Source organism: Chenopodium quinoa, unplaced genomic scaffold (genome assembly GCF_001683475.1).
Source record: "Chenopodium quinoa cultivar QQ74 unplaced genomic scaffold, ASM168347v1, whole genome shotgun sequence".
In the NCBI taxonomy this organism is placed as follows: Eukaryota; Viridiplantae; Streptophyta; class Magnoliopsida; order Caryophyllales; family Amaranthaceae; genus Chenopodium; species Chenopodium quinoa.
In genome coordinates, this window is record NW_018744878.1 from 4,054,754 (window position 1) to 4,339,941 (window position 285,188).

Below are 285,188 nucleotides of genomic sequence, written 5' to 3' on the forward strand. Positions count from 1 at the left end.
ACGCCTCTCTTGGGTTCGACCCTTTCTTACCCTTACTATTGTTAGTGAGACCAAGATAGGAATTATTATCTTTGGTAGGCTCGACGACGGCCTATCAAGTTTTGGCGCCGTTGCCGGGGAGGCAAAGTCACATTGAATGTATTATTGTTGAATGAGACTAGATGTGTGTATATGTATAGTAGTTTTCTTACCTTAATTTTTGTTTATGTGTGTTTAAATTGCGATAGTCATTGCTAACGTTTTTCTTAGCTTTGTTTGACTTTGCATGACACGAAAGAGTAAGCAATCACCGCTTATTCCCGTTGATCCAGAGCTAAATAGGACTTTGAGAAACGTGAGGAGACTCTTGCAAGGCACACCCGAGTTTTCCATTGTATATTCGGATTCCGATCCGGAAGAGGTTTTTGGAACTAACGAAGAAGATAACATGGGAGAGAATCCTCCTCAACCATTGTTAAGAGACTATGACCACCCCAACGCATTCCAACTTCGGAGTGGCATACGTCTTCCCACCACAAATGCAAACAACTTTGAACTTTCACCTCAACTCATCCGTATGATTCAAAGCGATCAATTCGGAGGTAGTCCTCATGAGTGTCCTTTTGCTCATTTGGACAACTTTCTTGAGTTGTGTACAACTATCAAGCAAAACAACATTTCGGAAGAGTTCATCCGTATGCACATGTTTCAATTCTCCCTCCGTGATAAAGCAAAACATTGGTTGAGAACGGTTGAAGAGGGATCATTGAGTACATGGGACGAAGTCACTAGAGCCTTTCTTGGAAAGTATTGTCCTCCGGAAAAGACCGCCGAACTAAGAAGAAAGATCACCAATTTCAATCAAGACATTGATGAAACATTGAGTGAAGCTTGGGAGCGTTTCAAAGATTACACAAGGAAATGCCCCCACCATGGTTTTACATCATGGATCATTGTACAAAGCTTCTATGACGGTCTTACTCCTATTTCAAGGGCCAACCTTGATTCCGGGGCCGGTGGTAGCCTCAAAAAGCTATCAGTGGACGATGCATACAAGATGATTGAAGAAGTGGCCAAGCATTATGCATATGGAGGTGATAGAAGGCAACCTCAAACAAAGAAGGGCGGAATTCATGATCTTAGTGCAATAGATCTTATTGCATCAAAGTTTGATATGCTAGCTCACAAGCTAGATCAAGCCACCCTCACACCCTTAAGCTCTTCCTCGCAAGTCATGTCTTGTGAGACTTGTGGAGGAAATGATCACTTGTCCTCTTATTGCAACTCAACGAATCAAGAGCAAGCGGCGGCAATTGGGCAAAGGAATGAACAATACTCCCAATCCCACAATCAAAGTTGGAAGCCCCAACATAACACGGGATGGAAGCAATACAACCAAGGCCCCCCACAAAATAACTACAACCAAAATCAAACCCAACCTCAAAACCACTACAACCAACCTCAATCACAAAACCAACAAGCTCCATACCGCCATCCCAACCAAAGGGATCAAAACCACCAAAGATCACAATATAACCAACCCGCTCCTCCTCCTCCACCTCCTCAAAAGACTAGCCTTGAGTCCGTTCTTGAAACTTTCATGACTCAACAAATAAGGAACAATGCGGAGATGAATGCAAACATCCAACAACTCCAAGCACATAATAAGATAATGGAGGGCCAATTGGCTCAAATTGCACAACAAGTTGGAAGTTCATCCTCCAATCCTAGTGGTCACTTTCCAAGCACAACGGTAATGAATCCAAAAGAGCAAGCGAAATCAATCACCTTGATTATGGAAGGGGGGTATGAAACTCCAATTATGAGAGAAAATTTTTCCAAAAAGGGAGATAGTTGGGTAGATGAAAGTGAGTTTGAAAATGAAGTGAGTGAGGAGGCGAGAGGAAGGTCAAAAATGAGTGATGAGGGTGCCTCAAAGAGAGATGAGGGAGAAGTGAAGAGTCAAGCTCCATTGAGAGCATATGAGCCTCATATTCCATTCCCTCATAGAATGATAGAGAAGATGCTAAATGAGAAACTTTCTAAGTTCCTTGATGAAATGGAAGGACTTCAATCAAACATTCCACTTCTCCATGCTTTGTCTCAAATGCCTACATACGCAAAGTTTTTGAAAAATATTCTTTCTAACAAGAGTAGGCTTGAGGAGAGTGATTCTATCTCTCTTCCAACGGAGATAAGTGCTATTCCTCAAAATGAGCTTCCCGAGAAGTTTGGTGACCCCGGTAGTTTTGCTATACCGGTTAAGGTTGGAGATCTTGAATCAACAAATGCTTTGTGTGATCTTGGGGCTAGTGTTAGCCTTATGCCTCTCTCTATGGCAAAAAGATTAAATCTTGGGGAGATTAGCCCCACCAAAATGTCAATCCAACTAGCCGACCGCTCGGTTAAAGTCCCATTGGGAGTCTTGAAGGACATCCCAATTCAAGTGGGGAAGGTTCTTGTGCCTTGTGATTTTGTAATCATGGAGATGGATGAGGATTTCAAAATTCCTATCATATTGGGTAGGCCCTTTTTGAAAACCGCGGGTGTTAATATTGACATGAAACAAGGGCGACTTACCTTACATGTTGGGCATGAAAGAATCTCTTTCTCATTTCCGGAAACGTTGAATGACCCCATGGGTAAACAAGTTCATCGGGTTGATGTTTTGGTTAAAATTTTGAAAGAAGACATGGAGGAGTCACAAGATGAATCGACTCATGCTCCGGAGGTGAAAAAGCAAGAGAGGGCCAAGAAGAAAAAGAAAAACAAGATCAAGTTGATAGACAAGATGTTTGGTTGCATTTCTAGTGATGATAGCAATGTGATTATTTTGCCTAAGGAAAATGGCAAGTGTGTGGGAACAATGAGATGGGTCAAAAAGGTGTGCCTTGACCCTCCCTAATTTTGGATAGCGCAATTTCGTCAAGCTAGTGACGTTAAAGAAGCGCTTCCGGGAGGCAACCCGAATATTTTTGTAGTGGATTAACTTAAAAAAAAATAAAAAAAAAAAAAACAAAAGAAGAAAAAAAAAAAAACAGCACAAAGTGCATGTCTTCCAACAACAACCAACAGGAACAAAGGTACCAAGGAGGTTCAAGCGTCGAAGAAGACCCGATCCTTGAGTTAGTCTTCTTTCTCCTTTTTTTTTTATGAGCTTTTATTGCTTAACATTGAGGACAATGTTTATGATAACTTGGGGGGAGTCATTTGCATGCCTTCTTGACATGTTGGTTTGTTTGGTTGCGTTTGTTTTGGTTGTTTCATTTCCCTAATATCCAAGACCCTTAATCCAATTTAGCTTCCTTGAAATCCAAATCTCTTGTCATGTGAATATTAGTGTTCCCTCTCTAGTTAGTAATGTGAATATTTTCGCTTTCTCTTCAAAAAAAAAAAATGATGAAAAAATTGAAAAATGAAAAAAAAAAATTTCCCAAGGTTGAGACTCAAATGACAATGCTTATATGTTTTTCTTGCTTGACTCTTGAGCGATGAGTACTAGTTTTCTTAGAAGGGTGTATGCAAGAGATGGGGTCATTTAGAGGTCTATTAATCTTGATTGCATTAGTGTATATGAAATGAAAGCCAATGAATGCTCAATTGCACACCCAGTATAGGATATTGTCTAATTCGCTCAAGTAGGATATGTTTGAATTGAATTGCGGTCCCTTGTGCCCTTAATGTGCCTCCCTTCCTCCCCGAAATGAAACTCTATTAGGGAATTGGTTATACTTGTATTATGTGTAATAAGTGGCATAATAAGCCACACGTTTCGAATAAAGAAAGAGCCGCTCACAGTTAAAAGAGGCGAGGGCAATAATGTAAAAAAAAATGAGAAAAAAAAAATAAAAAAAAATAAATAGAAAAGAAGGAGAACAAAAAAAAAAAACTCCCCCAAAAATTCTCAAAATTTTGATTTTCTTTTCTTTAGAGGTCAACTTGTGGATGCCTCCCACACATTTTCGAATTTGTTGCTTATTGTTTCTTGTGAAATTCCCGAGTTAGAGTGTAATTAAGGGGCCTTGGGTGTGCATTTTGGGAGGTGGACTAGCATTTTGAGATTTTATAACCGAAAGAGGGCTCATTACAACTTTGGAATATCTAGGTGTGCTCTAATGAACTAGTAAAAGGTCTAAAGAATTATCCTAGTGCAATCTTGCTTAGTCCTCCTCTTTACCCCAACTCATGTGCACATTTGTATGATTGGTAATTCTTGAAAGTCGCTCATTTGTCTTGCTTGCGATTTATATCTCGATGAGTTGACTTGGGTGATAATAACATCGGAACTTGTGTAGTTTGATAGTTTTGTTGTGGTTTGTGTGAGTTGTGGGTTAAGCTCAATGGAAACCCTCACGAGATAAAAACTCGTCCTCTAAGGAGACTTAGAGGTTTAAATTGCTTCTCACTTGTGCTAAAAGTGATGATGGCTGTCACCATGCGGATTTGTGTATTTATGCTTCCTCCTTGTTGCCTTTCCTTGGATTGATGTTAGCAAGTCGTTTTCCTCCTTTGATTCGACATGTTTGTTTTGCTCGAGGACGAGCAAAAGCTTAGCTTGGGGGGATTTGATAACTTGTTATTTGGCATGATTTTAGGGTACTTTTGAACCTTGTTTTCGTTATTAATCGACATCAAAGTTCATTTTTTATCCTATTTTTATGCAATTTTTGTACCATCCATGCTTCACCGGTTGTTTGTGTTTTTGATGTAATGTAGCTATTTTTAGCACTATGGACATGATCAAGCATGAGTGAGCCAGGATAAGGTCAAGCTTGGTTGATAGAGCCATGGAGGAAGAAGGAGGATGCCTTAAAGGGAAATGAAAAGCTTTTGGAGAACCTTGAAAGGTCGTTTGCGTAAGCGTCAACTTCAACCAACCATAACTTTTGATCTTATCAACCTTTTGAAACGATTCAAATTGGAGATTAAAGTTCGTCTCAAGAGCTTTCCAACGACTGGTCACAAGTCCATTTCCGACAAGAAACGTAGAAGTTACAGCTTCCCAAAGTTAAGCAGTCTAGGCAGGGCATCCTGCACGGACGTGCAAGATGATAGCACGTCCGTGCCAAAAGTTGCACGTCCGTGCAGACCTTGGCAGAAGCTTCTGCCTCCATTCTGCCCCCTCTGCACGTCCGTGCCAAACTTGGCACGACCGTGCTTAGCCTTGCACGTCCGTGCCAAATCTGGCACGTCCGTGCAGACCTGCAGTCGAACTCCTTCCTTGTTTTCTCCGTCCTTTTTATTTGGGGGTCATATAAATACCCCTTTAGAGCTCATTTGTACGGGAGAGGCAGTTTTTCAGAGCTTTTCTCTTAGTTTGTAGTCTTAGAACATTAAATTCTCAAATCATTAGTTAGTTCTCAATTATTAGCTTGGAATTATTCAAATTCAATCATTGTAGAAGACAAAATCCACCATTGTTGCTCACCTTGAAGCTTCATAGTAACCATTTCTTACTCATCTTTTCTACTTCTCTTTACTTTGTTGTTAATTATTTGCTAGTTCTTGCATGTTTTGGATTGTTAATTAGCTTAATCCTTAGTTTGAATTTGTTCATGAATTGCTTGAAATCTTTAATTGCTTTAACCCCCATGGATTGTGAGTAGTCTAAATTCTAGGGTTTGGGCAAAACCCTCAATGTAGTCACTAATTACTTGTTGCATGTGCTAATTTGGTTGTTGTGGGATGTTAATTAGTTGAGCTTAAGTGGTTTAATTGCTTAGTTCTTGTATATGGCCATTGCTAGAACTATTTATCCAAGCTTTCTCAACGAAGGATCGAGAGATGAACTTGAGTTAGCTCCCTTATGCTTGATTGACCCGAAATGCCATGAGAATAGGGATTACCGGTCAAGGGAATGTTTATGTCATCGTGATTATGCTTTAACACTTGTTTTATGCTATGTAACCACGAGAGTAGGTCGTATTCATGATTCAAGTAATCCCTCTAGCTTGAGAGAGTAGTTGGGTGCTTTAGATGACTTCCCCTAATTTATCCCATTAATTTACCTTGATTGTTGCATGCTAATTGTGATTTGTGATGAAGTTGAGTGGTATAACCCAAGCCCTAGATTCCTCTTAATATTGTTAACCTCCTCTTAGCTTAGTTGAATTGTGTTAGAAGAAGTTACTAAAAACCAACCCAATTTAGAATTCGTTTAGCTTATTTAAACGGTAGTACTCGGTGGTTGATTCAACGCCTCTCTTGGGTTCGACCCTTTCTTACCCTTACTATTGTTAGTGAGACCAAGATAGGAATTATTATCTTTGGTAGGCTCGACGACGGCCTATCAGGAACTGAGTTGAAAAATCACTGGAACGCTGATGTACTGAAAAAATACCATGTGTAAACCCTTCGGGGCAGAACAATCTTTGTAAGTACATTTTGAACTAATGAAAGGCCTTGGAGCCGCCATTTATATAAATGTCTACAACTTTTTATCCTTTCAAAATTTTCTGTGTTCTATCTACTCTTTAAGGGTTTTTTATTCAGCCTCGTCTGAAACCTTCGCCTTCGGGTAACTGGGTTTCAGATTGCTGACAAAACTCGTCTTTTTAAAGAACACTGGTCTTTCAGCTGAAGTCAAACTTCAGTAAGACTTGTTCTCCAAAGACATGAGTCCATGGACAATTCTGGGATATTGCCTTAACTGAGCCTTGTATCCCAGAGAGCCATTATCCGAAACATTGCCTTAAGTTGGCCCTGTGTTTCGGGTATCCATTTTTCAAAGATAGAAAGAAAATCAAGGATAACAGCAACAGTTGAAAATTTTTATACCAGCCTCGTCTGAAACCTTTGCCTTCGGGTAACTAGGTTTCAGATGGCTGACAAAACTCGTCTTTTTAAAGAACACTGGTCTTTCAGCTGAAGTAAAACTCAGTAAGACTTGTTCTCCAAAGACATGAGTCCATGGACAATTCTGGGATATTGCCTTAACTGAGCCTTGTATCCCAGAAAGCTAATATCCGAAGCATTGCCTTCGGTTGGCCCTGTGTTTCGGATATCCAACTTTCAGATGAAGTCAATCTTCGGTAAGACTTGTATCCTAGAGGCATTGCCTTCAGTTGGCCCTGTGCTTCGGATACCCATTTTGAAGAAGTGAAGAAATTGCTTATTCAGCTGAAGTCATACTTCAATTTCTGGGGGGGCAAGAAGCACTATCAGTGCAAGTATGTTCGGCAGAATTGAAGAAACAGAAACAGTAAAGCATTCAAAAATAAAGCAACTGAAGAAAAGAGCATCAGATTAATAATTCATGCTCAAAAATTGAGCTACAAGTTCAATTTAACAGTATCGGCAGCCGCCCACAAGCGGAAAATAACAGCTGCCGAAATACGTACATAAGCAAAAAAAATAAACTGTTGTACGACAAGGCAAGCTGAAGCAAAAAACAAGGCAAAAAATTCAGAAAGCGGCAAGTCTAGAGTTAAGCACATGATGAACCGCAAGATTCTGAAGACGACTGCCCGAGTTCCTATGCTTCAGCCTGAGGATCAGACTGATCAGTGTTGAGCCCCATGGTGGCCTCAGCCCCAGCAGCAGAAGAAGCGGGCTTTGCACTCTGCCGAGCCTCCCTTTCCCTCTGTTCAGCTTCCAACTCCATTCTTTCAGCTTCCTCTTCGGCTTCCTCAGCCTTAAGGATTTCAGCTTCGGCTGGAGTTGCATACTTCATATGAGGGTCTTCGGGATTCTGGACCCACTCAGCACATTTAGACCAGTCCAGCTTCGGTTCAGCATGAAGGCAGACTCTTCGGCATACTCGGAACCCGTTTCTGAAACCCATCTCATATTCCTCTTGGGTATAGACACGGACTTTGAGTAAAGCCTCAGCATCAGCCAGCTTCTTCTGGGTCTCCTCCAAGTCTTTCTTGGATTTCTTCAGCTCATCAGCGAGCTTGGAGGAGGAACCTTTCAGCTCATTCAGCTCCTGCTGAACTCGGGAAGCCTTTGTCTGAGCTTGGGCCACTTCGACTTTCTGGGTCATCAGTTGATCCTCAGCCTCATGGAGTTTAGCTCTTTGGGCTTCGGCAGCAGCAGCAGCCTCTGAGAGTTGGACATCTTTGGCCTGGAGCAGCTCTTCAGCAGCCATTCGGCTGGCTTCAAGAGCCTCTAGACGTTGTTGCACTTCAGCTTGTGCAGCAACTCCTTCCTGAATTCGGCTCTCAACAGCAGCCTTGAATTTGGAGACGTCCACTCCCATATGCTCCTGGAGGAATTTTTCCCCTTCCATCAGTGGGGGAAAAACTTCCTTCTCCATAGCGTCGCAGAAGGTTTTGAGGGCTTCAGCAGCTCTTTTCTCATACTCCTCACCCTTCTGCTGCTTCTCTTCAGCTGCTGCTTGCTTCAGCTTAGCAAGCTTTAATTCCTCTTCAGCCACCTTCTTGTCGTGCACAGCAGCGTCTACCCTATCTTGTAGGGTATCTATCAGCTCTACAGTGAGAGTCTGATTGTGCACGAACTGAAAACAGGAAGACAAAAAAAAAAATAAATATATAGAGCTGAATTTCAGAGGAAATGAAGACAAGGAAAATTACCTGCATCATCAGCAGTTGGTTAGACCTGGCTAGGTCAGGAACTGATCTGCTGGATTCGCCCATCCCAGCAGTGGCCTTCAGCGACCAGATCCTTGCCCTATCTACTTCGGACATGCCAGCAAAATCGCCGAAGTAGGCTGCAGCTCCTTCTCGGTTCTGACCCCATATGAGGTCCCAGATGTGATCTGGGATTGGAATTCGGGGGGCCGAGAAACCCATTTCTCCAGATTGCAGAGTCTGGAAAGAAGGGAAGGATGACGATGGAGCTTGATTAGCTTTGGATGGCTCAGCATCATCCTTCTCAGAGGAGTCAATTACTATGACCTCCTCTTCTTCAGGGGTGAGGACGAAAGCCTCAACCTCTCTTGCGATGTCTGCCGTGAAGCCCTCAGCACTGGACATCACGGCATCCTTGTTTTCGTGCTCAGCAGCACTCTCCCTAATTTCTTCTTGGACCCCTCCCTTAGATTCGGGAGTTTTCTGATCCACCTCCATCTCAGGAGGTGGCGGAGGGGTCTTTTGAGGTGATTGGGGTGGTGGCCGGGGAACCCTCGGCGATCCATTGCCTTCCTCGGGTTCCCTTATTGCAACGCCGATGGTCATCGGCCTCCTCTGAAAGTCATGAGGGCCGATGATGGCCATTCTTCGGCGCCTTTTCAGAAGGGGCTGCTCGTCCATATCTGAGTCTGAAGACTCTCCTTGTATTTGGTCTTCGGGACGAACAGGAGCTTTGCCTTCTCTGTGTCTATTACTCTCTTCAGACTGTAACAGACAGGGGGGAGGAAGAATGTGAGTAAAAAAAAAAAAAAGAAGAAGAAAAGAAAAAAGAAAAAGTTAAGTCTGAAAGCTCACCGAGGTCTTCAGCAAAGCCTCGTCTTCTTCAGCTGCTCTAGCTGCAACTTCGGCTTCAGCAGCTCTGGAGGACCCTTCTCCTCCTTCGCAAGCTTCGAGAACCCGTGCAACCTCTTCGGCTGTGCGGGCAGCTTCAGCTTCTTCGTCCAGCAGCTGAAACTAGGGGTCTCTCTTCTTCCACCAAGGCTTCTGCCTCTGATACAGAGCAACAACCTCAATTTGGAAGTGGGAAGAGTCTAGATGAACTTCCCTATGCCTCGGCTCAGTGATAGACGGGGCCCGTTCAGTTACAACTCGTTCTCGGTTGACACCAAGACGAGCGTAGTTAATGCCAACGTTGGTCTCGTCCCGCTCTGAAAAGAGGAAAGGGGAAAGGTTAGCTCAGATAGGTTGGCACAGCATAAAAAAGCGAAGCGAGAGAAGAAAAAGAGATAGTTAAAAAGCCTCGGCCCCAGCCGAAGAAGCTTACCATCCTTAAACTTTCGGCTGAGGCCAACAGCTGCTAGCATGTTCTCTTGGAAAACGTAATGCGTATCGGGGAGCCAAGTCTCCGGGATATGCTGCATTCGGCCACTGCCCCCCGGTTCGGCAGCTTACCGAAGATATGTTGCTGATCCAGGTTCGGATCCGCCCCGTTATCTGTGGGGGGACCTAGACTTCCCATTTCGGGATCAGGCTCAGCGAGGTACCGGGGAGCGCTGAAGACGCAAGGGTGGCCCGGATCTGTGGGTGCCCTAACCCAAATCCATTGACCTCTCCAATCCTTGTCTGAAGAGTCGTTTGGCCACATGGTTAGGTATTGGGGCCGGGACTCAATCCGGTACCACCCAGAACCATGGCTTCCGTGCCCACTTTGAATATTTGGCACTAGCCGATGGAGCTTTTTGAAGCAGTGCAGGTTCGGCACGTACTTGAAGAACTTGCAGACCCATAAGTAAGTCATCACCCTTCGGATGCTGGTGGGAGTTAACTGACATAGAGAGATGTTGTAATGGATCAGCAAGTCTCGGACGAATACGTCCAAAGGGAACCTCAGCCCGTACTGAAGTTGTCTCGTGTACACCCCCACATACCCCGGGGGTGGACGATGGATTCTATCGGATGCCGAGGGCATTCGGCACCAGTACCCATCAGCTTCAAAAATGCCGTAATGCAACTCAATTTGCTCGGCAAATCGATATTGATCGGCATTCTCCACCCACCATGAGTAGGGGCGGTTCTTTATCATGGCCGAAGCAACTTCGGCATTCTCCCATTCTGAAAACCCGGGGAGGATATCCCAAAGGACAGCGGGAACTTCATCATCCCGCCCAGAAGCGCTCGGCTCCTCCGTTCTCTGAGGAGGAGCCGAGGAAAGGGGAGTCGCCCTAATCCCTTCAGCAGGGTCAGACTCCGGCCTTTGACCATTCCAGGTCCCAATCCTGTTCCTAGGATCGGGAATCGGCCTTGCTCTTCTTGGAGCACGGGCTCTACCTCTAACTCCTCTTGCCATTGATTATTTCGAAGAAAAAAGTCGAAAGAAAAGGGGAAGGAGTTCGAATTCGAAGAAAAATAAACTGAAATCAAAGGAATTTACCTTAATCTGAAGCGAAAGTTGCCGATTTACGAGTTCGTAGTGGCAAGTCTCAGTTTCTAAGCTTAATGCTCGGGGAATTTGCGAAGTTTTGATGCGGGTTCTTGGTTTCTCTCTCGAGAATTCTGGGTTTGTGTTGGTGAATAAGTGAGGAGAGATGACGCGCCTCTGTTTATATCTCCAGGTACGGGATACGAGGAGTCTGCGTTTTAATTTCTCTTAAGTACTCCACTAAATAACCGTTAAACACATGATCTTGTGATTAAACTGCCCATTATCCGTCCAACTTCCACAATCATTAATCGTTGTTATCTCATTAATTACGGTTTAAATTCAAATTTTTGGATTAATTAAATCATTTACTTCCCTCCTTTTCTGAATTAAATCAAACCCGACCCGTCATCCTTCCAAATCGGGTCTGGGGGGCAAGTTGTTTGGGTCCAATTTAGTCCAATTGGGCCTAAACACTAAATGATCCAATTAAAAGCCCAAGGTCAAGGTTCAACTCTCCAATTGTGCTAAAGTCAAAGGTCAGCCCACAAAGCAAGCCAATTGGGCTAAGGCCCAACCACTCCATGTATGATGAGGTATAAAAGCCATCATATTGATACATTCAAAAGGGGATTCATATTCTGATTCATTGATAGATTCATATGTTCATTCATATATTCTGAGATATTCCAAAAAGCCTCAAGCAACAAACTCTCTTGCATAGTGTCTTCTTCTTACACATTGTACTGACTTTAGCATCGGAGGGGCCTTCCTCGGCAACACCCCCGAGGCTAGTTTACGTGTGTTTACTGTGCAGGAAATCTTCGGCCCAACATAACTTGGACCGAATCCAGCCTTCTCCATTTCAGCGGACCTTCGGCAAGGTCCCATTGTTTTCACCCGAAACACTACATACAGTTACATTGTTATAAAAAGTGTCAAGTGGTACAACAAGGGTTTATAACTAGCCAAAATAAAATAATTTACGTACGATTTTTTCATTCTTATAATAACCCTTCAATTATTATTGGCAAATGTGATAGGGTTGTATTGCCTAGTCTCCACGACCTCTCTTTACTTTATTACTCAATCCATTGGTAAATAAAAGAAAGAATGTTTGTCAAACTAATACAGCTCGTAGGAAGATTATAGTTGAGCAATGACTAAACATTAACGAGGACATAGTTAGTAATTATTTTTATTTTACCTTAAAAAAAATCTTGTAGAAGGGAAGGGAGAAACATGTTTCAAACTAAAATTTTGTAGTTAGCTAGCTCAATTTGCTGGTCTTCCAAAGTCCAACCGAGCAAACTAAAAAAATTACTACGTATGAAAAGAGCAAAAGACAAAATAAAATGCACATATTACACCATGCATAAGACAAAAGAGACTATTTTCTCAAAAAAAAAAAAAAAAAAAAAAAAAAAAAACTATACTTTTCTTACACTAAAATACTACCTCCGTTAATTATTATGTGTAACAAAGGAATATTTAATGTCTCACAAATAATACCCCTTTGTTGCATATAATAGTTAACGGAGGTAGTATAAAATAAAGAGCCCTAGCTACTTAATTACCTACCAATGATTTAAAAACTCAAGTTACAAATAGGTGACCAATTAATTAATATGAGAAGCCCACTGGATTGCATTACCTCTTGTTTTCCGTTTTGATTAGCCTCAATATCTTTATTAACAAATACACACCAATTGATGAGTGCACCTACAATATTAATATTTACCTTTTCTCCATAATAATAATAATAAAATAAAAAAAATAAGCTATGCATACAAGTTATTAGGGAATTTTGACAATTACCACCTTCTGATATGTCCATTTTAGCAATTATCACCTTCTATTTTTTTTAAAAAAAATTACCACCTTCTACTTTCGAAAACATCAAAAGTTACCACCTTCTTGCCCCCAACTACCATATGATGTCATTTAAAAAGTAATATTTACACCTACATTTAAAAAATTACACTATCTAAAATTTCAAAGATACACCAATTATGTTCAATGTTCATAGCTAGTGGAGGGGCAATAATTTGAGCGTAAAACTGATAAATGGGATACCGGTAAGAAACTTCGTTGCAACTTGCATGCATTTCTACTGTTTATTTTGTTCTTTTTCATTAAAGTCATTGTCTTTATCTAATGATGAATGTACCTCATCAAGTCATTAGTTTGTCGTTTTATTGTAATGTATTTATACTTCTATGATTCATGCAATATAATACTACCCCACCCCAATTCTTGTTACTCGTAACAAAGAGGAGTTTTGCGGAAACCCATACAAAAAATCTTAAGGTTATTAAAAAATAAAGACATATAATTAACAAATAATCCAACCCAAAAACTAAACATATAATAACCCACCACCACCAACAGCACCGAAACAACCCACCACCAACACCACTAGAAGCACCAAAACCACCCACTACCACCACCACCAAACACCGAAATCACCACCACCTAGCCGCACAAAACACGGAACTAATCACCAACAAGCCGCACAAACAACCACCGCCGCACAAACCACCGAACAAATCCACGAAGCCACTAACCTACGAACCAACGACCCCACGAAGCCACGAGCCCATGAACCAATGACCCCAAACCACGATCCCACGACCCCACCAACCACTCATGGAACCCACAAACCCACGAAAACGCACATATTTGGAAAAATAATGGGAATGGAGTTGAAGGAAGAGAGAGAAATATAATGGAGATGAGGAAAAAGATGAAGAAATTTGATGATGAAGGAAGAGAGAGAAAAAATAATGGTGACGTGGAAATAATGAAGATGAATGATGAAGGTTGCTAGAATTGATTTTGGTGGAAATAGTTAAGTTAATCAATATTTTCTCCGTTCTGTTAATATTGCAACAAGGAGGAAATTACGCATCCCAAAACACATTTTATATGCTAAATATCTATATTGTGTAAGAGTAAAAATTATAAAAAGTTGATATTGTGAAAGTATTATATGAGACGAATCCAACAAGATCCCACTTGACTATATTGGGTTGTATTGCCTAGTCTCCACGACCACTCTTTACTTGATTACTCAATCCATAGGTGCTAAAAGAAAGAATGTTTGTCAAACTAATACATAATTAGATCATTAAGGATCTGTTCACTTGCGCTTAATTTCAGTTTTGTTCAGTTCAGTTCATCTCCTAATTTCCTTCTCTCACAAAATAAATATTTATTTCAATTCAGTTCAGTTCAGCTCAACTCCAAGTAATCCATGTTATCTACGTATCTTAACTTGAATGTATGGTTGCTAGTTGCTAGCCTTCCCAATTCAATGAGGCTATAAATAAGGCATTTGCTCTAACTCAATCCTAACCCATTACCCAAACATCAAACAAACAAACACACCCTTTTTCTTGAAAATGCATTTCTCAACCTTTGCATGGGTTTTCATCCTTGCCCTAATGTCCTCAATGATCACGAGCTCGGTCTTTGTCTCAGGTGCTCGGTCACTAGCATCGGAGTCTGAGCATAAGACCGGTCTTACGGTCTCTAAGAATCCAACCCCTTCTACTAACTTTAACCAACAATTAGGTTTCTTTTTTCCACCCATTCCGTTTAAACCGCGCAGGCTCCCTCATCTCCCTCATCATCATTATGAACCATCGCCGCCTAGTACTGATTACTACAAGAATACCGAAACTAAAAGTAATGAAGGTGATAATCACAAGCCATCTGTAGTGAAGCCGCTTCCACCATCAATTGCACCTTAAAAGCGTATCATTTCATTTGCTCGCTTAGCTTATATAGCTTATTGCATGCGATAAAATACTACTCTTATTTTATTGTTGAGGCTAAAGTGAGGTTTTCATATAAGTTGTCTTCAATTCTAATGTTGTAATTTAGTACATAAGGTACTAATAATGTTCGTTGTTCAAATTAAGTTGGGAAAATGTAAGTTGTAATCGACTATGTCCTGTGTTTTTTCTGTGGAACAATATATATATATATATCTTCTTGTTCAATAATCTTTTAATAACGTCGTATTAATTGGCATATGTTACTTTAGAAGAATACTACAAGAGGGGGGTGAATTGTAGTTTGAGAGAATTGAGCTAACTTTTTGCGGAATTGAAATATCTAAGCTACAGGAACTCAAAGTAAACACAGGGAGATTTTACGTGGAAAACCTCTTGGCCCTAACAAGAGGAAAAACCACGACCACTTAGGATTTTAGGAAAGATTCTTCACTATAACAGGGCAAACAACCTATTACAAACTAAAGAATCAATCTTCAAATTCCTCTATGAACTTGAAGTTCCCAGCAGCAAGTCCCTCTACTTGCCACTCTTCTCTTCTCTATTCTCTTCTCTCTCTTTCTCTTACTGAATTCTCTTAGAGTTATTAGGGAATTTTGACAATTACCACCTTCTGTTATGTCCATTTTAGCAATTATCACCTTCTATTTTTTTTTTTAAAATTACCACCTTCTACTTTCGAAAACATCAAAAGTTACCACCTTCTTGCCCCCAACTACCACATGACGTCATTTAAAAAGTAATATTTACACCTACATTTAAAAAAATTACACTATCTAAAATTTCAAAGATACACCAATTATGTTCAATGTTCATAGCTAGTGGAGGGGCAATAATTTGAGCGTGAAACTGATAAATGGGATAGCGGTAAGAAACTTCGTTGCAACTTGCATGCATTTCTACTGTTTATTTTGTTCTTTTTCATTAAAGTCATTGTCTTTATCTAATGATGAATGTACCTCATCAAGTCATTAGTTTGTCGTTTTATTGTAATGTATTTATACTTCTATGATTCATGCAATATAATACTACCCCACCCTAATTCTTGTTACTCGTAACAAAGAGGAGTTTTGCGGAAACCCATACAAAAAATCTTAAAGGTTATTAAAAAATAAAGACATATAATTAACAAATAATCCAACCCAAAAACTAAACATATAATAACCCACCACCACCAACAGCACCGAAACAACCCACCACCAACACCACTAGAAGCACCAAAACCACCCACTACCACCACCACCAAACACCGAAATCACCACCACCTAGCCGCACAAAACACGGAACTAATCACCAACAAGCCGCACAAACCACCACCGCCGCACAAACCACCGAACAAATCCACGAAGCCACTAACCTACGAACCAACGACCCCACAAAGCCACGAGCCCATGAACCAACGACCCCAAACCACGATCCCACGACCCCACCAACCACTCATGGAACCCACAAACCCACGAAAACGCACATATTTGGAAAAATAATGGGAATGGAGTTGAAGGAAGAGAGAGAAATATAATGGAGATGAGGAAAAAGATGAAGAAATTTGATGATGAAGGAAGAGAGAGAGAAAATAATGGTGACGTGGAAATAATGAAGATGAATGATGAAGGTTGCTAGAATTGATTTTGGTGGAAATAGTTAAGTTAATCAATATTTTCTCCGTTATGTTAATATTGCAACAAGGAGGAAATTACGCATCCCAAAACACATTTTATATGCTAAATATCTATAATTGTGTAAGAGTAAAAATTATAAAAAGTTGATATTGTGAAAGTATTATATGAGACGAATCCAACAAGATCCCACTTGACTATATTTTGCTTGACGTATAACTCATATTATATGGTCAAACAAGAGTGATGAATAGTATAAAAAGTTTGGATTCGGGTTGAGTTCAGTTTGGTTACATATCGGGCTTGGGTCTTGAATTTCTTGGATTAAAAATCGGATCGATTATAGTTCGAAATAGATAATTTTTTTCGGGTCGGTTCAGTTTTGCACCTCTAGCTGCAACTCGCAAGAGTCCACTTTACAAGTGTATATAAATTCCATCCCAAAATTTATACTTCCTGTGATCCGTTTCTTAATACTTACAACACTTCCCTATAATGAAAATGTTATCGGGGCGGGGCGAATTTTGGCTTTCCCATCCCCATCCCCGCCTAATATTCTCATCCCCATCCCCGCAGCGGGTCCAAAACTATTGAAATAAAATGTATTACTTGTGTGGTTGCAAATTGCAAGAATTGTTTCTATGGTAGATTTTTTTTTTTTTGGTGTTCCACCCAGTTCACCTTTGGACTAATCCAAATTTGAGAAACAATTCTGAATGGTTAGTTTCCAGTCCCCTTCCAATTATTGTTTGGTTGAAGGTACATGCTTAGCCGTCGGGTCCTCTATGTCATCTACCATTGGTTTTCCAAATTAAAACAAAAGAAATAAAAATCTGCTAGTATCATGCCAAAATGCTACGTATTACATACACTTACATAGTTGTAACAAGTGTCAAGTGGGGCAATAAGGGTTTATAACCAGCCAAAATAAATTAATTTACGTATTTTATTCTTACAATCCTTCAATTATTGGCGAATGTGATAGGGTTGTGTTGCCTAGTCTCCACGACCACTCTTTATTTCATTACTCAATCCATAGGTGCTAAAAGAAAGAATGTTTGTCAAACTGGTATAACTCATAAGAGCATCAACACTCGTGGTATAATTTTATATTACGGTGTAAAAAGTCGTCAAAAACTTGCAATTTTTCACTACATTGATGGTATAAAAGTAACCATTTGATGGTATATACCATCTCATGGTAGACATTTGCTTCGATCCCCGTGACATGAGCCAACCAGGTCACGTCATGTGGCTGACGTGACCTGGTTATCATGTATTTTTTTTTCAATTGCATTTTAAGAAAAAATTATAAAATTAAAAATTATGAAAAAATTACCATTGTTCATAATTTTTCAAGATCTACACATAGACACCCATATTGATATAGTTTTATATATTTTTCGAATTCTCTTTTACTACGTAAATTGCTTATGTTATTTAATTAACTTTACAAACATTAATTAATTATGTCCAATAATAAAAATAAATATAATTATAATTAAATTAAGTGTATTATTTATAAAAATAGGAGAGAGAAAGTGTGGTGGTAAACTTTTTTTATACCATGAGTGGGATGATTTTTGGAGAAAGTATATTATATTGTGATATAGATGGTGTGGAGGAGTGAGAAAGTGGTAGAGAGAGAGGGATGGTATAAATTTTTATACCATGAGTTAGTAATTATATTTATTTCTCGCACCAAAAAATAAAATAAAATAAAATAAGCCCTACTTAATTACCTCCCACAGATTTAAAAAGTCAAGTCACAAATAGATGACTAATATGCATGAGAAGCCAACTGGATTGCATTAGTGTGAACGTCATACATATGTAAGCAATGTGACATCATGTCACGCATATGGCATATCGTCATCTTCATAATTATTACGGAGTAGTATACGAACCAATGCAAACTAAAAAACAAAATGTCACGTATTGAATAATATTCCTCCGTTTTTTAATATTTGCTCCATTTCTCTATGCGCAGAAGTTTAGGAGAAATTGCATAAAGTAATAAAATATGGAGGTAGTGGGGTAGTTAAGAAAATAAAAAATTGTAAAAAGCAAAAGTAGTGGAAGAATAAGAGGAGAGAGAGTATTATGTTGGGTCCACTAAGTGTGAAAAATAAATTAAATATTGTAAAAGCTTTTTTAAAAGAAAATTGAGCAAGTATTTAAAAATAGTCAGAAAAAAAAAAGTGGAGCAAGTATTTGAAAACAGAAGGAGTAGTTTCAAAGTAGATAACTCTACAGCTTTCGCATTGATGCCATGCATGGCAGTTTTGTAGAGGAGTTGAATTTTCAAACTCTTAACAAGACCTTGCCAAGCCAAGACAAGTTACATGTTGGGCCAATTAACCAAATTGGTATAAAACTTAGCACCTTTGCGATATATTGGTATAAAAGTTATCGCCGGCGACAAATTGGTATAAAAGTTAGCAAGTTGTGACAGATTGGCATAAAAGTTAGTCACCGGTGACGTTTTGGTATAATAGTTACCATGTGATGACATATTGGTATAAAAGTTTATTATTGATGACATTTAACCCACTTTCTTCTTAGAATAATAAGCGTACATTGTACAAAAGATACTTCTTATTTGTTGTAGCTTAAATCTATTCACTAGTAGAAAAATTGCATTTGGCACCCCCCATATGGCACCGGTTCAGCCCAAACCGGTGCCAAAAACCGGCCCAAAATTGGGCGGGATTTTAAACAAAGGGAAAAGGCACCGGTTCAACTCAAACCGGTGCCAAAATTGTAAAAGGCACCGGTTTGAACCGGTGCCTTATTTAAAAAAAAAAGCGCGTCTTCTTTCTTCCTTATTCTTCCTTCTATTTCTCTTTCTTTCATTTTCGCTGTTCATTCTCGTTCAATTCTCTTCTGCACTGTTCCATTCTCTAAACCCCTCACCTCACCTACGAAACCCCTCACCTCACCGCCGCAACAGTCGCCGGCCACCATCACCGCCGCCACCCCTGGCCTTCTCTTTCTCCCCTGCCATTCTCTTCTCCCCTGCCGTAGTGTTTCTCCCCTCAGCTCAACCCCCTCCACGCCGACCTCATCTGTTCGACGCCGCACCACCGCCCTGCTGAAGGTTGCCGCCGCACCACCTCCCTGCTGTAGGTTGCCGCCGCACCACCTCCCAGCTGAAGGTTGCCGCCGCACCACTGACCACCAATTTGAGTGTTAATTAGGTATAATTTTTTTTTTAATTCTCAATAATTTCCCATTTATGAACTTATATTAATTTGTTTTGCATGTTGAAGAATTGTTAGGCAAATTAAAATTTAGGTTAGAATATAATTTAACTTCAATTTGTTTCAATAATTGGTTTTTTTATTGGGAAATTGTGAAAATATTAGAAATTAGTAACTTTGTTACTCATTTAGTTGGATATTAGTATGTTTTAATGGTTAATTTAATTTGTTTTGATGTGTAATTTTGAATAAAGTAGAGAATATTAGCCTTGTTACTTAATTAGTTGAATTTTGGTTTGGTATAATGGTTAGAGATTAGTAACCATTTTAGTTTAGCAATTTTGAATAATTAAAATGAAAAAAATTAGAGATTAGTAACCTTTTTAGTTTAGTAATTTTGAATAAAAAAATGAATTTGAAAAAATTAAAGTAGTGAATACATAGTTTAGCAATTGTTAGTTCGATGAATGATGTGTTTTAGCTTAGAAATAAATTAGTGAATTGACATGTTATGAGAAGTACATACATAATATTTAACCTAATTTTTGTTTTTTTGTTTTTTTAATATATAGATTCATATGTGAATTGAAGCAAGAGTTTAATTAGCTTGAGGACTACATATTGAGCTCAAGTGGGTAGTTGCTATATTGGTATGACTACTAAACTTTACTTAGCTATATTTCTTTCTATTCATCCATTTAATAAAAGTTTATTCATGAAATTGCAACTTGTGTATTGTTTAATTGCAAATAAATACAACAATATATAGAATACTTGAATTGCATCATCATATGCCTAGATACCCGTTCAAGGCTTTCTCATTAGGAGAAAGTCTTGAATAGTCCCCGGTTGGGACTGTTCTTGAATGTGTACTCTCACTTAGGTGGTGAATGTATGTTTTCTTTTCGATTTTAAGGAACATCTCGGCTTACCATTTCCTCACTATGTTCTCTGGGTACATATGTGGGTAATTAATTATCTACATCGTGTACTTGGAGAACTAGGGGGAAATGCTGCCGGATTTTCCTTAAAATTGGAAAGTTGACATACATTCACTAGTGAGAGTAGACATTCAAGGATGGGTTAGGTTGGAGTGATAAGGACCCTTTGGAAACATGCATTTTTTCACTATATGAATGGTATATTCACGTTTTGTACTTGAATTTGATTTACATAAAATATGTAGCACTTACACATTATAATTATATGGTGCTATATATATGTTTAGAAACAATTTACTAAATGGAGAAGGATCGTGGTTGGATGTATGGTAGACGCGATACATTGGAATTTTGGAATGGGGTTTAAGAGTTTTGCGAGAGGGCTTAGCTTATCAACGCACACTGGGAGGCAAAGGCCTTTATTGTCCTTGTGTTGATTGTAATTGTGTGAATGTGGTCGATAGTGTTGAAATCATTAGAGATCATGTATTATGTCGTGGGTTTAGGCAATTTTACCATGTGTGGATTTGGCACGGAGAAAGTGGAGAGTACAGTGGGGATCTTGATCAGAATGATGTGCGTGTTAGAAGCAATGAGATTCATGTGGACGAGGAATACGAGAATGATGAGTATATTGTTGATAATGGAGAGGATGGAGCCGATGAAGATCAGGCGGATAAGGTCGAGGATGAACAAGTGGATGAGATGTTGCAAGGTGTTGAAGGTGAAGTGTTTGAATTATTATCGGAGGCTTCCAAAAAGCCTTTGTATCCCGGGTGCAAAAAATACTCCAAACTATCGGCCGTGCTAACACTTTTCAACATTAAGTCGAAGCATGGGTGGACGGACATCAGTTTTACTTCTTTGTTGACCGCATTAAGTGATATGTTGCCTGATGGGAATGAAATTCCTAAGTCTTATTATTACGCAAAGAAGCTCATGTGTCCCTTTGGTTTGGAGTATAAGAAGATACATGCATGTCCTAATGACTGTATTTTGTATCGAAATGAGTATGAAAAACTGCAGGAGTGTCCACGATGCAAGCGGTCGCGGTACAAGTGCATGAGTTGCAATCCTGGCACGGAGGGACCTCCTGCTAAGGTGTTATGGTATCTTCCCATTATTCCAAGGTTTAAGCGCCTGTTCTCAATACCAAAAGACGCTAAAAACTTGAGGTGGCATGCAGAGGGAAGAAAGAAAAACAGAATGCTTAAGCATCCAGCTGACTCTCCACAGTGGAAGAACATTGATTTGAAGTTTGAGGAATTTGGTAATGAAGTCAAAAATTTAAGGCTTGGGTTGTGCACGGACGGGATGAATCCATTTGGCACTCTTAGTACCCAACACAGCACATGGCCGGTACTTTTAGTGATTTATAATTTGCCTCCTTAGCTGTGCATGAAACGTAAGTATGTAATGGTTTCATTGCTAATAACTGGTCCTAAGCAACCTGGAAACGACATAGATGTTTACCTTGCGCCGCTTATTGACGACTTGAGAAAGACGTGGGACGAAGGGGTTTCCGTTTTCGATGCTCATCAGAACGAGATGTTCACATTGCGTGCAGCCCTTATGTGGACCATGAATGACTTCCCTGCAAATGGAAACTTGTGTGGGTACAAGGTCAAAGGGAAAAAATCATGCCCCATATGTATTGATGACACATCAAGCGTATACCTGACTCATTCTCACAAATATGTGTACCTACGGACTCGAAGGTTCCTTAGGCGTGATCACCCGTACCGTAGGCAGAAAAAGGCTTTCGATGGAATCGTGGAAGAGGATACTGCGCCTAGACCATTGACTGGTGCTGAGATTAGTGCTCGGGTGAAAGGGATACAAATGGTCTTTGGAAAATCAGAAAAAGTTGTGGTCTCAGCTGCTCTGTTTAAGAAAGAATCAATCTTTTGGAAGATGCCGTACTGGAGAGAACATGACGTTAGGCATTGTCTTGATGTGATGCATATAGAGAAGAATGTGTGTGATGCTCTTTTGGGGACGGTTATGAATATCCCAGGCAAAACAAAGGACGGAAAGGGTGCACGGTTAGATTTGCAAGAGATGGGGATTCGTCCAGAATTGTGGCCTCAAGAAAAGGTCAGAAAGGGAAAGGAGCTGAGAATAGAAGATGAAAGTGTTTCGAAAAAAGGGAAGGAGAAGAGCAAGAGAAAGGGAAAGGCCAAAGATGCGTCAAAGAAGAAAGTTAAGGGTAAAGGGAAGGATGAAAAGAATTATTTACCCCCGGCTTGCTATACATTGTCAAGGGTAGAGAAGCGTATGTTTTGTGCATGTTTGTACGGCATTAAGGTTCCATCAGGGTACTCATCTAACATGAAAAGATTTGTAACCTTAAATGGAGAATTGAAGCTGACAAGTATGAAATCCCATGATTGTCATATTATGATGCAAGTCTTCCTACCGATTGCAATCCGTGGTATTCTACCGAAACACGTGAGGGAAACGATTACAAGCCTTTGTTTGTTTTTCAATACAATTTGTAGCAAAGTTCTTGATCCTTGTACACTAGATGCTTTGCAAGCTGATGTGGTTGTGACTTTGTGCAAATTTGAGATGTATTTCCCACCCTCATTTTTTGACATAATGGTTCATCTAGTTCTTCATTTGGTGCGTGAGATTAAGTTGTGCGGTCTAGTGTTCATGAGGTGGTGCTACCCTTTTGAAAGACACATGGGTACATTACAAGATAAAGTACGGAACCGAGCCCAACCTGAAGGAAGTATAATGCAAGGGACAGTGGGTGAGGAAATAGGTAACTTTGTGGCGGACTACATAGCCCTTGCTCAACCTATTGGTCTTTCTACTTCTCGACATGAAGGTAGACTTGATGGTCATGGCACAATTGGGTCGAAACGAATGTCACCAGACCGAGATCAGTTCTTACAAGCACACCTTTATGTGTTGTACCATGTTTCAGATGTGCACCCATATTTAGACGAGCACATGACTTGTTTGCGTGCCGAATTTCCATCCAAAGGTGAAAGGGCACTTATGCAGTTGCATAATAAGAAATTTGTTGATTGGTTTCATGAACGAGTAATGAGTGGATTGAATGATACTAATGTGACCGATACAGTACGGTGGCTTGCGTACGGTCCTAGGGATGATGTCCATTCATTTGAGGGATATGACATCAATGGGTACACTTTTTGGACCGAGGCTCGTGATTTGAAATCTTCCTCCACCCAAAACAGTGGTGTAACTCTTGTGGCATCGTCAAGGGAGTTTGCAAGTTCTAAGGATAAATCACCTGTCGATGCAGAGTTGTCATACTATGGTCGAATTCAAGAAATATGGGAGCTTGATTATTGTGACTTCACGGTTGCTCTTTTCAAGTGTAAGTGGGTTGATAATATCAGGCGTAACGTCAAACATGAGGACTTTACTCTTGTAGATCTTGGCCACTTGAATGATAGTGCGGAACCATTTATCCTTGCATCTCAAGCTAAGCAAGTGTTCTACGTAACTGACCCAATGGATTCAAAATGGTCTATAGTGCTAGCTGGCAAAAGAAGAATCTTAGGCATTGGAGATGTTGAGGATGAGGAAGAATATGATGCGTTTGATGATTCAGCACCTTTCACTGTTCCTAGACCTGGAGTACTAAATGATATAGACAACGAAGCAGGTTATATGCGATCAGACCACAACGAAGGAATTTCAGAATGAGGTAGTTTGATTAAAAGTTAGTAATGGTTTCATTGCAAATATAGTTTAGTTATCATGTATATAGGAGCATAAGTAGGCGAAAATGATATATTTGTAGTTTGAAATTGCCTAAGTGTACTCATTATCATGCATATACAAGGTTATAGGACCATAAGTAGGTGAAACTGGCATAAATAGCTTCTACTTAACCCAACTCCTTTGTTTTGTGTATGAACTAACATTTATTCATTCTAACAACCTATTTTCCATATGTAGATTGAAATTGGCATTTTGTACTCATTATCATGCATATACAAGGTTATAGGACCATAATAAGTAGGTGAAAATGGCTAAAATAGCTTCTACATAACCATAATAACTATCATGCATATACTTTACTATACACTAATATTGTTTTATGATTGCTTTGACAGGTGCTTATATCTCATGGCGGACGATCATGATCCTCGTTTGGTAGAGGACATTGACGATGATGAGTATGAGGACGAGTACGAGGATGACGACTCCGATGATAGTGATGCTCCTTATGATGTGAATAAGGAGGATGACTTGGGTGAGCCAGAGGATCAGGCTCAAGATGAGTTCGAGCGTAGGCTTGACGATTTTGAAATGTCAGATGAACGTGCACCGGCCATTGTAAATACAGCACGTGAGATTGTTGGTGAGAACCCGACTTATGAAAGTCAAGGCCAAGGACAAGATGAAAACAACATAGGTGGTGGAGGGGGGAAAAGGCACCGGCTGAAAGAAAAACAAGGGGTCCGACGAGAAGCTTTAAGAAACCGGACGGTCCCATGGTCTTGGATTATGACAACAAAGGCCAACCTGGGCCCAAATGGCGTCAACAATATGCTAATAAAGTTGGCTTATGTTCGCGGAAAATCCCCATTACACTTGTAATGCGGCAAGTACCTTCGGGTTTGATTCAAGCATTTTGGGATGATACAAGGGTAAGTGTGTTTTTGGCACATTTAGACAATTTAAGATACCTTAACCTTATGATTGTTTTTAAATAGAAACTAATAATCGGTTTAATTTGTGCTTGCAGAGGCAGTTTTCTATTCCTAATGATCCCGAGAAGAAAAGGGTGTTTGTCTCTTTATTAGGGGAAAGATTCAGAGGCTTTAAGACCAAGTTGACTAATCGGTGGATCCATAAGAAGAAGAAGGTGCAAACAAAGAAGAAGAATGCCAAAGAGGAAAACCATCTCCCGTGGCAAATATGGCCGACCGTGTCAAAAGATTATTGGGAAGAGTTCGTTAGAATGAAGAGTCAAAAGAAAGCCATTGTAAGTTTGTGTAAATCTGATGTCAATTGAATAATAGCTTGACACTTTTTGTATTAATGAGACTAACATTTTTTGTTTTGTAGGAACTTCGAGAGCAAAATCAAGCGAATGCAGAAAAGAAGGAATACGTCCATCGTATGGGTCCTAGACTTTTGCTGAAAAGAGACCTGAGTGGGCCGCTTCGGGTTTATACCCTAAAGCGGTTCTAGTGGCATCGAAGGAACTCTCTAGTTCCACGATCACTACATTGGTGAGTCGTGCCGGTGATTTCTTTTGTTCTCTCCATTCGTTTGATAAGAAAACCGGAAAATGGTTCATCAAGGGTCCGGAAGCCAAAAAACTGGCGGATAAGCTAGTAAGTTACCTATGAATTGTTGAAATTAAGTCACTTTTGCATCTAATCACTGTACAAACCATTAACTGTTTTACTGACCTCATTTTTCCTTATGCTATAGCTTGAGCACACTCAAGAGATGGTGGAGGGCAAATTTGAACCAAGTGTGGAGAATGACCTTTTCACCATGGCTTTGGGAAGGCCATACCATCCAGGACGAGTAGTAGGTTCGGGAGGGTCATTGCTTGGATGGAATAAGGTGATGGGTCCCGAATACACAAAATCGGGTAGATCTCGAGCCAGTGTTAACTCACCGGGGGAGTTGGATGCCAAGGTGGCATCAATTAAGGAACAAGTACGCAACGAGTTAGTTGGTGAATTGAATGCTTGGGCAAAGTTGATGAACTTACCGACTATTCCGTTCCTCACTCGTACCCCGGTCGACTCATGTTCTGAACCAAAAGGACAAGGAGAAGGTGATAGACATGGAGGAGATGAGATACGTGGTGAAGATGTGTCACCTCAGGTAAAATCAATTGGGTTATTAAAAGTTTTAAAATACCGAGTTAATTGAGATTTTAGGTGCAATGATTGATGTACTATTTCAGGTTCCTACTCCTACACATGCGGACTCGAGGGAGCTTGAAAATCCAACACCGCATGAATTTCCAGAGTTACAGGTGATTTGTAACCCTCTACCTTAATGAATTTTGTTATATCTATGCTGTTGTAAAAGTCCTATTTAACTATCTTCTTTTTATATATATACTTGTGTAGGAAGACACCCGGTGTGCACTTCTAGCTCCGGGGAATGCAAATAGTACCGTGTTGAGTTTGGTGGTGTATGGTAGTGCCCAACCGACGACGGGTGCTACGGCGGGGCCACATCATTACTCGGTTGGGATCGATTCAGTGGTTGCGGGGTTTGAAGACATCCCACTACCCGTACCGATAGAGGAGGTTGAGATAACAGCGCTTTGGCAAGCTGTAGGTAGCTTCGTTGATTGGCCACGTGCATGGGTGAAGTTGATTAATAAGGAGGTAAATTAGCTACTCACTTGACTATTTTCTTCATTTCTCAACTTATAAACTCCTTGCATCTCAAAAAAACTCATAATCGCATATTTATAATTGTTTTTCATTTGAAATTACATTAAAATCGCTAAGTTCTAAGGTTTTGGGTCCAATTCATCAAACTAAAGCCACTTTGAGCCGAAATGGCTACTCACTTGGCTATTTTCTTCATTTCTCAACTTATAAACTCCTTGCATCTCAAAACAACTCATAATCACATATTTATAAGTGTTTGTCATTTGAAATTACATAAAAATCGCCAAGTTCTAAGTTTTTGGGTCCAATTCATCAAAAAAAGCCATTTTGACCCGAAATGGCTACTCACTTGCCTATTTTCTTCATTTCTCAACTTATAAACTACTTGCATCTCAAAACAACTCATAATCACATATTTATAAGTGTTTGACATTTGAAATTACATAAAAATCGCCAAGTTCTAAGTTTTTGGGTCAAATTCATCATAAAAAGTCATTTTGACCCGAAATGGCTACTCACTTGGCTATTTTATTCATTTGTCAACTTATAAACTACTTGCATATCAATACAACTCATAATCACATATTTATAAGTGTTTGTCATTTGAAATTACATAAAAATCGCCTAGTTCTAAGTTTTTGGGTCCAATTCATCAAAAAAAGCCATTTTGACCCGAAATGGCTACTCACTTGCCTATTTTCTTCATTTCTCAACTTATAAACTACTTGCATCTTAAAACAACTCATAATCACATATTTATAAGTGTTTGTCATTTGAAATTACATAAAAATCGCCTAGTTCAAATTTTATTTTTTTAAAAAAAATAAGCAACTTCCGCCGCCATGATGTGTTGGGTGGTTATGCCCCGAGCAGTTATCCACTACTAAAATCATAGGCAACCCCCATGATGTGTTGTACTATGTTGAACAGAGTATAAGGGAATCAACGCGTGCGGGAGATAAGTTCATATTCACCCCATGTTATAGAGAGTAAGTCTAACCATGTCAAATTCAATCGATTTGGCCTCATTATATGTTGACTCCTAAATATTAATTACCTTGTCTATTGTGAACTTATGTAGGGAGCATTGGAGCCTAATGGTGATTTGTAATTCCACTAACACAATTTATCACCTTGATTCAGCTCGATCATCGGAGAAGTGGCTCGTGAAGTCTATATTGCAAAAGTAAATATATATAGCAACCTATAGTGATGATTATTGCTAATAATAAATAATTTAGTAATCATACGACTAATCAAATTTGGTTGTATTTTTTAATACTACAGTGTTATGAAGAAGCTACATTGTCGTGCTCCAAAGGGTCCAACATGGAAGACACCGTTGGTAATTTACATGATATTATTGTGATTATCTTGAAAATCTATGGTAGTAAATATTTGCTCATTTCCTTTGCATGTTTCACTGATGTGATTTGTTTGTCATATGCTAGTGCGCACAACAAGAGAATGGACTTGATTGTGCTTTGTATGTGATGAGATTCATGCTTGACATTGTGACTCATTGTACGGACACTCAACAGCTTGATGAGGTAAGTCCTAAAACTTCTTGAAATGCTATATTGATGTGATTTCTAGCCTTAGAAACCTAATATTATCCAACAATGACATGTTATGAGAAACAAAAAGGCTATTTCACAAGAAAGGTAGAAAATGTGTTGAATAGAAGTCATATGGGCCATATTAGGGCCATTTTGTGTTAATATGATCTTTTGATGTGATTTCTTTCCTTATACAACTATAACTAGATAATATTGACATGTTATGAGATAAATAAAGTTCATTTAATAAGAAATGTAGGAAATGGGCAAAGTAAGGTCATATAGGTCATATTCGGGCCATTTTGAGTAAAAAGCGTCGTAAACCTTAATAAAATTCTCTCCTATACAATTTTAGGGCTTACACACATACAACTACCCAACATTGACATGTTATGAGAAACAAATAGTTCATTTGATAAGTAATGTAGAAAATGGGCTACATAGAAGTCATATAAGCCCTATTTGGGCCATGTTGAGTAAGATGCGTTGTTAAACTTCTTGAAATGCTATATTGATGTGATTTCTAGCCTTAGACACCTAATATTATCCAACAATGACATGTTATGAGAAACAAAAAGGCTATTTCACAAGAACGGTAGAAAATGGGTTGAATAGAAGTCATATGGGCCATATTAGGGCCATTTTGTGTTAATATGCTCTTTTGATGTGATTTCTTTCCTTATACACCTATAACTAGATAATATTGACATGTTATGAGATAAATAAAGTTCATTTAATAAGAAATGTAGGAAATGGGAAAAGTAAGGTCATATAGGCCATATTCGGGCCATTTTGGGTAAAAACCGTCATAAACCTTAACAAAATGCTCTCCTATACAATTTTAGGGCTTACACACATACAACTATCCAATATTGACATGTTATGAGAAAGAAATAGTTCATTTGATAAGTAATGTAGTAAATGGGCTTTATAGAAGTCGTATAGGTAATATTTGATAAAATACATATTTTTTGCCTAATTAATTATTTTTAAAATAATGTTTTTGTATTTCAAGTTTTGCAAGGTCCAAAAGGATGGTCCGTTGACAATCAAGGAGCTTAATGAAGTTCGTGACATGTTGGCGTCTTTCATCACCTTCAACATGTAAATGGCATGCATTGTAATTGTAAATTATTTATGTTAACTTTTGAACTATATATAACTTATTATTCATTATATATGTGTACTTACTATTATTTGTATATGTAAGCAACTTTTTTTTTTGTATTGCGTTTGGGAATATTTATATCTATATATATATATATATAATTGAATTCTTGTATCTAATATTATTTTTGTATATAATAATTAATAATATTACTATTAGTTATTATAATAATAAAATTATTAATTATTATATTTAATACAATTGCTGGAATTACAGGTTATTATTATTGCAAGTTTTTTTTAAAAATATTATTGCACGATGGAAAAAAAACGAAAAAAAAAATTTATACAAAAGGCACCGTTTAGGCAGGAACCGGTGCCTAAACTATCTACCACCCAAAAAAAAATGGCGGGAGAGCAGTATTAGGCACCGGTTAACCGGTGCCTATTCTACCCTATGGCACCGGTTAACCGGTGCCTATTAAACCCTATGGCACCGGTTTTGAACAGGTGCCAAAAAGTAGGTTTTTGGCACCCCTCAAATAGGCAGCGGTTCAAACCGGTGCCTTAGACCGGGTTTGAACCGCTGCCTAATGCGTTTTTTCTACTAGTGATTGTTTTCTTTTACCTTTTTTTTTGCTTTAAATATTTATTTTTGGAAACTATTAAAAGCCCCCCAAAATGTTAAAGAAAAAAAAGAGAGAAAAAAAGGAAAATATAGAGAATTATTCTAGACTATGCAGAAGAATTAATCAAGAAAAATTACAAGATCAAACTCTTTGATTAAATACTTTCAAGATTATATCGAGCTTTTTTGTTCCAAATATTCAATTTTATATAAATATATTTTCTCCCAACTTCATAAATATCACAACTTATTACATGGCAATTTTCACTTTTGTGACACTAAATTATAAAAAAAATTCTCTTTCCATTCATTTTTTTAAGATTTTTTTTGAACTCACGATTTTTTTTGTTATTATTTATCGATTATCTTAGGTGAATGAGCATGAAGGAGAGAATTATTTATCATATAATGAGAATTAACAACAAATTTATTTAAAAAAAAAACTCATTCGGTAAGAAAAGAAGGGTGAAATGTCACAGCTTGTTAATTTTTATACCAGTTTGTCGCAATTTGTTAACTATTTTACTAATATGTAGCCGGTGACTAACTTTTATACCAATTTGTCACAAATTGCTAACTTTTATACGAATATGTCACCGACGATATGATAACTTTTATACCAATATGTCACAAGGGTGCTAACTTTTATACCAATTTGGCTAATTGGCCTTACATGTTGTGTACTATTAAATATTAATAATTAAAATACAAATTACATATTGGCCTTGTTTGGCAAATGGCTATTGGCTGGTTCACTTGGCTTGTTTGACCAGCTGTTTATAATGACTTTTGAAATTGGTTGTTTAAGCTGGCTGGTTATAAAAGTGTTTGGTAAATTAATTGTTGGTTGTTGGATGTTTATTAGATAATTTGTAGGCCAACAAGTCAAAAGCCAACAAAAAAGCTACTCAAAGCAGCCTTTTCATTTTGGCTTAAAAGCCAGCTTTTTCGCTGACTAAAAAACCAATTACCAAACACATTTTTTTGGCTGTTTGACCACCTAAAAAAGTCAAAAGCTAACCAAAAAGCCATTAAAAAGCCAATTATCAAAAATGGTTGTTGTGTACTATTGATCACTAAATTGAAAAACACGCAAGTTCATGATCCAACCTCGAATTTATTTCTTTATTTAGTTTTAAAATTGTAACAGTTTGTCTTATACTTCATATTTTAGAGCAGCTTTAATGATAAGCTAATTGTTAAATTAGCTTGTCATGTCACATATGATTTCAAACTAACTCTTTTTGTAGCTATTTTGTGTCTTAGTGGTTAGCTACTAGCTTGCTGATTAAAAAAACTTGACTTTCTCAATTAGCCTTATAAATTTAATTATTTTAATATATTAATCTCCAAAAACTTGGAAACTTTTTTCTCAAGCAAATTAGCTTGGGCAATCTAATTTGTTTGGCCAAGCTGATTGTATTTTTTAGCTCAAATGGTCAAGCTAGTAGCTAAAGACTTTTGAAAATTGCAAGCAAATCCCTAACTACAGCCATTTGGAGTTGAGATCCTCTAGAGTTTGAAAATTATAGAGTTGTAGAGTTGTGAGAGTGAGAGTTTTAAATTATTTTTATTAAACTTTTATTTTTTTATTTTGAAATGCATGTAAGATGAATATTAGTCATTGACCTTTTGTGGAGGGTCTAGTTAATATTGAACTCTATAGAGTTCAATTATATATGATCCAAACCCAACCATTTGAGTTGCTCTTATAGTATACATGAATTATTTTTACTATGTTATTTATTGGATACATCTCAATGTATTTTAACATAAAAAAAAATGGTTATTGTATACAAATGTTTCAATCAACTACTATTACAATTTTATGGAAATGGAAAATGCATAAACAAATGAATTATATAATACTTTAGAATAACTAAATGGTGACTCATGTTGAATAATGTAAAAAGTATATATTGAGCCCTAGGGCAGCACATGCCAAGCTAGGCTACGCTATACGACGAACACGATTGGCGATTGAAATCCTATATCAGGTTTGTGTTTACCGGTTTATTCGAATAAGGAGGAGGAGGAGAGTTTGGTCCACAAACAAGGCTTTGGAGCTTATGCTAAAACTAATTGACAATAGTAGAAGCTACTCCTCTACCTTATAAAGTGAAACCATCTCTTCTCTTTCTCCAATGTGAGACACTCACAAGTGGGCAACAATGGGTTTCAACAACCTCCGTTAATGGTTATCTGCAACTTTGGGGTATTATGCAGATAATTATTAACGAAGGTGGTATAATATTGCATATTGAAAAATTGTAACGTAATTTAACTATAATATTCAATTGTCATGCATATTAACGTGATAAATAATTCTGGACAAGTGGTTAGTACATAAGACACATGAAATTCTTCGATTAAAGTTAACACCTTCTATCGTAAAAATCCGTGTAGGAGTTGTAGTTGGGATTATAATTAGCGTTTGGTCGATGCAACAAATTGTAAATCCGGTCACATACAGTCCTCAAATTTTCTGGATTAGTTAACTCTCTTAGAACATGCGGATCTTTGAAAAGGTGTTCGGCGCCTCTCTCGAATCCCTTCCACACCTGTCCTATATCATCTTAAAAAGTCGAAAAGGGTATCGCACCAACAAACCCGCTCATCATCAACATCCCTAGGATTAGGAAGAATCCCATGCTACCCAACGTGTTTCTCCTACAACTCTTCATTTTTTTTTGGATTTAAAGTTTGGAGAATAATATGGAAGAAATAGTGGGTTTGCTACGTACTGAATGAGCTTGATAGTTAAGTGTTATCTTGAATTTATAGAGGAAGAAAGAGGGTTCGTTTTTACCCTAAAAACATAAAAGGAAAAAAAATGTGGTAAAAAAAGATAAAGTTGAATGCAAGTTGCAGTGTAGTTTTAAATTGTAACTAGTAGGTGGGGGTATCTAACGAGCAGAGTTGTCGAATCAAGGGATTGCTAATAGTGAGAATTGGATGAGATTGATATATGACAACTAGGGTTGTACACAGTTTGATCTAGACCGTAACTAAACAATATTTTAGCAGTTTGGTTTAGTTTACGGTTTGTAAAAATATGGTTTGGTTTCGACTTTTTTTATAAATACAGTTTACGATTTGGTTAGGTTTTTAAAAAATTATCGGCAAATACAAGTTTATCTGGCAGATAAATGAATTTTTGTTAATCTGGTGGCATTTATGTAAATATATTGAAAAAACGTGGTCACTTATTCAGTACTTTTGGTGAGATGTTCAATTACTGTTTGCAACTTGCATTTACTGTTTGGTGAGAAAGTTCCACATGTACCCTTCAACTAATACATGAAAAGACGCATGTACCTCTCCACTGGAACTTGAAAATACCATTATACCAATTTGTTTATTTGGGGAATTGACTGGACACAACTCAAAAATTATAAACCAAACTAAATCGTAAACCAGTAAAGCGATTTTAATATCTATATAATTTTTAAATAAATAAAAATAATTATTATACATTATAAAAAAAAAGTAAAAAAAAAACATGAAAATCAAAAGAAAACTATACAGTCAGTAGACTATGTACTCATTCTCAATAATAGGTCATTACTAGATGAAACCATGCGATGCACAGTTTGTTAGTATTTTTTACAAAATATTTTCCATATTTATGTGATTATAATTGTTATTATATTAGTTTTAAAATATTAGATAAAATTCCTAATCTCAAAAGATAATATTTGTATTTAATTAATTTGAACTTTACAATTTCATTCGTCAATTTTGCTTACGTGACATTTGAATAATTTAATTGTAAAAGAAATTAATAATGTCTTATTTAATTGGTTACAACTTAAATTTATAATCCTACGTGGCGCGCTGAGAAAATTAAATCCTACGTGACTCTATAAAAACACGGGGAAAAACTCCCCTTTTTATACAGGAAAAAAGGAAGCTAAAAATCCAGTCTGACAAAAAAAATCCAACCTTATTCAATTAATCTCATAAAAATCTAACCTTTATACCCCACCTTCTTTCACAGATCCGTTACCTGTTGATGACCGATTTTTTTAAGTTATGTGTCATGTGTCAGTCGTTAATTGGTCAATTATTTTTTTAATCATTAAAAAACAAAAAATAATTAAAACAAAATAATTATAAAAAAAAAAGCAGAAAAGCCCAACCCCACCTCCTAAGTTCTGACCACCCCCAACCCCATCATACCTAACCATCCAATTCCCCTGCCACCACTACCACCTTCCCCTGCCACCACTCCTCTCCCCCTCCCTCCCATGCGCGCAACCTCCCTTCCCTCCCCTGCGCGAAACCTAGCCCCTATCAAACTCCAATCGACGGCGACCCTAAACCGACCCCAAACGCAATCCCTGAAAACACAAGGTGGGGTTGGTGGTTTCGGTACTGGGTATGGGTTGGGTTGGGTGGGGTAAGCGGTGGTGACAGAGATTTTGTAGGGGAGGGGGTTAGGGTGGTCAATTTGGGGATTCGGGTGGTCAAATTTTGAAGGGGAGGGGGTTAGGGTGGTCAATTTGGGGATTCGGGTGGTCAAATTTTGAAGAGGAGGGGGTTAGGGTGGTCGATTTGGGGATTAGGGTGGTCGGTTTTCATGGGAGAGGGGGTTGGGGTGGTCGATTTTCATGGGGGAGGGGTTAGGGTGGCTCGAATTTTGGGGGAGATGGGTTAGGGTCTGGGTTCTGGGTGATCGTGGTTGGGTGGTCGTGATTTGGGTGGTCATGGTTAGGTGGTTGTGGTCAGTGACCGGAAAATATGGAGGAGAAGGAAAGAGAAAGGAAGGAGGAAGGAGAAAGAAAAAAAATTAACCTGTTTAATAAGTTCAAGGTCAAATGGATACGTGGGAGAAGGTGGTATATAAAGATTGGATTTTTATGAGATTAATTGAAGGTTGGATTTTTTTTTGTTAGACCATCAAAAGGTTGGATTTTTAGTTTCCATTTTTCGTTATATATATATATATATATATATATATCAAACAAAAAGCATTCAGTCAAGGCACTCATGAAATACGGATCAAAATCAAAATTAAAACCAAAAGTATAGAATTGTAATTATCTCGACGATGTTCCGACAAGGCGGTGACGGCAGCAAACAAGGGTCTCCAAACTTGGAAACTACAACTATGAAAATGACTATGCTACTCAACTGCTCATAATATGTAAAATCAAGGGTTTAATTGCATTATTTTAAGGGAAAACACCTATTTGTGCCGAGAATTAAGTTTCCCAAAAAAAACTTGTATGAACCTGGTTTACAATAATATTATTGTGGACCCGAAGTTCTACATGTGCGTAACTGGCTTTGTATTGAATATAGTGACCCTAATATTTTAAATATAGTAACCTTAATTTTAATATAATAACCTTTTATAAAATTTGTGTGATTTTTAATAGAGTATTGTTGCAAACCTGAAGTATGATGTTATGATCCTAATTTTAACCTAGTGACCTATATTATTCATATTGACCAGTATTTTAAAATTTTCATCTAAATTTTTTTCTCTTATTTTAAAATGCGTTTCGTAATATGATACATTTCCGAAACGTTTCGGACACGGTACATCCCTGAATTTTGCCGTTTCCGTGCATCATAATGTCCTCTAACATTCTATCAAGAGCTAACGTAATATAAAGGTCACGGGTTTAAATCTCATTCACCTCTCCGATCTTAGGCTTTAGTCACTAAGTCCTTTAACCATTACCGCGGATTATATCTCAATTTATAATTTGCGCATGCAGGGTATTTGTTTGCTAGCAAAAACGATCAGAGCTGAAAAATCAAAAGCTGAATCCAACACATGCATAGCTGGTGGAGAAGAAAGGACAATTATTGAAATAATAAATTAATAAGGGCCAATATTGCTAGTTGTTTCAGAGAAGCTCAAGCATGTGAAAATGAATAGTCCAAGTAGTGTCCAACAGTTCTAGTGCACCATTCTTATACTCAGGCGGTCAGGCCTACTACGAGTACGTAAATAGTGATTAATCTTATTATGATATGCTTTCGTGATCCCGTCTAACAATAAATGATTCACTTTAATTTATATCTAACTAGTTTTTTGTCCGACCAACGCTCACATATTTATTTATATTTGTTTATATAACTAAAAGTTTATATTTGTTAATAGATTTTGTATACATATAATATTTTATATATTTAAAATTGTTATTGTTCTATTATTATTTAGGCTGTAAAATCAATTTTTTTTATCAATTATCTTATTATTTAATAAGAAATACAATAATAAAAAAATAATTTTAGCGGGAAAATTTTTAATATGGATATGACACGTGTATTTCTAGGATAATCCTTGTGATTAATTTAGTACTATTGTATTGATATAATGATAACAAAAAATTAATTAATATCCTCTTATAATATTACTAGATGAAGCCCGTGCGATGCAAGGTTTATTTGATTTTTTTTAAAATATATTTTTTTTTGTATTTATGTGCTAAAATTTGTTGCATATTTAGATAAAATTTCTAATATTAAAAGATAATATTTTATATTTAATTAATTTAAACTTAAAATATCATTTACCAATTTGCTTGCGTGGCATTTGAATTAATTAATTAATTCTAAAATAATTAATAATCTCTTATTTAATTGGCTACAGCTAAATTTTATAATCTTACACGGCGGGCTAAAAAAATTAAATCTTACGTGGCTCTCTAAAAACTCGGGAAAAAACTCCCCTTTATATATTACTAGATGAAGCTCGTGCGATGCACGATTTGTCAGTATTTTTTTTTAAAAAGTATGTGATTAAAATTGTTATTATATTAGTTTTAGAATATTAGATAAAATTCCTAATATCAAAAGATAATATTTTGTATTTAATTAATTTAAACTTTAAAATTTCATTTGCTAATTTTGCTTACGTGGTGTTTCTGTCTGGGTCCGATAGCCCGAGAATCCGAACCCGAGATCCTGATACTCCTATCGGCAAGCTAGGAACCTACACAATGAACAAAAGTTAGCTAGCCCAGGGGTGATCCGGGGATAACCACTTCGATGGTAAAGTTAGAATGTGTTTAAGAGAAGGTAAGTAAGAGAGAGAAAGTAGAGAGAGAAAGAGAGAGAGAGAGTGTGTGTGTAATAAATGCTTCCATTTAGTGAAGCTTAATCTACTATTTATAATAAATTTCATGACATGTGGCTATAAGGCATGCAAGACTTTTCTCGCCAAGTGTCAATGATAAAACTGTCACGTGCCAAGTATCGAAAAGCCAATATGGCCGATATGTCTGCTTTTTGGAGCATATCGGCCCTTGTCACATATCATCCCATACACGTGGCATTTGAATTATTTAATTGTAAAAGAAATTAATAATCTCTTATTTAATTGGCTACTACTTGAATTCACAATCCTACATGGCACGCTAAAAAAATTAAATCCTACGTGGCTTTCTAAAAACTCTGGGAAAAACTCCCCTTTATATATATATATATATATATATATATATATATATATATATTAGATTCTAACCTAGCAGCTCAAAATTAAAGCTTATGACGAGTGAGTTATAGTTATACTAGTAAATTAGTAATAACGAACATACATTATTAGAGACCATTGTACCTTTTTTTCCTTAAAAACAAATCACAATCCATACGTAATGTCAAATTGTAGATTAGGCCTGAAAGGCTGAAATTAAAGATTGCGCATGCCTGGGTGCATGGCTTTTATTTGTTTGCAATAATGAGTAGTACGTACTGAAAAATCAAAGCATAATCTAAAACATGCATACGGTAGCTTTTGAGGGCAAAGGGTTATCCTTTTTCTTAACTCATGTATGTAGCATTGTAGCCTTTGAACTTATTAATGCCGAATTAAGTAAGCATTTAGCATTTTTAACCAATAATTAATGGAATTAGTAGCACTAAATTTTTAGCTCATGTCATACACGGGTTATACATAAAAAAAAAAAAAAATAAAAATAAAATAAAAAAATAAAAATAAAAATTGGCAAAAAATTGAAAAAAGGTTAATAATTTATTGTATTAGTGTCATACAAGATTACTGGGTAATAGTTTATGTATTACTCCAATCCTCTTTTGTTATTTTCGAGTGGCTACTTTTAGTGGTGGATCTTTAAAAAATAACAATACAATACTTAATCACTATGGCATTTTTTTTATATGCATTTATTAATTCAAACCCACTTAATAAATAGTTAAAAAAAATAGTCAAATTGTTACAAATTAAACAAAACAAAGGGAGTAGTTAAATCAATTCAAAGTTAATATGTGAATATAATAACACCAAAGTCAAAATGAAGCGCTTATATATCCAGATTGGGATTGGAGGAGTAACGTATTATGAAAGGAAGGTAGTTACATAGTATATTTAGCTAGAACAGCGTTAATATATATTGCAATTCTTTGTATAAGTAACAATTTATTATATTGGATGACAATTATATATGACTTAAGCTCACTCAAACATAGTGCAATACATAAGGAAAACAAACAAACAACAACTACCAAATACGCACAGTAGCTCATGATCATGCTAGCTTATTAGGAAAGCAAAACATAACAATTCAAGCGATTGATAAATCACTTCAACCTATTACACCCTTTGATCGATCATCGGATGTCTTATTAAAATGACTATTAATTCCGGACAGACGGAGGACGATTTAGGTTGCCGTTGGCCTTTTTGGCAATGCTTCGGAGGGTTTTAAACCAACCAAAAGAGCTAAAAATAGTTAATGTTTTAATAGTTTTTATAACATAATATAATTCAAAATTTAGTCATAATATATAAGTCTTGTTTGGTAATATAATTCAAAATTTAGTCATGATAAAATTTAGTCCTGATTAACAATTGTATTATTGTGGATCTAAAGTACATACGTGCAAATTGATTCATAATTAAAAAAAAAAGTTTCGTACCATATTTTCTACCTTAGCTAGTAAATACATAGTAGATGGGGGGGTTGTTTGTTAACTATTATTTGCAACATATATTATAAATGAATGCTAACTATTATGTGCAACAAAGGTTTTCTTTCCTTTTTAGGTTATCATTCTCTATATCTCTCTCCTCATCACATGCACCCAACTTTTTCTCTCTTCATTTTACACTCACAAACAAATTTTGCCTAGGAGTCCGCAAACACCCCCTTTGTTGCAAATAATAGTTAACGGAGGAAGTATATGGAAATGTGAAAAGTCTAAGGAGGTAATTTAATAAGATAGGAACTTTCAATGGTTGCAACTTGCAGATTTCGAGCTTTAACAAATGTACAGTGGGAAGCGTTCTTTAGTTCTTAAATTAATTGATCACGTATTATTCTGTAGGTAGTAGGGATGTTCAAAATTATCCTGTCCGAAATATCCGATCCAAAAATCCGATGATCCGATCCGAAATTTCAGATATCCGAAAAAAATTTCGGATTTTCGGATCGGATACGGATCAGATTTTGTCCGAAAATTTTAACTACCCGATTTGAAAACCCGACTATCCGATCCGAATATCCTTTTTCGGATCGGATCCAAAAATTTCTCCCATCCAAAAATTTCGGATATCCGAATTTTTGGATCGGATCGAATCGGATATCCGAAATTGAACAACCCTAGTAGTTAGTCTGTTTTAAAGCTATCAAAAGTTGATCCGACCTGAAATACTAACTCAAACCCGATTATTAAGCGACCCATCTGAACCCGAAAAAATAGTGACCCTGACCCGACCTAAAACCAACCCTAGATCCGAGTATGTGAGACTCGAACCCGAACATGAACTGACCTGTGGGGATGACCCGACCCGAATGTAATCCGTAAGTTATTGACCTAAATTGAACCCGACTTGAATCGAAATTGATCCAAACCCGTTTTAACCCGTCAAAACACGAATTTAACCCGACTTGTTACTAAACTGACATGAATTCAACCTGACTCGTTCCTAACCCGATTCGAATTTTACCAAACCTGTTACAAACCCGACCCGAAATCAACTCGACTTGTTATTGACCTGACCCAAATTCAACCCGAATTGTTATTGACCCAACCCGAATTTTACAAGACCTATTACTAACTCGACCCAAAAATTCAACCCAATCTGTTACTAACCTGACTCGAAATAAACACGACTTGTTATTGACCCGACCTAAATTCAACCCAAATTGTTCCCGACCTGATTTCAAATCACCTTAAATGCAATTTAGAACACCTTATTATTGTTGATCAAAGCATTTTGTCTAGGGGGACCAAGTCGGTGCAGGCCGGCTAGAGAAAGGAACATCATCCTCAAATTTAAGATTTAAATATATTATATATTTGTTTTATGGTCAAAGGAGATAATTATCTTCCTAAATTATAGACTATAATATAGTTCCCTAGTATATTGTCATATATATTATAGTCAAAGAAAATGATTAGCTTGATAAAAATGATAATTATCTATTTATAGTTAGTTGAACCCGAATATGATCTTACTTGGAAATAGCCCGACCTGATTGTAACCTGCAAATTATTGACTTGAACATAACCCGACTTAAATGCGAGAATGACTCAACTTGAAAATGACCCAACTAAATTATAACCCGCAAATTATTGACTTGAATCGAACCCGATTTAAATCTGAGAATGACCCGATTTGAAAATGAATTAACCTGATTATAACCTGCAAATTATTGACTTGAACCGAACTCAACTCAAATCTGAGAATGACCCGACCTGATTATAACCCGCAAATTATTGACTTGAACCGAACCCAACTCAAACCAGAGAATTACCCAGACCCGTTTTAACCTGTGAAAGCTCGAATTAAATCAAACCTATTGTTCACCTGATCTGAATGTAACCCCACCTGTTATTAAACCAACCTAAACCCGACCCAAACCCGATAAGAAGTATGACACAACATGACGCGACTCAAGCATAACCCAACACAAACCCGACCCGCATTGGTTATAGAATTAATCCGAATCGACCCGACCCGAGTTGGCGCGATCCACTCTTACCGACCCAGACCTGACCCGTTTACCCGAATAGACAGCTCTACCCGAAACCTCCAAAATTTCTTAAAAAGCGTAGATATTAGCCTTTATTTTGGAATTTTTTGACTTTTTTATTCACCCGAATTTTTTTTTGCCGAAATGTTTACCATGATCCCTAATACCCTGCGGGAGTCTATTGGCTGGGTGGAACCATCCAATTTTCCTTCAAACGACCAATTTACCGGTTTATAACGATTTCATTAACTCACACCTACCACGAAATTTTTGACAACATATAATGAATATGGTTCCAAACGACATTATATGAACCCGAGATGTATCCCCTAAAATTTCAATGTTTTTCGATATGATATCGGGCTCCGAAACATTCCAAATTTCTCAAAAAACGTGGATTTTAGCCTTCAATTTTAGAACTTTTAGACTTTTTTCGCTAGAATATAAAAATTGCCAACATGTTTACCATGGTCCCTAATAACCTCCGAGAGTCCAATTGGGTGGGTTGAACCATCCAATTTTCCTTTAAACGACCAATTTACCGATTTACAACTTGCACCAATTTAATTAATTCGAGCCTACCACGAACATTTATGAGAACAAATAATAATCATATATGGTTCCAAACGGCATTATATGACCCGGAGATGTATTCCCTAGAATTTCAAGACTTTTCGACACCGCACCTCGACTTCAAAAATTCTCAAAAAGTGTGGATATTTTAATTTATTAATTTTTTTTGCTCAGAAAAAAATTGCCGAAATATTTACCATAGTCTCTAATACCCTCCAGGAGTCCAATTGGGTGGGTGAAACCATCCAATTTGCCTTTAAATAACCAATTTACCGGTTTACAACTTGCCTTGATGTCATTAACTCAAGTCTACCACAAACATATATATTTGATAACATATAATGATCATATATGGTTCAAAACGGGATTATATGACCCCAAGATGTATCCCTTATAATCTAAAGAATTTTCGACACCGGGTCGCGAAACCTCCAAAATATCTCAAAAAGCATGGATATTAATTAGCCTTCAATTTTGGAATTTTTTTTACTTTTTTCGCTCAGAAATAAAAATTTCAGTTACCATGGTCCCTAATACCCTCTGGAAGACCAATTGGGTGGGTGGAACCATCTTATTTGCCTTTAAACGACCAATTTACTGGTTTACAACTTGCACCAATTTATTTAACTCAAGCCTACTACGAACATTTATGACAACAAATAATGATCATATATGGTTCCAAACGGCTTTATATGACCCCGAGATGTATCCCCTAAATCTCAAAACTTTTCGACATCGGGCCTCGAAACATCCCAAATTTCTCAAAAAGCGTGGATTTCAATTTTGGAATTTTTTAATTTTTTTCGCCCGGAAAAAAAAATTGCTGAAATGTTCACCATGGTCCCTAATACCCGCCGGGAGTCTAATTGGGTAGGTGGAACCATCCAATTTGCCTTTAAACGACCAATTTACCAGTTTACAACTTGCACCAATTTCATTAACTCAAGTTTACAACGAACATTTATAACATCAAATAATGATCATATCTGGTTCCAAACAACATTATATGACCTTGGGATATATCCCCTAGAATTTCAACACTTTTCGATTTTGGGCCCCGAAACTTCAAAAATTCTCAAAAAAAGGTGGATATTAGCCTTTAATTTTGAATTTTTTTAACTTTTTTTTACCCGAAAATAAAAATTTTCAAAAATTTTACCACGGTCCCTTATACCCTCTGGGAGTCCAATAGAGTGGGTGGAACCATCCAAATTGCCTTTAAACGACCAATTTACCGATTTACAACTTGCATCAATTTCATTAATTCAAACCTACCACGACCATTTATGACAACATATAATTATCATATCTGGTTCCAAACAGCACTATGTGACCCCGAGATGTATCCCCCAAAACCTCAAGTCTTTTCGACACCGAGCCCCGAAACTTATAAAATTTCAAAAAGCGCTGATATTAGCCTTCAATTATTAAATTTTTTGACTTTTTTTCGCCCAGAAATAAAATTTTTCGAAATTTTTACCATGGTTTCTAATATCCTCCTCCGGAAGTCCAGTTGGGTTGATGGAATCATCCAATTTGCCTTTAAACGGCCAATTTACCAGTTTACAACTTGCATCGATTTCTGTAACTCAAGCCAACCAAAAACATTTATGACAACATATGATGATCATTTATGGTTCCAACCGGCATTATATGACCCCGAGATGTATTCCCTAAAATCTCAAAGATTTTCGTCAACGGGCTCCGAAACCTCCAAAATTTCTCAAAAAACGTGGATAATGGACTTAATTTTGGAATTTTGTTACTTTTTTCGCACAGAAATTAAAATTGCCAAAATGTTTACCATGGTCCTTAATATCCTTCGGGAGTCCAATTAGGCGGGTGGAACTATCTAATTTGCATTTAATGACCAATTTACCGATTTACAACTTGCACCGGTTTTATTAAGTCAAGCGTACCATGAACATTTCAAGACTTTTTGACACCGAGCCCTGAAACCTTCAAAATTCCGCAAAATGCGTGGATTAGTTTTCAATTTTGAAATTTTTTGACTTTTTTCACCTGGAAATAAAAATCGCCGAAATGTCTACCATGGTTTCTAATACCCTCTGGGAGTCCAATTGGGTGGGTGGAAATATCCAATTTGCCTTTAAAAGGCCAATTTACCAGCTTACAACTACATCGATTTTATTAATACAAGCCTACCACGAATGTTAATGACAACATATAATGATCATATATGGTTCCAAACGGCATTATATGACCCCGAAATTTATTCCCTAGAATTTCAAGACTTTTTGACACCAAGCTCCGAAGACTCTGAAATTTCTCAAAAAGGTGGATATTAGCCTTCAATTTTTGAAATTTTTTTACTTTTTTTCACCTGAAAATACAAATTGCCGAAATGTTTATCATGGTCCCTCCTAATACCCTCCGTGAGTCCAACTGGGTGTTGCCTTTAAACGGCTAATTTACCGGTTCACAACTTGCACAGATTTCCTTAACTTAATCATACTACGAACATTTATGACAACATATAATGATCATATATGGTTCCAAACGGCATTATATGACCCCGAGATATATCCCCTACAATATCAAGACTTTTCTAAACTGGGTCCGATACCTCCCAAATTTTTCAAAAAGCAAAGCTACTAGCCTTCAATTTTGGAATTTTTTGACTTCTTTTTTCATCTGTTAACAAAAATTGTTGAAATGTTTATCATGGTCCCTAATACCTTCTGGGAGTCCAATTAGGTGGATGGAACCATTCAATTATCCTTTAAACGACTAATTTATAGGTTTACAACTTGCACAGGTTTCATTAACTCAAGCCTACCACGAACATCTATTACAACATATAATGATCATATATAGTTACAAACGACATTATATGACCCCCATATGTATTCCATAAAATCTCAACACTTTGCGACACCGGGCCCTGAATTCTTCAAAATTTCTCAAAAAGCGTGGACATTAGCCTTCATTTTTGTAAATTTTTGAATTTTTTTCGTCCGAAAATTAAAATTGTAGAAATGTTTACTATAGTCCTTAATACCCTCCGGTAGTCCAATTGGGTGGGTGGAACCATACAATTTGCCTTTAAACGACCAATTTAGCAGTTTACAACTTGCGCTGATTTCATTAACTCAAGTCTACCATGAACAATTATGTGAACAAATAATGATCATATATGGTTCCAAACAATATTATATGACCCCGAGATATATTCCCTAGATTCTCAAGACTTTTCGATAACTGGCCCCGAAACCTCCAAAATTTCTAAAAAAACGTGGATATTAGCCTTTATTTTTGGATTTTTTAGAATTTTTTCCTCCGTAAATAATAATTGCCGAAATGTTTATCATGGTCCTGAATACCCTTCGAGAGTCCAATTGGGTGGGTGGAACCACCCAATTTGCCTTTATACGGCTTATTTACCGATTTATAACTTGCACCGATTGTATTAAATCAAGCCTACTACGAACATTTATGACAACATATAATGATCATATATGGTTCCAAACGTCATTTTATGACCCCGAGTTGTATTCCCTAAAATCTTAAGGCTTTTCGACACCATGCCTCGAAACAATCAAAATTTCTCAAAAAGCGTGGATATAAGCATTCAATTTTGGAATTTTTGAACTTTTTTCGCCCGAAAATTAAAATTGCCGAAAGTTTTACCATTGTCCCTAATACCTTCCGCGAGTCCAATTGGGTGGGTTGAACAATCTAATTTACCTTTAAATTGTCAATTTACCAATTTACAACTTGCACTTATTCCATTAAATCAAGCCAACCACAAACATTTATGACAACATATAATGATCATAAATGGTTCCAACCAGCATTATATGACCCTGAGATGTATCCTTTAGAATTTCAAGACTTTTCGACACTGGGCCCCGAATTCTCCAAAATTTCTCAAAAAATTGTTGATAATTAGCCTTCAATCTTGAAATTTTTTACTTTTTTTCGCCTGAAAAAAAATTGCCAAAATATTTACCATGATCCCTAATACCGTCCGAGATTCCCATTGGGTGGATGGAACCATCCAACTTGCATTTAAACGACCAATTTACTGGTTTATATCTTGCATCGAATTAATCAACTTTTGCCTACCACGAACATTTATGAAAACAAATAATGATCATATACGGTTCCAAACGACATTATATGACCCTGAGATGTATCCCCTAAAATTTCAAAACTTTTTGACATCGAGCCCCTGCGAAACCTCCAATTTTTGTAAAAAAAGTGTGGATACTAGTCTTCAATTTTCGAAATTTTTGACTTTTTTCGCCCGGAAATAAAAATTGCTTAAATGTTTATCATGGTCCCTAATATCCTCCGGGATTCCAATTGGGTTGGTGGAACAACCCAATTTGCATTAAAATGGCCAATTTAATAGTTTACAACTTGCACAGATTTCATTATTTTAATCATACCGCAAGTGCACGGTGTCTGTTGTTAGCAGAGACTTAGCAAATACGGGTCGAATCCCATAGGGAGACAGGTTCGATTAGTTTTTGCCCAATTATTATAAACTATTTCGATAAATGAAGATTGGTTTGATGATTAATTAACTAAAGAATGACAATAATGAAAATAAGGTTGTTCACAGATAAATTAAAGTCTAGGGCATACGTTCGGTCCGCCATGCTTATACCAAACCAAGAAATGAAAACAATCCATTAATAAAAAAACTAGGTCAAATAATTAAAGTACTTGTTAATCCTACGGTCGGAAATTAACACTTACGAATTAACATATGTAGTTCGGTCGCTAACATAATCAAATTCGCCAATTGTATTTAAGCCTATAAAAATAAGATCTTTCAATTATAATTTTTATTAGCTAAATAGTTAATTCATGATTATAACCCGCAAATTATTGACTTGAACCGAACCCGACTTAAACTCGAGAATAACCCGACCTGATTATAATCCGCAACTTGAACCGAACCCGCTCAAACCTGATAATGACCCAACCTGATTATAACCCGCAAATTATTGACTTGAATTGAAACCGACTTAAACTCGAGAATGACCCGACCTGATTATAATCCGCAACTTGAACCGAACCCGACTCAAACCTGATAATGACCCGACCTTATTCTAACCTGCAAATTATTGACTTGAACCGAACCCGAGAATACCCTAACCCGTTTTAACCCGTGAAAACCTGAATTAAACCCCGCCTATTTTCACCCAACCCGAATGTAACCCGACTTGTTATTAACCTGACCTAAACCCGACCCAAACCCGATAAGAAGTATGACCCGGCGTGACTCGGCTCAAGCATGACCCAACCCAAACCCGATCCGCATAGGTTATGGAATTAATCCGAATTGACCCGACCCGACCCACTCTTACCCAACCCAAAGCCGACCCATTTATCCGTATTGACAACTCTAGTCTGTTTGTACATAGAAAATTGTTGTATGAATCATGAATAGAAGACGGTAAGAAATTTCGGTGCAACTTGAATGTCTTTAATTTTTATTTATTTATTAGCACTAATACATGAGTTAAGCCATTAGCTAAAACATTAGAGTATAATGCAAATGAGCGCCTACTATGTATACAGCACACTAGTTTCATTGTCCAATTTAAGTAGTTTGCACCATTTGTCAATTTCAAGCCTGAAACATTCACAATAAATGATAAGTGAATAATCTAACCTCTCGAAACAATGGTCACAAGATTCCGAGCTTGTTGCATGCGGGAGCCGAGCTCTCAAGAAATCAAAATTAGATTACTTCAATAACATGTAGGATATGTTAAGCCATTAAGGTTAACTTATATGAGCAATATATGCTCATTGTTTAAGCTATCACGTCTTTTTATTTGTATGTGTTTAATTACTTATTGCAAATAACCTTTTATTTCATGATTCTAGGCCAATAAAAATGTAGTCCTATTAAGTAGGAAATTGGTCTTGACTAATTATTTTATATCATCAATCTTTGGTAGTGAGAGAATTGGCCATGCATAATACTCCCTCTGTTTTTAATACTTGCTCTACTTTTTCTCTTTTGCGGCCGTTTTTAAATACTTGCTCCATTTCCTTATTTGGAAAGATTTTACAATATTTAATTCATTTATCTCAACTAATACGACCCAATTTTATTCATTTCTCTCATCTATTTTACCTTTCACTAACCCCCACTATCTCTATAGTTTATTAGTTACTCTGATTTCTCCTAAAACTTTGCGGATGGAGAGATGTAGTAAGTATTTAAAAACGAAGAGAGTACTTATTATGTTTCCTAATCGTTGCATAATTTAGATTAGAGATGTTCACACTACTTTCTTTGAGCATTAATATCTCTAGTTATTTACTTGTATTTAATATGTACATAAAAAAAAATCAAAATCAAAATTACTGATTTCAACTTAGCCAATTCAAATAACAAATTTTTCATTTATACATAAGCAAACAAACGTAGTCAAATTTAGGACTCCAAATAAGAATGATGTAACTATTGTAAACATAGGAAAGAGCTAGTTAGGGACTTAGAGCTTGCAAGACTAGGTGTTGTATTAAATATTACACTGTATGTAATGCTAAATTTTCGATGGGCTCGCCCCAGTTGATCTTCATGATCAACATATTATGTCAATCTAGTGCTTACTCAACAGCCAGCTCATCCTTTTGCTTTGTCAGCTGCTTAATCATCACAAACACATGGCCTAGATCCCTAACTCCGTTTATCAACGCTAACAATGGTGTCCATTGTCCAAGCTACTTCCTCCATTGAAGCTTAACACAAACACCACCTTGTTCATTATGTCCACCGACACCATCATCTCCCTCCATAAAATTGTCCATCGGCACCACCACCTTCGGTGGCTCCGCCGCCAAATTAAACGAAAACCCTAGAAACAAAGAGTGAAATTATGGGATTGATTAACCCCAAAGGGTAGGGGTGGCCATTTCACCTTGAAATTAATGACCGCCATTGTTGAGACATGAGATAGAGGAGAGAGAAGGAGCGATTTTGTGATTTGGGGCTTTGCTCAACGGATGTTTTACGTTTAGCTTGTTGTTAACGCTTAACGCCATCAAACACAATAGTGCCCACCTGGCACTATGAACACATCATTACATATACAACGACATTACTATCCTTGACTTAATGAATGAAAAGACACCATCACCCTTATGATTGACAAATTATGTTGATCATGAAAATCAACCAGGAATTTCCCATTTTCGATCTGTAAAAATTGAGCTGTGCCCAGTTAATTCACCATATAAACAAAATTGTTTATCTAGGGGTATAATTGTCTTTTCAAGTATCAGTGGAAGGGTACATGCGTCTTTTCATGTACTTGTTAAGGGGTACATGTGTAATTTCCTCAATAAACAGTAAATGCAGTTGCAAACAGTAATTGGACAGCTCACAAAAAATATTGAATAAATGATCATGTTTTTCAATATATTTGCTTTTAAAATTTATCGTTACATAAAGTGTAATAATTTTTCTATCTAGACTAAAGAACGTATATACATGTTGCACCAGGACCACGTAAAAACGGTTTTTTTTATATATGCTGATTCCTACATTCATGACCATAATTGCAACTTTTGGTTTTGAATATGATGGGGAATCCTTCAATTTGTAGAAGTGGTTTACAGTGAAACATATATACATTAGCGAATCTTAGTACAAGGCTAGCTATAATTCTTATAGGATGTATATTTAAGCACCCTCGCGCTCAACTTCATACACTCGAGTTGAGATCAAAACATAATATTTTCTAGTAACCAATTAAGAAGGTTAGAAAATGTCTCAACTTCAAAGGGTTGAAGGAGAAGTTGAGCTTAAGTGTGATGCCGACAAGTTCTTTGATGTTTGGGCTCGAAAACTATACCTTGCTCATGGAATGTCCCCTGAAAAAGTTCCGAAAATGGAACTGATTGAAGGAGAGTGGCATAAGGTTGGGGCTGTCATGGTTGGGCACTATTATATCAGTAAGTACACTTATATGCTACATACCCTCAATCTTTGAACTACACATGATCTGTTCGAATTAATTGTCACTCGTTTCAAAATAATGTAACATTTCGCTAATTTATTAAATGGTTTATGATTAGATTTCAGAATACTTCGCATGACATTAATTGAGTAGATCTATCTGTGCTTTAATTTAATAATTATTGTAGGTAATATTGGTGAACGAGCATTCCTCAAGACAAGAGTGGAAGAATTAGATGAAGAGAACAAGCTAGTGAGGTATAGCTACCACGACGGACAAATCCTCAAGAGCTTCTACAAAACCCTAAAATCAATGATTCAAATAACTCCAAAGGGGGAAGGTTGCATTGTAAAGTGGAGTTGTGAGTATGAGAAGATGAATGAGGATGTTCCTGAACCAAATGCATACTTAGATTTTATGCTTGATGTTGCGAAAGACATCGATGGTTTTCTTTGCAAAGGTGCTTGATGACCTCCAAATAGCCCATAAATGTAGTTAACTATGCTCATGTTTCATGTATGGCGCATACTTCATTTTATAATGGATATGAAATAATGCTAACTAGCTTAATTATATATGAAAACTTTAATTTACAATTATTTGATTACAAGTTACAACTATTTATTGATCTCTCTTACACACACACACAAAAAATAAAAATAAAAAATAAAAATAAATAAATAAATAAATAAAATAAATAAATAAAATCAGTGACTAACTAGTTGAGCGCGATCGCGAGGCGCTAGCAGTACTAGTCTAGCACATAGTTTTCCTTAAAACGCATATTTTGTTAAGCAATTTTATGTTTGTTCGTCCGACGTGGCTTGCTTAATATTTCATAGTTTTGGATAATTGCCTTTCATGACTAATATTTCAAGTTTTCTTTAGGGTTTCTTGTGAAATATAAATTCTCGTACACATTAAGAAGTGCAATAATGAGTGAGAGGGTGAGACCGTGAGAAGGCGCCTAAGATTGGTTTTGATATATTTTGTACGAAGTATAATAAAAAAAAATTTGATATAGATTAACATATTTCATACATGGTATACAATATTGGCCCCCCTAATATAAAAATCCTGGTTACGCCACTGAATTCAAGCTAAGATGTAACTCACTTTGAATGACTTTCATTTTTATGTTTTATACTTTGTAATCCATGAATCACACAAATCAACACAATTAGTAAATTTTTTTTAACAAACCCCTCTTACACGTATGGAAGGAGGCTTTCAACCATTAGGTGTGCCTGCTTGAATTGGTTTCTTGATTTTTATATTAGTGGGACCAATATTGCATACCATGTATGAAATATATTAATCTATATCAAAATTATTCTTTTTTATTTTTTTTATTATATTTCGTACAAAATATGTCAAAACCAATCTTAGGTGTCTTCTCACGCTCACGATTGGTTTGTATACTCTATCACCAATTATATCCGTCATAATCTAGAATCCTGGTTTTGAATAAGATGAGGAATCCTTCATGTTGTAGAAGTGTTTTACAGTTAATATATGCTAAGCGAATATCTACTTACGACGCTAGCTGTAATTAGGATATCCCTGTAATTATCATGAAAACTAATCCTAGCGAATATCTACTTACGAGGATATCATGAAAACCTAGGATTTAATAAATACTCTATGAGATTGTTCTAAATTAATCCTTGAACTTGAAGTTTATTTCATTTCATTGATCATACTTTTAGGGTTATTGCAATAATGATAGTCATAGCAAACTTATTAACATAACAAAGATGATATAAAAAAATTTCAAAGGAATAGTTTATATATATATATATATATATATATATATATATATATATATATATATATATATATATAGGGTGGCGGAGAGAATCGATCTCAGGATTTCCTGAAATCGGTAGAGAAGCTCAAACCACTTGAGCTATCCTGCTGTATGATTTAATTACTACCTCTGTTACATATTATGTGCAACGATTAGATATTTTTCCTCTCTACTTTATGTCAAATCGTTGCAAATAAATGTAATGGAGGTAGTATAATTCAGTGATTACTCGTATTTGATACCATGTTAAATTTCGAAACAATATGAAATGGGCCTAGACAACCCGAACAAGGAGGAGGAGTGTTTGGTCCACAAACAAGGCTTAGAGCTTCCATGCTAAAACCAATTGGCAATATTAGGAGTAACTCATCTACCTTCTTATAAAGTGGAACCACCTCTCCTCTTTCTCCAACATGGGACACTCACAAGTGGGCTACAATGGGTTTCAATACTCCCCCTCACTTGTGAGTGTCCTTAGAACTTATAGCACACCAGAAGTTACAATATAATCCTCATTGGGAATAAACATCTAATAGAGACCCCTTAACCAGTGGCTTGACAAATACCCAGTTTTTTAAGGCCCAAGAAACCTGGACTCTGATACCATGTTAAACTCAAGAAATAATGGAGAAAACGGCTTGGCCTTTGCATTGATATTAATCACATATATATACACAATACAATAGGAAACCCAACTTGCCTAAAACTCCTAACAAGATAAACTTAACAAGTATACAAACTTAACATAAATACACCAAACCAACTCTAATAACTCGTAGTCAATTTTTTGGTGTCTCAAGTGAGAGCTTAAAAGTTAGATATATATTCTGAAACTCAAATTGAGACTAATAATACAAGATCCCTATTATTTCTCTACTTTGCAAGACTTTGTAAACTCGATCTATTGTAACTTAGAACACCAATACGGTAGTTAATCAGATTCTATTTGCATTAAGATGTATAAGGATTTAGGAGGCGTTTGGTTTAGTAATTTTAGATATAGGAAACGGATTCAATTAAGTATTTTCATATCTAGTTGTTTAATTTGGTATTTGTTAAAAGTAACAAATACCGTTTTCTAAGGGTAACAAAATCCTCCAATTTGTTACCCTTGACAAACTAGTCAAAACAAAATACGTTTCCTTACTCAATCGCAATATACTCAAATTGTTTCCATTCCATTAGGATATATACCGAACTTATATATAATAAAAATAGCGTTTATCATTACCCTTTCTCTAATTTATTTTAATCCTTTCCATTCTATTTACAATGTTTATACTAAACACCCCCTTCAAGAGTAAACAACTTACAGAAATGAATGAATTGAAATAAATTAAAATACCCAAAAAAATTCAATCTATGTCCTTTATATTCCCATGCATGGGCCATAACAAGGAGTATCTAATTTTCTTTTTGAAGAAATAGTGGGGAATCGAACAAGCTAAAGAAGTGGTTGTTAATAGTGATACAACGTCTCTTATCTTAAAGAATTTGAGCCCCCAATGTTATTCTATTTAAACCTCAAGATATAGGTCATATAGTTAACATATATTTCGATCAAGAGTAACTGTAACTTTAAGAGAGAGAACAAAAATAATGGCTCAGCTTCAAAAGGCTGAAGCTCAAACTGAGCTCAAATGTCAAGCTGACAAATTTTTTGAAATTTGGGCTCACTAAAACATTTCTTGTATCAAAAATATGCCCTAATAAGTATCCAAAAGTTGAGCTCGATGAAGGGGAAGTTTGGGGTAAAGTTGGTGCTATCGTCACTTGGAACTATGTCGATGGTAAGAGAATCTTGCACTTATAATTACTACTAGGTCTCATAGCTTACCTCAATACGAGTAATATTTAGGGATATGTTAAGGTCAACTTATCTGAGCACATATATGTTTATTTTTGAAATAATCAGATTAGATTAAATCATCTTTGAAAAATAATCATCATAAATTTTTCAATAATAATCATAGATGGTTGTATATGTGCTCATTGATTTTAATCATAGATGGTTGTAAATCATCATTGAAAAATAATGAAGAATAAAATTTTGATTTTAATTTTTTAAAATTTAATCTTATTTTGCTACTTTATTAAAAAATGATTTTAATAAAATAATTATGTAAATAAAAATAAGATTTTCGTGAATCATAAATTAGTTTTTGAAAAAAAAAAAAGTTTGACCAAACATTAAAAAAAAAAAAAAAGAAAAAAAGAAAAATCAATCAATATCATTTAAGAATAGTCATGGTCATTTTAAGAATGACCATATATAGTAGAAATAGATTGATAAAGGACATCCAGGTTGGGTCTTGCAGCTCAGTGCATGGGGGTTTTTAACCCAGCTGTGTTTCTTTGTAATGCTACTATTCTCACCCCACCCCCCAATTTGCAACAAAACTACTCTCTGTCTAATATAGCTACTATTAGTCCGGAAGGAAACTATTTGGGTGCTGCGACACCGTCTTTTGAACCTCCTTAGTGAGGTGTATCTTTGTACTATTGCTGTGTTAACAGCCTAACCTTTTAATCTATTGCTCTTTTCAACCAAAAAAAAAAAAAAAGCCAGCAAGGCTAGGTGATGTACTAAATATCATACTTTACATAATGTTAATTTTTATTTTTATTTTTTTATTATTTTTTTATTTTTATCTAGACTATAGAACATATATACATGTTGAGCTTAAGTGTGATGCCCATAAGGCCACAAGTTCGTTGAAGGAGAATGGAATAAGGCTGGGGCTGTATACTTATTTTACATGCCCTCGATCTTGAAAGGGTGCTTGTTTAAGAAAAATTGTAACATTTCGCTAAAATATTTAATGGTTTATGATAAGATTTCACATAAATTATACTTAGCATGACTTTACTTGAGTATATTTATTGTGGTTTAACAATAATAATTATTGTAGTTAATATCGGTGAACAAGCATTCCTGAAGACAAAAGTGGAAGAATTTGACGAAGATAACAGGCTAGTGAGGTATAGCTACCACGACGGACAAATTCTACGAATGAAGACATTGTTCACTTTATTCATGTCTGCTAATTGTATGCTCTCTGATAATGCCGCCTACTTTTGAACATTATTGTTGAGTTTAATGTGTATAATAAAGCAATCTTACGAATTTTTGTGTGACATATAATGGCAAATAATGAATATGTTCGAAGAACAATCTGCTGCTTCTCAATTGCTTGATTTTATAAGCCATTCTTGCTCCTTTAATGTGAATATGGATCATCTTATCTCCTATACAGTGGCTAATGAGGTTCCAATGCTCAAATTTTGAAGTTCTTGAATCTGACTTTGAAATTGAATATGAAGAGCCCCACATTAAGATTTTATTGATCTTGTGTACCTAAAATATGATGATAATTACAAATTTAGCTCTTCTCTAAATGTTAGCCTTGATTATCAATTACACAAGGGTCAAGATGTTGAGTAATTAGGTTTTGATGATTGTAAACTAATGATGATTATCTATCTAATGTGTTTGTTAAGTTGTGCATAGAAAGAACAAGTTATACTTGGAACAGGATACAAGGAACCTGAGCAGTCACATATATGTATATATATATATATATATATATATATATATATATATATATATATATATATATATATATATAAGGAACCTGGGCAATAAGCAATATATGATAAGCAATAGAAGAACAAGAACAATGATGAGTGTTATGGTTGATAAGCATGATGATGGCTAAAGAACCATGAAGGTAACTATGTAAATAGGCGTTTGCATATGTTAGCTTCATAAGGTAAGTACACTATGCATACATGAGTTATATATGTGTAGGAGTATTTACATAAGCTTTAAGTGTAATTAGTTCTCTCACTTGAAGTTTGTTTATGACAAACAAACTTCAATCTAATGTTTCTCTTAAGTGTTTATGTGAAGACAGGAACTGACTTAGGTGAAGTCAATGGGTTGGAACATAGAAGACTTCAAGAGGAACAAGAGAGAATGAACGAACCTAAAACAGGTTCTCCCATGAGAACCAAACCACGAAGGAACCTGAAGGTATTCTCTAACAAGATCCAGAAGGAACTTTCGGCAGGCTTTCCCACGAAAGCCGGAGCATGTTCCCTAACAGGTACATGAAGAGTTCCATGTTCCCTAACAGGTACATGATGAGTTCCCTAACAGGAACTTAGTTCTCTAACAAGAACTATCTAAGTTCCCTAACAGGAACTTGCCCCGAGATCTAAAATACTCAATACTACAAGATTCCAGAACAAGAGTTTCAAAGAAACAACATGAAGACGAAGAAATCGAAGCATATCGCTCTAGGATTCATGTAAGTATTTTGGACATAAAAGTCAGTCTGGAACAAGTCTAAAGAACCAAGGTGAACTCATGATAGTCAATGAAATTAGAGTTACTGACTTGTCAGGAACTCAGAGACTGTCAGAGTTCCGAAACCTAATTGGAACTTAGGTCTGAACGTCGTTAAAGGTCGCAGGTTGAATTTAATGATATAAATATTTACCTAATACGTGCATATCTTTTAGGGATTTGGTTTTACAGAATAAAAATATTTATTTTATAATAAATCCCTTTTGGAAAAAGATAAGTTATTTTTGGAAAATATTTTCAGTAAAATAAGTTTTAAATAAAATCTAATTTTATGGCAAGTATATCTTTTGTTAAAAGATATGGTAATTATATCTTTTGTAAAAATATATGGTAAGTATATCTTTTATAAAAAGATATGGTAAGTATATCTTTTGTTAAAAAGACATGGTAAGTATATCTTTTGTTAAAAGATATATTAGTATATTTGAAAAATATAAGATTTAGATAAAATCTGATTTTATGGTAAATATATCTCATTATTATTGATAGAATATATTCTTAACAAAAGATATATTTTTGGAAAACTTATTTTTGGAAAATATCTTTTATTTCTATCTTTTAATAAAACTTATCTTTTATGAAAAGAATAATTTGGGTGTACTATAAATATGCTCATATGTATTCATTCAAAGTTGATGCTGATGAAGCTTAGTGGTCGTGCTTAATGGTTTCATCCTTCACCACGAAGCTAAGTCAAACCTCCAGGTCGAAGTTCCAGTCAGGTTCCAGTTACAGTTCGTCCAGTAAGTTCCACACAGATCTCGAGTGTCCAGCATATTAGTTTTATCTCTTTATTCATTGGTATGTATTTAGAGTTATTCTTTGAGATCTTGTAATTGGGAAAAAGGGTTTTGAGTGTTTTATGTATTGGGGTGTGAGAGTTCGCGTCGTGAGGATTCTCGTTATAATTATATTGTAAGAGTGCAATGTGTGAGCTTCTAGGTGAGGCCGATTGAGCTTCTAGTGTGAGGCCGAGTGTGTAGTACTTTGGTGGTACGAGTGAATCTAAGTGTGGTACTTAGATTGGGTAGGATAGGGTCCTATCAAGTAGCAAGTCCAGTGAGGAACTTGTGAAATAAAGGTCCGTGTCTAATAGGTTGTAACTTGGTGTTTTCCCTATTATAATGAAGTGGTTTGTGTTTGAAATCCCTAAGGTAAGGTCGAGGTTTTACTTCCAGTTGGGCCCTGGATGGTTTCCTCGTAAAATCCGCTTTGCATTGTCTAAGTTCCTAACAACAATCAGTTTTATATTCCGCGAAAAGTAGGCACTAGGAACATACTATAATTCACCCCCCTCTTGTACTATATCATCCGAATTAACACAAGAGTTTGGTGACAAAGATAAATTTATTGATTATGTCACAAAATATGCTATACCTGTGAACATAATTGGTTCATGACAAGCTGGCAAGTTTTCGTGAAAAGGCATGATTATCAATTACCGGCCTTTAAATTTTCTGACTAAAAAAAATTAAAATTAATCCAAACAGACAACTTAAAAAAAAAAAAAAAAAAAAAAAGAACCAAACTGGTTCAAAGAAAACAAGAAATAAAATAATTTTCTTCTAAATCAATAATTTAGCTAGTTTTGAAATTTTTAATTATAATTAGCCATTTTGATAAATACTTTTGTAAAATTAGCTATTTTAGTAAAAGATTCGCTAATCAGCTTATCAAAACTTTACTATTAATTGATAACAAGTTACATTTATTGATTATATATATATATATATATATATATATATATATATATATATATATATATATATATATATATATATATATATATATATACAATGATGACAATACATTAAACACTTAGGGTTTGAGTGTTTGGGAGGGTTAATTTGGGGTAGGAGCTTTACTGGTGATTAAAGCTTGTAATCTACATTAATCTTCATCAAATTGTTACTCCATAGTAGATTGGTGGTTTTTTTTTTTTTTTTTTTTTTTTTTTCCGGTTTTCAGGTTTCCCACGTTAAATTCTCCTTGTCTCGTTTATTACCTGTTTTTTCCGTTTTTGTTATTGTTAAATGTCGTAAATTGCAAACTTAGCTAGCGCATTCGTAATCCCTTTCACTTACCCTACTACCAGCACGTAAATACTCGTAGTGATTAATCCATACGTAATGTCAAATTGTAGATTAGGCTTGAAATCATAAATTGCGCATACATGGGAGCATGGCTTTTATTTGTTTGTAATAATGAGTAGTAATGAATAATCAGAAGCATTCGTCTCAACTTGCAGATCACGAGCTTTAATTTTAAAAATACTGAGTGTACGTGCGGTATACTATACCCTTCTTTCACCATACTATGAAATACGGAGTATGAAATACCGAGTATGACTTAATAGTACTGTAGCTTTTGAGGGCAAAGTGTTATTCTTTGTCTTAAGGATATAGCCCTATTGAAATATATCCTACCAAAATAGCACATGTAAGTGTCTCATATTGATAAAAAGTTAAGAGAGTTAACACTTTATGAGGTTAAGGGACTACTCCTTCTATTGCCCTATGATTTTTGGGATGGAAGCTCATTAGGTCTTGTGAAATGGACTCTCCTCTTGGTTGTTGCGGGTGCAGCCCAAACCCGTATTTAACAAGCTCTTAAACACTTTATAAGGTTAAAGGGCTAATCCTCCTATTGCTCTATGATTTTGGGATGGAAGCTCATTTGGTCTTGTGAAATGGACTCTCCTCTTGGTTGTTGCGGGTGCGGCCCAAACCCGCAGTTAACAAGCTCTTGAATAGTTGAACTTATTAATGTCGAATTGAGTAAGCATTTTGCATTTTAACCAAAAATTAGTACTAGCTTTATGGCTAATTTCATAACCGGGTTATATATAAAATTAACTGGAAAATAATAGAAAAAAGGGTTAACAATTAATACGTATTAGGGCAATGTTCTCAATGACTGAACTCAGTTGAACTGAACAGAACTGAACTCAGCTGAGCTGAACTGAACTGAATATTTTAAAAATGAAGGAAATTAGGAGCTGAACTGAACTGAACTTATTAGAGCCGAACTGAACTGAACTGAAAATAAACGTATGAGAACATGCCCTTAGTGTACAACTGTACTAGTATTACTCCAATCCCCTTCCTTTTTTTTTCTTTTTTTTTTCTTTTGAGTGATTATTTTGTGCGGCCATGTGGCAGATCTTTAAGTTAAGGTTTAATCCTCCAACCTTTTATTAAAAAATAACAATATAATACTTAACCACTATGCCATCATTTTTTTTAGCAATTAATAGATCAAAGCCACCACTCAATAAATAATAGAAAAATAAAGTCAAATCAGTGCAATTAAACAAAGCAAATGAAAGTAATTAGTAAAAATCAAGTCAAAATTAGTAGATGAATATAAGGAGATTTTGACAATTACCACCTTCTGTTATGTCCATTTTAGCAATTACCACCTTCTATTTTTTTTTTTGAAAATTACCACCTTCTATTTTCAAAAAATGAAAAGTTACCACCTTCTTGCCCTCCAACTACCACGTGACGTCATTTTGGACACATTCTTTCCCTTCCCTCCCTATTTCCCTCACATTTCTCATTCCTATTTGGATTCTCATCTTCCCTTTCACTTTTTTCCCCCAAACCACCAATAATTGTTCGTCAATTTTGATTTGGAGGAGTAAATTGAAGTGTTTTTGATTGTTTGGGGGAAAAAAGTGAAAGGGGGATGAGAATCGAGTTAGGAATGAGAAATGTGAGGGAAATAGGAAGGAAAGGGAAAGAATGAGCCCAAAATGACGTCATGTGGTAGTTGGAAGGCAAGAATATGGTAATTTTTGATGTTTTTGAAAATAGAAGATGGTAATTTTCAAAAAGAAAAATAGAAGGTGGTAATTGTTAAAATGGACATAACAGAAGGTGGTAATTGCTAAAATGGACATAACAGAAGGTGGTAATTGTCAAAATTTCCTGAATATAATAACACAAAAGTCAAAATGGCATGTTTATCTAGATTCGGATTAGAGGAGTAATGTATTATGAAAGGAAGGTTGCAATTCTTTATATAAGTAGCAATTTATATCAGTATGACTTAAGCTCACCTAAACATAGTGCAATACAAAAAGAAAAACAAACTAACAACAACTAGCTCAGTACACACCAAACCAAGTACGCAGACTAGCTCATGATCATGCTAGCTTATTAAATTAGGAAAGCAAAACATAACAATTCAAACAAGCCATTGATAATGATATATCGATCACCATCAACTTAATACACCCTTTGTTCATCAGGATGTATTATTAGCACGACTATTAATTACGGACAGATGGAGGACTATTTAGGTTGTTGCAGAAATTGGCAAGTCTTTGGAAGGTCTTGTAGTTGGGAATAGAGCGGCTTCGTCCTTCGGAGTACTCTTCCTCTATTAATTGAACAGCTTTACAAAGGTCTTGCAGATTGCTTGGATCAGTAAGACGTCTTAAAATGTCAAAATTCTTCTTTAAAATTTTTTTAAATGTAGGTTTTTGATTTGCCGCCTTTACAATACCATTATCCCAGCTCTTAAACCCCGCTACAAATCGCCCAAAGTTGATCGGCCCACCGTCGACACCGCTAGTGATCACCAGGCCTAGGATAACAAGAAACAATCCCATGGCCACCATGTTGTTTTTTCTAATATAATAGCTCTTCATTTTTCCGATTTTTTTTTTTTCGAATTTAATTATGGAGGTTAATTATTATTTGAGTACTTAACTAACCAGTGATGTACGGTATTTATAGTGGAAGAAATTAATCGAAATATGTAAGTATTGAAATGAAATTAAATATATAAATTTGTAACTAGCTTAGCTTTAGGGAAGGTAGTTAAATATATATTAAGCTAAGGTTGCAAATTGCAAGAATAGTTTCGCGGGTAGATGCGTTGCATGTTCATTTGAGGTGTTTGTCTCGAAGGTACATGCTTAGCCGCCGGGTCCTCTATGCGAACTTCCATTGGTTTTCCAAATCAAAACAAAAAGCTACTGCAGTTCTTGTAATTTGTAAATGTCAAGAGGTACAACAAGGGATTAAAACAGAAATAAAATATTTTATGTACAATTTATTTAATTTGCATAATCCTTTAATTATTGGCAAATGGGTTAGGGTTACTTGTATTATCACGGATTTTTTTTTAAAAAAAAAAATAGTATTATCACGGACTTAGAGGCACAAACATATAAGATTACTTTATTTAACAACTAGATGACGCCCGTGCGATAAACGATTTGTTTGTATCATTTAAAATATAAAAGTATATATTAATTTATGTATATATGTGATAAATTTTATTATTTTATACGTTGTACGTAGTAGTGGTAGTACTTATATGACACACACTTAAATTATTTCATTTAAAAGAAATCACAAAACTTTATTTAATGGGGTTTAACTAAAATTTATAATCAGTGTCACTGTGTGTAAAAAATTAAAATTTTATGCAACGCTTTAGAAACTCGGGGAAAAAACTCCCCTTTAATTGAACAATATTAATGAACAAACATGGCATTAACAAGGACAAAGCTAGTAATTACTCCATAATTTTAATTCATAAAAAAATATTCTAGAAGGCAAGTGAGAAACATATTTTCAGACTACTTTCATGTAGTAATTTACCTTTTGTCAAAAAAAAATTTGTAGTAATTTACCTTTAGTTAACATAGAAAGTTAAAAAAAATCGTGAAAAGAGCAACAAAAAAAAAAAAAAAAAAAAAAAATTCATGAAAAGAGCAAAAAAAAAGTTAAATAAATGCACTGCACATATCCCACCATGCATAAGACCAAAGACTCTACTGTCTAGTGTCTACTCTCTACTACTTGCACCAAAATAAATTAAAAAGCCCTACTTAATTACTTCCCACTAACCCCACACAATACCTAAATTAGTAGCAACTGATAAAGAATATCCATAGAATATTCTCATCTTAGATTTAGGATATAATTTGTATAAGATTATTATCTTTGATATCTGTACATATCTTATAGTTTAATTTTTTATTTTTAACAAACCCCTCTTACACGTATGGAAGGAGGCATCCAACCATTAGGTTGGTCTAATCTTATTTTCAATACGGAGTAAGTGTAGCCATCAATTGATACGGCTAGGGGTGCTAAACCTTCAAACCGAGCCCGAATAGTGGTAGGCTTGGCTCGAGCTCGTTTGTCTCACAGCAGGCTCGGCTCGAGCGAGCTTTAGAAATCTAAGCTCGGTTCGAGCTCGTGACTCCATACGCAGGTTCGAAGCTCGGCTCGAGTTCGTGACTCCATACAGCCCGGTTAAAGCCTGATTTTTTTTTTTCTAAACCATTTAATCAAATAAAAATGTTGTAGACTCCAATGTTATTAATTTCTACTCATAAATTCAATTTATCAAACCAGATTACACACACACAAAATCCGATTAATTGATTACAATTTACTTTTACATACAAGCTAAGGAGATTGATATAGGAGACGATGACGATGTGTAATGATTGAGCGTCTTGGCTAGTGGTGACGATGAGGATGTCGGTGGAGCGGTGTTGGGTTGGTATTGAGATGGAGATGTAATGTTTTTTCTGATGGAAGTAGATTAATAGAGGATTAGAGGCAGGGGCGGAGCTAGAAGGGGACGAGTGGGGACACTTGTCCCCCCATTTTCAAAAAAAAAAAAATTAAAAAAAAAAAAAATTTAAAAAAAAAAAAAAAAAAAAAAAAAATGCAATTACAGATTTACAATCCTGTTGCGTTGCGACATTTTCCAGCCAGCCAAAGCCAAACCCTAAGTTTTTCAATTTTCAATTTCTCTCTCTTCGATTCGCCCTCGCCTTCGTCCGTTCGCCGGCAGTTCGCACTTCGCAGCAGTGACGAGGTTCAACAGCCGCCCTTGAGCCTTCGTCCTTCGTGACTTCGTGTGTTCGTGACTTCGTCTGTTCGACTGTTCGTCAATCGCCTAGCCGGCTCGCCGTGACGCCGTCCACCGTTCGCCGGCAGTTCGCAGCAGTGACGAGGTTCAACAGCCGCCCTTCAGCCCTTGAGCCTTCGTCCTTCGTGAATCGTGACTTCGTGTCTTCGTGACAGCGTGACTTCGACACTTCGTCTGTTCGAGTGTTCGTCATATGCATTTCAATGGAGGTATGAATCAATGAATGTATGATTAATTGAATAATTGATTACTTGTTTTGTTGTTTAAATGTTTAATTGTTTAAATTTACAGTAAATCTGAAATTCTGAATTTCATATTTTTATTACTTGTTTAAATGTTTAATTGTTTATATTTTTATTGTGAATTTGTCATTTGTGGCCTTGTGGGTATTGATTATTGAATAATTTGAATTGATAAATGATTATTGATTTATATTTGTTTGATTGTTTCCCCTGTTAGAGTTTTTGGTTGTTTCCCCTGTTAGAGTTTTTGGTTGTTTCCCCTGTTAGAGTTTTTGGTTGTAAATTATTGAAATGTGTAGTTGAATTAGAAATTTAAAATCTTAGCCTCTTAGGTTTTGTTATTATGTAATGATGTGGATTGTGGTCTTGTGGAAATTGATATATAATTTTCGATTTAATTAGGAAATGTCAAACGATTCACCAAATTCAAACAAATCAAAGGCAACTAAACAACCCGATCTTCGACAATTCTTGTTTAAAAGAACGAAACTCAATGAAAATGAGTCTAATGAAAATGAGTCCAATAACTCACCTTCATTTAGCTCCCCTCAAAGTCAAGAAAATAGTATGGAAATGGGTGGTTCAAGTAATAGTAATGTACCATTAGAGGAAGATTTGGTGTATGATGTTGAACTTCTTCCTCATGATCCGGGAAAAAGAATAAACATTATGGATTACCCCGCAAATGAACGAAATGCTGTTAGGAGGGGTTATATTCTTAAAAAACCTTGCCAACCAAAAACTCATGACTTCCCTACAAGACAAGTGTCTGGTTTGCGTCGCTTTAGTGTTCATTGGTTCAACAAATGGGATTGGCTTGAATATAGTATTGAAAAAGATGCTGCATTTTGTTTTGTATGTTACTTGTTCAAGAATGAAGTTGGTATTAAACCGGGGGGTGATGCATTTGTTGATGGAGGGTTTAGGGCATGGAATAAACCGGAAAGATTTGAGAAGCATGTTGGTGGAATTAAAAGTGCTCATAATCTTGCTTATGAGAAATATGTGAATTTAAGAGATGAAAAAAAGAAATCAATCTTGAATGTGATTGACAATGCAAGTGATGTGATTAAAAGTGAATATTTTATCCGCTTGAAAGCATCTTTATCTTGTTTAAGATTTCTTTTGGGGCAAGGTTTGGCATTTCGTGGACATGATGAAAGTGGGGAGTCATATAATAGGGGTAATTTCCTTGAGCTTTTGAAGTGGTTAGGAGAAAAGGTTGAGGAAGTAAGGATACATACTCTTGAAAATGCACCTAAAAATTGTCAAATGACTTCCCCTCCTATTCAAAAGGACATTATTAACTGTTGTGCCAAAGAAACAACTAGGTGCATAATAGAAGAAGTTGGTGATGATTACTTTGCTATATTGGCCGATGAGTCAAGTGATGTGTCCCAAAAAGAACAACTAGCTCTTGTTTTGCGTTTTGTTGATAGAGATAGTGGAAAGGTAATGGAGCGATTTTTAGGCATTGTTCATGTTGCTAATACTACCGCTTTAACTCTTAAAGATGCAATCATGTCTTTACTTGTTGAACATTCATTGAGCCCATCTATGATAAGAGGGCAAGGGTATGATGGAGCTAGCAACATGAAGGGTGAAATAAATGGCCTTAAGACTTTGATTATGAATGATACTCCAAGTGCCTACTATATACATTGTTTTGCTCATCAACTTCAACTAACATTAGTTGCCGTTGCTAAAAAGAATGATAGTTGTGGTTGGCTTTTCGAGATACTTGGAAATTTGTTGAATGTGGTTGGAGTTTCTTGCAAGAGAAGAGAAATGATTCGTCAAGATCAAGCTCAAGAAGTTGCTCGAGCCTTGGATGTTGGGGATATTGTGAGTGGATCGGGTTTAAATCAAGAACTTGGTTTGAGTAGGCCCGGGGATACTCGTTGGAGTTCTCATTACAAGTCACTTTTAAATGCCATCCTCTTATTTCCTACAATTATTAAGGTGCTTGTACAAATTGGGAAGCATGGTGCATCGGAAGATAAGTTCAAAGCTCAAATTGTTTTAGGACAATTAGAGTCATTTGACTTTATTTTTGTTGCTCACTTGATGTTGACTATTTTTGGATACACTAATGATTTGTGTGTTGCTTTGCAAAGAAAGGAGCAAGATATTGTAAATGCCATGGAACTTGTCACTTATACAAAAACGGTGTTGCAAAAAATGAGGGAGCGAGGATGGGATACTCTCTTAAACAAGGTAATTTCATTTTGCACTAAACATGGTGTTGTTATTCCCACTATGGATTCTCTTTATGTTCCTCATGGAAGATCAAGACGTTTTGTTGAAGAAGCAACAAATGAACATCATTTTCGGGTTGGAATTTTCTTAAGACTAATTGATTTGCATCTTCAAGAACTTGATGAACGATTTAATGAGAGGAATATGGAGTTACTATTATGTATGGCTTGTTTAAGTCCTAAAGATAACTTCTCATCCTTTGATAAAGATAAGGTACTTAAACTTGCCTCTTTTTATCCCGAAGAATTTTCAAGCTTTGATTTGATGGCTCTTGAATATCAACTTGATGTATTCATGGAGAATATGCTAAATGATGAAAGATTTCAAGGTTTAAATGACCTTAATTCTCTTTCTATGATGCTTGTTAAAACCAATAAGCATAAGACTTTTCCTCTTATTCATTTGCTTATCAAGTTGATGTTGATTCTTCCCGTTGCCACGGCAAGTGTTGAAAGAGTGTTTTCTGCAATGACATGTGTCAAAAACAAGTTGCGAAATAGCATGGGTGATCAACTTATGAATGATTGTTTGGTCACTTTTATTGAGAAGGATGTCTTCTTACGAGTTTCCGACGAAAAGATTATTGATCGATTTCAAAGTATGAAGACTCGAAGAATGAACTTGTAATTTTAATGTAATGTTTATGTAATTTTTTTCATCATTTTGAATTGTATGACTAAGTATATATTTGTATTTTGAAATTTTAATATTAAGTATTAACCAATTTGTGTGTGAGTTTTTTTTTTGTTTTTTTTTTTTTTTGTTAAGCTTTTCGTAAGTTAAGCATTTTGTCCCCCTAAGTTGAAAATCCTGGCTCCGCCACTGATTAGAGGAGAGAGTAAAAAGCTTCTCATGTTAGAAGCAAGCTGGGGACTTGGGGAGGCAGGGAGTGCAGGAGAGAGAAACTAAAGGAGTTAGATTTTTTTTTTTAGTTTATATATGAAAGGCCTAAAGGTATGTGACGCTGGGCTTTTATTTTTGGGCTGAAATAAACAAATGCATGTAATTAGATTTGGTTTATAGTTTGATTTTTAGATCTTAATCAGATTTTTAAATATTCATAATTAAATTTTTAACTAAAATAAATTTTTTTTATATTTTTCTAAAAATACACTATATGTTTATATTTAATCGAGCCTGTTCACGAGTTTTCGAGCCGAGCTTTAACTTGCTCGGCTCAGTTTGTTAAGGTTTCGAGCCGAACTCGAACTCGAGTCGAGCCTCGTCGAACCGAGCTTTGACCGAACCGAGCTCAAACAGTTCACGAATAGCAGCTAAGTCTCATTATCACCCCTAGATACGGCCAAGAATCCCTTAAATTAAATTAAGTTGTTGATGTATGTAGTTTTTTCGCTCTTAGCTTGATTTAATGAAGTCACATACTCTCGTCCTTCATCGTTTCCTTCACTTGTTAATACTTTGTTGTTGCACTATAGTTTTCCTGCAAATTTTAAGTATACATCGCGCGCGTCAATATTTTTTAATGTTCTGCGTAATATAAATAAGACAAAATTATTATAAGTTGATAATTTGAACCATATAAAAATTCAAGATTAACACAACAGGATTCCACATTTTATATATATTTTTTTATTTTTATCTATTGGTAATAGTATTAGATGCAAAGTGCAAACATCTTAAAAAATTAATCGCTACTCTATATATTCCTTTTATGTCCATTCCCATTATGGCAATAATATAGATTTTCTCAAGAATCAAACAACTTAAAGGAGTGGTTGTGATACAACATATATGCCACTCTAGAAAGTGCATGTCTTAAATTATCTTAATTTGAGATTCCAACACTTCTATTTAAACCTCAAGGCAATACTTAATTCATAATAAGTCAATTAAAGAAAAAAACAAAGGTTTTAAAATCAAGAGTACGTAATAGTATTTTTAAGAGATAGAAAGAGGAAAAAATGGCTCAGCTTCAAAGGGTTGAAGGCCAAACTGAGCTCAAATGTGATGCTAACAAGTTTTTTGAAATTTGGGGTCAGAACCCGCTCCTTGTATTTAAACTGTGCCCTAAAAAAATCCCAAAAGTTGAGCTAAATGAGGGAGTCTTGGGATAGAGTTGGTGCTGTCATCACTTGGAACTATGTCATTGGTAAGAACATTTTACACTTATTGCTCCATAGCTAGCTTATCGCGATAATAGTTAAGATGTGTTAATCTCATTTTTTGAGCAAATAATTGTTAGTTTACGAGTATTTTTATCAAAATTGATCACTTGAAACTATGTCACCATGATTAAAAAAAACAATTATGAAAATGACCATATCACGTTATTATTATCCTTGTGGTTCTCTAAACACCAAAAAAAAACCATATAATATAACTAAGAACATGTAGTGATGCACAATATTTCTACAAAAATGCCTCCACAGATGAAATTGGGGAACATGCAATCGTCAAGACAAGAATTGAAGAATGTGACATAGAAAACAAGGTTGTAAGCTACAGCTATCTTGGTGGACATATTGTGGAGCACTGCTACAAGACAGTAAAGTCGAAGATGCAAGCAACTCCTAAGGATGGTGGTTGCACTGTAAAGTGGACCATTGAGTATGAGAAGATGAACAAGAATGTACCTGATGCAGATATTTACGTCAATTATCTTCTTGGCATTGCAAAAGATATCGGTGCTTGTCTTTGCAATGTTTGATCAATATAATGGCATGTCAATGAACATCCCATTTTATCTTGTCATGCATGCTAGATCATTATGGTTAAACATGCATGATTTATTACTATGTTAAGTCATGCATTATTGCTGCTAATTAAGTACTAATGGTTATGTATATCACATCCATGCATGTATGTTTGGTTGCTTTAATTTTATAAATAAAGAAGCTCTGTTTTAAGTGTTATATCTTGATTATACTTCCTCTGCCCACAATTATGTGCAACAAAGGAGTATTATTTATGAGATATTAAATATTCTTTTGTTGCACATAATAAATCATTTAATATTTAAAAAGGGTTTAATTTAGATTTTATGTTAAGCGAACGTAATAAATTTGATACAATCCTTATTTAGTGCAAGATTTTTTTTTTTTTTTTTTTTTATTATTTTTTTTTTTTTTTTGCGAATACTTTTGGAGGGAGAATTTTTAATGAAATATTGCCAAGGTCCTTTTAATTTCTCCTTTAGTAATATGTAATAGATAGATTGTTAACCATAATCAGCACAAATCAAACACACAATCAGAGCTGTCAATTCGGGTAAACGGGTCGGGTTTTGGTCGGGTAAGAGTGAGTCAAGTAAACTCGGGTTGGGTCAATTTAGATTAATTTCATAAACAATGCGGGTCGAGTTAGGGTTGGGTCATGCTTGAGTCGAGTCATGTCAAGTCATACGTACACTTCTTATCGGGTTTGGATCAGGTTAAGGTCGGGTACATTTGGGTCGGGTGAACAATATGTCGGGTTTAATTCGGGTTTTCACGGGTTAAAATAGGTTAGGGTAATTCTCGGGTTCGGTTCAAATCAATACTTCGCGGGTTATAATCAGGTCGGGTCATTCTCGGGTTTGAGTCGGGTTCGGTTCAAGTCAATAATTTGCATATTATAAACAGGTCGGGTAATTTTCAATTCGGGTCATCCTCGGGTTCAAGTCGGGAATGGTTCAAGTCAATAATTTGCGGGTTATAATCAGGTTGGGTCATTTCCAAGTCGGGTCATTCTCGGATTCAAGTAGGGTTATGTTCAAGTCAATAATTTGCAGGTTACAATCAGGTCGGATCATTTCCAAGTCAGGTCATATTCGGGTTCAACTAACTATAAATAGATAATTATCATTTTTATCAAGCTAATTATTTCCTTTGACTATAATATATATGGCAATATACTAGGGAACTATAGTCTATTATTTAGGAAGATAACTATCTCCTTTGACCATAAAACAAATATATACTATATTTAACTCTTAAATTTGGGGATGATGCTCCTTTCTTTTGCTAGCCTGGACCGACTTGGTCTTCCAAGACAAAATGCTTTGATCAACAATAATAAGGTGGTCTAAATTGCATTTAAGGTGATTTGAAATTGGGTCAGGAACAATTTGGGTTGAATTTAGGTCGAGTCAATAGCAAGTCGTGTTAATTTCGAGTTGAGTTAGTAACAGATCGGGTTGAATTTTTGGGTTGGGTACGTAAGTAATACTACCTCTGTTTTTTTTTACTTGACCTATTTCTTTTATCACACTTGCCTATACATAAATTTAACGGTCAATAACTTTAATTTTCCATAATTAAAAATTATAGAAGTTATTTAGTATTATGATAGTACCTATGGAAATGAATTCAAAAAGATCACGCATGAATATGTTTGTCCTTTCATGTTATTCACAAAAACAGTCAAAGAAGGGATAGTGAATAGTGTAAAATTCAAAGCATGTCAAGTAAAAAAGAACGGAGGAAGTATGTAAGATAAAATGCGGGTCAGGTCAATAACAAGTCGGGTTAATTTCGGGTCAGGTTTGTAACAAGTTGAGTTAAATTCGGATCGAGTTAGGAACAGGTAGGGTTGACTTCAAGTCAGGTTAGTAACAAGTCAGGTTAAATTTGGGTTTTGACGGGTTAAACGAGTTTGGTTCAATTTCAGTTCAAGCCGTGTTTGGTGCAAGTTAATTAAATTGGCTGTTGTAAACCGATAAATTGGTCGTTTAAGAGCAAATTGAATGGTTCCACACACCTAATTAGACTCCCAGAGGGTATTAGGGATCATGGTAAACATTTTGGCAATTTTTATTTACGGGCGGAAAAAAGTCAAAAAATTCCAATATTGAAGGCTAATATCCACGCTTTTGAGAAATTTAGGAGGTTTCGGGGCCCGGTGTAAAAAGTCTTGAAATTCTATGGGATACATTTCAAGGTCATATAATGCCGTTTGGAACCATATATGACCATTATTTATTGTCGTAAATGTTCGTGGAAGGCTTGAACTAATGAAATTGGTATAAGTTGTAAACCGGTAAATTGGTCGTTTAAAGACAAATTGGATGGTTCCACCCACCCAATTGGACTTCCTAAGGGTATTAGGGACCATGAAAAACATTTCGGAAATTATTTTTTTCGGGCGAAAAAATTAAAAAATTTCAAAATTGAAGGCTAATATACACGCTTTTTAAGAAATTTTGGAGGTTTCGGGACCCGTTGTAGAAAAGTATTAATATTTTAGGGGATAAATCTCGGGGTCATATAATGACGTTTGGTACCATATATAATCATCATATGTTGTCATAAATGTTCGTAGTAAACTTCAGTTAATGAAATCCGTGCAAGTTGTAAACCGATAATTAAATTGGCCATTTAAAGGCAAATTGGATGGTTCCACCAACCCAATTAGACTCCTGGAGGGTATTAGGGACCATGATAAACATTTCGGAAATTTATATTTCTGGGCAAAAAAAAGTCAAAAAATTCCAAAATTGAAGACTAATATCCATGCTTTTTGAGAAATTTTGGAGGTTTCGGGGCCCAAAGTTGAAAAGTCTTGAAATTTTAGGGGATACATCTCGGAGTCATATAATGTTGTTTGGAACCATATATGATCATTATTTGTTGCCATAAATGTTCGTGATAGGCTTGAATTAATGAAATCTATGCAAGTTATAAACCGATAAATTGGTCATTTAAAGGCAAATTGGATTGTTCCACCCACCCAATGGGACTCCCGGACGATATTAGGAACCATGGTAAACATTTCGGCAATTTTTATTTGCGGGCGAAAAAAAGTCAAAAATTTCAAAATTGAAGCCTAATATCCACACTTTTTGAGAAATTTTGGAGGATTCGGTGCCCGGTGTTGAAAAGTCTTGAAGTTCTAATGGTTACATCTCGGGGTCCTTTAATGCCATTTAGAACCATATATGATCATTATTTGTTGCCATAAATGTTCATGGTAGGCTTGAGTTAATGAAATCGGTGCAATTTATAAACTGTTAAATTGGTCGTTTAAAGGAAAATTGGATGGTACCACCCACCTAATTGGGTTCCAGGATTGTATTAGGGACCATGGTAAACATTTTGGCAATTTTTATTTATAGGCAACAAAAAGTCAAAAAATTCCACTATTTAAGGCCCGGTATCGAAATTTTAAAGGCAAATTGGATGGTTCCACCCAGCCAATTGGATTCCTGGAGAATATTAGGGACCATAGTAAACATTTTGGCAATTTTTATTTACGAGCAAAAAAAGTCAAAAAATTCCGAAAGTGAAGACTTAATATCCACGCTTTTGAGAAATTTTGGAGGTTTCGAGGCCCGTTGTTGAAAAGCCTTAATATATTAGGGGATACATCTTGTGGTCATATAATGCCTTTTGGAACCATATATGATCATTATATATTGTCATAAATGTTCGTGGTAGGCTTGAAGTAATGAAATCGGTGCAAGTATTAAATTGGCAAATTGGTCTTTTAAAGGCAAATTGGATGGTTCCACCTACCAAATTGGACTCCAGGAGGGTATTATGGACCATTGTAAACATTTCGGCCATTTTTATTTAAGGGCGAAAAAAAGTCAAAAAATTCAAAAATTAAAGGCGAATATCTACGCTTTTTGAGAAATATGTAGTGTTTGGGGGTCCTGTGTCTAAAAGTATTGAAATTGTAGGGAATACATCTCGGGGTTATTTAATGTCGTTTGGAACCATATATTATCATTATTTGTAGTCATAAATGTTCGTGGTAGGCTTGAGTTAATGAAATCGGTGCAAGTTGTAAACCGGTAAATTGGTTGTTTAAAGGCAAATTGGATGGTTCCACCCACCCAATTGGTAGGGGTGTCTGTTCGGTTTTCGGTTTGGATTTAGTCCAAATCCGACCCAATCCGAAATAAAATTCGGTTTTCAATTTTCCGATACGATCCGATCCGAATTTCTCTCTTGATCCAATCCGATCCAATCCGAATTAAAATTCGGTTATTTGGATCCGATCCGAAAATCCAAATTATAATACATTATTTTTTTAGCGCCTAACACAATTATAAAAACAAAGCTGTACTATAAATAAAATTCTTCAAAATCATGATTAAAATAAATAGTTCAACGTCAAGTCATTAATTAATTAATACAAAGTCTCTCTAATTTATTTTATGTAGTAGTAAGTATTTGAGCTAAAATTCAAAATATACAGAAATCCATATTTATACAAGCTTAATTTTACAATTCGGTTTTCGGTTTGGATTGGATCCAATTAGGGTCAATCCGATCCAATCTGAAAATCCGAATTTCCAAAAAATCTCAATCCGATCCGATTTAAAGTTCGGATCCGATTCGAATTGATAATTCGGTTTGGATTGGATTGGATTTTAGTTTTTATCCGAATTATGGACACCCCTACCAATTGGAATCCCGGAAGGTATTAGGGACCGTGGTAAACATTTCAACAATTTTTATTTCAGTGCGAAAAAAAGTCAAAAAAATTCAAAAATTGAAGGCTAATATCCATGTTTTTTTTTATAAATTTCGATGGTTTTGTGGCCCGGTGTTGAAAAGAAATGAGATTTTAGGGGATACATCTCGGTGTCATATAATGTTGTTTGGAACCATAAATGATCACTATATGTTGTCATAAATGTTCATGGTAGGCTTGAGTTAATGAAATCGGTGCAAGTTGTAAACCGATAAATTGGTTGTTTAAAGGCAAATTGGATGGTTCCTCCCACCCAATTGGACTACCGGAGGGTATTAAGGATCATGGTAAAAATTTTGGCAATTTTTATTCCCTGGTAAAAAAAAGTCAAAAAATTCCAAAATTGAAGGCTAATATCCACGCTTTTTGAGAAATTTTGGAGGTTTCAAGGCCAGTTGTAGAAAAGGTTTGAGATTTTATAAGATACATCTCAGGGTCATATAATGTTGTTTGAAACCATATATGATCATTAGATGTTGTCAAAAATGTTCGTGGTAGGCTTGAATTGATGAAATCGGTGCAAGTTGTAAATCGGTAAATTGGCAGTTTACAAACAAATTTAATGGTTTCAGCCACCCAATTGGACTCCCTAAGGGTATTATAGACCATGGTAAATATGTCGGCACTTTTTATTTCTAGACAATAAAAAAATAAAAAATTCTAAAATTGAAGGTTAATATCCACGCTTTTTGAGAATTTTGGAGGTTTCGGGGCCCGGTGTCGAAAAGCCTTTATATTTTAGGGGATAAATCCCGGGGTCATATAATACCATTTGGAACCATATATATCATTATATGTTGTCATAAATGTTTGTGGTAGACTTGAGTTAATGAAATCGGCGCAAGTTGTAAACCGGTAAATTGGCTGTTGAAAGGTAAATTGGATGGTTCCACCTACCCAATTGGACTCCGAGAGGGCATTAGAAACCATGGTAAACATTTAGGCAATTTTTATTTCCGGGTGATAAAAGTAAAAAAAATTCAAAAATTGAAGGCTATATCCATGCTTTTGAGATTTTTTTAGTCTTCGGGACCCGGTGTCAAAAGGCATTGAGATTTTATTGGATACATCTCGAGGTCACATAATGCTGTCTAGATCCATATATGATATGATCATTATATGTTATCATAAATGTTCGTGGTAAGCTTGAGTTAATGAAATCGGTGCAAGTTGTAAACTGGTAAATTGGTCGTTTAAAGGAAAATTGGATGGTTCCACCTAACCACATCCAATTGGACTCCTGGAGGGTATTAAGGACCATGGTAAACATTTCGGCAATTTTTATTTTCGGGTGAAAAATAGTCAAAAAGTTCCGAAATTGAAGGCTTAATATCCACGCTTTTTGAGAAATTTTTGAGGTTTCGGGTAAAGCTTTCAATTCGGGTAAACGAGTCGGGTTTGGGTTGGTAAGAGTTGGTCGGGTAAACTCGGGACGGTTCAATTAAGATTAATTCTATAACTTATGCGGGTCGGGTTTGGGTTGGGTCATACTTGAGTCGAGTCATGTTGGGTCATACTTCTTATCGGGTTTGGGTCAGGTTTAGGTCGGGTTAATAACAGGTCGGGTGAACAATATATCGGGTTTTCACGGGTTAGGGTAATTCTCGGGTTCGAATCGGGTTGGGTTCAAGTCAATAATTTGCGGGTTAGAATCAGGTTGGGTCATTCTCGGGTTTGAGTCGGGTTCGGTTAAAGTCAATAATTTGCGGGTTATAATCAGGTCGGGTCATTTTCAAGTCAGGTTATTCTCGGTTTCAAGTCGAGTTCAATTCAAGTCAATAATTTGCGGGTTATAATCAAGTTGGGTCATTTCCAAGTCGGGTCATTCTCGTAGTCAAGTCAGGTTCTATTCAAGTCAATAATTTGCAGGTTACAATTAGGTCGGGTTATTTCCAACAAGTCAGGTCATATTCGGGTTCAACTAATTATAAATAGATAATTATCATTTTTATCAAGCTAATTATTTCCTTTTTGACTATAATTTATATGGCAATATACTAGGGAACTATAGTTTATAATTTAGGTAGGAAGATAATTATCTCCTTTTACCATACAACAAATATATACTATATTTAACTCTTATTTTTGAGGATGATGCTCCTTTCTTTTGCTGGCCTAGACCGATTTGGTCTCTCAAGACAAAATGCTTTGATCAACAATAATAAGGTGGTCTAAATTGCATTTAAGGTGATTTGAAATCGGGTCAGAAACAATTTAGGTTGAATTTAAGTCGAGTGAATAACAAGTCGTGTTTATTGCGGTCAGGTTAGTAACAGATCCGGTTGAATTTCTGGGTCGGGTTAGTAATAGGTCTTGTAAAATTTGGGTCGGGTCAATAACATGTCGGGTTGAGTTTGGGTCAGGTCAATAACAAGTCGGGTTGATTTCGGGACGGGTTTATAGCAGGTTGGGTTAAATTCGAATCGGGTTAGGAACAGGTCAGGATGAATTCAGGTCAGGTTAGTAACAAGTCGGGTTAAATTCGGGTTTTGACGGGTTAAAACGGGTTTGGGTCAATTTCGGTTCAAGTCAAGTTCGGTTTAGGTCAATAACTTACAGGTTATATTTGTGTCGGGTCATCTCCAGGTCAGTTCATGTTCGGGTTTGGATCTCACATACTCGGGTCAACTCGGGTCTATGATTGGTTTCAGGTCGGGTTTGGGTCACCATTTTTTCGGGTTCAGATGGGTCGGTTCATAATCGGGTTTGAGTCGGTATTTCGAGTTGGGTGAATTTTTGACAGCTCTACACACAATACCTGAATCAGTAGATAGATCCGCTTTTATTTATTTCTTATCAAACCCCTTTTACACATACAAGTGGAAGTAGGGCCTCCAACCATTAAGTAGACCTAATTTTTTTCTCAATACCATCACTTGATGCGGCCAAGCATCCCTTGATTTATTTGTTTAATTTCAATGTAATAATATATATAGATACAAAAAATATATTGCGTAATAAGTTGGTATTTTAATTTGAAACCTCACTAATAAAACAGGATTCCGCATTGTTATAATATTTTTTTTTTTTTGACAAAAACATTGATATAATTTTATTAAATGTATAGAGTTGCAAATTGAAACAACTTGCATAAAGGAAGGAAACAAATTGATCGACCACTACTCTATATATTCCTTATATGTCCATTCCCAACATGGCAATAATAAAGACTTTCTCAAATAAAAAATAGGGAATCGAACAAGTTGGAGTGGTTCATAGTGATACAATATTCTAGAGAGTGCATCTCTTATCCTAATTTGAGCCCCCCAACATATCTATTTGTTAGAGATATCGGAAAATATACATATATTTTCCGCTATCTCTAACACTATTTAAACCTCGACACATAACATATTTCATTCATAAGTTGGTTAAAGAAAGAGAAAAAAAAAAGGCATATTTAGATCAAGAGATAGAAAGAGGAAAAAATGGCTCAACTTCAAAAGGCTGAAGGTCAAGTTGAGCTCAAATGTGATGCTGATAAGTTTTTTGAAATTTGGGGTCAGAATCCGTCCCTTGTATCTAACATGTGCCCTATTAAATTTCCAAAAGTTGAGCTTAATGAGGGGGAGTGTTGGGATAGAGTTGGTTCCGTCATCACTTGGAGCTATGTCATTGGTAAGAACATTTTACACTTATTGTGATAATATTTAAGATATGTTAAGTTCAAATTATTTGAGTAAAACTTTTCTTACGAGTACAATTTTTTTACAAAAATTATCAGATTGAATCAAATCATTACTGAGTACTTATTTGTATATGTTAACTTATTGCTAAATACCTTTATTTGTGTGGTAAAAAAAAAAAAAAAAAAAAACAATTATGAATATGACCATGTCATAATTATTATTCTACAAATTTTTGATCAGGGGTTACTTTTAGAGTGTTACTTATTTGGTATTGGGGTTTAGTTTGGGGTTACTTGTATGGGTTACTTACAAGTAACTCATACAAGTAACCCCAAAATACAAGTAACACCTACAAGTAACTCATACAAGTAACCCCAAAATACAAGTAACACCTACAAGTAACTCATACAAGTAACCTAAAATACAAGTAACACCTACAAGTAACTTCTTTTAAAACCAGTAACACCCTATATATAACCCCTACTGCACTAAAAAACTTCTGTTATTATTATTATGACGCGAATAAATAATGATGCACAATAATTTCTAACAATGCCTCAACAGATGAAATCGGGGAACATGCATTTGTCAAGACCAGAGTTGAAGAATGTGACAAAGAAAACAAGCTTGTAAGCTACAACTATCTTGGTGGACATATTGTGGAGCAGTACTACAAGACATTAAAGTCGAGGATTCAAGCAATTCCAAAGGATGAAGGTTGCACTGTAAAGTGGACTCTTGAGTATGAGAAGATGAATGAGAATGCACCTGAAGCAGATCTTTACACCGATTATCTTCTTGGCACTGCTAAAGATATCGATGCTTGTCTTTGCAATGTTTGATCAATAATGGCATGCCATTTATCTTGTCATGAATGCTAGCTAGATCGATCTCATGGTTATACATGCATGTGTTTTGCATGATTTACTACTACCTTAAATTATCTACTAGTACTATTACTACAAATTAAATGTTGCAGCTAATAGTGTTTATTTTGGCTGTAACTTTTAAAATATTAAGGGTTATGCATATGTCACATGCATGGATAATGTATGTTTTGGTAGCTTTATAAATAAAGAAACTCTCTCTTAAGTGTTAAAACATTGATTATACATATAAGATGGAAGTTTTGTCTTGTAAGGAAGCATGCATAGAATGTGGTTGTTTCTGCATAGGTCCTTTGAATGTAGAAAAAAAAAATGAAATCAAGTCATTAAAGTTACTCCCTCCGTGTTTTTTTAAGTGTTACAGTTTGACCGGTACATAATTTTAGGCAATTTAATGACTTAAATAAAATAAGAGGTAAGTGGGGTAGTTGAAGTATTAAAAAATTGTAAAAGAAAGATAGTGGTGTTAATAGTTTATTGAAAAGTAATGAATGTGAGAGGAGAATTATAATAAAAAAAAGTAGTAGTAGGTTTGGATGGGGACCATGAGATGAGAGAAATATAATATTTTAATGTATTTTTGCCAAAATGAGAAGTGTAACACTTATTAAAACACGGCCAAATTTGGTAAATGTAACACTTAAAAAAACAAGGAGTACATAAATTAAAAATGATGAAAAAATACAAGGGCTACGAACGTAATTTGTTCCAATACATGCCCTCAAAAAAGATAGTAGAAGGCTTGTGACCTAGCCTGAATTAGGGTCAATAAGTTGGTCTAACTTGTACATTGATCCTAACTAATTGTTCTTCCGTGTTTTCCTTATAATTCGTTGAATCATTTTGATATTCATGTTTAGCAATATATGTAATTTCACCTTTTATACCTTTAATTATTATTAAATATTGCTGTCAAAAAAAAATTATTATTAAATAAAGGGAAAGTTGGTATTAATAGCAAGAACTTTTAACAAGGTGCACGTAATAGCATGAACTTTGACTAATAGCAGTAATTATACCAACTTTGTCGTTGGGTGCACAAAATATCATAAATAAAACCCAACACCAAAAATTTTGTTGAAGAAGCGGTAAATTAAATACTTCAACTTTTTGCAAATTTTGACCTCATGGTATTTAGTCCTAAAACTTTAAATTGACCCAAGACCTTAACCGAGACATTTTATAGCACGAATACTGATTTTTTTGGTAAGTTTATGCTAAATTTGATCTCAAAATTGAGCCCTACGGACTATTATGACCCCCAAAACCTTGTCTGATCGATCATTCTTCCGGCATGCAAATCAAGGCACACAGACCAAGATGATTTTGATAAAAAAAAATATTAAAGATATATTATCATCAAAAAAATCTATGGTGTAGAGTTTCATTTATGATATTTTGTGCATACGAAAAAGTTTATGTTGTTTTAGCTACTAGTCCAAGTTCATGCTGCTACGTGCAACTTGTTGAAAATTTAAGTTGTTGAGGCCAATTTTGCTTTACTAAATTACATTGCATAAATAAGACTTGGGTTTAGCTCTTTTAATTTCAAAATGTAGACCTTTATCTCCAAACTATTTGTTTCTAAAAAATAAAGAATAACGAAGAATTAAAAAAAAAAAAAATCCTAGCTTCTGCTTTCTCTCTTCTCTATCCAAAACTCTAGCCTCCATTGTCCGAATGGACTTCCATCCGATTTCACCGGCGAAAAGCTCCAATTTTATTTTTCTTTACGTTTTTTTTTTGTTTTCTATGTTGTACTAATGTCTCCCTTGAAAGAAAGAGTTTATCTCCTTCGAAAGATAAGGTTTTTTCGATCTCGTTTGAAATACAAGGTTTTATTTGCGCTTAATTTGGTCTCTTGCTGTGCCGGGCTACGATTGATTATTGCTCGGTTTCGGGTTACGAAATGAGCACAATAATTTTCTTTCTCACAAATTTGTGAAGCAGTATTTGATCTACTCAAAAAGTTGTATGATACAAATAATCAAGAATGTGTTGAATTGTTATATCTATATATTTGGATTTTTAGCCCTTCCTAGTTAATTCTTGTTTGATTTTGTTAAATTTATTTTCATTATCATTGATTTTCAATTGTAGATGTCATATGACTTTAATTGATGAAATATAATGTCCTTTAGGATTTTTATTCAAATAAATAAATAAATAAATAATAAAATAAAGCAAAAATCTCAAATAAATAACAATGCAAATAATTCAAAGGTTTTATTCCAAGATTCCAACACCAAGAATATGATCTAGTTATATATATATATATATATATATATATATATATATATATATATATATATATATATATATATATATATATATATATATATATATATATATATATATATATATATATATATATATATATATATAAGTGCATCAGATTGATGCCTTCCTCATTATTAAATCAGAATTTCTCCTTTTAAAGAAATAATGGAAAATGAATCTTCAATAAATTTAAAGGAGTGGTTCAGTTCAAAGTGAAGAAATATTTAAAATTAAGTGCATTAGTGTATGTTATGTACTTATGTGGTCTAAAAGCAAGCAAAACCCTAACCCTTTCTCATTATTAAATCAGAATTTCTCCTTTTAAAAAAATAATGGAGAATGAGTCTTCAATAAATTTAAAGGAGTGGTTCAATTCAAAGTGAAGAAATATTGACCTTGATATTTTGATCAATGAGGGAAATTCATATCTATTTTCTACTTATAAAAGGCACCCTTGCTCTTGCATACCCTCCGACAATCGATCAAAGTTAAAGCCTAAATTTCTCAATAATATTAATTAGTAAGGTTTAAGAGAAGAAGAAGTGGCTCAACTTGAAAGGATTGAAAGCCAAGTTGAGCTCAAATGTCACGCCGACAAGTTCTTTGATGTTTGGGCTAGCAAAGCACACCTTATTTCAAAAATAACCCCTAACAAAGTTGCCAAAGTTGAGCTTGTTGAGGGGGATTGGGATAAGGTTGGTGCTGTATGTAATTGGACTTATAAGTAAGTACTTCTTATTAAGTATTATTTTGATCTTAACACGTACTTGCTTTGTGCCGTTGTTTTTAATAGGGGTGAGCATGCATAACCATATACGTACTTGATCACAATTTTAGGAACCAAACTCGTAACCAGTTGGAACCGATTCCTGAAATTCAAAATGACCTAAAATTTTAGAACTAAACTACCTTGGAAGGCCCCGTTCACTTCACTTTATTTTTGCTGAACTGAAATTATTTTTACTGAAACAAAACTATATTTGTTGAACTTAAATTATTTTTACTGAACTGAACTTATGCTTCTAGCCCTTTCTTTTTGTTAGGATTTATGTAAGGGATTCTTATTTCACTAATTAATTAAAGGAAAAATACACTTTAATAATCCCAACTATGGGCGATTTATACCTACAATAATCCCAACTATTGATTATTCTACAATAATCCTAACTATTAGGTCAGTTTTCCTCTAGCAGTCCCAAACCGGTCAACAAAAGTCAACAACCTATTATTGTAGGTTGTTTGACACGTGTCAGCGTGTAAGTGGTTTCAAAAAAAAATTTAAAAAAACAAAAAAAAAGAAACTAAAAAAAAAAAAATCTGGCAGCCACCCCTAACCAACACCTCCACCTCCTGCCGCCCAACCACCACCTCCACCTCCGCCGCCCAACCCTAAAACACCACCTTCTCCATCCACCCAAGTCGAAAACGGCTCCCACGACCAGCCGCACCCCCGAAACCGGCCAAAACACCAAGCCCTTGCCCGTGAAACCACCATTAGCCCCAAATCGCAGCGTGGGTATTCTTGGGTATTTGTGGGTGTTCGTGGGTATTCGAAGGTGTTCGTGAGAATTCAGTGGTTGTTCGTCGGTGTTTGTGGGTGTTAGTCGGTGTTTGTGGGTGTTCGTCAGCGTGGGTGTTTGTGGGTGTTCGTTAACGGAGGAGAGAGAAAAAGGCACGAGAAGGAGAGAGATCGAAGGGAGTTTCGTGGTGGTTGAGAACAGCAGCGTGGGGCTGCGCTGCTGCAATTGGTCGGAGGGGGTAGGTGAACGGTCGAGGCGGCGGGGCCGCGTTGTTGGGCGAAGAAAAAGCATGAGCCACCATGGCCTAGGGTTTCATGGTGGGACGGTGTAAGGTGGTTGAAGGGAGGAGGGGGGTGGCTGGGATGACTTTTGATTTTTTTTTTCTTTTTATTTTATTTTTTTATATTAAGCCAATCATGTGTTGACATGTGGCGTTTAAAAAAAAAAGAGTTTACCCTCTTAGCAGGTAACCGGTTTTTGGGACTGCTGGAGGAAAACTCACCTAATAGTTAGGATTATTGTAGAATAATCAATAGTTGGGATTATTGTAGGTAAATTGCCCATAGTTGGGATTATTAAAGTGTATTTTTTCTTAATTAAAAACATCTAACAATTAACATTTTTTCAAAAATACATTAAGTTACGAATTTTGATGGTATTTATCGATTGAAAAATCTTAACAATCTTAATAATTTATGAATTTGCCATTGTAGACAATAACGGTGAGACCACATTAAGTTCAGCCAAGACAAGAGTTGAGAAGCTGGATTTTGAGAACAGGTCGTTGAGGTACAGTATTGTTGACGGACAAATCCTACAAACCTACAAGACCTTCACGACCAACATACAAGTAACTCCGAAGGCCGAGGCCGAGGCCGAGGGCTGCATTATGAAGTTAAGCTATGAATATGAGAAGCTGAATGAAGGTGCTCCTGAACCAATTATGCACAAGGATTTAGCATTTGACATTGCAAAAGATATCGATGCTCATCTTTGCAGCGCTTGATGATGATGAATTGATGATACGCAATGTTTTCATGCTTATTATGTATGGTGCATTTATGCATACATATTACTTGATGGGGCTGATTACAAGATTATAAGCTACAATTAGCCACCTTACAATAAATAAACGTCATGTTATATTGTAAAACTTTCAATTTTTAAGTGTGTATCAGGCTATCAACTAGTGTGTGATCAAAGCTATTTATTATAAGAAAACTAGCGTGTGATCCGAGCTATTGCCCGTATTGTTAGTTTGTACTACTTGTTTAGTTTGCTAATCATGAAAGTGTTTTCTTTTCGTATTTTGATAATTATCTTGAAATTTTATGACTTGATCGAAAAAAGATTTGTATTAGGAGAGCCATATTAATATTTGATATATTAGGGAGTAAATTAAAGATATTCAACAACTATTGACTATTTAACAGATAAATTTTTCATCAAATAAAAAACAATACAAGTACATAGTTTTACAAACTTCAAAATTAAAGTTGTTTAATAATGAAATACATAATAAATAGTACAATTAGATATTAATTATCTTATCCAAGTTAAATATAATTTTATTGGATAGAAATCAATCAATCAATCAATAACTATATACTAAAAGACACACCAGCAATGACACCCACCAGCAATGACACGTGTTATCTCCTGGTGTGTCTTTTAGTTTTGATTTTTTATTTTTTTTTGGTTAAAATTTATTTAATGTAAATTTTTAGTAAGGTAAATAAAGATGGGCTAAAACGTAAATTGCCTTAATTGTACTGTACTAAATCAATATAGCAAGAGTTTATTTTATAATAATGTGACATATATTGGAACTTTAACAACAGTGCAATAGCAAGAGACCTAACCTAGTGCATAATATATAGCTAAGATGGTACTTAATATTGTATTAATGTATTTCATTATTGAAATGTAAGGTAACTTAAATTTTAATTCAAAATCATGCCTTGATGCATCTTCGTTAGCATAATGGAACACAGTACTGTACCATGCATCTAATTGATTTGTGTGTGTGTGTGTGGTGGGGGGGGGGGGGGGATTTGTCTAATGGAAAATTGAGTTTTTTTAAAAGCAAATGTTCAATGTCCATGCCCATGCCATTTTTTTCAATTAATAATTTAAATATAGTTGCTCCAAGGTTTTGAATACATGTGATTTATGGAATGAAAAATGAAGATATAAAATTAATCTCCCATTTTTACATTAATGTTCAGTGGTTTTGATAAAAAAATAATAATGTCTTGTAGTTATAACTGTGTAATTATTTATGCCTCCACGGCATCTACACAAAAAGAAAGTATTTTATACTCCGTACTTTTTATTTATCTTACTTACTCCTTCCACTAATGAATTTATGATAAAAAAAAAAACAATTATTTCATATTATGCAATTACTTATTAATTACATCATAACTTCAAAATTTCTCATATACAAAAAATCATACCGAAAATAACAAGCTAGGGTATTACGTTGCCCTGGATACACACTAGGATTCAAATGAAATAAGATTTGATAATTAGATTATGTAGTTATTACCTTGAAATGAGAAAGAAGAGTTCAATGTAAGTAAAAAAAAAAAGGAAAATTTCACATTTGCTACCAGCAAAAGGACCCTACTTCACATTTGCTACCCCTTTAATTTTTTATTTTATATTACTACCACCCAAACACACTAACTGTTATAATCACTACCACTTGACTTACACCGTTAGTATTTCCGTTACCACCACCCAACCACCGTCCAGCCACCACTCCTTCCCACCCACCAGCTGCCAATCCGCCGCAACCACCACTCACCGTCCAGCCCAGCCACCAAGCCCCTCGAAACCCACCTCAATCTCAGCCCCTCTCCCCTCCAAAAAAAGAAAAAAAAAAAGAAAACCTAAACTACCCAGCCACCACCCCCGCGCCACCACCCCTTTCCCCCCTAACTCATCGCACCCCTCCCCGAAACCACCACCCGCGTCGCACCACCAGCCTCAACCCACCTGAACCCTCCCCCTCCCTTTCCCGCAACCGCGTCGCCCCCAAAAACCACTAAAACTAAAACCCTCGTCCCAAAAAAAGGCCAAGAATCTGGCCTTAAAAGGCCAAAATCGGGGAGGGGTGTCGTTATGGACCCATTTAACGGAAAATCTAACGGATTCCGTTAAGTGGTAGTGATTATGAAAGTTAGTGTGTTTCGGTGGTAGTAAAATAAAATAAAATTTTAAAGGGGTAGCAAATGTGAAGCAGTGGCGGAGCCAGGATTTTCAACTTGGGGGGACAAAATGCTTAACTTACGAAAAGCTTAACAAAAAAAAAAACAAAAAAAAAACTCACACACAAATTGGTTAATACTTAATATTAAAATTTCAAAATACAAATATATACTTAGTCATACAATTCAAAATGATGAAAAAAATTACATAAACATTACATTAAAATTACAAGTTCATTCTTCGAGTCTTCATACTTTGAAATCGATCAATAATCTTTTCGTCGGAAACTCGTAAGAAGACATCCTTCTCAATAAAAGTGACCAAACAATCATTCATAAGTTGATCACCCATGCTATTTCGCAACTTGTTTTTGACACATGTCATTGCAGAAAACACTCTTTCAACACTTGCCGTGGCAACGGGAAGAATCAACATCAACTTGATAAGCAAATGAATAAGAGGAAAAGTCTTATGCTTATTGGTTTTAACAAGCATCATAGAAAGAGAATTAAGGTCATTTAAACCTTGAAATCTTTCATCATTTAGCATATTCTCCATGAATACATCAAGTTGATATTCAAGAGCCATCAAATCAAAGCTTGAAAATTCTTCGGGATAAAAAGAGGCAAGTTTAAGTACCTTATCTTTATCAAAGGATGAGAAGTTATCTTTAGGACTTAAACAAGCCATACATAATAGTAACTCCATATTCCTCTCATTAAATCGTTCATCAAGTTCTTGAAGATGCAAATCAATTAGTCTTAAGAAAATTCCAACCCGAAAATGATGTTCATTTGTTGCTTCTTCAACAAAACGTCTTGATCTTCCATGAGGAACATAAAGAGAATCCATAGTGGGAATAACAACACCATGTTTAGTGCAAAATGAAGTTACCTTGTTTAAGAGAGTATCCCATCCTCGCTCCCTCATTTTTTGCAACACCGTTTTTGTATAAGTGACAAGTTCCATGGCATTTACAATATCTTGCTCCTTTCTTTGCAAAGCAACACACAAATCATTAGTGTATCCAAAAATAGTCAACATCAAGTGAGCAACAAAAATAAAGTCAAATGACTCTAATTGTCCTAAAACAATTTGAGCTTTGAACTTATCTTCCGATGCACCATGCTTCCCAATTTGTACAAGCACCTTAATAATTGTAGGAAATAAGAGGATGGCATTTAAAAGTGACTTGTAATGAGAACTCCAACGAGTATCCCCGGGCCTACTCAAACCAAGTTCTTGATTTAAACCCGATCCACTCACAATATCCCCAACATCCAAGGCTCGAGCAACTTCTTGAGCTTGATCTTGACGAATCATTTCTCTTCTCTTGCAAGAAACTCCAACCACATTCAACAAATTTCCAAGTATCTCGAAAAGCCAACCACAACTATCATTCTTTTTAGCAACGGCAACTAATGTTAGTTGAAGTTGATGAGCAAAACAATGTATATAGTAGGCACTTGGAGTATCATTCATAATCAAAGTCTTAAGGCCATTTATTTCACCCTTCATGTTGCTAGCTCCATCATACCCTTGCCCTCTTATCATAGATGGGCTCAATGAATGTTCAACAAGTAAAGACATGATTGCATCTTTAAGAGTTAAAGCGGTAGTATTAGCAACATGAACAATGCCTAAAAATCGCTCCATTACATGTCCACTATCTCTATCAACAAAACGCAAAACAAGAGCTAGTTGTTCTTTTTGGGACACATCACTTGACTCATCGGCCAATATAGCAAAGTAATCATCACCAACTTCTTCTATTATGCACCTAGTTGTTTCTTTGGCACAACAGTTAATAATGTCCTTTTGAATAGGAGGGGAAGTCATTTGACAATTTTTAGGTGCATTTTCAAGAGTATGTATCCTTACTTCCTCAACCTTTTCTCCTAACCACTTCAAAAGCTCAAGGAAATTACCCCTATTATATGACTCCCCACTTTCATCATGTCCACGAAATGCCAAACCTTGCCCCAAAAGAAATCTTAAACAAGATAAAGATGCTTTCAAGCGGATAAAATATTCACTTTTAATCACATCACTTGCATTGTCAATCACATTCAAGATTGATTTCTTTTTTTCATCTCTTAAATTCACATATTTCTCATAAGCAAGATTATGAGCACTTTTAATTCCACCAACATGCTTCTCAAATCTTTCCGGTTTATTCCATGCCCTAAACCCTCCATCAACAAATGCATCACCCCCCGGTTTAATACCAACTTCATTCTTGAACAAGTAACATACAAAACAAAATGCAGCATCTTTTTCAATACTATATTCAAGCCAATCCCATTTGTTGAACCAATGAACACTAAAGCGACGCAAACCAGACACTTGTCTTGTAGGGAAGTCATGAGTTTTTGGTTGGCAAGGTTTTTTAAGAATATAACCCCTCCTAACAGCATTTCGTTCATTTGCGGGGTAATCCATAATGTTTATTCTTTTTCCCGGATCATGAGGAAGAAGTTCAACATCATACACCAAATCTTCCTCTAATGGTACATTACTATTACTTGAACCACCCATTTCCATACTATTTTCTTGACTTTGAGGGGAGCTAAATGAAGGTGAGTTATTGGACTCATTTTCATTAGACTCATTTTCATTGAGTTTCGTTCTTTTAAACAAGAATTGTCGAAGATCGGGTTGTTTAGTTGCCTTTGATTTGTTTGAATTTGGTGAATCGTTTGACATTTCCTAATTAAATCGAAAATTATATATCAATTTCCACAAGACCACAATCCACATCATTACATAATAACAAAACCTAAGAGGCTAAGATTTTAAATTTCTAATTCAACTACACATTTCAATAATTTACAACCAAAAACTCTAACAGGGGAAACAACCAAAAACTCTAACAGGGGAAACAACCAAAAACTCTAACAGGGGAAACAATCAAACAAATATAAATCAATAATCATTTATCAATTCAAATTATTCAATAATCAATACCCACAAGGCCACAAATGACAAATTCACAATAAAAATATAAACAATTAAACATTTAAACAAGTAATAAAAATATGAAATTCAGAATTTCAGATTTACTGTAAATTTAAACAATTAAACATTTAAACAACAAAACAAGTAATCAATTATTCAATTAATCATACATTCATTGATTCATACCTCCATTGAAATGCATATGACGAACACTCGAACAGACGAAGTGTCGAAGTCACGCTGTCACGAAGACACGAAGTCACGATTCACGAAGGACGAAGGCTCAAGGGCTGAAGGGCGGCTGTTGAACCTCGTCACTGCTGCGAACTGCCGGCGAACGGTGGACGGCGTCACGGCGAGCCGGCTAGGCGATTGACGAACAGTCGAACAGACGAAGTCACGAACACACGAAGTCACGAAGGACGAAGGCTCAAGGGCGGCTGTTGAACCTCGTCACTGCTGCGAAGTGCGAACTGCCGGCGAACGGACGAAGACTGCCGGCGAACGGACGAAGGCGAGGGCGAATCGAAGAGAGAGAAATTGAAAATTGAAAAACTTAGGGTTTGGCTTTGGCTGGCTGGAAAATGTCGCAACGCAACAGGATTGTAAATCTGTAATTGCATTTTTTTTTTTTTTTTTTTTTTAAATTTTTTTTTTTTTAATTTTTTTTTTTTGAAAATGGGGGGACAAGTGTCCCCACTCGTCCCCTTCTAGCTCCGCCCCTGATGTGAAGTAGGGTCCTAAAAAAATTGAGGAAGTATGTTTTTCTTGTACTGATTATTGGTATAGTAAAAAAGTGTATACAGCTTTACACAAACCTAACAAAAAGTTTGATTACCCCTCATATTCATTTTATGGCCATTCCCTTCATCATATAATATATATATATTTTATTATTTTTTACATGATAAAATACGGAAGGTGTCCCTCCTATCACATGAGAGTGGGTGAGGATCAAACCCAAGTCACTTTTAGGGGAGATGAAGGGACAAATCGTCCCTCCACTCCTTGATCTTCCTTAACCATACAATATAGGATCTTCTTTTTGAAGTAATAAAGGGGAATCAAACAAGTTAAAGGAGTGGTTCATAGTGATACAACATTCTAGAGAGAGTGCATCTCTTATCTTAATTTGAGCCCTTAACACTTCTATTTAAACCTCAAAACATAACATATTTCATAAGTCAGTTAAAGAATAAAAAAACATATTTAGATCAAGAGTAATTCTATTTTTAATAGAGAAAGACATTAGAGAGAGAAAAAATGCCTCAGCTTCAAAGGGTTGAAGGCCAAACAGAGCTCAAATGTGATGCAAACAAGTTTTTTGAATTTGGGTTCACAAACCATTCCTTGTACCTAAGGTGTGCCCCAACAAATTTCAAAAAGTTGAGCTAAGTGAGGGAGAGTGTTGGGATAGAGTTGGTGCTGTCATAACATGGTATTATGTTATTGGTAAGAACGTAGATCTTACAATTAGGCTATGTTTAGTTCACCTTACTTTTACTTATTTGGTTATATTTTAAATTACTATTTGACCTAATTAGATCTGAACTTATTATTTCTAATATTTTTATACTTAATTTTTCTGATGATGTGATCTAAATTTATTTTATCTAACTGATCGATTTCTTTTCATTCTTATATGATTTTATTGTAGTTACTATTTGACTTATCAAACTTTGATTTAACTAAGGTGGCTAGCGCTGTCGAAGCTAGTCATATTGAGGAGGTTTTTTTAATCTGGTGTTGTGTTATAAATTTATTTGTTAATAGCATTCACGAGGAAAAAAATATGCAAACAAATATTTTTAGGAGTATAGCTGTCAACACAATATATTTTAGGGTAACCAATTAACACTAATGAGGACAAATAGATAAATAAACATTTTAGGGACATAATCGTCTCAACACTTTTCACAAAAGCGTGATTATAATTTCATGCGTAAATAAACATTTTTAGGGGCATCATCGTCTCTACACTATTCATAAGAGTTTACTCATACTTTATAAAAAAATATTTTTAGGACATAATCGTCTCAACACTATTTATAAGATTTTACTCATACTTGTCTCAACACTATTTATAATAAACTATTTTTAGGGCATAATCGTCTCAACACTATAAATATAAAAGTAGGGATATGTACGCTAATTAATCAGGAATAATATATAACACTATGGAGTTGTATGTATTAAATAAGGTGAACTAAATATAACCTTACTGCTATTTAATTTATGAACTTATTTTTTCTCACATAAGATCTGAAATAAATATAATAATAACGTCCTTCAACTAGGTGAACTAAACATAGCCTTATTGCCGCATAGCTTACCGCAATAGTATTTAGGATTTGTTATGTTAAACTTATTTGAGCAAATAAGTAGTACAAGACTACAAGTATTTGCTTACAAGTACTAAAATTAGCATATCAAATCAAATCATTATAGAGTATTTCTTGCTTGTTTTTGTCTACATAATAATCTCTAAATATGCCTCCGATCCACAGATGAAGTCGGGGAACAAGCAATCGTCACGACGAAAATTGAAGAGCTTAACGACGAAAAGAGGTGTGTAAGGTACAGCCACCTTGGAGGACAAATATTAGAGAAGTACTGCAAAGAGACATTAATGTCAAATATTCAAGCAATTCCAAAGGATGAGGGTTGTACTGTAACTTGGAGCTTTGACTATGAGAAGGTGAACGAGAATGTTCCTGAACCTGATATTTACGCCAACTATCTTCTTGGCGTTGCTAAAGATATTGGTGCTTCTCTTTGCAATGCTTGATCAATGGCATATATATCAACGCATATTTATCTTGACGTAATGAACGCACATCATTTCGGTGTTGTTCATTACGTACTATATATATGTTAAGTCATCCGTTACTCGAACTTAAGATACTAACTCCGTTACATATTATTTGTAACAATTAGACATTTTTCCTCTCTAGTTTATGTCAAATTGTTGCAAATAATATGTAGCGGAGGTAGTATCTATTATTACTACAAAAATGTTGATAATGGTGTTTATTGCTATTGTTGGCTGTATGCTATTTAATATATAAGGTTCATACTGTTATAAATATCGCATGCATGTATGTGTGAGGAGCTTTATTTAAATAAATAAACTCTCCATCTTTTATTGTAAGTGTTTTAAATTGGCTTAACAAATATGGAGTGCGGAGTTCTTCTTATGTTCATGTTCATGGGTTGGTACTTAATGTAGTTGGACTGCCAGCCGTATACAAAAAATGCATTATTTTAAAAAGGACTTCTTGTCAAAAACTATTTAATAAAACCCAGAAACTACATAATAAAAAAAAATGTTGTTATAAACTACCTAGTAAAAGGTAAATACTGTAATAAAAACTATCTAAGAAAAGGTAAAATGTTGTAAAATATTACTTATAACGGATTTCCACCGTTGATCGACCTCAAAACAATCTCGAAACCATTACTTTTATTCCCAAAACTAACACAACTTGCTTGAAATAACCTCCATCACACCTAAATCACCTTTCAACCCCAAAACCGGCCACCACCTCTAACCACTAAAACCACCATCCCGAACCACTAATCTACCTCACCAACTCAGTATATCCTCCAACCACGCACCCCAAAAATAATCATATACCACCTTAATAACCAACCCTCACGGTGGTTTCGGGTACGTTTTAAGGTGGATCAACTTTGTAAAATTAAGTCAACAATAGAAATTCAATCAAAAGTAGTATCTTACAACATTTTTTTTATTAATAGGTTGTTTCTCACAACATTTTATCTTTTTATCATAATCCTATATGATACTCGGTAAAAAACACTCCTGTGTGAGGGGGAGTGTGGGTGGGGAATGCCCTGGCCCCGGGGTCTTGATTGGTTACATATGAAAGAGTTATAAAGTAATAAATATATTCTAGAAGGTATTGTCATTAATGTGTACTTTTATTCACGTTTAAAACATTTGTGAATCTAAATCTTTGTAATTGGATGGGTAATTTAATTTCAAGGTAAGGTTTCATTGACATTTCACAGATAAATGATGAACCTTTACAGTCAATATTGACCATCAAGATTTTATTTTATTTTATTTTTTTACAGGACCATCAAGTTAATTAAAAAGACTATAAAAAAAATTTGTCACACCCCGACCCCAAATCAAAGTGGGGTCTATTGTCCCAAAATGCGCATGACCAAGGGTCAATGACTGTCCTCACAAACTAACACAAGCTTTTTGGCGCATTTTGTCCCCACTCATTAATACCTACGGAAAACTTTTGAGGAAGACACCCATCCTAAGACTACTCCTAGCGAAGTACATTTAACTAAGAAGTATCTTAGCATATGAGCTCTCTAAAAAAATAGATGTATCTTATTAGTATAAGTATTATATTAAGTTCCATTTAAAGCAATAATCGTGAGGAGTAATACATACATCACCTCCCCACCCCCACCCCCAACTTGAGAATGACATCCCTCTTGTTGCGCCTAGAATCTTAGGGACCTAAGTATTACGCCTAATGGTCTCTAGGTAGCCAATTTTCGCTAGGCGTTTGTCATAGGATTATCCAACGCGCGCTCACAGGGCTACCCGATACCATTTAATTTGTAACATCTCGCTCCAAATTAGGGTGGGACCTATTGTCACAAAATGCGCATCAATGACAAACAACTGCCCTCACAAACCAACACAAGTTCTTTCGGAGCATTTTGTCCTCACTCACGTACGCTACCATCAAAATACGTCTTAGGAGGTCATCCATCCTAAGATTACTCCTAGCCAAGCACGCTTAACTAAGAATTATCTTAGCATATGAGCTCCCTAAAAGAAAGATGCATCTTGTTGGTTTGCGTAGTATATTTAGTTTCTTTTAAAGCAATATAATCATAAGGGGTATATATTACATACTTGCTCTTTCATGGTTTTCGTCTTTTTTACTATATAATAAATAAATCACCAACTCACAATGTTATACTCCCTCCGTTTTTAATACTTGTTCCACTTTCCTTTTCCGGCCGTTTTTAAATACTTGCTCCATTTCCTTTTTTGGAAACCTTTTACAATATTTAAATCATTGATCACACTTGGTGGACCCAACATAATACTCTCTCTCCTCCTATTCTTCCACTACTTTTGTTTTTTACAATTTTTTATTTTCCCAACTACCCCACTACCTCTATATTTTATTACTTTTTTCAATTTCTCCTAAAACTCCGCGCATGGAGAAATGGAGCAAGTATTTAAAAACAGAGGGAGTTTTAATATTACTCTCCTAAAATTTCACGCATCAGATCATCAAGTGATGCATTTAAAAAAACGGAGGTAGTATATCATTTGCTGAAGGGAGCAATATTCTCTTGGCATATATTATAGCATAACTAAGACTTGAATTTAGGGTTTAGCTCATCTCATGATGTAGACCTTAACCTCCAAATCATTTGTTTCTGAAAAAAATAAAAATAAAAAGCAAAGTTTTCAAATAATAATTCATCATACACTATTGATGCCTTTCTACTAGGGCAAACAAATATCAGATGCAGGGAGTCATATTGATGATATTATAGCCCCATCACGAGCACTTGGAGTCTTGGATGTACTGCATGATTTAGCGCAGCTCTTTACATAATAAAGTTATTCCCTTTTACAATAATGTAGATTTTTGCCCAAGTCTTTTTTTTTTATTTCTAACTATATTTTTAAATAACATGTATCAAATAATTTAAAGTTTTTATTATTCCAACACCTACAACATGATCAAGTTGGTCTATGGTCTTGCTTAATTATTAGGAAATTTTGACAATTACCATCTTCTGTTATGTCCATTTTAGCAATTACCACCTTCTATTTTTCTTTTTGAAAATTACCACCTTCTATTTTCAAAAACATCAAAAGTTACCACCTTCTTGCCTCTCAACTATCACGTGACATCATTTTGGGCTCATTCTTTCCTTTTCCTCCCTATTTCTCTCCCATTTCTCTTCCATAACTCGATTCTTACCTTCTCATTCACTTATTTTCCCCCAAAAATTCAGAAACTTTTCAATTCACTCCTCCAAATCAAAATTGACGGAAAATTATTGGTGGTTTGGGGGAAAAATAGTGAAAGGGGAGATGAGAATCCAAATAGGAATGAGAAATGTGAGGGAAATAGGGAGGGAAGGGAAAGAAATGTCCCAAAATGACGTCACGTGCTAGTTGGGGGGCAAGAAGGTGGTAACTTTTGATGTTTTTGAAGATAGAAGGTGGTAATTTTCGAAAAAAAAAAGAAGGTGGTAATTACTAAAATGGACATAACAGAAGGTAGTAATTGTCAAAATTTCCTAATTATTATATCCGTGCATTAACGAACGTATATAGCCAATGTAGGGTCTAAGAGCAGACATCTATCTTCTTGATAATGCAGAATTTTTCTTTCCAAGAAATAATGGAGAATGAATTTACAATTTGATCAAAAGGAGTGGTTCAAAGTAATGGAATATTGACCGACCTCTTAGCTTTTTTGTACTCCCTCCCTCCCTAAATCACATTCCTCTTTCTAGCATTTAGTCCTCACATAATAATAGAGAGAAAGAGAAATGTAATTTAGGGACGGAGGGAATATTATATAAGGCACCCTTGCTCTTCCTTACCATTCATCGATCGATCAATAACGTACTCGACCTTGAGATATTAGAAATTTGTTCACTAAGAGTCTAGTAGTAGTGTTCTAAGGGAAGAAATGGCTCAGATTCGAAGTGTTGAAGGCCAAGTTGAGCTCAAGTGTCATCCAGACAAATTCTTTGATGTTTGGGCTAGCAATGCTCACCTTATTTCCAAAAGAAGCCCTAACAAAATTGCCAAAGTTGAGCTGGTTGATGGGGAGTGGAATAAGGTTGGTGTTGTCATTAACTGACATGAAAAAAAGTGAAAGGGGGGGATGAGAATGGAGTTAGGAATGAGAAATGTGAGGGAAATAGGGAGGAAATGGAAAGAATGAGCCCAAAATAACGTCATGTGGTAGTTGAGAGGCAAGAAGGTGATAATTTTTGATGTTTTTGAAAATAGAATGTGGTAATTTTCAAAAAAAAATAGAATTTGGTAATTGCTAAAATGGACATAACAGAAGGTGGTAATTGTCAAAATTTTCTAATTGTTAGCATTATACTTCGTACATAGCATGAGTAAAACTTGTATTTAGGATCTAGCTCTTTTAATTTCAAAATGTAGACCTTTACCTCCAAATCATTTGTTTCTAAAAAATCAAAAACAAAAACAAAAATCTAAAATAAATAAAATTGCATACATCAAATCAAAGAATTCCAATGTTCTATTCCAAGTTTCCAACCCCAAGAATATGATCCAGTTGCTCTTTGGTCCTGCTTAGATATTATATATGTGCATAAGTGTTGAGCCCATGAGAAAATCCACACGTAAGTGGTGTGTTGTCCCACATTGAAGAGTGTCGAAAGTGTTGGGAACTTAGGAAGTGTATCCCATATTGAAGAAATAAGAAAGTTGTGTCCACTGTATAAGGCTAATTAAGGGGTTACTCCCCCTCATTGTCATATGGTTTTGAGGTGGAACCTCCTAAGTCGTGTAAAGTGGACAGTTATGACGGGTGTGGCCTAGACCCATTTATCGATAAGTGTATATTATATGGTTTAAACGCAAGCACGACTATTGATGCCCTTCTCAATAATGGAGAATATATGAATCTTCAATAACTTTAAAGGAGTGGTTCAATTCAAAGTGATGGAATATTAACCTTGATATTCTTATTAAAAAGGGAAATTCATTCTACTTATATAAGGCACCCTTGCTCTTGCATAACCTCCGACGACACTTAAAATTTCTGAATAATATTAATTATTAGTGGGGTTCAAGAGAGGAAGAAATGGCTCAACTTCAAAGGATTGAAAGCCAAATTGAACTCAAATGTCACGCCGACAAGTTCTTTGAAGTTTGGGCTAGCAAAGCACACCTTATTTCAAAAATAACCCCTAACAAAGTTGCCAAAGTTGAGCTTGTTGAGGGGGAGTGGGATAAGGTTGGTGCTGTATGTAATTGGACTTATCTCATAAGTATTAATTAGTACTTTAATCTTAACACATCGTATTTGCTTATTGTCATTGTTTTTAGATAGGGGTGAGCATAACTAGGTGTCTATGTACGTATTCGATCACAGTTTTTGAGAATCAAACTCAAAACCAGTTGGAACCGATTCCTGAAATTCAAAATGACCAAAAAATTTAGAACTAGACAACCTTGGAAAGCTAGAACCGCCTAGTATTAGTTTCAATTTTGGGCACCCAGTCATATACTACCTCCGGTCCAAATAACTCGCAACTTTGGAATATTTTATATCTCACAAATAGTACCCCAAAGTTGCGAGTAATTTGGACCGGAGGTAGTAAGTATATTTTTGCAAAAATAAAAAAAAATAAAATAAAAAATCAATTTAAACCTTGATTTTATATATATATTAGGTGTCTATTTAAGATGTTTTTTATTTCACTTATTAAATACATTATATATATATATATATATATATATATGTAGGGAAAGACTCTCGTGAGAATTTTTCTTATGTGAGAACACTCTTTATGTTCTAAATTTTTACTCGCATGTTCTAAATTTTAAATCTGATGTTCTAAACTTTTCCTTAGGTATTCTAAATTAAATCAAATGTTCTAATTTAGTACTTACATGTTCTAAACCATAAATTAGTTAAGTTCGATGTCATAAATTTTAAATAACTTGTTCCAAAATTTTAACTTGTATGTTCTAAATTTTAAAACGTGTGTTTTAAGATTTTTAATTATATGTTCCAGATTTTAAATTGTATGTTCTATTTTTTTACTCGTATGTTCTAAATTATTTACTCACACTTTCTATATTCTATACCAATTTGTTCTAAATTTTTATTCACATGTTCATAATCTTAAGTCATATGTCTAAATTTTACTCATATGTTTAAAATTTCATAAAGCAAATTTTATAAATTTTTAATCTCTTGTTCTAATTCTTAAATCAGATGTTCTAAACATATTACTCACACAAATGTTCTAAATTATTACTCATATGTTCAAAATTTTAATTTGAGTCACATGTTCTAAATTTTAACTCGCATGTTCTAAATTTTTATTCACATGTTCTAAATTTTAAATCAGTTCTCATATAAGTATGAATTCTCACATATGACCTATTCTCACCGGATCCCTCCCCTATATATATATATATATATATATATATATATATATATATATATATATATATATATATATATATATATATATATATATATATTTATGAATTTTGATGGTATATACATATTGATTGAAAAATCTTAACAATTTTAATACTTTATATGAATTTGCCATTTTAGATAATAACGGTGAGGCCACTTAATTTCGGCAAAGACAAGAGTGGAGGTGCTGGATTAAGAGAACAAATCGTTGAGGTACAGAGTTGTTGATGGACATATCCTGCAAAGCTACTACAAGAGCTTCACGACCAGCGTACAAGTAACACCAAAGGACGAGGCCGAAGGCAAGGGCTGTATTATGAAGTTTAGCTTTGAATATGAGAAGCTGAATGAAGGTGTTCCTGAACCAAATATGCATATCGATTTAACATTCGATATTGCAAAAGAAATCGATGCTCATCTTTGCAGCGCTTGATGATATATAAGCCATTATGCATGCATGCTTCCGTGCTTTTGCATGGTCTAGCTGCCTTACTAGAAATAAATGGGCAAGCCATGCTATATTTGGCTAAGTTAAGTGAAAATTCTATGTACTATTGCTTCTATATTATTGTTGTTGTATTTCATTGGAATGTAACGTTACGTTGATTTTAATTCTAAGGTTATTTCATCAATCAAAAAAGCTACTTTTAGTTACATTTTTTTTTCTCTTACTTCATTTAATAATAATTAACACAATTGAATTTGAGACACATGCTAATGCATGAGTTTGATCATCTTTAAATATGATTTACCTTAATAATAAAATTATTAAAAAAAAACTCAATATAATCAAACTTCACATTAATATGTGATTAAGAACATTTTACATGTACTGACAGATTTTCATATATTACTCAAAAGATACAGCTAATGTTAGTATATGAATAGTAAAAAAATGGTCAAATAGACTAAAAATGGGAGTATTAATTATTCCACCCAACAATAAAAGAAATTAAAGGACTTTTTGTGAGAAACTACCAAATAAAATCTAAATTTTTTGAAAAACTAGTTAATAAAAAAATATTGTAAAAAAACTACCTAATAAAAGGTAAAATGTTGTAAGATACTAACTTTGATCAAATTTCAGTCGTTGACTTAATTTGACGATGTTTATCCACCTTAAAACACCCCCAAAACCACCGTGATAGTTGGTTTTCAAGGTGGTAAAGTTATTTTCGGGGTGGTTGGAGGATATTTCGAGTTGGTGAGGGTAGATTATAATTAGTGCTTCGGGATGATGGTTTTGGGATTGACAGGTTGAGGCAATTTTAAACAAGTTGTGTTAGTTTTGGGAATGCGCGCAGTAGTTTCGAGAGTGTTTTGAGATCGATCAATGGTGGAAATCCAATATAGGTAGTATTTTACAACGTTTTATCTTTTCTTAGGTAGTTTTTTTTTTACAACATTTATTTTCACCTTTATTAAGTAATTTATTAGTCCCTTAAAATAAATGAAGTTTATTATAATTTTTTTTATTCGGTACTTTCTCACAGTTTTAAACAAAAAGTCCTAAAAGAAAACCCAACTCTACTAAGGCAAAAAAAGTATTGAGATGAAGGGAGCTAGTCAGGGGCGGATCTATTAACGTGCACAGTGAGTCACGTAACTCACCAGCAAAAAAAAAAAAAAAAAAAAAAAGAAAAAAAAGAAAAGGCGGTCTCTTTGTTTCTCCTTATTTGAGATTAGCTCACTGTCAGTTTTTTAACATCAAAGAGACCGCCTATTAAAATATCACATAGGTGGTCTCTTTGTTTCTGCTATTGACACCACATCATTAGAGACCTGTTATCTAGATAACAAGTCTCTTTTTGTCAGTCATAATAACTTTTTGCGCTGCTTTCATATTTCATTAAAGAGACCTGTTATATTTAATAACCGGTCTCTTAAGTTATTAAACTTTTTTAAAAAAAAATAATTCTTGTTTTTAAGTAAAAATCATAAAGTTAGTTTAATGTAATAGCTTTGTAGTATGTATTTTTATATCCTATTTTTGGATTGAAATCATTTTGGTGAAATATAATATTTTTATATAATTTTTGGATTGAAACAAGTGATCAATTATTGATGGTGACTCATAAGTTCGAAAATCCTGGATCCGCCACTGGAGCTAGTAATATATTGGTCATGTTTGGTAATTGGCTTTTTAATGGATTTTTGGTTAGCTTTTGGCTTTTTTAGGTGGTCAAACAGCCAAAAAATGTGTTTGGTAAATTGGCTTTTTAATCAACAAAAAAGCTGGCTTTTAAGCCAAAATGAAAAAACTGCTTTGAGTAGCTTTTTTTGTTGGCTTTTGGCTTGTTGGCCCACAAATTATCTAATAAACAGCCAACAACCACCAATTAATTTACCAAACACTTTTTATAAACAGCCAATTTTAAAAGCCATTATAAACAGCGAAACATTCCAGCTGGTCAAACAAGCCAAGTGAACCAGCCAACAGCCAACCGCCAACAACCATTTGCCAAACAAGGCCATTGACAACATTACAGCCGGAGTTAGACATGAATTTAGAGTTTAGTCCTCCTTACAAAGTAGTTGTTCCTTAACTACATACAATAATGTAAATCGTTGCCTCCAAACTTTTGTTTCTGATGAATTAAAAAAAAAATATTACATACATTAAATAATGGAAAATTTGATGATTACCTACTATTCTTTCAATTTTAGCAATTACCACCTGCTATTAATTTTTTTAAAAATTACCACCTACTCTTTTATAAAACATCAAAAATTCCCACCTATTTGCCTCCCAACTATCTTATGACATCATGTGGGCCCCCACTTTTTACCTTCTCTCTTCTTTTCCCTCCCTTTTCTCATTACTCACTCGATTTTCATCTCTCCTAACTCATTTTTTAAGCGAAAAAATAAATTGAGGCCCAACTAGGTGGTTAATTTTTTTAGTGAAAAATAAATTGAGCGAATAAATTGGGGCCCAATAATTCAAAGTTTTTATTATTCCAACACCTACAACATGATCAAGTTGGGTCTTTGGTCCTGCTTATACATTTTATCCGTGCATCAACGTATATAGCCATAGCCAATGTAGGGTCTAAGAGCAGATTTCTATCTTCTTGATAATGCAGCTAGAATTTTTCTTTCGAAGAAATAATGGAGAATGAATTTACAATTTGATCAAAAGGAGTGGTTCAACCGTTCAAAGCAATGGAATATTGACCGACCCCTTAGCTTTTTTCTATTATATAAGGCACCCTTGCTCTCACTTACCTTCCATCAACGATCAACTCGACCCTTGAGATATTAGAAACTTGTTCACTAAGAGTCTAGTAGTAGTGTTCTAGGGGTAGAAATGGCTCAGATCAAGTTGAGCTCAAGTGTCATCCAGACAAATTCTTTGATGTTTGGGCTAGCAATGCTCACCTTATTTCCAAAATAAGCCCTAACAAAATTGCCAAAGTTGAGCTGGTTGATGGGGAGTGGAATAAGGTTGGTTGGTGCTGTCATTAACTGGACATATCTCATCAGTAAGTAACACGTACATTCACCTTACTTTTACTTATTAGTGTATATATGTTCTAAAACCATAACGTCACTACAACAAAATAAAGCAAAGGTAACAGTGAAAAACCATTGCCTAATATAAAAAAAGTGTTGCCTTATAGCAAAGGCAACAAATATGAGGCGTAGTATATGCCCCCGTTGTCTATTCATAAGACAACACATTTTTATTCAAAGGCAACAATTTTGAAAACCAAGGTAAAATGATACATAAGGCAACACTTTTTACAAAGACAACAAATGAAAAATGTTGTCATCTAAGGAGACAATTCAAAAATGTTTCTAAATGTTGCTATTCCCAAGCATTTAGTAGGTTATGGCGAGTGAAAGTGATGCAACACAATACATCTTTTTATCTTTGAGAATCCAACACTATTTAAAGCACCCGCACGTTTAACCTTCACCACAATACAATGATGACCTCGAGATCGACTTCATAACCTTGCTCAATTATCAGTAGTTTTGTTTTGAGAGAGGAAAAACGGCTCAGCTTTAAAGAATTGAAGGCCAAGTTGATCTCAAATGTGATGTAGATAAGATCTTTGAAGTTTGGGCTTGCGAACCACACCTTATTTCCAAATTATGCCCTAACAAAGTTACCAAATTTGAGCTAATAATTAATGGGGAGTGGAATTATGCTTTACAATCTATATCATTAACTTCTGATATTGTAAAAAAAAAAAAATAATAATAATAATAATAATAATAATAAAAAAAAAAAAAAAAAAAAAAAACTGATGTTAAGGATTATGCTATAATACATTGAAGTACAAATTAGAATAAAGATGTTAGGTCTCACATACACTTTTTTTTTGTTAGTACGTCACTATGGGTCTGTTCTCATCAGATTATTTTCAGTTCAGTTCAACTCTAATAAGTTCAGTTCCGTTCAGCTCCTAATTTCCTTCTCTCATAAAATATTCTGTTCAGTTCAACTCTAATAAGTGTAGTTCAGTTCAGCTCATTTCATTCAATGAGAACAGGCCTGATGTGTATGCTATTATAACAATATCCACTGTATAAGCTAAATTACACTGTAAAAAATGACTATAGAAGTTGACAAAAGCCAAAGTCAATTATGAATATTGGTATAATTAAATCACTCTATTATTGCATAATTGCATAGATCCAGTATATAAGATTATTATAAATTTGTAGTAGGCCAATTTTTTTTATAAATTATAAGACAACGTACAAACACACGGGATATATATTACATAAAAATACTGTTACAATATTCATCAATGATTTTTGATATATACGATTTGACACAACACGATCCTATTGATGAAATTATGCTATGTAAAGCAAGACATTTATTTATAGAATGAGCATAACTGCATGCATGACATGTAACAGAAGTGATATATATATATATATAGCGGCGGACCTGCCTTTGTGCCTGGTAGATCAAATGACTCACCAGGGCCCAAAAAAATTATTAAGTTTCTTAAAAAAAAAATTAAATAAATAAATTAGTTTGTTAATTATTGTGATTATTATTTTAGGTCAATTTTAAGCTTGTTAATTATAAGTTAGTATTGTAATCTTGTCAATTTTCTATTTGGATGATCTTTGTAAATAATTTTTCTTAGGAATTTTGGTAAAAAAAAAATTTTACATATTTGGTTATCGATTGTGACTCACCAGTCGGAAATTCCTGGGTCCGCCACTGTATATATATATATATATATATATATATATATATATATATATATATATATAGGAATAGGATCATGTAAAAACAAGTGTTAAAATAAAAACTGAAAACTTTTAATCTGAGCCGTTCATCAAATTGTATAGCTGAGATTTCTTTCCTCTTATTTTTCAGACATTACTGAATTTCTTTCCTCTTGTTTCAGACATTAGTGAATTTCTCTCTCCTCCTTAATTTTCACGTTATTTTCTCTCTCCTCTTTATTCTCTCCTCTTTCGTACTTTATCTCTCTTCAACCAGCTTCCCTGTTACTCTCTCTACTGTGTTAAGAGCAAATTTTGGCGAAAAAACTCTAGATATCACAATTCAGGTATGATTATATTCGACAATTTGTTTGTTTTTTCACGAATTTTCAGCGATTTTTGTGATTTGATATTTGCGTTTTTTCTATTCGATTTTCATGAATTTTGCATGAGTTCGATTTTTCTGATTTGATTTTAAGAGTTTCGCATGGAGTTTGATTTTTTTGAGTTCGATTTTTGCAATTTGCTTATTTTTGCGGATCTATAGTTCGATTTTAGATTTCGAATTTCAGAGATTTAGTGTTCGAATTTAGGGTTTGATTTTAGCTAATTTTTTCAGATTTTGATTTCAAATTAATGGCGGTTTGGGATGCGAATAGCTAAAATGCGATTTATGTGTGTGTGTTTGTGTATGTATAGCCCTATGTGATCTCTATTCATGCTGCGTGCTGGTTTGTTTGGGTTTGACAGGGGTTAGATGTGTTGTTGTGCTACTTTGTGCTGCTTGTTGTATTTGCCTAGGAGCTGACTTGCTTCTGTTTGCTGCTCCTGAGTTCGATTTTTTTGATTTGATTTTAAGAATTTTGCATGGAGTTTGATTTTTTTTTTTTAGTTCGATTATTGCAAATGTAGGGTTCGATTTTTGCTTATTTTTGCGGATATATAGTTCAATTTTAGATTTCGAATTTCAGAGATTTAGTGTTCGAATTTAGGGTCTGATTTTAGCTAATTTTTGCGGATTTTGATTTCAAATTAATGGTTGTTTGGGGTGCGAATAGCTAAAATGCGATTTGTGTGTGTGTGTGTCTGTGTATGTATAGCCCTATGTGATCTCTGTTTTCTTCTGCATGCTGGTTTGTTTGGGTTTGACACGGGTTTGTTGTGTTATATTGTGCTACTTTGTGCTGCTTGCTGTGTTTGCCTAGGAGCTGACTTGCTTCTGTTTGCTGCTCTCTGCTGCAAGGCTGTTTGTGTTGTTCTGTGAAGCTTTGTTTCTTCTGCCTCCTGCTGGCTACTTGTTTTTCAGCTTGCTATTGTTGTGGGTTGCTGTTATGCTTGGCTGTTCTCTGGTCCTGCATTGATGTTCCTTGATGTTGTTGTGTTCCTCTCTTACAACCTGTCTTTGCTTATTTGTGTTGCTTTGTTTGTTGTTGTGGTGTTTTGTTGTCTTGTTGTTTGCCTTTGTTTGTTTTGGCTTTGGTTGTTTCCTAGCTTGTACGTTGCTAGCTTAGTTGTACCAGATGGTGATTATGTTTCATGTGTCCGGTTTTGGAGGGGTGTTGGACTATGTTTTTTTTTGAAGTTTTGTTTAAAAAAAAGGTCACTATGCTATAAAAAGAGGCAACTACTTTGGTTTCTTTTGTTTATCTTTTCGTATGTCTTGTTACAGGGTGCAACAAGGATTTTCATTCGATTTGGATTAGATTATATTCCTATGGTGAGAACTAGAGGTGGTGTGACTTTTAAAAAAAGAAGAGGCCTTCGTAGCTTAACAGGAGGAGTTAAATTGAAAGATACAGGAGGTATGATGAATGTTTGATTTTTGGATTATTAACCTTAATATTCAATTTTTTGAATTATATGATGTTAATTTTTGAGCAATACTAACTAGTAACACCTGTTAATATACTAGTTGCTTCTATTATGATAGTCTCCTAATACTATAGGATGTAGGTCCCTATATTAATATAAAAGTTACTATATTATTAGTTCCCTATGTAACTGAAAAAGGTCAAATCATGACAATGATTATTATTTTTTAGTTATTAGTTGTTTGCTAGATGAAAATGAAGATAATTGTATATATAATTATATGCTTGTGTGTTTTTGGTATGCTTATTCTTATTTAGCTGATTTGCTTAGCATGTATCCATCTCGATGATGAAGATGAAGAGCATATTGATGGTTGAAGCAAAATGATTGATGATGATACTAACAGAGATAAAGATGCTTGTATTGAAAAAGGATTGAAAAAGAAAGCTATCACTAAGAAAAAGAAACCTTCTACTATTGATAATGCTATACCTTTGTCAACTGTGATGGAAGGAAAGAAGGGGAATGAGTCTTCTTCTTCACATGCTATTGTTTTGTCAGCTAAGAAGAGAAAGTTGGATAAAAATGAAGGTCTTAAAGTGAAGAAAGTGAAGGCAAATAAGGATAAGAACATTGTGATTCATAGGCAAGAATCTGCAATCATAGATGGTGATGTACATAATTACCCGAAGTTAATATATAGTTGCCTATTTTCGATATAATGACCTTAGAATTATGGAAATGTTGTAAATTTTGTTTCAGTCACCTTATTTTTATATATAGTGACCTTTATTTTTGTATATAGTGACATTTATGTAAATGGTGTCAAAAACTCAGTCGATATAGTTACTTTATTTTTGTATATAGTGACCTTAATGTAAATGTTGTAAAAATTGTTATAGTTACCCTATTTTTGTATATAGTGACCTCTATGTAAATTTGGTCAAAATTGAAATAGTTACCCTATTTTTGTATATAGTGACCTTAATGTAAATATTGTAAAAATTGATATAGCTACCCTATTTTTGTATATAGTTACGTTATTTTTATATATAGTGACTCTATGTAAATATCGTCAATTTAGATAAAGTTACCTTATTTTAGCATGTAGTGACTTTTAAAATGTTGCCTTTGTAAAAAAAAAAAAAAAAAAAAAAAAAAAAAAAAAAAAAAAAACCTTTAAAACGGTTGAATTGATTATATGTAAGGTTGGAATGATCTTAGGACTTTAGAACCGTCTGATCTTTTGTGCTACTAATGAATGGCTAAGATTGCTTGTTTTTAGTTTTTACCATAAGCTCTGTTTTTAGCGGAACCTCCCCGTATATATATATATATATATATATATATATATATATATATATATATATATATATATATATATATATGATCAAATCCTACATAGATGAGCATCCATATCATTTGCCATGGAAAGCATGAACTCAAGGTAAATATTAGCATTAGGTGCATCATCATTCATCTTCTCATATTCGAAGCACCACTTGACAGTGCAACCCTTATTACCACTCTTCGGAGTTGCTTGCATTGTGGCGGTGAAGCTCTTGTAGTAGCTCACCATGATGAACCCATCATGATAACTATATTTCACGGTCATATTCTTTTCGTCTATCTCATCAATTCTTGCCTTTAGGGTTGCTCGTTCACCAGTTTCATCTGCAATAATAATAAAAATTAAAAATTAAAACATATACCTAATTAAGTATATTCAATTACATAGTATTTGACAACGAATATAAATTAATGAATTAATTATCTAATGTGGAAAATAAATAAAAAGTTATAAAATTATATATTTTGACAATAAATACTAAAACGAACAATTCTAACTTGATCAGACAAAATAAAATCTATTTATGTACAAGTATAAAACTAAATAAACCGGGCTAAAAAAGTTAAACCTTGACATTTAAAAGTAGAAAATAAATATCATTATTGGAGGGATTATTATTGAAAGGGGTGACTTTATTTGGCAAAGACACAGGCATACTTACTGATAACATAACTCCCAGTGATGACAGCACCAACCTTATCCCACTCTCCTTCATTTAACACAGATTTCTGAATTTTATCAGGGCTCATATTTGAAATAAGGTACATTTTATGAGCCCAAATATCAAAGAATTTTTCAGCTTCACAATTAAGCTCTATTTGCCCTTCATTTCTGTGAAGCTGAGCCATTTTTCTCTTCAGTAAGTACACTAGAATAAGCTAAGCAAGGCTCTGATGTTTCGAGCTTGTTCGTGTACTTGAAACTGGCCAAGAAGCTAATGGCTTAAATAGCCAAAGTAGTGTTACATTATTATAGACAAAACTAAGTTATTGTACTCTCTATAATTGCTAAGGATTACTATGAACCATTCCTTTAATAACTTTGAGATTCCCCATTATTGTTGCTTTAAAAGTTGAAATTCCAAAGTATGAATTAGGGCATTGAAGATGGTCTACTTTTAAAATAATAATCACAATAATTAATTAATTTAAGCTAATCATCAAGACCAAATCAGCATATCCTAATAAATTTGCATTTGATTAAAATGTAGTGATATATGGAATCAACTTTACTATAATTTGAATAATTGTGGCTAGATCTTGATTAAAGCGGAGACGTGAAATATTTTGATCTTCATTTTTATATTCAAACACAAAATTCCATTTTACAATGCAACACCTCTTGATCACTACCTAATTAAGTACCAACTAATAATTAAGCTAGACACATCAAATAAATATGGTTACATATATTCCTCAATCACTACATATATAATATATATACTGAGTAATTAAATAATTAAGATATGGTCTTGCTAAACAAATTAGACTTAATCTATGAAAGTGGACCATGTAATAAGATGCCCTAATAAGGAATTTTTGCAATTGTTTTAATCAATAATGGGGAATAATCACCAAATTAAAGGAGTGGTTTACAGTAGTTATGCATATTATTGTGCAATAAAACTTGAGTGATTAAGCCACCAACACTTCTATATAAAGCACCCTGTTCCTTTCTTGTTAAACATCCAGTACATACACTTGATCGAGCTCTCGAAACAACATAGCTAGATTTACAGCAATATAATGGCTCAGCTTCACAGGGTAGGAGGGCAAATTGAGCTCAAATGTCAAGCTGAAAAGTTCTTTGATGTTTGGGCTCACAAAATATACTTGGTGCAAAAAAATGTGCCCAAGTAAAGTTCAAAAAACTGTGCTGAATCATGGAGAGTGGCATAAGGCTGGTGCTGTCTTGACCGGAGATTATCTTATCAGTAAGTACACAGTACACATCTAGCTAGTTACTCCATCCATTCGTTTTTCTTGTCTGATTTTAAAATGGGACAAGTAAAATAAGACAGATGATTTTTTTAATAACAAATGAACCTATATATAAGGCGCGTATTCTAAATTAGAGTCTTAATTGATTATTTGTCGTCGTTGCAGATAATATTGGTGAATGTGCATCCATCAAGACAAGGGTAGACCAGATAGATGAACAAAACAAGTCAGTGACACATAGTTATCATGAAGGTTATATCATGGAGAACTATTACAAAACCTTTTACTCGACGATGCAAGCAATTCCAAAGGGTGACAATAAGGGTTGCATTATCAAGTGGAGCTTTGTGTACGAGAAGATGAATAAAGATGCTCCTGAAGCAACCGTGTACATCGATTTTATGCTTGCCATGGCTAAGGATATTGATGCTTATCTTTGCAAGGGTTGATCATTATATCGTCCAACATATATGCATCAATGTGCATCATATCGTATAATTTATGTCAATTATTATGTTTTTTTAATTCACAAATAGTTGTGTTACTTCTTAGCATCAATAAATTGTTAAATTAAGGCCATGGCATATGGCATAGAATTATGTATCGTGTTGAAGATGGGATTAAGTAGATGTCGATGTTAATTGTTGGAACCTCTTTTGATTTGTTTTATGATTCAAGATTTATGAATCGTATGTTCATTATGACTTTGATCAATTTTTTTAGTTATTAATTTTTATAAGTTTTTAAAGATCAAAGCTTAATTAGGTACACGACGTAAAAGAATTAAGCGAGCGTGTCAAGATATGTGGTGACATACTGACATTGACAAGTATTTTATATACTTCCTCCGTTTTTTAATAGTTGCAACAGTTTGACTTTTACACTATTTATGAATTTCGCTTTAACTAGCTCTTAAAGCAATCGCAATTCATTACTTACTCTTATTGATCCATTACAAGTATTGATATCTATAAGGATAATAACCCACATTGTTTAGGCACCCTTAATTTGAAATTGAAAAATAAGATTATATTGATGCATTACTTCATCAACATATCACCAATCAATCAATTTTCGTATGAAATCTCCTAAAAAAATAATGTTCAATTCAGTTCAATTCAACTTAGTTTAGCAAATTATAACATACCTATAGTGCATTAATATCAAATGTTGTAATTTGGACCACTTACTAAAAAAACAACTTACTAAATTTAAAACTACAATTCGTTTGTCATCTATTCTATCTATTAGTACTTGAAGAGTACACGTCCAAATCTAGATAAACTCGAGTACGAACAAAGTAATTTGTTGTCTAATTTCAATTAACGACAAAAATAAGAAAAAGATAAGGCTTTCATCTGTAATTCTTACCTCGAAAAAGTGCCAAATTCCACGTGTCACTTTTTCATCAAATGTGGGGCCCATGCTTAGATCTTCTCTTAGACCTTGCACGTAACAATTTTCTCTTCTTCCTCCATTTTACACTCCAAATAAACCCATCTCAAAAAAAATCAGGGAAAAATAAAAAAATTAAAAAGAGAAAATTTTGATTGAATTTGTAAAAATGGAGCATGAATTAGGTGTATCAGATGCAGCAAATCGAAGATTGAGCACTCTAGCAAGACATTTGGAGGTGAAAACAATTGAATCATCTGAAAATGGAGGATTATATGCATCAATTACATCTGGGTTTGATGGGAATTCTAATTCTGTGTTTTCCCATGTTGTTAAAGCTCCTGAAGATCCAATTCTTGGGGTAAATTTCTATCTTTTGACCTTTTTCTTTGATGGGTCAATATTAAATTGTTGTAGAATCATGTATTTTCTGAAGAATTGATGAATTTGTTTGTGTATGATTAATGGGTTTGTTTTAGTTATTTTGATTAGGCTTGTTTATTGTTGGTTGATGAGGTTTATGTTTCATATGTTCTGCTTTTGATTGGAGATGATGTTATATTTTATCTGTGTGTCGTGTGGATTATTCTTTCAATCTGTCCTGGTATAGTTGTCGCGTTACTAGTTCAAATTACAACGTCAACGTGACTATTAATTCCGAACAAAGGGGTGACTGGAACCAGATATTGAATGCTGGCTTAATGGCTTATGAATAGTTGTTTGAATTGAGAAGTTATGTGTGCATTTTATAGGCCCCTTGTTGTTGAAAGGATGTAGTGGATAACACATAGAATAAGTAGTTAGCATATTGCATTTCCAAATTTGGCTGGCTACTGTGATTTTTACAGATATTGTAACACTAATTTTTTAAAGTCGCCATGTATAGATAGTGTGTATATATGCTCCATTGTTAGGTCGGTTCGCTATGTGTTAGACAGATTAAGGTTGTCTCAGGTTTAGACCATGAAATGTTGTCTCAGGTTTAGACCATGAAATTTTTTTTGTTTGATTCGTGCAACTCACTTGTTTTGGGCTTAACTATCCATTTTAACAGGTAACTGTTGCATATAACAAGGATCCAAGTCCTGTTAAATTGAATCTAGGTGTTGGTGCTTATCGAATTGAGGTAAGCTTTTCTTTCTTATTCTATCGACCTTCTGTTTTAGAGATGCCTTATTCAAGATATTGTAGTTATAGAAGTGAGTGTAACAAATACGTAGTACTAATGTTCTTCCACGGCGAAGCTAGTTATACATATACAAGTAGTTAATTCTGATGGGTTTTGAGGTTTTAAAAACTAGTTTCCTGTTGCAATGGATTATCATACCTGTGCCTTATTTCAGGAAGGTAAACCTCTGGTTTTAAATGTAGTGAGACGAGCTGAGCAGCAACTCATTAATGACAGGCAAGTCTATTAATTAGTGCAAGTATAAGTTGGATCTATAATTGGGAAAGAAAAATGAGCAATATATGTGTTTGATTTTGAATAGGTCTCGAGTTAAAGAATACCTCCCAATCACCGGGCTTGCAGAATTCAATAAACTGAGTGCTAAATTGATGTTTGGTGAAGACAGGTAATTATCTTGATTTTGTTAGCATTTGATGGGGAATATGATTGCCAAACACGATTGAATGATAATGCATATACTATAATTCGTAAATGCTGTTATGCCTGTGAAACTAGTGAATCCCTTGAACTGATAAATTTTGTTGAGCCCATAATAATGAGTCACTTATAAGTAATTGTTTTCTTTTCTTGGCCACAGCCCTGCTATTAGAGAGAATAGAGTTACTACTGTCCAGTGTTTATCTGGTACAGGCTCGTTGAGGGTGGGAGGTGAATTTTTGGCGAAACATTATCATGAGGTAACCTCCCCTTTTAAAAAGTATACACTATTTTTTGTTATAATATTTTGTTGATTATTTGTGTTTAAACTTTGCATTGTTTTGCAGAGGACAATATATATTCCCCAGCCAACATGGGGTAATCATCCGAAGATATTTACACTGGCTGGCTTATCTGTCAAGACTTACCGTTATTATGATCCAGCTACACGTGGACTACATTTTCATGGTAGGAAATCATCTATTCAAGTATATGTGCATCTTGCGTTTTGCCCCAACCAAATTTGTGCAGTTGCATAACTGGCATATAACTGTCCATGAACACCAGGCCTCTTAGAAGACCTTGGTTCAGCTCCCTCAGGAGCTATTGTGCTGCTTCATGCATGTGCGCACAATCCAACTGGCGTTGACCCAACAATTCAACAATGGCAAAAGATCAGGCAATTGATGAGATCAAAAGGGTTGTTACCTTTTTTTGACAGTGCTTACCAGGTACATCAGCTAGGGTGTGCTTGTTTATTAATAATGTATTGCTATGATCAGAATAGTTAAGTATTGTAAGGCTGGTGACAATTTAGATATTTCTTCTTTGCTTATTCTAAAGATTATTTTCAGGGATTTGCAAGTGGAAGCTTAGACACAGATGCAAAACCTGTTAGAATGTTCGTGGCTGATGGTGGTGAATGCCTTTTAGCTCAGAGTTATGCTAAGAACATGGGCCTCTATGGAGAGCGTGTTGGTGCTTTAAGCATTGTAAGAGCGCATCATTTATTTTTATTTTTTCCTTCTTGCAAGTTTGTGGTCGTCAATTTCTACTTTCTCTTGCTTATCAGACCTTTGTTTCTCTTGGTTGAATGCACTTTTTTTTTACCTTTTTGAATCAATTTGATAGGTCTGCAAAACAGCTGATGTGGCAAGCAAGGTAGAGAGTCAACTTAAATTGGTAATTAGGCCCATGTTTTCAAATCCTCCCATTCACGGTGCATCCATTGTGGCTACTATTCTCAGAGACAGGTAAAGGTTGATTCATTATTAAGGGATGCTTGTTTTTGCTATCAAACCAATCTTCTATTCATAAATGGAACTTCACTATATTGAAGGAATCTGTTTGGTGAATGGACTGTCGAGTTGAAGGCAATGGCTGATCGTATAATTAGCATGAGGCAGAAACTCTTTGATGCTTTGCGTGCTCGAGGTCAACTTTCTCCCATGAAATTTTTTTATTTGTGTTGCCACTTCTTTTGTACATCCTGTTGGTTCGTATTATACGTGTGTGGAAGTGAAGGTTTTTTCTTCTTGGCTCCCCTTTCTTTTGTAAACAGGTACACCAGGTGACTGGAGTCATATAATCAAGCAGATTGGGATGTTCACTTTCACCGGATTAAATAAGGAGCAAGTCACTATCATGACTAAAGAGTACCACATTTATATGACATCCGATGGGTAAGCAATAAACTAATATAGCTTCTCTACCTGCGTTGCACCACTAGCTAGCATTCCCTTTATAAGTCTAGACTTGTTGCAAGAAAAAACTGTGTTATTGCTAGGCTTATTTCACGGTAAATAATCCTGTATACTTGAGCTTGTGAAACACAACTTATCTGTGAGATGCAGATAGTTCTTCAGTCTCTGTTCTGAAGTTTTCTTTGGTTAATGCCATCTGCACATCTCTGTTCTGAAGTTTTTGTTAAGTATATCTATCTAAAAAAAATGGCCCAATCTATATGACACAATCAAAACTGACCTGAAAAGTAATGTGAGTTGTGGTATACCAACTTGAATGGATTCGGACTGGCTGAATCCTAAGTTAATAACCCATTACCTGCATATGACTGAAACTAAAATTTTGTCCCAACTCAAACTTCATCCTAATGACCTATGTGCAAGCTGTTAAGACAATGTGTTTTTTCTGTAAGTGTGTTTCAAAGTATGCGTTGCGTTAATCTACAATTATAACATGTGTATAGATAATTATAGAACAAGAACATGCACATCTTGACAGTAAATTTTAATTAGTAAATTTTGTTGTCACAAATATACATTGTTACAAGAAATTCAAATAACACCAACCTTCTTATTGGCAGGAGGATTAGCATGGCAGGATTAAGTTCAAAGACTATCCCTCACCTTGCAGATGCCATGCACGCTGCTGTCACACGTTTTTCATAAAACGTCACACTATTTATCGTCTGCTGAGTGTTGCTTCCAGCGCAGTCCTGATAGCTTCGGCAATCAACTAGTTCTTTAACATACCGAAGGACAACTGATGCTGATCGGAAATACACTCTCACCAGGTCAAGCTTCAGATGATATAAATATACAGCTGCTCTCTTTTTTTTTTTTTTTTTTTTTTTTGCTTATTTCTTTCCCCCCCCCCCCCCCCCCCTTTTATCGACCTTGTATAAACATTCAGGTGTAACCGTGTAAGTATTGGTATTTTGACATTTTCCCAATAAGCTTAAACTTTCATGCATATGTGTTTTAAATGGCTAAGCTACTTATTTCCAATAACTGTAAGCTCAATGCTTTTAATTTACTTATCGTCTAATGACACAAGTTAATTTTCCACTAACCTAAACAAACTCGGAAAAACTTGGGCGAACCCTTGCATTGTGGCGTCTGATAACCAGGGAATAATAAAATGTAAGGATAATAATTCAACTATGGAACCCTGTATGTTGAGGGATCCTACTTCAAATAAATGTTTAAGTCAGAAACAGGGAATATTTGTATGAAGAGCTGTTCAGAAGAACCAAAAAATTTATGCAATTAAAAGTATACTGAATCAAATAATTGCATCATTCAAAATAAATATGTATTACAGCAAGAAATAATACATTTTACGAACAACATTATGTACTAGCTCTGCTCTAAACAGCTCTGCTCAAAGTTGATACTATCTGTAACTTTTCAGCAAACAAGACGGGCTTGATAAGCTTGCAGCTGTAACACTTTTCCCCTTCTCCGCTGCCTTTGCTGGTGTCCCACATTCACTGAAATCAAGAACCCGCCGCTCCGACTGGAATATCACAGGCAATTATTTGGTTAGCAAATCTTTTTAGATAGATGGCAAACACTTCGCTAGTTTCTGACTAGTAAAAATGAAGCTAAGCAGGCAACAAGTACATTCTCAAGCACAGTGATTTTTCAAGCAGGCAAGTATGTTTACAAGCATATACAGCTAATGGAAATGAAGGGAATAGCATAGCTTGATTAAGTATACTTTGTTTCTATTCTCTTCAACTTTATCTTCTGTGTAAATGAAAATCATGTATAGCAAAACAATCTATATAACAGGCAATATATGAATAAGATTTTTTGGAAAAGGAACATGCAGACACACCGAGACATTTGATGCCATACGTAAGCGGCTGTCAAGCTGACTGTCAGCGAACTTGTTACTCTGGTCCTCCAGATTCTGACTTTTCAAGCATCTTTGCCTCAAAATGCTTTCGGGAGTTTCACTTCCTAGAACTTCCCGGGCATCTGCATATGCCTCTGCACTCTGCTCATTTATTTGTTTCATCAACCCCAACGCATCATAGCTTCTATCTCCTGGACTCATGAAAATCCCTATATCCTGAGTACAGAAAAAAGCATAAAAAGGTGATTTATTAGCATTATTTACTTGACAGATATTGAACACAAGAACAGGAAAAAAAAAAGATATATATATACACACCATACCTCAATCATTGCTTCTGCTTCAAACCTCGAGCAAGCAACCACAGAACTAAAGTACCATGGTGACTTCCATGCTGAAGGAGATTCTATACTTCGTCTAAAAGGTGTTCCGCCAAATCTAAAATTATTGATAACAAGCATTGGGAGATATTAGTACTACTCCAGAAAACATATACGAAGTATAATAGAAAATCTCAACATACAGAAAGCAGAAGAATCTCACATGTTTAAATTCTCAGCACCAACTTCATTAATAAGGCTGTCAGAATCAATGTTTTGCTTCTTTTGGACAAATAAGGGCGGGCTTACAACAGATTTAGCTTTACTAGTCATTGACTCTGGCATGGCTGCTTGTTGTTTGGAAGTCATTTTCGCGCTGTGAACTTCTACAGTTTTGCCACCTATCTCCGAGCCTGTTTTAGGTCCAGCTCCATCCAGAGAAGTATATTGGGCATCACTAAAGTAGCGTTCAACAAGTACTCCTTTAGGCTGTTGGAACCAATACTAAATCATCAGCCAATAAACTTTTAAACAGTAAAGGAATGGACACAACAAAACCATTCCACATCTAATGACTAAACAATATAGGCTATAGCCCATAGCATGAAAGAGGAAAAAAACAACACGGATACTACACGAGATCCTCACCGTTTCTGCAGTACAATCTTCGTGGACCGATTTCTCCAGAATTTGTTCAAGATTTTCTTCCTTCTCCATATCCTTGAAGTCCTTTTTGTTTTCCTCTATTTTATCTCCTGATTCTGCATTGTTATGACTTGCCTCTTCTAATTCCCCTTCAAGAGCAGGACATATATTTTCTTTATCTTCTATTGGCACATGATTATTCTGATCATTGGATGCTGATTCCTTGGAATCATCAGCCTCGTCGAACATAACATCCAAACGAGAAAACTCATTAGTCAACCTGGATGTGCACAAAAACTCTTGCTTAGAACTACTCCCAGTCTTCTTATCACATCGCCTATCTGAAAAAGGTGATAAAGGTGACAGTAAGTCACGATGTCTTTTCTTCAAGATGGATGGTGTACATGCAAACGTTTTTGCAGCACTTTTTAACACGGCAACTGGACTGCCATCTCTAGATGGTGAGTCCCATATGGGAGTCAGACTGTTCATAGAAGACATAACCATTTGGCGGATGCCAAGAGGACTAAATTCTTGATGGACATCATTACCAGGCTGAGCAAGATCACAACTAAAAAATGGTATGTCCAAACATGGGAATCGAGGGGGTTCGTAACACAGAATTCCAGCTTCCAGTTTGCAAGTAGCATTTACTGGTCGTTCAACTGCACTAGACTCAGTTTTCTGGTCATCTGATGCTTCAGGACTAAATGTATTTACAGGGACTAATCTTGATGGTTCCTTCAATTCCGTTTGCTCTGTCAAGCCTGCATTTATATGATCATAAAATGAAGAACCAGAATTGTTGTATGCAGGAAAAAATCCCTCATCCACATTGGCAATGTTCTGCGCTTCAGATATGGCCAAGCTGTCACTTATTTGATTGAATTCCTCACAAGGATTAGAAGGTTCACAGTTTGAAGGTTCTAATGGACCATTTGGCTGCAAAGCTACATGTCCACTTGTTTCAGGAAGCTGAAAAATGGCTTGGAAACTTAAATAATCTCTAAATCTATCCATATCAATAATTTCTGAGCAGTTGGTAATATTCACAGGACATCCATCTCCCCCTTCCTGCTCCAATAGGAGCTCAGAACAGTCTTCTTCGGTTTTCTGTCTCAGTACTGATGTATCTGAATTCACTGCCACATTACTGACTGAAGCTAGTGCATCATAATCGATAGAATGGTGGTGAGAAGGCCCAGGAACCATGCCGCTCATTGTATCAGCAAAATAATAATTTTCTGATAAATTGGATGAGTCTGCGCCCAACTCCACAGAGGAAACATTGGGCAAGCTAATAGTACCAAAGCTGCTATTCCCAGTTGCACAAACCCCATGTTCTCTTGAAAAATTATCTTCCAAGTATTTAGATGAGCAGCTGAATTCATAAGGTAAATCAGGAATGGTAAAGGTGATGTCCTCTGTATAATATTGCTCGGAACATGACGCAGTTGGACTAGCATTTTGCAACTTTCCATGGTCTGATTCTTCAGACAACAAGAAGTCTTCCTTTGTTTGACAAGCAGTATTAGACAGGTCACTTGCACTTTGAGAGCAACCAACTTGACTACTTTCTGAATTTTGCTCCAGCTCTGCTCCCTCTTTAAATACACTACCTTCTCCACTGCTCTGTTGTACTAGCAGGGAAGTTGTAGGCATGGATTGACTCTGATGGCCAACTAATGGCAGACCTTGGAACTGAGCAAGGAGCCCCGAGGCAATATAAGAGTCTAGTTTTTTCTTCACAGAGCTGTTCCAGTGATTTTTTATAGCATTGTCTGTCCTGATTCACCAAAAGGTTAAGTAATTCAGAACGAAAGGCATAGAGAAACTTCAAGGACAATAGCATCAGCTAACATATATGAAGCCAAGTTGGCAATCTTATCAAGCAGAGTGCATGAGAAAGACTTGTCTGGAAAGATAGGACGGGCAAATAGAGGATTTATATTAAGTTTTCAAGTATCGACAATTTAGAGCAAAAGAATTAACCAGAACAAAGTTCAAACACACCTTCCTGGCAAATATTTTGTTAGCTCTGCCCACCTATTCCCATGAATCTGATGAGCACGAATCAGAATTAGTTCTTCTTCTTGATTCCATGCCTCTTTGTTTATAGAAGGATTGAGATGATTATGCCACCTATTGATTGGAATCAGCAGCAGCAAAAATGTCAGAATTATATAATTTCTCCAGTCCCTTTATTATAATTATTCATTTTATTTTATTCCATTTGTTTTGCAGAATTTTGGGAGTTCAAAATAAATAAATAATAAGCTTTGAAGAAACTGAAGTCTCAACAGTAGTAACTTTTTTGAAAAGATGACAGAATGGACAACTAGAGGAAACAAAAAAAATTGGAAACTTTTACTAGTACAAATGGGACTACAGAAATTCTAATAAGCTTATAGGTATTTTATACCAGCAGGATAAGTTAAAACCTAAAAAATAGTAATTAATTAATAAACAAACAAACAAACAAACAATTTCTTTGTATCCCAGTCAAAAAATTGTGTCACCAAGGAAGAAACTAATTTGATGATTTGGCTGACTAAAGACATGTTTTATAATATATAATCATAAAGGGCTAAAACTGTTGCTGCATAAGCGGTTTAAAATGCTAGCATTAGCATCTAGCTGGAAAGGCATCAAATGTAAGCTTATCAAGATGTAAAATCAGCAACACTAGAATCAAACACTAGTTAAAACTAAGAAATTTAAAAATGAAGCCTTATACAGAAAAGTAGGCACCAAAAAAATAGTAAATTGAAAATTTGAACCACAAAAAGAAAGAATTTGGTTCATACCGTTCTCGGCATTGTTTTCCTATACGTCCTGGAAGATGTTGAGCAATTATGGACCATTTTTTGGGCCCATATTTATTGACTAATTGAACAATAACTTCATCCTCCTGAACAGCATAAAATGATATACATATGTTTAGATTAATACTAAGAATATGACTTGACACTTTATACACAGTTCATATACCTCTTTAGACCAAGGGCCCTTGATAAGCTCAGGGTTGAGGACCTTTTGCCACCTGTGCAGGCACTGAACATCAGTTCTGTCCTTGAAACATTCAGCTGCAAATTACTTAATCGTGATTAATAACTTCAATAATCAATAAACAATTTAAGCAACAATAACATTCATTTATTGAAATCATCAGGAAAAGAGCACACTAGTAATTTATTCAGCAGATTCTAGAGATAAATCAATCTGAAGAAACAACAACGACAGCACCAATGATAGACATATTTGGGACTTCAAAAAGGAATATGGCGTAAACAATGGGGGTGGACGGAGTGAAATATATGCAAATATAGGAAAACATAAAACAAATGAAGTAGCTACAGATAAATACATCAATACGGGGCATATAATACTAGAGATGGTACACACCTATCTTCTTCCAATTTTTCCCTTTAAAGCGCTGAACAGCCTTGCGCAAAATTTCATCCTGTAAGAAGAGAAATGCCCTATCATTAAGAAGACACACATCCAAGAAGAAGAAGACAAGGTAATGCAGGGTCAAAACAAAGACAATTTCAGCTTCACCAAGCAAAAATAAAATATCCACTCATTTGTAACTAAACATTAATTGTTCCAGGTCAGTTTTATAAAAGGCATACTTAGAAAGGCATGTGCAACATGTTTTCAGTGAACCCCTCTGAAGCTCTTGGCTGCTATTTTAGAACTTGATTGAAATGCCTTTTGTTTTCTTCATGCAAAACTTTTTACTGTTCTTTGATACGGGCTCTTCGGCACCATATTCTCTGTCCTTAACTCCAGAAATTGCTATAATTGGCGGTTACATTAGTTTTACACTCGTTAATCATCAGAAGTGCCTCGCTTCCATGAGGGCAACCTCTCACAGTCTCATGTGTGTGCTTCGCATATAGGCTCTAGGGGCCCCTATTGCCTCAGTGCACCCTTGAGCCTTTTCAAACATAGTTCAGGCCTTCAGGGTATGCATAGGATTTGATTAAGAAGTGAACCCGCATTAACTATGTTGGTTATTCAGTTCGAAGTCTATGGAATGATTTTAAATTTTAAACCGCACCACCTTCGAGCTTCAAGAACAATTTTCCTTGGTTGAGATTAGGCTTCCAAAAGGTCAATGGGCTGGTGAAAGGGTAACAAATATAGGTACCACATTCATCGAAAAACCCAATACTCCATAAGTCCATATCACATTCCTCCAACTCCATGTGAAGGGTATGAAGTGTAAACGGCAGATTGTATACAGACTTGCGAGTGTAGCAACATATCATATCCCTTGTATATTGTTGTGTATAGTTTTTTCTACCTATAATTTGCTTGTATAAATCCTTCTAAAGAATCAGTCTATCCACAACAAAGAGAAAGCAACAGGGGGAAGGAATATGCACTTGCATACTTTTGCAAATAATTTGACATGGTGGAGAACAAATAATCGTCTTGTAAAACAAGCTACGGTCACATGATATGCAAGAGTCACAATTCAAGATAGTTAAAAGCAAATTCTAATGTTTATAAGTTTAATACCATTTCCCCAATGAAAGGAGACCCCAAATTGGTTGTATCAACAATTAGAGAGAGAATAACATGCAAAAAGGAAATACCCAAAAGATCATGAAGCATAAAAGAAAAACAATCAAAGTTACCTCTTCAGGAGTCCATTGCCCCCTTGTTGATCGCCTCGTAGGCCCACTGGTCCTCCTAGTACACAAGAGAAGTTATTATAGCTTAGCTTATGCAGTAGAGGATGGAAAAAAAAACAGTAATTAAAAAACTACGTCTCTTAACACAGACCACAAAGTGTATGAATACTAGAGAAAGAATACCCATGCATAGGTCTGACTTGAGAAAAGGCATTTTTGGCCCCATTCAAAGAGCCAGGAGGAGCTGATGGGGGCGGAGGCGGAAGTGATGCAGCTATTTTCCTGTCACTTTCCATTATTAACAAAAAAACAGGCTAAACTGCATACCCCAATTCCAACTCGATGTCGATTCTCTCCACGGAATGTTCCCCAAGGCATTATCAGTCTTCCTAGACAATGGTTGGAGCTTCTTTTAGACAGAACAACCCGAAAGGCTAGAAAACGAATAAGACGAACACAATTAAGGAAAATGTCATCATAGCAGTAGCAAACAGCCTGATAAAAGAACTAAAAGCTTGGTTATTACCAATACATAAATATAATCAGAAACAAAGCAAGTTCTCTCACCATGTTTAGAACCTTAAGTCACTCAGAGGGCCGCAATTTGTTCATGCAGACCCAAATAACTAAACTTCGCACAAAATTGAAATCCAATGCCAACTTATCCAAATTATGCTCCCAGAAAAGCCAAAACCTATAATCGAGTACTTCCTCCGTTCCCTAAAACTTGTCAAATATCAAAAACAACAAACAAAATCAACAAAAACATCATCGGTTAATTATGACAATGCAATTCACTCCACCCAATCATCATATGAAATCACAGCATTAGCATGACCAATTATATTTATATGTACAAAAAAATTGAAAATTAACATAACTTCACAGTCCACACAAAAAATCAAGCTTCAGATATAATTTGAAGGTATCAACAAAACTAACATTAGGGTGTAACTAAGTACTTGTATATCTTAACCTCCCCAAACAATAGCCTCAATGATGAGACTAAATTAGGGTTATCTTCTGCCAAATGAGGATATACCTTCATCACAAAAATCATTTCAAAACCCAGAAAAATCTTCATTCAAGCAAAAACCCCTTAAACAATCAAAAACCCTAATCCGTAAAACCCCAAAACCCCATCAAATCACAAAGATCTCAAAAACCCAATTCAAATTTTCACATCACCAAACATTCAAATACCACAGAAAATCAAACACCCAAAAAAACCCAACTTCACATTCCAGAAAAAACCCACAAAAAATCACAAAAAACGGAAATTTAAAGCAAGACAATAAGAGATAGATTACCAAAGTTAACTTCAGCTTGAAATGGGTGATCGAGAAGATGATAAACCGATCAATGGAAGTAGCATTTGAAGAATAGGAGAGAGAAAGATCTGGGTATGAGTATGTGATTTAGTAGAAACGGGGATAATTTTTTTTGAATGAAAGAAACGTTGTAATTTTGATGAATGATGTTGTTTTTTCAGAGGAGAGAGAAAGGGGGAAATACCAAACGGTCTGAAATTGTAAATGAGCAAAATTCAAATTGGGAGGGGCGGACTATACGTCAAATACTCAATTTTGACAATATTTTTGAAATCTAACCCTATCAATATCAACTATGGTTGGATCTATTCAATGACTTTGCTTTTTTAAGGGGTTTCTTCTCACTTTTGCTTGTTTTATTATTTAAAAGTGCGATTTTGAAAATCCGAGTTATAACGTGTCAGTTGTATTAAAGGTAAGATTTTGAAATTAGAGTAATAACGGATAAATACTTGTAAATGAAAAATGTGTAAAATATACTTGAAATTTGATGTTGGATATTATATCGTCAAGGCCTCAAGGGGTTTGTGACTTTGTTCTATTCAACAAATTCAACTTAAGAAAGATTAGTGTTTTCAAGTTAAAGATAACCCTTTTTTTGGGTAAAATAAGTTAAAATGAATTTAGTACGAGATAAAAAAAAATTAAAAATAATTGAAAAGGTAAGTTTTGATAAATGAAGATTATGTGAAACGAACATAGTCTAAAACTTTTTCAATTAACTTTATCAAAATCCATAAAATCTGAGTAATAAATATTTTTTTAATTATTGTTGTTGGTGAGAGTTATTATTGATTATGGTTGTTTTGATTTTGGTATATTCATTTCTATTTCTTACAATATTACTCCATGTGTGTGCTTTTTTATTTTATTTTTTGGGTGTGTGTACAAATTTTGAGTTAAATTAGAAATATTTATCATTTTGACAATGATTGATGAGCAATTTTGTCATTAAATTTAAATTATTACCAATTTAGCAAATTTATTAAATGTTTATATGGTGTGTTATTTTCAAGGTTATGCTTAATAAATCATATTATTATTATTATTATTTTTTAAGATAATTCATATTAATTGTCATGATTGCTTCAGTTTTTTTCCTCTTAGGGCTAGAGATGTTAGTGGGACAGGTCAGATTGGAACTTGCCTCATCCTAAGGCAACAATAGGACTTGATTTGGTAGGTGGTGTAGGGCTAGGATGTGAAAGAAGCTCATGTCGTACATGAGTGATCGGGATAGATCTTATGTTGTAAGACTTTGTAACTGTCTCAAATCCACCCTGCCTAACTTTGTCTCCACTAGTCCAGCACTATACCAACTTTTAAAAAATGATTACTTTGTAGGATGTTACATCAAAGTTCAAAATCGTCCCAAAGCCACTTTAAAATATGTAAAATTAAGTCTCATAATTAAGTAAAATTGAATTTAAACAAATTATTTGCTTTAGTACACTTTATTCTTTTTTGTATTAAATGAAATTTGAACAAACACAAGTGTTTTGCAGCATATTTAGGATGGGGATTACACGTGGTGGATAGGGAAGGTGAGAATTAGGTAGGGGTGAATACCTAAATAGGTGGATGAGGCAAAAATGGTTTAACTTGTACCCATTGGTTGCTAGGTATGGAATCTAGGGATGGGTTTTAAACTCAGGTGAGGATGAAAAGATTAGATGGAGATATAGATGGGAAGACCAAGATCCGCCTAGCCCTAATTAAATAGTTCAAGTTGGTCTGCCTTCAAATAATCCTTCTTTTATCTTTTTCCTAGTCCTAATTGAAATCATTATGAATTTAACATATATGGAGTACAATATTTTCTAAATAAATGTATATGAAAAATTAAATAGGGTAGCTTCAGCTTGTTATAATCCTATTAAGGGATGGATAGCCAACTTAGGTAAAGTTGGAGTGGTTTCAAAAAAAAAAAAAATAGACAAGTGTTTAGTCAACTTTAACGGTCAAACCATTACTAGATCAAACGAATGTTAGATATGCTCCGTGCTTACACCCACCTATAGACTAGGGAGAGACCAGTTACTCAGTTAGAGAGGAAAAGAAACGAAAATAGATGGAAGGACAAACTCTTAAACAAGAATTATAAAAAAAACTTATAAGTTCACTAAAAGATGCCACTTTCATAAGACAACAGATGAAAGCTAATTGGTATAGGCCTTTAGTCGAGTTCAAATTCTGATACAAAATTGTGATCACAACTGCCTAAGATTGTTCATAACCTCTAGAGATAATAGTATCAAAATCTTATACCGCGACTTTCTGAGCTTTGTTGAAACGGCCAGCAGGTGAATCTCTGTCTCGAGGTCGCCCATGCCTTCCGCCTCTGTTGAATTTTCCTCCCCTGAGCACCAAACAGCAGTTTCAGTCAAATCACTGAAACATCATTAAAATGTTTTTACAACCAAAATAATGGAATTATAAACAAACCTTCCTCTGTGTCCACCCCTATTATCCCGGAATTTCCCTTGACTTCCTTGAATTTGGCTCCAATATTCCTTCTCTTGGTCACCTGTAAGCAAGCCAAAGATTTAGCAGGTTGTTATGATAAATTGATAATAAACCCACACAATTAAAAAATTTCCATGATTTCAACAAATAGCAAAACCCTTTATTACCCACTATCTTTTTCCCATGTACACTCTCCACCACTCCATTTAACTGGAGGTGTGATTGGAAATTCAAAACATAACTAGTTCTCTTCCGACTACCAAATTTGTACACATGACTATTATATTTGACATATGGAGTAATTTAATTATAGTATATGCCAATTGATTTATTTATCAGGCTGCTAATACTCTAATAGCAAACAATTGAAACAATTTCTAACTGAATGAGAATTGCTTGCTACATACCAGTCACAGGTTCTAGAGCAGCGATAAAATTTTTAACAACTAAACCACCATCCTCTGTGAGCACTGCAGCAGCACGAGCTTTCTGGGATGCCTCTGGTTCCTCAAATCGAATGTATCCTGAACTTTCTCCCATCTTGAAATCTATGTACTTCGCACCAAAAAAAGTGAGACATGAACAAAAAATTAGTTTTAAAGATTTGCTGACTAGTTAACAAATACACGATTAAAAAACTGACAAGTTACTATAAAAAATATGTAATTCAAAAACTGAGAAGTCATGATATATTTTCAAGTAATTATAAGTTTTGTAGGCTCAAATCTATATGGTCAATTGGTCATACTCATTTACTCAAAAGTCATGTGTGCTTGGCATGATACTTTGTACAGAGTACCATAAAAGCTGTTAGTACTCGATATTTATTCCTGGTGATTGGCAAAAGCTATAAGAAGCAAAATGGAAAACTAAGGGAATTTGCCAAGAAACACTATAGAAATAGTGTAGAGTAATTAAGGATCTGACGTGTACAATTTATACCATCCCACAGTTCAGATGCAGAGGTAGTACCTTGACAGTGCCAAATTTCTGGAATAAAGCCTTCAGATCTTCACGAATAACCACATCCATGTTATCCTTGTAGGATTCAACAGCATTTCTGCCTTCTGGTGCTGCTTTTTCAACATCCTTTTTGTCAGCACTATCAGAAGATTTCTCTTCACCCTCAGTTTCCTTCTCTTCCTCGTCAGGAGTACCTGTTGCAGCTTCATCAGCATCTTCAACGGTACCATTTTTATCACTTTCTGCTGCCTTATCTGCCTCTTCAGTTCCATTTGTCACAGATTCTCCTCCATTTGTCTTAGAAACCTCAGCCTCACTAGCATGCTCAGCTGAACCATTTTGCTTGGATTCATCTCCTGATGACTTGCTTTTTAGCGTGAATGCAACAATTAGGCCCTTAGGATAGCTGAAACCATAGTGATGAAGATATTAGCATTTTTTGATAGAATGACTAATGCAAGAATAACTATTTTTCTGGCTTTATTGCCCCCTTTAGAAGATCACAATCAGATACGTACTTGGCTTCTTCAGAACTCTTAGACTTTCCCTGACCACGACCTGACTTTTCATATGCCTCTTCTAGCTTCTCTCTTTCAGCATCAAAGTCTTTCCTATTAACACAAAACACAGTATATTAAATGTACATTACCAACTGAAGTTAAGCAACATCCACAAGATTGGTTCATGTGAGTGACACTATAGCCTCCCAAGTGTACCAAAATTAAAAAAAAAAAAAAAAAAAAAAAAAAAAAAAAAAAAAAAGTTGCCCTTTTTTCGTAATTCTTTAAGAAAATGCTCATCTGAAACTTTTGTCACTTGGACTTCTACGGTTCTAGAAGTAATTTATACAGAATTTGACAAATTATACTTACTTTGGCTTGAGCTCCAGATCAGCACCAGCGTATGTTAAATTTTGTGCCATAATCTTCTCTGCATCTTCCTCTGTAGAATACTCAACCAAAGCAGTCCCGCAAAACAAGTTTTTGTGTGAAACAAGACGGGGAAGCCTGATACTGTTAACCTGTAGGAAGTAAATATACAAACCTGTATTAAAGGTACTACAAAATCGATCAAAATAGCCTCCAATGAATCACATTGACATATTTTGCTTCCAACTAGTGACAGTCAAAAGGCCCAATGGCAGCAAAATTAAAAAATGATGCTCCATTTGAGTGTGTGGTATATCACAAAAAAATTTAGATATGCTGCTTAACAATCAATGCATGAAGCTAACTTTATAAGTAGTATTCTCCAATTTGCTCACTGAACACCATCATGGCATCATCAGAGCAATAAATTTTCTAAAATATATTGATCATTGTAAATTCAATTCATCACATGTCCTGCTTGAGTGAAACCAAAAACTGAACTTTAACTCCTATGGAAATATCTCAGCAAGTATTCTTGTGCTACTTGGATTTTTTTACGCATGTGACTCTGGCTTTGAGAACCTTAAATACAGTGCAACACATCCCTAATAGGTTATAACTAAATAAATTGCAAAACTGACTCCCCTCCACCTAATTTATGGTCAACTGACGTAGAGAAACCAAGCATCGTGGACAAAAGGGGAAAAAATAGAAGGCAAAACCCTTGAGGATAATAGGCCTATAGCTCTCCATTCATGAATAACAACTCAAGTTAAAACAATTGCTTAATAAAAAAGGAATTTACACGCAAAAGAAGCAACTTGGATTACCTTTGCGAATTGAGAAAAGAAGGATTCTACATCTTCTAGCTTCACATCATATGGTAGTGGTGCTGCAGCTATTGTCCTGCTATCAACCTGTTCTATCACCTCTTCTGGTTTGTTAAGTTCAGATCTCCTACCAACCTTCTTTCCTGGAATATTTCATCATTTTGTTAGGAGGAAATAAAAAAAACCTCCATAACCCACATACTCCGTTAATATAAAAAGCATGGAAGGGTAAAACAAGAAATTGGAGGCCAATGAAGATTCTATAAGCATGCAACAAACCACAACAGAGCATTTTCTATTCATAGAGTCTGCATAAGGTCAGACAGACTTGCAGCGTTAACTGCATAATTTCAAAATTACAGATTTAGCAGAGTATGTACTTGTCATATTCACAGCATACAATCTATATCTAACAAGGGTTTCTAATACACCAGGCCCCCAACAAACAAACCAATGAAACATCAGAATGTATCTATAAGTCTAAAATGGTTAGCATTTTACAAATTACACAAAGAGACCGAAAAACTCCAAGTTACTTTGACAACTAATTCCAAGTAACACTACTTATTTTGCAAGCGTCAGGATACATTTGCCAAACATCAGAATGTATCTTCAAGTCTAAAATGGTTTCAGCATTTTACAGATTTCATAAAGAGCCAGAAAAACTCCAAGTTAATACGACAACTAATTTCAAGTAACACTACGTATTTCGCAAGTGCCAAGATACACACAAATGTATGAATTACCAAATTACCAGAATGATCATAATTTATACAGCAAGCACACCAAACACAACATTTGATAATCAAAATACTAAACAGCATATCATAATTTATTTGGTTACAATGTAAACCATTTAAAACTCTAATCATAATCTCTCTATCAATTTATATATTCATCCAGATGATTATAAAAGCAATATATATCGCGGATTAAAGCGAAAATCACGAACCATCCTCGGAAATTTTGAGGAAATCAGAAGTCCTCAAAGTGTCAGCAACAGCCTTAACAGTATCTTCAGAAACATCATCAGCTTTAACATCTCCAATACCCAGATGACCTCTCATCCTCGAAAACGAACAAATCAAAGCCAAACTCACCACTAACAATTCCAAATTTTCAAGTTAAGTTAAACAAAATAAAAACCCCATAAAAATTTAATCTTTATATAAAAATTAAAAACCCCATTTCAGGGAGCAAAAAAAATTGAAAAAAAGGATACACCCATCTTCACTTTCCTCGAGTGTCTTCCTCAAGAAGTTGTCTCGGGGAAGATTACTGTCACTGAAATAAAACTCAACCTGCAAAAAGTCAAATAAAATCAAATTAATTTGAATTGAATTGAATCAACTAAACTAATTAAAAAGATGAAATTTTTAAAATTTGTATAAATTGTAGACCTGGCGTATGACTTTTTTGGAGGTTTCTTCATCTAAAACGTTAGTCGTCGACATTTTTTTGCGATTGAAAGAACTTGAGAATGAGAGTGAGAAACAAGGGTTTGGAAGAGAAGAAGGGTGGTTAGGGTTTTGGGAGTGAAGAATGAGTTGGGGTTTAGAGAGTTGTAATGCCGGTTTTTTTAGAGTTTAAAGGCCTTTAAGCTAGATTTTTGCTTGATATTACTAATTTACGTACTTTTTTTTTTTTTTTTTTTTTTTTGAGCAGTTACATGTTTTTTAGTGAGTGAAGGTCCTTAGGAAACAGGCCGAAAACTCTCACGAGCTAAACTTTGTTAGCGAAATAAGGGTTTTATAGAGTGGATAAAAGGATAAGAGAATTCTCACCCCAAGTTGCGCCATAAATTAAGGTGATATATAATCGTAATTCTTGTCATTAGACCATAAACTACTTGTTACTTGACTACTTAAGTTTTCATTTAACGCACTCATATGTCGTATCTAATAAAAATATATAATTGAGCAATGTAAATACTTGAAGTACATGTATTTGAAATAACACATACTACGTATTTGATCATCCTCTAATATTAAGAGTGCATTTTTACTAATATGTTTGCGTGTTAAGCATTTAAATATAGAAATATAACCTACCAAAAATAATTATATATATATATAAAAAAAAAGGCCCTTTTATAATTACATGTATACAACACAACGAGTAATTTTGTTTTGTGAATAGACAACTTTGCAAATCAGAGAACAATCGAATTATTGTTGCGAATGACTTTGAATTAAAAAAAAAAAAAAAAAAAGTCACAATTTACGACCTTAATTATAAATATAAAGAAAATTTGAATCACGATATCTCAACTTTCACCACCTCTCATAATATTTTCAAGATTACTACTTAGCTAACGGTGTGAATCAATGAAAAAACTTTGTTGCTACTTGTTGTAGGTGTCGCTATTGGTATGTATAGAACTATAGAGAAGAGACAGGAGGAGGAGAGAAGAAGCATCACAAACATGCGAGGAGAGGCCGAGAGGATCGTGGTGGTTCTCGAAATTTGTTTTCGTAATGCAAATTATATTCTTGTTGATACAAAACTCCGTACAAGGCAAAATTTTGTAACTACATACAAAGGTTTAAACAGATTTAATTAATACTTTCAACGATGATAATATGAGTACACGAGTTAAATGATTGTGAACTTGTGAAGATAAAACACAGTTCTATGTTTTGAAAAAAATGGTGCATGAATGATGAACCTACACACTACAAATGAAGGAAACCTTATAACACTTGCTATGTGCATAATTAAGAGCTTGTTATGTGCATACATTTCAACACATTCTTCTGTTTAAATCTACAATGTTTGAATCACTAATTACTTCGTAGGGCATCTAATCTAAGCAAAAGTAAAAGAAATTCAAATTGGGCGACCTTTTCCACAGATCACTTGGTACCACTTCATCTCCCAAGTTTGGAAGAACCACTAACTATTTCAGGCAAGCTCTAACTTCTTCCTACGCGGTTTAGCCTTAAACCATTCTCGACAAATTGTCGATTTTAACATGAAAAACTCGTATTGGGTGACTATACTGAATATAAAGTTCCTTCAATGTTTATTGGGAACAATTAATTTGATGTAGCTTTACATAAATCTATTGCTACTCACAATTCTAATGAGTCATGTAATAAACATTGAGCTTGACTAATTGACTTGAGATGTTTCACTAGATAAGATATGAAGAACAAGAACACCTAATATGGCTGTTGCTCTATCAATCCCAGCTTTCAAAAAAACACCAAGGACCCCAACCCAGTTAAACACGAGTCAAGTCTCAAAATACAAAAGGCTATCAAATACCCTAGTTAATGAGCTTAATAAAGCATTTCCAAATAACACACAAACCAAAATCAAATCCATCACATATAATCTTTTAACAAGATTAATGCTGTCACGAACAAGAGGGAAACCATGATGAGACTCTCAAGGTACAACATCAATCGTTCTATCCTCCTATACAATGCAGCCTTTTCATGATCATCACAATAGAGTTACATGATTAGGAGTCTTCAATAGACTGATCAGACAAAGGTAGATGTGATTCGACCAATCCACACAATTGAGAAGCAGCGAGACCAAGTGACATGTGTACAAGCTCACAATTAAAATGCAGAACTTCGCCGCCATATTTTCATAGAACAGAAGAATTTTGGATCACTTCACATGAAATCCTCCTCTAGCTCTTGCAAGGATTTCTCACCTGAAGCTATCTGTTTGTTAGAAGTCATCTTGTCAGATACCATCAAATTCTTGTAGCTTCGCATTTCTGCTACCCTCTCTTTCTCTAGCCTATCCATTTCCTCTCGACGTTTCTGCAAAGCATCAAATTGAGCATTAGCTGTATTGAAACAAGATACAGTCACAGGATTTAATTTTGCCCAAATAGATTAGAAAACCAGGTCAAAAAGACTTGTCTTGAACTTCTTAACCTTATATAATTCTTTTCAAGTTACACTTTACCCCATTCAGAAAATAGTGGAATTACATCCTACATATTATGAAAAATTGTTTCAGTGTAGTTACAGAGCCCAGTGCTTTTTTCATACACATGACTATGGCCATACAAAAGCACAGTTCCATTACATTTGTCCATCATCTAAATAAAACAGTGACTAATCAAATATTAATCATGAACAAGAAACAACTCAAGAGAAAGCCACAGCCTACATGCTAGTAAATAAAGTAGAGCGACAATGTAAGGCTGGACTCACCTTTTCTCTCAGCTGAGCCTTTCTTTCTGCCTTTTCAGCAGCACCATATGCTTCACGCTCAGCTGCATGCAGATAATTCACATATTAGTGCACTATTACCCAAAAGAAACAGAGAATAAAGGATTGAGAAAGAAACAAAAGGGGGTGAAGGGAAGAAAGGCAGCATTACCAAAATGAGACCGTGCAAGTATAACAAGGCAACATGTTTAAATTGTTTACCTTTAAAATCTGGTGTCCTTTCCACCTTTGTTCGGTTCAGCCTATTAACGACCTCATTTATTCTCTTTTCTACACGAACAGTGCGGACCTGAATTGACAATAATCAGACCGCCATTTTTTATCAATAATATCTGTAAACCAATAGCTTGATAAGGGAAGCTCCTAATTGGGAAAAGGATCAATAAACTTCAAGAAGATAAAGGTGAGAAATTACCATTTTTGAGTTGTGGAAACCAACTTGGCCAACATCCATGGAAGCAGTTTTCTTCAAGTTGGCCCAGGGAGTGTAAACAACATCAATGTTATTCACCTTGTTGCCTGTGGCATTGCCATTGCAACCAATGTCAGCATACAAATTAGCTCATCAAACCATAGCTTAAAACGCCCAAGTCAGTTGATGCAAAGGTTGTGAAATGCAAGAATAAAGTCAAAATCCTCATATTTGAGGCAGCTTACAGTAAAATGCTCCAATGAAATTCTGAAAATCAAAACCTCAATACAGTAGTCTAATTACAAGATACTAGCTTAAAAAATGGACTACACTGCCCAGTCAGATGAGTAAGCCGTTCATAGCATGTTCATCCGGTGTGATTGGGGTTCAAGGCAACGTATAAAAAAGCTCAAGGCGCACTGAAGCGAGAGGGGTTCTGCAGCACCTAGGCACACCTCTTTGAAGTGAGGCGCACTATACGGCAAGTAAAAAAAAAAATTGGCTGAAGTTTGGTTCAGGTGCGCCTCATGCGCTTTTTGTGCGCCTAACCAAAAATGCATCGCCTGGACCAAGCTAAGTGCATACCCCTTATCGCCCCTTGCGCCTCAGCGCCTAGGCCCGCTTTTTTAATTCACTGGTTCAAGGATCAAACAAACCAGGAAAAACTGTCCACAGAGAAGCAGCCTTACCTGACTTGCCAAAACGCACCAAAAAACTTTTGAAAATCAAAACCTCACCATCATACTCCAAGAAACTAGTATTTAAAAATTAAAATCAAACAGGCCAATTAGACCTAGTACTGTTCACCTGACTGAACACTAAAGGAAACCCCCTTTTTTGGGGTTACTGAAAACACCTTCAACTTGGAGCGTTATTTTAACTGACACCTATAATTGCAAATACTAAAATAAGACACCTTTACGTCGTAATTTTTAGTCCCACCGACAACCAGCTTTTTTAAATCAGTCAAATATTTCATTGGTAGTTATTCCATACAAAGAGGAAAATTGGCTACAATTAAAGGGATTCCCATATTAAAAAGGGTTATCAAGAAATTTGAATAAATAATATGACTCTCGCCAAAAAATATTAGATATATATATTTTTTTTTTAAAAAAAAAACCTAATTTTGTAAGAAAAAACAAATATTGGTCTTCTCACAAAAGAAAATTTAGCCTATATGTCCAGAGTAATTAGGGGGCAAACATTGGATCATGAAGTATTAGTAAGATGTCTTATTGTCTTGCTAACATGTCCTATACTTGATTGCTGACAAGTAGCTGGCTAGTGGCTACTATGTGCCTTAAGGCTCCCGCATTGATAGCCTCTATGCAATTGCATGGAGAAAGTTCTTACAAGTCATTCCCTGCATACCCTACCCCATACTCCAATCCTAGTCTCAACATTGAGGAGGAAACAATGCAGAGAGATGCAGCAATAGTGATATTGTACACTATGGAACATACAGAAATTTAGGTTGATAACAATCCCTCCGCTGGAAAGGAGAATATATTCCTGCCTTATGGAGTTTCTCCAATAAGATCAGTTCAACATAAATTATTCATTGATGAACAAACACATTATGAAGGATTCAGAACTTGCCTTGGATGGAATTTGCTTTCACAAGCTGAGCACAGTCCTCCAACAGACCTTCTGATATGCTATCCATTGTCTGCCCTCTATTCAATCTAACATAGACATGGGCAGAAGACATTTTGTCCACATGGAACCTGGAAAAAACAAAATCAGCAATTTGGCTAAATCACCCGAAATGTGGGTGAAGTTGTATTGGCCAGGCTGACCAAACAGTAAAATGTATGAGTGTAATATAAAAAATATCAAGGTGCACTAAGGCGATAGAGGTCCAGTTCAAGTGTGCCTCTTTAATGCGATTAGCCTAGCTAAAAAAAAAAAAAAAAAAAAAAAAAGCATTGTACTCCATTATCCTAAAGCACAGGCACGCCTCTGTCATACCTAATTATACAGTGTATGAGTGCTTAAATTTGTAATAGATGATAATTGGTACAAAAAAAGTATTCATGCTGGTGCACACAAGTGAATATTCATGCAAAATCCTCCACAAATCAGATTTAGCCCCCATAACAAACTAATATTGGCACCTAATTTATATTTTCATAAACAAAAAAACTTGATATTCAACTTTGACATCTAATTCTGTTGTTCTACCTGAAAACTTGAACCAAAGCGTGGAAAATGTATCCATCAATCTTGCCCATAAAGGAAAAAAAAAAAGAGAAGATTCCTCCATTCCATAATATAGCTACATTTGGACTTGTACACCACTCCCCTTTTCTATGCTTCATACATACGAAAAAAAATATAGTCAAGGGAAATAATTTTTGGATTCTTCTCTATACTTCTTTCAAGATATCAACTTCCATAACTTATACTTGTAGATAATTAATGATACGTCAAAGTTGCCCTGGGAAATGCGAAACTCTACAGGTAGGAATATTTATTGAACATAAAGCTTTAAACAGGAGGATTGCCGATAACATACAATCTTCTCTCCCACCATCTCATTTTCTTAGGCTAACTAAGCTCCTCCTGATGAAAGAAAGGTAGTTGGTATGAAGACAATGGACAACCAAATACTCCATGACTTTGGAGGCCTATTGAATTACTTATAATCTCCAAGCATATAAAATAATCAATATATTATCTCTGATCCAGGAAAAACTCATATTGATGTCAGATCAATTTGCACTTAGCTATGGTACAATCGTACAACTTTTCATTCAACACTACGTGATCAGCATGTAAAGATAATTCATTTCACTCATCTAACTAATCACTCAATCTATTCTTCCACTGACTTCTTCAAATGGTAATGAAGCAAATTAAACATCAAGATACAGCAACTACACAAAACACACTCTTCCATGAAACATAAATTTTCATTTACATTAAGTCATTAAGGCATCACGTAGCGCGTATTGACCAAATTTACGATAACAAATTCTAATTAACATCTTCCTATCGATGAGCAAAGCTTCCAAAGAAAACAACACGTTCAATCGACAATTCCTCACTCAAATCAAAGAAATTCCAACAAAAAATTTGCAGAATGTAATGGTAAATTATGTTACTCAATTTCCCATTAAAACCTAATCCAAATCAAACCCATTTCATAACTACAGCAGACAAGTACGAGAAAAACCCTAAATTGACAAGAAATTGAACAGTCAGGGCATTGAATAAATCACAAAATTCAGAATTTCAAATCATATAATCCAATTCCAACAAAACCCATCAATCAAATTTCTGAAAAAACCCAGAAAAAAACATTATAATTAACAATTGAATGAGATTAGAAAGGTACCAAATATCTTCAGGAAAGCCGTATTTGATGAGTTCTTCATTCTCGAACTTATCAAGACCCATGAAGATAGTGTAATCCCCAGCTTCGGGTCGGGCCTTAAAGTAGAACACCATCTTCTTCGATGGATGATTCTCTCTCTCTTTCTCTCTCCTCTCTTTCTCAATAATCGCACAGAGGTAGGAGAGAGAAGAAGAGAGACAGTTGAATGTAAAATTAATAAAAGGGAAAATTTTCGAAACAAACTATTTTACAGGTAAAATAGGCACAACCCCAGGAATCCGTTTTGCGTACGTTTTTCTTTATTCCCCGTGTTTTCTCTCTTTTGTTTGAAAAGATTGCCTTTCTACGATATTTCGGATTTTCGGGTTGTTGTTTTAAATTACATAATAATACGAATAATCAAATATTAATCGTTTAAAATAAAAGAGCATATTGCATTTTCATGTGTTATGTTTGTACTCTGTATATAAGGAATGTGATTGTATAAATCAAAATATGAAAGTCCATGATGCTTAAATAGTCGAGGTCATTGTAAAGCGTCTTGACCATGGATCCACGTATGTGAGTTTTTTTTTTTTGGTTAATGTGAACGACATTAAACGAGGATCATTGGTTAAAGTAAAGCAATGTGTAGTGAGTAAACCGTCTTTTAAAAATTGAATAGTTAAACGCACGTGTGATGCTCTAAGTTGTTAAGTGTCCTACACGAGACAAGTTGTTAAGTATGATCATTATGATATGCGAAGTCAAATTGGCTATTTGCATATTAATAAGGAATCTAAAATTGTAAGCATTAGCCAACTTGGAGAATTATTACGAGAACATGACCCCAAAAGTTGTGCTTATTCTAAATAATTCAAAAGTAGGATTTGTATGAGAAGATGGACAAAAGTTTTCCAAAATGATTCTAGTGCAAATACAGGGGAAAAAAATAATTATGTTAGTATCTTTATAAAACCTTAAGTTGTCTTTAATTGACTCTTGCTTGTACAAAGTACAGACCAAGGAGAACAAAGATGTTCGCGTATAATCCATTAGAATAAGCATAGTTAAAACTGAAAGTCTGAAAGTAAGAGGACAGAATTGCTCATCAGTTAATGTGGATCTGGTGTTATTACAAGGAGCTATTCGTAAGAGAGCTTTTCAACATTTTGTTCTTCAAAATAAAATACTACATACAATAAAATCTGTACATAAAGAATCGGTGCTTTTGCAAATACAAGGTAGAAACGTTGCTCTAAGATAATACACAATACTGTTATATAAAATGTGTAACTGATTATAACAGCACGGGGCATTGTATCCCCGAGAAATAATAAAGGCTTACAAGCCTTATGCCTTGTACTTGCAAAGATCCTCAAATCCCATGAACTCATGTCGTTGAATCTTTCCAACTATGTTTGAAATGCCAACACCACCTAAAAAATATAAATAGAGCAATATCAATGATGGAAGTTACTTCAGATTTCCTGTTTCTGAGTTCTTACCGTAACATGCATATACAAAACTAGTATCTTCACCTGAGAAACACTTTTATAAGAACTTTGTGAGCCTTAGTCCAAACTTAATTTTCCTTCTAAGTCTATTACACTTACCTCTGTTTAGTAGTGGATTGCGCTACCACCTATTGGTCTCGTTGAGCTAGTTTTCTTTACATGAACTTACTGGCCCTTTTCTAAACTTAACAGGGTGAAAAGAATAAAGCCTTAGAGCATCATAAGGGAAAAATAAGCATGTATAGAGCTCACCTAGTGAGACGGCGCTGATGAAGATTGTGAAAGCTAGAATGAAGATTATGAAGGATGCCCTCCCCATAATAATTATCAACTTTCTGACAGCATGTTGTCCAACAAAGGCAGCAACAGTTGCCACAGCCATAAAGTAAAGTGCTGCAAGTACAATCAGATAAAACTTGTTAGTATGCAGAAAAAAATAGAAATCAATGCAAGGAAAATAACATAGACATATAATAATCATTAAGGACTTCAAAGATCAGTATTTTTTAAAAGACCTTGTGTATTTTGGATAAAACAGACTAATAGGTGATTGCTTACCATAAGGGACAGGAAAACGTTTAAGAAGGTAGTACTCTATAACAGACATAGATGCAGAAAAAGCCATTGCAAAGGTAGCAGTAGCACTTGAAACCTGCAGAACATATCAAAGATTATGATTTCCACTTAGCGATACTGACTAGTAATTTATGGATGCTTGTAGAGCTATAAGACAAACTTTGAGTCAACTTCTGCTAAAGATCAATCACATCAATTTTTGCAAGATACTTGAAAGATATAGGTAGATATCCAAGTACTTGTTTACGACTGATTGCTTAGTGTGAATAACCATCCCAGTTCTTCATCAATATTGAATACTCGTTTCAAAAGCTAACTTAATCGGCCAGCATGTAAATTATTCACAAATGAATGTTTAGTCATGAAAAGATCCAGTATAAGAGCAATTCATTCACTAGTTTGAGGTGAAAGGAGTCATACCATATCACTAAGGCAACAGAGTTCAACTTCTTTTAATTGTCACAATAGCATCTTTAGTCTTCCATGAAATATCTCATAAGAATCTCAACCTCTTACACTGGAATATAGAATTAAAAAGGACTGTTAAATTTTATACAAGCAAAAGTCTCACCTGAGGAGGGATTCCCAGCTCCAAGAACAAGGGACCCAAAATAAATCCACCACCAAGGCCAAGCAATCCACCAGCTATACCAGCCAAAATCCCATAACAACAATACATGACGAGGTGGTGGACTTTCCACATAGTGGATGCATTTCCTTTGGATGAGATTATTCTTCGTCCATTGTACAGGCTGACTGCTTCATATAAGGATACACCAACAGCAACAGGTACCTGGAACACAAAAATGATCATTTAATATTCTCCACAGAGAAAAAGAAGGATCAAAAAGCTCGTCATACATAGTAAACAAGAGGAGAATAGTTGATTGGATGCATAAACAATACCTGCAACAAGCTCAAAACCCAATAGGCTGTTGAACAAGTAGCCGTAGTTTCCTGTTCAGTTTATTTGTAGAAAAGTAATTAGATATACTATAAAATTTAGAGGACCATAGGCAGACCAGCAAGCCAGAAACTCTGCTAGTCTGCTTGAAAACTCCTTCCTGCCAAATTACTGAAAGACAGTATAAAAGATAGATCTGGAAGATAAAAGGACCTTAACAATCTGCAGGACAAGAAATGACAGCCAAACAAACACAAGCAGACCAAGTTCCCTCCAGCAAACATTTTTTACGGCAGAAACCTATATCAATCACATCTTCGGTTATAAAAAATAACAATCTTGAATTAGGTAAAAATCTCAAATAGTTAGAAATTACTCACTTTTGTTTCTTCACCCTCCTTGTCTGGGAAATCAGGAAGGGGCTTATACTCCACTCCACCACTAACACCTGCTCCCAATATCATAAAAAAAGATGAATATCCAAGATATTGAATCAAAAGAGCCTTAGAATGCCTTTAGTTAAGACGTATATGAACTCACCATTTGATGCCAAATACCTCATAGCTTCCTGAAAACAAATGCAACTAAGATTTAGGGGGGACATTGCAACTTAATTAATAATAACGAAGGCTTAAATAAGACTTCATTGCATTACCCTTCATCAAAACTTGTGTGAACCTATTCGAACTTATCTGAATTAACCTGAACGAATTAAGACTTATTGTAAGTTGTAAAGTGATTGAAGCCTTAAAGCCCTTGTCAGACCCGAATTTTCCTGAAACTTATCTTTCTAGGGAGAAAATTTAAGCAAAATTACTGAAAGAGTATTTTTATTTTTCTCAACACTCTTTCCAGTTGACACGTCATAAAAAAAATCAAAATTGGATATTACAATTAAGAACTCGTGAACATTTAACATGAACTCTGAATTATGGATCTGGCTACTAAGTTACACAGCTAGAATATAATGAATATCAGTATCTGCACAAACACTTTAATGGTCCAATCACCTGTTTCATCAACGTTTCCTTTCTCCAAGTTTCAACGCCTTTAAAGAGTGCCTTGATAGATGTGCCTATAGAAAGTCAGCTCAGATTAGGCTGTCATGCTATCAGCAAAAAAAATACATGAAATTAACTAGCAGCACCAATAAATTACCTACGAAAATAATGATCAGCAAGACTGTGACCATCCATTCAGCAAATATCACATTAAAAGTAACACCAATACTTATTCCCAGCAAGAGCATAGGCTGGAAAAGTAGAGCTAAATCATAATCGATGATTGGCATATCAAGTGTTGGATGCCTTAGATTCAGATAGTAGTACACAGTTGAAGCTGCAGCACCCGTTATCATACCTGAAGATCAAACAATATCACTCTAACAATCATATTCAACTACCACAATATTTCTTACCATATTATCAAACAAGATAAAATGAAACACTGTAAATACAGAAAGGGGTAAACAGAAAATTCCAGCCTGATATTCCATCATACAAAAACAGTCAAAATTCATAATAATCCAACCAAGATTCCATAGAACATTTCCAAATATTCTGGATAATTCCGTTTTGACATTTTGTTAATCATCAACAAACTAACTGACAAAGCAATATAGTCTTACTTCTTCACACAATCTGACAGACAATATAACAAGGTTAAACCCTTACATTTGGATATAGCAGTTGCAGATTTTGGATCAAACCCAATAACAAGACTAAGCATTGGCACAAATATCCCACCACCTCCAACACCACCAACACTTCCAAATGCTGCTCCACAAAATCCAATAAAAGACCCCACAACAATTTGCCACCCAAATTTAAATTCCTGTAATGTATGAACCCATGAGGCCATGATAATACAATATTACTTGCAAAGTCAATATTCATAAAAGTTAATGCACAAAATATTTACAAAACTATTCATATTAAACCAACATACTAAAAATGTTACAAAAAACAAATCAGTTAAGCACAACTATTGTGCAACCCAACTGTGGATGTCTACTAGCATAGCTAGTAAAGTCTTAGGGGTAAGGGTGTTTACTATTACACGGTATCAAATCCCGTTTACATCATTGACGGACCAGGCCACCAAAGAAAAAATAAACAAAAAACAAAAACCTGCAACCCAATCAAAAACCCTTTTCTGGGCACTTTCTGTTCCATAACAAATACATTACCACATGATTCAATATTTTGGGTATCCACAACAAAATTAACATAAAAGTGTTAAAAGGGCATATAAATTCAATTAATTTAAACCAATTCACTAATTTAAAAGCAAAAAAGTGTTGACTTTGTAAGTGGGTTTTACCGGCCAAACATGGTGGTTACCAGATTGATCAGGTTGCCACCAAAAATTGATAAATTGGGAAAGAAGATGATCTGAAGTTGAAGTGATGGTGGAATTGATAATCTGGGAATTTTGGGTTCTTATCACAGCTGAAGCCAACAACAAGCTTAAAGCAACCATTGAGATTAAGCTCAAAATCTTCCATTTTGGCAATCCTCCAAATAATTCATTCATCATCATTCTATCCAAAAAATGCTAACAAATAAGAAAATACCCAATAATAGTATTTCGTAATCAAACAAATTTGGCCAAAATATCTATGTTTGTGTCGATTTATGATGTGAGAAATGAGAATGGATATGGAATACGTAGTGGAGTACAGTGGTTGGCTAAGGGAGTGGAGCCGTGGAGGACTATTTAACTATTCGATAGTTCAACGAAATTCAATGGTAAGCAAAGCATGTTAAAATACCAAACACCAGCTAAATTAATATTGTACTCGTCATATTCTCTCTGTCCCTTATTATTTTTTTTCCCTTTCGTTCTCTTCATCTACGAATTGACGAATCTATCTAGATTACCATGTGTAAATTTTTGCACATTTTTCAAAAAAAAAAATTAATTTTTCCTTTTGAGACAATATAATAGATTAAGGAAGTAAAGAGGTAGTGGGCTGAATAACCCAAATTGACCTAAGCCATGGCCCAACATCCAAAAAAAAGCACGACATGACATGAGTACAAAGAGCAACATGATACGTTACTATGCTTGTCGGATTGTGGGTCGGGTCTCCTTCTCTATTTAGGAGAAGCACGACTAGACATGATCCTACACGACAAAATACACTAAAATTAGTGAAAATAGGCTTAGTCACGCAAGCACAACATAACATAATAGCATGCGGGCTTCGATCGTGTATGGGTCAACCTTTTGAAAATTTTGGCATGGCTGTTAGTTCGTAGGCTGGGTCTAACTAACCCCAAAGCACGAAGGTTTGGCACAAGACACAACCAAACACGACCCACAACAATCTTTATGAGGTCAAGGGAGTAATGACAAATTAACGTGAATAATTACGTTGATGATTACGATTACGATTGATGATTACGTTGTACTCATATTTAAAGTATTATAGCATCATATTTAAGTTGAATTTGACAAAAAATAATGACTGTATTAGGAGCTGAATATTTTTTTCAATGGATTTGACTCACAATCTCATAAAAATTGAACTACGGGCGATAATATACTTATCAAAAATAAGAGTGAACGCATGTTGTTAATGATTCAAATACGAATGCACTATTGTGTATAGTTAATGATGTTGATGTTAAAATATGTGCATCGAATACGCTGTAAAAAGTTAAATCCGACAATCATAAAATTAAAGAGATAAGGTATATTGATTGTGTTTCATTTTAAATTGAGACAAAAGAAATATATAACTATTGGTGTACTGTTTACTAAAGTTATAAGAAGATGGATAAGGAATAAGAGTTGTTTAATCAACGTGACAAATTATAAGACAATAATTCAATCACAAACCACATCACAACAACCATGAATAATTGGATTAATGGCTCCATGACAAAAATGACCTACAATAGTGTCTCATTGTGCCCACCTTCGATTAGTAAGACATCTAGGAGTAACAACTCTATTATGAATTTATTATGATAAATATGAATGTTGATGTTTAGTATTTAGGTTAAGTTTATCTTTGGTAAGTTGTGGTGGATTAGCATGAGCATATTTGTACAAACTTCATTTTAATTTGATTGATATTCGTAAATGAGTACATGATATACATGTGATACATCCCGTCAAATTAAATGTTGATATATCATAAATGTTCATGGACTTTTAAATTCAAAACATTAATTTAATATATTAATAAGTTTAGTTCGGGCCCCGGGTCTATATGTTAATTATTATTTATTTCGTATTATAGTTTTCAATAATCTTAAATATTGTGTACTTTTATTGTTTTTTTTTGTAACAATTTATTCCGTACTTTTATTGATTTTTTTTTGTAATAATTTATTCCGTACTTTTATATATATATATATATATATATGTATATATATATATATATATATGTATATATATATACTCGTAGCCTACATTAACTATATTTAAGAATAATAAATAAGTAAAAATATTAGATAGCAAAGATGGTATTTTTTTTTATTTATTTTCTAATGGACCCAAGTTCAAATCTTGGTGGAAGAGAGGGGTGACATATAGTGTATATATCCTTGATTATTTAGATTGAGCGTATACCATATAGTCATATACTTGTATAATCGCAACACTAGGGGTTGCAAAAGTTTTAAGTGAATAATACGGTGAAGACTTAAAGGTGAATTTTATAATAATTCGTATAAATTATTATATTTTATTGTAAGACCGTGAATAATTAAAGGGTAACTTTAACAATTTTTTTGATAACTTTAACACCGTTAAGGATATCTTTTTTTTTTTTTTAGTTTTATTGTATTTTAATGTGTAACTTCTATTATATACATGTGTTTGAGGGCTAATATGATTGATGTAAATATGTAGTACATTATAAATATTTTTGAAGGGTAAAATTTTTGTTACTAGTATACAAAATGGTAACTTCTGTAGTATAAAAGGGTAATTTTTTTTTAAATTGTGCACACTTTAATCAGTAAAAATTAACTTTATATTTTTTTTCTCTCTTCTCTCTCCTCTCTCTTCTAGGGTTTTAACTTTCTTGGCCGTTTAGGTCGGAAATAGTAAATTAGACTATTTCCGACCCTTTTTCTTTAATTCAATTTAGTTTTTTGTTTTGTTTTACGTTTTGAGTTATTTGTTTTGTTTTGTTCTCTCCATCTGTGAGAGTCTGTCCCAATTTTCTGGGATTTTGATACTCATCTATGAATGAGAATTTTATTTTTAGGGTTCTTATAACAATTGGGAAGGTGATTTGGATTCATATGGGTCTGGAATTTGTCATCAACCGGTCGATCAAAACATCAGCGCAGATTGCGGAGGTCTCAACTTGGAAAGATGCAAAGACATCGAAAATCATTGCTCGCGTCAAGCTTGAAGCGGTGAAGTATGAGCTATGCCAAATATGCAAATTAGTTATGATTTTGATTGTAAAAGTTATGATATTTTCTCTAAATTTGTGGTTTACAGATCCTTATTATTGTAGATGTCGTATGGCTTTTATTTAATGATATTATTCTTCCCCTTAAAAAAAAGGGTAATTTTAAATATTTTTATGATAACTTTAACCTGTTTCACAATAACTTAATAAAAGTCCACCTTAATCAAGAATTTGCGAAAAAATGCATGTGAAATCTCGATGTAAATTGTATTAATATTCACTAATTATATTATTACAAGATTGATGATTAGAGATATTAATCGTTAGTTTTGTGCGTTTGCAAACGTAATAAAGACATGTGTCAAATTAAAAAAAAAACAGAGGAAGTAGTTAGTGATGATATGTTTAATTGTTAGTGTGAGAGAAATTTTGTACTTGTACAATATTTGTGTAGGTAGATTTTTTTTGGTTTTTTTTTTTTTTGAAAGAGTGTAGGTGGAGTTAATCGGAGAAATAAAGGAATAATATAGCAGTGGATCTAGAATAATTTTAAAAAAAGTATTAAATATAATTATTAAACCGACATAAAAGAAAAGATATTGCAATTATTATGAAATGGAAAGAGTAACAATTTGATGGTCTTATTCTCTTCGTCTCATAGAGTTCCCCTTTGCCTTTGAACAAATTTAAAGGTGGTAGAGTTTGTTGAAATTGTTGAAATCAAAGATTTTGTTATTTGAATCTTTTTCTATTTTAAATTAGCGAGAGAAGATTTAACTTCAAAGTACTTGAGATACATTATTAAGTGAACAATTATAATGTCATATGTAATGAAGATATATTTGTGTAAAATGAAGTATTCAAACTACAAAGGGGTTGAAGTTGGTAGGTTTTAAATAGGTTATCAAGTTCAATGACGTTTAAGAACATATATATTCACGATTAATGCTCAAAACATACAATCGAAAAGAACAACACTTTTCTCCCCAAAAAAAAAGAAAAAAAAAACACAACACTTTAAACAAGGGAAATTAACAAGATGATCAATGGTCATAAATTTGTGCATATAAACAGCTATAATTAGCTTGAAGGTTGTGTCAAAAAAAAAAAAAAAAAAAAAAAAAAAAAAAAAAAAAAAAAAAAAAAAACTTGAAGGGAAGAAGCCAAGCGGCCCATTTTTGCAAAAAAATAAACTACTAACAAGTAAAACTAGATAAACGGGGGTAAAAGAGAAGCCGGAAGGTCGACAAGAAGAAGGTGTACACGGAAGATCAAGCTTTCCTTCTAATAAAATGTATCACTCGCTAATGTCATGTACAGTCCTATGTTGTAGATGAGAAGTTGAGATGCCTGCAATTGAACAGCAGCAACGGCGTAATATGGTAAGACAACTGCGTATATACTGCAAAAAACGAAAAGTGTATACACAGAATAACTTTTTTACATGATTTGATATGCCATAGATAGGATTGGGCTCGATTAATCAAAGATAGAATTCTAGATCATGAACAGCTTGAAAAGCCTTAAAAATTCGAATTCCAAATATTTGGAATGAACTTGTCCATAAATTCTTTAGGACATATCTGAAGTCATGTGCTAACAGAAATTTTGAAACTAATCCTCCAAAGAATTAAAAGAAACTTACCGGTGAGAAAAAGACCCCCGTTAATTTCCTCATTTTCCAGGGCAAAATTTGTCTCACCAGAAAAATGACAGTGATGAAACTCCATATTCTTGTTGTAGTGTTTTAAAACAAAAATTCTGATGGATGTCTACCATCGGTTTACCTGCAAAACTCAAGAAATTAGAGACAGCTAGCATACGTAGAAATTAGAAATTACTGTAGTGCAGATAAATTGGGGTCGTGGAGACTGACAATCATGATACCGAACAAGGAACAAAAGCACTCAAAGAATACAGCATAGATAAGAGAAGCATTTGATTAACCTTATTATTTCTTTGACTGTATCTTTATAAAGGTAAAAGATATACAATTATAGATCAGATTTTAGGATATATAATGCTCCGTAATAGAGAGAAATGGAGAAAGACTAATCTCATATGACGAATGCATTACAAATTTGATATTTTCTTTCCCTGATTCCCTCATTGTTGGTCATCCTTGTCAACCCTTTTACATTCCTTTCTTCAGGCACTCATGAAGTCATGAAAAGCATTTTGACAACTTACTAATATTTTTTACTCCGTAGTAACTTGGTTTCAGGTACACAAAACAACTCGCCATATGAAAGGTTTAAACACACATGGAAAGTGACACTGAACTCACTGCTAGGACTACCTGACATTCTGACTTCGGAAAATTGGTTTTAGCTCATTGGCTCAGATACAGAGAAAAGCACAAGCAGTTAAACATGAAAACAGATGCAGGACAAACATATATAACTAGTTTTATAATCTCTTGGCTCTTGCCCCAACATCTAAATGATGATAATTAAATTTTACATAATATCTGCTTCTACTTATAGCATACACTTTCAATGCTAACCTCTCAATTTGATCCCCTGCAGCAGATGGGTGGCGCTTGACTTTGCGATATGCTTTTTCTGTATTGTATGATTCAACCTATAAGTAAATTCAAATTTAAATGGTTAGAAACCACACAAAAATGCCATAACCAGTTAACCACCACCACCACCACAACAACAACAACAAAATTATAAAAATAATTCCAATAACATAATAACAAAGAATATAACTAGATCTTACAGCTTCCTTAATCTTGGTAGTTATATCGGCAGATTTGACAGAAGCAACCCGTAAGCACTGCATAACAACATTGTGCATGACACCAACTCCGCCACCCTTTTGAATGGCACATATATCTCCATTTGTGTTTATCGTAACAGTCATTCTGCCTTTCATTATGGCCTCTTCAGAGAGAGTAGGATCTATCACCTGTATCAATTGGTATACATGAAAAGTCCATCCTAATAGCAAAGACTAGCAATTCTCTCAAAGATATGCTGTTAAACTCATTTCTTACCACAACACTATCAGAAGTGAAGAAAGCAAATGTCACAGCTATAGGAAGATGATGAACTATCAATGGAAGCGGCTCACGCACCTGCCAAAGTACGGACAAGCATTTAAAATTATGAAATTTGTGGGAACGGCCTCTCATAATTAACCACAACAGACTAAATACAGTAAATGAATCTAAGAACTTTTTCTTAAAAAAAAAGTGAATGGAGTCAATCCTTCAAAACTCTAGAAACAAGCGATTCACCTTCTACAGTGCCAATAGCGGCAGGAGCCTATATATATATATAAAAGATAAATTTATTAGATATTTTCTCCTGATTGTGCGGACAAGATTCAAGAATTAGGTGGATCACCAAGTTACATGAATTTATTCCCTTGGCCTTTAGTCAAGCCTCTTGTTTAGAGGAAAAAATAGTTACAATCCTTGTAAGTCATTCCACCTAAACATTCAGGAGTTTCATTATTTACAAAGTTTAGTACTGGTAATACTATAATGGTTGAAACCCCGTATCATCACATCCCAGTGATCTAGAATACCTACGAGAAGCACTGGATAAAAGGTATATCATATACTCAAAATTTTATTAAAGAATATTCTGGGGCAAAAAAATGAAGGTCAGGAACTACAAAAAAAAAAAAAAAAAAAAAAAAAAAAAAAAAAAATAATAAAAAAATAATGTACGAAGTATAAAAATAAAACAGTGACAACAGTACTTGGTTAATTCAACATTTTGCTGCTTAAAGCCTTAAAACACTTGGATGATTAATTTAAGTGCTATAACCATAGACTTTAGCCAAAAATCAAGAGAGAGATCAACATACCTCAGGAGGATGCACGGTTAATTCTTGTCCATCTTCTCCCCCCAGAGTACAGTCTGGCCTCCTGAACGTCAGAAGGGCTGCCAAAGCAGCAATATTTGCAGCATCAACAAGATTTCTGAGCCAATGAGAAACATGAGCTGTCATATGTAAATACCAAGAGTCCAAGACACAAGAAAATAGAGTTCTGTCTCATGAAAAGAAACATCACATCATACCCTCCATTATCTAGTATGTGAAGATCAATACGAATGGACCACACTAATTTGCCAGCAAGGACACAAAGTGATTCTGTATCAATTGCCCTGCTCTCCCTGCAAGAGCATTTCAGAGTCAAAACAATCCCTGTATAAGCAAACCAACTAAGAAAAGAAGAGAACCAAACTAGGTAGTGTAAAACTTAGTTCTGATCACTAAGATCTCAAAATATCAAATTGTATTCTTAAATTTATACTACGTATTTTATTAATTGGATTCATCATGCCACCAAAAGTACCAGTAGACCTTAGATGTCCAGGAATTAGTATGCCTTCCCATATTTCTAAATTTCTAGACCAACCAGCCATGTGGACCCAGTTTCCTTTCTGTCATAGCATTCTCCTAACTGCAATGAATAGAGGCATTTGCAAAACCCCAGCCCACCCCAACCCGAACTGATACTAAACCCTAAACACTGGTTGCAAAGTCTTGATATTTTTTGACATTAAACATATTAAGACCAACAATTGATGAAAAATTAAGTTAGCTTCAGCTTTGAAACCATTTCTCAAATCAGATAATTGTCTCAATCTAGTAATTGCATTCTGTAGGTGACAAATTCAGCAGAAATCAATTAAGTACTAAGCAAGATTTACAATGATAAAACTCTCACTACTATTTCAGATTGCTACATTCATCATAAGGCATGCCTTATATGATCATCAAAACGTTTCCAAAGCTAATGGTCAAAACTCAAAACAGGTTTATGTTGCAGTCTAAAGTCCAAGAATAAATGGTATGATCTAGAAGAAACGAAGTCAAAACAAACCTCAAACCGCGATCTATTATACGTCCCAATTCCACAGCAGATTCTCCAGGGCGGCCTGCCTCAAATGAGGAATCAGCCATAGGAGAAAACTCGGTATAAATAGCGAGTGATCCTTCATTTGGCCTGTCTTTAAAAGGTTGAACAAGCTGAGCAGTCACAAAACCCATGACATGAGTCTGGCCAAGCTGCACCTCAGAAGAACCATCTTCTCTGCAATTTAAAGAAAGTATGAGCAATTCTGATTTCTGAATCACCATATTATCAAGCAAAAGATATCAAACCAGAGCAACTCATATATGACCAGAGTATGTCACATAACTCACATTATCAAACCAATTAATTCATGGCCATTATGATCTGACCTATAATGTTATAATACATAAATAAACTATAAAAACCATATTTACTGACAAAAAACAATGACTTCATACACTGAGATCAAATACTAGGTTTTGTATCACTTTTAAAACTGAAACGCATAAGGGAAGAAAATACATCATGGCAACAGAAAATATATTTTGAATGCTCTTCTAGAGAAGAATAATTTGGAAATCCTATATTTATGGATCTTATTGGCCACAGCTCATCATCAATATTTCCTAAACAGTTTTGTGCATAATCCATCTCCAATTCTCCATTCCAATTAGGATAAAAAACAAATAAAAACTCAGTAGGAAGGAATTTTCTGCAAATGAGGTCACATTGATGTACCTTCACACAGTGTTTTGAAGGGTACGAGACACACTAATGCAATAAGGGTCCTAGAGTCAAGATATAAGGTGAGATCACATGGGACACAAGTACACAACACATGCCAAAATTCTTTCATACACCATAATGCATCAAATCACCCATTCAAATGAAGAGAACAGCAGGAGGAGCCTTGTGATTTAAATTTTAATAGAAGAGTTAAAGATAGAAAACAATAACAGTTTGTTTGGATAAAGAAAGGGGAAGGAAAAGAAGAGGAGGGAGGAGAAGAGGAGGGGAGGGAAGAATGGCGAGTTTTCCTTCCAAATCTCTTCATTGTTGGAGGGATTAATTTTCTACAATTTAATCCTTCCATTTCTTTCCCCTTCAATTCCCTCCCTTCCTCATTTGCTATCCAAATGAAAGATACTCCATCTCTCCATTTCTCTTCCCTTCCTTTCCCTCCATTTCCTTCAATCCAAACACACCGTAAGTGAGCAATCTGCAGTCCCATGGGATGCCTTGAGTTGACTGTGCACCAGCAAAAAGTTACTTTACTTTGAGCCATGTAGGCAACCACTCGTTGCAGCACCTTTATAAACATAACCTATACAAAGTGTACACTACTTGAGAGTCAAGACTCATAATAACCCCATTACACCAACAAATCAACAATCCTTTGTACTTCACCTGATTGGAAGAGTAATTAGCAAACACCAATGCAGTCAAGATTCAAAAATCTGGCAAGTACATGTCAAATATTTAGGTATTAATCTCACCTGCATAGGTCAGCCTATCCAGTTGACAAAACTGTCTTTGTTAATCCCAACACCACATCAAACTTCAACTCCAACCTAAGTGCTCCAGAAGGGAAAACCTACAATCACCTTTTTCCCAAACTATATACTACAGCCAAAACAGCCTGCCTGCTCCTCCATTTTAGGACATCACATCATGCTAGGCGTGTGGAAGATAGGTCCTTTAACCTAATTGCATACATTTGCTTTCTATTTTCTTTTAAATATGCATCACCCAAAAGAAAAAGTTCCAATCAAGGACCTTTCAATAACAGTTCATCTCCTTGTGTAAATCCAATAAGAGTGGTAACAACGAGCTCTTTGAACATCTAAAAAGACACTGCATAGGGCACCTACTACGCAATGACAGTTTGTTGTTGTTGTTAGGTCCTTCTAATATCTTGTGGTTCTACCTGCCTACTCTCACTGGCACTACAGAAGATTATTCTAATTCCTTGAATGTTATCAATTCAAGGTAATTTAGGGACGGAGGGAGTATACTAAAACAGATTGCGAGAAAAACCCATGGTGTCCAACATGATTCTGACATTCTCTATATGTGGAATCAGTGAATTTTAGGGCTATATGTAATAAAGACACATTATCAATGCACAGAAAACAAATAAAACCACATTCATAAGTCATAACAACATACATTTACAAAAAAGAAAAAACCTTTTACCGGCCAAATTTTATGGTTAAGCGACGGTAGTCAAAAGGGCGGCGTCCATCAACTCTGAGATCCGAAAGTAATGCCGTCTCAATAAAATTCTTCTCATTCACAGTCATATTCCAACTATTGGCTAATCTTTGCTCCATTTTTACACTGTAAAACACCCCCAAACAGCAAACAAAATCAACCTACGAAATTATCTTTCTTGCAACAATTGTAACAAACCCTGAAAAATTTACCAACAAAAAAGCAAAAACAAGCATGAAAACATCAACTAATGCTCAAATTTTCTTAATAACAATTTCTTTGAATAACCCACAAAGTCATAGTTATAATGCAGTACATAAACACCAAAAAATCAAATTTTTACAAACAAATTCCACACAATATTATAGATGAAATGATACCAGACGAGAGGCAAAGGCGCACAACGGAGGAGTGGCGGCGGCGGGAGCAAAAGTAAATTGAGTTCACCAACGAGAGAATGTGTGCCTATTTGAGTTGGGGTTCATTCACTCGACCAGTCAATCTTGCTTCTTTGTAATCACAGTATCACACTTAATGAAAGACACTTTTTTTTTTATGTCCCAAACTCCCCAAAACACCCCTTTTTCAATATGGACTCAACAATCAACATCATCAATTAGGGCATGAATCAATTAGATGAATCAAATTTGTAATTTGAGTAAGTTTATTTAGGGTTTTTCAAAAGAAGGTTTGTCGTTTTGGGCTAGTGTGATGAAATCAAATTTAAATTATTTTTATTTTATTTTATCGTATCGTGTTGTGTCGTGTTTTTCCAAAAAAAAATGTTTTTTAAGTTTACTAACTCAAACTCTTGTGCTTCATACTGTGATAGTTATACAAGCTTGTGCTGATGTCGCGCCTTTGGTTGTCCTATACTAGTGCTATTATAAGTTTTGCTATCCATGTGAGATTATAAGGTTTGCATATTCTCAATAACATCGACCAAACTACACAAATATTTTTTTTTTGCCCAATTAATTAAGTATTAGGTACTAAAAATTGAAACTTCATGTAAAAGTCATTGTACTTTTTTTTTCTAAGTAATCAAAAGGTCTTATCAATGAAAGCTCCCACAGATAACCCTAATCAACTTAGTAAACATAGTTGTTTGAGAGTAGGAATGAGAAGAGAGGTCATTATTATGTGATGCACACACAACTACTATATTTTAGTGATTTGTATTCAATTTAATTTCACTGGATAAACTAAAGTTTGCAAAAATAAAGTAATAAAAAATGAAATAAAGTAATTTTTGTTACATGAGTAAATAAATAATTAGGGGAAATCAGCGATGTGAGACGTCCAAATCTTTCACTATAAGGTGTTTATATGGATACAAGAAAACTTTGCTCAAATTTGATGGTTAATAATACTTTTCCTCACAATACAATTTATGTAGATCGAGCACTAACTTTTTCACTAACCCTAACATGACCTTAATGGCTTTCTTTCATTCTTCGAGGTATTGTTTTCTATATGCTTGTTGTGTGTACCAAACCTCTACAAAGCTTCCCATATTTAAAGATAATCAAATGAGTTAGAGATGGAGAAATGCACTTAGTTGTGTTTAGTTAATTAATAAAATGAGACATCATAGGATTATTAAATTTTATTGCCAATATACATCTAAAAATCAGCATGTAAGTATTTTTAAATGTATATTTTTTAGTGTTGTCAAAAAAAAAAAAAAAAAGTATTTTTAGATTTCAAATCACATTTAAATCAACGAAGAATTTGGTAAAGTGAAGTTATCAAGTCACCATTGTCCATTGACATAAAATCTACGAGGGCAATTAGCCATTACAAAATTTACTATTCCATTTTGTTAATTTTACCCTCTTATTTTCCCAACTTTTGCCTTTCCCCCGTCAAATTGCACTTATTAGTCTCTTTACCCATACATCATAGTTATGTATTTATACTTCCTCCATTTATATCAATCATCCTTCGTTCAGTTTTCCAATCAGTTTAGTTCAGTTCAATTCAGCTCCAAAGAATTCAGTTCAGTTCAATTCAGCTCCAATGAATTCAATTCAGTTCAATTCCTATTTTTCTCTCTCATAATATTCAGTTCAGTTCAGTTCAATTGAGCTCAAATCATTAGTAAATCAGAATATACCCTTACTCCCTTAACTCAATTTCTTTACAAAGACAAACACACACAAATTGAGGTAACTCAACATTCAAGTAGTGAACCAAGCAAAGGGGACAAGGGGTAGAGAGTGGGAGACAGAGAATGGCACAAGTCCAGCAATTCCTAGCACTAAGACCATTCTCTTCTACAAATGGGATGTTCATACCTATCTTTCGACCTCCATTTAACCCCAAATTCCATGTCTTTGGCGCCATTTCTCTCTCCAATTTTCACAGAAAACCAAAACTTTCCAATCCCAATTATGTTTCCATCTCTCGTTCTTCCCCTTTTGCTTATCCTCACCACCCCACTTCTGGGTTTCGCCATTTTTGCAAATTTAGTGATTCTGGTACCCTTTCTTTCTCTTCTCTAACAATAATCGAGGGAGTTCTAATTTTTATATGAATGTTTATATATTGATGGGGGTTATATTATTAGACTTGTTGATTTTGTTGGGATTTAATTAATCAAATTTTGTATGATGTTGCCCTTGTTTTGATGTTGATATGTTTTAGTTAATTCAAGGAAGGGGATTTTAGCTGATTTCTTGATGATTTGTGTGCAATATTTTTATTTAAACATTTTTGGGAATTTGTTGTTTAGGAAGCATGAATTTTATGCTGGTAATGTTATAATTTGAGGTTTTGGGGTGAATTTAGAAGCTTTATGCCATTGACTGTAGAGGTTATTAAGAGTTTATGCTGTTATCTAGTGTGCTAGCTTTAGTTGGAATTATTACATTTATGCTGTGTATTGCTTATTTACATAAGAATTAGATTGTGAATATTTAGCCTTTAGGTTCTCTAAATGAAGTGTTAGAGATTATAAGTAGTGTGGTGTGATAATACTGTATTAGGTACATGACACCCGGGTGTATATTAGATAACTTGCCCTCAAGAAGACTTGTACATGGAGTTGATCAATGGATGACAAGCGTGTATGTGTTGAGTTTTACTTTTGAACATGAGCTACTTGGTTGATGATATAAATGAATGCATGTGACTTTGATGGGATAGGTTTATTTGGCTTTACTAAATGTTGTGAGAAATTTAAGCTAAGTAAGGGTTGCTTAGTGTATTAGTGTGGATTGCTGTATTTTACACTCCTTTCTTATTGAGTGGAGGAGTATCGAACTTCTTGAGTAAGTCGTTGTTGAAGATGAGAATTTATATATATGGAAGATGATTGTAACTTATAAATGTATTGCTGAGTATTTGTAACTGATTCAATTGTAGAGGATTAACTGGCAAGGTTTCAAAGGTGTGGTTGGGTCTATTCTGTAAACTTACAAACCTGAATTTGAAGTTGGGTTTTGGAAAGAACAAGAGGCTGATGCTATCTTCTGGAGTTCCAACTGTAAATCACTCTGTATTTAGATGAAGATTCATGAATTTTCTATTTGGGAGTAAGGTTGATGATTCGATAGATGGTATGCTTTCAATAGTTGGTTTAGCATTCTGAGGGAGTGAGGTTCCTTTCCTAGAAGAATTCTTAAAGCCGTGTTATGCTTAATTCTTAAATCAATTTTTTTTTTAGTTTATCTTCTTTCATCGGTTATACTTGAGTTTTACAATCAGATGAATATAAGCTTGGAAGACAAATAGTGATCTCTTTATTTAATGAAAATGGCAATGTCACAAGTAGACTACAGGGAAGCTTCTTGATCAGTACAGGTTTTAATATACTTCTATTAGCCTTACAAGTTACAGCTTCTTGATCAGTACAGATGAAAGAAAAATGGTGTACTTTAGCTTTAAGGTTTAATATGAATTGCTTTGACTGAGATCAAAATGTATAGTTGCATGACAACTGTGATGTGTCTGTCATATGCAATTATACACTAATTCAATCACCTCAAGTATTTAATTTTCTTTTACTTATTATGCTCAAGTAATTTTCATTAATTAGCTTTATCATTTTTTAACCTTCAGACAAGCTTTATAGATATTAAAGTGGGTACTTTTGTAAGCAGTATATTAAAACCTTTTACAGACTCAATGTCACAGCTGGAGCTTGGGAAACAATATGGGAGACGCAAACCAGAGAAGAGGGTGAACGCAATATTCTGGATTATTCTTCTTAACCTTGCTATATATGTGGCAGATCACATCTTTCTGGTACTTTATATGTCACTTCTTTTGGTTAAGATAGTAATTGCCACTTATTTTGGTTAACATACTTATCACTCCCTTCGTCCCCGAAAGAACGACCTATTTGGCCTAATTTTAGTCCCAAAAAGAATGACCCATTAGCATTAAAATACCCACCAATTTGCAACAATATTTGTGCAAAATTAGTTTCCCCATATAAAATTTTGTTTTTCCATATACTCTTATTACTATCTCTCTCTACTTTTTTGTAAGCCCCATATAAATTTATCTTTCCAATATACTTTTACCTCTTTTATTTAACTTTATTAATACCCGCAAAATCAACCCAAAAGGGTCGTTCTTTCGGAGACGGAGGGCTTAAGTAATTATCTACAGTATTTTCAAAAAGTATGAAAAGACCTTAGCAAACTTTGCACTTTGTCATGCAAATTTTGGTGAGGAGAGACATGAAACTTAATTGTTTGTGCCAATCATATATTTTATTAAATTTGTCATCCTTGATAATGCCTATCAACACTGAAACTTTTTAATACTCCCTCCGTCCCTTATTGATAGTTCCTTATGGCCAAGTTTAAGTCCGAAAATAATAGTCCCATTTGCTTTTTTCTAGTACCATTAATATGAATTTTACATCAAAACTCTCTCAAATTTGCAACAATATTTGTGTAAATTTAACTTTCCCATGTAAATTTTGCTTTTCCATGTACTTTTTATTACTTTCTCTCTCTACTTTTTTGCATATCCAATGTAAATTTACTTTCCAATGTACTTTACTACATCTTATTTATGTTTATTAGTTCCCGTGAAAACTTTCCATAATGGACTATCAATAAGGGACGGAGGGAGTAGTATAACTTGAAGCTATTGATTCCCCTAATTATACTTAATATTGAAAAATTCTCTATCAGAAACCCTAATGCTGCGCTAATTATCTAATAAATTGATATATATTTGTTCACCATGTGGGGGTTGCCTTTTTTTTTTTTTTTTTTTTAATTTTTTTTTTTTTTTTTTTTTTGCTATTGTAGAGTCGTTGCATCAGGTAGCTCAGTTATCTCCTGTTTTTATCTTCATATAAATCTCAGGTTCGAGACATCAAAGCCCTATACTTGTTCCACAATCGACCTGCTTGGTACCAGTTTGTGACAGCTGCATTTTGTCATGCAAATTGGTAAGGTTCCACAACTATTATGCACTAATGAGTACTTGATCGAGTAGAGTGCAGCGTATAAGAACTATTGCATAAGTTAGGAGAGAGCCTCAATTGTATGCCACATCTAAAAGTCCTATTTTCCCAACCAAAAAAAAAAGAAAAAAAAAATTAAATTTTTAGTGTTCGGGCTCAGCAATAGTGCAAAACCCATGTCCTGGTCTTGTCTTTCAGTAAATTTTAGCTGCTGCTGTCATCTGCAGGAACCATCTTTCCAGCAATCTGTTCTTTCTTTACATTTTCGGTAAGACAATTTGTTTATGTTGAATTTGGAATGTGGTCTGAACGCCTCGTTCTTGCACAATATGAAAATTGGAGTGGCTTTCCACTATATGTGTAGGGAAGCTCGTGGAAGAGGAAGAAGGTAGCTTTGCATTGTGGCTTTCTTATATTCTAACAGGTGCTGGTGCAAACCTTGTTTCTTGGTTGGTTCTCCCAAGAAATGCAGTTTCTGTTGGAGCCTCTGGTGCCGTTTTCGGCTTGTTTGCAATAAGCGTCCTTGTGAAGGTAATATTGAGGTTTAGAATGTATATATAGCAGGCCATGCCTCACTGTGCCTGACTTTCCTAGCTGGTTGCAGATGTCATTGGATTGGAGAAAGATTCTTGAAGTGCTCATATTGGGCCAATTTGTGATAGAGAAGGTGAGTACTCCAATTCCCCTCCAAGTTTATAATTGTATCAAGTATCTTGTGTAACCCAGCTAAATAAGACAACTTTATACCTATCATTAGGAAAAAAAGAATTTCAACTAATACCAGTTTAACATGTCATGATACACATAAAAGATTCTTTCTTCTGAACTGTGAATGTTATGTAACATAATAATTCAAAATGCTTATTGTGGTTATGAACTCTTGGTGTCTTTGTAAACACTACAACCGTCATTGATTAGTGTAATAACTACCAAATGGTTTCCAATTATTTCATGCTTTCATTGAGTGTGACCTGGTTGTTTGTATGCGACTTCTTTCTGCTTTATGAAATCTTTGCTTCAGAAGAATACTGATAGTTCATATTAAAGATAGGCAAACTAATATATGGTTATTGGGATTTTTTTTACTGTAAAGAAAGACTCTGATGGTATACCTGTATGAGTATATGACTGCCTATATTTTTGTTTTATCTCTCTTAATTTTGCACCTTACCTGGGAACTAAGATATGCTGCCCAAACATAATTTTTCTATCTATCCTCTTATCATGTTAGGTGATGGAAGCAGCTCAAGCATCAACTGGTTTGTCCAATGGCTTCATTGGAACCTACTCGTTACAGAATGTCAACCACATTGCGCATCTATCAGGTGCTTTGGTTGGGGTACTTTTGGTATGGTTACTAAGTAGGGTTCCATCTGATCCGTCAGAAGGGTAGCCTGAGAAGCCTGATACATACTGTAACACAAAGAAAGCCACTTAAAAGAGTTGAAGCATAGCTGCTGTGCTGATTTCCTTCCCTAATTACAATATGTATTGAGGGTTGATGAAAAACGAAAGTTGCCAGCAGGATAACAAACGGGCCTATTACAAGCTGTTGTGCATAACAGTTTCGAGCAAACCTAGGTTTGCATATATAGAGACCATTTTAGGCTGTATAATGAATTGATGAATGAATTGTTACATAAAATAATTTTCTGAAAGTATGTCTTCTCTTTAAGTACCTGCTTCCATAATTATATGGAAAATGGCAACAGAAGTACAATAATTTCTTTCGCATGCGTTTCAAATATTTGTCATAAGACTAAAAATAGAGTATTCGAGACTAAAAATAATACACCTCTGAAGTAATGAGTGTTTTCATGACATTACCAAAATGCCCTTTACAGTTTTTTTGCTTTCTGTACTACCAAATTTTGTACCTAGCTAAGCAAGTAATTATGCCCAGTAAGTTACAACATTAGTTGAACAGGGAGAACTTAGTATCTACAACATTAAATGGGTGTAAGACGAGTATTCACTCCTGTAACATTCCAAGACATGGAACACCCAAATTCCTCTCAGTTTAAGAAAACCAATGTACATGAGAGAGCAAGGTGGCTGTACAAACTTGGTTGCCCATGAGATTGCTTCCGACAAATGATGGGTGGTCTGGTCCCAAATCGACAAGCTTGAGCAGCATTAATGGACTTAGCAGCAGTATTCCAGGGAGTTTCTGATGCATCTCTTAGTACCAATCGGCTTTTAATGGTACTAGGGCCAGACCCTTTAGAATCACCAATAACTCCATTGGTTGCCAATAACATGTCAGAATGCGATGAGTTAGACAGCTGTTTCTGATATGCATCTTCTGAACTTACAACTGGCAGCTCCTCAGGGCTATTTCTTTGATCAGTCAATGCTTGGTTTCTTGCAGAAACAAGAACTCTACCCACTTCTTTAGCTACACCAGCAGCTTGCCAAGCTTCAGCAATGAGTGTAAAGGTGCTTTCTTCAGGCTGGACACCGAATTCTTCCATCATCTGAAGCATTTCTTCAGATTTCCACGGTTGCTTTGCCTCTCCATATCCCCAAATTAGTGTTTCAAAGGTTTTCAGATTTGGTGATACCCAATAATCACACATATTCTTAAAGATTTTGTTTGCACATTCCATGTTTCCTGTACTGCACCAGCCATTGATTACAGTTGTGAACATCACAACATTAGGACGAAGACCTGTATTTATCATATGGTTTAGTATTTCCTCGGCCTTCTCAGGCTTCCTTGCACGTGTATAACCTTTAGCGAGAATGCTATATGCATGAGCATCAGGTTTAATTCCAGATTTAACCATATGATCAAATATTTCTTGGCACTTGTCCATGAAACCTGCAGCACTCCATGCGTTCATGATTGTGCTACATGTAATTACATCTGGTTTCAGTCCATATTCTTCCATTAATCTCAAAACCTGTTAGAGATACTGCACATGATTAATATTTCATCACAACAATGGTTCACAAGAAAAATCAAACCTAAACTTATAGTATGGAGCATCAAATCACAAAAGACAAATTGGTGTGATGACAGACATGAAACAACAAGTACCACATAGTGTACTGAAAGAATATGGGATATAGACCAATTGAATGATTCTTATCATAACAAAATCACTTTATCTGCAGAAAGCACTAATCTTGTAATATACCAAGGGCAGAGTAGAGAAATGTGAAAACTCACCTCATCAACCCCCTCCCGGTCTGTATTATCCAGAAAGCCTTTGATCAAAGAATTGAAAATGACAAGATTGGGACGTCCTTTAACTCCTTTCATCTTATTGATAAATCTTATAGAATCCCTCAGTTTACCTTCTTTACAATATCCACTTGATATGATACAGCTAGTTCTTTCATTCGGTTGTACATTGTTGCTTAGCATCTCTGATATCATCTCCTCTGCCAACTTAGTTTCACCATTCTGAACATAAGCTGTTGCTAGAGTGTTGTAGGTAACAGTATCTGGCTTCAGGCCAGAAGCTATCATTTTGTGGACTACATTCCATGCCTGTGTAATATTTCCCTTGCTACACCAAGCCCTAACCAATACATTGTATGACCTGAGATTGGGTTTTGCCATCCCATTCAAGGACATCTGTTCAAGCAATTTCATTGATTCTTCAGGATGACCAGCAATGCCGAACCCTTTAATCAATGTATTGTAGGTGCTGGTACTAGCTCTGTATCCATTATCTTTCATTTTCAGAAAAGCTTTCATAGCTTCCTCCATATTTCCTGATTCTGCAAATGCATTTATAACAGCATTGAAAAACACAGAATCAGGATTCATCCCATTTTTTTCAACCTGGGAGATGATTGGGTGTATGAATTCAAAACGTTTCAGCATGGTCATACAAGCTAACAGAGTAGTGTATGTTATCAGTGATGGAATGTGTCCATTTTCAATTAACTGCTCAAACATTGACAGGGCATCTTCAGCCTTTCCTTTTTCTAGCAAAATGTTCATCATCTTTGTTTTAGTACGGACTATTTTGCAACTAGATTTTTTCAAACACGAAGCACAGCAAACTGATTCCGGATCTGGGTATAGCTGGATAACACCTATTTTGTGTCCCTGAAACAAGCACGTCACAAACTCACAATATAGTTAGACTGACTAATTACTACAACCTCAACACATTCGATACATCAATGTATAAATTTGTATTCAGGGTGTTTGGTGAAAGGTAGATTAGAGGTCATTAGAGGGGGGAAAAAAAACAAATAATATTCCAAAATTTACTAGTTTTTACTTGGTATTATTTTATAAAAAGTACTCCCTCTGTCCCAAAATAGTTTTCCTGTTAGCTTTTAGCCAGTGCCCTGTAGAGAGCAGGATAAATCAGTCTTAAGATTGACAATTGGATTCTGGAAAAGTATATTGCTGCGTTCAAGATATGTTAGAATTTTCCTCTAGTGGCTTGGGTAAATACTAAAGAGTCTAAAGAGTGAGTCTAGTGAAAAAAAAATCAAGAAACTTTTACTTTTCAACCAGTACCCATATCGTTTAGAAATACAGAAGTGAGAGATTAGATAGTTTGTGAGGAAGAAGCAGAAACCAAAAGGTCTGATAAAAAATAGAGCAGGAATGCAGATGCTACCCAGGCAATACTATTTCAGAAGCAACTTACAAACAAAAGACTTAATGCGGGTGTTAGTTCCAGCTTGTGGATAATGTAATGACATTAATCTGAATGAGCTAATAGGAAACCTTGTATTAGCTGGATAATTAGAAAGTGTCGGGGGGGGGGGGGGGGGGGTAACCAATCCACTTAAACAGTTTTCAGGATCTCCGTTTCAATTAGTTACACTCTGAACTTTGCAAAGAACATGAAAGAATTAAGAACAATGACAACACCTGAGCTCTCAAAAAGAGGGCTTAAGGCAATGTACCTAAGTCTATCAGTTTGAACACTTTACCTTTGCTGGTATAGGTTGAACCATTTCTCTCTTTGTGACAGAAGCTGCTTCTGGGGGCTTGAGCAGAGCATAGAAATGAGCCATATCTTCCACAAGTATACTATTTCAGATATCAAACTGAATTTCCAGATAGCTTGTCACTTTACACAAGCCCCAGGTTCATAACTCCACCATGATTATTCTTTTCTCTAATAGACATGCAATACCAGTTAAAAGTGAAGAACTGAAGCAATCGCTGATAAAAACCATAGTGTTCATTTCACATCCCATTTTTACAAGGGCAGAAAGAGGGCATTTCATAGTAGAATTCAGTTAACTGATGATAATGGGAGGTGATTGGTGAAACAATTGAACATCAAAGACTTGTAAAACACAGAACTAAAGCATTTTTTAAATCAAATATGAAATATGAGTATATTCTCACAATACCGGTGACTACATTATAATACACTGAGTCACTGATATAGTGATATATAAGATAATCTCCAATTGTAGATAAAAAAAGGTTTTGCTAAGATTAATAACTACACCCCCAAAAAAAACTAACTAGTTTAAAGGTAAGTAAAAAAAAGTAAAATAAGAAGAATACATATGGTTTTTTGATACAATACTTGTATGCAGAACACAATCCCATTCCAACTCCTGTCCCCAATAAAAGCTAAGATAATCAGGCTGGCAGGGGCACCCGACAAAAAGCATAACAAAAAGAGTCTCATATAATGAAGATCCATTACTTAGCCCTAGATCAGACACAGTCACATGTAGTAAAACCAATATTGGGCTACAGTATTGTCTTGATCAGCAAATAAATTATCCTGAAAGCTTTAATCAATAATCTTCTTCCCTTCCAAACCCCATTTCCCTCTCATCTCACTGCCTTCGCAATTGGGGGGCATCAAGAAGACGGTTAATTTAGCCAAACTTCACATCTAAAGACCTAAAAAGTCTTTTAAGTCTACAGCTTAACATCATTTAGCCCTTTCCTGTTCTCATTCTAGATTATATTGTTGACACTTGATTCTCAAAAGAAATACTTGTTGCATATTTCAAAAGCATACATTAAAGATCATAGGCTAAACACAAATTCCTGAAAAATAGGTCAAATTAATTAGTTTAGAGCTGTTCTCCTCTTTCCTAAATTCACCATGAAACTATCCATTATACTTCAATCAGCAAATATTATCCAATTTCTAAGAATCCCTTCTAAGAATATCAAGGAAAGCATAAACAATTCAAGCAAAATCCCATAAATTACCCCCATACAAAGCAGCATCACAAGTAATGTAGACCAAAACCAACTTCCAAAGTTCCAATATTTTTGAAAACCCATAAACTAAAAGATAATCTTACACCATAAAACCCACAAAAATCCGACGACAAACTTGAATTAATTCAGCCCATCTCAAAAAACAAATCAAAACCCAGAAATTAATTAACATAATTGTTAAACAGGTACAAAAAAAAAAGGGGGCAGAAATAGTACCTGATGAATGATGATGATGAAGTGTTCTTCTTAGAAATAATTGCAAGAAAAGAGAAAAAGGAGATGAAAAAATGAGCAGAATAAATGGAGTATTGAGATGATTAGTGACGTGTGGGTAGTGGGGTGTTACTATCCACACACACTGTTACAAGGGATTCGGAGATATATTGGAGTTTGGATAATTAGAAATTCGCCAACTTCTTAGCCTTCACACAATTTGTCTCATGAAAGTGATGGTTTGTGTTATGTGGCTCATTGGCATCGATGTTGTGATTTTGCACTGTTAGATAATATAAACTCCTTATTAGAGTGATTTCTATTGATCAATATTTATAGGGTTACAATGAGAAATCTAATTATATTAGGTAATTATAAGATATGTACAGATATCAAAGATAATCTTATACAAAATATATCCTAAACCTAAGATGAGAATATTCTATGGATATTCTCTATCACACCCCCGCAGTCAGAGCGGGAGAAAATCGGATGCTCAGAATGGATCTGAATCACGCATCGAACGGTAAGGATAGTATAGTAACCCATGATCAAAAGAGAAGTAGTAGACGTGTGCTAGTGATGACGATGAGAAGCAACAACCACGACCTACGTATAGTAGAGATATGCGCTTCTAGGCCGAAGGAGAAGAGTCACGCATATACTTGGGCCAAGTTGCAGATCCAGAGAAGAATAAGTGAAGGGATCAAACCATCATCGGGAAGAAGACACTACACTACTACGTGAAATCACAGTTGAAGAAAAACAAATAAAATTGCGCAAGAAAAGATTAAATCCCACCGCTTGAAATTAATCAATTCTCAAAAGAGAAACTAGGTAGCAAGAAGTAATACTCCACAAAGATTCCAAGTGCTGCAACAATAAAAGGAGCTAACTTGATAGCAAAAGAGATGTGCAAAAGTTGACCTTATTGTGATATACCACCACCAAAACAAAATCTATGTGATTATGTGTTAAAAAAAAACCAATGAGGAAATGTAAGAATCATTGTTGGTCATGGGGAGGTGGAAATAGAGTGCGGCACATGGAGTAGATTGACAGATGTGGTTACTGCCAGTAGTGGGAGGCGGTAGTGTATGCGATTGCCAACAGTGATGGAGGAGGCTTTCGCGATTGCTACTGTTGGTGGGAGGCGCAAGGTTACATAGAGATTCTTAAAAAAAAACTTTGAGAAAAGAAAAAACAATCTATATGTGTGTTTGCGGAAGCATAAAAAACTTTGTATATCCCGCCGGTGGGTTTAATTTTCTAACCCACCGGCAGGGTGAGAATTTTTGTATATAATCCCAAGATCTAACCTAAGCTGTGATACCATGTCAGATACTGTAAAACTCCTTGATTAGAGTGATTTCCATTGATCAATATTTATAGGGTTACAATAAGAAACCTAATCATATTAGGTAACTATAAGATATGTACGGATATCAAAGATAATCTTATACAAAATATATCCTAAATCTAGGATGAGAATATTCTATAGATATTCTCTATCATTCACAATGTTTTCGTCACCAATTAGTAAAAATCCTACTCTATTTATCAACCCCATGATGCAATTTTGAAGGTGTTACGAATATTTTAAAGTCAAGTTTGGATGTGGGATTGTAATGGAAAAGGTTGGGCTGAATTTTATTATTGATGGACTGATTTTTTTTTAAGGTAAAATGAAAGACTTTATTGAACCGACACCTCTCATAGCTTTAGCGAGCCAACTCTTGAAGTCCACTTGAGAGTAGATACTCCCAAGCATTTGTAGTTGGTGGGGTTCACCAAGCATGCTTGGTTATAACGATGGAATGATGGTCATGGTAAGTTTGTAGCACATGCTACTAGAGATTGAAGGTTGCTATAAAGGGTTTGTTAGACGACGAAGAAAAGGGAGCATATATTAGAATATAATTATAAGATTAGAATATAATTATAAGATTATATCTTATATGTAGCTCTAAGGATTGCATATAAGCATTAAATATATTTCCTAAAATTGTATGGATTAGGAAAGACAAAATCATGTTTAGATTAGTGTAAATTATGCTAAGTCTTTCTCAAAGTTTCTTATGCAACCAACTGTAATGACGACATGTATTATATTAATCAATCACTTAATACTAAAAGCGAAACCAGTGATGACACATGTCATTCAATGGTTATAAATTTTCTCTCCACTCTTTATCTTTCCTTATGAAAAATATTTATAGCCTATACAAGTAATATTTACTTTCCAGTTTAACGATTATATTTTTTCCATACGCACCCAAACGAAATATTTTAATATTTACTTTCCAGTTTAATGATTATATTTTTGCCACGCACTCAAACGAAATATTTTTGAATGTATATATTTTACTGTAATTCTTTTTTTTAAGCATATAATTGTTAAATTAATGTCGTAATTCGCTATATAAGTTATTAAAAATCCGTGCATTGCACGGGACTTTAACTAATATATATATATATATATATATATATATATATATATATATATATATATAAAATACTAAAATAAAATTGTTAGCCTATAGATAGTTTTGATGTGGAGTTGGTTCTAAGGAGAGGTAGACCACCATTTGATTTGTGTGACATTTTTGTCAATAGTCACACCACTAGTTAAATTTTGTCATTAGTTGAGCCATATATATTAAAGGAAAAAATGGAAAAGAAAAATCCAACCTTTCAACTTTTTCTTTACAAAAATACCCTCCTTCTTCAATAGGTCCATTACCTGTTGATGACCGATTTTTGTAAGTCATATTCCACGTGTCATCTATTAATAGGTTAATTATATTTTTAATTATTAAAAAACAAAAAAAAATTAAAAGAAAAAGAAAAAAAAAAATTCAGCAAACCAGCTCCACCCTCTCCCTTCCCTTCCCTGACCACCCCAACCCACCGCCCACCGGAACCCAGCACAGCCACCAACACTCACGCCCAGCCACCAACTCCACTGCCCAGCCACCAACTCCACCGCCCAACCACTAACACTCACGCCCAGCCACCAACCCCACTGCCCAGCCACCAACACTCACGCCCAGCCGCACCTCCGTCCAAACCCAAACCCCGCAACTCCAAAATGCCCAGCCCCGGAACTCCAAACGCACAGCCTCGCAACTCCAAAACGCCCAGCCCCGCATCTCCAAACGCACAGCCCCGCAACTCCAAACGCACAACCACCAGTTTCCATCACTCTCACTGCATTCTCCGACGCGACAACGGGGCATTTCGCCGGCTCTCATCTCCCTCAATTGCTCTCCTCATCGCACTATCCAAGTCCACCGCCATCCTCTGTTCATCCTCGATCTTCTTCAATTTCAGCATCAATTTCTCTCTCCACCTCATCTTCAATCAGATTCAGTGCTCTCACCCCATTCTCAGTTGTAGAGTAATCATGGCCGTTGTTTATGCTGCTGTGTTGATCAACCGTGTCATTCGGATCATGATATCCGTTGATATTCGGGCTATTTACATCGCCGTCTTTGTTGCCGTTGAGGGTTGGTGGAAATCGGCAGAAGTGTTGAGTGTGGTGACGGAGGTGGGGTTGGTGGTTGAGGTGAGAGGAGAGGAGAGGAGAGGAGTGAGAAAGAATAGGAGTGAGAAGAGAAAATGCAAAAATAATAAAAAAAATAAAATAAAAAAAAACTTTTTTAACCTGTTTATCAGGTCACAAGTAAAATGGACCTGTTGGAGAAGGAGGGGTATAAAGGTTGGATTTTTGAGGAATAATCAAAAGGTTGGATCTTTGTAAAGAAAAAGTTGAAAGGTTGGATTTTTCTTTTCCATTTTTCCTATATTAAATTAACTCGTTGAAAAAAACCTACTTGAAATAAGGTTATTTATTTGTGTTCAGTATTCTATATACATTTTATTTTTGTGTACAACGGATTTTATCTTGTCTGGAATATAAGTCATATACTTCGTAATAAGTAGATTGCATAACAAAGACCGCTTTCTAAATTCGATACCGGATAGCTCCCATGGTTCATGTGTTCATGCCTATTACTCATGCAAATCAATTTGATGATGTGTCAATGTATCATGTATGTGGAGTATGTGACATTAATCAATGTTATTATTAAAACTCAAAGGCAAGGAGTGTCATATCGCCACATGACGTTTTCTTTTTCTTATTTAGCCACGCCATCAAACCGATCACATTGCATGTATTAAATATGTGTACAATTTATTTTTTTATTTTTTTGGGTGAAGTGTGTACAATTAATTATGATTGTACAATAAATCAATTAAATCAGTTGTTACAAAAAATAATTTAATTTTCATCACCCAAATTAAGTTTTGTAACCGATTGTATTTATTTGGGCTCAATTAGAACGATGAATAATTACAATAATTACAATGTTTTTAAATTGCTATGACTCATTTAATTTGTATCCGATATGTATTTAATGTGATTTATCGATTGAAATTTTCCTATCAAGGTTAAATATTTTTTAGATGCAAAAAAGTATTATACCAACAAATTAATATTTAAGTGATATCCAGGATCGGTTTCAAAAAAAAAAAAGTGATATCCACAATCTTCCATACCAACCAATTGACTGTTGGTGTAGTGGTGATTGAGACTACACTTGGTAGGAAGGATCCGTGTATGATCCTCGCAACAACAATTGAGAGGGGATTGAGACCTAACTGCCCACAATTGATCCCGAATCTGAATTAACCCAAAAAGCGAACCGGGTAAAACACCAGAAAAACAATTGAGGATCACCCAGGTCACTAATTAGCTGTGACCCTTAAACTCTAAACACAGCACCACCAAAAGACGTATTACACTTTTAGCCAAAAGAACGAAAATTAAACCCCTCAAAAAACCCCCTGAAATATCTAAAACTGCAACAATTTCTATGACATGCACAATATGCCCTGATTTTCAACAATTTTTGGGGGGCATTGCCGCATCTCAATGCCTAATCGAATAATCACCCAAAAACTTTAAAACCCATCTAAATTCATCCCTCTTTCTCTCAATTTCTCTCTCTTTTCGATCAATTGCAGTTTTTTTCTTTAGCTTTTGGAAAATGTTGAGATTATGGAGATGGTATCAGAATTGCTTGACAGTACACCCAGTAAAGACTCAAATGATAAGTTCTGGATTACTTTGGGGAGTTGGGGATATTGCTGCTCAAACCATTACCTTTTCCATGGCCAAAAAACCCCTCCAAATTTCTGTAAGAATCTTTTAATCTTTGAATTTTTTGGATCTTTTTAATTTGAATATGGGTTGTTGGCGAAATGGGTTTATCTGATTATTGTTTTTGATCGTTTTCTGGGTTTTTTCTAGGGCATTTCAATTGTTTGGGAAATATTCTAGTTTGGGCTTTTGAAGAATCTTTAGTGCATTTTTCTTTTGTATAATTGATTTAGGGTTTTTGGTTTGTTTAAATATTGGGTAATTGTTAGGAAAATAATTTAATTTGGTCTTATGATGAATCTTTGGTGCAAAATTCTTGATTTCTTAGGTTCTTAGTTTGTTTACAATTGGGTAATCTTTAATTATATGGCGAATTTCCCATTTGGGAAAATAGTCTATTATCTTCGTTCCAACAAATTTTGAATCGAAAAACAAAGGTTAAATGTACTGAATGAGAATTGTAATTTGCATGGTTTAAAAGGTTAAATAGTTATTATTCAGTCTTCAGTGTAACAGTGTTAATTGATTGTATTAGGCCAATGTGCATTTTCTTTAGGATTTCCTCATTAGTTCTCTTTCCGATTGCTATATGTGTTGCATTTTTGTTTGCAGATTTAATGGGTGGAGATCCAATTTATAGTCTGATATTTACTAGTTAACTGAGTTGGTTCCATTGTTAAGTATGAATTATCTGTGATGGGTGCTCATGTGAGTGTGTTCATTGGTTATGCTAGTGTAGAGTAGTTAGTCTGCTTAGCCTTTTGAAAACTATGGTTATATGAGCTTCTGTCTCTTACCTTGTTTCCGTCTGGTAGTGTTTCTATTGATCAATGCTGCTACATTTTAATCGGTTCTAAACCTATCTGAGCAAGGTTGTGTTGGTTTATGTTAAATTGCTAATAAGCTTAAAGGCGATTGTGTTTTGAGCCTGTCGTTGGTTGTGAGATATCAATGTTTGTTTTTTGTTTCGTATACAACTCTAATTTTCTATTTGTGAGCTAGGACAAGGCTTTGATCTGCCTGTGCCATCAATATGGCTCATTGTGTTGATTCCTTTACTACAAAACATATTGCTTAACTTTAAAATCGAACAGGATAAGGACATCATATTCTCTTCTTAGTTATTATGGAGGTAATAAGTTGTTACTTCTTTGCATTTCATAGGAAAAGGACAAGAAATTGAAGATCAATTGGAAAAGGGTTGCTGCAACAAGTTTGTTTGGCTTTGGTTTTATTGGACCAGTGGGTCATTTCTGGTTAGTCTTTTCTTCATCACTGGTTCACTACTCACATCTGTGTACAACATTGAGGTTGTGCCACAGTACATTAAAACAACTAATATGTATGCAAAATTATGTTTTTTCTTTTTCTTCTTGATAGTTTTGTGTATGAGATGCCTATTGACCAAACATTTTTGTCTCTTTTCTATTGTTAATGTAGATAGTGAGTTCCTAAACAAGTATGTTTACTTGAAAACAACAAAATTTCTAATCGTATTCATCTTGAATTATAAGATGTTGAGTACATAATCACTTCGGAGTTTAACAATATCAGTATTGTTGTATTACTTGTATATATACTTACACCCAAGTTGGCCAAGCACCATCATTAGGGAGGGTTATTGATGGACTTTTATTTTTCTGAGGTTTGATCCAATCTTAATATGGTTACTAGCTATGAAATCTGTATGGCATCAAAACATAGAATAGCACATTAAGGATAATTGGCAGGATTCCTTTCACAACATTGAAGTACTGTTAGTGCTCTGTATTGGTTCATTAAGTTTTTGGTTTAGTTTTGCTGCAAGTAATGCATTACTTTGATAGCATTATGTTTCATATTTTTACCCTGGTAGCTTTGTTTGCCTCCAACTTGGTTTTTTCTTTCATGAGTAATTGATTGATAAGCTCTGATGTTTTGTTGATTATAGAGATAAGAAAATGGCTATAAGTTGCTGTTATTTTAATTTTGTGGTTCATCCCTATAGGCTGATCCTTTGGGTGTGGGGATGGTGGATGTTTGTGCATGAAATGATGGGGATGTATATGATTAAATACTTAATGAATACATACTTTTCAGTGCGCGTGCTAAGAGAAGGGAAAGAATAGGCATAATGAAATGAGTAAAAAGTGGAGTAGTTTTTAGGACTTGCATTTTCAACTATGAAGTTTCTGTTTTATAGTTGCCCCTTTTACTGTTGAATTTTTTTTGTCCCCGAAATAGGGGTTTTGTAGGATAGCACAATTGTCCTCTATTCAATCAATCAATGAATCAAAGCTTTAATACCATAAGCCTTAATCCTGCAATTTTCCTCTATTAATTTCTTTAAAATGCTTCACTCAAGATTATAACCAAATCACATGTTTTTTTAAGGATGGTAGGGATCTTATCGTCCCACTTTATTTTTGCATTACTTTTGCTCTTTGTATGCAAGTCTGTTCAGTAAACTACGCTATCTGTTGTTGGAAGAGTTACTCCTTTTTATTTACTGAATTAATATAGCTGTAAATTATTTCTGTCTTGAAGGTATGAAGGTCTAGACCGTTTCCTGAAGGTGCGAATGAGAATGCAACAAAATTCCTTTCGTTTTGTTGCCTCTAAAGTTGCGCTTGACGGGATCATCTTTGGGCCTGTGGATTTACTAGTTTTCTTTACATACATGGGTTTTACTAATGGAAAGAGCGTTCCTCAAATTAAAGAAGATGTGAAGAGAGATTTTATCCCAGCCTTGGCTCTGGAAGGTGGTATATGGCCAATCCTTCAGGTTGCTAACTTTCGATATGTACCTGTGAGGTACCAACTTCTGTATGTCAACGTCTTCTGCTTAATAGATAGCTGTTTTCTGTCCTGGATCGAACAACAAGAAGACGCAGCATGGAAACATTGGTTTAAACAATTTCTTCATCTTGAGGGGCAAAAGGACAAAGGTGGATGATTGAGGTTGTTATGTTGCTTCTTTGATCCTGAATTTACATGCTGAAGCATAGATTGAAGAGTTTTTTTTCAAGAATCATGCAATGCCCATACATGGTTTTTTTTGGTAACTACTGTTGAAGTCGTCCATTCAAATCCAATCATTGCATTGGTCTCTTTATACAAAAGAAACCAAAATTATGCTCGATTTTTTTCCCAGTAAAAACATTTTAGGTTCATATTCTGGTGATATGTTAAAGCTTTCCTTGCTTGCTGGCATGGAATTCTTCTAATTGTAAGATTGAATTCTTGAAAGAGCAAAAAATGCTGAACATGTAGGTGAAGCATGTGCCTTTTAATGTTTTGAAGTGGAAATGTGAAAATGTCAAATGATTTTATCAACCTCTGATTGCCAATTGTTTATAATTTTCCTTGTGATTTATATCAGAGGACAACAAAACTCGATTGTTGTAGTGTTCAATACAGCCCAAGGGTTCAGCTCTTGTTCTCTTCTGGGGAAAGAATGGATATTGTGCTTGCTAGCACACTCGTACCCGCCATAGATGGATTAGTGCTGTATGAAGTATGTATTCGTCATTTTGCTCGCTTGTTGATGTACTCAGCTGGAAGACTGTTGAACAATAAATTTAGGCCTTGAGATGTGAAAGTATATGTTCGATAGGGGATTGCTGTTGTTGAACATGAGAAGTGTGCTCACACACTCACACCCTTCCTATATCCAGGCTTTAGAATCCGGACAGTATGAATCTGAAATAGCGAAGATTTCAGGATTCAAGGAGATTATAAGAATTGGTCTAAAGAACCTTTTTGGTACATCTGAACCTAAGGAGACGGAAGGACGAGGGGACCTATTCTTACAAGATTCCCTAGCTCAATTATACGTTACCAAAGTAGTAAAAAGTAGTGTAAGGTAGGAGATATTGGCCGAAGATTATTTCCGTCTCCAATTCGAACAATTGTTGGGAAGGGGGAGCGTTAAAATGCTTAGTTCTCATTTCTAGGTTGGCAATGAAGAATGAAGTCATTGCTTGTTTATCCAAAGGAGGCTTTCCAACTAGAAATTTAGGGCTCATAGCACTCCAATAAAGTTGAGCCTCTTCCAAGCTGAGAGACCATATTGCATAATGGTACCACGCCACACGACAGTGAACTAGTGCCAACAATCTCAAGTGGAAAACATGAATTCATGTCCTTGGGATAACTCATTAGGTTGTCCGCGATTTAGCCATTCAATTTCCTTACACAAATTCCATCAATAGAGCAGCCCCATAAGTATGCAAGTCCCTTTACAACATTGCCTACAGTTTTCTACACTACATACGAGTAAAATTGGTTTTTGGATATCATAACATGCTTTTATTCCTTTCTGTTGATAGTTTGAAAGAGTTAGTAAAGCTCATCTTAATTGTGTACTCTGTTCATGTTACCATCTTATTATACGAAGTATAAACTTTTAGTGACTAGAGTATTTATATGCTCCTTGATGTGCAATATAATCATACGATTTGTTCTTTCAAAGTGAGTTCAATAATGATTTCTCTTTTCTATATCTCCTCAAGCTTTGCCCAATTTCATCTCCAAGAAAAACATGATATCACAACTTCACTGAAGATATATTCAACAACTTTGTTAATAACTCACTATATTTCAATTATGTACATCATTAGATAACATATACTTCCTCCATTTCTTTTTAGTTGACACGTTTCTTTAGTCACGTTTGTCAATGCACTTATTCAATCATTAATATCTTTAATTATCGATAAACAAGAATTATAAAAAGTTGATATTTTGAAAGTATATAATGTGACGAATTTAACAAGATCTCACATGACTATATTTTTCATTACGTATAAAGCACAAAACACGGTCAAAGGGAGGTGGGTTAATAGTGCTAAAGTCAAAACGTCTCAACTAATTAAAAACGGAGGTAGTATCAAAGAGGAAAATAATATCCTATAGTGTATTAGTGTATACTACAATAGCTTCTTTAGATCCTTAAAGACGAGTTTCTTAGATACTACATAGTTTTTAAAAAGGTGCCCTCGTCTGTGTTATCGTCCCTGCTTTTCTTTAAAAGAACATGTCCAAAGATTTCTTAATTCTAAAAGAAAGTGATACAACATAATTACTCGTATTGATCATTACACTGATGTCAAATAAATAGTGTTTGGACCAGAAATCAGAATGCACAAGATAAACGACTGTACTGTAAGCTCACTGACAGCAACAGCGAGGCTCATACAATATATGTAGCCATGTAGGTAGCAATAAGAAAACTAATGAATTATGACACAACGAATAATCACTTTAACTCTCTATTTGAGTAATGTACACAAAATGAAGTTGATTTAAAGTTTAATAGTTGGTGATGAGTAAAAGCTCTGAGCCAGCCAAAATCAGCAAAAAACCAGCCTAGCAATCACATCCTGATGACCTCTGTTGCTGGCCACCAGACATGTCGATGGTGTCCGGAAGATATCTAATTAAGAATGACATAAGCAGGTTAAGTATTTTACAGAGTATGAGAATGAGAAAGGAAAAAAAATAAAGGCACAATAGGTTTTCAAGTGCTCATTAATTAAAGTAAGAATATTCTACACCATGCTAATAGCATTGTAATTTAGTTAGGGACAGATAATTCGAAGGGCAAATTGATAGAATAGACAAATGAAACCAATGAAGTTGGAGAGTATATAATAATTAAACTCACGTATCTTCTTCAGGCTCATTTTTAATGGCATTCTTTGCTATGCACTGAAAAGCAGCTTCAACGTTGGTACCATCCTTTGCAGATGTTTCGAAGTAGGGAATATTTCCTTTAGAGGCACACCAAGCCTTTGCTTTCTTTGAAGACACCTAGAGAATCATATTAACTTGTATTACCACTGGCACTGAAGCAATAGAGCAGTACAGAAAACATGCCCAAAATGCGAAAACACAATATGCCCTAAGAATAATATGTGTATTTGAACTATTGATCATCTCAAACCAAAGACACTACAGATAGACAAAATAATCTTACCACTCGGCTGTTCCCACCATCCACGTCTATTTTGTTGCCTAACACAACAAACGGGAAGTTATCAGGGTCATGTGGACTAGCCTGCAATTAGTAACAAAAGAGAAGTTATGACAAGAACAATAAAATGGCCGGAAAAAAGAGCTCATCAACAATTACCTGTAACAAAAAGTCTTCCCGCCATCGGTTAAGGTCATCAAATGATTTTGTGACATTAACATCATACACAAGCACACAACAGTCTGCACCACGGTAGAAGGCCACACCAAGACTTTGGAACCTCTCTTGTCCAGCTGTATCCCATATCTGAACAAATGAGACACCTTTTCAGCATGGAAGTATCATTTCTAAGTAAAATGAACAAAGAAAATTTCCAAACTGGAAAATGAGGAGCATGAAAGAAAATCTAGACTATGGGTCAGATGAAATTAAAAGATCATCTTGCTGATAAGCTGCATAGTAGAGCCTGATACTTAAATCTTAAAACTGCTGGCCATAAAATGACTAAACAAGTTATATACATACACCAATTTCACGATTCCCATCTAGTAAATTAGATTGGCAAAGAGAACAGGCAACAAAACGAATTTGCAATTCTAGTACTACAACTTCCCCATATGATCCTGCCATAAACTAATAATTTAATCTTTCTGCTGAATGAAAGGGGGCAAAAAGATGTGATGAGTCAAATCACAAAAACATGGCAGAAAACTGCAGGTAGGACAATACAAGAACTACCAAATAAAAACAAGGCATGTGGGCAAGATCACAAAAGACATTGTCTGATGAATAGCAAGACCAATCCAGAGGACACCATTTTGTAACTAAATGCCTAAGGAGATTGGGTGCCAAAAAACTATTCTAACATCTGTATTTCCCTATTACATATGCCACCCTACAGTCCTACGCCCCTATGTATATAATTTGGAAGTGCGTGTGCCATACATATTTCCAACAATCAATTTCAATATTTCATGTGAATTAATGCTTGTCACAAAGCATTCATGTTAGAGCAAAAGGGCAATCCAAACATCCATATTCCATGTGCTATTTTTCAAATAAATTGTAAATCTTTTAGCAATATTTTCTCCAGATAGTCAGTAAAACTATGTACATTTAAACCTACCCAGATCTTGACCCATGGCAGGATGACCTGGAATCCTGGATCTGTACCAAGTGGTGGTGGTGGTGGTTATTCTCTAGAGAACAGAGTGCTACAGCGCATTGATGTTTCAGCGGTGGTGTGCTAAACACAGTTTGCATCAAGAATTTATTTCTTCAAGATATTACTAGACTCTAGATATATAAAATAATATCCCTAGTAACCAAAGGGTCTCTCTTTTTCAAGGTTAGTCATCATCAGTAACCTTAGTATCTTACTACATATAAAACCAGGAAACTTGGTCAGTCAAGTCAGGTCTGGGTCAGTCTATCAATTTTTTTCCGGGTTCGAAACTTTGAATTATATATAGGTACCAACATACAGCAAGCTTTCGTGATCTACACTTATCTTAGTCTGAATCCACAAAAAGGCTTATAGAAAAGGTGTACTGTAAGCTTAAGTTAACTGAACCCTTTTCTTTTTGCTGGGTATTTCAGAATTACACTTCAACCCAATTATTTCCTACAAGTATTAGTGCACCAAAGAATAAAGTATTACTAACATTTGCTTGCAAAGACTTCCATGAAAGCTGTATTTAGGTTGTCTGGTAAATTTCCAAGTCATATATTCAAGAAAAACCTCAATTAACTAACCAAACTTTGTATCTCTTTCAAACCTTAAAATGTACATATGAATTTCAGCATCGGACTAAGGTTCTAGTACAAATATCAACTACTGATACTAAGCCTCTTTGTTTATCTAATTTCTCCCACTATGCTTGGTGATCCAAATGTTCAATAGAGCAAGTTAACTAGCAAGAATAATATTCTCATAATCTATTGTCATCAAGGTCGAAACCTTACAAAAGTTACACTAGTTTACGTACAATTTATAGCCCATCCAATAAAGTGTAGAATTATTTTCACTCCCCCTCTTGCAAGTAAAATTTACATACCTACATGGCTACATCAGGCATTTACTGAGAGAAAATGCAGGCGATAAACAGACAAACAAACGACAATTACTCTCCCGAAAAAAGAAAAACAAACTACATATAAGTGATATTGTGAACATTTAATACTTTCACTAGAGTAATATCATTCAAAAACTGATGTTCTAGACAATGTTTCAATATCAATAAAAGAAAATTCCCATAAATTATGAACATCAAAAACCAGTAATTCGAGGCCAATTATGCACTAGATAACACATATAAATAACAAAAAATTCAAGAAAAATAAAAGCAGCAGATAATTCACCTGCAATGTGAAAAGCCTGTCATCAATCTGAACTTCTTTTGTCAAGAAATCCGCCCCAATTGTAGCTTTGTACTGATTACTAAACTTATGATTCACAAATCTGATCATACATTAAGGCTAAACCATATCATACAATATAAACATTATCCCCAGAAAAAAAAAAAAATTCCTTTCAATCAATCAAATTCAAAATAAAAATAAAAATGTAAAGGATACTGATTCATCAATGAAGTTTTTCCAACACTGCAAATCAAATCAAACAAAAATTACCCAATAAATAATCAAAGATCACAACAATAATGGAAAAATTGTTCAATTATTTATAATCTTAAAGAAATTGATGACAAAAAAAAAAAAAAAAGAGAGAAGGAAGGGAATTACCCACTATCACCAAGAATGATGACCTTCAAAAGCATTCGACGGCGAGACGCCATGATTAGCAAAAATTGTTAGAAAAGTTTCAAAATTTGTTCAAATTTGAAGTTTTGATTTGATTTTGAATCTGGTAATATACTGTGTGAGTTTTGCTTGCCTTGTAAAGAAGAGAGAGAAAGAGGTGGGGTGTGTGGAGCGAGATTATTGTTCAAATTATTTTTAATGTATGAAATGGAAAGGCTAATAAACTTCCTATTTGGGAAATTGGGAGTATTCTTTTGTGTGGTTGTCCATGTATTTGATTTGAATTTCATTTTGAATATGAAATTGTGTCTTGATGAATGACGACTATAGTCAATCATGCACGATTAAATTGGTTAATACAATTTGGTTTAGGCATGGATGTCAGCTATTTTGGTTGGTTAAACTTTTGAGGATGGTATGCTAAATTTGAAATCAAATCTCGTCTACATCATTGTCCTTTGTGGTTTTCTATACGCCAGTCAAATTAATGATGGTTACTGGTTTGATGCATATATGATACATGCATAATGTGTATACTTTATGTTTAGGAGTGTCATTTAAACAATAGAATATAATAGTGCAAGTCATAAGAAACATTGTGCAATTTTAAAGACATGAGATGAATCTCATCAACATAATCGTCTTCTATGAGTCCTACATCGAAATATACAATAGGAGATATATGCGCAATACTTGGCATAATCCCTAGGAACACCAAATAGAATTACACATAAATACGAGTCTGGACAAGTTCAGAGGCTTTATATATTCTCAACTTCTCGCTCAATCTCAATGGAAGTGTTTCAAAAATTGCAATCACCAAACATATAATGCTGTCAATTTCTAACACAATTCGCGATCACATGGTTCCATTTTACCAGTACAATGGAGTGATATTGAAATGTCAAGACACTTAGTCACTGTCAATACTAACTTTGACTTGGTTCTAAAAAATGCTTGAAGAAAAACACAGCTTCAAATATCAACCTTTTGACAGTTGACAGTTCATATGGAATATACCAGTATAAATAACTAGTTGTATACAAAATTTCCTTAAACTAAGCTTAGTTATGCTTAAATTAATCCAACAGAACTTTGCTGTACTTCAAAGCTTAGCTGTTGTTAAAGCACCATCCAGCACAAGAAGGGGGAAATCACAGCTAAGTTATTTATGTAATTACGGAAGATTGTCAGGAAGCCGATAATAAGGGGAAAACAGAAATAGGGAAAAGGAATCATCAAGAATTGCTGCAATTCTGGCAACAAAAATGCAAAACAAACCAGAACTTGTAACTTCATGTTTAATCTACAAAATTATAATCACTTTCACTTCAATATTTGTTCATGTAGCACCCCTAAGAATAACTCATTTATGTGAATATGTACTTGAAAATCCAACTAATCCTAATCTTCACAGAAAACAAACTTTTTCTCCCCATAAACAAACAAAGTATAAAATGGAAATTTCTATCAATTTCTAATAAGTTGAATGAGAAATTCCTACAGAATTTGGATATTATCCGCGTTTTCTTATCCTTTTAGCTTCCCATTCTCTTTTTCTTGCGCTTCTCCAATATTTACGTAGTTAGCATATAGTCCAAGACATCAGCCTCTTGAGTAATTGAGTTGGCTAGTGTCAGTGCTTGAGGGAGAAGGGAGCAGGCCATATTCACTAGTGTTCTCGCTATATCTACTAGGAGTGGTTGTATTGCTAGTCAAGGCCATTTTCTTCATATCCTCCATGTAGTTTCGTGCATCAAAATCTAAGCTTTCGTAGGGGAAATGCATTGAGCTTTGTCCTGGTCTAATTCCATCATCAAGCTCAAATGCTGAAAGGTTTCCCTCCAAGGAACGTACCACCTGCATTTGTATACAGTTCATGATCAGAATTCGAGAACTTTTTTTGAGAAGGTTTGGTTATGCCAATGTGTGTGCATAGACCCGAATGTGAGAGCTCTATCAAAAGTTACAATTAAAAAGCTCTTCATTTTCAAAATTCCACTTAGGTCTTCAAGACTGTGATGGATTGATTGGGATCAGATTTACCTGGCTCATTCTTGGCCTACGCCAAGAAGAAAGACGAACACATGCAGCAGCACAGGCCACCATACTAGACATTTCATCAACATCATAATTATCTTGTAATTTTGGATCAGCTAAAGTATCAAATTTCCCATCTCCAATAGCTTGTGCCAATAGGGGCCGAGCCTATATTATATATCAAATTTTGTAGCATCAATAAACAAAATTCTCTGTTTCCACCATAAAACTTTGCAGTATAAGGGAAGCACATGGTAGAATTCGAAAAGAGAATTACCCAATTAACCAAACTTCCACATGCAGCAGTTCCAAAATTGCTGATGGGTGGACGGCCAGTGATAAGCTCAAGGAGCATAACCCCATATGAATATATGTCTGATTTATCAGTAACTTTACCGCTTGATGCATATTCAGGAGCTAAATATCTGCAATTATGCATGATAGAAAATTAAGAAGATGAAAAAGTTAAATGATTTACATTTATCCTGAGAGCTGAATGCTGTTTGAAAAGAAAGCAAATGTTTACTGCTTGAGCTCAACTCAGGCTCTAGGATATCAGCACATGTATGTTTAATCCTGTAAAGAATGCTTACCCAAAAGTTCCTACAACTCGAGTTGTCATGTGGGTAACAGAAGGATTACTACTTGAGAAAATTTTTGCCAGTCCAAAGTCAGAAACCTGAAGAAAAGACCTTAAGCTCAGCATGAAAGCATAGGATGAATATTTTTTTGATTCATACTGTCACACAGACATAGAATGTCAGAAATTTATAGTGGCGAATACAGGAAAAAATCTCACCTTTGCCTCGCAGTTAAAGTCAAGGAGGATATTTGCAGCTTTTATATCCCGATGAATGATAGAAGGACTACCTGCAACAAATTGTATATATTCCACATTAACAAAAGTAAGTGAAATTAAAAGGCACTACTTGTGAATCTATTAGGCAAAGGAATACTCACAATCTTCATGTAGATATGCTAATCCTTTTGCAGAGCCTATTGCAATCTTCAATCTAGTAGGCCAATCCATAACAGGTTGCCCTTCTCCTGCAATTTTAGTCATATTTTAATTATACTAGACAAGATTATGTGTTCAAATGTACAATGAACTACTTGAAATTTCATGCTAAAAGAATGAGGTAAAAAGTGATTGATCAACTTACCATGTAAGTGGAATTCCAATGTATTGTTGGGCACAAACTCGTAAATAAGCAATCGTTCAGAACCAGAAATGCAATACCCAACTAAGGAAACAAGATGCTTATGATGAACTTGGCTAATTGTTTCAACTTCAGCTCTAAACTCTCTTTCTCCTTGATGCCCTCCTATCTTCAGCTGTTTCACTGCAACTTCCTTCCCATTCGGAAGGACCCCTTTGAACACGTACCCAAAACCGCCTTGTCCAAGCAAATTCTGCTCTGAAAAGCCATTGGTGGCCCTCAATAACTCTTCGTACGTGAAAGTCCCACTTGATAGGGCGTGCCCACTCCCCCAGTCACCGGAGAGTTGCCATTGGTATCCATGATTGGCCCCTTAGGAGTACTTACATTGATCACACTTTGGAGCCCTTGAGTGTTATCAGGATCCTTCTTTGCGTACAGGGGTAATGAACCTTTCTCTAATCAATCAATCAAATTAAGAAAAAGAAAATGTTAGCATAGATGCTTCAAATATTGAATCATACTAGAGTACAAATCAAGATTAGTATTACATACTTGAGGAATTCCAATACTTAATGATGCAATATGTTATTAAGATAGAAACTTTTGTAACTCATTTAAAAGGGGACCATCACATTGAAAATAATGCAGCAAATATGTATGATTAAGATTTTATATCTTATCCAATCATCCTTAAGTGAAATATAAATCTAAGATAAATTCAATATCTAAAATCAAAGCCTCAATTTTGAATCATGCAGCTGACCCCATCCTTCTAGGATTAAGGTTTTGACATTGTTGTTTTAAAGAATTTTGTATGTTATATACTTTTATTGAGAGGAAAAATCAAACTGATTTACCTTCATATCCAGTGAATGAAGTTGCATGTTTTCTTCCAGATCCATTATCACCAAACTTCTTTTCTCTCCTCTTACAAAAGACAAACAGAATGCCAAAGACAATTCCAAGAAGTAGAAGCAAAATCCCACCAACAGCCAATCCCACAGCAAATCCACTAGCCCCATTATTAGACCCCTTTTTGTTCAACAGCAGCAGCCTGAATGTTCTGATGATCACTTGATGATGATGATATTAACCCTCCATTGTCGCTACCATGATCATGCAGGGGAGCTTCAGAGGAGCTTAATGTTCCAGGCGGGCTAGGAAGTAAAGGAAGTGGAGCAGGAGATTCTGATGAAAAGGGAATCCATGCGCCACCACCTGGCGTCTGTGGGACTGGTAGCGCAACAGGTGGTGAGGAAGGAAGGACAGCAGAAGCAGGAAGAGGTGATTGTGGTCTTGGTGTTGTAGGAGTGGCTTGGTGTCTTAATGAGCCTGGTTTAGATGGGGTTGGTTGAGCTGCAGGCCGGATTACTGGTAGCCTGGAAGATGCTGGTGTTGATGGAGGTGAGGGAGTAACAGTTGGATCACTAGTAGGTGGTAATGGTTTAATGTTAGGTTGTTTACTAAGTGGAGGAGAAATGATAGTTGGTGGTGAAGTTTCTTTATTGGGTGGTGTTTCTTTTTGTGGTGGTTTTATTTTAATTGGTTTACTTGGTGTAGGAGAAATAAAATTTGGTGGGGTTGTTCTTACTGGTGGTGGGATGTTTGTAGGTATTTGTGGCGGTGAAGAAACAGGTTGTTGTGGCTGCGGTTGTGGTTGTGGTTGTGGTTGAGGCTGCGATGGTTGTGGTTGTGGTTGAGGTTGAGACGTCGGAAGTAATGTAGGAGTAGGAAGAGGAGAAAGAACAGGAGAAGGTGCAGGAGGAGTAGTTCCTCCTACAACTACTGCTGGTAGTGGGGGTGATACTACTGGTGGTGAAGACGGTACTGATATTGGTAATGTGACAGATGGTGCAGGAGGAGGGGTAACTTCATCAGTTACTGGCGACGGTGGTAGTAGTTCAGGGAGCGATGTCGGATCTCCAACATCGATCTCCGGGGAAGCAGCCGGTGCTGGAAAAGACATGGCTCAAGGGACAAAGATAATGTTGTAAGAGTTGGTTAGATTAAGCAGGAAGTATCATGCTTTGTTGTTGAAGAAATGACAGTGAGTAGAGCAACTACTACTAACTAAATTCTCTGTCAGTTAACCTTTTGAGAGTGTATGGAAAATGTAACAAAAGTTGTCAAGGTAGCCCGTGATTGACGAGCTTTGATACTCCTATGGCTAGTATAGTATGTTATGTTTGTCCTTAATCTTTGTGATTGAAAATTGGACATTTGTGTGGGACCACACTTTTTTGATAGGGTGCAAAAAAAAAAAAAAAAAAAAATTTATCCTGTGAGATTAGGTTAATGAGTGGTTTAATATTTCACAAGATAAGGAGTAATAATTAGTCCATTACCAAATTAGTTGAGGTGCTTCAAGTCTAATCATGCATTAATTAAATTTCATGATTTCAGATCTTTATGTTATTCATAAACATTCATGAATTAACAAGGTAATAACTTGTACTTGGGATCATAAAGGCCGCTTTTTTTTTTTTTCTTCAATTCTTAACAGTAATGAAGACTGCATTATGTTGTTAATTCCTGATCTTGAAGGATTCAGGTTGTTGAGCTATGAATAATAATGATCATAAATACTTAGTTGTCAAATTATCACATTGTCCCAACTTCTCAAAATCAAAAGCGAGGTATCACAAAACTCAATACGGAGTAGTAAATTATCAATGTACTGAGAAAGGTGATGTTTTTGCCGAATATCAATAGAGTACGAGAGTACGTGACAATTAATTCCGAAGAGAGCAATGGTCGTAGCCAGTGCAAGAAAGTGCAATAACAAGAAAGATGGTGGGAGAACCAAGGTAATTACCACATTATCCTGAGTGGGATGAAGCATGGGGTGAGTACTTTACAAGCTTTAGGTAGCACTGCATATATTCAATAATTTTTTGTGGTCAGCAAAAAGGTAAAATAATCTGGACCTACAACACTCACATGCACCCATTATTATTAGGAGCACCACTACAAGAAAAATTAAACACATTACTTTAGGACAAAGTGTTAAGTTGTTTCATTATTCACCATTTTTAAATTTCTATATTCATTAGGTTAAGCATATGGCTTCTTCTGGAGCAGGAATTTCCCTATTATGGTCTAAAAGTTCTATGAACTTTACCTTCTGTCTTTTGTGCTTTATAGAAATAAATTTCTACCTAATCTCAGAAACAACATATTGCATCCTGATTTAAAAATAAAATAAAAAATGCAGTATTATATAGATGAAAAATAATATAAATATATGATTGTTAGGCACCTGCCTTTTCATTTTAATAAAATTAGAAATTATATATGCTACTTCCATTGTTCCTAGAATACGAGTACTTCAAAAGTCATAGTAGTATTTGATTGAGGATCATATTTTAAAAGCTTACATACTGTATAATAACCATACTGTACTGTGTAAAATTTACGCCTCCGCCACCGTACACTAATGTAGTCTATCTGATATCCTCAAATGGATATGAGGAGACAAAAGGTCAAAATTACGAAGTACCGGAGTAGTAAAATTTGGAAAAGACTTACCTCTCAACAAATGTGGCATAATCTTTAATTATCAGGGGGTGTTGTTAAGAAAACCTGAAAATTACTACAGTATGGTCAAGAAGAAACTGTTTCCACAGTGGTGCTCGTGCTCCCTCCAACTCTAAATGTTTACACTATCATTTTTAGGGTGTCACTTAAAAGAATGCTTCATTCTATCTATGGTCAAGTGGTCGCAATAACCTTTTCATCAACTCTCCTTTACCAAAATAATAAAAATCCACAGTATAAATTATCTTAGGTGCTAATTTTAGATATTTAGAGACGAAAAGAGTAATTTCTTTTTCTTGTGATTGTTCTGTGTTTGTCTTATATGTTCAACAAGTGGTCAGCCAACTAAATATACCTTTATCCCACTTACAGCCCAAAAAGGCTAGAAAGGGATTCGAAGGTTTCTTAGGAGCAAGTACCATCATATTGGGTGTCTAATGCCCTGCACAAAGGCTGTCATTTTCCATTATCATCCCTTGAAGCGGGACCAAGAAAACTAGAATGACAAAGATGGAGTAGCTTTCAGTACAGACGCTATAGGGCTAGACAGCATAAATGGCCCAGCCCAAGTGGCCAAGAAAGGGTGATGCAAACATATTTTTCTTGGATGTCCTTTGACATAGGTTCATCCTATTAGTTCATCTAGCTATCCTTGCTAGGATCTTTTGGGAGAAGAATGTTCTTTTCTCTCCTTACTTTTTAAGTCTAGGCTTTGACGGTCTAGGGTGGGGGAATTAGGTCATAAACGTTTCATTATCATCAAAGAAACACATATCAAACCCTTGCAACGTTGCACTCACCAATATTTTCTTGGTATGTCAAAGCAGCACTTGCAGCAGCCGTTGCATTCTAAATCAATGCTCTTACAAAATAAGATTTGTGATTGCAAGAGGAAAGATATACCATACACAGGTGATGGACTCTGGAGTCCAAACATGGGCACTTCTCTAGGAGTCCTTAATGTTTATGCAAATGGGTGTTTCTCTAAGTCTTTAAAATTTGTGCACATGAGTACTTCTACAGACGAATAGGATGATATTTGGAGGATAAATTTGGGTGAGGGTGTTCAAGAGTCAAGAGTGCCCTCCCTGTTCAGTGTTTATCCTGAATTCTTAATCTCCAAGGTGGCAACCCTGTGATTACTGTCACTCCTTTGCATCAGGTTTATATTCTAATTCCAAGAAATAAAAACATATACTACGAACTCAAATGAAGATTCACCTATTTGAAACTAGAAGCAGCCTCGTATTGTAAAAGCAGTATACACATGTTACAATTTGTCAATTCAAAATTTCAAACTATCAAATGGTTTCTTACATGCCAATCAGTAACTAAGAATGATTAACTCATTAGTGAAAAAAAGAAGTGTGAAAAATGAAGGATTCAATTTAAATATAAACTTTAAGCACAGAAAACACTGCCACTTACCAAATTGTATGTAGCAGATTAGGCTTTCAACATTACAGTTGCTTAAGCTAGCAGCTTTTCAGCCTTATCAACCTCAGCATCAAATAACAGCTTTGATTGAAATCTGAAAGGTGAAACCAAGCCTTTCACAAACAAATGGAAAAGGACTTCAGAAAATGGAAACAGATCATATGCTGTTAGTTTGAATTCTGCTGAATTGAGTCAATAACCTCAGAAGTGGAAATACTTTTGGTAATTAATAATTAACAGAGTAACAGACGTTCCATGGCCAGGTCTCTGATTTAACCTTGAAGCCCCCAGCACAATTTCTGCTGGGAAATGAGATGAATGCACTAATGCAGGACTCATGAAGTTTCACAAAGACCCAATTCCTTCAGCAGCATGCCCAGTTGTTCGGATAACCCAGCTTCACTATAACCAGTGACCAATAAATCATATGTTGATTTTGTGAACTGGCATGAGCCCTTTATATGCTCCAAAAATAACTCGAGCCTATCATATGCTGCTCGCCTAAAGTAAGATCGGATGATCACCTTGATATCATCAGCTGATTTGAATGTTGACCCTTGTTTCAACATTCTTCCAACGGCATATTCCATATCATCTAATCTATCTGCCCTTGCATGCATACCTATGATTCCACAATGCACTCTCGAAAGAACTTCTGGACTTTCCTTTGATGCAGTTAAGATTTGGAGAAGCTCTTCAATTCCCTCAATTTTTCCTAGTTCAGAACACAGATGTGCAAGTCTGTCTGCTATATGTGGACTAATTGCCCAACCATTATCAATAATGCTGAGCAAAAACTCTTTAGCTCTACCAATATCCTGCTGTTCACACAAACCATCAATTATTCTGTCCAAAATGTATATATTAGGTACAAATCCTGATGATATCATTTCTTCATAAAAATTTTCGGCTGTATCATATCTTTTTGCTTTAACACAGCCGGAAATTAGAAATTCATACAGCTGCAAATCAGCAGGAATACCAGCAACTCTCTTAGCTGAGGCCCATGCTTGCATAGCCTTAACATTACCAGACTTAGCATACATCGAAACGAAAGCATTATAAGTTTTAGAATCTGGTTTATAGTCTTCTGACCTCTCCATAACCTCAAACAAGCCAAGCGCAGTCATTTCATTTCCCACACGCAACGAAACCAAAATCAACGAGTTAAAGATATCAGATGTTGGTTTTAACCCAACAGACTCCATTGCCATAAATGTACGCATAGCTAACTCGAGATTTCGTGTTTCCTCACAATGAGAAATTAGTTCAGCAAACAACTCATGATTTCTTTCATTGTGCTTCAGCAGTTTCTCTAATCTCCACTCCAAAGCCTGGTTAATAATAACTAGCCATAAATACAAGCCAAAAGTACTAGAAATCTAAAGTACCAAATACAATTCCCAGTTTTTTCACAAATATAAGAATACTAACACAAGTCTGTATCTGTAAACTAACAACATTTCATAGTAGAGTGACTAACTAGTAAAAGCATATACAGTACAACATAAATTAATCAAACCCCAAATAGAAGAAAACTAGTGATATCATTATCTATTTCTTAATATCCAAATTCACAAGGCTTAATTCCCATAAATCAATGGATACTAAACATATCAAGCATCCAATCACATATTAATTCAAATAATATACTGGGTTTGATGAATTTACCAGGTTTGCCTTGGATGTAGAAGAAGAATTGATAGCAGAAAGAAGAGCATCCCAGGAAAAACCAATGCTTTTGAGAGTCGAATTTTCTTCAGAATCAAGAATGATTTTGATGCGTGATTTTGGTTCTTTTAACAATTTTTGCAGTAAATTGTTGGGAATTGAGTGGTAATTGCAAAAGGGCAGTTGAGATTTAGGGGGATTGATTTGAATTTGAGAAGTTAAAGATAAACCCTTTCTAGTTGAAGCTAAAACCCTACGTACAAAGCTCATGTCCCCTGCATTTGTTTTGGTTTAGTTTGTGATGGGGTATTTCATTTTTTGTAGGCATTTGCTTGGAGTTTGATATGTGATTAGTTCAAGTTCCAACCACCAAGTCCAACTGTCCAAGGCGGCAGCGCCACCTATTACCACGGCCAGTGGTAGGCTATGACTAATGACCTAATGTCATATAAATAATAACACGGGATGATAAGAATGTACCACCACAACCATTCAAGGTACTATCGTAATTATTAAAAGTTGCGCAATAATATTTTAAAAAAAAAAGTGATCGTCATGTTCACCAAATAAATATGTGATTGGAATTTTTTATTTTTATTTTTTTTTTACAAGATGGTTGGACTATTTTGTTGATCTCTAAATTCAAAGTGAACGGTAAATAATCTGAAAGTTTGATAGTACACAAGGGTGTACCATGCTCATGGTACACCTGCTGAGTTGGCAGGATTAATTCCATTAATTTCTAATTACGGGAATTTAAAAAAAAAAAAAGGAGACAGTTTAACATCACGTGAATTTTGCTAAATTGTTGCCGATTTTATAGCTTTCAGTTTTTGCTAATTTTTGTTAACTGATATTTTCAAAAAAGATTTAGAGAGGGAAAATCATAGAGATTTCAAACTTTTTAGTGAGAGAAAATTACAGAGAGAGAATTACAGAGAAAATTTTGAGGATCAATCATTTGAATTCATTGTAGAAGAAGTTAATAATGGTTTATCAATCTGAATTTCGCCATGATTCTAATGCTAGATTTGTCGATGATGCAAATGATTATGATATCAACGATGAAGGTGAAGTCGAGGGTATCGTAAACCTCAATGAAGGTGAATTGTTTAATTCATTATATTTTTCATTTGTTAATCATTAATTTTGATTATTAGATTTAGTTATTACTAATAATTTTAATTTTATTATCGAATTACTTTATATTTTTAATTTCACAGTGATTTTCATGAGGTTGAAGATGAAGTTCTTTTATTATTTACATATGTTCTTTTTTATTTGTTATTATATGTAATTTGAAATCAATGTTGATTTTATTTATTAGTGCATGTGCAATTGTTAATTATATAGGTACTTTGTAGTACTCTTTATATACTTTTATTGTAATGGAATGTACTTTCCTGAAAGAGTCGTGTACTTTTGTTGTACTCTGTTTTGTATTTTCTGTAATTAATGTGTCGTTATCAATGTGCATTTAATAAAGAACATTACAAATATATTAAATAACATTTTATACCTTTAAAAGAACATCATGTTATTATGTAAGAACATCAGCTTAATATATATGTATTTTGATATCCTATTTCAGGTTTTACCGAGGCAACTGAATCAGAATTATTTGACAGAAAAGTTAAGTCTGATGAAGAGGCTTATGATTTGTATAATAGTTATGCATTTAAACATGGTTTTGGTATACGTAAAGATAGGTTGAATCGTAGAGATGACAAAGATAGGACACCTAGGCAAGGCTTTTTGGTGTGTTCTTTTGCTGGCTTTAAGCAAGAGAAGAAGCATGGTGAACAATCAAAAGTTTACCAAAAGAGGAATTTCCGCACAGGTTGCAAGGCTCATATACAATTTGATATTGATAAGGTGTCTGGTTTGTATGTCCTGGTCAATCACACTATGGTTCATAATCATAGTAGGGTTGCTGTTTCAAAGAGACATTTGATTAGGTCTCATAGGAAGGTAATGGTACAATTTTTAAAATTAATTTAAATCATGTTCTTAAATGCGCAATAAATGTTCTTTAACAAATACATGATGTTCTTTTTTTTGAAACAATGTGTTTTTTTGTATGTACACAGGTTACTAATGAACAAGTTGTGATGATGAGTAGCTTGACTGAGAGTAGTATACCTGTTGCTGATGCAGTGCGTGTTTTAAAACATCAAGCTGGTGGAGAGGCAAATCTTTCATTTCTTTGTAGGGATGCGTATGGTGCTTTATCCCAACATAAGAAAATGATGTTTGACGGTTGTGATGCAAAGCGCTTGCTTAGCTATTTTAAGGAGAGGAAATCTAGTGAGTATGACTTTTTTTATGACTTTGATGTTGATGAAAAAGGTCCTTTGCAATCTTTCTTCTTTCGTGATAATAGAATGAAGGTAGATTATGATGCTTTTGGTGATTTATTAGTCCATGATACAACGTACCGTACAAACAAATATGGTATGATTTGTGGACCTTTTGTTGGTATGAATCATCATAACAATAATGTCATGTTTGGTATTGGCTTCTTGATCAATGAAAAATGGGAATCTTTTGAGTGGTTGTTCAATACTTTTTTGAAATCCATGGGTGGCAAACATCCTGTGACAATAATGACTGACCAAGCTCAAGCAATGGCCAAAGAAATTAAGGTTGTCTTCCCAAATTCCAGACATCGACTATGTACGTGGCATATTGGGGAGAATGCAAAGAAAAATATCAAAGGACTTAGAGCAAAGGAAGGTTTTAATGATTTGTTTGATATTGTTTTGAAGTATACCGATACTATTCAAGAATTCGAGCACTATTGGTCAAGGTAACGCTATGAATTAATAATTTTAAAATTATGTTATTTAAATATTTTACTGATTCAATGTTCTTTAAGTTGCTAGACGATGTTCTTTATTTTCATGTTTAATGTTCTTTTGTAATTTATTTGATGTACTTCTCAAGTACACCCAATATGCTGGATTAATATAGAGAGATGTTCTTTTTTATTACATGTGACATTCTTTTTACTTAAAATAATGTTCCTTGTGTTGTTCGTTTAATGTTCTTTTATCATATATTTGATGTTCTTCTGAAGTGAACTTAATGTGCTGAATTAAGTATACAGATGTTCTTTTCTATTATATTTGACATTCTTTTCACTTAGTATGATGTTCTTTTATTTTACAGCATGCAGAAAACGTACAAATGCACAGATAATAAATGGCTGCAAAATCTGTATAATATCAAAGAGATGTGGTGTCCTGCATATTCCAAAGACTATTTTAGTGGCGGTGTTATGTCATCTCAGAGGAGTGAAACTACTAACAAATCAGTTTCCCGTCGACTACATGCCACTCATGGTCTATGTGATTTCTACACTACTTTTATTGAGGTTGTTGATGAGTGGAGGAGTAGAGAAGGTAGTAATGATTATGATAGTATGACTGGAAATCGTCATTTAGTTTGGGCAGATATTGGATTGTTGGAGCATGCAAGGAAGATTTATACTATTCAAATCTATTTACATTTTGAAGACAATTTTGTCAATGGTGTTCCCTGCACGACAAAGGTAATAGGATTTCAACCTCCACTTTATGAATATCATGTTGGGCATCCAAAAAAGGATTTGATCATGCATACTGTTGCATTTGATGAATCAACAGTTACAGTTGATTGTACTTGCAAATATTTTGGTGAGGTAGGTTTGTTGTGAAAGCACTCACTTCGTGTCTTACACTTAAACAACATTACTTATATCCCAAAGAGATACATTTGCAAGAGATGGACAAAAGCTGCTATGTGCACTAGAGTTGATGATAATGATGTTGCTGAAATGGGTGTCACTCCTTGTAGTGTATGGAGATTGTATCATATTTGTACATTTATCACACTTGTAGATCGAGCACAAAATGACTTGAGTGCTCGAGCTGTCATTGAGGAAGCAATTGAAGAATGCACTGCTAAGATTAATCTCTTGATGGGAGAAGATAAAGATGTGCCACCTGAGTTATCAAAAACGAATGAACAAGATGTTACTCCAGAAAAAGGTGATGGCAGTCTATTAGAACCAGCAGTAATATTTGAGCAATTGGCTGAAGAACATGGAGGACTTGAAAAAGAACATGGAGGTTTTGAAAGAGAACATGGAGGCATTGTTAAAGAACACACAGTTCAGGTAGATGTCAAGGATCCTATCAAAAAAAGGAAAAAGGGTCAAAAGAATACTAGGTGGAAAAGCACACAGGAAAAGGTTTCCAACAAGCTCAAAGGTCAAAAGATAAAGTCATGGGAAAGAAAAGCGCAAAGGGTGTTTCAAAGATGAAACAAAAAGCACAGACTACGATTAAGGTATATATTGTTCTTAATTATATTATATTACATTCTTTTATGGTTACAACTTGTTCTTTCATTTTATACATATTGTTCTTTTACTTAAATAATTTTTTTTTTTGGAAGGATTTCCTTCCTGTACCTGATGGAAATGTTCTGGCACATTCCAACGAATTTGGAAGATCTTTGGAGTTTTTTGAGCCTGATGACTATTTTGGAGTGAATATTAGAGAATTATAAATGGTATGTACTATTTAGTCTACGTTAACAATTTTTTTTATTTCATATTTGTCCTTATATTTTTTAATTTTTTTTTTTAATAAGATCTTATAAATTAGAACACTCTATTTCAGTTTTTTTTTTAACAAGACATATTTTTCATATTAATGGTGGTTACTGTGGCCTATAAAAAGACATATTTTGTGTTAGTTTATAAGACATATGATGCAAAATAACTAGAAATAAAATTTCACTGAACAAAAAGAACATCAGATGTTTTTAAAAGAACATTATATGTAATCAATAGAACATTATATGTTAATAAAAGAACATTGTTTGTAATCAAAAGAACATTGCATAAAATCAGAAGAACACATGTTGTATTAAGAACATTGTACATGTTCATTCTATTCTTTCTTCCAAATCAATATGCTTCCAAAGTTTATTAGCCCCAACTATACAAAAAATAAACAGTGCTAATTGTTCAACATCCACCAAATTTTCAAAAAGACATACTTGTTCAAAAACTAACACAAGTGTCTCTAATCATTCCTAATTTCCTTGAAATATTTCTTGGCCTTCATGCAAAAATCTGCATGGCGCTTATTCACTTGATCCACAAGAATCTCATATGCGTACTGCATTCTAAGTGCCTTCAATGCATCAAACTGTTCACCCACAAAAAAGAAAAAAAAAACAAAAGATTAACATTAATGTTTGTTATTTTCTTAAATAAAAAAAATGCAAAATATGATAATATTACATTATCAGCCCTCAAGCCACAATTCCATTTACGCTTCCCGAAGTATGTCTCCATGTGGCGCATTGTGTATATTCCGCAATCAACATTGTTGTCCAATGTTCTCCATGGCATGTCTACCAATTTTATTTCATAGTTGAGGACTTTTTCCCATAACTTCATCCCATGTTGTTTCAGGTACATTGAGAAGGCATGCCTCTACCATACACAACGAAAGAATATAAAAGTTAGACAAAAAGAACACTATATATTTTAATTAAAAATATACATTATTTATAAAAGTTAAATAACATCCTTACCAACTTCTCTGGATAGTCATGGTACTTTTCTGAAAAAGGAACACCCTCTACAAGTGGTCTGTTATCCAAAATTTCCACAGCCTTTGATTTTGTATTTATGACCATCACATAAAAGTGGTCGTGCGCATACACAGGGAAAAACAACTGAAACAGGCAGATAAAAAAACATGTACTTTAAAAAAAAAATTGAATATACTATAAAGAACATGATATAATCATGAAAGAACAACACACGTATATAAAAGAACAATCAAAGAAATAAAAAGAACATAGTGAAGGAAGTCACAGAAAATGTGTAACTAATCCATGAAAAGAAAATATACTAAAATCAGAAGAACACTACTTAAAAATTAAAGAACATATACTAAATTCAGAAGAACACTACTTTAAAATAAAAGAACATTATATGACTTACCAGCTGATATCCTTTAACTGATTCTATATTGCAATCAATTAGCCAATATCTGATTGTCTCTTCGAATTTAACATATTTGATACCATATGTAGCTTCTTGACTATCATCAACATACGCATCGTTCACGCATAACAAGTTCTATGTTTTATAAAAACAAAAGGATTAGAATCAAATTAATAATATATCCTAAAAAAAAAATAGGGATCAAAACCAATTGAATTACACTTACAATGGCTGCATTTGGGAAGAAAATCCTCTTTTTGTCATCAGCAGAATTTTTTGCATTAAGTATGAGACAAAAAGCGTCAACTATATCGCTGTAGATGTATACATTGTCGCCCATTGTTTTGATCAATTTTCTTGACAAATGTGCAAATCCATCGTCATAAAATAACTCACTACATAAAAAGAAAAAAAAATATAAAAAGAAAAAAATATAGAAATATTAAATAAGGGTAATAAAGCTTATTTTTCATCAATTTCATATGAAAAAGCATAGTTTAGTACAAGGAATAAAATCATACTCTTCATCAAGTAAATCTGAAAAAGCATATTCCTGTATAGCTTCTTTGAACTCATCTGTGCCCTCTATCAAATGAGAATATTGCACTAGGAAAGGAGACATGTACACCTTTCCCAACTTCCTAGCTCTCTTTGTAGGTGTTGGACCAACACTGCAAATAAAATTTTATGTAAAAGAACATACATATCATTTGAAATAACAAACAATACTTTTAAAAAGAACATATATTTCTAAAAAAAAGAACATATACCTTTGTTCTTCCACTTTCTCCTTTCCTTTCTGTTTTTTTTTTTTTTTTTTTGCAATCTTCCTTTTCTGTAGTTGTATCACTAAAAAGGCACACATATATAATTAATCATACTATTCAGTATAATAATTATCTTTTATAGATTTTTTTATAAATTTTTTATAAAAAGAACAAAGAACAAAACGTAAAGAACATACAGTTTTTATAAAAGAACATATATACCTTTTTTCCTTATTTTCCTCCTTTCCTTTCTGTCTTTTTGCTATAACATATACCATCTCTTTTTCGGTTGCATCACTGTATTAATCAATAATTGTAAGCAAAAAATATTTATGAAGTAACAACAATAACCCATAATAATTATAAAGTCTATGTATATATGTATATACCTTTGATTTTCAGCTACATTTTCTTCTACCACCTTCTCAAATTTACCTTGATCCTTGTTTTCATCTGGCATCCTTTTTACACTCAAAGGTAGTTATATTATACATCATTAATAAAAAAAAAAAAACATACATTAAATGATATGATACCATAAAGAACATCAAATAAAAAATCAAAGAACATCACATAAAATCTCAGAGAACATTATATAAAATCAAACAGAACATTACACTTTATAGAATATTATATGACAACACATAGAACAACATATGAAATTGTAAAGAACAAGTTAGGAAATCATAAAGAACATTACAACATTCACCTAAATAATACATAAATATTACAGATTTGTATTCTAAATCATTCAAATCTAAATAAATATACCACACAAATCTGAAATCACATTTTGAGATTATTAGTTACCCTGTCTTTTGACCATCTAACATCTCCTCTGGTACACTTGGTTCCAACTGTTGGTCAGTGAATGCTGAATCAAATTCACCGATGTCAGAAAATTGTTGGTTTCCCAGATTGAGGGGACTTCCTGTGCTCAATGCCAGTTTCAGGTCTAGATCTCCTGTATATTGTGTTGGTGGAGTCAAAGGGGTAACCACACTGAATACCAATGGCTCCAACTCAGTGGGTTGAGAATCCTCCTCTTCACCTCCTTCTTTCTCTTTCTCCACAGTGATTCCTTCCACTCCAGAATTGTTGACAACATTGTCAATCATCTCACCAAACCAGTCAGATGCAAAGAAGTCTGTATCTTGGCTCAGGATGGAACTCCCCTCAACCCTTTGAGAAGGTACATTGTTTATTACATTTTCCGACAATTTAATGCCAGAAAGTCTGGACCACATTGCAGCTACATTGTACAGTGTGGCATCCCCATCAATAGGTCTATTATGGAACCTCTCTCCCATCTTAAGAATTTTGGAGAGGTTCACAAAGCCAGAAGCAATTGTTTCTGTTGCTTGGCGTAGCAAATGGGTGTATTCCTACAAAAGAACAAAGTACAGAAAAAAAAGAACATGTAATTAATAAAAAAGTACATAAGTATAATCATGAAAGAACACTAAAAATTATAACACATGCTGAATTAGAAAATAAAAGAACATGTAAGGAATAAAAAAGAACATAACTATAGTCATTAGAGAACACTGAAAATTAAAAAAAATACATGCTTAATTAGAAAGCAAAATAACATGTAATTAGTTGGAAAAGAACATAAGTCTAACCATTACAGAACACAAGTTTAACCATTACAGAACATAATATTTAACCATTAAAGAACATACTTTATATATTTAATTATAAAAATGCTTACTTGTAAATTAGAAGGTTCTTGAGGTTGTTATTGTTGTTCTTCCTGAACTTGTTGCTGCTGCTGTTGTTGTTGTTGTTGTTGCTGTTGTTCCTCCTGCTGTTGTTGTTGCTGCTGCTGTTGTTGCTGCTGCGGTTGCTGTTGTTGGTCCACTACACCTTCAATAGCTAAAGGCTGGCCACAACCATCTTGGATCTCAATTCTATCCAACAGTGTGCCAAGCCCAAAGCCAAGCTTCCTCTCAATAGCAATTCTTTTTGCTATTTTATCACTATCCCATTCTTTGATTAAAGGAATTTGTCTAGGCATAATGATATTTTTCCTTTGTAGTCGATCAAAGTAACAAACCTGTTAACAAAAAACCCAGTACGATAAACACATATATATCTGTATACAAAATATTTAAATAAAAGAATAAATAAAAGTGGAAACTACCATAAGGAATGGTAGTGGACCAAGAAAGTATCTCTTCACATCTCCTTGATAGTAAATAGAACTGTCAATCAAGCTTTGTATTGTGTAAGAACACCAATCAAAACTTGAAATTTGACTTGTGTCAACAGCTGTGTGCATGAATCTAGCCAATAAAATAACAAAATATAAGAAAGAACATCATATATAATACTAAAGAACATGTCAGAATTAACAAAAGAACATATAGTTTTATAAAATAGAACATATCATACAATATATAATAAGTAACAGATATATTATTCTAAAAAACATTACAATTACATATAAAGAACATGTTATGTATATAAAAGAACATAACAAATAATTAGCTAAAAAAACATTAGTTTAGGGAGTAAAGAACATTACTTGAATAAGGGTTGTGTGTTAGCCACAGACTTAATGCAACAATTCACCACTAGCAATAAAAAACTCCTCTTCCATCTATCATCTGGTGGGTTGTTTGGTTCAACAAGTCATCAACCAAAGCCGAGAATTTTGGAATTCCACCACCACCATGATAAGCTTTCAATTCTCTCATCACCATCACCATCTCCTCATTCTCATTTGCAGCCTCAACTATCACTTTCCCTCCCATAGGTAAACCATACACCAAATGAACATCAACAGGTTTGATGTCTATTGTCCTATTTCTAGCACATACAATGCACACCTCATTAGCATCCACATTCAAAACCAATGTGGCATTAAAATTAGGGGAGCTCCTAGGCATATCAAGGTGTAGTATACCTCCAAATCCCATATCTCTTATAGCCTGCAGCTTCTCTTCTTGTTCCTCCAATCCCCTTATTAGATTCAGCAAAGGTTGTACAGTGTGCCTTTGGGATGCTGTAAATTCCTCCTTTATTTCTCCTTGTTCACCCACATCCACTTCAGCTACATCAGTTTTTTTCTCTCTAACAACAAGTCCTTTATCCTTATTGTTCTTTCTTGGAATGTCCTTTGACACTTCCACTATTGTACTTTGAGCCTTAGATTGTGAAGCTGATTGAGCAACACCAGCTTCAGGCTTCTCCTTGACTGGAAAGTAAGGCTCTCCCAATGGAGCCTCTTTTTCAGCATTATTTTTCTTTCCTGTTGAACAGTTTGCCTTTTTTCTTCAGTGGTATGCTCAACAACTTTCTTCCTGTAATATTAAGAACAAAAAAAAAGAACACATATGTTTTAAATATATTTGCTATGTGCATGAAATCATAAAGAACATGTCTTAAAATAAAAAAAACATACAAACCTATTAAAAAGAAAATTATATACATTCTACACACCTTTTTTTAGTAGCAATTTGTTTGAAATTATAGTCTTTCTTCTTCTTTGAACCTTTCTCCTCATGTTGTTGTTCTGCCTTTTCATCCTTCACATCCAATGGTTGAACATCTAAATTCCTAAAAATATTTATACAACAATTAAAAACGCACTCAACTTATGTGTAAAACCAAATAAAAAGGAACACTAAACATACATGACATAGGCATTACAAAAGAACTAATATATCATAGGCATTACAAGACATACATGTAGACTTAGTAGGAGACTTGGGATTCTACTTTGGAATAGACTTAGTAGGAGACTTGGGATTCTAGCGGCAGACATGCCATGATATTGTCTTCCTTGAATGGTTGACTATGAACTTTAGGGTGGAATTTCAAGTTTTGGACAGAAGCTAATCTGATAATTAATAAGTCATCACATGAAATTCTATGACAAAGCATACTTTGATCAGATTACTATAAGTAAACTATGTTAAAATGTAGTCACAGTGTCAAATTATTTTATGCTTTAGGATAGAATTTTTTGTGAACCACTACTTTGGAATATAACTTGAACTTGCAATTGAATTTCAAAGAATTACCTTTGGAAACCATTGAGGGGCCAATACTCCCCTGCACTTGAACCAAACCAGCCACCCACCACTCCCCTACCAGTCCACCACCTCCACCTCTCACCCCAACCCAACTCGAAACCCCACCATACCTACCCAGCCACAACCCCAACCTAAAACCCATAAAACCACCAACACACATAGCATATGCATTAAAAACAACAATCAATTTATAAAAAATGAATACACATAGATTCAATCTAAAAGAACATATATGCCTACTAAAAAGAATAGAATGCTGAATTTTAGGGAACATCAAAAGTGAATTGAACAATACTAATTGTTTTCAAATTAAAAGTACACAACGATTTACAAAAGAACATAACACCTTCATATAGAGAACATACACTTAAATAATTCTTTAAAAATTGACCCTACCATACAGATCTACCATTTTTAATGAAGTTGACAGTACATTGAAGTACTAAAAAATAAAAACATAAAAAAAACAAAACAAGGACATACTATAAATCCAAAAAGAGAACTTTTTTAACTCACTTTGAAGCATCATCTTCTTTTTGCAATCTCATTTAGAAGCGCGGGATATACAATTGGACCAATTACAGATGGAGTGAACGGTTTTTTTACCACTACCTTGCAGAAACTGATTTAGAGTAGCATCGTCTTCAACCTCGACCCTTGCGTCTGCGTTTTGAGGTTCATTCGTAGCTCCAATTTCATGCTCACTTCCCTTCTCTTGTTCAATACTATTGTTTCAAAAACCCAAAAAAAAAAAATTATAATAAAACAAATTAAACAAATAAGCAGTAGAATCAGCCACTTACAAATTAAGAACTACGAAGATGATAGTTCCTCGCCAAACCCAACAAAAAAGGAAAAAAAAATTAAAAACAATTGCATGCCACTTACAACTCCTTAGAATCTGCCATTATATCAAAATTCTTTAGTTGATTGCACAAATTTTGAATTTTTAGAGGTTAATTCTTGTGAATTTGATGGGTGAAAAATCTTAGGGTTTTGAAATTTTGAGAATTCTAGAGAGAATATAGAGAGAGATTCTAGAGAGAGAAAGATTTTTTGGGAAATTATTTTTACCAAATGATTTTTTACAATTACTGTGGGCAGTAACACGTGGGCCGTAACTACCCAAAATTACCTCCTTATTTCACGCGTTCTTTGTTTTCATCGTAATGTTCTTTAAAATCCACATGTTCTTTGCATTGTTACTGATGTTCTTTCCGCCTTTTTAACCATGAATTACTATTTTGCGTTTCAATTATTAAAGGGTGTCGTTTTGGGGCGTGTGTACGATGCGCATCGTACAACCGTGTGTATAAACCACCCATTAAAATAATCAGGAGCACAATACACTTTACATTCACAAATTTATTAGTCTTGAGGATGTAATGGTCTTATCTTAGGGAGAATATGCATCCAAAATGATTATTTATATTATTAATTTTTATGCTTTTTACAATGAGATTATGAGTGAGTTGGTGACTTTAAGATTGAAAGTAAATTAATTTTTTAGGAAGATCAATAGATAGATGGCTTTCACTAAGAAGACATGGTTTTATACTTTGTGGTCGAGCTTTGATTATATACAAACTAATTCCCATTTGCTTCTACCAATCTTTATATTTCAAGCTTCATGTTAAAATTACACTTAATTTGCTTATTCCGCCTTTTAGGAGATCATATGCTCAGTTCTATCAATATAGAGATGAATTTAGTTCAGCCAACAGCTTTATTACCTCCAATCTTTCAAAATGTAGACAAAAATTACTCAATTGTACAAATTATCCAACATAATGAGCAAAAATCATCCTGTAAATCTCAATCTACTTGTGAGTACCGTGTATTGAAGCTGGACTGAAGGCTAAAATTGATGAAAGGTTTCCTTTTATGTTACACATTGTACAGCAATCTACATCTACAGTCACTAGAAAAGAAGAAAAGAGCAACGAGGGTATGAAGAAGAATACAGAGAAAATTGAACATGATTTTCTTATATTGGCCCATGAGCAACATAAAAAAATAAATAATGGGCGATATTCAGGACATGCCGAATTTGGACAACGCTGACTGAAATATTTCTGAGAAGGCATTAGATGAACTTTGGTCATCGGCTTTGATCTTTATTTGAGCTTTACTTGATGACGTGTTGATAACACACTCTACCAAAAATGTGGATGTATCCTCCGCTTTCTGAGCAAAGAAGAAGTATTTAAAATTAGGTGATTGGCCACCAGAGGCAATGCAGTGTATGGAGTTCACTAGCATGTGCTGGAGAAGGGACTGAGGTGTGGTTAATGCTGCAACACTTTGGGGAGTCACTTGTGTTTCCTGCACAAATTAATAGATACCAGATTCCATTAATCATAATCATGTAAAAGAAACATCAGAATGTTATAAATCTAGCAAAATTAAAGACATGTCACCAACAAGGCAGCTAATGGCAAATGACAGATGCACAACATACATCAATATCAACATCACCACAACAGTTAAGATGATCTAGCCTAGCATAGTATAGGGTAAGAGAAGAGGGTCAAAAATACGCAGCCTTAGCACTCTAACAACAAATATACTGTTTTTTTTTTTCTATTATTATTTTTTACAAAAAGGGTTAAAGGGGGAAAAACAGAATCATATAAATCATAATTTTGTAGTTTTGTTTACAGATGAAATAATGGCTTATTCACTTTTTAAAATCTTATTATTTTCTCTGGAAAACAATATAGGTTGCTTGACCTTTATCTAGAGGAGAAAAAAAAAAAAAAAGAACAGATATCATCCACAGTAAATTTCTGTTATTCAACAAACTCAATTAATGCGTCCCATTTCCAAACAATCAGATCCCTCAAGCTTCATATAAATATGGGTGCAAAACTGCATAGTTAAACAGCAGCATAGTGTTTCACGAACCTGTGATAAGGACAAGGGTAATTGACGCCATTTTTGCTGAAAAGTCCCTGGATCTATAACAGCCTTTGCATTAAGTTTCAGAGGAGGTGGAACAGGAGCAGAGGAAGGTGCAGGTGCAGGGGCAGCGAAGCCTAAGCCAAGTAAATCATCAATAGCCATGCTAGCCTGTGCATCTTGTACCGCTGGCTGTGTATCCAAAGCAACCAAAGGTCCTGAAGATGCATCAATAAGAGGGGCGCTATAACCAGCTCCGTTAGTACTGATAGCTCTACTATCTTCCTTCTCTGTTGTACTAAGAAGAAGATCCTTGTCATTAGCATCAACTATCTGAGCAGGAACCACACTGTTGACAGATTCTGCTCCAATGGATAAATTCCCAAGTTCATCAGAAAATTCAAATGGCCCTCGGTGTTCCTTGTCAGTGAACATGAAAGATGGCTGCAGAAGGAAAACCATGTGGCTTATAAAACCCATAATCACAACACACAATATATCTAGGAACCTTCAGGTTCTAACTTCATTGTTATACTATTGTTAAAAACAATATTTGATGCAACAATAACTTGAGACAGTAATAGCCTGATAGGTACGGATAAATGGATAATAAATGCACAGGGTCAATCAAAGAAAGGAGTTGGACTATTGGAACCACAAACCCAAACAATTGATATGTGAATTGGAACTAGCCAAAAAAAAAAAAAAAAAAAAAAAAAAAAAATTATAAATATGAACTGCTGGGTTGGATGCACTTTGCATATCCCAAGTTCTAATAGCTATAAAAAAAACTAGATCTGACAAATTGGTAACTATCCCTCCCCCAAAAAGCTAGGACCTGGAAGATTTATTGTTCATGTTCAATTCGAGGAAGAATTGTTGTTAAAAGGTCAATGGGCTATGGAAAAGCAGAGGTTAAAAAAAATAACCTTCACACCACAATAATTTTTCTACAAATTCAAAATTTTCATTTACACGTAGTCAGCATATTAACCATCAAGAAATAGAGATTCTAGGAGCTAGACTGCAATTTCTATCAAATAATATTGTTGCCTTAAGGACAGAGTAAACCAATATTCACTGCTTCCATTCAAAAGTATTAAGGCCCGAATTTAGGAACATCACTTGACCATAACATATCATTCCTCCCCCAAGTCATAATTGTGCAAGGAAACAAAAAAGGCATCATTGGCAGAGCCCAAAACCTTCAGAACTATGCACATTTTGCACAAACAGAAGACTTACAAGAAAGTCAAGAGCCTCTTGCCTTTTGTAGACACAAAGCCATTAGATCTATCTCTTTATTAAAAATCATTTTCTGGCAGCAATAATATGAAAAAATACAGCTGAAAATTGGCAGAAGAAAAAGCTACGATGGATGATGATATGTCACACATAAAAGAATCTAAGCTACCTTCTGATATACAACGGATAGACTGTTGAATTCATCAAATATACGATCTTTGATTTCACTGCTCTGAGTATCAGCAAACACTGACACAGCTTGCTTTGGAGGATTCACCACTTTCTCAGCTATAGATGTGCTGTGTTGAAGAAGCCTATAGTACAATAAGGCTCTGTCATGGACATCCTGCAGAGAATTGTATGTTTAATTAAAAGTGCACATACTCAAAAGCTATTTTTGTATATTACTAGGTTTGTGTGGCAGTGTGGCCAATAACAACACAAACCTGGTGAAAATCAGCAATTCCAGCTGCCAATGCTGCTCCCAATGACTTTTGAGTTTCAGGTGGCCTTCTAAAGAAACACTTCATTGATGCTGTTAAAAGGTGCAAACGAACCTATGTAACAACAGAATGGTCAGCTCAAGAATGGAAGTAAGCAAGAATATGGGTAATTGGGTATTTTAGCAAAATAGAGGTCGCAACCAACACTTGAATAATTAAATGTTGGCTATTTCAATTAAGATGTGATTCACAAATTTGCACGAGAAAAAACAAGCAGGCAATTGCATTGTGCATCAAAACCTCGAAATTAAGAGTATTTGAGGTATCATGCTTGTCAAGACCAGGTCGGATTGAACAAAAAAATGAATATTTCTACCAAACAGCATATCCTCCTTACCTCAGCAGAATCTTCTTCTTCCCAGTTTTCAATCATATTTTCCAAAATGTAGGGAGCATCTGCCACGTCCTGTGCATACTCCCCAAGCATCCAAATAAGAGCTGCCTTAGCCTTTGGTTCTTGAACATTCTTGCTACTGATGCTTCCAACAACTGCAATGCAATCATGACTCCATTGGGGATATTTGCGCAGCAAATCTTTGATAAGAACCTGCAAACATCAATTTTGATTGATTTTTAAGACTCGATCCAGCGCCCCAGTTAACTGACTTTCCAGTGGTAATACATTAAGAACGACAACTAGGTACAAACATACATTCAGACCAAAGCCAGTAAGTGTTCCATCATTTTGAATGTACCATTATGAGTACAACTAGCTTGCTTATTATGTTCAGTTAAACCTTTCTTTAGCATGCAAAAACAACTGGCACATATTTTATCCCATCAAGGCAAACACATCAACCAAATAAAAGATGAAAAGTGCAGATTCATGTGTGCAGCCTCTCACATTTTCATTTCAAACAAAAAAATAAGGCATATGTTTGAAGGAGAGCTAAACTCACAAGAGTCTCAGCTGTCACATAGTCCTTTTCCATCTCTAGAAACTGAAGTAGCCTGTCAACAATTGCATTCACATCATACTGCTGCAGGGCTATCTTTCCAACAGCTCGGATAGATTCGCGTGCAATTGGGATGTCAACATTGGCAACATACTCACAAAGCTCCGTTACTGATGCAGACACAAGAAAATTGCTCATAAATGATACATTAAAATTTTTATTTAATTTATCAACAACTTTAATCCCACTTTGCTTAGTAAGAGTCTAGAGTTGTTATTTACCAATCTCGTAAGTATTATCCTCATTTGCAACTGCAGTCAACATTTCAAGCTTCAACTTTTTGACATAAGATGGCTCATTATAGTGGCAATAGAAATGTTTGTAATCTGAAGAAAATAGCATTGGTGCACGCATCACCAACAAATGAAGATGGCTTAACACTGCATAAGACTGCTCAGAACTTCCTGTGTTGGCCAGGGTGATAAGTGGTGCTTTAATACGTTCATACACCTGAAAAGAATATGCAGAGAAACCATATATTGGATAACCCTAAAACAAAATGTGACCCTAAAACAAACATTAAGCAATAGGCTGCAATACTAGAAAGAATAAATCTAGTATCTATTTTAAAGAGATGTCAAGCTTTTTAAAATGCTTACAACATGTTCCGTAATAATATATCAGATCACCACAAAACAATTAATGAAGAATCGTTATACAAAGACACTCCTAACAAAATTGAAATTAACTCGTCCCCTCCTTAAAACCTACAAAACTAATCAAGATCAAACAGCCAAATAACTGCTCACTTCAACAAATAAATATACTACACAACTAAACAGAAAAATATTCCCTCAATCTCATTCAATAGGCTATATTTGGTTAAGAATCATTTATAAGGAATCAGCTTGAAATCAAATCCTAAAAGTAGAAAGAATATTATGAGAAAATCCATAGTTAAATTTGCTAGAAATGAACAGTGGCCTACTATTTTTGGGTATCCTCCAAAATAAGCAAAACTCAGAAAAATAAGAAAGGATAATTTTAGCGTAACCATTATTGCGATATAACTGCTAGAACTAATAATTATGAATAAGCATCCTAACTCAGGTTATATAAAAGAATATACGTATGATTATGAATAAGCATCCTAACTCAGGCTAAATAAAAGAATCTGTGTATACCAGGATAAAGGTACCTGTTGATGAACATCAGTCATGGACATGGTTAACTGCATAAACACCTTGATAGTGGCTAAAACAACTGCACCATTAGCATGCTGAAGTCTATCCTCGAGAAGATTCATGATGTCAAATACTTCACTGTTATCAGATGGCACATATTTGGCAACCAATTCAAGCAAAAGACATTGAGCCCATTCACTGAATTCTCTGATCCTGAATATATAAAGTTGAGGTATGGATTAACAATTAATGTTCCAGCTAGATCACGAACAAAATTGATAGCATAATTTGATTAAACACAAGTTCTAAGATCTAACGTTTCTCCATTAGCCATCACTCCACAGTAAGAGAAAGGTTGTCAAAGATACATATGGAGAAATGAAAACTTTTTGAAGCAGGAGAATTTTACTCCCTGCGTCCTAAAATAGTTTGAACACTTTCCATTTTCACCTATTCCATAACAATTTGAATACTTTCTTGTTCCTATAAATTATCTATTATTCCTTACCTTTCTTTTGGAGACACTATCTCCTTTTCACACCTATTTTTCCACTAAAAAAAACCACAAACTGCCAAATGGCCTCCTAGGGTCTTGGGGGTCCATGGGAAGCACACCTTGGCCTCTTTCCTTTCCGAGCCCAAAAAAGTTGAGAATTGTCCAAAATTGAAGACTATAATCTATGTTTTCGGAAAAATTTCTGGAATTTTTTCCAAAATTGAAGTGAATGTAAGGAGTGTTCCCTGGGGTCATAAAAGTTAGTTTGAAACCATAACAAGCCTAACAGGTATATAAAGTCCCGAAAAAATGAGTTTAGTTCAATTATATGGCTATTTCAAAATTCAAGCACAAAGAGAGCCTAAACAAGGCAAATTCAAGTTAGAATCTTGCAGGTTATCGAGTTTAAATGCATGAAGATCTAGAAATAGTCAATTTCTGAGCTTTAATCCAACTCCTGAAAACCCTATTATAAAATTCAAGTGTATACAGGTCACACATTGTCAAAAGTAAAGATACATGCTACCTTGCTTTTATTGAAGTAGCATACTAAGGGGTCAAAGGCAAAACAGGTATATCCCCACAATGAACAACTCAATATTACCTTAAAGCTCTTGAAACTAAACTTTTAAAAAAAAATTCCTTTCAGAAAAAAGCTCTTAGACCAGCTGCTCCAAAACAGCCTGCTGATCAGAAGCAGCAGACTGTTATACAGTGCAGAAAAAACACAGGAGCACATATATATCATATAAAATCAGCTAATTTAGGTCAATGTAATGCAAAATAAATTTCATATAAAAACACTAGCATATACATATCATATAAAATCAGCTAATTTAGGTCAATGTAATGCAATATAAATTTCACAACCACAATTAAATAAACAATATACCAGTAGTTACCTATTCAAAAAGTAATATATAAGTGGCTTGCTAAGCAAAGCATCTCTCTCCCTAGATGCTTCTTCAGAAGAACTTGCTTCAGCACTCCATATTTCTTGCAGCGCTAATAAACAATTAGCAACAACCTGAAAAAAATGTGTCAAGCCAGAGGTACCACATCATCAAATAAAAACAGGCGAGGCAAGATAAATCACCAAAGCCATGGTAGTCAACACAAAAATTTAGAAGAAACTGCTACAAAAATTAATGTACTCATTGATATTTAAAGGGGCTATATATAACCAGCAAAGCAGAGTACGAATTAGGAGGATAGCTCAAAATAAAAAGAACAAGGGTATTCAAGTTGATAATTGAATCCCATATTATTTGGAACATTAAGCTCAAATACCGGATTGCTGCCTCAGAACTTTTGAATTACATCAGACCATCAGTACATGAAGCAATTAAGTGAGATCTTTCCAGTAAGCAAAAAGTACAGTTCATAATACCCTCTTCCTAAAACAAATTTTTGTTCCAAATGGATTGATAACAAAAAATTGAAATGAATTACGCACAAGATCAAAAGCTCAAATAACAAACAACTTGGTCAAGCCACTAAAACTCTAAGTTTGTACAAATATCCAGATAAAGATACAAAAGAATTTATGAATAATGATCCACACCTGGGTTTCCGGATCATTGAGCATCAGTTGCTTGAGCATAGCAGGGAAATCAGAATCAATGCAGGTTGAAGGAGAAATGTGATACAGTTTCAAGATGCCCATGACAGCTACCATTCTCACATAACTGCTACCATCTTTCAACCCAGAGCCCAAAGGCCCGATTAAATACTCAACCAAATTTGGAACACGCAATGAACAAAGACTTCTCAAGGCAAGCCCACGAATCATTGGATCCTGATCCTTGCAATCTCTTTGAAGAAAGTTAATAGTGAGCAGCGCAAGATCAGGGTTGGACTTGGCATAATTTCCAACATACAGATAACACATTTTCTTCAGAACTATATCAGAGGTGGCAGAGCACATGACCATTTCACTAAAAACTGACGAAACATCAATGCCAATTGTCATGTAAGAGATCACTTTCTTGTAGAGCTCGCGCTTAGAATCATCGACTCCAGGTGCACGACTACCCGCCAGTTGCCGTAGCTGTAGCCTTAAATCTGAAACTTCACTTTTCCTGCAGAAACAGATAATCAAACTCTAATTCACCACACTTATGACGTATTTGGTAACTTTGATCTTTGGTTTCTTGGTTAGAATAGTAATTGACAGCAATTAATGATATACTAATAGAACTACCATGAGAAGAAACAAATAAAACACAGAAAACATTTTAAGTGTCACAACACAAAATTAACAAGCAATATGTTTTCACATTCTTTTCCATACTTGGAAATCTACAAGTATCTACATGTTAATCAGATAAATAAGAATGCAATCGGCTACATTGATATGGGCTTGCTTACATTGACTAAGTTCTCTTAATATAACTTCTCCAACAAGATCCAATGTTTGAATCAATTCCTACAAATTCCTCGTATAAAGCAAGGTCTTTAGGATCACAGACATATAGCTACCACCCAACCAAATCAATCAAAATTCCAAACTCCACAGCAACCAAAACTAACAATACCACTAGTAGTGAGCTAAAACAACGCATGCGATGGACAATTAATCAACCAGCACCCTCTAACTAAGACAGTAATTTTGTTACAACAAAACTACTCCAATAAAACCCTCCATTGCTAAATACAAACACTTTCAATAATATACTACAACAAAGATTTATTAGTCATTGCACTAAAACCCAATGGCAAACAATCGTCAGTCGTATGAAACCCAATTGTTCCACATGCTAAATAAACCCCAGAATTCTCCAAGATCATTACTTTAACAAAAAAAGTTTATCCACACCATCTCACTCCAATATAAGCATTGTATCCAACAATTAGCTAAAAGCAACTAGATTTACAGCTATCCGCAACAATTGAGCGCAATTAAAAGCTCTGATTCAGTAAAATTGATGCAAAAAACATGAAATTTCGATAAAAATTGCATGAATTAAAGCAGCAACGGAGAAAATTCCAACAAATTGCAGAAATCAAAATGCAGAAAAACTAATTGAACAACAAAAGGAAGAAAATTGACATGAGACAAAAATAGAAAGATAGAAATTACCCTGAAGGTTGAGAAGGGGAAGAAGAAGATCGCTGAGATTGATAAGCAGGAGGAGGAGCCATTGTGTCGCCGGCGATGAGAATTCGCCGGCGTCGGAAAAAGCTAGGGTTTTCCGACGATTGATTGATTGAAAGTACGGAAGGATGAATAATTGGAGATCTGTTGATGGGTTCTTCCGATCTGATGACGTTGAATGCTACAAAGAGAACGAGTTGGTGTGTGTCTGTGTTTAGAGTCTGGAAAACGAAGGAAAGTGAAGTTATATTGCCAAGGAAAACGGTGTCGTTTTGTTTTGTTTTTTTTTTTTTTTTTTTTTGGGGAGTTTTATGATTTTGGTCATTGGAGGAAAATTTATTAGTCCGTAGTATTTTCCAAAAAAAAAAGGGAAAAATTATTAGTATGATGAGTGCAAGGCCTCTATTTTGGGTTTTTGATGTTTATACTTAGGGATATTATGTTTTGTATACTGATTGAGTTGAAAATTGAAATCCTCTTCTACTTTGCGTATTAATTTCATACTATTAGTTCATACGAGTATTAAATATAACTTAAGAAGTATTATTTATTTGAATCATGGATACAATTCGAGGAAAACATCTCTCGTAAAGCTCTTGTCGTTTATCTCTGAATCGGCGAGCTTGGAAGAGGAAGAAAAAGAAGAAATGAGCTGGAAAATAGTGAAGGAAAAAAAATTAGCGAAGGATTGATATAATAAATTAAAACAGAAAAATGTACTTCGTATATGACATGGATTAGCAGGATGAAGTAATACGCATAGTGAAACAAGGGATTAAAAGCAATTTCAATTTTATTGAGTAACAATATTCATCAATTACAACTCTTGAACCCTAGTTTTCAAAAAAACTATTTATTAATAAAAATAATTCACCCCCAAAATTAATGTAGTGTAAGCTTAGATTTCCTACGAAGAATACTAAAATTGGATACAAAGAAGAAAATTTGCATGGAATTTGTCTACAAAATTGCTCTCCAAAACTGAAAGCCAATCCATTCAGATTCAAGTACCTACAAGTATTACAATTGATACAGCATATCTGCCAAAACCCAAAATGACCAACTCAAAATATGAGAACAAGCACCAGGCAACCCATTTTTGAAACACTCTTCAAGCAATAGGATTAATCGATTGCAAGAAATTGAAGTAAGCATATTTCATTTCAAATTGCATATCATACCCTGCAAGAACAAGATGAAACCTTAAACATATGTAATCAATTATCCGATACTAAAAATCTAAAGATTAAGAACAATGTGGTTCAAAGTGCTTCTTACAATAGTTGACTGCAATGGTGCGTGGGCTTTGCTTCACATAATGAAACCACATACTAGGCCTGCAATATACAAAAATGTCACATAGCATGAGCAACAATGTAGAGCCTAATGAGTTCTACACAGGATGTCAACATTTAAACAACTAAAACAAGTATTAACCAAGAGATCTAATTGCTACATGTGATCAATGAACGATGGGTTGCAGTATTAACAGGCGGCTTAACAGCTATTACGACTTGGGATAGGGGTACTGACAGTCAAGGACTCGAGTTTAAAGGCTGGAACATATGAGAGATACTCCTCAAGGATTCAATTAGGTGAGGAATAAAAAAAAAGAGAATTTTCAGAAATGGTTAAAATATGCCCTTCATAGTTCATACAGAGAAAGGTAGTTTATCACAGATTTCAATCCAAGAATGCATCTAGGCCTCTAGGGTATCCCTCATTTTTCAGGGGGGGTGTAAGAAGGAAATGATGGTGATCAATGAGATAACTCTGATGATAAGATCAATCACTGATCAACAATACATGAAAACCAATAGGCAATAAAATTGAATAATGTAATATGGAAAGCCTTATTAAAGCTGTTTAAAACTCGAAATAGGTTATAAGCAATAAACTTACTATTGGGAACAATTATGGATCCTTTCTCACCTTTTTTATACTTATTTCAGAAAAATAAGCTCATGCTTACTAAGTTTGGATATGTAAATTCCATGGCCAATAAGTTAGAAGTATATACCATTTATAGCCAATAGGGGCCACCCAAGTTCAACCAAAAGTACAGTAAAAGTTCAGGGCTCAACTAGCAATTTGAAGCAAAACTAGTTCTACTCCATATATTTATATCTGTTCGTATCTATCCTAAAGATAAAAAACGAACCATAGTAGCTAGGCACATTAGATTTAAGTAATGAAACTTACAGGTATAGCATCTCCCCAGCCTTGACTGTACATTGAAATGGCTTTGGCCCATTAAAATATAAAGGAAATTCATTGTGTTCCTTCTCCTCTCTTCCTTTAGGTGGATAAGGATTCACACTACACCAAGGGACATGTCTAATTGGATCATCGAGCTCCAAATTGAACTCTCCTGTATCCTGCAAATATAAAACCAAACTTTAACGCCTGAACCCTAAGAGACCAATTGATAAATGATGCACAAGAAAGTTTTAGAATTTATAGAAACCTGAGAATAGGAGTAGTTTGCAGCTGGGTATGGACGAATGTACATACGATGAACATCTGTGGGTGGCAACAGAAGAAAATGTTTCTCACCAGAAACAACAGCATATAGATTTTCATAATGGTCTTTGTGGAAGGAAGTCTCAGACCGATTGTTACCAATCCAAAGGTTGACAGCCTCTGGAAGACAGCCTAGAGCTTCAGAGGCCCAATCAATGTGCGTATCACAATCTGAACCTAAAACCGAGTACTCAGTCCGAAAGCAATCATTCTGTTGCTGAGCATATGCCACAACATTCTCACTCTTTTCAGAATCAGAGATGAGGCGGAAAGCATCAGGAAAGGACATGCGTTCTACATGTGCAGATGCAAAACAAAGGGAGGAAGAGTCTGCAGGATGAGGGACTAAAGAATCAGCTCGACCATTAGGAGTTAGATGGACAGACACCTCTGCTGACTCAAGGGCTTGACAAAGGTAGTCGTCAGAAGACCATAACGAAAGGGCAGGCCAGTGATCAAGGGCATTGGATATGATGCAAGGCTTGTTGGGAGCCACATAATTCCTAAGAAATTCAACAGGGGAAGGAGGAGAGTTAAGTCGTTCTACCTCGGTAGAGGTACCGAGGCTTAACTCCCTAACTTCCTCCCATAATGTTTCTATTTCTGCTGTGCCAAATCCACACTTTTTCACCATGGATAGTCAATTCTATTGATTGCACAATTATAGGGTTACTTAAAACGACGATTTAGATAGATCATATACTTAATAATAATGAAGTCCCAACACACTCCACCATAAACAGCTTCCTTGCAAATACAAATTACCTGCAGAAATTGGGCATAGTAATTACATGAAAAATACGGAGTACATTTGTAAAACATTAAAATCAAATTACTTAAACCACCAAGATTATACTAAAATGAAATATAATTATATAACAATTCTAAACTCAATTTCAATAACAACTCATCATTTATGTTTTTATGTGACCATTTTTTGTGATCGTGTTAGAGAAAAGCAAAACTTGTATCAAATAAACAAAACAAGTTCTACTAATTTGCTAGAGTTTGTGTGATTACATACAAGTATAAACTAAGCTATAATTTCCAGAAACATAGAATCAAACAAACATACAAGATGGTGATATATCAGATTTCAAACCAACTAATGCAAAATATTTATCAATAACTCAAAAAAATAAAGTGAACTAGATTGGGATTAATAGAATTAAGTTAATAAATATAAAATATGTAATCAACCAAATCAGGTACCTGGACTTGGAGGCGGGGATCCGGTGGCCGGAGGACGGAGCTCCGGCGAGAGGGATTGAGGGAGTATCGGAGTGACCGAGTGAGGAGAAGTCGAATGACAGCGAGGGAGTGTGGGAAAGAGAGCGAATTACTAATTATTGACTAGTAAGTCCGAAACTCATTTTTTGGCATTCTTTGTCAAAGTCTCCAAGAGCAAGTCTGCAAGTACCCTCATGGCGTTTGTTATAAACTCGGTAAATGGAACGGAATGAAATGAACAAAGGGAATGAAAGAGATGAGAGGTTTTTAAGATTTTTTTTTCTTTAAATAAGGTTATTAAGATTACTTATTCAACTCTAGGTTAGTTTATGTATCGGTAATTTCAATAACCATTATTAAATTAAATTACAATTAATTTTTTATAAACAAAATAAAATATGATAATGAAATTAACAAATTTTGATCAAATTAAAGGATTACGAAAAATATGTAGATACAAAAGGAACTGTGCCAAATGCAAAAGGGTTTTGATAGTGAATTAGTGATTAAAATCCAATTGACTAAGGTACAGGACTCAGGACTGAGTAATGAAGAGAGCAGATGGGAGTGGAGGGAGGAGACATGTCAAGACCTCTCAAATTAGTCTGTTTAGTAATGGATGCAATATTTGGTGCAGCAAACAGTAAGCGTAGAATAGCCTCTCAGATAGTACATTAGCAATGCACATACTTAAAATTCACATACCGAGTTAATAAATCCAAATAAACCGATCACAATTACATTGTAATTTTGTTTAAAGGCGGTAAGCAAATTAAACAAAGGAAACTAAAAGGTTGAGCAGTTGACAGTTTCCATTCTACTGAAGTTAGTCTACATTACTCAACAGCAATTAGTTATACATGCAGTCAGTATAACATAAGAGGAAGATTGTCAGTGAGCCGGAATTGATATCTGCTATCTGCTGAGTGCTGATACATTCATGAGGTAAAGAAACACACTGAATTTCCTTGCATTACCTAGGAAAAAAAATTTTAAGCTCGAGTTAGGACGACAATGACCACTTATAGATGCCTCACCAGATGTACTCATGCTGTAAATATGTAATGCAAGATTCAGATTTTAGAAGGTTACAATCAATCCATTTTGGGACTTATATCACTCGATACAGAGTTTGATCAATGGACAGATAATTAATCTAGTTGAAAAAAAAGTATAACATAACTCGAGGAATTGACAGTTTGGAGTCAAGAGTAAAACCGCGGGACTTGAAGGAGTCCACCCGTTTCTTTTATTAAAAAATATAAGGGGAACAAAGTCTAACAAGTTTCACAAAGGTTAACAAACCACAAACTACATACATAAGATATCAACTATAAGAGATTAAGAGGACAAAGGTTACAAATATCACCAGAAAACAGAACTTCTGTCCAGCTTGTTTCTTGACAAGCTGTAGCTCATATACATGATCATGCCATCTGAATTGATGCCCCATATGTTCCCAAAGTGCTGACACTGGCCTATGATTAGCATCATTGTGGTGTAAGCTTTTCCCACCTTCTAGGAATGGTTGAAAAGCTCCACAAACCATATGCTCAGCCGCTCAGGCCAATCCAAGTCTACTACCGAAATTATTAACATAAAACAAGGGCCTTGATTTACCCCACACAAACACCAAGGTGGTTAATTCAGGAAACAATTAAATGGCGTCAAACAAAAAATTGCACCCCTGTGCAATTGCATTTGGCTTGATTCTTGGTGTATCACCGGTTGCATCAATTATCTATTGATGCAGACGGCCTGGCATCACTAAGGAGCATCGAAACAGTCACCATCATCATTTTAGTACAACAATCCTACAATGCATCGCTGATTTCTGTTTTTCTCCTCAATAACTTGCAGCTTAATGCACCCCACAATCTTCAAAATCCCTGAAAGCATCGAGCAATAACAAATTATGACATATCAAGGAGCAGGAGTGGTAAAATGCACAAAGCACTTTTAATGAGCTCCAAAGCTGTACTCATGCAGTCATGCTGTATGTACATTGTCATAAGACTAACACACATTGAAATCTGACTAAGAGTGGCACAAGGGTAAACATGTACAGCAAATCTTAATTTTTCCCTGTAATAAACAACTTAGTAACCCAAAATACAGATTCATAAAATTCAGCTTATCAAAGGAAATAGGCATAATAATTCAAGTGAAATTTTAGAAGCCTATAGTTTGCAGGATCACCTTTGTGAGGTTAGCATGGATTAGTTCCTCTGATTTGAGACTATTATTCAAACGTACAATTCTGTTGTTATCAGTATATGGGAAGAGCTGCAATAAACAATAGCAGTGTCAAACGACTAATTGAGTAGGATGAGAAATGGAAAATGCAATTCAATTAAACTTACAGCAGCATGGAATTGTTCATCAGAAAATCTTTGTTCTGGTAGACATCAGTCGCGTTAAACCAACAGAAAAACGAAGAAGCAGACTTTATTTGGTTCTCACTTATCACAATATAACGCCTAAAAGCTGCCCAAATGTGAAGATATGATTAGTGTTGATTCTTAACCAAGAACAAACTGTAGAAAATGCATCACCTACAGAGCAAGTCTGACAATTGTGTCCTTCCTTCTCTTCAGTCTATGTCCTTTCAATTTCATTCAACAATATAATCTAAACTTAATATCGAATGTACTCATCAATTCAACTTACCTACATATTATGTTTTACATTGTACTTAATAAAGTCATGCATACCTTAATCGAAGGAAGTCAAAATGCCAAAAGTTTACTATCCCATATTTAAATTTCACATTAAACACTCAAACATAAAATTATATAGAGACAAAATGCAGGTTTCAGAAACTCACAATATAACATTGGGAATATGTTGGAGAAGGTGGCAATCTTGGCCATTCGACTTCTCATATCTTTCTTTCATATCTGGACAACTGCTTATACAAAGCTTTTGTAAAGAGGTAAGGCCTAATAATGATAGTGGAAGTGACACCATTTTTGGACAATCAACAATCTTCAGCTCACGCAACAAGGAGAGGTTGCTCATCTCTTCTGGGAGTTGTTTCAAGGTGTTGAAATGACTGATTTCAAGTTTCTGAAGCGTGGTTAAGCAAGCAATGCTTTGAGAGAGCTCTTCTTCCAAGTCACTATCACCGCCCTCAATTATCAGTGTGTCAAGGACAGATATATTTCCCACTGATATGTTTTTCAAGCTTTTGCACTTATAAATTTGGAGATGTCTAATGGGATTTAACGACTCTATCATCAAACTTGTCAGTTCGTTGCAACAGCCTATTTGTATACTCTGTAGATTAGTGAACCTACTACTGATTGACAGAGATAGAAATATCCAACTTTTAATGAAGTAAAAAGAGTTGTCGAAGAAGAAGATGCTTCCTCATCATCAACTGATGTCAGATTGGATTCAAACACCTTCCAATTGATTACTTGAGCCCTTAATGACTCCAGCTTTGGCGCTAGAGGCATTGACATCAACTTGGAGAAGTGATCAACTTCATTTTCAAAAGACGAGGAAACAACAACTGCCTTGGCTCACCATCATTATCACCCTTTGATGGTCTTGTCCACCCCTTTAGAGACATCAAACCCAATAATTGCAAGTCTTCTAAAGATGGGTAGTAGACATCACAAACCGAAATGTCATCTTCATATTCTACATACTCCAAGCTATCAATTGAAGAAAGATAAAGTTCTTTGAGATGAGGCAGCCGACTCATGTGAGGGAGAACTCTGCAATTTCTGCAATACTCAATACGAATGAAAACAAGCTTAGATAACCCATCTAACCATCTACGTGGCATCTCAACTCCTTTGTACTGCTGAACAAAAATGTTCTTAAGATTTGGAGGCAGTTGCAAGGACATTAACATTCTATCCAATTCACCGAAATCTGCAGGAGTAACTTCCATGGATCCAAACATTAACTTAAGACGTACCAAATGCGTATTGTCCTTCAAATTTGCCCTCTGTGCTTCCACAACAGCATCACTCCGCCACTTGCTGAATTCAAAATCCACATTTTCACTAATGTTCAAGGGTGGCAATGAATCTATACCATTGTTTTTCCCAACTATAAATACATCTAACTCTTTCAAAGCTGTCATATTCGCGAATCCTGTTGGAAAATCTCTTAAACCGCTATAAAGAATTTCCAAGTGCCTCAGGCTGTCCAATTTACAAAAATCTCTAGGCAACTCTCTAAGATTAAAGCATCTCAAAAGATTCAGTGTTTGCAGATTCTGTAATCTTGTTATATTATCAGGAAGACATTTTATAAGATCGTTTCTTGCAAGATTAAGGTATCTCAGGTGTCTCAACTTCCCTATAGAATTCGGAACCACAGAGATCTTCTTACCCTCTAAGTCTAAGACACGCAAAGACTGAAATTTCAAAACCATCATTTCAAGAGATGATGATTTGATAGCAATATTAACATTGAATCTTAACAGTATCAATGACCGTATCCTCCTAGCAGCAAGCAAAGACACTGGAGCTTCCCATTCACCATCTTCTAACTTTTCCAATTTAGCACTCACATGTATAAGTTCATCAGTTGACGATATCTGGTCTAAAGGCTCAACCAATTGTTTCATCTCTTCACTAGCTATATCTTGAGCCAAGTCGTGTACTAAATCGTGCATTTTGCATTTGAAGTTCCCTTCAGCATCTTCTCTAGGACCTTGAAATAAGCTCCTCCCCAACAATTTCATAAAGTATTTCTCTCCAATACCTGTGCTTGATTGCTCAAAATATCCTTGCGCCATCCAGAGTTTTACCATATGATTCTTACTATATTCGTAGTCCTTTGGGAACAACGAACAGTAAGAAAAGCATTGCTTTAATGCCGGTGGCAAGTAGTCATAACTCAATTTCAACACTTGCATGATACCATCTTCCTTCCCCTTTGCCTTTGAGAGTCGAGCATCTCTAATTTGTCGCCACTCTTCCTCACTAATATCAGGTAGAAGGCTTCCAACAACCTTGATAGCAAGGGGAACATTTCCACAGCTATCGACAATCTCCTTCCCTAACTGAGTCAAATAAGAATTATTACTCTCTTCTTGCTCTGATCGGAATGCTAATTTTTTGAAAAGATTCCAGGACTCTTCTTCAGTTAGAAGTCCCAGATTGTGGGCTTCTGTTGTCCCAACAGCTTTTGCAACATCAGCAGAGCGTGTTGTTACAATAACTCTACTTCCAGTTGCACCACATTCAAGCAAACTTAGAAGATCCAACCATCTATTCCAACTTTCATCCCATACATCATCTAAGACAAGAAGATACTTCTTACCCTCAACCGATTCTAGGATGCATGATTCAATCGCGCTAAATAAGAGTCTATCAAAATCATCTTTACCGGTGAAGCATTGGTAAACTCTTCTAATTACAGTGTTTTGATCACCTACCTCAGGTACACAGACCCATTTAGTAAGATCAAAATGGTTCTGAACACCCTCATCATTAAAAACCAGTTGAGCAAGAGTAGTTTTTCCAAGACCTCCAAACCCCACAATTGGAATCACAGTAATCCTTTTCCCATCAAATTTAGGATCAAAAAGCATTTCAGTAATTATTTTTTTGTCGTTTTCCCTACCAGTGACATATTCTTTTACATGAGAGCCTGATTCTCTATTCCTCATGAAGCGAGCCCTGAGTGATTGTGGTTCACCTCTATGATCACGATAGGCATTCAGGTTTAAACCAGCAATATCTGAATTGATTTCATCAAGTTGTTGGCGAATAGACTTGATTTCTCTAGATATTTTCCAGTTAAAACAAAGAGTGCCTGAGCTCGAGAAGGGAATACAAACCTGCTTGTTCATTTTCACCTGTTTCTCCCGGTCAACAGTGAGGACAAGATCAAACAAGTCATCAACTTGGTAAAGCACCATCCTCAGCCTCCGAAGCCACTCTTTGATGGCATAATCTCTGCCACCTGGCTCTTCATGGTTCCTCTCAGCATCACGAACTCGAGCTTGGATCAACTTGATGGTTTTCTCAAGCTTCTTCAAATCGTCTCATGCACCCCACCAGGATGCAGCCTCTTTTATGGCTGCTTTACCCAAGGCTTCCAACACTGTTCCAGCTAAGTTGAAAGCAACCCCCTCTGCCATTTTTTTTTTTTTTTTTTTTTGGTGAGTTGTTTGGTTAGTATTTCAATCCCTTTTCTCTCTATCTCTGTGAGGAGTTGTAAATGTTGATGATGGCCAAATTATGGACTTTGCTATATTGTGTATAAAATAATATGTGAATGTTCACTGGTGAGAGCAGTGTGAAACCAAGAAGGCTATTTATTTAAACATCAATAACATATACAACCTATTACAAAGTATTATTAATTTGAACTAGTCTTTGGGTCTGAGCTACACACCTGATTAGATTATTGCATGAGCTATTTTTGTGCATTAATGTCATGATCAATATCTCCTGTTAGTTCATTTATATACTGTTCAAGCTTAGAATATTTGATTATTGAGATCACAGTGCAACTTTTCAAATGAGAACTTTCAAACTACCAAACTATTAGACCACTTATTCTGAAAGATGCAATTCAAAGGAAGATAAACAATTATACGACAATAGATGTTATTTCGTTGAACTTAAGAGTAATGTGTGAATAAAATGATCAGGTTGTGACTATAAATAGTGTGATTAGTGTCATATAATGCTTACCAAGGTAGACAAAATTATCCACTTTAGGCTATAAATAGTGTGATTAGTGTCAATTTCTTTTGTTATTTTCATCATTCTTTTCTTTGTCAAATTGGGGTGGTAGAGTTTAAGGGGTCGATGCACCTTCTCTTGTCATGGTAGGCTCTTCATGTCAATATTTTCAATCATGGATCTTCAAATTGTCAAAATTCTTGCTGAAGACAATGAAGAGTTATTTCAAATTGACAAGAGATCTTAATGTTTGTATACCTTACCTTTGCTTAAAATATCTTTGGTGTGAACAATAAAACCACAGGACTTGAAGGAGCCCACCCTTTTTTTCTTTTATTATAAATAACTTGAAGGTAGCAAAATCTAACAAGATTCACAAAGGGTAACAAACCACCAACTACATACAAGTACATATATATATATGATACAACAGTGAGAGGAGAAAGGTTACAAATATTACCAGAAAACAGGAGCCAGAGGTTATGCCCAACTTTGTTTCCTGACAAGCTAGAGCTCGTATTCATCACGATCAAGCCATCTGAATAAAAGCTCCAGATTTAAGCATAAATGCACCAGAACAATCCCAATAACAGCCTGTGATTAGCATCATTGTGTAGGCTTTTCCAAACTTCTAGGAAGGGTTGAAAAGCTCACCAATCATATGCTTAGGCCAAACCAAATCAGATACCCGAAAATAATACATATGTTAACAGGGTGTTATCAGGGACTTATCGTTCCAGTTAGCAGCATTAAGTTGCGGTATTTCAACAGCAAAAAAGCAGAGCAGGCCTTAATTAGGTATCACAATTCACAATAGGCTATAAGCTGTCCAAATGTGATGATACAATTAGAAATTGTTGATCCTCCTTAACCAAGAACAAACAGTAGAAAATGCATCACTTAGGCTAAAAAGCTAGCCTGAAATCTGTTTCCTTCCTTCTCATCAGTTTATGTCCTTTCAATTTTTAAACTTACACACAAATATAGTTTCATAATATTATAGTAAGAAAAAAAACATTAACAATGCACAAAACATTTCTTACAAAAGGTGTAGAAAGTTCATTAGCAATGCATAAAAATTCTGTTACAAAATATGTACAGGTACAGCTATAAAAATGTAAAAAATTCCATTCTCATTGCATTTGAAATTTAGACGTGTAAACAAACTTCAATTATCAAGTATTTTCGAATACACAGATCAGAAACACAATGGAAGTTTTAAAGTCATTAAAAAAAATAAAGAATAGAGAAAGGAAAACCTAAGGGTTGACAATAACCATTCTACTCGTATGTACTTAATCTAGTTAAACATATCGATTCATAGACAGCAGGAACTGCTATCTGTTGATACACTCATCATTTTAAAAACATACTGAATTTCCTTGCATTACCAATAAATTTAGACTTGTCTTCCATCCATTGAATGTCTGAAGTCTCATATAACGGACTTAATCTATCTGACTATTGAAGGTAACAATCAATCCGTTTTGAGACCTATTACTGAATGCATGGATGTAAATACCAACAAACTCAATTTCACTGAGCAAAGAACTCTTTGGAACAGCTAAGAGAGTTTTATACATCTGGTATTCCCACCATAATTGGTCTTTTTCCGGGTCTTTTTTTTAGCCTACCAAATCACAAGATGATACATAAAGCCGCTCCAAAACATTTGCGTTACTAAGAATGCATTCTAGCATCTTCACATTGACATTCCTTTCCATTTGCAATAGTTGAAGCCTCTTGAGCTTACTAAACAAACACAATGGAAGCATCTTTTGGACATCCAAGTTATAATGAACAGGTCCAACACTAGGCTTAGTCCAAATAAGATGGGTTAGATTACAGAATATTGAACCAACATCAACTTCCAAGTAATTAAGGGCTTTGATGAAACACATATTACGACCCAGGCTAACAGACTCTACACCAGAAATCCTTTGAAAAATCGGTAGCATTTTGCTAAGTCTATAATCAGGAGCAAGTCCCCAAACATCAATCTCTGCCTTAATCACTTTAGTTGGATATTGGACAAAGCTATAATCCCCAGCATAACCCTTTAGCGCAAGGTGTTCAAGCAAAGCCAAAGGTAATAAAACAGAACGAGGTAGGTAATGGTCAACCATTATCTTGACCGTAGCTACATTACGTGTACAAATGAAACGAATCCATGACTTCAATATCCCCGGGCGAAACTTCTTAAGGCCAGGGTCAGGAATATCAAGGTTGAAGGTGTGGATAAGTGGGGATTTGAGTTGGCGGAGGATATGATGTACGACAGCTTTGAATCTGATGAATCTTTTCTTTCGAATTTTCCGACAACGGTTCCATGGAGGATCATCACCGTCGAATGAGAGGTGGGGGAGTTGAGTCCAGAGGTGGCGCCACCGTTTAGATAAAGCGGAGGTTGCGGCGGCGGATTTTAATGGTAAAAAAGAGAGTATTTCAACCAAAAGGGCGTCTGGGAGTGAGCTTTATCTGTCTTCTACACTAATTTTGTTGGGGTTCTCAGTCAAATTCTTATTCTTTGATTGCAATTTCCTTCTCTTGTGGTACGAGGAAGTTTCAGCCATTATTAGAGATTTAGAGGTGATTGTGATTGTGATTGTTGTTAATACTAGGGTTTTTAATAAACAATCTGGTATTTAACCTTTGTGTGACATGAATAAACCTAACTCGTTATGGCATGATTCAATATTAATGGAAACGATATATTTAAAGATTAAGTTTATTAATAATCCAACCTATTTCAACCCAAATTGAATATAACTATCTCAGTTTTAAAACGTTAAAATATGTATGGGCCTAACCAACACGATAAATTTTAAAACTAACTCACTATTTGATTAATCAAACATGCCTATTAACACAACTTGTTTATTGTTAGACTCAATTATGAGTTTATGACCCAACTTAGTTATGACTCACCCCGTTCAAACCCGATGCTCAACTAACCCAACTCGGATAAAGTCCAACTTCATTATTACCAAATTCGATCGAACCAAGACCTTATTTAGCCCAGCTAAGCACAAACTCGTCTCCTTTCAACCCATTTTAGTTTAAAACCCAATATAACCTAACTAAAATTGACTAGATAATTTTCAAAATCAACCCAATTGACCAAGGTTAACTTGACCAAAATTCAAAATGCCAACCCTATCCGGTTGTGTTGATCCAAAATTTCATATCCAACTCCATCGAATCTTTTTGAGGTTTTCTACAAACTTTAGTATTGAATTTTCTGTTTGGTAGACATTATTTTAAACCTCTCTCAAGATGCCTTTCTGTCTTTTGTGCAATTGAGTAGTGTCATCTATTATACACTGTAGCAATTGCTTCTATAGTCCATTCAATGACATGAGTTATAACTCGCAAGTAAAAATTTGGCAATACATTTAAGTGAAGAATCTATACTTAGTATTTAAAAAAGCAAACCAAAAAAGACATATGTTATCATTCTATTACACTTCCCTGTCATCTTCTTCAACTCAATGTGTCACATGTCGTTTTATATATATATATATATATATATATATATATATATATATATATATATATATATATATATATATATATATATATATATATCAATTATACAATTCTTCTTAACTCTTTCACTCAAATTAAACACTGTTTTTGTGGTTTTAAAATCTATATTAAAGCATACGAGTAGTTACAACATTATATACACATACTCTTGCCTTACTTAGCTACAATTACAGTCTGTAAATGTTGAGTCCCTTAGGTTTTGATTGATAGTTTTGAATGATGACAAACAGCTAAGGGAAACAGGTCCTTGAAAGTGTTCGATACAGTTGGGGAACCAGCTAACATAGAACACTGTTTCCCCAGACAAGTTATTACTTACATGAGTTTTCTTATTGAACTAACTTGTCTTTATACAGGGAACAGTTATATGATAAAAGTGTTATGTACTGGTAGGGAACCAGTATGTACTGTTTCCATGGTTGCTACGTGGTAAAGCAGTCACATACTCTTTATTGTGCATTAACCATGTTACATGTGCAGTAGTTGAGTTGATTCCAAGACTTGGAGCATAGAAGCCTTTCGAAGATATTTCGAAGAAAGATTGTTTGCTCATAATAGAAGTATTCAAGGAAGATTCAAGTCTTGAAGATTACATGAAGAAAAGACGATTTATGCTTTAATATGTTATCTAGGTTTTCATGTAATATGCTCCGTAGTATGCTTGCATGTTTGGGTTATATAAGTGCTTAAAAGTATATTGAAGTATGATATGAAATCTGGTACAAAGTTGGAACAGGTTTCATAACATGTTTCAATTCAGGGAACCAGGTTGGGGAACCAGGTTCACTGTATTCGAGCTGCCGTTTTGGAAAAAGATTTTACAAAAAGATTTTTTCGAAAAGATTATCTTGAAAATATTTTGTGCAGCTGGAAATAAGATGAAATATTCTTGGTTACCTAAAATCTAGGAGTATTTATCTTAATTGATTCTATCTTTGTGATTAAATCAAATAAGATAAAAACTTTCCTAAAATTACATTATATCTTATTCTCTAAGATTGTGTGATTTAAGGAAACTAGGTTTTAGGAATCTAAGCTTATATAAACTCATCTTATTTCACATATTTCGTGTGACTCTCCAGAAATCAAAAAGAGCAATTATTTGAGAGCATATACTTAAGCACTAATCCCATTCATCAAGTCATATACAAGAGCATTCTAGTACTTAAACTTTTTCTCTTAATTAGCTTCGTAGAAGTGAGATCAAAAGGGGAGTTCTTGATTCTTGTATTGAGTCTTTAACAAAGGGGTTAAAGGCTGGGTGAGTGTTTGTGAGTTCAAACACATTGGGCTTACGAGTGTAAGTCGAGAGCACACTCGGAGTAGAGTGTGGGGTTTGCTGGTTCCCGGAGTAGGGAACAGCAGAGTGTTCTTTGTCTTTGTTTTTCGGAGTAGATTAATAAAGAACTTAGGATAGGAGGACGTAGGCCTGAGTTGGCTGAACCTCGTTAAATTTGTTGTGTTCTTTATTGCTTTGTTTCGTTAAATTTGTTGTCTTCTTTATTGCTTATTTATATTCCGCTGCGTACGGGAACCAGCACAACTGGTTCCTCACACATAATCCGAAAAGAAGCAAAATTAGCCAACGATTACTTAACACTCAATTCACCCCCCCCCCCCTCTTGAGTGCCCATTGAACCTTCAATTGGTATCAGAGCCTAAGCTTCTCGAAAGAGTAACATCTAGAGGAGTTAAGAATGAGTACTCAAGAATTAAGTGCAATCGGTTATGACAACAAGTCACCCAAGTTTAATGGAAATAATTATGCTTGGTGGAAGAACAGGATCCAGAATGTTATCATGGGTATTGATTATGAATGCTGGCTCGTAGTTAAAAATGGTCCTAATATCATTCTCAAGACAGATGTGGAGGGGAACCAGGTTCCCAAGAAGGATAGCGAATTGGTCATTGCTGATTACAAGTTGCTGGAAAAGAATGCTAAGGCAATGTCAATACTACAACAAGCAATAGGTGAGACCGAAACAAATCGTATCTCTGGTTGTAGTAGCGCTAAGGAGATATGGGACACCCTTGAACTTGCGTTTGAGGGAACCAGCGAGGTAAAACGGTCTAAAATTGATTTAATCATGTCTAAATATGAATTGTTTGCCATGAATAAAAATGAAAAAATCAATGACTGCTTTCGTAGGTTTATGACTATAGTAAATGATCTTAGATCTCTTGGTAAAAATTTATCTGACGAGGATCTTGTGAGAAAATTATTGCGTAGTTTAACAGATGCATGGACAGCCAAGGTAACAGCAGTATATGAAGCAAAGGATCTGTCTACCTTGTCTCTGGAACAGCTGATTGGTTCCCTTATGACTCATGAGATGCTGATTGACTCTAAGTCTGAGAAGGAACCAGCAAAAGGCATGGCGCTTAAGGGAACAGTAGAAGATGATGAAGATGAAATTAGCATGATTGCAAAAAGATTTGAGAGATCTCTTCGAGATCAAAGAAAGAATTTCAAAGGTAAGCATTTTAAAAACTATAAAAAATCTAACTCTAATTCTTCTTCTACAGGATGTTTCAAGTGTGGAGAAAAAGGACATCTTATTCGAGATTGTCCTAAGTGGAATGACAAACAGTCTAAATCCGGAGATAAACAAGCATACAAGAATGCCATGATAGCTTCCATGTGGGGAGACTCTGACTCAGGGTCAGATGAGGAAGAAGGATCACCCAACTCAGATGTTTGCCTAACTGCCTTTACAAACATCAAGGAAAACAGCACTGGTCCAGGAACCAGAGGGGGAACCAGTACATTCAACAAATGCTTTATGGCAAAGAAGGATGTACTACATGAACGCAAGGTAAGCTTAGAGCAAATTAGAGAAGATATGCATGAATATGATAGAGAAAATATGCTTGCTTGTATTGATTCCTTACTAGATGAATGCTATAAACTAAGTGAAACATACATAACTTGCAAAAGAGAATTAAAAGAAAAACGTGGTGAATGTAATATTGCTATTGCTAGTTGTGATCATCTAGAAGGAGTCTGTTATGAACTAAAAAATCAAGTAGCAGAACTAGAGGTTGAATTGGACAAGTGTAAAGTGGAACTAGAAAAGGAAAGATCGTTTGAACCAATTGATGGAGAAGAGGATCTGACCTCCTGGTTCCCTAGAGACTTATCAACCACTAGTGATACTCTTGATTTTTCAGTAGCTATAAGTAAAGCAAATTCGTGTACTAGAACTTCCTTGTTGAAGGCCTTTGAAACATTGGCTTACAACCTGGAAAACTCTCACAAGGAAATTGCTTCACTTAAAGCTGCACAGTTCACTGTTTCCCCTACAGGTACCAGTGTAGATGTCAGTAATACGATTGATAAGTATGAAAGTAATATTTGTGATTTGCATGCGGAAATCAATCAACTGAAAAAGGACAAGCAACCAGTGATTGTTGACATGTCTATTGACTCTATGGTTTCAAAACTTAATCTACAATTCGAAGCTTTAAAAAGTAACTTTGATTTTCTTAAAGAGAAAAACGAATTGTTAACTAAAACACTTGAAACCAGAGAAAAAGAACTTAATGATAGTCATAGACATGTGGACAAATTATTGAAAGCTCAAGAATCCTTAAATTACCTGACTTCATCAAGAGGAAACAGAGGAAAAGTTGGTCTTGGTTATACTAGACAGAGAACCAGGACTAACTGGTCTCCCAGAGAAACCACCTGGATCAAAGAATATCAACGAGGCAAGTATGTCATGACTAAAGAGATGCATGTGTGTTTTCATTGTGGTAAAAATGGACATAAAATGCATGAATGTCCAGCTAAGAAAATTAGTGCTAATAAGAACAGCAAGGGTGTAAAATATGTATGGAGAAGAAAGGATCAACAAGATGTTAATGTTGTTGAAAAGGGACCCAAGTATGTTTGGGTTCCTAAAACTAATGTTTGATTTGCTCTTGCAGGCTAGAGTGAAGGGAGACACCTATTGGTATTTGGACAGTGGTTGCTCAAGACACATGTCCGGGGATAAAGATCAATTCCTTTCACTAGTGGCCTTTGATGGAGGAAGTGTCACCTTTGGGGATAACAACAAGGGAACCATCACTGGTTTAGGTAAGGTTGGTAAGACACTTTCTAACGCAATAGATGATGTTTATTATGTTGAAGGCTTGCAACATAATCTCTTGAGTATTTCTCAATTATGTGACAAAGGTAATATAGTTGAGTTTCAAGCCAACCTATGTCACATAGTTAACTCACAAACAGGAGAACTTGTATGTGAGGGAACCAGGAAGCATGATGTTTACATTACCTTCTTAGATAAAATCCCTCAAGACAAGTCCATCTGTTTGAGAGCTGTTTCTGACAATAATCAATGGATTTGGCATAAGAGGTTTGGACATGCTAGCCTAACACTTCTAAACAAACTTAAAACACGTGACTTAGTTGTAGGCCTTCCTAACATTAAGTATGAAGCTGATAAAGTTTGTTCTGAATGTGTAAGGGGGAAACAGGTCAAAAATTCTTTTAAGTCTAAAACTGTTTTGAGTACCAGCAGACCCTTCGAACTTGTACACATTGATTTGTGTGGTCCCATGAGAGTACAAAGTCGAAGAGGTCATAGATATGTCTGTGTTATGGTTGATGATTATTCCAGGTACACTTGGGTAATGATGTTACACACAAAGGATGAAACGTTTGAAGAATGGGTAACATTGGTGAAACAAGTGGAGAACCAGCTCACCCACAAGCTGGTCTCGGTAAGATCAGACCATGGTACTGAATTTGAAAATGCTAACTTTATTGATTATTGTAGGGAACATGGAGTTAATCACAACTTCTCAGCCCCTAGAACACCTCAACAAAATGGTGTTGTAGAAAGGAAGAATAGAACTCTTGAGGAGATGGCGAGGACGATGCTCATTGAGAGTGGTCTCCCAAAGAGTTTTTGGGGAGAAGCTGTTGACACTGCTTGCTATATATTGAATAGAGGTCTCATTAGACCAAAGTTAAATAAGACTCCCTATGAACTGCTTAAAGGTCGAAAGCCCAACATTACATATTTTCGCATTTTTGGATGTAAATGTTATGTGCATAATAATGGGAAGGACCAGCTTGATAAATTTGATCCTAGAAGTGATGAGGGAATCTTCCTTGGATACTCTTCTCACAGCAAAGCATATAGAGTCTTTAATAAAAGGACTCTTCGTGTTGAGGAGAGTGTCCATGTCATTTTTGATGAATTTAACATGTCTTCTGAGATTGCGCAGGTACAACCTGATGAGGTGATTGGATTGATGGATTTCACGGGGAACCAGTATACTGGTCCCACGGATGAAGTGCAAGCAGATCTAGGCCTACCAAATACTCCACCAGATGATAATGATGAAGCGCCTAGAGAAGAAAATGAAGATAATGAGGACTCTGAAGGGGAACCAAGTCCTGATGGTTCCTCAAATAATAGACAGGTAATGAGTTCAGGGGGAACAGAAGAAGGTACCACCCCTGAACCTGAGGTAAGTAATGATAGAGGAAACAGCATGAATGTGAATCCTCCTGGCTCCTCAGAAGAAGGAGAGATCCATGAACATGCTGGTTCCCAACTTAATGAGAAAGCACAAAACAGTCTTAATTTTAAAAGTTATAGATATCAATCTTCTCATCCCACTGATCAAATAATCAGTGATATAAATAAGGGGATTCAAACGAGAACAAATGTTTTTCAAAACTTTTGTGCTTTCTATTCTTTCTTGTCTAATGTAGAGCCTACTGACTATAAAATGGCATTGACTGATCCTGATTGGGTACTAGCTATGCAAGATGAGTTAAATCAGTTTCAGAGGAACCAGGTTTGGCACCTGGTTCCCCGTCCCAAGGAAAGATCAGTCATTGGCACTAGATGGGTCTTTAGAAACAAGTTAGATGACCTTGGTACTATAGTCAGAAACAAAGCAAGGCTAGTGGTGCAAGGGTACAATCAACAAGAAGGAATTGACTATGATGAGACGTTTGCACCAGTAGCTAGGCTAGAGGCTATTAGGATTTTAATTGCTTATGCTGCTCACATGAATTTTAAGCTGTTTCAGATGGATGTAAAGACTGCCTTCCTCAATGGATATTTAAAGGAAGAAGTATATGTGGAGCAGCCACCTGGTTTTGAAGATGCACTGTTCCCCCAACATGTGTACAAGTTGGACAAAGCATTATATGGATTGAAACAAGCTCCGAGGGCTTGGTATGAAAGATTGTCCAATTTCTTGATGGCAAATGATTACAAGAGGGGAACAATAGACAAGACCTTGTTCATAAGAACCAGGGGGAAACACTTGATTGTAGTACAAATTTATGTTGATGATATTTTATTTGGTGCTACTAATCAGGTTTTATGTGATGAATTTGCTAATCTTATGCAGAGTGAATTTGAAATGAGCATGATGGGAGAACTAGGATTCTTCCTAGGGCTGCAGATTAAGCAAATGGATGATGGAATAATGATCCATCAACAAAAGTACTTAAAAGAGTTGCTGAAAAAATTCGGCATGGAGAACAGCAAAGCTTATGATACACCTGTTCCCCCATCTACAAAATTAGATGCTGATCTTAAGGGAAAAGATGTTGAAGCTTCTCTTTATAGAGGAATGATAGGTTCTCTACTTTACCTAACAGCTAGTAGACCTGACATTGTGTTTTCTGTTGGTTTGTGTGCTAGGTTTCAAAGCAATCCAAAGGAATCTCACTTGAAGGCTGTTAGAAGGATACTTAGGTATCTTGTAGGAACAGCAAATCTGGGATTGTGGTACCCCAAAGGCAGTACCATTGATCTTATTGGATACACAGATGCAGATTATGCTGGTTTCTTAGTTGATAGAAAGAGCACATCAGGTATGGCACACTTTCTTGGCTCTTGTCTAATTTCATGGGGTTCTAAAAAGCAAAATTCAGTGGCCCTATCCACAGCAGAGTCTGAATATATAGCTGCAGCTTCATGCTGTTCCCAGCTACTGTGGATAAGGAACCAGCTGAAAGATTTTGGTGTTATTTATAAAAGTGTTCCTATTTTCTGTGATAACACTAGTGCAATCAATATTTCAAAGAATCCTGTGCAACACTCCAAGACAAAACACATTGAAATAAGACACCATTTTTTAAGAGACAATGTGGAAAAAGGATTGGTGGAGATGTTGTTTTGTAAAAGTGAAGATCAAATTGCGGATATCTTCACAAAGCCTTTGTGTAGAGAGTCTTTTTGTAGGTTAAGAGTCCTTTTAGGTCTAGTTAGATTTTAGGTATTGGCTTCAATTACTTCCTTCAATGATTGGTTAGAATGGTATTCTCTTGTATAGTGTGTGTACATACTTATGTTGATATCTTTCAAGTGTTGTGTAGATGGTTCAAAATCTCAAAAGGATTGAGAATCATTGTTGTAAGAAACAGGTGAAATCAGGCTGAATTGCCAGAAACAGCGTGACATGGTTCTATACAGGTACCAGCAAAGGAAAACAGCAGACCAGCTCTGATATGTCATCCGATAATATCTTTTATTTTCGGAAGATTACTATAAGATATATCCTTTTGGAAGGAATTTATCTTATTTCAGTTATTTAATCCCATATAAAAGGCAAACATATCATATGCCTTATTTATAGTTGGTTGAGATAATTATGGTAAAAGATAATTACCAAATTTTTGATTTCAATTTTAAAAATATCCTTTACAGTTGCTTTTTATTGGCTCAACTAACTCTTTTCTTTCCTTCTTCTCTCTTTGTGCTTCATTGTTAAAATATACACTAACCCTTTGTGCAGATCATCAATCATCATCACTCGAAATTCTCTTTCTCTCTCTCGTATGCTTTAAATTCATCATTGTTCATTTGGTTACTGTTCACTCAAGGAACCAGCTCAGTCTCAGGGGGAACATCAGATGGAAGCATAAGTGTCCTTAAGCCCGAAGTTGGAGGAAATTCAGAAAATTCAGAGTGAAGAGGATGAAATAGAGATTGTTGGTTATTATGAGGAAACACCCATTGCTAAGACCATGGTACGAAGTAGAGTAACTCAATTAAAGAAGTTCACTGAGAAGGTGCAGGAGGAACAGTCCATTGACGCTGTTCCAGGAACCAAGAGAAAAAGGGTACCAGCAAGAACCTCTTTGCTTGATTGATGTGATGCTAGTTTTGCACTCGTTATGCAACAAGGAGAACAGTTTTGCACTCGTTATGCAACAAGGAGAACATTCTGAATCAGTACATATCTCTCATGCTTTCTTTAAAAAAAAAAAAAAAAAAAAAAAAAAAAAAAAAAATAGAGGAACCAGCAGGTCAGGAAGTGGTTTTGAAACAGATTGGGGAATCACAAGAATATGCTTAGTAATATAATGATTTTGGTTTAAGCAGAGCATGGTGACAAGGATGAAGAGGAATCAGATGATAATACAGAAGATGTTGCAAAGTTCGAGGAGGAGGAAGGGAACGAGAATGATGATGAGGAGTGATGCTGTTTCTGTTCTTGTTTCCTCACCCTCATGTTTATTCTAAAATAACTGATTTTGTTGGTCTGTCTACTTCTCTCCATTCCATGAACTTTCTTTTTGGATGGATTTGGGCTTCTTTGGTTGAACTTTGTTGGCTTGTATGAACTACTAACTCTGCTATGGTATGAACTGTTTGACTAATCTCTTTTTGCAGCATAATGCTTGAATGGTGGTTGATGCCATTGTATGGATAAGCACATTAACTTGTGCACATTGCTTTTACTTGTGGATACTTTTTAATGATGCCAAAAGGGGGAAGTAGTCTGAAGTTGAAGCCTAAGGTTTAGCTAGTTTAGATTGAGTCAGTTTGAGTCTTTTTATTTCGTATTTTCTATTTTTCTGTTTAGGGAACCAGTTGGCCTAACTGACTTGTTCCAAAGAGTTTTGAGTCCTTGAAGTTTTTGACGGTTTTTCTTTTTGAGCATGTCCACAGGTTCAAGAACTTCAAGAGTTTGTCATCATCAAAAAGGGGGAATTTGTTGAGTCCCTTAGGTTTTGATTGATAGTTTTGAATGATGACAAACAGCTAAGGGAAACAGGTCCTTGAAAGTGTTCGATACAGTTGGGGAACCAGCTAACATAGAACACTGTTTCCCCAGACAAGTTATTACTTACATGAGTTTTCTTATTGAACTAACTTGTCTTTATACAGGGAACAGTTATATGATAAAAGTGTTATGTACTGGTAGGGAACCAGTATGTACTGTTTCCATGGTTGCTACGTGGTAAAGCAGTCACATACTCTTTATTGTGCATTAACCATGTTACATGTGCAGTAGTTGAGTTGATTCCAAGACTTGGAGCATAGAAGCCTTTCGAAGATATTTCGAAGAAAGATTGTTTGCTCATAATAGAAGTATTCAAGGAAGATTCAAGTCTTGAAGATTACATGAAGAAAAGACGATTTATGCTTTAATATGTTATCTAGGTTTTCATGTAATATGCTCCGTAGTATGCTTGCATGTTTGGGTTATATAAGTGCTTAAAAGTATATTGAAGTATGATATGAAATCTGGTACAAAGTTGGAACAGGTTTCATAACATGTTTCAATTCAGGGAACCAGGTTGGGGAACCAGGTTCACTGTATTCGAGCTGCCGTTTTGGAAAAAGATTTTACAAAAAGATTTTTTCGAAAAGATTATCTTGAAAATATTTTGTGCAGCTGGAAATAAGATGAAATATTCTTGGTTACCTAAAATCTAGGAGTATTTATCTTAATTGATTCTATCTTTGTGATTAAATCAAATAAGATAAAAACTTTCCTAAAATTACATTATATCTTATTCTCTAAGATTGTGTGATTTAAGGAAACTAGGTTTTAGGAATCTAAGCTTATATAAACTCATCTTATTTCACATATTTCGTGTGACTCTCCAGAAATCAAAAAGAGCAATTATTTGAGAGCATATACTTAAGCACTAATCCCATTCATCAAGTCATATACAAGAGCATTCTAGTACTTAAACTTTTTCTCTTAATTAGCTTCGTAGAAGTGAGATCAAAAGGGGAGTTCTTGATTCTTGTATTGAGTCTTTAACAAAGGGGTTAAAGGCTGGGTGAGTGTTTGTGAGTTCAAACACATTGGGCTTACGAGTGTAAGTCGAGAGCACACTCGGAGTAGAGTGTGGGGTTTGCTGGTTCCCGGAGTAGGGAACAGCAGAGTGTTCTTTGTCTTTGTTTTTCGGAGTAGATTAATAAAGAACTTAGGATAGGAGGACGTAGGCCTGAGTTGGCTGAACCTCGTTAAATTTGTTGTGTTCTTTATTGCTTTGTTTCGTTAAATTTGTTGTCTTCTTTATTGCTTATTTATATTCCGCTGCGTACGGGAACCAGCACAACTGGTTCCTCACACATAATCCGAAAAGAAGCAAAATTAGCCAACGATTACTTAACACTCAATTCACCCCCCCCCCCTCTTGAGTGCCCATTGAACCTTCAGTAAATACTCCTAATCATAGCCTATAATCACTCCAAGAATCACTCAAGAATTAGAGTGATTTAATTCAATCTACCTAAATATGGAAGGGTTATATTTACAGAATATTCTGGATTTCTAACACTCCCCCTCAAGTTGGATGGTAAGGTCTCTAACACCCAACTTGCTCAATGCTTGTCCAAATGCTTGTGTGGAAACGACTTTAGTTAGGATGTCTGCTAGCTGATCCTCTGACCGAACAAATGGTAGAGTTATTATTTTTCCATCTAGATGATCTTTGATGAAATGTCTGTCTATTTCCACATGTTTTGTTCGATCATGTTGGACTGGATTTTCAGATATGCGTATGGCTGCCATATTATCACAGTACAACTTACAACTTTTCTTAGGTGCATACCCAAGCTCTCTCAAGAGCTTTTTGAGCCAAAGAACTTCAGTGATGCCTTTTGCAATTCCCCTAAACTCTGCTTCGGCACTGGACATAGCAACTACCTTTTGTCGTTTGCTCTTCCAAGAGACCAAATTTCCACCCACAAGAGTGAAATATCCAGAAGTAGATTTTCTACTATCACGGTCTGCTCCCCAATCTGCATCTGTGAAGGCATGGAGATCTAAATGTCCATGTTTCTTATACATAACTCCCTTTCCAACAGTCCCCTTTAAATATCTCAGAATCCGGTATATTGCTTCAAGGTGTTGTTTCTGGGGTTTGTGCATAAATCTACTGACCACTCCAACAGCATAGGCTAAATCAGGTCGGGTATGAGACAAGTATATCAGTTTCCCAACAAGCTTCTGATATTCAGTCTGATTTACTAATTCAGCATCTTCAAGAATTTGGAGTCCATGATTCATGACCATAGGAGTATCAGCTGGTTTGCAGTCTATCATACCTGTTTCTGTTAGGAAGTCTAGAATATACTTCTTTTGGGATATAAAAATGCCCATTTTTGATCTAAGCACTTATATTCCCAGGAAATACTTAAGATTTCCAAGGTCCTTCATTTCGAACTCTTTGAAAAGCTTACTCTTCAAGTGTTCTATTTCTTCTGCATCATCTCCTGTTATAATCATATCATCAACATATATGATGAGACAGGTTACTTTAGTACCTCTCCTTTTAAGAAACAAGGTGTGATCGGCATTGCTTTGTTTATACTCAAATTGCTTCATTGCCATAGTGAACCTTCCAAACCAAGCTCTTGGTGACTGTTTTAGCCCATACAAGGCCTTTTTCAATCTGCACCCTTCTCCTTTACCAAAGCCATGTGAGAATCCTGGTGGAGCTTCCATATACACCTCCTCGGACAGGTCTCCATGAAGAAATGCATTCTTTACATCGAATTGATATAAGGGCCAATCTTTGTTTGCTGCAATTGAGAAAAGGACTCTAATGGTGTTGAAGTTTGCTACTGGAGATAAGGTTTCATCGTAGTCTATCCCATAAGTCTGCGTGTATCCTTTTGCTACCAACCTTGCCTTATATCTTTCGATGCTACCATTTGCCTTGTGTTTTATTGTAAAGACCCATTTACAGCCAACGGGTCTTTTTCCAGTAGGTAGTATGCACTTTTCCAAAGTTTTGTTTCGGACTAGCGCATTTATTTCTTCTTCCATGGCTGATTTCAAGTTTTTATTCCTCAGAGCCTCTTCTGTTGTGGTGGGAATGTTTTCAGAGTATAGAGCTGTACTGTAGGTTTTTGCTCCTTGGGACAGATTACCTTCTCCTGGCTTGTTCACAGGGTATTTTGATCTTTGGGATTCAAATTCTGGATCATATCTCTTTGGGGGAACTCCTCTTGTGCTCCTTGGTGGCAGCTCATACCTTCCACGATCATGACTCAGTGATTGATCATTCTTTGTACCTGGGTCTACAATTTCACTTTCAGAAGGTATATTAGTAGGTTCAGGTGACCTAGATTCAGAAATATGGCTCAATTTTGATGTACATACCTCTATGTCATTCTGAACTGGAGACTCAGACATGTTTGGATTAGTAGGCATGGTATTAGGAAGATCAAGCTGTACTGTGCTGTCAGTTGCCTCGGCGGTATCGCCTACTTGTTCTTTTTGGTCAGGAACACTCAGTTTAGAATAGACCAACCAGCTTAGATCCTCACTAGGACTCTCCCCCTGAGATCGAAGGTGGTGGTAATAGAATTCGGTTTCAACAAAGTCACAATCCATAGTAGTATATAACCGTTTTGTAACTGGGTTGAAACAACGGTATCCCTTTTGAGTAGTTCCATACCCCACAAAAACACATTTGACAGCCCGTGGTTCAAGTTTATTTCTTTCTCGTTTAGGTAAGTGGACATACACAACACAACCAAAGACTCTAGGTGGTAACGAGTGAGAGGTAGGAACATTGATATGGTTTTTAAGGGTATCCAATGGTGTAGAGAAATATAGGCTTTTTGTAGGGAGGCGGTTGGTAAGGTAATTGGCTGTGGAAATGGCTTCAGGCCAGTAATAGGCAGGAACACATGATTTTATCATCATGGCTCGGGTCATTTCCAAAAGGGTTCGGTTTTTTCTTTCGACTACGCCGTTTTGTTGTGGAGTATCACGACAGGTAGTTTGGTGGATAAGACCATTTGTTTCAGTAAAGATTTCCATATCAATATTCTTATACTCAGTACCATTATCAGACCTAAGAATTCTAATTTGAGTTTGAAATTGTGTTTGTGCTATTTTATAGAAAGAGACAAAAGTCTTATAAACATCAGATTTATATCTAAGGAAATACACCCAACTCATCCTTGTGCAGTCATCAATAAATGTAACATAATATAGAAAGCCATGATTATTAAACTCGGGAGCTAGTCCCCATACATCAGAATGAATCAAAATAAAAGGTTTATCAGTTCTACTATCACTATTTGGATAAGAATGTTTATGACTTTTTGCAAGAATACAAGCTTCACAATTAAAAGAAATGTTTGAACTAGAAAGGGAAGGGAAGAGTTTTTTTAGGTAACCTAAAGAAGGATGGCCTAATCGCTTATGCCACGTCCAAAGCTGTTGTTCAACCGTCCCACGAACAAGCGCTGCTTTACTCTGTTGAGGCATCTGAGTAACATAATATAGTCCGTCTTCCTCAGTACCATGCCCAATAATCTCCCCTGTCCGAGCATCCTGAACAGTACATCCTAGAGAATTCATAAGAACAGTACAGTTTAAATCCTTTGTCAATTGGCTAACAGAAAGTAATTTGTGGGATAAGTCTTGTATAAAGAGGCAATTAGGTAGTTTGATGTTATTAGAAATTTTTACAACACCTGACCCCTTTGTTTTAATTACCTCTCCATTGGTTGTTTGTATGTGATTTTTTCCAGGTGGGTGGATTTTTTCGAGGTCATTGACATCGATGTCATAGTGTCAGTTGCTCCACAATAAAAAATCCATTTGGTGTTTTTGTTTGGTCATTGACATCGAATGTCATAGTGTTAGTTTCAATTTTCTGATTTTTGGCCTCATTGGTTTGTGAAGTAGTGAATATGGGTCTAGCAGTATTATTGGGTTTTAAGGTTACATTGTTCGGTTTTATGTGGGTATGAGGGTTGAGCTCTTTATATGTGTTATGACAAAGGAGGCTAAACTTATTCCTAATATGTACATCAGAATTTATACCAAAAAAATCTAGGGTTTCTGAATTCATACCTTCCCTCTTCTCTGTCATACCTGAGGTAGAGGAAATGGTGGCCGTTGTTCCCCCTTCGTGACTTGTTTCATTTGCCGCCGGTGTTTCGCCGGTACCGATAACTGTATTGCCGGAGCCTTTCTTTTCCCCTTTCTTCTTTCAGTCTCCCCACCAGTCTGGGTAGCCAATTATCTCGAAACACCCTTTCTTTGTATGTCTCCTACCTCCACAGTGGGTACATTTGAGTCCCGCCTTATCGTCTTCTCGTCGGAAATTAGGCTTCTCTGTTCGTCCTTTCACGGCGAAACCTCCACCGATTCCCAATGATTATGTCGGTAAGGGTTTCGGTGGTCCAGCGTTCATAATTCCTCGCCGGCTGATCTCTCTTCTGATTATTGCAAAGGCTTCTTCCGGTGTAGGGAGGGGCTCCTGGTTGAGGATGTCCCGTCAATCTTTGTCAAGGGTCTCATCTACCCCTGCTAAGAACTGATACAGTCTGTTTTGTTGTATAATTTGATTATATGTTGTTTTGTCCTCTGGGCTGTTCATCGGGTTCGGTGAGTGCCTGTCATTTTCCTCCAGATTTCGGTAAGCTTACTATAGTATACTTCGATTGGGTCTCCCCCTTGCTGGATTTTATTTTCCTTGACCGTAAGGTCGAAAATTTGAAGTCCATCTTTTGTCCCATCGTATAAGGTTTCAATCCCTTTCCACAAATCTCTTGCGGTAGGGTAATCCAGAAACTGATTTTGTAGTTCTGGATCGATGTTTCCGATTATCCAAGAGATTACCAATGAGTCCCGTTGAAACCACTTGGTATATTCTGGATCCTCTTGGCTTGGCGGGGAGGCTGCGATGTGGCTGAGCCTTCCCCTGCCGCCGAGCTCCAGTTGCATTAATTTGGCCCATTTCATAAAATTTTTGTGGTTCAGTTTATCTGGAATTTGGATTGGCTGGATAGTCTAATTAGAGTTTTCTGTGGTAGGCTTATTGGTGTTTAACTGCGATAGCAGTTGCATTAAGTCTTCCATGGTTACCGGTTTTTGGACAACATCTTTCCTCTCGGTTACCATGGTAGATGATGAGGTTATAGGTTGCCGGAGATCGGAACCTGGCTCTGATACCAACTCAAATTAAACACTGTTTTTGTGGTTTTAAAATCTATATTAAAGCATACGAGTAGTTATAGCATTATATACACATACTCTTGCCTTACTTAGCTACAATTACAGTTTGTAAATACTCCTAATCATAGCTTGTAATCACTCCAAGAATCACTCAAGAATAAGAGTGATTTAATTCAATCTACCTAAATATGGAAGGGTTATATTTACATAATATTCTGGATTTCTAACACTTTCATTAAACACTTTATCTTCATCTCCCCTCTTTAATTCAACCTTTTTATTTTCTCTCTTTGATTTTAGTCCCTCCATCCTCTTTCTATTAAGTCTCATTTTAAATTAAAGTTTAATTATGTTTTCAGTTACATATTACACTCATATTATTTATTGGTATTTCCTCACTCATCTCTCAATGCAATTTTCTATGAACAAGTCGTGCATTGCACGGGTCAGAAGGCTAGTTAGTATTGACAAACCATAAACTAACTAAAGTAAACAACGACCACAAGGGGTTAATTTGTTATACCTTGGCTTTTTTTGATTCCAATGAGGTTACAAGCACCAATAGAAGAAAAAGAACAGAGTGAAAACAAAACACACGACAGAAATAAAAGAACGAAAACAAAACAAACTAACTACCTAGGGAGGAATAAGCCGTGGCAAGGCCACACCTTGTACATCTTCCTCCAAGATACGACTAAGTTCTAACGGAATACTACTATTAAAATAAACCAATTTGTTATACCTTGTAACAGTGATAAATCCGCATATAATTACGGATATTATCAACTTAAATGAGCACTCTGTTGCCACTTTTGCAACCTTGAATTTTCACCAAAAGGAATTAAATCACCAAAAACGGAGACAAACCAGAATTAACAATTTAATTTAGGGGCAGGTTAGTAATAAAGGCGATTAAGGTTAACAGATGAACCATACATGCCTGGTTAGCCAATTAAAATAATAACTAGCATAAATTAATCAATTATACAAAATTACGAGATCACTTTAGAAGCTGTGAAAAATACATGTCCACCAGATAGAAAATTAAATACAAGGCTATCATTCAGAATTTCCCAAAGTTTTTTGGTGCAAAAGTTCCATTGACTATACATGTAACTCACTCATTTTTACTACTGTATATAAGAGTAGAGAGTAGAGACATTAATATCCCATCTAAATAACTGTACAAGCAGGTACTCAAGTTTTTTTTTGAGCAAGGAAAGGAGAGCATGTAATCTCAAACAACTCCAAACTTCTCAACATGTAATCTCATTTATTCAATCTTAATAAATCACAAAATCTTAATATGTTAGATTAAGGAGATTAACAGAACAGAACAAGTTGGCACCATCACATAATCAAGTTGTCAATCTTGTCACACTAAACAGACTCTGAGACATTTCCGAATAAACTGATCAGAATTACAATGGAAGTTTAAAGCCAGGAAAACAAAGGGATGACAATAATCATTGTAATCGTACTTAATCTAGTTACATTACACAAAATCAAGTTAAACATACTGATTTATGGGCAGAAAGAACTGCTATCTGCTGATACATGTATCAGTTTGAGAAACACACTGAATTTCCTTACATTACCAAAGACATGTGAACTTGTCTTCCATTAATTGAGTGTTTGATGTCTTCCAAAATGTGCTTTTTATCTAAGTATTGAAGGTAACAATCAATCCGTTTGAGACCTATCACGCAATGCATGGATGTAAGTACCAACAAACTCAATGTCACTGAGTAGAGAACTCTTTGGAGCAGCTAAGAGCGTGTTATATATCTGGTATTCCCACCATAGTATTTCTTTACTCTGGCCTACAAAATAGGATACATACAAAGTGGAGTATTTTTTTTCTCTTACTTTTCACAATTTCTCATTCCTAAAAATACCCATTTGCCTAAATTTTTAAACACACCATATTAGGACACTTAAAAAAATAAATTAAGAAAAAAAATAATTTGAGGGAGTATTATTTTTACTATTCCCACGCACATAAAAGTATCGAAACCACAAAAAGTGAATGATGCAAAGACTCAAACTACTACGTATAAAAAACAAAGGAATCAATAGTTAGGGACTTAGGGAAAAACCATACGCTTCACACTTTAAACTTCTATAGCGCCACAAACGGTCTAAGATTGCTTATGTGTAAGTAAGATAATTTTGTCTCAATAAGCTCTTTGCCAAAAAAAAACAGGACAATTATCAGTTTTTTTATTCCTTGATCTATGAAACAGTGAAGGTGACTTCATGAATTGCATAGATGATCAAGATTTATTGAAGCAAGGAGGCACAATAGTCAATAGTCACCAAGCAAATTATCTGGTAAGCTTGATTCAATGATCACTTGGTTATCTTTGGTTTGCCAGATCACTTGATTCAATGATCAATTAGTTGCTCAAGGGATGAGGCATTAAACTATCTGGTAAACTTTTAGGTAAAAAAAAACTCAAAAAGAGATAGAATAACCTGTCAGAGATAACAAAAAAAGGACATTAGCAATGCACATGTCAAAATTTTATAACAAAAGATGTACATTTAACTAAACAAATAAACTTATATCACTGCTAGAGTATTCACAATTGATAGGACACTAATCAAGAAGAAAATTTTTGATATAACACAAGGGATTTTTTACATGGAAAATCTCTTCAATGTGAAGAGTAAAACTACGGGACTTGTAGGAGTCCACCTTTTTTTTTCTCTTATTTTTCTCTTATAGGAGGGTAACAAAATATAACAGGTTTCACAAAGATTAATAAACCACCAACTATACATTTAGTCATATACTATGATATCAACAATGAGAGGAGAAAGGTTACAAATATCACTAGAAAACAGGTTACAAAGCTCATATCTATGATGACGCCATTTGAATCAAAGCTCCATGAATGCGGACCAGATCTAAGCACAAACGCACCAGAACAATCTTAATAACAGCATGTAGCATCACTGTGTAAGCTTTTCCCACCTTCTAGGAAGGGTTGAAAAACTCCACTAATCATTTGCTCAGTCCAATCCAATTCAACTACTGAAGTTATTGATGTACAAACAAGAGCCTTGATTTACCCTTCAAGAATGTTAAATGACTGACAGTTAAAAAAAAAAAAAACCTTTATAAATTCATTTTGCTTGATTCTTGGTGAATCACTGATTGCATCAATGATGCAAATAGCCAGGCATCACTAAGGAGCATCGAAAGAGCCACCATCTTCATTTCAGTACAACATTCCTAGTTTCCTACATTGCATCTCTGAAGCAAATCTCCTTCCTTGCAAAGTCTGGTAAAAACTTGCTCCCTCAGCTTGATTATGTTTTCCCCCTCAATAACTTGCAGCTTAAAGCACCCCAAAATTTTCATTATTATTAGCACCTGAAAGCATCGAACAATAACAAAATATAGCATAAGTGGTAAAAATTGCAAAGCACTTTTTAAGAGCTTGGAAGCTGTACTCATGCTTCAAAAATACAGTACTGTGTATCACCTGTTGCATCCACAATGCAAATCGCCTGGCATCTCTAAAGAGCATTGAAATATTCACCATTTACACTTGAGTGCAACATTCTTACGTCACTAAAACCTTGAAAAATTAATTGATAGATTTCAGCTTATAAAGGTTAGTAGGTGATTCAAGTCTGAAATTTCAGATTCCTAAAGCTTGCAGGACCACCTGAGTGAGGATATCATGGATCTGAGAAGAGCTACAATAAACAATAGCAATTAATGATTAATTTCAGAAACAAACCTATACGAAATCGAATACGACAAAATGAGTTGGATAAGAACAGAATTCAATTAAACAGGGTATATAACTATAATTCTTCTTGGAAAAACCAGAGAAACTTACAGCAGCATGGGATTGTCCATCAGGGAATCATTGTTCCAATTTTTCAACAAAAAAAGGCAGAGGCGGCCTTAATTTGGTCATCACAATAGGCTATAATAAGCTGTCAGAATGTGAAGATAAGATTAGAAATTGTTGATCCTTAACCAAGAACAAACAGTAGAAAATGCATCACCTACAAAGAAAGCCTAACGATTGTTTCCTTCTCGTCAGTATGTGGTACGTCCTTTCAATTTTTCAACTTACATACAAATTAAGTTTCATGTTGTAGCATGAAAAATAGTATAAGAGAGAGACACCTTAATAATAAGGTTTGACAAAAAAGGAACAAAAGCACAAGTGCAGCTCATGCCGCATTACAGTTTTCTGTTCTCTGTGTATATACACTTATACCAACTGATTCAATGGTACAAAATTCCATACATCAGCATCCCATATTTCCATGCAAATTTGTATTCATGTTAATAATGTCACAATAATCACAAGTCACATAACTAGAGATGGCAATAAATCGGATTTGGATCGGGTGGAGCTTCACCCGCATCCATCCATTATCCTAATTGCTCCATCCACATCCATCCATCATCCGCTTCACCCATCACCCATATCCGTCCGTCCATCATCCGCGGATGAAACGGGTGGAGCGGATGACAAATGGATGAGTATTAAAATGAAAAAAAAACTCAGATAAACTTTAATTTTCGGTTATTTATATAATAATTTTTTTAATTTATTAATAAAAAAGAAACAATAACAACATATTGTTTGAAAAATTAATTTGCAACAAAAAAACAGACAAGTAATTTTCTTGCACATTCTATATTTTATTAGTAAAATTCTTTGATTAAAAATTTAATATATGTTAAACGGATGGGTGGATGGTTAGCGGGTGAAAAAAAAATCATCCACATCCGATCCGATCCATCATCCGCTTTATCCGTCACCCGCTTCTCATCCATTTAATTCGGGTTTTCGTCCATTTATTTTAAGCGGGTGGAGCGGGTTAGCGGATATCCACTTAATATTGCCATCTCTACACATAATTCATGGTTGTACACACAACAAACAGTGTTGGATCAATAATGACTTTGAAATTAGAATCACTAGCTATCTTAGGGGCGATATAATAGCACAGACAAAGCATATTTGACAGTAGGATGTTCCAGTATAATTGTTCTATTTAAATGTAGTATTAAGTTGAGTAAAATTTCCTATAGTTATCCTTCAATTGCAATAGGAGTTAGTTTATATCAATCATTCACATAAAAAACGCTCAATTGCATAAAAATGATATAGACATAAAAAGTATAGGTTTCAGAAACTCACAATTCAACATTAGAGATATGTTGGAGAAGGTGACAATCTTGGCCATTCGGCTTCTCATATCTTTTTTTCAGATCTGGACAAGCTCGTATATGAAGTTTTTGTAAAGAGGTAAGGCTTAGTAATGATTGTGGAAGTTTCGCCATTTTTAGGCAATTACCAATCTTCAGCTCACGGAGCAAGGAGAGGTTTCCAATCTCTTCTGGAAGTTGTTCCAAGTTTCTGAATCTTTCAAGTCCAAGGATCTGAAGCATTGGTACGCAAGCAATGAGTTGAGGGAGCTTTTCTTCCAAATCATCACTGACGCCGTGGATTATCAGTGTCTCAAGGACGTAAAGATTTCCCAGTGATATGTTTTTGCAACCTTTAACTACGAGATGCCGAATAGACTTTGAAGATTCTATCATCAAACTTGTCAGTTCCTGGTGATCATTTATTTTCAAGTTTTGTAGTCTAAAGAACCTACTACTGATTGACAGAGAAGCTGGTCCATCTTCAATCCCAGTAATATCCAGCTCTTTTAATGAAGTACAAAAAGTAGTTGAAGAAGATGATGATGATGATGATGATGATGATGAAAATGCTTCCTGATCATCAATTGACATCAGGTACAATTCAAACACCTTCCTATTAGCCCTAAATGACTCCAGCTTTGGAGCTAGAGACATTGACATCAACTTGGGGCACTGAAATACTTCTAATCGCAAAAGACGAGGAAACGACAACTGCCTTGTCTCACCATGATCATCCATTGATGGTCTTGTCCACCCCTTTAGAGACCTCAAACCCGATAAAAGCAAGACTTCTAAGGAAGGGAAGTAGACATTGTGGGCTCCAAAACCACACTTTCCACCACCAACCCGGATGTCATCTTCATCTTCTACATACTCTAACTCATAAAGTCTAGCTAAAAAAAGAGTTTTGAGATGAGGCAGCCGACTCAAGTGAGGGAGAACTCTGCAATTATGACATTCCATAATATCAATGGCAACAAGATTAGATACCCCATCTAACCATCTACGAGGCATCTCAAATCCTTTGTAATCCTGAAAAAAAATATGTTTAAGATTTGGAGGCAGTTGCAAGCACATTAACATTTTATCAATTAAAACTAAATCAGGAGTAACTTCCATGGATCCAAACATTATTCAAGATGTGTCAATTTCTGATTGTTCATCAAAGTTGCTCTTTGTGCTTCCACAACAGCATCACTTCGCCACTTGTTAAATTGAATATTTAGATATCCAGTAAAATTCAAGGAAGGTAATGAATCCATACCATAGTTTTCCCCAACAATAAATGAATCTAACACTTTCAGAGATGTCATTTTCCCAAATCCTGTCGGCAAATCACTCAAACCGCTCCCAGAGATTCCCAAGTGCCTCAAGCTGTCCAATTTACAAAAAATCTCTTGGCAACTCTTTAAGCTGAGAGCAATTCTGAATGTTCAGTGTTTGCAGGTTCTGTAATCTTATTATATCATCAGGAATACATTCCATGTACCCATTCGATGCAAGATTAAGGTATCTAAGATGCTTCAACTTCCCGATAGAATTTGGGATCATGGAGATTTTCATACCCTCTAAGTTTAAGGCACATAAAAACTGAAATTTCATAATTATCATTTCAAGAGACGATGATTTAATAGCAATATTAACATTGAATCTTAAAAATATCAATGGGCGAATCTTCCTAGCATCAAGCAATGACGCTGGAGCTTCCCATTCATCATCTTCGTCTGGCCTTCTTATTTTAACACTCACATGTATAAGTCCATCAGTTGAAGATATCTGGTCTAAAGGCTCAACCAATTGCTTCATCTCTTCACCAGCTATATCTTGAGCCAAGTCATGCACTAAATCGTGCATTCTGCATTTAAAGTTCCCGTCAATATCTTCTTTAGGACCTTGAAATAAGCTCCTCCCCAACAATTCCATAAAGTATTGCTCTCCAATATCTGTGCTTGATTGATCAAAATATCCTTGCGCCATCCAAATTTTTACCAAATGATTCTTAGTGTATTCATAGTCCTTTGGGAACAATGAACAGTAAGCAAAGCATTGCTTTAATGCCGGTGGCAAGTAGTCATAACTCAACTTCAACACTTGCATGATGATATAATTGATATCATCTTCCTTCCCCTTTGCCTTTGAGAGTCTAGTATCTCTAATTTGTTCCCACTCTTCCTTAGTTTCAGAGTAGAGAAGGCTTCCAACAACCTTGATAGCAAGGGGAACATTTCCACAACTATTAAGGATCTCCTTCCCTAACTGAGTAAAATAAGAACCACTACTCTCTTCTAGCTGTGATCGGAATGCAAATTTTTTGAAAAGATTCCAGGACTCCTCTTCAGTTAGAAGTCCTATATTGTGGGGTTTTGTTGTACCAACAGCTTTTGCAACGTAAGCAGAGCGTGTTGTTACAATAATTCTACTTCCAGTAGCACCACATTCAAGCAAACTTAGAAGATCCGACCAACTATACTGACTTTCATCCCATAGATCATCTAAGACAAGAAGATACTTCTTATCCTTTATCGATTCTAGGATGCGTGTTTCAATCTGACTAACTAAGAGTCTATCGGAATCCTCATTGCCGGTGAAGCATTGGAAAACTCTCCTGATTACAGTGTTTTGATCACCTACCTCAGGTACCCAGACCCATTTAGTAAGATCAAAATGGTTCTGAACAACCTCATCATTAAAAACCAGTTGAGCAAGAGTGGTTTTTCCAAGACCTCCAAACCCCACAATTGGAATCACAGTAATCCTTTTCCCATCAAATTTAGGATCAAAAAGCATTTCAGTAATTATTTTTTTGTCATTTTCCCTACCAGTGACATATTCTTTCGCAAGAGAGCCTGTTTCTCTATTCCTCATGAAGCGAGCCCTTAGTGGTTGTGGTTCATCTCTATGATCACAATAGGCATTCAAGTTTAAGCCAGAAATATCTGATTTGATTTCATCAAGTTGTTGTCGAATAGACTTGATTTTACGAGATATTTTCCAGTTAAAGCAAAGAGTGCCTGACCTCGAGAGAGAAAGACAAACCTGCTTGTTGACTTCCATCCGCTGTTTCTGGCGGTCAACACTGAGGACTTCATCAAACAAGTCATCAACTTGGTAAAGTACCATCCTCAGCCTCCGAAGCCACTCTTTGATGGCATCATCTCTGCCTTGCTCTTCCTGGTTCCTCTCAGCATCGCGAACTCGAGCTTGGATCAACTTGATGGTGTTCTCCAGCTTCTTTAAATCGTCTCGTGCACCCCACCAGGATGCAGCCTGTTTTATGGCTGCTTTACCCAAGGCTTCCAAGACTGTTCCAGCTAAGTTAAAAAGAACTCCCTCTGCCATTTTCTTTTTCTTTTTTTTTTTTTGTTGGTGCTTCACTCCCTTTTCTCTCAGCCTCGTGTGTTGTATGAAATGGTTATGATGGATGAATTATGGACTCTGCTTTACTGTCTATTTGAATGTTCACCAGTGAAAGCAGTGTGAAACGAAGAAAATAATTTATTCCAAAATCAATTTATCTACATTAATCTGAACTTGTTTTTAGGTTTGGGTTATACCATGGATTATTGTTTTTTTTTTTTTTTTTTTTTTTTTTGCATGAATGTCATGATCACATATATAAGTTCACTTATATACAGTAAATTAGTTTAGAAAATAAAATAAAGTATAAAATGCTACTTCTAAAGTTTAGTGGTAAAGCCTTTACTGTCTACTTATTGACATTAAATATTCAAATTTATGATATTATGTTATTGAGTTCACAATACAAACCTACTGAATGAGAACTTTTGTCTTTTGAAGTACCAAACTATTAGAAAATTAGATACAATTACCAAATTTAAAAGGTGTGTTTTAATATATACTTCATATACATATACTTTTATATTGTTTGGTGGGAAAGTGGGCAAAGTCCAGATGTCCATCACTAATATAATACAATATGCACTAAAAGCAGATAAACAATAAGGTGTTGCTTGTTACTTCGTTGAACTTTTTTTTGAGCTTTGTTACTTTGTTGAACTTAAAAATGGACAAAATGATCCACTTTTGACCATAAATAGTTTGTATCAATTGTCTTCTTTTTCTGTTCTAAATTTCTTCATTCCTTTCTTCATCAAATTGAGGAATATATATATGAAATCTTCTAAAATATGTTTTAGCATATATTTTCAAATTATCAACGTTTTATATCATTTTAAGACCGTGTAAAAAAGTAAATTGTGCAAACAATAAGAGCTGGAAGTAATAACGAAGCAAGTAGTAAAATCAAGACCTGATTTTGAGTGCCGAGTATGATGCTCCCTGGAAACAAAAGAGATACTCCGTAAAATAACTTCACAGATGTAATGTAGAAAGATTTTCTCAAAAAAAAAAAAAAAAATGCAATGTAGATAGTACATTAACAATGCACAAAAAATTTGTTACAAATTATGTTCAGGTAAAGCTATTAAAATGTACAGAGTTCAATTCTCACTGCATTTATAAGTTAGATGCATGTTTAAAGTTCACTTATCAAGGATTTATTTCCAACTAAACCGGTCACAATTAGAATATAAGTTCTAAAGTCAGTAAACAAATTTTTAAAAAAGAAACAAAGAACAAAAAACCAAAGGTAGACAACAACCATTCCACTCATACTCAAGCTAGTTCCAGAACACAAAAGCAAGTTAAACCAATACAGAATCATAGACAATAGGAATTGCTATGTGCTAATACATTCATCAGTTTAAGAAACACACTGAATTTCTTACATTACCAAAGGGAAAAATTTAAGCTCAACTTAGGCCGGCAATGATCAGAACACATCAGACTAGTCTTGCATTCATTGGGTTGTTAGATGTCTCACAAAAAGCACTCGTGCTGTGATGCAGGATTCTAATTCTTAAAAGTTACAACCAATCCATTTCGAGACCTATCACTCGATACACAGATGTAAACACCATAAAACTCAAACTCACCAGGTAAAGAACACTTTGGAACAGCTAAGAGTGCTTTACATACCTTGTATTCCCACCATAGTATGTCTCTTTTGAAGTCTTCATAATCAGAATGAAAATCAGCAATGTCATCTTTAACACTAAAAATAGATAATACCTCCAAAACATTTGCCTCACTTAAAATGTAGCCAAACAACTTTATGCAATATCATTTCAAATTCAAGTATCTTGAGCTTACTAAACAAATACTCCCTCCGTCACAAAAAGAACGACCCATTTTCCAAAACTTTGTCCAAAAAAGAATGACCCATTTGCATTAAAACACCCACCAATTTGCTACAATATTTGTGCAAAATTAGCTTCCTCTATAAAAATTTGATTTTCCATGTTATTTTATTACTTTCTCTCTCTATCTTCTTACAAACCCCATGTAAATTTATCTTTCCAATATAGTTGTACTTCTTTTTACTTAACTTTCTTGATACCCGCGTAATCAACTCAAATAAGTCGTTCTTTTTGGGACGGAGGGAGTACAACGGAATTAATAAATGCTCCAAAAGTGGGCAAGAATTAATAAATGCCCATAATCTTTGTAAATTGACTAAATTAATTTCCAAACCCAATTGAAGTTTCTTCAGATTAGGAAAACTAAGTATTCCCGGATTTCAGACAATTTAAAGTGAAGACATCCACCCAATTGAAGCTCAACTAGTGATCGAATATCAAATATAAACTGGGTACAAAAACACCATGAGTTATTTGGGCGGAAGGATCGAGAATTACCTTGATTGTAGCCACATTTCGGGTACAAAGTAAACTGATCAATGATTCGAATGCCATGACGATGTGGGAAGGTGATTTAGCGGAGAATACGATGTACGATGACTTTGAATCTTGTGAATCTTCGCTTTAGACTTCGGCTGACGGCATTGGCAGGCTGCCATGACGGATCATTACAGTCGAAGGAGAGGTGGGTGAGATGAGTCCAGAGGTAAGACGGAGGTTGCGGCGGCGAACTGTGTAATTTTCTCCTCTTGTAGTAATACAAAGGAGTTTCAGCCATTTTTAGGAGTGAGGTTTGATTTTGATTTCTGTTGGTGAAAGGTTTGTCTAACGGGGTGTTTGGAATGTGTGAATGAGAGTTTTCGAATTAAAATGTGGGAATGAGATTGGGAATTGATTGTTGGGAATATAGAAAGATAATACTTTATTACATACCCTTCCTAAGTAATAAAATAAAATGGTGGGAATTCACCTCCATTTATTCTCAATCTCATTCCCTTCTTTAATCCCAATCCCATTTAACAAACAAGAGATTTTGTTTTATTAGGATTAAAATTCTCATTCTCACCCTCAATTCCCATTTACCAAACACCCCCTAAGGGTTTTAATCAACCGTAACTAAGAATCTTACCCAATACTCGTAGTGTTTTGGGCTAGTTTGATTTTTACCTCACTGGATCTTGGTCGTTCAAATTTGGCATTGTTGGTATCTCTAATGTTGACAAATCTTTCGCTTCTTAATTCTTATAAAGGATAGGTACACCTAGAGGTGGCCAGTGGGCCGGGTTGGACCCAGCCCACCCTAACTCGCACGGCTGGTGGGTCACGTGGGTCCGACCCGGTTTCAATCCGGCACAGCCCGGCACAGCTCGGATTTAATCCGGGTTGTGTCGTGGGTCCAAAATTTTCGACACAACCCATTTCAACCCAGCTCAGTTTAACCCGTTTGATTCGACCCAAATCGCACAACCCGTTTTGACTCATTTAATTCGACACACCTAGCCCGTGAACCCACCTAACCCGACCCACCTGGCACAACCCAGCCCGCACGGCCCACCCGCACGAATGACCCACCCAACCCGCACGAGCCAACCCACCTAACCCGCACGCATGACCCACCCAACCCGCACGGCCGGCACAACCCGCACGGCCCGCACGGCCTAACATCCATTTAAAAAAAAAACGGCTAGTTTTTTGTATCTAACGGCTAGTTTTTTGTATCTAACGGCTAGTTTTTTAAGTGTATGATCATCCATTCTATTTTTCCTATAAATACCAATTCCATTTCACTCAAATTTCCACACAAATTCAAGCTTTCTTTCTCTCTTACTTAAAAATTCTTATTGTTCTCAAATTCTCAAGTGTTATATAGAGTTATATTTTTGTTAAAAAAAATCTCCTTAATATTATTATTAGTATTCTTAAGATTCTAAAAAAAAAAAGTTCTTCTCCATATTATAATTAGTAATCATACAAAAAAAAAATGAGCTCAAGAGGAGGAATGGGAAGGAGTCAAAGTGGTGGTCGAAGTGGTAGCCAAAGGAGTGGTGGTGCAAATTTTTCGTATGAAATTAATACGGAAAATTTAAACCAATTTGTCAATGAATATGGAGATTATGGTTTAGGAGATAGGCAAAATATTCAAACGTCTCCTCCACAACATTTCTCCCACGAGTCCCACCAATCATCAAGTTCAACTATGCCACCTCCATCGCAACCAACATCTCAACCTTCATCTCAAGGTAATTTCTAATTAATTTTTTATTGTTATGAATATTTAAAAAAACTATTATTAATGATTATAAAGTTAGTTTAGTTTCCAATTTTCTATGATTTACAATTAGTTAATTACCATGAAAAATGCGTTTAAATAAGTATAATTAAAATATTTAAAATTTAAAAGCTTATTTTCATGAATAGCATTTAAAAATTAATTTTAATAATTTGATTTATGAAAGGTGGTGGCGGTGAAAGTAGAGGTCGAGCACATTTTTCTTGGGTGTGGAAACATTTTGAACGAGTTGAGGTCACACCCCCGGGATGGCAACCTGGTCAACCAAAGAGGTTCACGTGTACATGCCTAGTTTGCAAGGCGCTAGGTGCAAATGTCAAGTCATATAATTGGAAAACGGGAGATGGAACCGGAACCTTGAGTCGGCATTTGCAAAATAAACACGACTTGTTCGAAAATGGCCCCCGTCCTTCGGGGGTGGCGTCCAAACACAATTGGGTGGATACATGAACCAACCCGCAGAGGTACACCTTTCATTTATAATAAAGATAGAATGATTGATGAAATGAGTACTTTAGTTATTGCTAATGAATACCCTTTTAGTTACGGTGAAAATGCAAACGTTGAGCATTTTAATAAAGTTGCATTACAACCTGCATTTACTCGTGTCCCCCGAAATACCCTAAGACGTTATACACAAACTTCTTATTATAAGTATAGGAGTGGTTTGATTGAATTATTTCGTACTTTTGATGGTCGTGTTAGTTTTACAAGTGATACATGGACTTCTAGTTTTGGCGAACCTTTTCTTTGCATTACTGCTCATTGGGTGGATGATGATTGGTTTATTCAAAAACGTATACTATGTTTTCAAGCTATGGAAGAAAGGCATACCGGTTTTAACATCAAAGTTCGTATTTTGGATTGTTTAAAAGAATTTCACTTGAATAATAAAGTTTTTTCTTTGTCTCTTGATAATGCAACTGCAAACACAAAGTGTATTGACTATTTGAAAAATGACTCCGAGTTGAATTTGTTGTTGGGTGGTAGTCTCTTGCATGTTAGATGTTGTGCTCATATTTTGAATTTGTCTGTTCAAGAGGGTCTCGCTGAGTTGCAACCATTGCTAAACCCAATTAGAACAGTTATAAAATGGATTAGGATTACTCAGTCAGTTAGAAGAAAGTACATAGCTATGTGTAAAGAGAGAGGTCTTAAGAAAAGACAATGGTCTATTGATACCCCTACCCGTTGGAATTCTACTTTCAAGTTGTTGAGTGATGCTATAAAGTATCGTGATATTTTGACCCAACTTTACAATGAGACTCGTGTTGATCCTACTGAGTTAATAACCGAAAGTCATTGGACTAATGCTTCTTTTGTTCGTGATGTTTTAAATGCTTTTGATAGTGCAACTCATATTTTCTCTTATATTTATGAGCCTAACGTTCATTTAGTCATAATTGAGTGTGTTAAAGTTGTTCACACCATCGAAGAGCATATGAAGATTGATGGACTTCGTCCCGTTCTTGATAGCATGAAACGTAAGTGGCATACTTATTTTAGTGAATTTCCAATCATTTATGGAATTGCTGCTATTCTTGACCCCGGTGTCAAAGCTGAAGGTTTGGAAAATCTTTTAGAATTTTATTATACAAGTTTAAGTATCGATTATGATGTTAGTGAATATATTAACAAATGCAAATCTGTTTTGGGAGACCTTTATGATCATTATGCATCTATTTATGGTTTTGATTTGGCAACACCAACTACTACTAGCACTTCCGATTCTAGATTTGGTTTTCTTGATAAAGTTATGAAAAAAAAACACAAAGCATCTACATCATTCTCATCATCATCTTCTTCAACACTTGCTATTAATGATTATTTGTCATATCAACATGAGACCAACAACAACTTTCAAATTATAAAATGGTGGCAAGAACATAAAAAAAGTTTTCCTATATTGGCGAGAATTGCAAAAGATATACTTGCAGTTCCCGCTTCATCTGTTGCTTCCGAGTCTGCTTTTAGTGCAGGTAGAAGAGTGTTAGATGAAAAAAGATCTCGCTTAACTCCGGAAAGCATTCAAATTTGTGTTTGTAAGAAAGATTGGGATCAAGCTGAAAGAAGAACTCAAGGTTTAAAGGAAGACGAAGACGATGAAGATGATCCTGTGATGATATTGGAGTCGTCAACGGATGATGCAGCTTCCGGGGATGATGATGCAACAAACATGGGTGGCTAGAAAAGTCTAAATCAGGTACGCTAAGAACTACGTGGGCTTTGATTCTTTCGGGATACGTAGGCAACTTATTTTTCGAAAATTACAATTTAATTGCAAAATTAAATTTTAGTTTTCTAAAGATAGGTCCAAGCCCCCCCCCCAAATTTCAAAAGAAGTACAATATAAGAACTACGCTGGCTTTGATTCCTTATTTTATAATATAAGGGTACGTAGGCATCTTAATTAAGAGCAAGCCATCAAATTGTTAATTTTGTAAAAATTAAAACACCACACAACCCACCCGACCCTAACCCACGAACCCACCCGACCCTAACCCACAAACCCACCCGACCCTAACCCACAAACCCACCCGACCCTAACCCACTAACCCACCCGACCCTAACCCACCTAACCCACAAACCCACCCGACCCTAACCCACTAACCCACCCTTCGACCCACCCTAACTCACTAACCCACCTTGACCCGTCTAACCCACGAACCTAGCTCGACCCACCCATGACCCGTCTAACCCACAAACCCAGCTCGACCCACCCACGATCCGTCTAACCCACAAACCCAGCTCGACCCACCCACGACTCGTCTAACCCACGAACCTAACCCTGGTGTGTCCAACTTCTCCGACCCAACCCACGACCCGGCCCACCCTACCCTACGTGTGTCGTGCCGTGTGTCATGAAACCCCAACCCGCGACCCACCTAACCCTAACCCAGCTCGCACGACTCGCACGGTGGACACCTCTAGGTACACCATTAAAATGTACAAAATTCAATTCTCATTGCATTTGAAAGTTAGATGCATGTTTAAACTTCACTTATTATGTAATTATTTCCAAATAAACCAATCACAATTACCTAGTCAGTAAAAAATATATGTACACTTATAGCTACTGTATTAAAATAATCGATAACTATTACTCCCTGCGTCCCCAAATGATAGTCCCTTATGGGTAAATTTTAGTCCCAAAATATTCACCCCAATTGTTTTTTCCAACAACCATTAATACTAATTTTTTACCAAAATTTCTTCCAATTTACAACAATATGTGTGCAAATTTAACTTTTCCGTGTAAATTTTGTTTTCCCATGTACTTTTATTACTTTATCTCTCTACTTTTTTGCATACCCAATGTCAATGTACTTTTTCAATGTAATTTTACTATTCTTATTTATGTTTATTAATTCCCGTGAAAAATGCCCATAAGGGACTATCAAAAGGGGACGGAGGTAGTATTTTAGACTACTTTAATATATTTAATATTTCTTATAACATATATATTTAATTTTATATATTAATAACTATTATATTTATTTTTTGTTATTATTATTCATATAATAATTATGTATATTCATATATAATTATTAAAAATAGTTATTTAAACATTAATAACATATACTGATATACAAACTATGGAGTATAATCTTTGGGTTTGAGCTATCACCTAATTAGATTATTGCATGAGCTATTTTTGTGCATTAATGTCATGATCAACACCTCCTGTTAGTTCATTTATATACTGTTTAAGCTTAGAATATTTAATTATTGAGATCATAGTACAACTTTTCAAATTAAAACTTTTAAACTACCAAACTATAAAACCAATTATTCAGAAAGATGCAATTCAAAGGAAGATAAATGATTAAACAACAATAGATGTTATTTCGTTGAACTTAAGAGTTGACAAAAATACAAATTGATCCAGTTTTGACTATAAATACTAAATAGTGTGATTAGTGTCGTATAATGCATACCAAGGTAGATAAAATGATCCACTTGAGGCAATAAATAGTGTGATTAGTGTCAATTTCTTTTCTTATTTTCATCATTCTTTTCTTTGTCAAATTGGGGTGGTAGAGTTTAAGGGGCCGATGCACCTTCTTTTGTCATGGTAGGCTCTTCATGTCAATATTTTCAATCATGGATCTTCAAAATTGTCAAACTTTTTGTTGAAGACAATAAAGAGTTATTTGGTTTCCACCAAGCTTTGGGTCTTTATCTTCTTTTGTAACTTTATTGAAAATTTGTACTGCATTTTCTTTTTTTTCTTCTTTTTTTTATTAATTAAAATTTGGTTCTGGCTTTTTCATGGGCCAATTGACCAAATTGGTAAATAAAAAAGACCTTTAATGACAATTTGGTAAAAAAATTTGCACAGGCGACAATTTGGTAAAAAAAGCTAACCATATGCGACAATTTGGTAAAAACAATCAACTCAGGCGACATTTAGACCAAAAAATCTAATTTTTTCTGACAAACTCTTTAAAAATCTTTATTTTATTAGTTTTTGTGTTTTAAAAATTTATTTTTCCCAATTAAAATTTTGAATTAATATGTCATTCTCTTAATAAGGGTTATGAAACCTAAGTGAAATTGATATTTAAGGGTTCGTTTGGCATCGCTGTGGTTTTCTGTTTTTTGGTTTTTTAGTTTTTAAAAGTATATGATATATGTCACATAATGAATAAAAAATTATTCAAACTTATTAAAATGATGATAATTTCGAAAACTGACAACAAAAAAGTGGAAACACCTTTTTCTTGTTTCCTGTTTTTGGTTTTTAGTTTAAAAAAACAGAAAACTAAAAACCAAAAATGATGCCAAACAAGCCCTAAATTATTTATTTTTTCTTCAAATTGTTAATTCCGTGAAAAGGGTTGGAAAATTAGGTGGATTTTTTTTATAGAAAAAAACACGAAAAACGAGCTAAATTATGCAACCGCGAGTAATTTGTCGGAAATTTTTGTACTTTTTGGGTTAATTGTCGCCTGAGATTATTTTTTTTACTAAATTATCGCCGGAATAAGGTTTTTTTATCAAATTGTCACAAGGGGTCTTTTTAATTTACCAATATGGTCAATTGGGCCTTTTCCATGAGATCTTTATGTTTGTAATTTTGTATACCTTACCTTTGCTTAAATCCTCTTTGGTATGAATATTAAAACCACAAGGAGTCCACCCTTTTTTTTTTCTCTTATTATTATAACTTTAAGGTAGCAAAATCTAACAAGTTTCACAGAGTTTAACAAACCACCTACATACAAGTACATATATATGTATGATATCAACAATGAGAGGAGAAAGGTTTCAATATCACCAGAAAACAGGAGCCATAGGTTATGTCCAGTTAGCATTAAGTTGTGGTATTTCAACAGAAAAAATAGAGCAGGCCTTAATTAGGTATCACAATTCACAATATAATAGGCTATAAGCTGTCCAAATGTGAAGATACAATCAGAAAGTGTTGATCCTCCTTAACCAAGAACAAACAGTAGAAAATGCATCACTTAGGCTAAAAAGCAAGCCTGAAATCTGTTTCCTTCCTTTTCAACAGTTTATGTCCTTTCAATTTTTAAACTTACACACAAATATGGTTTCATAATATTGTAGTAAGAAAAAAATGTCCAGACCTTTAGTAATTGTTGCGGCTGTATTTCAGTTATGTCAATTGATAAACCGGTGTCCAGACATTTTACTAATAATGTGTGTTTGGGTCCAATTAAGCTAATTGGGTCTAGTCATTAAATGATCCAATGTTCCAAGGTCAAGGCCCAAGCCTCCAATCAAGCCAAGTCAACTATGTGTCAATTGATCCAAATTGTCATGGTCAGCCCGTGACCCAATCCGGCCCAATCACTCTCCTCCCTTTGTTATGCCAAGGTATAAAAGTCTTCAATTACACTATTTGTCATATACACATAAAAGCCTCAAGCACTAAATCTCTTGCATAGCTTTCTCTCTCTAAACACTGTTTGACTTCGGCATCGGAGGGGTCTTCCTCGGATCCACCCCCGAGGCCAGTTTACGTGTATTTGCTGTGCAGGAAACCTTCGGCCCAGCATTATTTGGACCGGACAAGTCTTCATCCACTTCATTGGACCTTCGGCAAGGTCCCATTATTTTCACCCGAAACAATTTGGCGCCGTCTGTGGGGAAGACTTTCAAAAATCTTTAAGCCAATCAAAATTATCTTGCAATCATCTTAGTAGCAATGGTTAAGAACCGCAAGAACAAAAGCCTACGTCAAGGAGCGGGCGAAAGACCTAAAACTCCTACACCATCACCTTCACCGGACCGGAACTCTTCTAAGGGTGCTATTTCGGGGGGAGGATCATACCGGGAAGATTCCCTTTCTCCCGTAATTCACAATTCTCATCATAGACCGAGTCCCCCTCGGTCTAACAAAAGTCATTCCGATCATAGGACTCATTCAGTGCCACAAAGCCAACCTTTGACCATCCGCTCTCACTCCCACACTCAGCCGAGGACCCCTTTGACGGGGCCCAGCTCGGAAGAAGTGGCGAGAGCGCTGGCGGTGCTCATGGAGGCAATGAGGGCACAAAATATGCCTCCACCTCATGATAGAACTCCTCCGCATACCAGGCATCAGCGGAGGAAGCTAGACCATTATGGGGGGAAGCCTCCTTCCTTTCGAGAGCTGGAAGAGTGGGAAGAGGATACTTAGAGAACTGAAAGAGAGAGGAAAAAGAACCCTCAATTTTTAAAGGATCCTCAACCTCTCGGCCAGAAACGCACAAGAGCAGCAGCTCGGCCTCTCGGCCGGAATCTGCCCACCAAGAGCGACCTGAGACTGTTCGCCGAAGCGTACTCGACCGACTCGGCGGCAGGGAACCGAGTGTGCACAACCATCTCTCGTTCCCTGCAGCCGAGGCCCAAACTTCCCAGCCAGGGACGAAAACCACTCCTACCTCTCTAAGAGGGCAGAGCGCGGTCCTTTCAGCTAGGAACAAAGGTAAGGCCGTTATGCTACCCACCAGTTCCCCATTCGAGCAATGGATTCTGGAAGAGCATGTGCCTACGGTTAAAATACCGTCGCACATTACATATGATGGGACTTCAGATCCGAAGGACCATATCGCCTCCTACGAGGGGCACATGCATCTCTACCCAAGATCCGAAGCGACCTGGTGCAAATATTTTCCCACCACTCTTAAGGGGGTCGCGCAAGCGTGGATCTCCAAGGGAGTAAAGGAAGGCTCTATAACGGGGTGGGACGACCTGTCCACCAAGTTTAAGAGCAAATTCTCCACGGCAAACCGCCGAGAGAAGACCACTGCTGAGGTCATGGGCCTGCAGCAAGGGGAGACCGAGAGTCTCCGGGACTACTTGACCCGTTTCAGCAACGAGTCATCCAGCGTGTCTCAGCTGGACCAAGGGCTGGCAGTTTTTGCAATGCAGAACGGCCTTCAGCCCGGAAAGTTCCTAGACTTCATGGTCATGCACACCCCGCAGACCTTGGAGGAGGCTCTGAATGTCTCGGATAAATTCATCTGAGCCGAAGAGTGGAACAAAACAAAATCCCAACCCCAATCTGGGAATGGGAAGCAAAAGCAATCGTCCGAAGGCCAAGGCCAGAAAACGAAAGGAAAGACGAAAGCCTCGGAACAATCTTCGGCCAACGAGCCGAAGAAGGAAAAGTCTGCCCCATTCACAGGAAGATATGAATCCTATACTCCGCTAGCCCTACCGCGCGCTAAGATCTACAGCGTGACGAAGGAAGAGCAGAGTTACAGAAAGCCGAGACCACTCCTAGAGTGGTATCAGCGCAAAAATAAAAATCAGTGGTGTGAGTTCCACGAATCACCGGGACACAACACTGAAGAGTGTATCCAGCTGAAGGACCAGATCAAAGATATGGTCCGAAAGGGGTACTTGAAAAAATACACCGCGGATCACCGCAAGAAAAAAAGAGGTCGAGAGGTCTGAAAGGGACTCTCGGCAAGACCTTGACTTCCCCCGGAAGAACAGTAAAAATGCGGAGGGAAAATTCCCCCCAATCAATGTTATCTCGGGAGGAATATGTTCTCGGAGGGAACATAAGCGTCACCTCAGGGCTCTGACCCATCAGGTGAACCATGCTGACATTCAACCGCCCCAGTCACCGGTGCCGAACATGACGTTCACATCCGCTGACTGCCGGGGGGTGACGTACCCTCACGAGGACCCGTTGGTGATCATCGCCACGGTGGCCAACCACGACGTCAGCAAAGTCCTAATTGACGGTGGTAGCGGAGCAAATATTTTGTTCCGAAAGGCCTATAACCAAATCAAGATGAAGCCCAAGCACCTCACGCCGGTATCCTACCCAGTATCCGGATTCAATGGGGCTTCAACTTATCCTGATGGGAAGGTTCTGCTTCCTGTCACCATCGGCTGCGATGAAGCAGCTAGGAACGTCATGACTGAATTTTTGGTCATCGACGCTCCTTCAGTGTACAATGTGATCTTGGGGAGACCCATAATTCACGAGATCCAAGGGGTCGTCTCAACATATCATCAGCTGATGATCTACGTTTCAGACGCCGGCTTCCCCGAAAGGATCCAGGGCAGCCAAAAGGAGGCCCGAAGGTGCAACTACCTCAAGCCATCCACTAGTCGCCCTGACGACGACGATGAGGATGAGGAAGAGAAAGAGAAAGAAAAAGAAAGAGAGCCGAGCACAAAAAAGCCGAAAGGTCTAAGTGCTTCGGCCCAAGGTTCTGTGCCCAAAGAGAAAGGGCCAGAAAAAGGAAAGGCTAGCTCTTCATCTGAGCCGAAAGACTCAGAGAGCCAGCCGAAGAAGAAAAAGTCTGGGACGCCTGCTGACATAGACAGCAGGCCAGATTGTGAAGAATCCAGCCCATCAACAATGGACCTGGACCAGCAGACTGAAACGGTTGAGTTGACCGAAGGAGATGCTGAGAAATGTGTAACAATCGGGATGGACCTTGATCCGAGCACCCGTTGTGAACTTATTCAACTCCTTCGGGACAACAGAGATGTGTTTGCCTTCTCGGCAGCTGACATGCCTGGGATAAGTCCAGACCTCATCTCCCATAAGCTTAACGTCGACCCAACGTGTCGGCCAGTTAAGCAAAAGAAGCGGAATTACTTCGCAAATAAGAACCGAGACATCGCAGCCGAGGTCAAAAAGTTGCTGGACGCGGGCTTCATCGAGCCCTGTCAATATCCAGAATGGCTGGCAAATGTGATGGTTCAGAAGGCCAATGGTACCTGGAGAATGTGCGTTGACTTCACGGACCTAAATAAGGCTTGTCCGAAGGATTTCTATCCCTTGCCGAGGATCGATCAGCTAGTTGACTCGACAAGTGGCCATGCCTTGCTGAGTTTCATGGACGCATTCTCGGGGTATCATCAAATCTTCATGCACCACGACGACCGAGCAAAGACGGCATTCGTCACGAACGCCGAGGTGTACAATTATAAAATGATGCCCTTCGGATTAAAAAATACGGGGGCAACTTATCAAAGGCTGGTGGATCAAGTTTTTGCCGATCAAAAAGGCCGAAACATGGAAGTTTATGTTGACGATTCAATCGTCAAAAGAAAAAAATCTGAAGACCATGTTAAGGACCTGGCTGAAACCTTCGCCACCTTAAGAAAACATCAAATGAAGCTGAATCCGAAGAAGTGTGTCTTCGGCGTGAAGTCAGGGAAATGCCTTGGGTTCATGGTCAGCAAGAGGGGGATTGATGCCAATCCCTCCAAAGTCAAAGCAGCGCTCGATCTTCTTGAGCCGAAAACAAAGAGGGATGTTCAGCGGCTCACCGGAAGAATGACAGCCCTCTCGAGTTTCATTTCTAGAGCTTCGGACAAGGGGTTACCTTTCTTCAAAGCCTTGAAACTCCCAAAAACAAAAGAGCTCGTTTGGGAAGAAGAGCAAAAAGAAGCCTTCAAGCAGCTTCGGGAGCACCTGGCTCAACTCCCGACACTGGCTAGTCCAGTAGAGGGAGAAACTTTGTATCTGTATGTGGCTGTCAGCCCAGCCACCATCAGCGCGGTGTTGCTGAGGGAAGAAAATAAAATTCAGCAACCGATCTACTTCGTCAGTCACACTCTGACGGATGTCGAGACTTGCTACCCTCTACTCGAGAAAGTCGCCTTTGCAGTAGTGGTAGCTGCTCGGAAGCTGAGGCCCTATTTTGATTGCCATTAGATAGTGGTCTTAACTGATCAGCCGCTGGAAAAAGTTCTCGGCAAAGTTGAAAAATCTGGTAGGCTGGCCAAGTGGGCTTTTGAGCTCACCGAATTCAGCATCAACTACCAGCCGAGAGCAGCCATCAAGGCTCAAGCTCTAGTGGACTTCTTGGCCGAATGCTCGTACCAAGAGACGCTAGACGATGAAAAGAAAATCTGGAACGTGTTTACGGATGGATCCTCCACCGTAAATGGTTCGAGGGTAGGGGTAGTGATAACCTCTCCCGAAGGCAAATCCTTTGAGTATGCACTAAAATTTTCGTTCAAGGCTTCGAACAACGAAGCTGAGTACGAGACAACAATCGCTGGCCTAGAATTGTGCATCTCTCTAGAAGCCGAACATGTCTGCCTGAAAACAGACTCTCAGCTAGTTGCATATCAGATCGGTGGCAGCTACGAGGCCAAAGAGCCCTCCATGATAGCCTATCTTGCCCAGATCAAATTAATCATTGCAAAGCTGAGAACTTTTGAAGTTCAGCTGATCCCAAGGGGTCAGAATGCTCAAGCCGACACACTCTCCAAACTTGCCAGTTCAACTCTCACTAAGCTGAACAAATCTGTATATATGGAGGTGCGCCGAGAAAGAAGTGTCGACGAAGCACCTGAAGTGTGCTGGGCTGACCCAGAGCCTAGCTGGATGGATCCCATCCTAGCTTTCAAGCTTCGGGGAGAAATTCCCAAAGATAGAATTTTAGCCTCCAAACTGAAAAGAACCAGCTCAAGGTTCATCGTCTTCAGAGGGGAGCTTCTGAAAAAGTCCTTCTCAGCCCTATTGTTGAAATGTGTGGGACCAACAGATGCAGATTACATCCTTCGGGAGATTCACCTCGGCATTTGTGGGAACCACATTGGGGGAAGGACCCTAGCCCACAAGGCATTGAGGGCCGGATATTACTGGCCAACCATGATCTCAGATGCTAAAGAGCTGGTCCGAAAATGTGAAAAATGTCAAAAATTTGCACCAGTCATCCATCAGCCAGCTAGAAATCTTCAGCCGATCCTTAATCCACTTCCATTTGCCCAATGGGGGCTGGATATTTTGGGACCCTTTCCAGATGCACCTTACCAAAAAAGATGGTTATTAGTCGGCATCGACTAATTCAGCAAATGGATTGAGGCTGAAGCAGCTTCGAATATCACAGAGAAAACTGTCAGGAAATTTATCTGGCAGAACATTATTACCCGCTTCGGTATTCCGAAGGTTTTTGTCTTCGATCATGGGAGGCAATTTGATAATTTACCGCTGAGGCGAAACACAGATCAGTTCAGCATTAAATTGGCATATTCAGCAGTGTGTCATCCACAAAGTAATGGCCAAGCCGAAGCTGCAAATAAACAAATCCTCAATGCTTTGAAGAAAAGGGTTGAAGATCAAAAGTCCAAGTGGATAGAGGAACTTCCAGGAACCCTCTAGTCGCTTCGGACGACTGAAAAAGAGGCAACGGGCTATTCACCTTTTGAGCTGGTGTATGGTGCCGAAGCCGTTCTTCCAGTGGAAATCAGCTCTAAAAGTTTACGAGTGCACCACTTCTCGGTTGGGAATGAGCAACTTATGAAGGAATCTCTCGATTTCCTCGATGAAGTAAGAGACTCAGCTCGAGACAGAATGGCTGCTTATAAGCAGAGAATCAGCAAATTCTACAACAGAAGGGTCCATGCAAGGCCTCTTAAAATTGGAGACCTTATCCTTCGGAATGCTGCTGTAGTTCAGAAAGGCCGAATCCATGGGAAACTCTCAGCTGCATGGGAGGGACCCTACGAAATCTATGATGAGCTTTAGCCAGGGACATACCGACTTCGTCAGTTAGATGGAACTGAGCTGAAAAATCACTGGAATGCTGATGTACTTAAGAAATATCATGTGTAAACCCTTCGGGGCAGAACAATCTTTGTAAGTACATTTTGAATTAATAATGAAAGGCCTCAGAACCACCATTTCTATAATTATTTGCAACTTTTTATTCTTTCAAGTTTTCTTTATTCTATCTACTCTTTAAGGGTTTTTATTCAGCCTCGTCTGAAACCTTCGCCTTTGGGTAACTAGGTTTCAGATTGCTGACAAACTCGTCTTTTTAAAGAACTCTGGTCTTTCAGCTGAAGTCAAACTTCAGTAAGACTTGTTCTCCAAAGACATGAGTCCATGGAAAAGTATGGGATATTGCCTTAACTGAGCTTTGTATCCCAGAAAGCCACTATCTGAAACATTGCCTTCAGTTGGCCTTGTGTTTCAGATATCCATTTTAAAAGATAGACAGAAAATCAAGGATAACAGCAATTGTTAGAAATTTTTTATTCAGCTTTGTCTGAAAGTTAAAGAAACAAAACCCAACTCAGCAATCCAAAGACTTGAGTCTTCAGATTTCTGGGGGGGGGGGCAAGAGGCACTATCAATGCAAGTTTATCTTCAGCGGAATTCTTCAAGCTGAAAGCTTTGTACTTAGCAAATTTTTGCGAAATTTCTCAAGTTCAGAAACAGTAAAGCATTCAAAATAAGACAAAACAATTGAAGAAAAAGCATCAGATTAATGAGTAATGCTCAGAAAGTGAGCTACAAGTTCAAATGTTCAAAGAACATAATAAAGCATCGGCAGCCGCCCACAAGCGGAAAATAACAGCTGCCGAAATGCGTACAAGGCAAAAAGAAATAGTTTGTACACTGAGGCAAGCTGAAGCAAAAACAAAGGCAAAAAACAGTCAGAAAGCGGCATCTTTCATTTTAAGAGCACGTTGATATGCAAGATTCTGAAGACGACTGCCCGAGTCCCTAGGCTTCAGCTGGAGGGTCTGGCATCCCTATGGGGGTGGAATCCAGCGCGGCATCAGCCCCAGCTGCAGAAGAAGCAGGTCGAACTGAAGCCCGGACTTCAGCTTCCTTCATCTCAGCTTCTCTCAGCTCTGCCTCCCTCATCTCAGCGTCCTCGGCCTGGAGGCGAGCCAGCAAGTCAACTTCAGCCAGACTGGCTTGCTGCATATGAGGATCCGTGGGGTCCTCAGCCCAGAATTCACACTGATACCAATCCAAACCAGGTGCAGCATGAAGAGCCAGTCTCCGAGCTACCCCATAACCGTTGAGGTAGGCAGTCGAGTACTCCTCCTGGGTGTAAACCCTGAGGGCTAGCTGGGCCTCAGCATCGGCCAGCTTCTTCTGCACTTCCTCCATGGCTTTCTGAGAAGATTCTCGTTGTCTTTCCAACTGGGCCTCGGCATCAGCAAGCCGCTGCTCAGTCTGCTTAGCCTGGGCTTGGGCCTGGGAAAAGCGTTCTTCTTGGCTCTTCAGCTGAACCTCCAGACCTGTGATGCTTTGCCGCTGAGATTCCAGCTAAATCCCAGCCTCAACCAGCTCCTCTCCCTCACTTTGCAGGCCTCAAGGTGCTGTTTGACGTTACCCTCCAAGATCTTGATCTTCTCCCGAGATATCTCATCTCGGGCCAGCAGTTGAGATTTGACCTCAGTGTCAATTTTTTGCTGGATCTTGGCCTTGAGGCTGGGAACATCAACCGCGCCGAAGGCGTTGAGCAGGGCCTCACCTTCATCTATTTGAGGCAGGATGTCCCGCTTCATTTCAGCGCAGAAGGTGTCAAAGGAGTCAATCACAGTTTGAGCCCTGTGCTTGGCTTTCTCTTGCTTCAGCTGGGCAAGCTTTGCCTCTGTTTCAGCAATGTCCACCCTTTCCTGGAGCGTATTAATCATTTCGCAGGTCATGGTGTGGTTGTAGACAACCTGCAGCACCAAAATTAAATCTAAGTCAAATAAAAGTGACAGAATAAATTGGGGACGCTGAAAGTGCAGAATCTAGTCGCATACCAGCATCAGGAGCCTCTGGTTGTCTCGGGCAGGAATTGGCACTGAGGGACCAGGTTCGGCTATTCCAGCAGTGGCCCGAACAGACCATTCTCGGACTTGCTCCATTTCAGATAAGTCGGAGCACCCGCCGAAATAAGCCTCAGCGCTTTTCTTGTGCTTACCCCAAATCTCGGCCCTTACGCCAGCAGGAATAGAGCACTTCTTGGCTGAGAACCCCATGTCCCTAGATTGGAAGGATTTGAAAGAGGGGAACGAAGTTGACGGAACTTCATCAACTTTCTCGGGCTCAGTCGTTTCCCCTCCTTTAGTCTGGTCTCCTCCGGCCTGGACCCCTTCAGCCCCGCCGAGAGGTTGACTAATCCAGGCGTCAACCTCCCGCTGGATCTCTTCAGTGAAGCCCCTAGGGGCCCCGGCTTCAGCAGTAGCCGCCTCCTCGGCTACTTCAGAAATCTCAATTTCAGGGAGCTCAGCAGCGCTCCCCCTGTTGGAAACCCCTTCAGGAACCCCCGCCTTCGGATCAGGAGTCCGTTGGTCCACCTCCATGTCAGCAGCTGGAGGGGGAGTCTTCGGCGGCGACGGGATCGGCGGTGGTGGATGAACCGGGGGCGGAGGACCCCATGTACTTCTCGGAACCCTGCCCAGTCCAGCAGCCGGTTCCCTTATTACTACGCCGGGCCTCGGCCCCAGCGTAAAATCTCCTGGACCCATAACAGCTGGGCCCGTCCTTCTCCTCTTCCTCTGTTCCAGAGGTTGATCGTCCATATCGTCAGAGTCTGAAGTTTCTAACTCTGAAAGGTTGTCTGACGATGCCGGACTCTTTCCTTCTCTCCTTCTGCCCTCTTCCTCAGACTGCAAAAGTGGGGGGAGCAAGAAGGGATCAGTAAAAAAAAAAAAAAAAAACAAGCGCTGAAAGACTTACCAATGTCTTCGGCTGGACCTCGACAGCTCTAGAAGTCCCCTCACCACTCTCTAGGGAGTTGATGGCCCTAGTCACCTCTTCGGCAGCCTGAGCGGCGAGTATTTCCTCGGCGAGCAAAGGCCTCAAAGGATCCCGCTTTTCCCACCAGGGCTTCTGCCTCAAATAATCTGCAGCAGCTTCGATCTGAAAGCCCGTCGAGTGTAGGTGCAGAGGACGATCCTTCGGAGCAGTGATAGCTGGAGCTCGGTCTAGGATGACCCTTTCAACGTTCACTCCCAGCCGACCGTAGTCAATGCCAGAGGTAGCCTCACTCAACTCTGGAAGGAGAAGTTGAAGGTTAGCCCCAAAACAGACAAAACAAATAAAGCAAAGACAAAATAAAGTCCCCGGCCCCAGCCGAAGGTACTTACTGTTTCTATACTTTCGGCTGAGGCCGACAACTGCAAGCATCTTCTCTTGGAAGACGTAATGGTTATCGGGAAGCCATCGGGTCGGGAGGGACTTCAGCCGGCCGGTCCCCCCAGGATTTCTTTGCTTCCCGAAGAAGCTCATCTGCTGATAACTTGGATGGCTGGCGGCATTAGGGTCTTCAGGACCCAAATCTTGCATGATCGGATTGGTCCTGGAGAGATAGCGAGGGACCCCGAAAAAGTAGGGGTGCTCCGGATCGGCAGGGGCCCTCACCCAAATCCACTGACCTCTCCAGTCCTTATCCGAAGAGTCATTCGGCCACATAGTCAAATATTGAGGGCGGCTCTCTATTCGCCACCAGCCTGAAGACCCGTGCTGGCCGTACACACTCTGGGTGTTCTGCACTAGCTGATGCATCCTTCGGAAGCAATGCAAATTCGGCTCAACGGCAAAAAACCGGCACACCCAGAGATAAGTCATCACCCGCCGAATGCTGACAGGCGTTAATTGGCATAGGGAAATCCTATACTTTATTAGAATATCCCTGATGAAGGGATCCAAAGGGAACCGAAGCCCGTACTGCAACTGCCGAGTGTATACTCCCACATACCCAGGGGGAGGGCGATGAATTCTGTCAGTAGGCGAGGGCATTCGACACCAATACCCGTCTTCTTCGAAAATGCCATAGTGTAGTTCGATCTGTTCGGCAAACCGTTAAGCTTCGGCATGCCTAACCCACCAGTAATAAGGGGTATTGTCAGTCATAGCTCTCTGGGCTTCGGCATCCTGCCATTTAGCATGCCCAGGTAGCAAATCCCATAGAACAGGAGGCAGATCTTCCCCCTGTTCAGCAGCCCCAGCCTCGGCACCCTGCTAAGGGGCAGGTGCAGCCTCAGCCCCTTGCTGAGGAGTAGCTGCGTTTAGGGGGACCGCCGGAATCCCCCTTTCTGGGTCCTCCTCGATACGTTCTCCATTCCATACGTCGGCGCGGTCCCGGGGATCTCGGACTGGACCTCGTCTCCCAGTCTGGCGACCTCTTAAACGAGCCATGGACAATTTCGCGAGAAAGGAAGTTGGGAAAAGAGGAGTTCTTTGAGAAAACTAAGAGAATCAAGGAAAAATCGAGGAAAATTACCTTTATGAGAATCTAAACTCGCCGATTCAGTGAGTCGGAGCAGCGAGTTCAATCGTCGAGCTTTGATTTCGGGTGTACAGTGGAATTTCGAAGTGGAAGCAATGGTTTCTTGAGAGGATTCGAGATGGGATTGGTGAAGAAATGAGGAGAGAAATGGCGAAAATGTCTTATGTTTCCAGAAAATGAGAAATTCAAAGGTCAGAATGCTTAATTCCTCTTAAAAGCCTTCCTAAGTAACCGTTAAACTCTCTCTCGATTAACCGTCCACTATCCACTCAACTTCCCATTAATCATCCTAATTACAGTTATTTAGTTAATGACTGTTTAAAATTTAAATCTTTTGATTTAATTAAATCATTTACTTTCCTCCATTTTTATTGGATTCAAACCCGACCCGTCATCCTTCCAAATCGGGTCTGGGGGGCAAGTTGTTTGGGTCCAATTAAGCTAATTGGGCCTAGTCATTAAATGATCCAATGTTTCAAGGTCAAGGCCCAAGCCTCCAATCAAACCAAGTTAGCTATGTGTCAATTGGTCCAAATTGTCATGGTCAGCCCGTGACCCAATCCGGCCCAATCACTCTCCTCCCTTTGTTATGCCAAGGTATAAAAGCCTTCAATTACACTATTTGTCATATACATATAAAAGCCTCAAGCACTAAATCTCTTGCATATTTTTCTCTCTCTAAACACTGTTTGACTTCGGCATCGGAGGGGTCTTCCTCGGATCCACCCCGAGGCCAGTTTACGTGTATTTGCTGTGCAGGAAACCTTCGGCCCAGCATTATTTGGACCGGACAAGTCTTCATCCACTTCATTGGACCTTCGGCAAGGTCCCATTGTTTTCACCCGAAACAATGTGTGATCGTATGACAAAAGTGGAGCTGATTAGCTGAAGTACAAGTGCAGGTCAAGCCAGCATTACCCTTTTTCCTGTTTTCTGGGTTATATAACTTATAGCCACTAAAACAATGGTATAAAAATCCATACATCGCATGCAAATCTGTAATCATATTAGTAATGTGGTAATGCCATAGTAAAAGTAAATGGTGCAAACAATAAGAACGATAAGGAGTGATAACTTAGCAAGTAGCGAATTGAAACCTGATTGTGAGTGATGAGAAAGATGTCCCCTATAAACAGAAAAGAGCTAAAATAACTTCTCATAGGTAGGTAACGTAGAAAGAACACTAACAATACACAAAACATTTCTTACAAATGGTGTAGAAAGTACAATAGCAATGCATTTGGAACTCAATTCTCATTGCATTTGAAATTTAGACATGTAATTAAACTTCAATTATCAGGTATTTTCGAATAAACTGATGAGAATCACAATGACAGTTTTAAAGCCAGTAAACAAATTTAAAAATAGAAAAAGGAAAACCAAAGAGTTGACAATAACCATTCTACTCGTACTAACCTAGTTAAAGTACACAAAAGCAAGTTAAACATAAAGATTCATAGACAGCAGGAATTGCTATCTGCTGATCACATTCATCAGTTTAAGATAAGTACTAAATTTCTTTACATTACCAAAGAAATTAGGACTTGTCTTCTATTCATTGAATGGTTGATGTCGGACTTGTGGTCTGACTGTTGATGGTTACAATGAATCCGTTTTGAGACCTATCACGCGATGCATGGATGTAAGTACCAACAAACTCAATGTCACTGAGTAGAGAACTCTTTGGAGCAGCTAAGAGTGTGTTATATATCTGGTATTCCCACCATAGTATGTCTTTATTCTTGCCTACAAAATAGGATACATCACCAGAATGACCGATCCCATAAGCATAATCACCAGATGATATATGAAGCCGCTCCAAAACAATTGCCTTGCTAAGAATGTATTCCAACATCTTTAAATTATTGGCATTCGCTTTCATTTTCAATAATTCAAGCCTCTTGATTTTACTAAACAAACACACTGGAAGTGTATGTTGGACATCTAAGTTGTTATTGACACTAGGCCAAGTCCATCTAAGATGGGTTAGATTACAGAATATCGAACCAACATCAACCTTCAAGGAATTAAGAGCCTTGAAGAAATTCATAATGCTCAGGCTAAGAGACTTGACACCAGAAATCCTTCGAATTAGCGGTAGTATTTTGCTAAATTCATTATCGGTAAAAGGTCCATTAACATAAACATTAAGCTCTGCCTTAATCAGTTTAGTTGGATATCGGGCAAAGCTATAATGCCCAACCCTACCAGTTAGTGCAAGGTGTTCGAGCATAGGGGTATCAATGGCAAACTTGACCTCGCTCGGGTGATCAATAATCAAAGACTTCAACACGGGAGATGTTATATTCACATTCACTACACCATCATTGTAAAATTGTAATCCTAAAGACAGAACTTCCAAAAGTGGGCAAGAACTAATCAATGCCCATAATTTCTGTAAGTCGTCCCAAATAACGTCACCCAATTCAAGCTTCTTCAGATTAGGAAGAGTAACTATCCCCTTTACAACACTAGGCAATTTACATTGAAGCAATCCAACCAATTGAAGATGAACAAGTGATCGAATTTCAAAGATAGTACTGGGGAGAGTGGGCAGCGGAGTACGCGAAGGGGGTTCGCGAATAGCCTTGATTGCAGATACGTTTCGCTTAGAAATTAAACGAATCCATGACTTGAATTTTGCTAGGGAAATCTTAGAACTAGAATTAGGAATGTGAATGGTGAATGGTGAATGGTGAAGGTTTGGATATGTGGGGAGGTGTTTTGGCGGAGGATATGATCGACGGTATCTATGAATATTTGCTTTTGATTTGGGGGATTTCCATTGGCAGGCAGCCGTGAAAGGTTAACTCCGTCGAAGAAGAGGTGGGGGAGTTGAGTCCAGAGGTGGCGCCACCGATGGGATAAGACGGAGGTTGCGGCGGCGGAATTAGTGGGAGAAGTGACAGAATTTCGATCAAAAGGGTGTCTGGGAGTGAGCTTAATCTGTCTTCTTCACCATTGTTGTTGGAATTCTCAGAGGAAATGTGTAATTTTCTCCTCCATCTTTGGGAGGAGTTAGATTTTGATTTCTGTGGGTGAAAAATTAGGTTTGTTCAAGGCTTTCTGGGTTTTAATCAACAATATCTAAGAATCTTACCGAGCACGCTTTATTTTTATTTTTTTTAAACTTTATTTTTAGGCATATGAAATCAATTACTAGTACATCAAATAAGAAAAGAATAATATTTGGAATCTAACATTAAAGTGCAAAAACTTTAGAGTCATATCATCAATCAATTAATTTAACCAATCATAAAAATAGAAAATAAAAATAAGGTAAAATGGAATACATTCAATATACGTAATTACTAATGAAGAAAATATACCCTTAATCACCTACTTGTATATTCCTAACCTACCATAAAAAATAAACAATAAAAAAAAAAAGCGGCATCAACTCTCCATCTTCCCAGCACCATGTCCATTACTAATTCCTAAAGAGCTATCCCATCAGGCCATCACCATTAGTCCATTATATCCAATTTTAATATCAGACATATGTCATCGGTTAAAAACCATAACAATTGCTTCCCTAGTTCATTCAGTGACTTAAGTTACAACTCGCAAGTAATAACTAGGGGTGAGCAAAAAATTAGGGTACCCTGAATCAGAACCGGAACCTACCTGTTAGGAACCACAGGTTCCGGAACCAGAACCTATACAAGAGGTTCCGGTTCCGGGTAGCAAATTGGAGAACCTGTTGTAATAGGTTCCGGTTCAGGTTCTCAATTTTTTGGAACCGGAACCTATAGGGTACCCTGTACCTGATAAAAGTATCACTTAATTTCAAATTATACACTAATTCTTACTCAATATTTAAATAATAAATATCAAAATTACAATTATAAAAATATATATATTAAATTTGTTAGACAACTACTATTAGTTTGTCTTATTTGCAAGTTGCAAACATTATAAATTAGTGACCAACTAGTTTTTTTTATTAAAAATTCCGCGAAAAAGTTAGTGAGTATATTATAATACAGGGTACCCTGAATCGGAACCGAAACCTACAGGTTCCGATTCCGGTTCCCAATTCCCAGGAACCTGTTCAACAGGTTCCGATTCCGGTTCTCATTTTGAGGAACCTGTTGCAACAGGTTCCGGTTCCGGTACCTAGAATTTTTACAGGGTGCCCTGTTATGCTCACCCCTAGTAATAACCATAACAATGAATTGTCACCAAAAGGATTTAAATAGCCAAAAATGGACACAAGCCAGAATCAACAATTTAATTTAGGTGCTTAAGGTTAACAGATTAATCATACAATTACAAGGCTATCATTTAGAATTCCCCAATCTTTTATGGTGCAACAATTCCATCGACTATACATGCAACTAACTCACTTTTAGTATCAAAGAATAGAGACATACTAAATATTCCATCAATATATTTTTTACTTTACAAGGAGAACTGGTATTTCATTTATAATCTTAATAACTGACAAAATCTTACTTTGTTTGATTAAGGAGATAGTCAGAAGTTGGCATCATCACATTTAAACTGAGCCCTGAAACTTCTCTGGCTAGTTATCTGTAATCTACAGTCCTACACCACCTCCTCAATCTCTCTCTATTTCCCTCATCATCTTCATTGCACATTTGCACAGCAATCTCCCACTCCTAAAACATAAAGGGAAAATCCCAGAAAAAAAAAAAATAAAGGATCATATAATCACACAGTCACACCTCCCCCAAACTCCAAACCCAATTCCTCCTCCCTCAGTTCCTCTACCCAAAACCCCATTTCAACTTATACCTCCTTCCATTTTGCCACTCCTCGACCTTTTGTCCTTTCTCTTTCTTATTCCCAACACTCCTAAATCCGCAAATTTACTCCAACAGCAATCACTTATTGATAATAGTGATGAGGATGAACAACCCCAGATTGAAATTTCTGCAGATAAGCCATTGGTACCCCAAAAGCTGAAAGTTAAGATTTCAGTTCAATTTGAAGTTCTAGTGTTCAAATTTTGAAGGGGTCTAACATCGTACATTTGTGCTTAGAAAGTATCCTAGTAATGCACAAGTGATATATTGATTATATTCTTCATCGTACTATGACTCGTATACTCCTTCAGCCTAGGTTTGGTCTAGAAAATGAAAACTAACATTTATCTCATTGTAACTAGCATACAATGACTAATATGAGCAGTGAAGGATATCTATCCTAACGCAACTATTAATTCAAGGTGGAGGGAGTACAACCAACCTCAAACATAAAGTTACCAAATTTTTGTTTAAGGATTCACACAAACATATCTATATCTATACTTAAGTATTTAAAAACTCAAACCACAATAATTCATATGCCACATGTCCTCATAACTTATTCGTATGCCACATGTCCTCACAACTCACTCATATGCAAATGTTACTTCCCTTACCTTTCCAATATTAAAAAAATTAAATTAAAAATATTTCATAATGTTAAAGCCTTTGTGCATTCCGTAACTTGCACATTTAAGTAAGAAAATGAAGTGTTTAATTTCTACCATGATATAATAAAGTTGAATTAACTATTACATAAACATATAAATTATAGTAAAAATAGTCTTTTTATCTCTTAAACTTAAAATATAGCTTAAACTAATATGTCATTTCATATTCTACAATATTCATATATATATATATATATATATATATATATATATATATATATATATATATATATATATATATATATATATATATATATATATATATATATATACTTAAGTAAATTAATTATTCTTTCAAATTTCCACTCACTTTTTTTAAAAAAAAAAAAAAAAAAGTTTTCACAAGCATTTACTTCAAAAGTCATGTAACAATAGCTTCGCAGTTTCAACTATTGAAAAGCATACATTTATATAAAAATAACCTATATTATAACCCGTGCATTGAACGGGCCAAAATACTAGTTTTATATTCAACAAGAAATCAACTTAATGCAATAATGCAGTTCTAAGCTCTTAAACCGTCGCATTATCCAACTTTTCTAAGTCATTTTTTATGCTCAAAATTTCAGCTAATTTGCTTCCAACAATAACAATATTCTGCACAAGTTCACAACAAGCATTAATCAACCCATCAACCAAAAATTAAAGTCCTCAAAAAAAAAAAAAAAAAAAAATTAAAACCCCTACTTTTTTAATTTATAGAAAAAAAAAAACCTAGATTTGAGACATATTTTTTGAGAATTTGGATTAAAAGTAACTGAGAATTTTGCCAAATTCTCGTTTTCGCCAGAACCTATGGCTCGTACTTAAATCGCAAACAACCCTTGACGAATTTAATTTTGAGATCCTTCATAAATTTAACAATCTGCCCAGATTGAGAAATTGCTATTCAATTAATTTTATTTATTTTTTTTATAAAAATCACCTAACCTTATAACCTGATTCGATGGAGGAGAGAAAGCCCAGTTAGCACAATGCATTGCTTGTAATTACACTTCTATAGCAGGCTGCAGGTACTTTGATTTTCAGCGATAACAGATTAAATCTTGTTTTTATGATTTAATTGGGTGAATGTCGTGTTGTTATACTAAAAAATTAAATTGATTTGATCATGTTTTTGGATTAGTCAATGGTGTGAGATTATACATTGCTTGTAATTATATTTTCAGACCGATGAAAATGGGCTGCTGTGGATGCTTTGGGTTCTCGAGAAGGCAAAAATCGATTGCAAGGCTGAAGTTTCGAATTGATGGGTTTACGACTGTTACTACTCATAAACCTTTGCTAGATGATGATAATGGAGAAGAAATTGGGAAATATTAGATTTAAGTATGAACTACGGAGTATTAAAGAGGGTGAATATGTAAATATTCATTTTGAAGGATATAATTGGAAGAACACTATTTATAAGAGTATTCTTTCACTTTTTATAAGGTAGGGAAATATAAGGAAAATTGTAAAAAAAAAAAAAAAAAAAAAAACTATCAATCACAATAGGACACGTGTTCGGTTTTACCTATGAAATTGGTTACCAACCGGTCATGTTCTATTTATACCAGATTTATGTCAAAGGTCGTCTTATTCTGATATAATCAAATTTAAAGATCGTTTTATTTTTGGAAGACCACTCAAAGGTCGTTTTATTCTTGAAAATTTTCCCTTTTAAAAATTAATATCGTGAATTAAGTAAACTTGTAAATTAATACCGTAAATTTTTTTAAAAATTTTGGTTTTACGATCAGACTCCAATTAAGATCATTTTGACGTCACTTTTTCCCTTTAATCCACGTTTAACCCTTTGTAAATTAACCATTTGAACGACAAAAAAAAAAAAAAAAAAAAAAAAAAACAAGAAAAAAATGCCCCTAAACCACTAATCTTCCTCCTTCACCATTGCGAAACACCCTTCAAGATTCTAACACCAAATTCACAATAATTCTTCCCATCTATCCTTCAATTGCTCTAGGTGAACATGTAATTTGCCTCTACTAAGTTCTTCTTTAGGATTTTCGAATTTCAGGGTTAATATATTATGATTTTCGTTAATTAACATAGGGATTTTGTAATTTTTCTTTGAATTAAGCTATTAATTAAACATAATATATATGTCATTTTTCTTTGAATTAAGCTATCAATTAAGCATAATATGTGATTTTTCTTCGAATTAAGCTATCAATTAAGATTAAGTGTGATTTTTCTTTGAATTTAGCGAGTCATATCAGCTAATTCTAGCGTGGAATTGTAAATTGTTTCTTTTCTGTCCTCCTCCTTCAGTGATACCTCCCTTTTCCTTTATTGCTCGAATTTCTTGTCAATTTTGCAAAGTAAAGGATTTGTGGTAGAGAAGAAGAACCGTGACGCCAATTTGGTGAGTATTCTTCAATAGAGGTTGAAGGTTAAAGGGTTAAAGTGAAATTATAAGAGATAATGAAAGGAAAAAAGTTTTTAAATTTAGTTGGGGACTGGAGTAACCATGAGTTGGGGGATTTTTTTATTTTAAAACACTTAATTAATAGTTAAACGTGGGTTAAAGGGAAGAGTGATTTTATAAATGGTCTAAAGTGGAGTACTCTGGTAGTAAAATAAAAAAATAAAAAAATAAATTTTAAAAAATTATGGAGGTAATTCACATGTTTTTTAATTTGCAAAATTAAATTTCAAAATGACGTTAATATGCAATAGTAAATTTGAGATTGCCTATCTTTGATAAGCGATCTCAGTTTTTTTTTTCATTCTAGAGACCATTTCTAATAAAGCAGTCTCTTTGACAAAGAGGCGATTAACTAGAGACCGCCTCTAAGACAATCTCATTGGCCAATTTGGACGGGTCTCTTTGGCCCATTTTGTAGTGCTAAAATTCTCTCCCGAAAAGAGTAGACAAAGCTTGTCTTTTGAAGGAGATCGAAAAACCCTTATCTTTTGAAAGAGAGGGAGAAAAGTTTTTTTCAAAAGGAGGAAGCGTTATAAAATAAAAAAATAAAAATAAAAAAATAAAAATAAAAAAAGGAATGAGGTTTTCAACCGGTTAAAGCCGACAGAAGCCCCTTCAAAAATCAACAATAGAAACTAGGGTTTTGGAGGGAGGAAGGAGAAGATAAGAAAGATTATTATCATAAGGAAATTTTGCAAAAAAACCACCTTTTAAATCTTTTTTTTTTTTTTTTTTTTTTTTTTTTTTTGCAAATAACCACCTTTTAAAAAAGTTGTTGCAAAAGACCATCAATTTTAAAAATTTTGTTGCAAATTACCACTTTTTAAGCCAAATTTATCAATTGTGTTACATTGAATTGATGGTAAGTTGCAACAAAATTTTTAAAATTGATGGTTTTTTGCAACATTTTTTTTAAAAGGTGGTTAAATACAAAAAACAATATTTAAAAGGTTGTTTTTTTGCAAAATTTACTTATCATAATAGTCCACTATAGAGTGGTTTATATTCAACAAATACAAGCTTAAGTATATTTATGGTACCAATAATCAACTAAGTACTTATCAAATAGCTCAGTTCATTACTTAGCTACCATACCTGGCCTATCCACAAATTAGGTGAGATCGTTTTCACTCATAACTCTTCACAAGTTTTAGCGTTTACTTGTCAAACAGTAAAATTGAAATCAATGGTGGCAATATAACGTACACATAATATCCCCGTACTAAGTTCATGTTATAACACCTAGATTTACATTAGCCACATATTAAACTGATAGCCACATATTATTCAATTAGCCACCACTAATTATAATACTGCTAACCTACTTTGGGACCCTCATTCTTTCATATATTGCCTATAAATACATGTGTAACATTTTGCCTTTCTATTCCAAACCTAGAGTTAGTTAAGCCTTCACAAATAATTCTACAAGTTTATTACGTAGTATATTATTTCCTAGGGAAGTACTTGAAAATGGCCTATTCAAAGGCTGTGTTGCTTGCCCTTATTGCTATGACTCTAGTCATATGCTCTGAGGTCTCAGCTCATCAATTGGATAAATCTTCAACCACTGAGAAATTACGTGAGTTTCTATTGTCTTCTAATTTCTATTTTACGTGTATTAATCAGCTTGTGACGAATTTAGTATCCAGTTAGAACAACAAAATTATCATTACTTATTTTTTTTATAATCTTTTAATAGTTTTGAACTAATTTTGAAATTAAAAGCACACATTGCATGCACTTAGATCTCATTATTGCATGCATATGCAAGCATAATCAAAGATAAAAATTAGAAACTACAACTCGATAGAATGTTGAAAAAATGAGGAAGATTATTAAAGTTAGGGTAATTAGGGTATTTCTTGACCCATGAACAACCCACATATGAGCATTTCTTGTCTCACACTAAAAAGACTAAAGAGGAAGTACAATGGTAATGGAATCTCACATTGAAAGAATTAAAGAGTTACTACCACTATATAATACTAAGGAGTTACTCCCCTCATTGTCATATGGTTTTGAGGTGGAACCTCCCTGATCTAATAAAGTGGTGGACTTGTATTCTCTCGTATAGGGTGCGGCCAAATCTGTATTTGACATGGCTAAAGTATACTGGGCCAAATTATAGGTAGCTCACATGTGAGGGGGAGTGTTGAGCCCATAAACAACCCACAGGTGACCATTTCTTGTCCCACACTAAAAAGATTAAAGGGGAGTGTAGTGGTAATGTAATCCCACGTTGAAAGAATTCAAGACCACCACTATATAATACTAAGCGGCTACTCCCATCAAGCTACCAAAGTACTAGGGGGATGTCCATTATTCGGACTCCAATCAATCCAGTCCAAATAAGCTATTTGGATTGGACTTTTTTTTAATTTGGATTGGATTTGGACTAAAAAAATTTAAAATTCGGATTTTCGGATTGGATTTGGACTCAAAATTATTAAGTCTAAATAGTCTGAATTTATAAATAAATAAATAAATGTATAATAATAAAATAATAATAATAATAATAATAATAATAATAATATAAACCTCAATTAAAGTTTGTATTTTTTTATTGGTATTATGATTCTTATGAATTTCTTAGGAATTTTTTTATTTTATTATTAATTCGGATTGGATTGGACTGGATTAGGACTATGAGATTTTAATTTGGATTGGCTGGATTGGATTTTGAAAACTTTGGATTTGGACTATAAAATGGGAGTCCAAATATGTTTTGGATTGGATTGGACTGAGCTTAAGTCCAATCCAAAGTCCGAAAGGACACCCCTACAAAGTATCGTTCACCTCCGGCCCTCCCCAATGCAACCCCCTTAAATGGACCTCTTCCCTTCCCATACCACTGAAATCGGCCCCCCCTCCTTTCCTTCAACCCATCCTTCCCACCTTCGAAAACGATCCCAAGCTTCCGACAAATAAGGGCTTGTTTGACATTGTTTTTGGTTTTCAGTTTTCTGTTTTTTTGAAAATAAAAAACCAAAAACAAGAAACAAGAAAAAGGTGTTTTCACTTTTCTGTTGTCAGTTTTCGAAATTATCATGTTTTTAATAAGTTTGAATAATTTTTGATTCATCTTATGACATGTGTCATATGATTTTGAAAAACAAAAAACCAAAAAACAGAAAACCACAACAATGCCAAACGAGCCCTGAGGTTTTGGGGCTAGTTTGGGGTGGGGGAAGCAAGGGAGGTGTCGGAAATTGGTAATTGGAGCCGGAAATTGGGAATCGGTGTATGAAATTTGGTTGGGCATGGGAGGCCGTGGCCACCAGCAGTGGTTCATGGCTAGCTGGACATTGATTTTATTTAAATTTTTAAAACTTTCTTTTATTTAAAAAAACTTATTTATTCCATTAAAAAAAATTATTAATTTTTTTAACCAATAAACAAGTGACACATGGCAATATATATTTTAACAAAAACTTTAACCCTTTCTCTAGGTTACCGGTAAACAGGATTGAAAAAAAAAAAAACGCAGGTAAAAGTTGGGATTATTACATAATAATTGAAAGTTGGGATTATTTAAAGTAAATTGAGAAAAGTTGGGATTATTAAAGTGTATTTTTCCTGATATAATAGATCATTGACTCTAGCTGACCGGTTTGGGATTGAAGAAAAAGAAGACCCCAAAATTTGGATTATTCTACCAAAATTGGTGAAAGTTGGAATTTTTTTTTTTAATATTTTGCCTACAAAAAATAGCAAAAATATTTCGTGTATTCACAATTAATTAATTTTAATTTGGCGTTACTATAAGAACATGGTGAATTGATCTTTAAAAAAACAATAAAAAAAAATAAACGTGGTGAATTGAATATTTTAAATATAAAGTACTGTAGCATTTAATGTTTTTCAAATTTGATATTGATGTACTCCCTCCGTCCCTAAATTACATTCCTCCTTTCTATTTTTGGTATTTTAAAATTACATTCCTCCTTTCTATTTTTGGTAAGTTTTTTTTAGTAAATCAACTCTCTTTTTCTGTTTTATATTTAATGCTTTCTCACTCATCCTTACCTAATCTCACTCATAATCCTTGTGCCAAATTACAATAAATATGATTGGTTAAAAATTTTCAATTATGAGCATGTGATTGGTCCTTTTTTTTTTTTTTTGCAAAGGATTGATGACTTGTCATGAGTAATAACTAATCTATCTTTGTACTTTCCATTGCATAATTTAATTATTGTTATTTGTCTTATTCTTTCCTACTTAATTCCCGTGTAAATTTCCAAAGAAGAATGTAATTTAGGGGCGGATGGAGTATTGTTTTATGTACATATAATCACATTAAATGAGTTATAATTAATAAATTTACAAGTTATATTAAATATTTATGGCTTAACTGACGCCTTGGGACGCCCGTTAACGGGCTCGTTTTTATTTTGCATATAAAAAAATAGCAAAAATATTTCGTGTATTCACAATTAATTAATTTTAATTTGTGCGTTACTATGCGTGCGAGATTAGACTTCTCTTATGCACAATCAAATGAATTATAAGAGTGTGGTGCATTGATTTGAAATAGATGACGAATCATGTATTAATGTTATAAAAAATTAAAAATAACTAATAATACTAAGTAAAAAGATAATATAGAGAGTTTTCCAATGCTCTTATAATTTTGTTTCTTAAAGTTATACGAGTATTCACTTACCATGATTTGTGTTATATGCTTGTATAGATAAGGGAAAACCAAAAAATAAGCATGCCATATCCACATCATGTTAAATATCTTTCAATGTATCCTGTCAAAAAAAAAAAAAAAAAATATCTTTCAATGTAAAATTTTAAAATATCAACTTTTTTCTTACTATTATTTTTACCAACACATTATATAGATAATAATATGTACGATCAGTGGCGTTTTCAGTATGGATTCAATTTGCACCTTTTTTTCTTTCTTTTTTACTATTATAATCCATCAGCCCTTAGAGTTGAGGTTGTAAAATTGTCAATATTTTTTTTATTGAAGTTTTGAAATTGTTGATTAAATTAAAGTTGTTAATTTATTGTTTTTAGTAGAAAATGTTTGTAGATTTAAGCTGTGAAATTGTGATTTAAGTTATAAAGTTGTTATATTGTAATTATTTAATGAGTATTGGGTACATTATGTCCTGAATGATGTGAAATATTACATGATAATATGAATATATTTTTACTTGTTATTGTTTAGAGATGACAGGTTTAGATTATTCTTAGAAAGATTGTGTATCAAAATCATAAAATCATACGCTTAGCCGCTCAAAATGATAATCCAAAACCTCAAATCAATGTTTATTGTCACATTGTATTAGTTTGGAGATTCCGAACCCATAAAAATAAATTCCTGAAATGAAAAATCTAATGTGATATACTTCATAGTTGATATTTTGGATTTTTAGTAACAAAAAGGTGTTCAATGGACATATGGAGTACATCTGTATAATGTATTGTATATGATTATGCTTTGCAGATTCTGTTGAGGAGTCTAAGTATGGTCGTAGTAGAGGATATGGCGGACATGGCGGTGTTGGCTATGGAGGCGGAGGATATGGTCATGGTGGACACGGAGGTCGTTATCCACCAAAAGTAGAGGAGAACAAAGATCAAAAGAACGAAGCCGTAGATATTCTAGACGACTGTTATGGTGACTACTGCCACAGTGGTGGATATGGTGGATACTATCCCCCATCACCGACTACTAAGACTGTCGAGAAACAAATCAAAGTGTAAGTGATCGAGTTGTAGCTCAAAAATAAAGTGTGTGTACATGACTTTTACTACGTTTGTGTCTAAGGAAAACTATAATATATATATATATATATATATATATATATATATATATATATATATATATATATATATATATATATATATATATATATATATATATATATATATATATATATATATGAATGTTGGTAAAAATGCATTGTATTGTATAAGTTGATGTTAATCCAGCACGTAATGATTCTCTCAACCTTTGTAATGTGCTTAAAATTATGCAATGTAACGACTCTCTTTTAAGTTCTTACAGCTTACATGTATGAAAGAAAGTTGTGTTAGTACTTACACTACTGGCAAATAACGACGGAAAAATTTCGTCCGAAACATCTACACGTTTCTGACAAAATTCTACCGTAGTCGTCGACTACGGACAACTATGGACGACTACGGTAAGAAATTAAATTTGAATTGTTGATTTATTATTTGTCTAATCCTAGCTGTCCAATTCTACAGTCATCAAAGGATTTTTTTTTATTTTTTTTTATTTTTTTTTTTGTTTTACACACATTATCAATTTTTAAATATTTTATCTTCAACCTATATTATCTTTAACCTTACTAACATTCATAGGAATTAAATTTAACTTCATTTTCAATCTAAAACCTTCATCTTCAACCAAAACATTCATCATCCTTCATCTGTGGCTAATTTATTAAGAATGTAAAAGTAATATTGATTAAATTATACTATTACTTAAACATTATTAGAAGTATAACAAATTGAAAAAAAAAATAAATCATCTTAAGCCTTCATCATGATTCATCTCTATTATTAACCTCCATTGTCAACATTAAGAGCCTGTTCCGATTGACTGAACTCAGCTGAACTGAGCTGAACTGAATTGAACTGAACTGAACTTATTAATTAGTGATTTTTAACTACGGATTAGTGATCTTTGATTATTTATTACTATACATATGTGTATATACAAATGTACATATTAATAATATTATTATTATTATTATTATTAATTATTGATGATTATTATTATTATTATTTATTGATTATTATTATTATTATTATTATTATTATTGTTATTATTATTATTATTGTTACTATTATTATTATTATTATTATTATTATTATTTATTGATTATTATTATTAGTATTATTATTTCAATTATTATTGTTATTATTACTATTATTATTATTATTATTACTTATTGATGATTATTATTATTTATTACTTATTTATTATTATTATTATTATTATTATTATTATTATTATTATTGCTTGTTATTATTATTATTATTTATTGATTATTATTATTATTATTTATTGATTATTATTATTAGTATTAATATTTCAATTATTATTGTTATTATTATTATTATTATTATTTATTGATGATTATTATTATTATTATTTATTACTTATTGATTATTATTATTATTATTGTTAATATTATTATTATTATTATTGTTAATATTATTATTATTATTGTTGTTGTTGTTGTTGTTGTTTTTGTTGTTGTTGTCGTCGTCGTTGTAATAAGAGCTTAAAAGAATGAAATTTGGCTTTATATCATTAGCAATATCATTAGACGTAAATTAAGAGCTGAACTGAACTGAACTGAATTTCAACGGAAAAGAACAGACCCTAACATTGAATCTCCATTTTTTACTTCATTATTTACCTTCACCCTTCACCAAAATGTCCCCTAAATTACCAAACTCTATGAAAACGTTAACATGTAAAACTGTAAAAGCAATGTCAAATTATCACAATTATTATGTCTGCATTTTTATTTCATAGAAAATAAAATTAGTCAATTCATTTGAATCACATCTCAAGGGAATTTCTAAAAAAAACTAATTCAAAACTCATGTATCATGTTCATGTACAATAATTGTATGGGCTAAAATTATGGAGTACTTGATAGTACTAGTTATTTTGTCTAATCATAATCACCATTAATGAAAACTTTGAAGCTCTAAATATAATAGTTTGTACAAAAAATTTAAAATAAAATAGAGTAAAAAATAAAATAAAAAACGAAAAAGAAAAAAAAAACTTGCAGTCAATTAGGCGTGAATAGAGGATTTTTTTTGTTAATTTTTTTGGATAAAATTTATCTTCATTTATCTTTACCTAAAATAATCGTATGGTGCAAAATTATGTTAATTAGATTTCCTTTTCACCAAATTGGTGTATCTATTATATAAATTAATATATATATATATATATTACTTGTACATAATAATATGTCACACATTTTTTTTTTGAATATTCATATACATACAGCTTTTTTGGTTTGACTAATTTCGCATACATAGAAATACTAAATACACGTATAAGGTTGGAAAAGAAAAAAAAAAAATCTTGTTGAGATAATTATTAGACTTAAATATTTTTTTTTTTGGTGTTTAGAGAGCCACAAGGGCGGGTGATGAGAATCGATCTTAGGATCACCTAGGACCGGGAGGGGAGCTCTAACCACTTGAGCTATCCCTCACTCTCACATTATTAGACTTAAATATAATAGGATATCAATGATTTTTTTTTTAAATGTTATTTAGATTTTTTAGGCACCACACTTAGCTTTCTTATAAAAAAAAGCACTGCCTCAATAGTTGTTATTTTTTTATTTTTGATATGAATATATGATCTTTAGTTTCAAAGCTAGTTCATCTACATCCATAGCAGAATCATAACAAAACTAATAATAGTAACAATATAATAACAAATAAATATATACTGTATATCTTAAAATTTTCTAACGAAAATACATACTTGTAAGTTGTAATAGAAGTTAATTACTCAAAAGACAAAACCATAATCCTATAGAGCATACACACATAACTTTCGCATTTAAATATCTTCAATTTAATTTTGGGCATTCTCAAAATTTAATTTTGGGCATATCCAACTCTTTTATTATTATTATTATTATTATTATTATTATTATTATTATTATTATTTTATTTTTTTTATTTTTTTTGTAAGTTAGGCAGAATGATTGACAAAAATAAGACTTGACTAAGACATAAATCATGGTGTATAAATTGTTTTCCATTTTGGGTGTACCTAAGTTATATTTAGGCGTACCTAAAACGAAGTACTTAATTTTTTTTTTTATTATTTTTTTTAAATAGAAGTATTTTTACATTATTTCGGATAATCACATCCTTTTTTACTACTCTTGACTTTACTAGATGTATTGTAACTCTATCTAACCGAATTCTTATTAGCTTATCACAACTCTTATTAAAATAGAAAGACTAATTTTAAAAGATGATAGCAGTTGCTCAGCTAAAACATTACCTATTACATAGTGATTCTTAAGAAACCCCCTTATCTTAAATTTATTTAGGGATCAAGAAACAATATATTTGAATGTACATATATAGTACGTACTAAAGAGGTTCCAAATGACTACAATTTTGTCCCTAAATACAATGCTAAAGATATGTTTAATCTGCTTTTAATTGAAAAACAATTATAGAAATTCATACACGCATAGCAATTTTGTTTATTAGTCCCATTATTTACAACGAATTAACCTTGCGTATAACCATCATCAACCCCTATAGGTCTATAGCATTGCATATTAATTTTGCTTTTAGGTATCCCCAATTTAATTTAGGGTGTACTCAAAATTCGAATCTTATTAGTCAATCATGACGATTGACAAAGATAAGACAGGGGTAAAACATATATACTTAATGTACGTGGTGCATAACAATAATTAACACAAGTAGGCGGTCCCAAATGACTACTAGGTAGGCCTTTCTCAATTTACTGAACTGAACTGAATAGAGCTGAAATGAATTGTTTATGAGAGAAGGAAATAAGGAACTGAATTGAACTTAACTGAACTGAACTACACTAAACTGAACTGGAATTAAGCTGAACAGATTAGGCCCTTAGTCCCAAAATAAAACGTTAAATATCAGTTTACCTTCAATCGAAGGATCGATGATTATCGAAATTATACAAACAAGAATCCTAACAAATTAGAGTATTAGTCCTATTATTCCCGACGGAGGATTACCCTTTGTAGATAAAAAACTCTCAACCCCTATAGAGCATACATACATAAATTATTTGATGAAGGTTATTACAATCATATTAGGCAATTTCAATTAAGTATTATAGAATCCCAATATAAAATAGTTTAAGATTATTATAATCAATTATCCAGTTCTAATTATTACAATCAAATTAGGCAGTCCCATTAAGTATTATGTTAATGTAGTGTCAAGGTAGTTATTATATTACAACCAAAATAGCAGTTCCAATTAAGTATTATAGAGTCCCAATAAAGAATATTTGAAAGTCGATACAATCAAATAGGCAGTCCCAATTAAATATTATAGAGTCCTAATAAAGAATATATTATTTAAAGGTTATTACAATCATATTAAGTAATCTCAATCAAGTATTATAGATACACAATATAAAATATTTTAAGATTTTTATAATCAAATTAGGCAGTTCTGATTATTACAATCAAATTAGGCAGTCCCACTAAGTATTATGTTAATGTAGTGTCAAGGTAGTTATTATATTACAACCAAAATAAACAGTCCCAATTACGTATTATAGAGCCCCAATAAAATATTTGAAAGTCGTTACAATCAAATTAGACAGTCCCAATTAAATATTATAGAGTCTTAATAAAGAATATATTATTTAAAGATTATTACAATCATATTAGGTAATCTCAATTTAATATTATAGATACACAATATAGAATATTTTATGGTTATTATAATCATATTAGGAAGTTCTCTAACCGTTTTTTATTTTTATTTTATTTTTATCATTCCTTTTATTATTCATATAAAATCAAGTAGTAAGTAAAAATTAGGTGCCTATTTTTAATTTTTTGATATTACTATATAATTTTTATGTGGGTTCTGTGGTGAGATAAGATGTGAAAAAAGTAGATATTCTCCAAAGAAATTAAGCAAAATTGGTAAGATAAACAAAAGAACAAATGAAAATGAAAAGTTACTCGTAAGAAAAAAATGGTAAAATAAAAAAAAATAAAAATAAAAAAAAAACATATGAAAACTATCAAAAGTTACACATAAGCTATCAAAAGTTACCCATACTTAGCTTGTTTGGTCAGGGGTTACTCGTTTGGTCAATGGTTACTTGTAGAGGGTTACTCGTTCGGTTAGGGGTTAATTACTTGTACGGGGTTAGTCGTTTGGTCAGGGGTTACTTGTTTGGTCAAGAGTAAATATTAGGGGTTATTTATTTTAGGGTTACTCGGTCCGTCAGGGGTTACTCTGACACGGAAATTGTGCTAAGCGACTAAGTATATAACCCCGAATAAGTAACCTATATAAGTAACCCCTGAATAAGTAACACATATAAGTAACCTCCACCACACTGAAAAATTGCTGCTTTTTTAATGGTTATTTTCCGAATTATTTTGATTAAAGATAATTTAATCTTAGCCTTTTTTTGGGACTGCTTATAATTATTTTTTAGGAGTTTGGGACGATCTTATTATATATTTTTGTTATATACTCCCATCATCTTTTATTTACATGTCTATTTCTAATATTTATTACTCACATAATAAAGATAAATAGACATGTAAATAGAGTGTAATATGTATACACATGTTTGGCTAAGAACACTGTCGGTAATAAACTGATAAGAACATTTGAACATTAAATCATTATTACCATTGTATTTAACAATAATTTAATTTAACAAGGTCATGTGTCATATTGTTGGAAAATGACATAAATGCAATTTAAGATCAAACCCCTCTTAATTTCATCATACCCTAACAAGTTGGGGATACCCACCCATGATATAGGACCACCCAATAAAAAGCTAAGTTTTTTTTAAAAAACAAAAAGCACCAACTTTTTAACACTTTTGATGATCTAATAAGGAGTAGATGCACATAAATGGATTAATTATTCCAACTAATTGTTATTCTAAATGGACAACAAATATGTAAGTAATACATTGCGTATCTAAAAAATGTATTAGTTATGTGACAATGTCACCCGGCCCAAATTAATTAAAGAAGGAAAATTTGCAAATTGCAGCTATTTAAAGTTCGAATTTTACAAATTGCAGCCATTTAAATTTTTTTTTGCAAATTGCAGCCTAAAGTTTCGTATAAATTGTAAATTGTAGTCCAATTCATTTTACATCGATTTACATGTGGAAAAATCTTCGGTTAAGGTTTAAGGGACCATTTTAGTTCTTAAGGGACCGAATTGAGCTTGAAATTAGCAAAAAAATAACATAAGGGTCTCATTTTGCGTAACAAAAATATATCGATTTGTGGGAAATTGTAAAAATGAGACACTTACGCTATTTTTTTTGCTAATTCCGAGCTCAATTCGGTTCCCTAAGGCCTAAAATGGCTCCTAAAACATAAAACGAAAATTTTTCGATATGTAAACCGGTGAAAAGTTGAATTTGGCTGCAATTTACAATTTATACAAACTTTTGGGCTGCAATTTGCAAAAAAAAAAAAAAATATGAATGGCCTTAGTAATATCTCACAACCGCTAGCGGTGGTCACTCACCCCAAACCACCATCTCCGTAGCCCTAGCCCCCAAAACCTCCCAAAAAATCGCCCTATCACCGTGAAACCAGCCCACTCTGCCTTCCCCCACCCCTCAACTAGCCATAACCCAAACCCTTGCCTTGAACCTGCCAGCCATAAAACCCGAAACCACCGTAACCAAAGCCGACGACCTTGAAACCGCCACTCATAACCCTTGAAACCAACTGTAACAACAACCCTGACCCTTAAAATCACTTCTCCAACCCCCAAAAACTACCATAAATGCAGCTCCTTACTTTCTCTCTCCTCCAATTGCCGTAAAATGCGAATAAACGGAGTGAGGGGAGGGTTTCCGTTGCGAGGAGGGAGGTCGGTCGGTCGGTCAGAAAATTGGGGTTGGGGGATCACAGAGGGCGGTTTAGGAGTAGAGGTTTCCGGTTGGGTAAGGGAGGCCACCAACATTTGGTGGTTGGTAGTCTTTGGTTTTTTTTTTTTGTTTTTATTTGTTATTGTTTTTTTGTTTTTAAATCTAATTCAATTATTATTATTTTAGTGAAGCAATTAACATGCAACACATGTCAAACAAATAGTTTAAAATATTTTTTACCCTTTCTTTAGGTAATCAGGCTTGAAGAAAGAAAACATAGGTGAAAGTTGGGATCGTTTTGGGATTATTTAAAGTAAATTGGGCAAAATTAGGATTATTAAAGTGCATTAATAATAATAATAATAATAATAATAATAATAATAATAATAATAATAATAATGACGAAATCTGCTAGGCTCTGCTCTGCTATCCTGAAATCTACATACTCCGCTATGACGAAATCTAATCTGCTCTGCCTAGAAGCTCAAAAGAACAGGACCTTATACGGTTATACCATATTCATCGGTGAGATTCAACTTTGAGTATTGAAATACAAAATGAGTTTTTTTTTTAACCTCCAATGGTGTTACCTTAACCACTTCTCAATTTAGCAACTCATGTGAAGTCTAATTTCCCAATGGTGAGACTCTCTAAAGTATACTAATGTCACTTTCAATTTAGGCCCACTGAATCCATATTGTATGTTTTTTTTTTAAATAATAAAATAAAATAAAACTTAAATAACTTACAAAATGTATTATAATATTGATAAAAGACCCATAATTTTTTTCAAATGAGACTCAAAATTGAATATCTAAACAAAGTTGAGTATCTAAATTTAACAACTAACTTTCTTTTGGAGTTGCTAAGTTTAGATGCCAACTTATTGGTATCCTTTTGTAGGGAATATTTCAAGCATTACCCCAAACTTGAACCCCACTGTGATCATACACTTAAGCATGGTGTCGTCCAAAGGGAAGGAAGC

General features: G+C 35.4%; 28 protein-coding genes, 3 long non-coding RNA genes and 2 pseudogenes across 35 annotated transcripts; 16 read left to right on the top strand and 17 right to left on the bottom strand.

The window, feature by feature from the left end:
* The first annotated feature begins 427 nt into the window (after positions 1 to 427).
* Positions 428 to 24,891, top strand: LOC110705860. Its single transcript, XM_021883793.1, has 4 exons — positions 428 to 2,208; positions 2,293 to 2,832; positions 24,590 to 24,812; positions 24,865 to 24,891. The coding sequence occupies exons 1-4, from the start codon at positions 428 to 430 to the stop codon at positions 24,889 to 24,891; spliced, it is 2,571 nt and encodes an 856-aa protein (XP_021739485.1).
* An 18-nt stretch (positions 24,892 to 24,909) lies between these two features.
* LOC110705318 lies at positions 24,910 to 26,006 on the top strand. 2 transcript variants are annotated; one of them, XR_002508065.1, is made up of 4 exons: positions 24,910 to 25,126; positions 25,225 to 25,464; positions 25,548 to 25,819; positions 25,920 to 26,006. XR_002508065.1 is itself a non-coding variant. In XM_021883153.1 (3 exons), exons 1-3 carry the CDS (start codon positions 24,971 to 24,973, stop codon positions 25,671 to 25,673), a joined length of 522 nt encoding a protein of 173 aa, XP_021738845.1. In that variant the 5' UTR covers positions 24,910 to 24,970; the 3' UTR covers positions 25,674 to 25,892. The 2 variants fall into 2 exon arrangements, 1 of the variants encoding a protein (XP_021738845.1); XM_021883153.1 differs by lacking the exon at positions 25,920 to 26,006 and having other exon boundaries at positions 25,548 to 25,892.
* Positions 26,007 to 49,341: 23,335 nt separating this feature from the next.
* LOC110705861 (kirola-like) lies at positions 49,342 to 54,570 on the top strand. Its single transcript, XM_021883794.1, has 4 exons — positions 49,342 to 49,617; positions 49,810 to 50,087; positions 53,039 to 53,222; positions 54,345 to 54,570. Exons 1-4 carry the CDS (start codon positions 49,431 to 49,433, stop codon positions 54,512 to 54,514), a joined length of 819 nt encoding a protein of 272 aa, XP_021739486.1. The 5' UTR covers positions 49,342 to 49,430; the 3' UTR covers positions 54,515 to 54,570.
* An 8,955-nt stretch (positions 54,571 to 63,525) lies between these two features.
* LOC110705862 (zinc finger MYM-type protein 1-like) lies at positions 63,526 to 65,838 on the top strand. Its single transcript, XM_021883795.1, has one exon. It carries the CDS (start codon positions 63,526 to 63,528, stop codon positions 65,836 to 65,838), a length of 2,313 nt encoding a protein of 770 aa, XP_021739487.1.
* A 1,228-nt stretch (positions 65,839 to 67,066) lies between these two features.
* LOC110705319 (MLP-like protein 31) lies at positions 67,067 to 68,084 on the top strand. The gene is made up of 2 exons (XM_021883154.1): positions 67,067 to 67,321; positions 67,602 to 68,084. The coding sequence occupies exons 1-2, from the start codon at positions 67,267 to 67,269 to the stop codon at positions 67,877 to 67,879; spliced, it is 333 nt and encodes a 110-aa protein (XP_021738846.1). The 5' UTR covers positions 67,067 to 67,266; the 3' UTR covers positions 67,880 to 68,084.
* Positions 68,085 to 75,952: 7,868 nt separating this feature from the next.
* LOC110705613 (MLP-like protein 28) lies at positions 75,953 to 77,399 on the top strand. The gene is made up of 2 exons (XM_021883514.1): positions 75,953 to 76,248; positions 76,824 to 77,399. The coding sequence occupies exons 1-2, from the start codon at positions 76,059 to 76,061 to the stop codon at positions 77,099 to 77,101; spliced, it is 468 nt and encodes a 155-aa protein (XP_021739206.1). The 5' UTR covers positions 75,953 to 76,058; the 3' UTR covers positions 77,102 to 77,399.
* LOC110705863 (MLP-like protein 43) lies at positions 77,380 to 81,952 on the top strand. The gene is made up of 4 exons (XM_021883796.1): positions 77,380 to 77,395; positions 79,952 to 80,134; positions 80,983 to 81,069; positions 81,660 to 81,952. The coding sequence occupies exons 1-4, from the start codon at positions 77,380 to 77,382 to the stop codon at positions 81,950 to 81,952; spliced, it is 579 nt and encodes a 192-aa protein (XP_021739488.1).
* A 2,435-nt stretch (positions 81,953 to 84,387) lies between these two features.
* LOC110705865 (zinc finger MYM-type protein 1-like) lies at positions 84,388 to 86,700 on the bottom strand. Its single transcript, XM_021883797.1, has one exon. It carries the CDS (start codon positions 86,698 to 86,700, stop codon positions 84,388 to 84,390), a length of 2,313 nt encoding a protein of 770 aa, XP_021739489.1.
* A 1,602-nt stretch (positions 86,701 to 88,302) lies between these two features.
* Positions 88,303 to 90,271, top strand: LOC110705321. Its single transcript, XR_002508066.1, has 2 exons — positions 88,303 to 88,572; positions 89,628 to 90,271. It is a non-coding gene; the product is annotated as an uncharacterized LOC110705321 (long non-coding RNA).
* A 4,654-nt stretch (positions 90,272 to 94,925) lies between these two features.
* LOC110705322 (MLP-like protein 43) lies at positions 94,926 to 96,724 on the top strand. Its single transcript, XM_021883155.1, has 2 exons — positions 94,926 to 95,156; positions 96,486 to 96,724. Exons 1-2 carry the CDS (start codon positions 94,995 to 94,997, stop codon positions 96,573 to 96,575), a joined length of 252 nt encoding a protein of 83 aa, XP_021738847.1. The 5' UTR covers positions 94,926 to 94,994; the 3' UTR covers positions 96,576 to 96,724.
* Positions 96,725 to 101,594: 4,870 nt separating this feature from the next.
* LOC110705614 lies at positions 101,595 to 104,534 on the top strand. The gene is made up of 2 exons (XR_002508109.1): positions 101,595 to 103,348; positions 103,689 to 104,534. It is a non-coding gene; the product is annotated as an uncharacterized LOC110705614 (long non-coding RNA).
* Positions 104,535 to 104,733: 199 nt separating this feature from the next.
* Positions 104,734 to 105,726, bottom strand: LOC110705323 (MLP-like protein 34). The gene is made up of 2 exons (XM_021883156.1): positions 105,371 to 105,726; positions 104,734 to 105,032 (listed from the first exon to the last, which is right to left on the bottom strand). Exons 1-2 carry the CDS (start codon positions 105,555 to 105,557, stop codon positions 104,749 to 104,751), a joined length of 471 nt encoding a protein of 156 aa, XP_021738848.1. The 5' UTR covers positions 105,558 to 105,726; the 3' UTR covers positions 104,734 to 104,748.
* A 631-nt stretch (positions 105,727 to 106,357) lies between these two features.
* LOC110705324 lies at positions 106,358 to 107,363 on the top strand (annotated as a pseudogene).
* Positions 107,364 to 108,026: 663 nt separating this feature from the next.
* LOC110705616 (aspartate aminotransferase, cytoplasmic-like) lies at positions 108,027 to 112,362 on the top strand. The gene is made up of 12 exons (XM_021883518.1): positions 108,027 to 108,405; positions 109,099 to 109,170; positions 109,388 to 109,449; positions 109,535 to 109,618; positions 109,811 to 109,910; positions 109,998 to 110,118; positions 110,218 to 110,381; positions 110,505 to 110,642; positions 110,782 to 110,903; positions 110,990 to 111,084; positions 111,212 to 111,332; positions 111,974 to 112,362. The coding sequence occupies exons 1-12, from the start codon at positions 108,214 to 108,216 to the stop codon at positions 112,056 to 112,058; spliced, it is 1,356 nt and encodes a 451-aa protein (XP_021739210.1). The 5' UTR covers positions 108,027 to 108,213; the 3' UTR covers positions 112,059 to 112,362.
* On the bottom strand, positions 112,262 to 120,623 carry LOC110705615 (transcription factor MYB3R-1-like). 2 transcript variants are annotated; one of them, XM_021883517.1, is made up of 13 exons: positions 120,175 to 120,623; positions 119,432 to 119,584; positions 119,048 to 119,298; positions 118,868 to 118,922; positions 117,624 to 117,681; positions 117,210 to 117,304; positions 117,026 to 117,129; positions 116,232 to 116,360; positions 114,222 to 116,004; positions 113,797 to 114,062; positions 113,577 to 113,691; positions 113,233 to 113,469; positions 112,262 to 112,908 (listed from the first exon to the last, which is right to left on the bottom strand). In XM_021883517.1, exons 3-13 carry the CDS (start codon positions 119,158 to 119,160, stop codon positions 112,786 to 112,788), a joined length of 3,078 nt encoding a protein of 1,025 aa, XP_021739209.1. In that variant the 5' UTR covers positions 119,161 to 119,298; positions 119,432 to 119,584; positions 120,175 to 120,623; the 3' UTR covers positions 112,262 to 112,785. The 2 variants fall into 2 exon arrangements, with proteins under 2 accessions (XP_021739209.1, XP_021739208.1); XM_021883516.1 differs by having other exon boundaries at positions 119,432 to 119,590.
* A 1,640-nt stretch (positions 120,624 to 122,263) lies between these two features.
* Positions 122,264 to 126,905, bottom strand: LOC110705617 (la protein 1-like). Its single transcript, XM_021883519.1, has 10 exons — positions 126,724 to 126,905; positions 126,546 to 126,624; positions 126,276 to 126,425; positions 125,324 to 125,466; positions 124,497 to 124,645; positions 124,143 to 124,235; positions 123,634 to 124,030; positions 123,069 to 123,216; positions 122,641 to 122,722; positions 122,264 to 122,554 (listed from the first exon to the last, which is right to left on the bottom strand). Exons 1-10 carry the CDS (start codon positions 126,775 to 126,777, stop codon positions 122,458 to 122,460), a joined length of 1,392 nt encoding a protein of 463 aa, XP_021739211.1. The 5' UTR covers positions 126,778 to 126,905; the 3' UTR covers positions 122,264 to 122,457.
* A 1,662-nt stretch (positions 126,906 to 128,567) lies between these two features.
* On the bottom strand, positions 128,568 to 133,567 carry LOC110705618 (coiled-coil domain-containing protein 25-like). Its single transcript, XM_021883520.1, has 6 exons — positions 133,278 to 133,567; positions 131,537 to 131,664; positions 129,938 to 130,041; positions 129,724 to 129,811; positions 129,505 to 129,566; positions 128,568 to 129,105 (listed from the first exon to the last, which is right to left on the bottom strand). Exons 1-6 carry the CDS (start codon positions 133,388 to 133,390, stop codon positions 128,953 to 128,955), a joined length of 648 nt encoding a protein of 215 aa, XP_021739212.1. The 5' UTR covers positions 133,391 to 133,567; the 3' UTR covers positions 128,568 to 128,952.
* A 774-nt stretch (positions 133,568 to 134,341) lies between these two features.
* On the bottom strand, positions 134,342 to 139,010 carry LOC110705619 (sulfite exporter TauE/SafE family protein 3-like). Its single transcript, XM_021883521.1, has 12 exons — positions 138,576 to 139,010; positions 137,927 to 138,086; positions 137,412 to 137,612; positions 137,264 to 137,328; positions 136,794 to 136,821; positions 136,634 to 136,701; positions 136,467 to 136,553; positions 136,256 to 136,306; positions 135,921 to 136,142; positions 135,332 to 135,425; positions 135,026 to 135,166; positions 134,342 to 134,695 (listed from the first exon to the last, which is right to left on the bottom strand). The coding sequence occupies exons 1-12, from the start codon at positions 138,792 to 138,794 to the stop codon at positions 134,610 to 134,612; spliced, it is 1,422 nt and encodes a 473-aa protein (XP_021739213.1). The 5' UTR covers positions 138,795 to 139,010; the 3' UTR covers positions 134,342 to 134,609.
* Positions 139,011 to 142,017: 3,007 nt separating this feature from the next.
* On the bottom strand, positions 142,018 to 149,672 carry LOC110705620 (exosome complex component RRP45B-like). 3 transcript variants are annotated; one of them, XM_021883524.1, is made up of 10 exons: positions 149,050 to 149,672; positions 148,652 to 148,795; positions 146,483 to 146,692; positions 145,674 to 145,769; positions 145,459 to 145,573; positions 144,638 to 144,718; positions 144,361 to 144,549; positions 144,158 to 144,216; positions 143,279 to 143,423; positions 142,018 to 142,983 (listed from the first exon to the last, which is right to left on the bottom strand). In XM_021883524.1, exons 2-9 carry the CDS (start codon positions 148,786 to 148,788, stop codon positions 143,417 to 143,419), a joined length of 894 nt encoding a protein of 297 aa, XP_021739216.1. In that variant the 5' UTR covers positions 148,789 to 148,795; positions 149,050 to 149,672; the 3' UTR covers positions 142,018 to 142,983; positions 143,279 to 143,416. The 3 variants fall into 3 exon arrangements, with proteins under 3 accessions (XP_021739216.1, XP_021739215.1, XP_021739214.1); XM_021883523.1 differs by having other exon boundaries at positions 142,018 to 143,035; positions 143,279 to 143,420; positions 144,140 to 144,216; positions 149,050 to 149,601; XM_021883522.1 differs by having other exon boundaries at positions 143,279 to 143,420; positions 144,140 to 144,216; positions 149,050 to 149,600.
* A 1,156-nt stretch (positions 149,673 to 150,828) lies between these two features.
* On the top strand, positions 150,829 to 155,501 carry LOC110705623 (rhomboid-like protein 11, chloroplastic). Its single transcript, XM_021883526.1, has 7 exons — positions 150,829 to 151,152; positions 152,796 to 152,920; positions 154,000 to 154,085; positions 154,328 to 154,368; positions 154,465 to 154,631; positions 154,705 to 154,767; positions 155,332 to 155,501. The coding sequence occupies exons 1-7, from the start codon at positions 150,906 to 150,908 to the stop codon at positions 155,491 to 155,493; spliced, it is 891 nt and encodes a 296-aa protein (XP_021739218.1). The 5' UTR covers positions 150,829 to 150,905; the 3' UTR covers positions 155,494 to 155,501.
* A 333-nt stretch (positions 155,502 to 155,834) lies between these two features.
* LOC110705622 (pentatricopeptide repeat-containing protein At5g25630-like) lies at positions 155,835 to 160,648 on the bottom strand. Its single transcript, XM_021883525.1, has 4 exons — positions 160,495 to 160,648; positions 159,012 to 159,199; positions 157,276 to 158,166; positions 155,835 to 157,006 (listed from the first exon to the last, which is right to left on the bottom strand). The coding sequence occupies exons 2-4, from the start codon at positions 159,093 to 159,095 to the stop codon at positions 156,116 to 156,118; spliced, it is 1,866 nt and encodes a 621-aa protein (XP_021739217.1). The 5' UTR covers positions 159,096 to 159,199; positions 160,495 to 160,648; the 3' UTR covers positions 155,835 to 156,115.
* A 4,570-nt stretch (positions 160,649 to 165,218) lies between these two features.
* On the top strand, positions 165,219 to 168,973 carry LOC110705624 (protein SYM1-like). Its single transcript, XM_021883527.1, has 3 exons — positions 165,219 to 165,695; positions 166,823 to 166,914; positions 168,185 to 168,973. Exons 1-3 carry the CDS (start codon positions 165,546 to 165,548, stop codon positions 168,591 to 168,593), a joined length of 651 nt encoding a protein of 216 aa, XP_021739219.1. The 5' UTR covers positions 165,219 to 165,545; the 3' UTR covers positions 168,594 to 168,973.
* Positions 168,974 to 170,707: 1,734 nt separating this feature from the next.
* On the bottom strand, positions 170,708 to 174,596 carry LOC110705625 (ras-related protein RABG3d). Its single transcript, XM_021883528.1, has 7 exons — positions 174,357 to 174,596; positions 174,192 to 174,218; positions 173,976 to 174,075; positions 171,774 to 171,920; positions 171,618 to 171,698; positions 171,306 to 171,451; positions 170,708 to 171,074 (listed from the first exon to the last, which is right to left on the bottom strand). The coding sequence occupies exons 1-7, from the start codon at positions 174,407 to 174,409 to the stop codon at positions 171,008 to 171,010; spliced, it is 621 nt and encodes a 206-aa protein (XP_021739220.1). The 5' UTR covers positions 174,410 to 174,596; the 3' UTR covers positions 170,708 to 171,007.
* Positions 174,597 to 175,612: 1,016 nt separating this feature from the next.
* Positions 175,613 to 184,597, bottom strand: LOC110705626 (annotated as a pseudogene).
* Positions 182,887 to 184,492, bottom strand: LOC110705866 (pentatricopeptide repeat-containing protein At5g16640, mitochondrial-like). Its single transcript, XM_021883798.1, has 2 exons — positions 184,223 to 184,492; positions 182,887 to 183,933 (listed from the first exon to the last, which is right to left on the bottom strand). Exons 1-2 carry the CDS (start codon positions 184,490 to 184,492, stop codon positions 182,887 to 182,889), a joined length of 1,317 nt encoding a protein of 438 aa, XP_021739490.1.
* A 613-nt stretch (positions 184,598 to 185,210) lies between the features above and the next one.
* On the top strand, positions 185,211 to 188,528 carry LOC110705867 (protein FAR1-RELATED SEQUENCE 5-like). The gene is made up of 5 exons (XM_021883799.1): positions 185,211 to 185,325; positions 185,814 to 186,193; positions 186,313 to 187,031; positions 187,394 to 187,904; positions 187,971 to 188,528. The coding sequence occupies exons 1-5, from the start codon at positions 185,211 to 185,213 to the stop codon at positions 188,526 to 188,528; spliced, it is 2,283 nt and encodes a 760-aa protein (XP_021739491.1).
* An 8,275-nt stretch (positions 188,529 to 196,803) lies between these two features.
* Positions 196,804 to 205,644, bottom strand: LOC110705628 (beta-adaptin-like protein A). Its single transcript, XM_021883529.1, has 11 exons — positions 205,350 to 205,644; positions 203,832 to 204,348; positions 203,170 to 203,294; positions 201,786 to 201,984; positions 200,869 to 201,097; positions 200,591 to 200,757; positions 200,029 to 200,238; positions 199,635 to 199,745; positions 199,358 to 199,534; positions 197,950 to 198,387; positions 196,804 to 197,367 (listed from the first exon to the last, which is right to left on the bottom strand). Exons 1-11 carry the CDS (start codon positions 205,409 to 205,411, stop codon positions 197,077 to 197,079), a joined length of 2,526 nt encoding a protein of 841 aa, XP_021739221.1. The 5' UTR covers positions 205,412 to 205,644; the 3' UTR covers positions 196,804 to 197,076.
* A 495-nt stretch (positions 205,645 to 206,139) lies between these two features.
* On the bottom strand, positions 206,140 to 209,507 carry LOC110705629 (jmjC domain-containing protein 7-like). The gene is made up of 5 exons (XM_021883530.1): positions 209,100 to 209,507; positions 207,832 to 208,652; positions 207,567 to 207,742; positions 206,643 to 206,701; positions 206,140 to 206,546 (listed from the first exon to the last, which is right to left on the bottom strand). Exons 2-5 carry the CDS (start codon positions 208,519 to 208,521, stop codon positions 206,476 to 206,478), a joined length of 996 nt encoding a protein of 331 aa, XP_021739222.1. The 5' UTR covers positions 208,522 to 208,652; positions 209,100 to 209,507; the 3' UTR covers positions 206,140 to 206,475.
* Positions 209,508 to 210,340: 833 nt separating this feature from the next.
* LOC110705631 lies at positions 210,341 to 211,598 on the bottom strand. The gene is made up of 3 exons (XR_002508111.1): positions 211,481 to 211,598; positions 211,317 to 211,403; positions 210,341 to 211,006 (listed from the first exon to the last, which is right to left on the bottom strand). It is a non-coding gene; the product is annotated as an uncharacterized LOC110705631 (long non-coding RNA).
* A 771-nt stretch (positions 211,599 to 212,369) lies between these two features.
* LOC110705630 (putative disease resistance protein RGA3) lies at positions 212,370 to 215,566 on the bottom strand. Its single transcript, XM_021883531.1, has one exon. It carries the CDS (start codon positions 215,002 to 215,004, stop codon positions 212,584 to 212,586), a length of 2,421 nt encoding a protein of 806 aa, XP_021739223.1. The 5' UTR covers positions 215,005 to 215,566; the 3' UTR covers positions 212,370 to 212,583.
* Positions 215,567 to 237,135: 21,569 nt separating this feature from the next.
* Positions 237,136 to 245,853, bottom strand: LOC110705632 (putative disease resistance protein RGA3). Its single transcript, XM_021883533.1, has 5 exons — positions 245,441 to 245,853; positions 239,713 to 244,022; positions 238,390 to 238,489; positions 238,027 to 238,243; positions 237,136 to 237,914 (listed from the first exon to the last, which is right to left on the bottom strand). The coding sequence occupies exon 2, from the start codon at positions 243,060 to 243,062 to the stop codon at positions 241,107 to 241,109; it is 1,956 nt and encodes a 651-aa protein (XP_021739225.1). The 5' UTR covers positions 243,063 to 244,022; positions 245,441 to 245,853; the 3' UTR covers positions 237,136 to 237,914; positions 238,027 to 238,243; positions 238,390 to 238,489; positions 239,713 to 241,106.
* A 19,391-nt stretch (positions 245,854 to 265,244) lies between these two features.
* On the bottom strand, positions 265,245 to 268,438 carry LOC110705868 (FBD-associated F-box protein At4g13985-like). Its single transcript, XM_021883801.1, has 2 exons — positions 268,381 to 268,438; positions 265,245 to 266,332 (listed from the first exon to the last, which is right to left on the bottom strand). Exons 1-2 carry the CDS (start codon positions 268,436 to 268,438, stop codon positions 265,245 to 265,247), a joined length of 1,146 nt encoding a protein of 381 aa, XP_021739493.1.
* Positions 268,439 to 272,954: 4,516 nt separating this feature from the next.
* On the top strand, positions 272,955 to 277,380 carry LOC110705633 (dormancy-associated protein 2-like). Its single transcript, XM_021883534.1, has 2 exons — positions 272,955 to 273,145; positions 277,031 to 277,380. Exons 1-2 carry the CDS (start codon positions 273,037 to 273,039, stop codon positions 277,288 to 277,290), a joined length of 369 nt encoding a protein of 122 aa, XP_021739226.1. The 5' UTR covers positions 272,955 to 273,036; the 3' UTR covers positions 277,291 to 277,380.
* The last annotated feature ends 7,808 nt before the right edge of the window (positions 277,381 to 285,188 follow it).

What these genes read in the sequence shown, in the direction of transcription:
- LOC110705860 (XM_021883793.1), top strand. Translation starts at nt 428, where the DNA reads ATGGGAGAGAATCCTCCTCAACCATTGTTAAGAGACTATGACCACCCC. An exon ending in CAAAATGAGCTTCCCGAGAA is followed by an intron (nt 2,209 to 2,292) that starts GTTTGGTGACCC and finishes TCTTGGGGCTAG; the next exon opens with TGTTAGCCTTATGCCTCTCT. An exon ending in TTGCCTAAGGAAAATGGCAA is followed by an intron (nt 2,833 to 24,589) that starts GTGTGTGGGAAC and finishes TTGCTTTGACAG; the next exon opens with GTGCTTATATCTCATGGCGG.
- LOC110705318 (XM_021883153.1), top strand. Translation starts at nt 24,971, where the DNA reads ATGGTCTTGGATTATGACAACAAAGGCCAACCTGGGCCCAAATGGCGT. An exon ending in CATTTTGGGATGATACAAGG is followed by an intron (nt 25,127 to 25,224) that starts GTAAGTGTGTTT and finishes TTGTGCTTGCAG; the next exon opens with AGGCAGTTTTCTATTCCTAA. An exon ending in AGAGTCAAAAGAAAGCCATT is followed by an intron (nt 25,465 to 25,547) that starts GTAAGTTTGTGT and finishes TTTGTTTTGTAG; the next exon opens with GAACTTCGAGAGCAAAATCA.
- LOC110705861 (XM_021883794.1), top strand. Translation starts at nt 49,431, where the DNA reads ATGTCTCAACTTCAAAGGGTTGAAGGAGAAGTTGAGCTTAAGTGTGAT. An exon ending in GTTTTCTTTGCAAAGGTGCT is followed by an intron (nt 50,088 to 53,038) that starts TGATGACCTCCA and finishes AAATAATGGCTC; the next exon opens with AGCTTCAAAAGGCTGAAGCT. An exon ending in CACTTGGAACTATGTCGATG is followed by an intron (nt 53,223 to 54,344) that starts GTAAGAGAATCT and finishes TAATTATTGTAG; the next exon opens with TTAATATCGGTGAACAAGCA.
- LOC110705862 (XM_021883795.1), top strand. Translation starts at nt 63,526, where the DNA reads ATGGGTGGTTCAAGTAATAGTAATGTACCATTAGAGGAAGATTTGGTG.
- LOC110705319 (XM_021883154.1), top strand. Translation starts at nt 67,267, where the DNA reads ATGAGGGAGTCTTGGGATAGAGTTGGTGCTGTCATCACTTGGAACTAT. An exon ending in CACTTGGAACTATGTCATTG is followed by an intron (nt 67,322 to 67,601) that starts GTAAGAACATTT and finishes ATGCCTCCACAG; the next exon opens with ATGAAATTGGGGAACATGCA.
- LOC110705613 (XM_021883514.1), top strand. Translation starts at nt 76,059, where the DNA reads ATGGCTCAACTTCAAAAGGCTGAAGGTCAAGTTGAGCTCAAATGTGAT. An exon ending in CACTTGGAGCTATGTCATTG is followed by an intron (nt 76,249 to 76,823) that starts GTAAGAACATTT and finishes ATGCCTCAACAG; the next exon opens with ATGAAATCGGGGAACATGCA.
- LOC110705863 (XM_021883796.1), top strand. An exon ending in GGATAAGGTTGGTGCTGTAT is followed by an intron (nt 80,135 to 80,982) that starts GTAATTGGACTT and finishes GGGTATTCGAAG; the next exon opens with GTGTTCGTGAGAATTCAGTG. An exon ending in GTCAGCGTGGGTGTTTGTGG is followed by an intron (nt 81,070 to 81,659) that starts GTGTTCGTTAAC and finishes TTGCCATTGTAG; the next exon opens with ACAATAACGGTGAGACCACA.
- LOC110705865 (XM_021883797.1), bottom strand. Translation starts at nt 86,700, where the DNA reads ATGGGTGGTTCAAGTAATAGTAATGTACCATTAGAGGAAGATTTGGTG.
- LOC110705322 (XM_021883155.1), top strand. Translation starts at nt 94,995, where the DNA reads ATGGCTCAACTTCAAAGGATTGAAAGCCAAATTGAACTCAAATGTCAC. An exon ending in AGTGGGATAAGGTTGGTGCT is followed by an intron (nt 95,157 to 96,485) that starts GTATGTAATTGG and finishes TTGCCATTTTAG; the next exon opens with ATAATAACGGTGAGGCCACT.
- LOC110705323 (XM_021883156.1), bottom strand. Translation starts at nt 105,557, where the DNA reads ATGGCTCAGCTTCACAGAAATGAAGGGCAAATAGAGCTTAATTGTGAA. An exon ending in CACTGGGAGTTATGTTATCA is followed by an intron (nt 105,033 to 105,370) that starts GTAAGTATGCCT and finishes TTATTATTGCAG; the next exon opens with ATGAAACTGGTGAACGAGCA.
- LOC110705616 (XM_021883518.1), top strand. Translation starts at nt 108,214, where the DNA reads ATGGAGCATGAATTAGGTGTATCAGATGCAGCAAATCGAAGATTGAGC. An exon ending in TTGATGTTTGGTGAAGACAG is followed by an intron (nt 109,619 to 109,810) that starts GTAATTATCTTG and finishes TCTTGGCCACAG; the next exon opens with CCCTGCTATTAGAGAGAATA. An exon ending in GCTACTATTCTCAGAGACAG is followed by an intron (nt 110,904 to 110,989) that starts GTAAAGGTTGAT and finishes ACTATATTGAAG; the next exon opens with GAATCTGTTTGGTGAATGGA.
- LOC110705615 (XM_021883517.1), bottom strand. Translation starts at nt 119,160, where the DNA reads ATGGAAAGTGACAGGAAAATAGCTGCATCACTTCCGCCTCCGCCCCCA. An exon ending in CAAGTCAGACCTATGCATGG is followed by an intron (nt 118,923 to 119,047) that starts GTATTCTTTCTC and finishes CTTGTGTACTAG; the next exon opens with GAGGACCAGTGGGCCTACGA. An exon ending in ACAAAATATTTGCCAGGAAG is followed by an intron (nt 116,005 to 116,231) that starts GTGTGTTTGAAC and finishes TTGGTGAATCAG; the next exon opens with GACAGACAATGCTATAAAAA.
- LOC110705617 (XM_021883519.1), bottom strand. Translation starts at nt 126,777, where the DNA reads ATGTCGACGACTAACGTTTTAGATGAAGAAACCTCCAAAAAAGTCATA. An exon ending in CCAAAAAAGTCATACGCCAG is followed by an intron (nt 126,625 to 126,723) that starts GTCTACAATTTA and finishes GACTTTTTGCAG; the next exon opens with GTTGAGTTTTATTTCAGTGA. An exon ending in GATCTGGAGCTCAAGCCAAA is followed by an intron (nt 124,236 to 124,496) that starts GTAAGTATAATT and finishes TTGTGTTAATAG; the next exon opens with GAAAGACTTTGATGCTGAAA.
- LOC110705618 (XM_021883520.1), bottom strand. Translation starts at nt 133,390, where the DNA reads ATGGTGTTCTACTTTAAGGCCCGACCCGAAGCTGGGGATTACACTATC. An exon ending in GAAAGCAAATTCCATCCAAG is followed by an intron (nt 130,042 to 131,536) that starts GCAAGTTCTGAA and finishes GCAATGCCACAG; the next exon opens with GCAACAAGGTGAATAACATT. An exon ending in AAGGACACCAGATTTTAAAG is followed by an intron (nt 129,567 to 129,723) that starts GTAAACAATTTA and finishes ATCTGCATGCAG; the next exon opens with CTGAGCGTGAAGCATATGGT.
- LOC110705619 (XM_021883521.1), bottom strand. Translation starts at nt 138,794, where the DNA reads ATGATGATGAATGAATTATTTGGAGGATTGCCAAAATGGAAGATTTTG. An exon ending in GCTGATCATTATTTTCGTAG is followed by an intron (nt 137,329 to 137,411) that starts GTAATTTATTGG and finishes GACTTTCTATAG; the next exon opens with GCACATCTATCAAGGCACTC. An exon ending in TTGTCCTGCAGATTGTTAAG is followed by an intron (nt 136,307 to 136,466) that starts GTCCTTTTATCT and finishes TAAACTGAACAG; the next exon opens with GAAACTACGGCTACTTGTTC.
- LOC110705620 (XM_021883523.1), bottom strand. Translation starts at nt 148,788, where the DNA reads ATGGAGCAAAGATTAGCCAATAGTTGGAATATGACTGTGAATGAGAAG. An exon ending in TAACCGTGCATCCTCCTGAG is followed by an intron (nt 144,719 to 145,458) that starts GTATGTTGATCT and finishes GTACTTTGGCAG; the next exon opens with GTGCGTGAGCCGCTTCCATT. An exon ending in TCACTTCTGATAGTGTTGTG is followed by an intron (nt 144,550 to 144,637) that starts GTAAGAAATGAG and finishes CAATTGATACAG; the next exon opens with GTGATAGATCCTACTCTCTC.
- LOC110705623 (XM_021883526.1), top strand. Translation starts at nt 150,906, where the DNA reads ATGGCACAAGTCCAGCAATTCCTAGCACTAAGACCATTCTCTTCTACA. An exon ending in TGGCAGATCACATCTTTCTG is followed by an intron (nt 152,921 to 153,999) that starts GTACTTTATATG and finishes TATAAATCTCAG; the next exon opens with GTTCGAGACATCAAAGCCCT. An exon ending in GTTCTTTCTTTACATTTTCG is followed by an intron (nt 154,369 to 154,464) that starts GTAAGACAATTT and finishes CTATATGTGTAG; the next exon opens with GGAAGCTCGTGGAAGAGGAA.
- LOC110705622 (XM_021883525.1), bottom strand. Translation starts at nt 159,095, where the DNA reads ATGGCTCATTTCTATGCTCTGCTCAAGCCCCCAGAAGCAGCTTCTGTC. An exon ending in TTCAACCTATACCAGCAAAG is followed by an intron (nt 158,167 to 159,011) that starts GTAAAGTGTTCA and finishes TGCTTGTTTCAG; the next exon opens with GGACACAAAATAGGTGTTAT. An exon ending in ACCGGGAGGGGGTTGATGAG is followed by an intron (nt 157,007 to 157,275) that starts GTGAGTTTTCAC and finishes TATCTCTAACAG; the next exon opens with GTTTTGAGATTAATGGAAGA.
- LOC110705624 (XM_021883527.1), top strand. Translation starts at nt 165,546, where the DNA reads ATGTTGAGATTATGGAGATGGTATCAGAATTGCTTGACAGTACACCCA. An exon ending in AAAAACCCCTCCAAATTTCT is followed by an intron (nt 165,696 to 166,822) that starts GTAAGAATCTTT and finishes TGCATTTCATAG; the next exon opens with GAAAAGGACAAGAAATTGAA. An exon ending in GGACCAGTGGGTCATTTCTG is followed by an intron (nt 166,915 to 168,184) that starts GTTAGTCTTTTC and finishes TCTGTCTTGAAG; the next exon opens with GTATGAAGGTCTAGACCGTT.
- LOC110705625 (XM_021883528.1), bottom strand. Translation starts at nt 174,409, where the DNA reads ATGGCGTCTCGCCGTCGAATGCTTTTGAAGGTCATCATTCTTGGTGAT. An exon ending in ACAGGCTTTTCACATTGCAG is followed by an intron (nt 171,921 to 173,975) that starts GTGAATTATCTG and finishes TCATTTGTTCAG; the next exon opens with ATATGGGATACAGCTGGACA. An exon ending in GGGAAGACTTTTTGTTACAG is followed by an intron (nt 171,699 to 171,773) that starts GTAATTGTTGAT and finishes TACTAATTGCAG; the next exon opens with GCTAGTCCACATGACCCTGA.
- LOC110705866 (XM_021883798.1), bottom strand. Translation starts at nt 184,492, where the DNA reads ATGAGCTTTGTACGTAGGGTTTTAGCTTCAACTAGAAAGGGTTTATCT. An exon ending in CTACATCCAAGGCAAACCTG is followed by an intron (nt 183,934 to 184,222) that starts GTAAATTCATCA and finishes TTGGTACTTTAG; the next exon opens with ATTTCTAGTACTTTTGGCTT.
- LOC110705867 (XM_021883799.1), top strand. Translation starts at nt 185,211, where the DNA reads ATGGTTTATCAATCTGAATTTCGCCATGATTCTAATGCTAGATTTGTC. An exon ending in TTCGAGCACTATTGGTCAAG is followed by an intron (nt 187,032 to 187,393) that starts GTAACGCTATGA and finishes TTTATTTTACAG; the next exon opens with CATGCAGAAAACGTACAAAT. An exon ending in CTTGCAAATATTTTGGTGAG is followed by an intron (nt 187,905 to 187,970) that starts GTAGGTTTGTTG and finishes TATATCCCAAAG; the next exon opens with AGATACATTTGCAAGAGATG.
- LOC110705628 (XM_021883529.1), bottom strand. Translation starts at nt 205,411, where the DNA reads ATGGCTCCTCCTCCTGCTTATCAATCTCAGCGATCTTCTTCTTCCCCT. An exon ending in TCAATGATCCGGAAACCCAG is followed by an intron (nt 203,295 to 203,831) that starts GTGTGGATCATT and finishes CATTTTTTTCAG; the next exon opens with GTTGTTGCTAATTGTTTATT. An exon ending in ATATATTACTTTTTGAATAG is followed by an intron (nt 201,985 to 203,169) that starts GTAACTACTGGT and finishes TTATATATTCAG; the next exon opens with GATCAGAGAATTCAGTGAAT.
- LOC110705629 (XM_021883530.1), bottom strand. Translation starts at nt 208,521, where the DNA reads ATGGTGAAAAAGTGTGGATTTGGCACAGCAGAAATAGAAACATTATGG. An exon ending in GCTGGGGAGATGCTATACCT is followed by an intron (nt 206,702 to 207,566) that starts GTAAGTTTCATT and finishes TGTATATTGCAG; the next exon opens with GCCTAGTATGTGGTTTCATT. An exon ending in CACCATTGCAGTCAACTATT is followed by an intron (nt 206,547 to 206,642) that starts GTAAGAAGCACT and finishes TTGTTCTTGCAG; the next exon opens with GGTATGATATGCAATTTGAA.
- LOC110705630 (XM_021883531.1), bottom strand. Translation starts at nt 215,004, where the DNA reads ATGGTGCTTTACCAAGTTGATGACTTGTTTGATCTTGTCCTCACTGTT.
- LOC110705632 (XM_021883533.1), bottom strand. Translation starts at nt 243,062, where the DNA reads ATGGCAGAGGGAGTTCTTTTTAACTTAGCTGGAACAGTCTTGGAAGCC.
- LOC110705868 (XM_021883801.1), bottom strand. Translation starts at nt 268,438, where the DNA reads ATGGGGTTTTGGGTAGAGGAACTGAGGGAGGAGGAATTGGGTTTGGAG. An exon ending in GGGTTTGGAGTTTGGGGGAG is followed by an intron (nt 266,333 to 268,380) that starts GTGTGACTGTGT and finishes AGATTTCCCTAG; the next exon opens with CAAAATTCAAGTCATGGATT.
- LOC110705633 (XM_021883534.1), top strand. Translation starts at nt 273,037, where the DNA reads ATGGCCTATTCAAAGGCTGTGTTGCTTGCCCTTATTGCTATGACTCTA. An exon ending in TTCAACCACTGAGAAATTAC is followed by an intron (nt 273,146 to 277,030) that starts GTGAGTTTCTAT and finishes TATGCTTTGCAG; the next exon opens with ATTCTGTTGAGGAGTCTAAG.